The sequence below is a fragment of the Erythrolamprus reginae genome, chromosome 3, assembly GCF_031021105.1.
Source record: "Erythrolamprus reginae isolate rEryReg1 chromosome 3, rEryReg1.hap1, whole genome shotgun sequence".
Taxonomy (NCBI): domain Eukaryota; kingdom Metazoa; phylum Chordata; class Lepidosauria; order Squamata; family Dipsadidae; genus Erythrolamprus; species Erythrolamprus reginae.
The window spans coordinates 72,041,050-72,312,174 of NC_091952.1; the positions used below are offsets into that span (position 1 = coordinate 72,041,050).

Below are 271,125 nucleotides of genomic sequence, written 5' to 3' on the forward strand. Positions count from 1 at the left end.
CAGAAGGCGGTCCCAGAGATATTCTGGTCCACTGCCATGAAGGGCTTTTTAGGTCATAACCAACACTTTGAATTGTGACCGGAAACTGATTGGCAACCAATGCAGACTGCGGAGTGTTGGTGTGACATGGGCATATTTAGGGAATTCCCTAGACGTAATATTTATTTATTAGTTTATTATTAAACTTGGAAGGGACCCTGCAGGTCACCTAGTCCAACCCACTGCTGGTGCAGGAGACCCTACATCACACTAGTCCAATAACAGTCCAGTCTTTTCTTGAAAGTCTCTAGTGTTGGATCGTTCACCACTTCTGCAGGCAAGCCGTTAAACTGGTTAATCACTCTCAAAGTCAGAAAGTTCCTCCTTATTTCCAGGTTGAATCTCTCCTTGGACAGTTTCCAATCATTGCTCCTTGTCTGGCTCTCTGGCGCTTTGGAAAATAATGTGACCCCCTCCTCCCTGTAGCAGCCCCTCAAGTATTTGAAGACTGTTATCATGTTCCCCCCTGGACCTCCTCTTTGCTAGATTATCCATGCCCAGTTCCTGCAACCTTTCCTCATATATTTTAATTTCTAGGTTAGTTTCTAATATGATTGGCAGAGTTTCTCTCCCAGTATATATTAGAGTAATTAAAATATCTCATCACTTCAGCTTTGCTCTTCTTTGAAAGTTCTGCAGTTTGGTTTTGGAGAATTCCATCCATATTGTCTCTTGGGTTGAGACGACAGTGATAGGATCAACAACGTACCGTAATTGCTTTTATTTAGCCCTCCATTTATTTTAACTTAGATGGTCTTTGCACCAATGCTGTGTTTATTCAATTACGTGGGGTATTGGTGTAGCCATCTCTGGGGTTTTTCGCGGAAAGGTTCGAAACCCCTCGTCGCCACTGTTAAATCAGAGGCAAGAGGCCGAGATGAAAGTGACAACAGCTCTTTATTAAATCAGCAGGAGCATTCGAGAGTCCAGCTTGTAAGCTGGAAAAGAATTAGGGAGAGTTAAAGAAACCCCGGCTAAAACCCGCACTTATATACTTTGTTGCCAGTGCCGGGATTGGTGACATTGTTTCAAATCTTCGCGCTGAAGCTCCCGGTTGGTCATGCTTTGCAGGCTTCCTATTGGTCTGCCTGCGGGTTCCTATTGGCTGCGTCTGGTCCAATCGGGGATCTTCATTTTTTCTAACAGCATGCAAACATAACACTTTTCTAAGCAGAATGAGCATTTTCCACCCAACAATGAAACTATCCCTTATAAACTACTCTTTCTTTTGAACAAATGACTTCCTCCAACCAAGGATTGACCAAACACATTTTACCAGTCGTTGCGGTATGCAACCCATCTTGTGGCAGCAGTTCATCATCTTAGTACGTACTGTAAATTATGAACCCAGAAACCGAATCTCTTCCATCAATTTTATTTATGTAGTGAGTCATGTTATATTGCTGTTCCTCATTTCAACTGTCTTTCAGGCATGGGGAGGTTGGATGAAAAAGAGCCCAAATCCCAAGGTTTTGACAGCCTGTGATTTTCAAAATATGTAGTGAGACAGCTATAGCGGTTTCATATATCTCAGAGGGAATGGGTAATTGTCAGTGGACTTTGATAACTCTGGGCAGTTCTTCTGCCATGCCCTTGAGCTATGCTCGTGGCAGAACGTACAGTTCAGAAACAACTGAGTACAGTCAGTGTATGTTTAAGTCCTCATAGTAGTGAGTCATCTATTACTATGATTTTTCTTTTTGACTTCTCATAGAGCATAGATGGATTTTTTTCTGCCTATTAGGGCACCACTATTCTGTCTCCTGTTCTACAAAATCTCTGTATCTGAACACTCAGAAAATGTTTCATCTTAAAGGGCTTAACATTGTTTGAGTACTGCTAGCAGATAAATTTTTCTGGGGGTTGCTTCTGGCTATTATTATTAGTCATCCATTGGGTTTGCTTGCCTATCTGCCTTACAAAGGGTTGCTATAGAGCCCCCTTTCTTTGAGATAATAAATTCTCCTCCTCAACTAAAGTATGATTTTCCCTTTCTCCTCTTTTAGCTGCTTTGAACCTTCGGAATGGGTCTTGATATCCACAAAGCAAATTTCAATAGTTAGATCACACTGGCATACTTAGCAACTGCAATTGTAGTGAAATATATCTGAAAGCAGCAGGAAAGTGCCAGAAGTTAGCACCTATCCCTTCCTAGAGGAATAGAATATTTTGAAAAATATTACAAAGGGAGAATATTATATAGAATATCCATGGTTGAAAAAAGAAGAAATATGTTCTAAAGACAAAACAGCTTCCTGCAGCTCCAGGGGGATGAGATTAACCCTGCTCCTATGCTTGGGTCTATATGACCTGAAATGAAGTTTGAGACCCTGTAGATTATTTGTCATGCGGATCTGAAACTTGTGATTAATGGACTTTTCCTCATTTGAGGCGTTCTTACTATGAGTGTGGGGTTTTTTTCCGTTTTGTTTACTTTTTGCTACACACTGATTGTTTCATTTCGTTGCACCCAAAACAGTACAAGTGTATAGTATAGTGTTTCCCAACCAGAGTGCCACGAGACAGGGTCAGGTGTGCCGCGAAGAAGAAAGCTCAGCTTCTGGTCTCGCAACTTTTTGCTGAGGGCGCAAAGAGCAAAAAGTTGCGAGACCGGAAGCTGAGCTTCCTTCTTTGCGCCTTCCACCTTTTTCCAGCAGCTGCAGTACCCCACCCGGCTGGTCTGTATATATAAGGGGATGTTACTGTCTAAGAGTGTCATTTTGGTTGGTGGTGTGCCCCAGGATTTTGTAAATGTAAAAAATGTGCCGCGGCTCAAAAAAGGTTGAAAATCACTGGTATCGTAAATGCGAACACAACAGCAGGCCTAAGACCTTCACCCTGGATATAAAAGAAAAAAAGAATTGATCTAAGGTTTAAGAAAAAGAATGAATCAATGAAAACAGAATTGTAAAGTATTAAGCTAATTCATTTTGTGTTTTTTTATATCTGAAAGTGTCTCTGTATGTCTTGTTCTGTTTGTTCATTATTAAAATAAAAAATAAAATAAAATAAAGTATTAAAAAAAAAGACCTTCACCCTTAAGACGTGATTAGGTTTAGGAAATGGAAATGGTCGTGATTAGGTTTAGGAAAAGGAAATGGTCAGGAAATGGCGGCTCCCAGTGGCGAGGAGTCCTAGCAAGGCAGGGCATTCAGAGCTTCCCTGGATGAGCAGTCAGTGAGGGCAGGGTGGGTGTGGCTCTCTGTCCCCCCCGCCCCAGCCCCAGAAGAGCAGCAGCAGCAGCTGAAGGGAGAAAGGAAAGAGCTACTGGCTGGCTCAGGTGCACGGGGCAGCATTTGCTGGCTGGGCAACCAGTGGAGCTGCTCCAATGATGGGATCCTATGGGTACGGTCAGCAACGCAGTTCCAGTAGCAAAATTTGGAGCCCTATCCCAGAGCACCCAATTTGCACTGAAAGATGTTGAAACAAAATGCATAAGCCACGCCCACAGTGTGGTAGTAAAAATTTTGGTAGCCCATCATTGGGCTGCTCAGAAATGGTGGAGACGGTCACTGATGCAAGGCTGGTGGAGTGAGCAAAGAGGGGCGTCTTGGCCCCTATTTGATGGCGGCCCCAGGGTCATCTGTACAGGCAACCCCACCTCACTCCACCATCACCAGCTGCCCGTGACCACCTAGGGCTACGCAAGAAGCTGGTGTGGGCAGGGAGGGAGAGAAGTCCGACTTACTTTGTTCTGCTCCATTATGAAGCGACTACCAGGATCCCCTATCCATGTCTTTTGGCACATGTGCCTGTTGCTGGTCTTCGCACATGCCTAGGGCCAGAAACCAGACCAGCTGGCCAGTGCGCATGCGCACACTGGAAACAGGAAGATCATATTCCTGGAGTGTGCATGTGCAATGGGCACTGTTCTTCTGGTTTCTGGAGCGCCCGTGCACATGAAAACCAGCTGGCTAGCACACCGGAGCCGAGAAGCGGAAGGGGCGATGGCTCCACGTGATTGGAGAAATGGCTCTGAGTGCCACTTCTGGCATGCGTGCCCTAGGTTCGCCATCATTATTATTTATTATTATTATTATTATTTATTAGATTTGTATGCTGCTCCTCTCCGTAGACTCAGGGCATCTCACAACAGTGATAAAAACAATACATGGTAACAAATCTAATATTTAAAATCTAAAAATAACAATTTTACATTAAAAAGTCTAAAAAAACCCCAATATATAAAAACATACACACAATCATATCATACACAAAAATATAGGGCAGGGGGAGATGTCTCAGTTCCCCCATGCCTGACAGCAGAAGTGGGTTTTAAGGAGTTTACGAAAGGCAAGGAGGGTGGGGGCAATCCTAATCTCTGGGGGAGCTGGTTCCAGAGGGTCAGAGCCACCACAGAGAAGGCTCTTCCCCTGGGTCCCGCCAGCCGACATTGTTTAGTCGACGGGACCCGGAGAAGGCCAACTCGTTGGGACCTAACCGACCGCTGGGATTCGTGCGGCAGAAGGCGGTCTCGCAGATATCCTGGTCCAGTGCCAGGATTGTGACCGGAAACTGATCGGCAACCAATGCAGACTGCGGAGTGTTGGAGTAACATGGGCATACTTAGGGAAGCCCATGATTGCTCTTTCAGCTGCATTCATGACCAGGGCAGGGCCCAAGAGAGGGCATAAAACAAGGAACTCCCAGCATGTCTTTCTATGTTCTGAGAAGCTGGGAAGTTTTCACTCCAGTCTGACCAGGAACTCAGGCAGGTAAAATCTGATAGGCTCCTGAGTTAAAGGGCTCCCTATTTAAACCCCTGCCTAGCCTATAGCAGGACTTTGCTGATGTTTACTGAAGTCACTAAACCATCTCATGCCTCTTCAATAGAGGGACTTAACATCTGTCAACGAAGGTGGGATGCTGAAGGGAATTTTGAACAAAGGCAATCCAGCCCAGCTGGAAGGAAACAACGAACCGTGAGATGCCAAATTCAAAGGATGAACAAAGGAAATGAGTCATTATAAGGATATTCATTACAACAAAGGTATAGAATTATATAATGTTGCTAGATTCTGCGCAGCAGACCCTTAAAATTCATCAGAAGATGATCTGTGCCACAAATTAGACCTAAATGTACATTTATTTATTTATTTTATTTTATTTATTCTATTTTTATGCCGCCCTTCTCCTTAGACTCAGGGCGACTTACAACATGTTAGCAATAGCACTTTTTTTAACAGAGCTAGGCTATTGCCCCCACAATGCGGGTCCTCATTTTACCCACCTCGGAAGGATGGAAGGCTGAGTCAACCTTGAGCCGGTGATGAGATTTGAACCGCTGACCTTCAGATCTACAGTCAGCTTCAGTGGCCTGCAGTACAGCACTCTACCTGCTGCGCCACCCCGGCTCATGTAACTCATCATAGTAGAATACTTTGTAATTTGGAAGATATACTAACCTTTACGCTCCCCTGCATCCATCTAACGCTTCTACTTTCCTTTTAAATTCTTTTCAGACTCCTGTTTTTATATTTTGTTATAATATATATTTTAGCTTTTAAAATTTTATTTTAGATTCGGTTGTACCTTTTGTTTTTTTAATTGACTGTATCCCACCCTCCTTATGCTAATCCACGACCATAACAAAGATTTCATTAATTGTAGAAAAGGGCTGACATTTGATTTATTCCAGTAGCTACCCAAAATCTATTCTAGAACATTTAGGAATTCCCCAGTGTTATTGAGGAAATATGGAGAACTGTAATGGGAAATCAGTGAAAATATCTCCCTTCAAGAACACCCTATTCTGGGGTGTAAATCGTTCCTGAAAATGTAATTATTTCTTCTATTGATAAAGCAGTAAATCTGTATCCAGCCCACTGTTTCCAGATCAGTTGATAAATAGCTTGCTTTATTACTAGAAATGTTTGCACTTTGATATGGCCCAAGGGCTAATCAATAAAGACTCATGTCATGTACTAGAAATATGTGTATTATTATTCTGCCTAGGAGTGTAAAAGGTTGCCAGTAAGGCACAAAAAAGAGTAGCCTAACATAAAATAAAATAAAATAAAATATGTAATTCTTCCTCAAAATGGCAACTGTGAGACTTCAACTGTGTAAATAGACATTGTCGGATATAATTACACAGAATTAATGAAACATTCCCAAGTGGCTGTCAATATTAGAATTCAGGTATGTGTGAAATGCAATGCTCAGTCATGTTTTAAGTCTGGACTTAGTTTAATTAAATAGATCTTGCAAACACGCTGGAAGGAGAACAAAATATGCTTTTGACTTCGAAGGAGTCATTTATCATTTTTTTGAGCAATAGTACTCAGAACTCGATACGAAAATAAAACCTGCAACTAGGAAGCTAAAAATGCACAGTGAATTTCTAAAATAAATATATGTGTACATCTATTGTATTTTATTACTTTATTGTTTATGGACAGGAGTTTCAAAAGCAAATTCTGGAAAAAGTGTTAAAGAATGAAGACTGAAAACCATTTGGATCCCAGTCTGAGGGTAATAAGAAAAAAGTAAGATGGGTTGGCTGACAAAGGAGACAATAGATCCCTCTTCTTGCAATGATCATCACTGGTTAAGAATTCTAAAACTTTATGAGATATAGTAAAGTTAGAAATTTAAAAGAAAGTCAGGAAGAAAAAAAAGAGAAAACAAATAAATAATGGTTTAATTAATTAATTAATTAATTAATTAAAGTTTAATCCCCACCGGTTTCTCTCTCCACACAAATCAGAACAAATTCACATACTGTAGCTCTGATCTCAATCCAGCAAACTGAATAGACGTTATAGTGTATTATATAGTGTGGTATAGCTTCGTCAATTCTAATATTTTGTTCCAATTTATTAGATTTCAGGCCAGTAGTTGTTGCTTGCTTTGCCCTTACCTTATTTTCAGTCAGCCTTTGAGGAAAAAAATATTCACCCCAAAAGAGAAAGACAAGATGGAGTCCCCTCCTCTTATAAATAACCACCTAAGGAAAGAAACCCACCCTTCTGATTAGCTCCTTTGTGTTTTGTTTCCTTTCTTCCTCCACCTATTACCTGCATAGAGAGATCTGATTATTTTCCTTTAACTCTTTATCCTCTTGAAGTGGATTTTTGCATGTTCATTACAAGGCAGGACTATCTACGGTAAATGAAAAACAAGGTATTAATCTTTTTCGGTATTTGGTGTATTAGTTATCTGGAGAGCAACCAGTCTTTTCAGGTTGAGAGAAAAGATTTTTAGGAAGACTATAACCAATGTTTAGATGAATATTGCTGAAATACTGGTTTATACTCCTGTTATCCTCCATGTGCTGTGTTCAATTAAAAAAACAGGCTTTGATCAGAAGCTTTTTAGCTCTTTGGAGGGAGTATGTAAAGAGCCATCTGATGTACTGTAGTGGTTAAGGGACCAGGGTAGAAATAAGGAGTTCTAGTTCCAACTTAGGCACAAAGTCAGCTAGTGCTTAAGGGTAAGCTTTTGACATCTTTCTAAGAAAACTGCAAGAAGTTGCCAGGATTCAACATTGACCTGAAGGTTGGGAAAGAAGAGGCAAATACTGAAAATACTTTATTTTGTATAAGCCATACTGATTCTCCCAGCTTAGTCCTATCTTTATTATTTGGTATAAATTGTTTCCCTATTTGTATTTATATTATTTTACCTCATTTTCCCCTTCAAACACCTAATAGCTAACATTTGGTTGTAGAAAATTATAATAGCATCCAAAGCAAGACAATCACAAAAAGCTAGTAATAAAACTGCTCAAATCTCAAGGTTGACTCATCCTTCCATCCTTCCGAGGTGGGTAAAATGAGGACCCAGATTGTTCGGGGCAATATGCTGACTCTGTAAGCCACTTATATAAGTCTAAGTGCTATTGCTATAAACAGAACCCAGATTATTTCATTATTGTACGACATTATGCTTTGTGATGCCTTATAGCCTGTTAGTGCATTATAACAAACTGCAAAATGCCACTTTTGTCTGTTACAGTTGTTTACATTTTGCTTTTGAGTTTGCCACTTGTGTACTGAATATCTCAAGGGTATCTGGTGTCCAGTGCTTCAAATTAATTTGTCTCCCAGTGATTGCCTGGAGAAGTCCCTGCAGTTTTCTCTGCAGGATTGCAGAAATAGTTTTCCATTGCCCGCTTCCTAGGCTAGGGCAATGGACAGGTCCAAGGTGACCCAGTGCCTTCGAAACTACTGTGGGACTAGAGCTCAATCTCAGTTTCTAGTTCAGTGCCTTAGCTACTGCACTAAACTGACTACACACTCCAGGACTGAAAATAAATTCTGATCTTCCCAACTCAATCCCAATATGATTTTTATTGCATTAATCCCACAATAACCTTACAGAAGGTGACATGTCATGGGCTTTCCTAAATATGCTCATGTCATACCAACACTCCGCAGTCTGCATTGGTTGCTGATCAGTTTCCGGTCACAATTCAAAGTGTTGGTTATGACCTATAAAGCCCTTCATGGCACCGGACCAGAATATCTCCGGGACCGCCTTCTGCCGCATGAATCCCAGCGACCAGTTAGGTCCCACAGAGTTGGCCTTCTCCGGGTCCCGTCAACTAAACAATGTCGTTTGGCGGGACCCAGGGGAAGAGCCTTCTCTGTGGCGGCCCCGACCCTTTGGTACCAACTCCCCCCAGATATCAGAGTTGCCCCCACCCTCCTAGCCTTTCGTAAACTTCTTAAAACCCACCTCGGTCGTCAGGCATGGGGGAATTGACTTTTTCCCTCCCCCTAGGCTTATAAAATTAATGCATGGTACGCTAGTATGTATGATTGGTTTTAAATTGGGTTTTTTTTAAAATTAACTTAAATATTAGATTTGTTTTATATTGTATTGTTATTGCTGTGAGCCGCCCCGAGTCTGCGGAGAGGGGCGGCATACAAATCTGATTAATAAATAAATAAATAACCAGCCCAAGAGTTCCTAATTGAGGAGGCTCTCAAGCCTTTCAATCCCATCTACTGGTGAATGGATTATTATTATTATTATTATTTATTAGATTTGTATGCCGCCCCTCTCCGCAGACTGTACTACACCCCTACAAATCTAGGAAAATTTTGACAGAAGAAACAAGCAACATATTTTTGAAGGATTGTGGTGATACTATAACGGCCCTATAATTAACTACTATTGTGATAAGGAAGACATTTAAGTAAAGTTACTTTTGTTATGCGGAAACTGGCTGGACTATTTAAATGGAATTGAGATGTAAAGAACTACGATTATTGAGCAAACCTGGAACTGAACTTATTGTTTGTGGTCCTGACTAAAAGTGGACTTATTAAAGTAAGACAAGATGCCTTTTCAGGGAGAAATGAGTGAGATTTCAGTAGCAATGCCGTGGATGTTTCAAAACATTAGGGATACCATGACAAAGAACCAAACAGAGCTAAAAGGCTTAATCCAAGGCATGAGTGACAAAGTAGAAAATATGATACAACTGGCAATGAATGACGATCAAAAGTTCAGGAAAAAGAGGTGGCGGCGGAAAGAATGGAGGAAAAGATAGAACAGACAAATCACCAAATACAATAAGAGGATGAGAATTTTTTTTTGAGAGATATAAAAATGGAATCCGAATTGAATAATCTGGAAGATATTTTTGAAAGGGAGATAGGAGCATGAGTAGATACTCTGGAGATTTGGCAGCTTAGAAGGATAGGGATAGAAGAAATATTTAGATGGAATAATGAAGATACAGATGTTGACAGACACAAAAATCCAAAAAAGGAGAATGGTAGGAAAGCCAAAAAAAACCTGAATAAGAATTGAAATATTAAAATGGCCAATGGATGATGGATAGAATAAGAGCTATTTTTCCTTCTTTCTTTCTTTTAATATAATGATGGCCTGATTAAAAACTAGAAATAGATGTATATATAAGAATATACACCTTTATATAAAGGTCTATCTATTAACATATATATTTGTCTTAACATTAGGCTCTGATTAGAAGCCAGAATAGAGATAGAAAGAAGAATTAGGGGAAATATTAGTAGTTATAATTTCTATGTAAATTAAAAATAAGTAATAATTTTATGGAAAGATGAGAGGTTGAAAGATGATATTACTATGTATCTTCAAGAAGATAATTGACATTAGAATGGAACACTGAAATATTATGGCATCTACAAAGTTACCAAGTTTGCAAAACACGGATTTAAAACTGTAATCCAGAAGCCACGCCCTTCACGCCGATGTTACTGACTGCCTCGCTAAACTCGGGACCAGTTTGAAAAGAGCCCAATCCTCTCCGCCTGGAAGGAACCTAGAGCTAATCGATGCAAGCTGTCTGATCGGCGCGCGACCGGCCGTGCCTAGGTTCAGCTGAGGGGGCGGGGCAAAGGCCAGGACCCCTTTGCGCGGCAAATCCAACCAGGACGGGGAAGAGGAAAAAAAAGGAGCCGGCGCACTCGGGTAGCTATCTCGCTTCTCGAGCCCGGTTGCTGGGAGACTTTGCGGAATTGTCTTCGCGGTCTACCGTCCGACTCCTCTTTGTCCTCTTTGGCCGGAGCGCTGTAGCCAAATGCCGCGGTCAGACATCTCCACCTCTCCATTGTAAGCTTAAGGAGCTGTTGCCAGTAATTCCTACACTTTCTAGAACTATTCGGGAAAAAAGCTCCGTGATTCTTCTGAAGCGTTTCTCTCTGTTCCTGGGCGACGGTGGGCCGTTTCCCCGTCTCGCCTTTCCCTGCACGAATTGCCTTTCCGGCGATTCTAAATGCCGCCGGTGCAACGCGTCGTCTTTCCCTTCCCCTAAAAGCTCTGCGCAGATGGGACATAGCTCTGCAGGGAGAACATGGTAAGCGGGGCATCCCAGGGAAAGGAGCTCCTTTTAAAATTAATTAATTAATTAATTAATTTATACATACATACATACATACATACATACATACATACATACATACTTTTTAAATAGCAATAGCACTTAGACTTGTATACCGCTTCACAGTGCTTTACAAGCCCTCTCTAAGCGGTTTACAGAGTCAGCATATCACACACACACCCTCAACAATCTGGGTCATTGGAAGGATGGAAGGCTGAGTCAACCTTGAGCCTGGCGAGATTTGAACTGGTGAACTACAGTCAGCAGAAGCAGCTTGTAGTACTAACCGCTATGCCACCAAGGCTCAAGACTAAAGCCCTCCCGCTTCAGAATTTGTGACTTTGGGCAGTGTACAAAACAAACTAATGAACAATTACAATTCCCTGCCTGACTCCCTCCCAACACATGTAGGTTACATTACAGGTCCTCTTATCATCTACACCTGGTGCATAGAAGAAGAACCACAACTTTAGGGCTCTGTGGCAGAGTGCTGGCATCTGAACTGGAGGAGGAGTGTGCTCCAAAGGACAGCTGCAACTCCTGAGAAGGCATGCCTCCTTGGGTCTCATTAGGTGGCATTGTTTGAAAGATAAGCTGGTGCTTACTCACTCTGTGCCACCTCCTGGGTGGCAGAGGTGACTGGGAGAGATAGTCCCACAAGTAACCTGTTCCTCTGCCATGTAAGGCTTTGCCACAGGAGGTGGTGAGCTCGCCTTCACTTGGAGGTCTTCAAACAGAGACTGGACAGTCATCTTTCTGGGAAGGTTTGATGAATCCTGCATTGATGAGCAGGGGTGGCGCAGCAGGTAGAGTGCTGTACTGCAGGCCACTGAAGCTGACTTGCAGATCTGAAGGTCAGCGGTTCAAATCTCATCACCGGCTCAAGGTTGACTCAGCCTTCCATCCTTCCGAGGTGGGTAAAATGAGGAGCCAGATTGTGGGGGAAATACCTTGCTCTGTTAAAAAAAGTGCTATTGCTAACATGTTGTAAGCCGCCCTGAGTCTAAGAAGAAGGGCAGCATAAAAATTGAATAAATAAATAAATAAATAAATAAATTGAGCAGGGGGTTGGACCCGATGACCCTGGAGATCCCTTCCAACTCTATGATTCTATGTGATTAGCAGCACCTTTAATTGCATCCAGAAGCCTATACAGCTCACAAAACAGTTGTGATAGATGGGCATAGTGAGGTGTGCCCATAATAGCTATAGCATTTAGACTTATATACTGCTTTTACAGCCCTCTCTAAGCAGTTTACAATCTGGCTCCTCATTTTACCCACCTCAGAAGGATGGAAGGCTGAGTCAACCTTGAGCAGGTGGTGAGATTTGAACTGCTGACCTACAGCTGGCAGTTAGCTGAAGTAGCCTGCAGTGCTGCATTCTAACTACTGTGCCATCTCAGCTCTTTCAATAATTATTTGTTGTTGTGCTTTGTGTTTCTGGATAGTGTTCAAAGGCGATCCCATGTACAGTGCAGTGCAACAGTCTAACCAGAAGTGTCTAAGACCTAAGAGATTGTGAGCTAGGCTTCTAATTAGAAACATAGAAACAGAAGACTGACGACGGAAAAAGACCTCATGATCCATCTAGTCTGCCCTTATACTATTTCCTGTATTTTTATCTTAGGATGGATATACTGTATGTTTATCCCAGGCATGTTTAAATTCATTTACTGTGGATTTACCAACCACGTCTGCTGGAAGTTTGTTCCAAGGATCTACTACTCTTTCAGTAAAATAATATTTTCTCATGTTGCTTTTGATCTTTCCCCCAACTAACTTCAGATTGTGTCCCCTTGTTCTTGTGTTCACTTTCCTATTAAAAACACTTCCCCCCTGAACCTTATTTTACCCTTTGACATATTTAAATGTTTCGATCATGTCCCCCCTTTTCCTTCTGTCCTCCAGACTATACAGATTGAGTTCATTAAGTCTTTCCTGATACGTTTTATGGTTAAGACCTTCCACCATTCTTGTAGCCCGTCTTTGGACCCATTCAATTTTGTCAATATCTTTTTGTAGGTGAGGTCTCCAGAACTGAACAGAAAGAGATGCAATTACTGTAATGCACAATGCATAGAGGCCCTATAGGCCATGGCTGCCATCTGCTGCTCATAGTTAGACTGGTGTTATTAGATTATGATAAATGTGCTCTAATTCTGAGGTATAGCCCAACTATTTCATATATTCAAATGTTCTGAATAATAGTCAATGTATTCTACAGAATAAACAGGTTTAATTGTTTCTGATATAGAGGAGAAGTTTAGCTCCCAGTCAGCTGGCCAAGAGAAAACCTGGAGGTGATGGTTCTGGAGAGGATGAGGACTGGTATCCTGAAGCAGTAAGTATCCTTTCTTAATTAATTCATTTAAATGCTGTTTCTTTTCTTTCAATGTTCAAAGAGGCCAATGTGTAGTTTCCAGGGAGGGCAGTGACTAGATTTGACTCTTTAATCAGTTGTCTTATCCTTTCCTTTTATTGGACTCTCTAGATATTAATAGCCTTCCCTGTGAAATTAGATCTACTTTATGGATGATATATATGCTTTATATATTGCTAAAAAACCAAGAGTTCTCTTGTTCTCAAGCATTATGTTTCATTGCAGGCAGCCAAATCTTGATGCAATTTGTTTGATCTATTCCAGATTCCAAAGAGGCAGAAACGTAACACCAAAACTGATAGCCAGGAATGTTATTTATCTCCTTTCCGAAAACCTTTGACTCAGTTAACTAATCGAATTCATTGCCTTGATGGTAATAAACATGTAAGTGACATTTATGCTTTCTTAAGTTTTGGCACAATTCTTTTACTCTTATTGGATCATATCTTATTTATTTAATCATTCGTTCATTCATTCATTCATTCATTCATTCATTCATTCATTCATTCATTTAGATTTATATGCCGCCCAATCCCACAGGACTCAAGGCGGCTTACAACAATAAAATTATTGATGGCTAGTAAAAGAGAGACTGCATTGCAGGGTGAATTCACATATCTCTTGCATGATGTGAGATCCAAGTTGCTCTTTAATTTTGTACCTTAGAATATTTTACATGCTGTTCTGTTCGGGTCCTATGTGACCCGAAACCAAGTTTGAGTCCCCGGTAAAACATTTTCTCTGCATATCTGAAACTTGAAATTTCATGACTTTTCATCATTTCAGGGGTTCTCTCTATGAGAATTTTTTTTGGGGGGGTGGGGGGCTTAGTTTTTGCTGGGCAAAAAAACTTCCTAATGTTATGTTCGGGTCACATACGACCCGGACTGAAAACTCTTCATTTGAAGTGCATATGTTTGGTCAATTTGAAAACTTTTTTCACTTGGAAAGTAGTGTGAACATTTCTGCACACAATGATATGAAAATTGAAATGAAAAAAGTAATTCTTATTGGTTTATTTTGCTGATATAATGCACGCCCCCCCGTTTTTGTGATTTTTTTTTCAATTTATGGATAGTTTTGCTTGCAAAATCCATTCTATTTTACTAAAGTTGGTGTGGGATTGGTAGCTTGAACATTTCTGAATATAAGAAAAATATAAAGGAACTGAAAAAAATGATTCTTATTGGTTTTTTAACATCAGAAATAAGGCCTCCCCCCCCCCCTCGGCTGCTTGCAACCATTTTCACTTTTTATTTTTTTTATGCTCCAAATCTGAAATATTCTTTAAAATCTTAGGCATTCATTTACTCAATTTAACAATGCTGATCATCAAAAAATATTTTTGGGGTGGTGGCTAATTGTTTTCTGGGCAAAAAAAATTCATCACTTTGAGTCTGTTTCTGTTCGTATGTGACCAGACCAAAAATATTTTTTTTAGGTACTTGAATTTGATCTTTTTGAAAACTTTTTCAACTGGAAAACTAGTTTGAACATTTATGAACATAATGATATGAAAATTGAACTGGAAAAATTGAGACTTATATTTTTATTTTGATCAAAAAGCCCCTCCCCCCATCCTTTCTAAATTTCGTGTCAATTTCTATTTTTTAGGGCTACAAATCCCTAAGGAATTTTCCCCCAAAAGGTTTGATATACTAAATTGAACATTTCTGAATATAAGAAAAATATAAATGAACTGGAAAAAATGGTTCTTATTGGTTTATTTTTGCCACAAAAGGGCCACCCCCCCTCGGCCTTGCTGTGTGCCATTATTGTCACTTTTTATACATATTTGGCTAGAAATATTTGGAATATCCTTTTGAAACAATCCTGAACATAAGAAAAATAGAAATGAATTGAAAAAAATGATTCTTATTGGTTTATTTTTGAATATACTGTTAAACCATATTGTCTTGTACTCGAGTATAAGCCTACTCGAGTATAAGCCTATTTGAGTATAAGCATGGGGGCCCATTTATGTGCAAAATAAACCAATATGCATCAATTTTTCCAGTTCAATTTTCATATCATTATGTTCAGAAATGTTCAAGCTACAAATCCCACACCAACTTTAGTAAAATAGAATGTATTTTGCTAGCAAAACTATCCATAAAGTGAAGACTATTTCAAAAAAACAGGGGGGCATGCATTTCATCAACAAAATAAACCAATATGCATCAATTTTTCCAGTTCAATTTTCATATCATTATGTTCAGAAATGTTCAAGCTACCAATCCCACACCAACTTTAGTAAAATAGAATGGATTTTGCAAGCAAAACTATCCATAAATTGAAAAAAATTCACAAAAACGTGGGGGGGGGGCATGCAATATATCCGCAAAATAAACCAATAAGATTTACTTTTTTCATTTCAATTTTCATATCATTGTGTGCAGAAATGTTCAGACTACTTTCCAAGTGAAAAAAGTTTTCAAATTGACCAAACATAAGCACTTCAAATGAAGAGTTTTCGGTCCGGATCGTATGTGACCCGAACATAACATTACGAAGTTTTTTCGAACAGAACATGGGGGTTAATGAAAAAAGATTTGGACTTTTGAAATCATGGAATGAGACATAAATCACATGTAGCAGATCTGTTCAAACTTCACACTATAATTAATAACACATGTCTCTTCGATCTTAAATATATTTACCTCTACATAAATCTAGTGGTGTCAGTACTATGTTTTCTAAAATTACTTATTGATGAGCATAAGTGATATTTTAATACCGAGTCTTCGGAGATGGGCAGCATACAAATCTAATAAATTATTATTATTATTATTATTATTATTATTATTATTATTATTATTAATAATAACTATCACTTTAAATTCTAGGAAGCCTTTATCCGCAGCATTTTATCAAAACCTTTCAAGGTTCCTATTCCAAATTATACAGGTAATGTTTTTCTTTTGTTAAGCATCACATTTTACTTCTCTAATATCTTTTTAAAAAATTAACTCTGCAAAAATCACGGATGTGGTTTTTCACTTGAACTAGATTGTCATACTTCCCTGGGATCTGGGAAAATGGGATGGGCAAAGGATCTGGGAGGGAGCTCTTGGTTGCTGGGTGATGGCAGAAATGCCCCTGCTTTTATGAAAAATGGGCCATTTTTCATATATTTTTTCACAAAAATAGGATGGACAAAGGATCTAGGAAACCTGCAGAGAACTCCTGGGTGCAGGGGATGGCAAAAATGCCCCCATGTTTGTGAAAAATGGGCTGTTTTTTGCCCGTTTTTCACAAAATTGGGGGAATTCTGGCTTTCCCCCAGCACCCATGAGCTATGCAGGTTTCCCAGACCCTCTGTCCACCCCATTTCCCCAAAAAACGGGCCCAATTTTTGCAAAAATGAGACACAAGGGCAGGGCTTCAGGGCAGCAAAAATGGCTGTATTCGGTGTTTAAGATGCACCGACATTTCCACCTTCCTTTAGTAGGGAAAAAGGTGTGTCTTATACTCCAAAATATGTGGCGGCCCCGACCCTCTGGAACCAGCTCCCCCTGGAGATTAGAACTGCCCCCACCCTCCTTGCCTTTCATAAACTCCTTAAAACCCACCTCTGCCGTCAGGCATGGGGGAATTGAGACATCTCCCCCAGGCCTATACAGTTTATGCATGTGTGTATGTTTGCTTTTAATAAGGCGTTTTTAGTGATTTTTAAATTATTAGATTTGTTGTACATTGTTTCATTGTTGTTGTGAGCCGCGCTAAGTCTGCGGAGAGGGGCGGCATACAAATCTAATTAATAATAATAATAATAATAATAATAATAATAATAATAATAATAATAATAATATAAAACACATGCCAACCACATCCAATAAGTCCCCTCCCAGCCTAAGACCTGGAGAAACAATTGACTATTTTAGATATTCCAGAATACCATCAAGTTGGGAGCCATTTAGATTTCAGGGAGGACCTTGTTCTAGGAAGCAGGCATAATGGCATATTTCTCATGTAGAACTCAATTTCATTGAAAGTGAAGTCAACATATTGTTGTTGAAATCTTGAGTTTTGATTCTGTATATTGAAAATGAAATGGTTAGATTAACTGCTTTCTTTGAATGATCTTTAGGCCCCCTGGGATTGAGAGCATTGGGCCTCAAACGTGCAGGAGTGAGGCATGCTCTCCATGACCCTTTTGAAGAGGGGGCTCTGGTTCTGTATGAACCGCCACCTTTGAGTGCTCATGATCAACTGAAAGTAGACAAGTAAGTTTTCACGCTTAACTTATTCCGAAGATAATACTTTTCAGTCACTTCAAGTTGGTTTCCATTTAGGAATTCTTAAGATTTAAGAATTAAAAATTTAAGATTTAAATTTAAACCCTGAACTGATGTATAACATAAATATAAATAATCATGTATAGCATAAGTACTAGGCTTACTCATTCCTTGTAAGATGGAGTTGCACTGTTCAGTTCAGATCCAGTTCGGATTGGATTCATGACTCCTACTCAAAGAGCAGGTTGTGGACATGACTCGGAGAGCTTTTCTACAGCTTTGGTTTGTGCGTCAGCTATGACCCTTCCTGGATCTTGACTCTCTGCACTAAAGCCCTGGTCATCTGTTGTCTGGATTACTGCAATATGCTTTACATGGGGTTACACCTGAAATCCATTCAGAAGCTTCAGCTGGTTCAAAGTATAGCAACATAGAGCAGTCTTTGGGACTCCAAAGGAGTATCTGTTCTGTGAGTTGCACTGGCTACCAGTACAGTGGTACCTCTACCTACAAATGCCTCTACTTACAAACTTTTCTAGATAAGAACTGGGTGTTCAAGATATTTTTGCCTCTTCTCAAGAACAATTTTCCATGTACAATCCTGAGTCTTCGAAACTGTAACCGGAAAAGACAGGGAGAAGCCTCCATGGGGCCTCTCTAGGAATCGCCTGGGAGGAAACAGGGCCGGAAAAGGTGGGGAGAAGCTTCTGTGGGGCCTCTCTGGGAATCTCCTGGGAGAAAACAGGGCCGGAAAAGGCAGGGAGAAGCCTCCATGGGGCCTCTCTAGGAATCTCCTGGGAGGAAACAGGGCCGGAAAAGGTGGGGGAAAGCCTCTGTGGGGCCTCTCTGGGAATCTCCTGGGAGGAAACAAGGCCTCTACCCTCCCTGTGATTTCCCCAATCGCACAGATTATTTGCTTTTACATTGATTCCTATGGGAAAAATTGCTTCTTCTTACAAACTTTTCTATTTAGAAACCTGGTCATGGAACGAATTAAGTTCGTAAGTAGAGGTAGCACTGTATTCTTCCAGGTGCAGTTGAAGGTGTTGGTTATGACATTCATTCATTCATTCATTCATTCATTCATTCATTCATTCATTCATTCATTCATTCATTCGTTTGCTTGCCTGCCTGCCTGCCTGCCTGCCTGTCTATCGCATCTATCTATCTATCTATCTATCTATCTATCTATCTATCTATCTATCTATCTATCTATCTATCTATCTATCATCTATCTACCTACCTACCTACCTATCTATCATATTTCTATGCTACCCAACTCCCGAAGGACTCTGGGCAGCTTACAACAGGATATAAAATACATTTAAAAACATAATAAAAGATTAAGTTTAAACATCACTTACATACATACATATCATTCAAGGCCGGACCTCGTAAAATTGCAAGATCAAAGGCCACAAGCCTGCTAGAAAAGCAAGGTCTTCAATGCTTTCCGGAAGGTCAGTAGAGTGGGGGCAGTCCAGATCTCAGGGAGTAGTTGGTTCCAGAGATCCAGGGCAGCCACTGGGAAGGCCCTTCCCCGTGGGCCCGCCAGCCGACATTGTTTAGCTGACGGGACCTGGAGGAGATCAGCTCTGTGGGATCTTATCAGTCGCTGGGAACTATGAGGTAGAAGGTGGTCCCGGAGATAACCTGGCCCTGAGCCATGTAGAGTTTTAAAGGTAATAACCAACACCTTGAATTGAGTCCGTTAGGGACTCAATAGGAAGCCAGTGCAGCTTGTGGAGGATTGGTGTATTGTGAGTGTACCTAGGTGCACCCGCAACCACTGCAACCCAGAGGACTGACTTGGCCGGTTGGCTTGGGAACCCAAAGGAGCGGTATCAGTGGAGGTGACTACTAGATTTATAGCAAACTCCACCTCCCCTCCATCTTATTTTCTTATGGTTGTATAATTGTTTTCCTTTTCATCGTTTATTCTGTTGTTTTGTTACTTTATTATTGTCATGCTTACATTTTTCATTTCCCTGTTTTTATTTTTGTAAGCTGCTTAGAATAGCCCCATGGTGAGATATAACTGCCAAATAATGTTAACAGATAAACAAGACAAATTCAAGATTAGATGATGGATTTCAGAAAAGCATTAATATATGCTGGAAACCTGCAGATGAAATTGATCAAATACTTTGTTAGTAATCATTATTTACCAATTGTGAGGCCCCAGATGTTGGTTTTTTGATTTCTGAATTATGTGTATTCTGGTAATGAAATGGTATAAAACAGTTACTGGATAAATGCTAAGCTTCTTTTACGTTTTCTATTAGCTTTGAACTGGATTGCTCTCAGTGAATTTTGGAGAGCAGAATTAAACTGTGTTATATATTGGCAGCAGTCATCCCCTGAGGATTTTTCTCAGCATATCTCTTTTAAGGTTTATATTTTCTTAGATCTGTGTTCTTTTTGCTTCTTGAAGGGATAAAACGCCTGTTCATGTTGTGGTAGATCCTTGTCTTAGCCGTGTTTTACGACCTCATCAGAGAGAGGTGAGTACAGTGGGAAGTAACTATAGCAGTACGTACTATAATCAGCTGTTAAAGGCTCTGTAATTCCTGTAAAACCACAAAGCTGAGGAATACCAGGTCTCATGCTATATAAAGAAGTTCCAATTGCTCTGCTTGTCCTGGGGAAGCCCTTACTTTGAGAAGCATGACAATATCTATTTTAAAAAAACTTTCCATTTTTTACTTTAATTTTTTAAATTTAATTATGGTACAATGTATACTGATATATCAGTGATGGGGTACCTATAGCATGGGTGCTACAGGTGCCACATGGAGCCATATCTGCTGGCCATGTGAGCTGTTGCCTTAGCTCTGCTCCAGTGTGCATGTGTGTGCTGGCCATCTGATTTTTGGCTCACACAGACGCTCTGGTAGGGAGTTTTTGGCCTCCACAGGGCCTCTGGGGGGGATGGGAGAGGCCGTTTTTACCCTCTCCCGGCTTCAGGGAAGCCATTGGAGCCTGGGGAAGGTGAAACACAAGCCTACTGGGCCCACCAGAAGTTGGAAAACAGGCCATTTCTAGCCTACAGAAGGCCTCCAGGGGGCAGGGAAAGCTATTTTCGCCCTCCCCAGGTATTGAATTATGGGTGTGGGCACTCGCCCATGCGTGATAGTGCATTCACATGCTCTTTTCACACCCGAGGAAAAAAAGATTTGCCCTCACTAGGATATACAAATATAAATAGAGGCATATTTATTTCCTGATTTTAAGAAGTACATTAGCAGTACTCTGCTTAAATTATTATTTTATTTTTATTTTTTAAAAATATTTTTATTGTTTTTCTTTAAACAGACAAGACAGACATTTAACATTTAAAGGAGCTACCATTGCTCCGCTAGTCATAGAAGTCTAACTAATACAAAACAAAAAGTCTAACTATAATCAGATCAATACAGAAATACAATTTATAATATTCTGCATTCTTATTAAATTTACCTCTATATTTCCATTTTTATATTATAATTCATATAATTCAAGTCAGTTCTCATATCTATAAATTTTTTCAATTTATTTCCGTTTAAATAATCAAATGGAAACAGAATTTTATAAAATTTGGGACAAAGTGTACAAATGGTGGAATGTTAAAAAATAGTTTAAAAATATATTATTATTTTAATTTAACAACTATTACAAAAAAAATTAAAAATCATAAAATTGGGTACACTTAAAGATTGCCTTGGTTAGCAATGAAAGTTCCAGTCTCGAAAATGTGGTCGTAGGTTTAAGTCTTATTTGTACTTGTCTGCCTGGGCATGGCAGTTCTTCTGCAAAGCATTGCAAGACGAAGTATAGCTAGCAATTTTACTAAGATTGTTTTTCTTTAGTTTGCCATCTTGATTTATTTCTGCTTGAAATAAAGTAAAACAATTCAGTCATGTCCATAGATTATAGGCATAATAGGCCACTACACAGGTGCTGCTTCTTGAAAGTTTGAGGTTTTTTAAATACTGTAATTTGAATTCCACTAATGATGAACTCCTGGTTAACTCTGTGATTTCCACCGTCTGGAATTGTTCGTTGCTCCAATAAATGGTTAGATATTGGTCTCTACAATTCTGTTAGATAATTCGGTATAATTTTAAATATTCTATATATCTATTTAAATTGAACTCAAGCACTTTCCTACAGGGAGTGAAGTTCCTATGGGAATGTGTTACAAGCCGTCGGATCCCTGGAAGTCATGGCTGCATCATGGCAGATGAGATGGGTCTGGGAAAGACCTTGCAATGTATCACTTTGGTTTGGACCCTTTTGCGCCAAAGTCCGGACTGCAAGCCTGAAATCGACAAGGCCATCGTGGTTGCGCCTTCCAGCCTGGTGAAAAACTGGTACAACGAAGTGGGCAAATGGCTTGGAGGAAGAATCCAGCCACTGGCTATTGATGGAGGCTCTAAAGAGGACATAGATAATAAGCTAGGTATAAATGCTACTCAATATGCAGCTGTTGCGAAGCAAGGAGAATGCTTTAACTAAACTGCCAATGGGTTTTAGGCTAAACCATATAATGATGGGGATTTTTTTAGCAGGCTGTGCTGAGGCTGATTGCTGTGGTTAAATGGTCTAATTAGCAACTTTTGTAGTTATGAATTAGGAAAGAGCATAGACACTACACAAAAAGGATATTAGCTGGTGCACTCTTCAAATTGCTTAAAGAAATTCCCATTGAAATGAATGAGACTTATGTATGTTTATATTCATGGGATAATTCTGAGAATGGCAAAATCTGATTTTAAACCGAAGTATGAAGAGTCAGAGATATAATAGTACAGTTGTACCTCTTGATACGAGCTGCTCCACATGCGAGTATTCCAAGTTACGAGCCACGACGGGAGCTAAATTTCTGTTCGACACCCGAGCTCAAATTTGGGATACGAGCCGAGCTTCCACTAGGTGGCGCAAGAATCCTTGCTTCTGGTTATCTCGGCAGGGAAAAACAAAGGCTAAAGGCATTCCTTCGAGATACGAGTTGATCGACATACGAGCTCGGTTCTGGAACGAATTAAACTCGTATCTAGAGGTACTACTGTACGTGGTAAATTAAGGATAGGTTCATAGACCAGAGCTCTGTCCTGACTTAGCAATAAACTGTTAAGTTACTTTGAATAATTGAATGCTACACAGTATTTTTCAGATTCAAAGCAGTGCAGAAGTTGGGGAATATCAGAAAGCAGATTTATCGGAGAGCAGGGATGGAAAGTGTAAAAGCCTGTTACCTTTGGGGGCATAAATTACTTATTTTAAGAAATTCTAATGCTTGGATGCAAATTACTTTCAGTTACTTCCCTTTGCATTTATTAAATTATACCTGACTTTAAATACATTTTAAAATCTTCATTCCTTCGCCATTTTCATTTTTTCCCCTGATAGTTGGATTCGTGAACCAGCGAGGCCGTAGAATCCCATCTCCCATCCTGATAATTTCCTATGAAACCTTCCGTCTCCATGCAGAAGCTCTCAAGAAAGGGACTGTTGGGTTGGTCATTTGTGATGAGGTAATGAGTTCTTTGGAACAGTCATGTTTTTAAACATCAGCAGTGAAGGAATGGTATAGTAACTTGCAAGTTACTATAAGCCAGTGTTTCTCAATCATTTTCTGTCCTGTCTCCCTCTGGAAGAAGTAAACGTTTCAAACACACACACACACACACACACACGCTACCAACTCTATGCCGGGATCATTGTTTGCAATATTCAGCACGTTTTCACTGAAAAAACTCAAGTGGCTTATCAGCGTGATTGGAGTATAATGTGTTTAAGTGATGCCTTAATTTATTTGGCTTCATGCAGTCCGCTGCCAACATTTTTAGACACAGTAAACATACAGGTCTTTCTTCGTTTCCCACCGTAGTCACGGTGAAGCCAAGCTCTGCATACGCTTCACCATATTTCCTCATCTTAGCTTTCGGGAGATTTATGTTTGTCTCACCTCTGTCTTTCTCCTCCTTTCTTTTCATCCCTGTTAAATATTTTTCCATAGTGTCTCTTAAAGGTTGGTTATATGCACTTCATATTTTCTACTCTGTGCTGTGTGCTATTGTTCGTTGCAAAACCCCTTACACCCTGTGGTAAAAAAAACCCCAACCACATTCCCCGGGGTCATGCGCCCTCCTGGCATCGCCCCCACTATTTGAGAAACACTGCTATAAACACTTTTTCACCATCATCCCAGTTCTAAGGCATACTTCAATTTTTTTTCTGACAATTCAATTTTGTTAGCTATATGTTTACAACTGATAGAACCATGACAGTTTTGCCTCAATCTGTCATAGTCTTTCCCCTAACTAGCTGTTTCTTCATTGCTTGACTGCAATCACCATTCCTGAGACCATTTAAATATAGGAAGATAACATTTGTTTACTATTTCTTCTTGACTTATTTGCATTAGATTCACACTGCCTATTGGCATAGGTTTAGGATTTGTAAGCCGCCCTGAGTCCATTAGAGAAAGGTGGCCTAGAAATATATTTATATATATATATATAAATAATATACAGTGTTCCCTCAATTTTCGCGGATTCAAACTTCGTGAATAGCCTATACCACGGTTTTTCAAACAATATTAATTAAAAAAGACTTCTTGGGTTTTTTCCCCTATACAGTGATCCCCCGCTCGTTGCGAGGGTTCCGTTCCAGGACCCCCCGCAACGAGCGGGTTTTCGCGAAGTAGCGCTGCGGAAGTAAAAACACCATCTGCGCATGTGCAGATGGTGTTTTAAACTTCCGCAGCGCTAGCGAGGAGCCGAAGATTGGGGGGCGGCGCGGCTCTTTTAAAACATCGCTGCCGACATGGGGGGCTCGCTAGCACCCCCCCGAACCCCCAACCCAGGTTTGGGGGGGTGCTAGCAAGCCCCCCATGTCGGCGGCGATGTTTTAAAAGAGCCGCGCCGCCCCCAATCTTCGGCTCCTCAGCGGCGAACGAGCGAGCGAAGCCAAGCCGGCAGCAATGTCGCCGCCGCTGCAGCCAACGCGCGCTACGATCTTCCGGGCCAGCCAGGCTCAGTCACGGAAGGCAGCCGCTTGGCCCGGGATGCTGGGCCGAGAGGAGCCGGGCTTGATCCGCTGAGCCTGGCTGGCCCGGAAGATCGTAGCGCGCGTTGGCTGCAGCGGCGGCGACATTGCTGCCGGCTTGGCTTCGCTCGCTCGCCGCTGAGGAGCCGAAGATTGGGGGGCGGCGCGGCTCTTTTAAAACATCGCCGCCGACATGGGGGGCTCGCTAGCACCCCCCCGAACCCCCAACCCGGGTTTGGGGGGGTGCTAGCAAGCCCCCCATGTCGGCGGCGATGTTTTAAAAGAGCCGCGCCGCCCCCCAATCTTCGGCTCCTCAGCGGCGAGCGAAGCCAAGCCGGCAGCAATGTTGCCGCCGCTGCAGCCAACGCGCGCTACGATCTTCCGGGCCAGCCAGGCTCAGCGGATCAAGCCCGGCTCCTCTCGGCCCAGCATCCCGGGCCAAGCGGCTGCCTTCCGTGACTGAGCCTGGCTGGCCCGGAAGATTGTAGCGCGCGTTGGCTGCAGCGGCGGCGACATTGCTGCCGGCTTGGCTTCGCTCGCCGCTGCAGCCAACGCGCGCTACGATCTTCCGGGCCAGCCAGGCTCAGTCACGGAAGGCAGCTGCTTGGCCCGGGATGCTGGGCCGAAAGGAGCCGGGCTTGAAGATCGCAGCGCGCGTTGGCTGCGGTGGCGAGGGCTTGCGATGGAGGGTGGAGGAAGCGGCCATGGGAGGGCGAGCTGCCTCAGGGAGGAGGATCGGGCGGGACCAGGTGGGGGCTGGAATTTCTTCGCCAGGGCGAAGGGCGGGCGAGCGGCGAAGGGCGGGCGAGCGGGTGCTGGGGAGGGCTTCTCGCCCTCCCGCCAGCAAGAGGGGGAGCGAACGGCGTGGGCAGGCAAAGGGCGGGCGAGCGGCAGCGAGGAGTTTGCGTGGGCGGTGGGGAAACTCCTCGCTGATGCCAGCAAGAGGGGGAAGACCCAGGGAAGCCGCCCAGCAGCTGATCTCCCGGTTGCCATCTACGCATGCGTGCCCATAGAAAAAAAGGGCACGCATGCGTAGATGGTATTTTGACTTCCGGGTTGAAAAATCGCAAATTACCCTGTTCGCAATGGTCGGGGACGCAATAACCGGGGGATCACTGTACTACGGTTTTTCCCACCCAATGACATCATATGTCATCGCCAAACTAATAATTTTTGCAAATAAATAACAAAAAAAAATTGTTAATAAATAATTATGTTTATAAATATCAGGATCACTAAGTGTCTTATTCAATGGTGAGTACCAGTAATAATGGTGAGTAAATGGTTGTTAAGGGAATGGGAAATGGTAATTTAGGGGTTTAAAGTGTTAAAGGAAGGCTTGTGATACTGTCCATAGTCAAAAATGGTGTATTTACTTCCGCATCTCTACTTCACGGAAATTCAACTTTCGCGGGCGGTCTCGGAACGCATCCCCCGCGGAAATCGAGGGAACACTGTATATATATATATATAAATAAATAAATAAGAAAGATGCCATTGGGTTTTTTCTTACTTTTCCATATTTTCCATAACTTTCCTTAAGTCTTTCCCATTTCCAGCTGTCAGAGTAGTATCATTAGCACCTTTGAGATAGTTGGTGTTTCTTCCAGCACTTTTAATTCCAATTTCTGTTCCTACTGGTCAGCTATTTCTTAATTCTGTGTATAACTTAAATAATCAAGGTGACTAGTAGATTGGCAAGCTGTGGCAAATAGCTCCCAGATTGAGGTATAGGCAGCAAAAATATGAAACACAAAGGCAGAAAAAAGCTGTCACCCCCAAAATAATTTAATGATGTATTGTAGCCTTCTTCCCCTGCCCCCCTTCCCCCAGGGGTGGATACCACTTACCTTCGCCACCGGTTCACATTGCGATGTTTTGCATGCACGCACATGCTCCACTCGCGTGCGCATCCCTTCCTGCAATTCCACTTAACCCGGGGGCAGTCAGGAGGGCACTTTTTCAAACAGCGAAAGAGGAGACGCCATCCAAACAGGAAAAAATTCACCAGGAAAAAAAAAAAGATGGTGGCGCACACGGACCACCGAATCGGGTCCGTGACATCACCAGCGGGTGGAGGTCTAGCCCGAACCGGGAGGAACCATCACTTCCTCCCCTCCATGAGAAAATTACACAAAGAAATAGGTATTATGGATACAGGCACAATTTTGTATTCATAGGAGCTTGGATTTCTAAGCAAAATCCAAACCAATCATGAAAGCTTTAAAAAATAACTATCCCAATGGAAGACCTGATCTGATCATCCAAGCTTCCTTCAGTGTTTTGTCTCACTGTAATGTACCATTGGTACATTTTTCCATAGCTCTTCTCTCTTTTATAGGCTTTGTCTCCCCAAACATGGCCTTGTTCAATTCATATGTGCTTCTGCCCACTTTTCATTAGCAGGAGACAAAACAGTGGGCTCCGCGTGACCAGGTGAATACAATAGGCTTGGCTGGAACCTTTTTGTTACTGAAGAGAACAGAAAGAAATGACAGATCCAGGCAGGGGGCCCATTGGGTTGAGAATTAAATCCTGTTTGAAGAAAAGATCAATGCTGTTGGCAATACTATACTGTATTGGGTTCTTTCTTCTTTTCCTTCTAAAGTAGACTTCAGAACAAGATTTCCCAATTCCAGTCAAGGAAAAGTTAACTGTACAGTGTTCCCTCGATTTTTGCGGGTTCGAACTTTGCAGAAAGTCTATACCATGGTTTTTCAAAAATATTAATTAAAAAATACTTTGCGGGGTTTTTCCCTATACCATGGTTTTTCCCACCCGATGACGTCATATGTCATCGCCAAACTTTTGTCTGCCTTTAATAAATATTTTTTTTAATAAACTTTAATAACTAAACATGGTGAGTAATAATCTGAATGGTTGCTAGGGGAATGGAAAATTGCAATTTAGGGGTTTAAAGTGTTAAGGGAAGGCTTGTGATACTGTTCATAGCCAAAAATAGTGTATTTACTTCCGCATCTCTACTTCGCGGAAATTCAACTTTCGCGGGCGGTCTCGGAACGCATCTCCCGCAAAAAGCGAGGGAACACTGTATTGGGTTTTAAAAATGAAATGTGGCATGTAGTAATGATCACATTGCTGACTTTCTTCCTTGATTAAATATAGGATAAATCCAATTTTATAATTTTGGAAGGAACAAGATATGACTATTAAATATACTCAGGTCTAATGGACTTATTTAAACTAATGGTATCTGATTTAAATGGATGATTCTGTTGCTAAGGTGGATAGGATCAGTGAAAATCATTACTCCGTGGATTTGAACACGGGATCTTTTGCCTGCCAAGCATATCTATGTTTCACATGTTCACTGGAGATCAGAAGAAAGCAAGTGTGCATATGTTTTCTCATATGTATAACCTGAGCAAGAAGATTTAATGTATTTTAATATTGATGATAGAAGGGTATGTATCAGTACATTGAACTAGAAGCCTTTTTAGCATCTTTTAAATGAGAGATTTGGATAATTAACTCTAGCAGCAGATTAATCAATAACCAATAAATCTATTGAATATACCTTTTTAAAAATCATATATGTTATAAATGGTAATGTTTGTTGCCTTGAACTATGAGCATTTGTACCATCTAATATATTCCCTATTTTTTGCATCATTGAACTGAGATAATTTTCCTGAATTAACTGGCCTTTTAAAAAGACTTATTTTTTATTCTGTCCATGCATGATTTTTTTTTCCTCTCCAATATTTTTTTTCAGGGGCACCGGCTGAAAAATTCAGATAACCAAACATACCAGGCTCTCAACAGCTTGAATACGCCACGCCGGGTTCTCATCTCTGGCACTCCCATTCAAAATGATCTCCTTGAATATTTCAGTCTAGTACATTTTGTCAATTCAGGCATTCTAGGTAGGGACATCTTCATAAAACAGTTGTCTAAATTAAAGTTCCTAACTTGGCAAACCCAGTTTAAATTGAATAGTTTTGGCTAGCCACAGGGAAAGAATGATATATAGCAAACCTGTATATAAATTGGGGGTGGGAATGTATTTATATTGGTGTGAAGGACAGATAACTGAGAGCTTGGGAAAGTCTCATTCTTTGGGTCAAAGTTCCATTGCATCATATATTTTCTGTGTACAAGAAGAGGGAACAATTCTTCCCAGCCTTCTCTCACCCAGAGAAAGTCATTCACTGAGACATCATTTTCTGATTAGTCTTAAATGTAACACATTCTTTGTCTACGGAGAGGGGCGGCATACAAATCTAATAAATAATTATTGGCCTGCATTGGCTGCCGATCAATTTCCGGTCACAATTCAAAGTGTTGGTTATGACCTTTAAAGCCCTACATGGCATTGGACCAGAGTACCTCCGGAACCGCCTGCTACCGCACGAATCCCAGTGACCGATAAGGTTCCACAGAGTCGGCCTTCTCCAGGTCCCGTCGACTAAACAATGTTGGCTGGTGGGACCCAGGGGAAGAGCTTTCTCTGTGGCGGCCCCGACCCTCTAGAACCAGCTCCCCCTGGAGATTAGGATTGCCCCCACCCTCTTTGCCTTTCGTAAACTCCTTAAAACCCACCTCTGCCGTCAGGCATGGGGGAACTGAGCTATCTCCCCTTGCCTATGTAGTTTTATGTATGGTATGTTTGTGTGTATGCTTTTTAAATAATGATTTTAGATTTTTAATTTTAGATTTGTTATTGTATATTGTTTTATTGCTGCTGTGAGCCGCCCCAAGTCTGCGGAGAGGGGCGGCATACAAATCTAAATAATAATAATAATAATAATAATAATAATAATAATAATAATAATGGTTTGATGTCAGAAGCATTAGGTAATGAAAGTTCTATCAGCTCTTCTTTTCAACTGAAAAATCCTGGGTTTTAAAAAAGATTTTCATATAATTAAGAAAATGGGGACAGGGAGGGGATAAGGGTGTTTTTAGGACAACAGGTACTTAATTCCAAAATGTATCTGCTTTCGTACAGGGACAGCCCAGGAGTTTAAAAAGCACTTTGAAATCCCCATTTTAAAAGGCAGAGATGCAGATGCAAATGAGGCGGGAAGGCTGAAAGGAGAAGAGAGGCTGAAAGAGCTGATTAGTATTGTTAACAGGTGAAGTTGAGCACTCTTTTATCTCTATTTTCTTCTTTTTTCTCTTAAGTTCTTATCTTGATCCTGTACTAGAGGCTTGTTATCTTAGAATGTCTTTAGCTCATTCAACTATTTTCCTTAAATCATCATCATATAATTCAATGGTTCTCAACCTGGGGGTTGGGACCCCTTTGGTGGGGGGGCAAACGACCGTTTCACAGGGAAAAGACAAATTTCCCATGGTGTTAGGAATTAAATCTTTTATTCTGGCGCCTTGGAACATATTTTTTACAATTCGACCAATCAGACATTTACAGTGGGGGTGTCCCTCTGACCTTCCTGTCAATCAGCTTAAAGCTCTGTTGGGAGAATTGGCGCTAGACTTATGGTTGGGGGTTACCACAACATGAGGAACTGTATTAAGGGGTAGCGGCATTAGAAAGGTTGAGAGCCACTGTATATAATTTCTCTGCATGCTTCATCTCATCAGTGTACGAGTTTTGGGTTGCAAAAATACAGGCAACCAGTAGATAACAGCACAGGAATTTGAACTTTCGGTATCATTCTTCTTCCCATTTTTGCAAGTCAGAATTGATAGTCCTGATTTTTATTTCTGTAATCATATCGTGGCAGTACAGGTAATCCTTGATGTAGGACCACAATTGGGGCTGGAGTCTCATTCAAGCAAAACAGTCATTAACCAAGTTGTCCATGAAGCTACTTTGCTTGACAACCTTAGCCATAATCCCGGTACTACTGGTTGTAGCTATTAAGTAGACAAAGCAAAAGGGATGCCTGCTGGGAAGATTTCGGCCCCACACCACAGTCTGTCACTCTCAAATGTTCCTGCAGCTCATCAAAGAAATTGAAGTTTTCAATGAGAATATTTCATTCATTCAGATCTATGATGTGTTATTTGGGTGTTCCCTTTATTTTTTTTGAGCAGTGTATTTTGGCTATAAAAGCAGTTGAAATCTCAAAAAGATTTCAAGTCCATTCTTGCAGCTTGCCAAGGGGTTTACGTCTCTATGTATGGAGTGGAAACCTTTCTAGGGCTGATTCTTGGGTGCTAGGTAACATGTAAATGCAAACCAGTTGCTAACCACCCAAAATGCTGGGGACAGTACAATGTTTTAGAATGGCCAGCTGGGCTTTACAGGGTCTAAAGCACTCTTTCCCAGGCCACTATAACTTTGAATGGTTTTTACGCAACAGGTTGTAACTCGAGGAATACCTGTACTGCTTTTATTGTGTTGCCTTCCTTAATTTCCTTTTTGACTATTTGGTCAAATCAGCAAGAAAGTTGATTTGATGGCTGCTAGTTAGAAAGATTCGATCAAGAAAAGCATTTACTCTCCTGTGGAAATTCTATGCGTTTACCAGAAAAGGAATCCTGAAAATATTGCTAGGTATTCTGGATGAAGGTCTTCCTACTTACTAGCATTAGGAAGAAATATTGGTGAAATCTAGTCAGGAGATTAAGCATGGTGTTAATAATAATAAGCTTATCTTTGCCTTTCCTTTCTAGATGTCTGATAAGAAGAACTTCAGATATTCTCTCCAAATACCTGCAGTGAAAATTGAGCAGGTGGTGTGTTGCAGGTATAAAATTAAATGGCAAGGTGTATAATAAGGAACAAGTTTTGTGCTTAATGAAAAAAAAAGGGATTCATCGGTGCAGAGAGGCTTTTGAATTTAAGCTCAATGTATAGGCCAGTACAGTTATTAAAACTTGGTGGTTGGTATTATATGCTACATTTAATTCTACTTTGGCAAAACAGTCACGTTTGCTGTTGATAGGGTCTGGTTAATCTTTCAATAATTTCTACAGAATTAGCATAATTGAAGCTACCATGAATATTATTTTTAGAATTGTTATAATTGAAATCTAACGGTCATTTTTTTCTCATATGATCTGGGAAAAACTCTGCAAGAAAGTGGGGTGTAAGCCCCTGGTTCCCAGCATAGACCCCATGCCCACAGGGTGGCAATTTGATTTTTAATGGGGGCAATTGGAACCTTGTTTAAATCAAGCTAATGGCCTTTTTAGGCTTCCTCTGCATGTGAGGATAAATCAGCACCTAAAAAACAATAACTTATTGGACCCAAATCAGCATGGCTTTACTGAAGGCAAATCATGTCAGACTAATCTTATTGATTTCTTTGACTATGTCACAAAGGTGATATTGCCTACCTGGACTTCAGCAAAGCCTTTGATACGGTTCCACATAAAGAGCTGATAGATAAATTAGTGAAGATTGGACTTAATCCCCTGGATAGTTCAATGGATTTGCAGCTGGCTGAAGCGTAGACATCAAAGAGTTATTGTTAATGGCGAGTATTCTGAGCAGAGTCAGGTTACAAGCGGTGTGCCACAAGGGTCTGTTCTGGGTCCTATTCTTTTTAATATGTTTGTGAGTGACATAGGGGAAGGTTTGGTAGGGAAGGTTTGCCTATTTGCCGATGACTCTAAAGTGTGCAATAGGGTTGATATTCCTGGAGGCGTCTGTAATATGGTAAATGATTTAGCTTTACTAGATAAATGGTCAAAGCAATGGAAACTGCAGTTTAATGTTTCCAAATGTAAAATAATGCACTTGGGGAAAAGGACTCCTCAATCTGAGTATTGTATTGGCAGTTCTGTGTTAGCAAATACTTCAAAAGAAAAGGATTTAGGGGTAGTGATTTCTGACAGTCTCAAAATGGGTGAACAGTGCAGTCAGGCGGTAGGGAAAGCAAGTAGGATGCTTGGCTGCATAGCTAGAGGTATAACAAGCAGGAAGAGGAGATTATGATCCCGCTATATAGAATGCTGGTGAGACCACATTTGGAATACTGTGTTCAGTTCTGGAGACCTCACCTACAAAAAGATATTGACAAAATTGAACGGGTCCAAGGACGGGCTACAAGAATGGTGGAAGGCCTTAAGCATAAAATGTATCAGGAAAGACTTAATGAACTCAATCTGTATAGTCTGGAGGACAGAAGGAAAAGGGGGGGACATGATCGAAACATTTAAATATATTAAAGGGTTAAATAAGGTCCAGGAGGAAAGTGTTTTTAATAGGAAAGTATACACAAGAACAAGGGGACACAATCTGAAGTTAGTTGGGGGAAAGATCAAGAGCAACATGAGAAAATATTATTTTACTGAAAGAGTAGTAGATCCTTGGAACAAACTTCCAGCAGACCGTGGTAGATAAATCCACAGTAACTGAATTTAAACATGCCTGGGATAAACATATATCCATCCTAAGATAAAATACAGAAAATAGTATAAGGGCAGACTCGATGGGCCATGAGGTCTTTTTCTGCCGTCAGACTTCTATGTTTCTATGTGTTGTAGTTCACTTTTTGAATAGCTAGAATTATATGTCATGGGGGGAGGGGGGGAGGCATCATGATTTTAGAAATGCTTAGGTGGGGAAGGCAAAAAAAGGCTGGGAACCACTGGTGTAAGCAGTATGCCCTTTCCCAGTGATAAAGCAGTTAAACCAATTTAAAAGACTGTTCTACTTTAGACATGAATCATTCATCCCATATCCATTCTGCCTGCTTAGAGAAGATAATTAATATTCCTCTGGTTTTCAAAGCTATGGGCACTTTCCCCAAAATGATCAGCATTAAAGAATTAAAAACCACAAATCTTGCCTTTAATCCCTACATTTCTTCCCTGTCTGTTATTCTGCAGTGAATGAGTTGTGTAGGTTTGAACCATGTCTATCTGTGTTCCTCAATAGCAACCCCAGTTGTTGTGAACAATATTTCCATCCTACTGGCTATTGCCATGTGTACATGGACCAGTATTTACAATAACACAGAAATGCCTATGCACATATTATCATATGGAATCTGGCTTTAGGTGGGCAAGGTGCAAGCTATATACACGTGGTGGACAAACAAATGGAAACACTTGACTTTTTGGCATCATAATGTTTGAACATGTTCAAATCAATCAAACTTGACATATTTTAATGTTTTTTTAATTCTGTTATTTTATATGTTTTTTTTAAACTACCTTTTTTTAACAGAAATTTAAGGAAATTGGTTATAATCTTCTAGAAATGGCAGACCTCTCAGACCTTCAAATAGGCCAAATTGTTGGTGCTTGAATGGCAGGCGCTAGTGTAACAGAAAGTGCCCAAATGTTTGGCGTTTCAAGAGGTAATGTCTCAAAAGTAATGACTGCTTTGAAAGAGAAGGGAAAACGTCCGCAGCCAAACACAGGTCTGGTCGAAAGTCGAAGTTGTCGGAGAGAGACCGTCGGACTAAAGCGAATTGTTAGAGCGGATCGCAAGACCACAGTTCCTAAAATCACTGCAGAGCTCAATAGACTCGTACAGAACCCCAGTTTCCACAAAAACTGTTCAAAGGGAGCTTCACAAATCTGGGTTCCAAGGTGTTTCCATCTTTTTGTCCACCCCTGTAGATGCTTGGGGAGAAGCTGTTACAAAGGGCAAATGCAATAAGAGAAACACATTGTTTAATTGATGAGACTCAAAGTAAGCAAATACATTGGAGTGAACAGGATAACCAGCCTTTCAGGTAGCCTAGACCCTATGCTAGGGATAGCGAACCTCTTTTTGCTCAGGTGCCAAAAGGGTGTGTGCACGTGCAATAGTGTGTAAGTGCATGCCCACACCCATAATGCAATGCCTTCCCCCTAGCATGCAAGCACAACCACCACCACCAATGCTGCCACCACATACATGTGCACAGTAATTTTTTTGCCATCCCCAGGCTTCAGGAAAAAAATGTCCCCATGGGCCTACTGGAAGTTCATTTCAGAACTTCCGGTAGACCCATTAGGGTCCGTTTTTCGCCATCCACAGGCTCTGGAGCCTGGGGTGGGGTGAAGATGATCCTCCTCCGCCTGCTGGGAGGCCAAAAATCAGCTGGCCAGGGCAAGCATGTGCACTGGAGCTGACATAGAGCAATGCCACGTGTGCCCTCAGATATGGCTCTGTGTGCCACCTGTGGTTCGCCCTCATGGACCTATGCCATACAGGGCTTTATATGACAGTATACATACATGCAATGGGATGATCTTTCTGTTTAGAGATTTAGAATCCTCTACTTTTACTCATATGGTCATAAATGAGGACAGGGATGGTAACTATGAACAGTGAAACAAATGAGATATAGGTAGTCCCTTGACTTACGATGGGGATCTGTTCCCACGGCACGTTTGTAAGCCGAGTTTGGTGTAAATCGAAATATTCTGATTTACATGAGTATTCCGACTTATATGGCGGCGGCGGCGGCAGCTTCTTCAAGGAACCAGCAGCCGGTCTTTCTCAGCGCTGCGTTGCTGCAGCCTCTGAGGCTGCCCGCCACCGTCTCCGTTCGGGTGAGGGGATCTCCATGGTGGGTAGCCTTGGAGGCTACAGCAACGCAGCGCCAAGAAGGACCGGCTGTTGGTCCCTTGAAGCCACCGCCGCCTCCGTTCGGGCGCGACCAGGAAAGACGTCTTCGTGATGTCAAAGCTCCGCCCCATGGAATTCCCTATTGGGATTTCCCACCTACGTTTCAGCCTCCAGAATCGGCCGAAAAACGCCGCTGCCGATTGCAAAAACAGCGCTCCGCCAGGCGTCGTCACCCGACTGTAACCTTCTGAAACAGCCAGGCGCTTCTCGGCGGCCCTCCGGAACCCGAACTCGAACCTGAACTTTTGCCGAACTTCCGGGTTCGGTGTTCGGGGAGAACGCCGAGAAGCCCCCCGGCTGTTTCAGAAGGTGACAGGCGGGCGGCGGCGCTTCTCGGCGGCACCCCTGAACCCCGAAAAGTTCGGCAAAAGTTCGGGTTCGGGTTTGGGTTTGGGTTTGGGAGAACGCCGAGAAGCCCCCCGGCTGTTTTCAAAAGGTGACAGCCGGGCGGCGGTGCCCAGCGGAGCGCCATTTTGCGATCTGCGGGTGGGTTCGTAAGGCGAAAAAAGTTCGTAAGAAGAGGCAAAAAATTTCCGAACCCTGGGTGCGTATCTCGAAATGTTTGTATCACGAGGGGTTCGTATCACGAGGTACGACTGTACTAGCAAATATTTTTAGTATTTAAATTTGGATAGTAAAAAAAAAAGGTCTGATTGATTCAGAGCTGTATTAATCATGTACCATATTTGCCTTGAAACTAAATAATATTACATGACTTATCTTTAAAATGATCTAATATTTATTTTTCTCTTCTGCGTCAGGCCGACTGCCCTCCAGGCAGAGTTATACAAATACTTTTTGATGCAAGCCAAGCCTGCAGAAGATCTGAAAGAGGGGAAGATGAATGTTTCATCTCTCTCTTCAATCACATCTCTGAAGAAGCTTTGTAATCGTGAGTAATTCTGACAATCATGTCTATGTATATTTATGCAACCTCCTATTCCCATCTCAGGCCCATATTCCTGGAATATGATAAAATTAGCCACATGAAAACAATCTGTCCTTGAAGGCTTTGAATATTAATCTGAATAATTTGTACTTTGCATAGTGAGCAAGAAGGTAAAAATTAATTGTGTCTTGAGTGCTAAGGCACATTCCTTAGAGCAGTGACTATGCACACCAATTGTTCCAAACTATACTTTTTGTCCTTAAATTTCCAAGGACCGTAATTCTGGCCCTCTGATTTTGCTCTTATGTAAGTAATTTTAGGTACTTAAATTTCCATGCAAACAAATTATATTCTTGAAACCAATTTACTGGGTTCTTGATATTTTCTGAGGTGGTTTGTTTTCCTGCCGACCAACAAAAATCCCATCAAAACATCTCAAGCAAACGTAAACACCCGGTTACCAAAGAAGAAAAAAACCAAGACTCATCTACAACATACAGTGTGTGTGAACTGTAACAGCTACTATAGAATGTAGAATGTAACCATCATTGGAATAGAACAGCTGGGAGGGATCTTGGAAGACCTCGCTATCAGAAGACCTGATGGAAATCTTTTAATCTCTCAACAAGTAGACAAATTGAATCACAATTTCAACTGGGAAATTGTTAATGTTTTAGAGCAGTGTTTCCCAACCGTGGCAACTTGAAGATATTTGGACTTCAACTCCCAGAATTCCCCAGCTGGCTGGGGAATTCTGGGACTTGAAGTCCAGATATCTTCAAGTTGCCACGTTTGGGAAACACTGTTTTAGAGTACACCAAATCTAAACATTTATTTTATTTATTTATTTTTTAGATTTATATGCCGCCCCTCTCCGCATTTATGGAAGTTTGACATTGAGGCCAATCAAACAACAGTAGACACATAGAGATAAATATATATATATATATATATATGCTAACTTGTCCTACCAGGCTTGGTGGGAAGTTGGCTTCCCCACTTCAGTTCTAAGTTATATGTATTCTTTATTGTTGAGATATTCATGAACTGGGACAGCCATGTTAACAAGGTTAGCCAATGAATAGGCATAGCAACTGAGTAAGCCAATGAGAGCCAACCACTTCTGAGTCTGTGCAGAGCATCGAAACTGGAACTTAGGTATACGGCTGGGCATGTGACTATCCACTTTGCATTCTGTTCATTCTGCTCTCTTTCCTCTCTTTGCTTGTTTGCTGCTAAAATGAGACCATCTCCTCTTTGTGTTTACTTGAAGAAATAATCTGCTAGTGGTATTGTAAATTCATCTATGTTATTATGTTTATAAATAGTATATTTATAATCAATATAGAGGAGATGGATGGCATAAAAGCAAATACATAAACAAACAAATAAATTTATTGAATCCGGCTGAATCAGTCATCTGAATGTGCTTCTGGTTTTGATTTTTGCAACAAATTCTTAATATTTATTATTGAAATCTGTTTATCCTTGAAATAATTATTTTGGGTCCAAAATTAAACATATATAGAAGTAAATGAAAATGATGCTACTGGATTAAAAAATAGTTATAGTGAGGAGCGTGCTCCTCTGCAGCTCTAGTAACCTATATTCTAGATGCTATTTCATGGAGCCTAAATTTGTATTTTGAAATTAATCAGCCTTATGGATAATCCATGTTTGATGTCGTCATTACTTCAGCAGCCTTCATAAATTGCATAATCTGCTTGTGCGTTAAAAATCTGAGTCAAATATGCTGCTTCTTTTTTAAAATGAGGTCTGGATAGTTTAGAGTTACAGCAGAAATCAAAGCTTTAGAGGTCATTAGAGGAAGACTGTTATGGATTTACAACTGGTAATCCTTGCACTGTTAGCCAGTGTGGAATTGGCCACAGCACTGAATCCCAAAAATAAAAAATACTCAACTTCTCTTAAAGAGAGGCAAACCACTTTTGTACATTTTAAATTTAGTATTGTATGTTAACCTATTCATTGTGTCTTGTTACTCTGATGGTATCTGTTGAGAGAAGGAATAGCATCGCATGGAGGTCCCCAACTTTTTTTTTTAGGCTAACTTTAAAAACCTCATTAACCTCCATAAGTTTACAGAGAGGGGCGGCATACAAATCTAATAAATAAACAAACAAACAAACAAACAAATAAATTTATGGAGTGCTTGACAGCTGCCAATTCCATGCATTGACTCCTGAATTCTTCTGCAGATCCTGCCCTGATCTATGAAAAGTGTGTAGAAGAGGAAGAAGGGTTTGCTGGAGCTTTGCAGTTGTTCCCATCTGGCTACAGTGTTAAGTCTCTAGAACCTCAGCTCTCCGGTAAGTATTCACTGCAAGATCAATCTGTACTCTGTCTGCACAAGCAGGTGATTTCTCAGCCCTATGGAAAATACACATACAACTCATTTTGTTTCCTTCCAGGAAAGATGCTGGTTTTGGACTACATTCTGGCAGTTACTAGAAGCACTAGTGATGATAAAGTAGTGCTGGTGTCCAATTACACACAGACCCTTGACCTTTTTGAGAAACTCTGCAGAAGTAGGAGGTATAATGACTGAGGCTAATATATATATTGGGAGTGAAATGAGGGGGAGTTAAAAATTATCTTGGACAGAGAGGGGGGGAGGGAGGGGGGAGGGGGGGAAGGAGAGAGAGAGGAGAATCTTTTTCCTTGTTTGGGATAAAGCCATTTTTATTTCAGTAAGATATTTATATTAATTATTTTAATTAATTAATTATATCATCACATCCTGTTTTTGTATCAGGTATTTATATGTCCGTCTGGATGGTACAATGTCCATTAAAAAGAGAGCAAAGATAGTGGAGCGATTCAACAATCTTTCTGTAAGTGAAGCTTCTAATATCAGTTTCATGGAGATTTTTTTAGTACCAAACCCTGTCTTTATATAATGTCAGATTTAACTGAAAGTGATGTTCTTCAGTTTGACATAAGGATGTAGCTACAAAGCAGCAATATGTTAACAAGCTTTGTTTTAATGTGCTTTCCAAAAAGTCGGAACCACTATATAAAGAGTGTGCTTCAATTATTACAGTCCCAATTGCAGTACCAGAAATTCTGTTAAGGTTGGACTCTTTAAGAATCAGATGGCTTTGTTGCTATTGTAGTGGGATGGAGTCCTGCACTTGTTCTTGAATCAAAGTCTTGCTTGCTCATGTCTTGGTAATTTCATGCTTGGACCATTGCAGAGGTCCAAGCAATACTATTTTGTGATTTTTTGAGATTTGCTGTTCTACAGATAATTTATTTTAACGGTCACCTATGCTTGCTAACTTTTTTTTCTGGTTTCACAGAGTCCTGAATTCATTTTCATGCTGAGTAGCAAAGCTGGGGGATGCGGCTTAAATCTGATTGGAGCAAACAGGCTTGTGATGTTTGATCCTGATTGGAATCCAGCCAATGATGAGCAAGCTATGGCCCGAGTGTGGAGAGATGGACAAAAGAAAACGTGCTATATCTATCGATTACTTTCAGTAAGATTGATCTATGTAATTCACTGTTGACATTAGTATCTTGGAGCCTATGAAATGAAGCCTTGAGGTTCTTTCGCAGGGACGAAACAAGTTTATAGCAGGTGTCTTATTATTTATTTATTATTATTAAACAAATATCTATATTGCCCAACTCAGTGTAACATCTAAGTTGCGTTTGAGTTAGTTTCTTATGCTGTACCATGAACAGTCTATGGAAAGGGGCGGCATACAAATCTAATAAATAAATAAATAAACATCTCCAAAATAAGGTAACATAGGTGAATTATATGTATTCTTGAATCTTGCCAAATAGAACCTTTTACTTGTTTAGAGGGAAATTATTAGTGTTTCAGACTGGTAGCTTAAGAAAAGAGAGTGGAAAACATATCCTTGTTTATTAAAACATGACTTTTTCTAGGAGTCTGATCTTTCAAATGTTTTTATAAGGGATGCATCTTGTCTTTTACCAAGACAAGATCTAGCTAGTTATATTAGCCTTATCCAAATGCGGGTTGGGATTGCAAGTTTCAGAATTCTTTGCATGGGTACTCCAAACATGTAGGTTACAATATGTATCTAAAACAACACCATTTTGGCCTGACATAGTGCTAGCAGCCTACTTTTGGGTAACAAGCAGGATTTACTTAGAAGCTATTTTTTTCACATGCTAAAGATTTGATTTTTAGGGGGACAAAAGTAAGATTTTAAATAAAGTATTTGCAGAACATCCCATCTTTCATGAATTGACTAAAGGTTTTGCTGTATTTGTGTTTTGGGGAGGGAAAAAAAGAATTGCTAATGTCAACTTTGACTGATAGCTCTGCTGAAGCCAACTAGGTTGTTAAAATCATGTTAAGGAATGTGCAGTGATTTTAAGAGTCAAACAGGTCGCACAACAACTTTTCACCAGATATATTTTTATTTCTGTAGACAGGGACAATTGAAGAAAAAATCTTCCAGCGGCAGACACACAAGAAGGCACTTAGCAGCTGTGTAGTAGATGAAGAACAAGATGTGGAAAGGCACTTCTCTCTGGGGGAACTGAAAGAGCTATTCACACTCAACGAGACCACTACAAGCGATACTCATGACAAGTAAGTCTCAGAAAGGCTTAGGTACCGATAGCTAATTTGTATAGACAGAGATTAGGAGACATACGGTATTTTTGGAGTAAAAGACGCACCTTAATTTTTGGGGAAGAAAATGGGGAAAAAATCTGCCTACCAGGTATTCATCTGGCTAGCGTCCTTAGTCTGGTCAGCTTCAGCACATTATTTTATCCCCTGGTTAGGGCTTAAAAAAACCTTATTCGGAGCAATGAAAAAGCCTGCAAATTAGTAAGAGCCAGTAAGATCATTGGGGCTGGAAAAAAAAAGCTTTGAAAAAGCTACATTCAGAGTATATAAAACACACTCAAATTTTCATCCTCTTTTTTTGGGGGTGGGGTGGGGGTGGAGGTGCGTTTTATATTCCAAAAAATATGGTTGATGAAAATATTAGTACAGTATTGTTTAAAAACAAACAAACAAGACTAAGGTAAGCTGCATGCAGATGTCTGAATCTGAACATTAGTGATGGAGGGTTTTTTGACCAAGCAAATAATGCAATTAGCATGAATATATAATTCCACATTTGTAGAAACCTTTATTTGAATTTTTTTAATCTTACATTTTTAATGTACAGCTCAGATACAATAGGCCTGGGAACTTTTAAGCCTGCATGAAGGTGAGTTTGTTGGTTGGGACAATACTCGTGTATTAATCAACTGTACAAATTTAAAGGGTAGATAATTTTAATGTATTCCGAAACAGTATTTGATGGTCTGTTGTACATATTTTACATACATAATAAAGACTTCTAACTGGTCGATTTTCACTAATTGAGAACATTGGGTTTGTTGGTACCATAGATACATTTTTCCCATTGTTGGCTTTTAGAAGAGATGATTATTTTGCATTCACACCACTTGAAGTCATTGCTAGGAGAAGCCATTTAAATCAATTAATACTAATTTATATTGTTCCTAGCCTGGGAAATCTGCCAAACACCATGCCCTGTAGTTCAAATACAATAGCATGAAATCATAGCTTGTAATGCACTTTTTATTACAGGATCAAATGTCGTCGCTGTGTGAATGGCCATCAAGTCAGACCTCCTCCAGAGGGATCTGACTGCACTTCTGATGTATCTCAATGGCATCATTGTGCTGAAAAACGTAGCCTCAAGGACGCTGTCCTCAAGACTGCCTGGGATGCTGCAATCACTTTCACCTTCTATCATCAATCACATGAAGAACAACGAGGGATACCATAACCATAAGCTCTTTCTTAAAAAGATGATTTTTTTTTTGATACCTCTATATCAACAACATTAGGATTGGATGGTTTTTCTAGTCTCAACATGTAAATATTATAGACTATCCTCACAAATACTTTGCTAAAATAGTTGGTTACAAGCAACCATCATAAATACTCTTTTTCTGAAAAAGTATGTTTGAGCTTTTACTGTCAATCTGCTAAATGTGTACAGAATATTCTAGTAGCAGAGATACTAAAGTTGGAGTAATCTTTCACCTCTAGAATGTTTTGGCATCATGAAGTCTACGTAAGTCAGATGGACTATTTAACCCCAAACTGTTAACAAGTACCACTTTCAGAGAAAAAGCTCAAAGCAGAATCACTACCACATATTGTGATTCGTGACAACATTTTAAAAATATATTTGGTGGAGTGGCCTAATATTGCATCATCCAGTTTTAAACCTATTACAGGAACAATTTTTAGGTCAGGATCATATTCAGTTATAAAATCAAAAAATGTCATGTGTTTTTACAACAAATTAATAAGTAAAATAAAGGGAAATAATATTGTTCCAACAGTATATCTCAAGAAGCAATAAGTATTTCATATGTAAATATATATATGAGATGAAATTAACAAAATGATGTACATGTGTATATAAAATTGTTTTTGCTCTAATAGAGTATTTCTGGTAGACTAAGGTCGTTATTTTGCAACAATGGGAAAGCATTTGCTTTAACTATTTTCATATACTGAGAAAGATAAATGAGAAATCTTTGTATAAGACTACTGTGTTTTCCCAAAAATAAAACCCTGTCTATTTTTTTGAACCCTGAAATAAGCACTTGGCCTTATTGCCAAGCACTCAAAAGCTGTTTGGCCTTATTAGGGGATATCTTATTTTGGGGGAAACAGGGTGATGACCAAGAAAAGAATCCCAAAGGATTATATTTATGTTAAAACAGGCCCTCTGAATTACTGTGATTATATTGAAAAATTAAAAATCTTTATGAGCAGATGCTTGAAATGGTATATTCTAGGACATGACGGTTAAAAAACAATGGATATTCAGGTTGCTCAATTAATATGCAGTTAATTCAAATAATACGATTATCGCTGTAATTTTTTTTTATTTTAACAGTAAGGCCTGCATAAATAGCAAACATACTTCAGAATGAGAAGTATCATTTAAATTCTTGCTAAAATACAGAAGGTATCTGAAGAACAGAAACTTGTGTGTGATACATTTGGCAGAATAGTATAATCTGATCTAGATATTTTCATCTACAGACCACAAGATAGGTTTCAATTGTAAGCTAATATGTTTTCCATTACTAAATCCAGAGTCAACATAATTGCTTATTTTTTGCTCATAATTTATTGACTTTACAAAATTTATTTTGCAAATGAGACATTTCTGCTAACATTTACTATATCCTTCATGCTAAACAAAGAGATCAGAGAAATCTGAACACAAACAAAACAATACAGGAAGTCCTATTTAGAACTGGCCCTTACATATACCAATAAAGCCCCAATAAAAAAAATGTTAAGCAGATTTATTAGAAGACACTCTCCATTAAAGTGCTTCTTACATCACACTGATGTAATCAGCAAAAGCCTGTGATGAGTCCCATGCATCACTAACTACATTGCATATAGCTTTTAGTCTTGAAAGGGCTTCTTGAGCAGTGACAGCATCTTGGTCCAGCCAATTCTGATAGAGGCACAGCTTAGTAAGTTTGATACATTCTCTGTGTTCGGCTGTATAACCTTCCAGCTTTTTGGTAAATTCCAGAAGCCCATCAGGCTTAATACAGTTGGAGCTAGAATTTAAAATAAGCAACACAGTATTATTATATCTCACTGCACTTTATGACTTAGAACATGAAATGATCATAGTAGTTAGCGAGTTAACAGCTTTTTTTTTCTTAATAAAAATATGAATGATTATGGCGAACCTACCGGTATGTCATGTGTGTCACAGGTGGCATGCAGAGCCATAACTGCTGGCATGTGAGCTGTTGCCTTAGCTCAGCTCTAGCGCGCAGCTGATTTTCAGCTCACACAGAGGCTCTAGGAGAGCATTATTTTACCTCTAGAGGGCAAGGGGGGGGGGGCATTTCCTCCCTCCCTAGGCTCCAAGAAAGCCTTGAACCTGAAGAGGGCAAAAAACAGGCCTACTGGAAGTTATAAAATAGGCTATTTCTGGGCTCCAGGAGGGGCATTCTCGCCCTCCCCAGGCTCCAGGAAAGCCTCGAGCACAGGGAGGGTGAAAAACGGGCCTACCAGGCCCCCTGGAAGTCAGGAAATGAGCCATTTCCGGTCTCCAGAGGGACGGGGGAAGGCATTTTCGCGCTCCCCAGGCTCCAGGGAAGCCTCTGGAGGGCCCATCAGAAGTCTGAAAACGGGAGCAGGGGAGTGAGTGGGGGTAATGTTCACATACATGGGAGGCGGGGCAACACAGCATGGGAGGGTCATGTATGCATGTGCAGCGAGCGTGGTGCTTGGGGGCATTGGATTATGAGTGGGCACGCGCACGTGTGAAAGCATGCGCGCACATGCTTTCAACACCCGAAGAAAAACCGGTTCGCCCTCACCGATCTATAGTTCAAATCTAGAATTTGAATTTTTTTACATTAGCAGTATATGTTCATGACTCCCTGTAAAGGAATGATCTGTGCATATTATTAAAAAAATAATAATTTTGCTTAACATAAAATTCTAGGCTTATGACTCCAGAGGCATCCTGCCTAAGCTCGTTGCCTTGGCTTAGCCTTAGCAGCAGCAAGAGTCACCTGGGTGTCACTACAGTACAGACTGAGCAGGATTGACAAGAGTTCCTGCTCAGTCCACATAGTGATGATGCTAAGCAATCTTAAGCCAAGGCAGCATGATGGTGTCTCTTGCCTGGCAGTCCTTTCCCAGCATTGCAATTGGAGGTTTAGGAGCATTATTGCTCCTGAACTGCCTGCACATGAAGAACATCTCTGGTAAAGTGAAATTGGATGAGATGCAGCAAAAAATAATTCCCCAGTTATTTTGTGGGGAAGAGAGAGGCTCAGATGACATTACACTTTCGTCAGTTATTCTTCATGTGTGTAGTGTGTGAACTGTAACCTTCCTATTAAAGGATCCTTTATCAGACTATATACTGCTCAAAAAAATAAGGGGAACACTTAAATAACACAATATAACTCTAAGTAAATCAAACTTTTGTGAAATCAAATTGTCCACTTAGGAAGCAACACTGATTGACAATCAATTTCACATGTTGTCAGCACATTCAACTTTGTACAGAATGGTAGACCACCAACTGGGAGAGAAACAAGTCCTCATCAGTAATCCATTCTGGAAGATGAGCTGAATAGTAAAACTGATGGGTACCAAGAAAACCACCTGCCTTACCATGCCATCTACTATGTCAGCCGGAAAAATTAATCAAGAGGCAAGTAACAACAGCAAGTTCTTCCCTGCATATCAACTACTGGGAGAAAGACAAGCGCTGGGACAAAATTTCTGATTTACAGCAAGTTGAACACAGAATTCGACGTGTTCTGAAGCAGTTAAGTGCTGAGTATGACTGTAATGATCTCTACATATTGAAATTACAGTGATTTCTTCTTGCAGGCTGATGCTAGTTACTGAATGCAAAAAGTTATTGAAGTCACCAGCTATCAATGGAAAAATTGAATTCTCAGACTAATTTCATTGCTATCTTTTTTGACATAGGACTGCATTAGGTTACTTCTGTTTATATACATACCTTACATCCAGATGGCTGATAGAAGAGGATGAATCTCCAGCAAAAATGTCAGCCAGTGCAATCAATCTATGATTCCCTAATAATAGGGGAAAATGCAATTTAAAGCAAAGCACAAGGGGGAATGTGATCAAATAAAGTCTAAATATTAGGAATATGCCAAATGCCTTTTCATGGAGAAAAATTAACATTCAGACAAGTGTCTTCTGGGATGTTTCTAGTTTAGAATGTTCTCTGATGAAATATTTTGTATATTCCATACTACATAAACACAGATCCATTAATAAAGAATTAGTAAATATCCTCCAGTAGGGAAGACTATGAAAAGTGGTAGAAAAATGACTGCCTGGAAAGAATTCTCCATTTACTTTCCATTTACAGTGGAACCCCGACATACGAGCAGCTCTACTTACGAGCTACTCGAGATACGAGCTGGGAGAGTAGAGAAATTTTTGTTCGACTCACGAGCTTCCATTCGGGATACGAGCCGAGAAGAGCCGGCCTGGCTTGCTTTGCTTCCGAGCTGATGCAGAGCCGAATAAAGCGTCACGCCCCTCTGACGCTTTCGGCGGCTTCCGAAGCGATGCTGGGCTCTTTTGCCGCCAAAAGCGTCAGGGGGGCGTGACGCTTTATTTCTCCGAAGCAAAGCAAGCCAGGCCGGCTCTTCTCAGTACAATATCCAGCTCTTGGTGAGTCCTTGGCTTCTGCTGGGGGTGCAGAAGCGGGCGGGGGGGGGGGGGGGCGGCAAAAAAAAACGCCCGGACAAGCACTTGCTGCGAGGCGGGCGGGGGGGGGGCAAAAAAAACACCCGGACAAGCACTTGCTGCGAGAGGCGGGCGGGGGGGGGGGGGGCGGCAAAAAAAACGCCCGGACAAGCACTTGCTGCGAGGCGGGCGGGGGGGGGGGGGGGGAAAAAAACGCCCGGACAAGAACTTGCTGCGAGAGGCGGGCGGGGGGGGGGGGGCGGCAAAAAAACCGGGGCACTTTCGCTGCGAGTGGCGGGAAAAAATAAGCAAGAAAAAATAAGCGGCTTTTCCGCTGCCTCCTAAAGCGGGGAAGTTCGCCAGGAGGCAGCAGAAAAGCCGCGCGTGTCTTTTAAAACATCGGAGCCGGCATGGGGAGGCTCTCAATCAACCCCCGAGTCCGGGTTCGGGGCTCGGAGGCTGATTAAAAGCCTCCCCATGCCGGCTCCGATGTTTTAAAACACACGCGCGGCTTTTCCGCTGCCTCCTACAGCGGGGGCGTGTGTTTTAAAACATCGGAGCCGGCATGGGGAGGCTCTCAATCAACCCCCGAGTCCGGGTTCGGGGCTCGGAGGCTGATTAAAAGCCTCCCCGTGCCGGCTCTGATGTTTTAAAACACACGCGCGGCTTTTCCGCTGCCTCCTACAGCGGGGGCGTGTGTTTTAAAACATCGGAGCCGGCATGGGGAGGCTCTCAATCAACCCCCGAGTCCGGGTTTGGGGCTCGGAGGCTGATTAAAAGCCTCCCCGTGCCGGCTCTGATGTTTTAAAACACACGCGCGGCGTTTTCGCTGCCTCCTACAGCGGGGGCGTGTGTTTTAAAACATCGGAGCCGGCATGGGGAGGCTCTCAATCAACCCCCGAGTCCGGGTTCGGGGCTCGGAGGCTGATTAAAAGCCTCCCCGTGCCGGCTCCGATGTTTTAAAACACACGCGCGGCTTTTCCGCTGTCTCCTAAAGTGGGGAAGTTCGCCAGGAGGCAGCAGAAAAGCCGCGCGTGTCTTTTAAAACATCGGAGCCGGCATGGGGAGGCTCTCAATCAACCCCCGAGTCCGGGTTTGGGGCTCGGAGGCTGATTAAAAGCCTCCCCGTGCCGGCTCTGATGTTTTAAAACACACGCGCGGCTTTTCCGCTGCCTCCTAAAGCGGGGGCGTGTGTTTTAAAACATCAGAGCCGGCACGGGGAGGCTTTTAATCAGCCTCCGAGCCCCAAACCCGGACTCGGGGGTTGATTGAGAGCCTCCCCATGCCGGCTCCGATGTTTTAAAACACACGCCCCCGCTGTAGGAGGCAGCGGAAACGCCGCGCGTGTGTTTTAAAACATCGGAGCCGGCACGGGGAGGCTTTTAATCAGCCTCCGAGCCCCAAACCCGGACTCGGGGGTTGATTGAGAGCCTCCCCATGCCGGCTCCGATGTTTTAAAACACACGCCCCCGCTGTAGGAGGCAGCGGAAACGCCGCGCGTGTGTTTTAAAACATCAGAGCCGGCACGGGGAGGCTTTTAATCAGCCTCCGAGCCCCAAACCCGGACTCGGGGGTTGATTGAGAGCCTCCCCATGCCGGCTCCGATGTTTTAAAACACACGCCCCCGCTGTAGGAGGCAGCGGCAACGCCACGCGTGTGTTTTAAAACATCAGAGCCGGCACGGGGAGGCTTTTAATCAGCCTCCGAGCCCCAAACCCGGACTCGGGGGTTGATTGAGAGCCTCCCCATGCCGGCTCCAATGTTTTAAAACACACGCCCCCGCTGTAGGAGGCAGCGGAAACGCCGCGCGTGTGTTTTAAAACATCGGAGCCGGCACGGGGAGGCTTTTAATCAGCCTCCGAGCCCCAAACCCGGACTCGGGGGTTGATTGAGAGCCTCCCCATGCCGGCTCCGATGTTTTAAAACACACGCCCCCGCTGTAGGAGGCAGCGGAAACGCCGCGCGTGTGTTTTAAAACATCAGAGCCGGCACGGGGAGGCTTTTAATCAGCCTCCGAGCCCCAAACCCGGACTCGGGGGTTGATTGAGAGCCTCCCCATGCCGGCTCCGATGTTTTAAAACACACGCCCCCGCTGTAGGAGGCAGCGGAAACGCCGCGCGTGTGTTTTAAAACATCAGAGCCGGCACGGGGAGGCTTTTAATCAGCCTCCGAGCCCCAAACCCGGACTCGGGGGTTGATTGAGAGCCTCCCCATGCCGGCTCCGATGTTTTAAAACACACGCCCCCGCTGTAGGAGGCAGCGAAAACGCCGCGCGTGTGTTTTAAAACATCAGAGCCGGCACGGGGAGGCTTTTAATCAGCCTCCGAGCCCCAAACCCGGACTCGGGGGTTGATTGAGAGCCTCCCCATGCCGGCTCCGATGTTTTAAAACACACGCCCCCGCTGTAGGAGGCAGCGGAAACGCCGCGCGTGTGTTTTAAAACATCAGAGCCGGCACGGGGAGGCTTTTAATCAGCCTCCGAGCCCCGAACCCGGACTCGGGGGTTGATTGAGAGCCTCCCCATGCCGGCTCCGATGTTTTAAAACACACGCCCCCGCTGTAGGAGGCAGCGGAAACGCCGCGCGTGTGTTTTAAAACATCAGAGCCGGCACGGGGAGGCTTTTAATCAGCCTCCGAGCCCCAAACCCGGACTCGGGGGTTGATTGAGAGCCTCCCCATGCCGGCTCCGATGTTTTAAAACACACGCCCCCGCTGTAGGAGGCAGCGAAAACGCCGCGCGTGTGTTTTAAAACATCAGAGCCGGCACGGGGAGGCTTTTAATCAGCCTCCGAGCCCCAAACCCGGACTCGGGGGTTGATTGAGAGCCTCCCCATGCCGGCTCCGATGTTTTAAAACACACGCCCCCGCTGTAGGAGGCAGCGGAAACGCCGCGCGTGTGTTTTAAAACATCGGAGCCGGCACGGGGAGGCTTTTAATCAGCCTCCGAGCCCCAAACCCGGACTCGGGGGTTGATTGAGAGCCTCCCCATGCCGGCTCCGATGTTTTAAAACACACGCCCCCCGCTGTAGGAGGCAGCGGAAACGCCGCGCGTGTGTTTTAAAACATCAGAGCCGGCACGGGGAGGCTTTTAATCAGCCTCCGAGCCCCAAACCCGGACTCGGGGGTTGATTGAGAGCCTCCCCATGCCGGCTCCGATGTTTTAAAACACACGCCCCCGCTTTAGGAGGCAGCGGAAAAGCCGCGCGTGTGTTTTAAAACATCGGAGCCGGCACGGGGAGGCTTTTAATCAGCCTCCGAGCCCCGAACCCGGACTCGGGGGTTGATTGAGAGCCTCCCCATGCCGGCTCCGATGTTTTAAAACACACGCCCCCGCTGTAGGAGGCAGCGGAAAAGCCGCGCGTGTGTTTTAAAACATCGGAGCCGGCACGGGGAGGCTTTTAATCAGCCTCCGAGCCCCGAACCCGGACTCGGGGGTTGATTGAGAGCCTCCCCATGCCGGCTCCGATGTTTTAAAAGACACGCGCGGCTTTTCTGCTGCCTCCTGGCGAACTTCCCCGCTTCAGCCGACGTCTTTTCCCCTCAGCCCTCAGGCTTGCACGCATTAATCGCTTTTACATTGTTTCCTATGGGAAACAATGTTTCGACATACGAGCTGTTCGACGTGCGAGCCTCCTTCCGGAACCAATTAAACTCGTAAGTCGGGGTTCCACTGTATAAGGTTTTTCCCCTGAATTCAAAGGCAAAAGGTAAACTAATAAACATTTCCATTTAAAAAAAATCATTTTAAAAGAACCATAATAATTCACTGAACTTCTAGGGATCAATTGTCATTCACTATGCTATAGGAATTAAGTAGCTATCCCAATTGTACTGAAGAAAACAAATAGGCCCAATTTTATTTCCCACTATAATAGTAATCATGTGGCCATTCATTTAGTGTCAAACAGGAAGTTTATTTATAAATTGAATTTTGTTTTCCCCTAAGAGAAAAAGGAAATAAATGTCAAATGCTAATGTAAATTATATATGCTGATTTCAGCATGTGCCTAAATTGAAATAAAGTTGGTTTATTTACATGCGCATATGTGCATCCCTCTCTCAATTTAATTGTTCCCACTGTATTGTGAAATTAGCAATAAAATAAATAATATATGTTGGAATTTATGTACATTGAACCATTTAGCCAGGAGTAAATACAGAAATACAGAATAGGCTACACTTATCTATGGGAATTCCGAGTCATCCAGTTATCTACCTGGATGACTGAGAAGCTCCATAGACATTTCATTATGCAATTTGGGATGAACACTCTTCGAATGGTACAGGAGCATGAACGAATTTCCAGGGGGGGGGAAATGCAGACTACATGTGACCCCTAAGGGCACAGATAAACCTCCAAGTGGCTTCAGTGGCTCTCAGAGATAACTACAGATGACCAGATGATGACCAGATGACTGCTAATGACCAGATGATGACCAGATGACTGCAAGGAATATAAATCCTTCAGTCCTCCACCATTCATCATTCCTATCACCCATCTCCTCCCACTTACAACTGTAAATTGTTGCTAGTATCCTTACAATTTATATCAATGTTGATTGTTTCTTGATTGCCTATTTGAAACCTATGACAATCATTAAGTGTTGTACCTCACGATCCATGACAAATGTATATTTTCTTTTATGTACACTGAGGGCATATGCACCAATGACAAATTCCTTGTGTGCCCAATCACACTTGGCCAATAAAGAATTCTATTCTACTCTATTCTATTAATTCAGTCAGAACTGAAGAAGCTTCTTGGGAGGAAAAGCAACTCATCTTCTAGCAAAGCAAGAAAGGCCAGTTGTCTTTTAGATTAGATTCTTGAAAAGCCAAATAAGGAGACTGACTCATTAGCCGCCCTGAGTCTACGGAGAGGGGCAGCATACAAATCTAATAAAATAAGTAAGTAAGTAAGTAAGTAAGTAAGTAAGTAAGTAAGTAAGTAAGTAAGTAAGTAAGTAAGTAAGTAAGTAAATAATAAAATATACATACAATTATCACGAGGTTCTCATCTGAAGCACCACAGGCAGGAATTCCTTTGGTCAACAATCAAAACTAAATCTGAGCCAAGGGCAGCCAATTGCTACATTTCTCACTACATACCCAGCCTATTTCCAGGGAGCTTGAGGGTTGTTAATGATGAGTTCTTCTTCATGGCGGTAATCATTTCAGTCAGAAGCTCAGCTGTACAGTTTTCAAACAGTCGACAAAATGAAAAACTGATCTCTATGGGAAAACCGAAACCTGAAATTAACGTAGGTGCTATTTCCTCCTTTGATTCATTAGGTGAAGTCAGTCTAATGTACAATGAACAAAAGTTAGAAAGATGTATTACATAATGACCCAACAAAAACAACTTATAGACTTGTAACTTTGGTAGGCCAGTAGCATATGACACAAGGAAGCTGGGTTTGTCAGGAGGAACAAAGGAGCCTGGAAGGTGACTGTTTGACAAACAACCAATTTTTTCTTTCTTTCCATAAGGATGTCAACTGTGGTGAAGTAGCAGTTTCCATTCATGCAGATAGAGCAGAGGGAAGCAATAGTAGGCCTTCATTCATTCCTGCTCGTTTTTTATTCCACCCATAATACAGTAGTTGAGGGTATCTTTAAAAGGAACACATTCAGTACCTTAGCCAAATGTATGACTTTAGGCAACCCTAAATATTCAAAGAGGCATCTGGGCCCATTTCCCTCAGAAAAGAAAACACTGGGAACCACAAAACCTGGGTGGCTGTGGCCAACTCAACATCACTCACTTCCACCAGTCACATGATCCCCTAGCCACGCCTACCCAGCTGATGATTAGGGCAGAGAACCGATTGTTAAAAAACACCAGAAACCACAAAACCCTTTGACCTCTCTGCCCCCTCTCTCTCCCTCCCTCCCCCCCTCTCTCTGTATTTCTATATGACTCTCTCTCCCCCCACCCCTTGTCTCTGTATCTCTCTGTCTCTGCTCTGGCTGCTTCTCCATTCTCTGCCCCCATCTTTACCTTCTCAGGCCAGGCAAGGAGTAATCACCCACAGCAGAAGGCCCAAAGAGCTGCATGTGGCTCTGGAGCTCTAGGTTGCTGACACCTAACTTAGGCTATCCCATACATAATTGATAATGTATGGAGAGGGGTGGCATACAAATCTAATAAGTAAGTAAGTAAGTAAGTAAGTAAGTAAGTAAGTAAGTAAGTAAGTAAGTAAGTAAGTAAGTAAGTAAGTAAGTAAGTAAGTAAGTAAGTAAGTAAGTAAGTAAATCTCCAAAAACATCATTGTTTTTAAATGCATGTACTTGCAACAGCGGTTATACAATTAGAATAGGAAAAAATGTAATTATACCTTGAAGAGTTGGGCTTTGTAGAATAAGGAGGACTTCTTTTGAATGTTCAGAAAGGTTGACATCATGAAAACTTAATTTCTTCAGGTTTGGGTTATATTCTACCAAGATAAATAAGAACTTATGCCATGTCTTGAAATATTTCACTGATTAAAACTTTCCTCTTTGGTTAAATTTAATAAGCACATGGTTCCAATATCTTTTTGTAATATATTTTACAACTTAATTCTGGCCATGGTTTTTACTTTGCTAACAAATGCTTAAAATGTTAATATTCCTATTAAATGTGTACAGTACTGTTACTTTTCAGCTTACTGCAAGCAAATAATTTCTACCATACCTTTGAGGGCTTCCAGGAGCAGCCAAACCTCTTCAGGACAGGAAATTGCAACACTGTCTAGAGAAAGACTCTGGAGAGACCCTGAGGCTTTCAGTACAGGCACTAGGAGACTTGTTTGAAGAGGTTCTCTAGGAAATCGGATCTCAAGCTGCTCCAGGTAAGTATCTAGGTGGGAAAAGTCAATATAGTAAAAGAGAACTATTCACAGGCTGAAGCTGGCAAACATGTTCGGACCAAAATTACAAACTGAGATGAACCTAGTTTGCGATACTGGTTTGGAGTACTTCCTCAGTCTCTTATACTCAAATGGTGGTAGACTTTGTGAGAAACCCTCCCATTCTACCACCTCTTACAATACTAGACAATACAGTATGAACAGTAGAGACCTTCACATTTCTAGGTTCTACCATATTGATCTAAAATATTGACCTAACATTAAAAACATCAGAGAGGGTTCGCAACTTGGGTGTCCTCCTCGATCCACAGCTGACATTGGAACATCATCTTTCGGCTGTGGCGAGGAGGGCGTTTGCCCAGGTTCGCCTGGTGCAACAGTTGCGGCCCTATTTGGACAGGGAGTCATTGCTCACAGTCGCTCATGCCCTCATCATCTCGAGGTTCGATTACTGCAACACTCTCTACATGGGACTACCTTTGAAAAGTGTTCGGAAACTTCAGATCCATCGTGGGGTTTCCAAGATTCACCCACGTTTCTTCAACACTCCGTGGCTTGCATTGGCTGCCGATCAGTTTCCGGTCACAATTCAAACTGTTGGTCATGACCTTTAAAGCCCTACATGGCATTGGACCAGAGTACCTCCGGAACCGCCTGCTACCGCACAAATCCCAGCGACCGATAAGGTCCCACAGAGTTGGCCTTCTCTGGGTCCCGTCGACTAAACAATGTCGTTTGGCGGGCCCCAGGGGAAGAGCCTTCTCTGTGTCGGCCCCGGCCCTCTGGAACCAACTCCCCCCAGAGATTAGAATGGCCCCGCCCTTCCTGTCTTTCGTAAACTACTTAAGACTCACTTATACTGCCAGGCATGGGGGAGTTGAGACATTTTTGCCCCAGGCTATTTTTTATACTTTGTTTTATGTTTGGTATGAATGTTGCTGTTTGGTTTTTAAGTAATGATAGGGTTTTATATGTTTTTAATATTAGATTTGTTCCACTGTTATATTGTTTTTATTGCTGTTGTGAGCCGCCCCGAGTCTTCGGAGAGGGGCGGCATACAAATCTAATTAATAAAATAAATAAATAAATAAATAAATAAATAAATAAATAAATAAATAAAATCATCAAAAGAGCACAACAAAGAATGTTATTTCTGCGCCAACTCAGAAAGCTCAAACTGCCAAGGAGCTGCTGATTCAGTTCTACAGAGTAATTTCTGAGTCTGTCACCTGCACCTCTATAACTGTCTGGTTTGGTTCTGCAACCCAACAAGATAGATACAGACTTCAACAGATAATTAGAACTGCAGAAATAACAATTGCTACCAAACTGCCTTCCATTGAGGACCTGTATACTGCAGGAGTCAAAAAAGGGCTGTGAAAATATTTACAGACACCTCACATCATGGACATAAACTGTTTCAACTCCTACCATCAAAAGGATGCTATAGAGCACTATACACCACAATAATTAGACAGAAGAACATTTTCCCCGAATGCCATCACTCTGCTAAATAAATAATTCCCTCAATACTGTCAAACTATTTACAAAGTCTGCACTATCAGTACTATTAATCTTCCCATCACCCATCTCATCCCACTAATGACTGCATGACTGTAACTTTGTTGCTTGTATCCTTATGATTTATATTGACTGGTTCCTAATATGCTTATTTATACCTGAACTATCATTAAGTATTGTACTCTATGATTTTTGATGAACCTATCCTTTCTTTTATGTACACTAAAAGCATATGCACATTCACACTGTCTATTCACGCTTGGCCAATAAAATTCTATTCTATTCTATTCTATTCCATTCCATTCCATTAAGTGCCAATTCATAGCAAATCATAATTTAATTGATCAGGAAATCAGTTAAGGAATCTGAGTCAGAAAAGGAAGCAGTCATAGCAGCTCATTTCCAGTCTTACATTAAGCATGAAATATGTACCTGAACACTGTCAGGGGCAAGGGGAGGCTTATTCTAACTTTCCATATGCACTGAATTTATAAATATTTTTTCCTAAAATACAGTATCTATAACAAGAAGCCTCTGCATTTATTGAAAAATGAAAAACTTCAATTTCTCACCAGAATTAATAAAAACATTTTCTTACACAATAATCTTACTTGCCAAAATGAATTAAGTGGTTGCTAACTTATGATCAAATCATAGTTAATTTTTGTTTCATTTTGCAATTATTTCTAAACTTGGGGTAACCTTGGTGAATATACAACATACACATGCAGACATATACAAACAAGTATATTATTCAGTTTGAGACTGAATTCGAAATCTCCTGCACACAATCATATGCTGATGAGCTTTGGCTCCACCCATTTTATCAAGAAAAGACTTTTAGCAAGATGGCAAACCAGAAGCAAAGAATTCTTTGAAATATAGCAGCTAATAAATATGACTTAATTATTCTCACTTGAAAAACAAAACCTGCTGTAGATTAAGTGACGCTGAAGATCTATGTTGTACCTGGAATTTTTTTCACTAAGGATGATGAGCCCATGTCTTCTTCCAGTCTAGTCCATTCGGCTGCAGTTTTGAGATCAAAGCTAACCAGAAGGATCCGAAGCAATGGTACAGCACTCAAAAGAGAATGGACAAGATTCATACATGGGACATGAGCAAACATATCACTGATGCGTACCACACGGAGGCAGTAATCGTTGTGTTGCGAAAGAATTCGGAGCCCAGAGAGGATGCTGAAGATACCAGAGCCTAAGCCTGAAGCACAATTTTAAAAGGGAAAAAAAGAAGTTAAAAATATGCATGCATAGCAAAATTACTACTTGGTTTCAAATAAGAGTATAATATGTTTTAAACATTGGCAGAATAGGCTATCAAACTTGTTCTAGTCTTCCACACTATATTATCTTAAGAGCTCAGAAATAGAATTGGGTTTTTTTCCCCCAGTAACCAAATACAGTACTAGTTGCATTTATATACAGTATGTAACATGGCAGGTTTTGTCAATGAAAACAACATTACATACTCTTAAAATTTGTCAAATTTGCTTTAATTTCTCCAAGTCATTTTTTGGGTGGGTTTTTGTTTGTTTGTTTGTCTGTGAGTCAATTTTGAGTCCTTGTGGCTATTTGGATAAGACCCTGCAGTTTCTCGGCAACATTTTCAGAAATGGTTTGCCATTGCCTGCTTTTTAGCCCTAAGAGAATGATTAATCTAAGGTCACCAGCTGACTTTGTGCCTTAGATAGAACTAGAACTCCCAGTCTCCTGGTTTCTAGTTTGTTCCTTAACCACTACGCCAAACTGGGTTCCCAAGTCATAATACAGTACATGTGGCTTTTATGGTATTTCTATGAATCAAAAATTAATTCAGCTGGTATTTAGATATGGAATAAGACAAGGAGTCTTAGATAAAATATTCTAAAATGGTAGGAACACATGAGATTTGAAGTTTGCATGAAGATATTTTTGCTTATGCACAATAGGCATTTTAGGTTTTCTCTCAACATATAAGGCAATCTCTGAATCTGATAGAGTATTTGACGGCCTGAATTTGGGCTTTATTCTTTAAAGTTAACAAATATTTTTACTGTATGCAATCAGATCAAAATTGAATAGCCTGTCCAAATTACCTAACTGCTGCCTTTTTACCAGTTTAAGTCTCAAGTACAAATCGGTAACTTGAAAGACACCTATTGAAGCATTCTGTGCTAACAGAATATTGGTTGGTGGTAGTAGGATTCCAAATATCAGGACAGGATATACAGGTAGCTATCGACTTACAATTATTCGTTTAATGACTGTTTGAAGTCACAGTGGAATTGAAATAAGTGACCTGACTTTTTTTCATGCATATGACCATTGATCATCCCATGATCATGTGATCAAAATTCTGATGTTTGGCAAATGGTTCATATTTATGATAGCTGCAATGTCTCAGAGTCATGTGAGCATCTTTTGTGATCAGTTTCACTTAACAACCGAGTTATTAATTTAACAAATGCAGTGATTCACTTAACGGCTGGGGCAAGGTAGGTCATGAAATGGGGCAAAACTTAACTTAATAACTGTCTCGCTTAGCAATAGCAATTTTTGGATCAATTGTGGTCATATGTTGAGGATTACCCTTATCTTCACCAAAACTGTCATCCTCAGAGGTATCTAGTTTGCCGCTATGAAAAAAAACCCACTTAAGCTTAACACAAAAAGGCTAATTATTATTTAATAATGCATATATTAACTGCGGCTCGACTGGTTTTTGCTCAAAACTGGAAGAAAGAAAACATACCATCAAAGGATTTACTAATTAGGAAAGTATTGGAATGCGCAAAATGGAGTAAATTTACTTTAGAGTTACAGAATAAACAGGATAAAGAATACTATACTGTGTGGGGTAAATTCTATAATTGGATTGATGGGGAAAAAGGGAAATAGAATGACTGAAAATTTAAAGAAAAATGGAGAAACCGAAGATAGGGAAATGTAATTGTAAATATGTTTTTCACATTTGATGCTTTTGTTACACATTGCTTTTCTTTCTTTCTTTCTTTCTTTTTATTTATTTATTTATTGATTGATTGTTTTGATTTGATTTGTATGCCGCCCCTCTCTGCACTCGGGGCAGCTCACAGCATTGATAAACAATATACAATAACAAATCTAATATTGAAATCTAAAATAACAATTTACATTAAATACCATAAAACTACATAGGCAAGGGGAGATGTCTCAGTTCCCCCATGACTGATGGCAGAGGTAGGTTTTAAGAAGTTTACAAAAGGCAAGGAGGATGGGGGCAGTCCTAATTTCAGGGGGAAGCTGGTTCCAGAGGGTTGGGGCCGCCACAGAGAAGGCTCTTTCCCTGGGTCCCGCCAGCCGACATTGTTTAGTCGACGGGACCCGGAAAAGGCCAACTTTGTGGGACCTAACCAGCCGCTGGGATTCATGTGGCAGAAGGCGGTCTCGCAGATATTCTGGTCCAGTGCCATGAAGGGCTTTATAGGTCATAACCAACTTTGAATTGTGACCGGAAACTGATATGCAGACTGCAGTGTTGGTGTAACATGGGCATACCTAGGAAAGCCCATGATTGTTCTCGCAGCTGCATTCTGCATGATCTGAAGTTTTCGAACACTCTTCAAAGGTAGCCCCATGTAGAGTGTTACAGTAGTCGAGCCTCGAGGTGATGAGGGCATGAGTGACTCTGAGCAGTGACTCCCAGTCCAAGTAGGGCCGCAACTGGTGCACCAGGTGAACCTGGGCAAACGCCTCTCTCGCCACAGCTGAAAGATGTTTCTCTAATGTGAGCTGTGGATCGAGGAGGACACCTGAGTTGCGGACCCTCTCTGAGGGGGTCAATAATTTGTGTCCCCCCCCCGGGTAATGGACGGACAGATAGAATTGTCCTTGGGAAGCAAAACCCACAGCCACTCTGTCTTATCAGGGTTGAGTTTGAGTCTGTTTTTGTTGTTTTTGTTTTCAAAAAATTTAATAAAAATTATTTTTTTTAAAAAGAAATCTTTTGGTTTTCAATAGGAGTATTCCTATTTTCTCATGCAGCACTTCCTTTTCTAAAAACAAATGTTTTTCATAATATACAGTATTTGAATATTGCAAAACACCAGTAAAGAAGCTATGGCCATCCAGATGTCAAATATTAAAATTACATCTTTCTGACTGAACAGAATGGATAGCAACAGTCCGGTAATGAGTCCAAGGGGCTGCTGTTTATCCACTTCTGCATGTGAAGATTCTACACAAGGGATTAATATTTGCAGGCAAAGATTTGGCTTATCACTTACCATTCAAAGTAAGAATAAGTTTTTCTAAAGCTACCCAAGAGCTCAACAGATTACCAAGCATCTGGCATGTATTTTTGGTCAGCGGGACAGAGAATATTTCCAAGGTAGATACGCTTCGAAAATGGCTAATTGCCTTTATGGAAGTGAACCCCATAGTTCGAGTACCCCCTGAGGAAACTGTATCAGTCGGGCTGGAAGCCTCTGCTGGGAGGGAGGGTTCATTACCACAATGTTCTTCCTTGTCAACGTTCCTTATTTTGTGATAGAACGCCATCTCCTCCTCTTCCTTTGCAATTGTGAAGACGAAGTCATACAGGTCTTCCATCTCGCTGGTGATAGTACTAGTTTTTTGATGGATGCTGTGCTTCTTTGTTATTACAGCTTTGCGCCTTTTCGGAGATTTTCCCAAAGCAAGGTTGCCTTGAGATGGATTTGCTGGGGAAAAGCTAACAGATGCTACTTCAGCATTCAAATCTTTTGAGCCAGCATTGTGCGGCCTATGAGTTTTGTAGGAACTGTTACCCAACTGACAGTCTGGGGGTTCACTAAAGCTTTTATTGCTGGTTCTGAATAGCTCTCCAGCATCTTCAAAGCCCAAAGAAAACTCTTGAGGAACATTGGGCAAAGTTTTCATATTCTGCAGCTCATTATCGCTAAATTGGCCAGATGTTTCTGTAAGAAATAGTTGGTCTGAACCCAAAGGAGGCCGACATTCCCGATCCAGCTTTTGGTTCTGTAGAGTCAATTTCTGCCGACACAGAAGGCAAAATTCTGCATTCATTAATGTCCTACCAGGATTCCAAATCCCAGCACTCATTTTCAGAATGAGAGCTAGAAGTGCTGGGTCAGGATCAGGCCATGAGTACATAGATAGGTAGTTTACTGACCCATGATGTATTAGGCGATGAAGGAATAAACTCAACTGATGTCTAGTAGACAGATTGGAGGAAAGCAGGTGACGGAAGGTCAAAGTTCTAAGCGAGACAGCCAGGTTTTCAAGAACACACCGATTGTGTTCAGCCATCAGCTCTGAGATACCCTCAAGCATGTTGTAAATAGTAAGTTCAGATATGTGCCGTGACGTATACAGCAGGGGCAAAAAACAAGGATCGCTCAAGCGTTGATGCGATGACACATCCAAGATCCCACGCAGCACATTTGAGAAGAAAGTTTCAAGGAACTTCTTCCTCCAACACTTGATATTCTGCAATCATATGGAAATAAATGCAAGCTGATTATATCTAGGCATACTCTAGAAAAAGAACTTCAGACTTGACTCAGAAGTATAATTCTGAGTTCAAACCTTTAAATTTTCAAAACTGAAAATTTAAAAGGTTTACATAAATTGACTAAATCGGCAGCAGACCTTGTGCTCAGGTGTCCACTCCCATATTCTGATAAGCTGGCTAGTCAGGCTGGCTAGCCATCCTTTCAAAATGGCCTTGCAGGAAAGGCATGCCCAGAATTCCATGCTGATTTTATTGAATATTGTTCGGCTCATTTTTATTCTTTTAAAATTGATTTTAATAGCTGCAGATTAAGTTCTCAAGGGGCAGCTGGATGCATCTTCTTTTAAAAGAATAAAATAGAATTCTTTATTGGCCAAGTGTAATTGGACACACAAGGAATTTGTCTTTGGTGCATTATGCTCTCAAGTGTACATAAAAGAAAATATACGTTTTTCAAAAATCATGAGGTACAACACTTAATGATTGTCATAGGGGTCAAATCAGCAATCAGGAAACAACCAATATTAATAAATGTCAGATGTTCATAAAATCTTCTTTGGGGAGGGGAGGGGTGTTGTAACTGAATGATATCCCTTCAGAAAATACACTTTTTATTTAACTTGGTTCAGATTATTTTGCCTAGAAATCTGTTGTAACTATATAAAATGAACAAGAAAATTGGAATGGTTTTGGTTGGTTCGTTTTTCATAAGGCATTTGCAGGGCAGAGCAACTGCTTATAAGCCAAGTCACCTGACCTGCGACAGCCAATAGAAGAAAAGAAGGACAAACTGTCAGTTTGGGGTGGGAAGAATTTGGTGCTTTTTGTGAGGCAGTTGGCTGAGTCTTGAATAAGGATCAGGCAAGATTTAAATTTATAGTTATAATATTTGTATTCTCTTCTTTTTCTATTAGTTTATTTGCCTTTATATATGTACACACACAACATATACACACAAACACACACATGCACACATATATACACACAATTACACACACACATATTACACACACACAAGAAGTCCTCTTGACAACAGTTCCCTTAGTGACTGTTCGAAGTTTTTGAAAAAAATTGACTTCTGACCATTTTTCAGACTTATGACCACCGTAGATCCCCATGGTCATGTAAGCTTTTTCACCGAATGCAGCTCCAAATCTGATCAATCCAATGAAACACTGAACATGAGGCTACTACTCCCCCCTCCCATTTGAACAGCAGACAAAGAGATGAAAATAGGCACACACACAAATTTCCCCCCCCAAACATCTTATAGATCACACCAAACTTCATTGCTACAGAAACATGATTTCATAGCATGAAAACTTCCTAATGCTCTGAAAACAATAGACTTTAGAAAAGAGGAAAATATATATATTTTCTGCCATATAATTCAGAGCTTTGTTAGAAAAAGCTATTCACCCGTAAGATTTGCTGAGAAAACATTTCTCTCTGGGCAATAGTTTTTGTTTGTTTTCCCCTTCAGTATTTAGCCAGACCCAGGATGGGCCTTACATTTGCCCTTCAACCCTCTCCTGGAGAGTTGGTGTGGAAGAAAGAAATAGATTTATAGAAAAGAGGCAGCGGTAGCAAAGGGACCTAATTTTTCAGTTGTTGCTAGCCCATAGGCATGGGATACCTTAGAACTGAAGAAACCTCAGAGATGGGACTGGTTTGATCCCAGAAGTGCCTTTTCCCTAGCCTAGTACATACAACTTTAAAGACCTAACTTTAATGTTTGAGCCATATTAGTTAGGTTTGTTCTGCCCTGTTGTTTTGTGATTTTTGTTGTTAAATGGTAATGATTGTTTTTAATCTTTGTGCACCATTCAGAATTGCCTTTAGGAGATGGGTAGTCTTATACACTGCTCAAAAAATTAAAGGGGGCACTTAAAAAACAGAATATAACTGCAAGTAAATCAAACTTCTGTGAAATCAAACTGTCCACTTAGGAAGCAACACTGATTGACAAACAATTTCATGTTGTTGTTGTGCAAATGAAATATGCAGTGAGAATATTTCATTCATTCAGATCTAGGATGTGTTATTTGAATGTTGCCTTTATTTTTTTGAACAATATATTTTGTATAAATCACATGTGTCCAACTCACAGTGTCACTTGACATCAGGTGATATTTCACAACATTTATTCGCAGTGCTGGAGTGGCAATGGCCTATGCATGACACATCTGACCCGCAGGCCATCAGTTTGACACCCCTGGTATAAATGAATGAATGAATAAAGTAGACGTTGTATCATCATCCCTGGAGAACAATAGATGGGAGACCTTATAGCATGTCTGTCAAACTTGCAGTATCATGTTGCCATCACATGACATTTTGTGAGTTTTTTCCTTTGTGGAGCTGGGGTGGGCATGGCCTGTGCGTGACGCATCTGGCCCGCAGGCTGCCAGTTTGACACCCCTGCCTTACAGATTATATGTATGTAGGTATTAATAAATAACCAGAATTCATATGATGTCATTGCCCCAGGAAAACAATAACCAACTGAAGAAAATCCTGTGGAATGTTGGGGTCAGAGCAGTTAATTTGAAAACCAGACCCTATGTAAAAAGACTAGGTGGAAGGAAGTTTCTTTACTCATCTAAAGTCATCTTTAGACAGATGCAGAATTGGGAAGGCATCTATCATATTTGGGAATGTAGCTCAGAATATTTGACAGAGTCTACTAGGATGTGTAAGAAAAAAGTTGTTAAATCCAAATACGAATAGGATTGGAAAAGATGGGAGGAAAACCTGCTCCCAGATAGTATATACTCTTAGCTTAGATATTGATTTGGCTTGTTCCTTTTTTTGCCCCTAACTAGCATTAAAATTTCACATCCAAAAATATTTTATCTGTCACTGACATAATTGTTTACTTGTTTCAATTATGGTGATTATTTTACAACTAGCTCTTGGGTGTTGTTGTTTTTTTAATTATTTTTTCTTAGCTCCTGACTTTCAAAGATCAGTTTAATTCCACTGCAGAGTTTGTATCTTTGAGGAAGAAACTTGATTAATTTATATGCTGCTATCTGAGGTTTCGGAAGTGGATCTAAGGCTCTGGATGATAACAGCATATACAGTATATTTTTAGAGAATTTAAAAATGGCATTAGGTTAATTCTAATTTTTTTTAAAAACTGAGTTCATGACAGTTATGGGGAACCTTGAAACCTAAAGGTCAACAGTAAAAATGTTACTTCTGGAGATAGCCTGATTTCACCATAGAAACCTTGATGCAGTTATATTTGCATATTCTTTAGCATGAGAGTTTTGGTAACTTTGCCCTTCACTCAGCCTGTTTCCTGGTTATGTACCACATTTGATTGAATGCTTATTATTTTGCAATTGTAAAACAAAATACAGTAATACCTCATGATACGAACTTAATTGGTGCAAGGAGGAGGTTCGTAAGACGAAAGGTTCGTAAGACGAAACATTGTTTCCCATAGGAAACAATGTAAAGTCAATTAATCCGTGCAACCAAAAAACCCCCCGCAAAAAAACGGCTTTCGGCGACTGCTGGGAAGCCGCGCGGCTGTTTTAAAAGGTGACAGCCGGCCTGGGGGGCTTCCCAGCACCCCCCTGAACCCCGAACCCGGGTTCGGGGGGGTGCTGGCAAGCCCCCCAGGCCGGCTGCGACCTTTTAAAACACCCGCGCCGCTTCGCAGCTGTCTCCCGAAGCCGAACGCGGAACTTCGGCTTTAGCGTTCGGCTTCAGGAGACAGCTGCGAAGTGGCGCGGGTGTTTTAAAAGGTCGCAGCCGGCCTGGGGGGCTTCCCAGCAACCTCCCGAACCGAACCCGGGGTTCAGCAAAATTTTGCCTCTTCTTACGAACTTTGTTCGAGTTACGAACCGGCATTCGGGAGGCTTCTGGGAAGCCCCGCCGCCCGGCTGTTACCTTTTAAAACAGCCGCGCAGCTTCCCAGCAGTCTCCGAACGCCGGTTCGTAACTCGAAAAAAGTTCGTAAAAAGAGGCAAAATTTTTCTGAACCCCGGGTTCGTATCACGAGTTGTTCGTAAGACGAGGGGTTCGTATCTTGAGGTACCACTGTACTCATTTTTCTGCTATTGTCTTGTTAGTGGAACAGCCATTGAACAATAAACAAATATTTGGAAATTTCTATTTCTGTGACAATATACAGAAGAGTAGAAAAGCTCAGAAGGACTGAACTGAAAAACCAGCTATGGAAGATATCTGTTCAACAGGAAATATGAAGTTAACCGGGAAGGTAAGAGCATAATTCCATTTGCTATATCAATTTTGCAGTTTATATCTTTAACCTACCTCTAATCTAGAAGGTCTTGTTTTCATAATGTCAAACCATAGCTTGCACCATATTGGTTCAGTTGAGAGTCCTACAGAAATATATAGCATGTTTAATGTAACTATTAAGTTAATAACTGTCAGTTTTACAAAAACAATTGTGCAGCTATTGATAGTGTTTAGAAACAAAAGAAGATTACACATCTATATACTTATCTGAGAATAAACCCCATTATCTCAAAGGGTTTTAACGGACCAGACATGCATACAATTGTAATGAAACATTATTTATGCATGCACGCACACACACACACACACACAAATATCTTTTTAAAATTCATAGAGGTTAAAAATATCTATCTCAAAGCAGGAAATCACAAAAATGTGTTAAAATATTGCTTCAACATTTAAACTGTAAATTTCCATATATTGCTTATTTTATTATATTGTTTGATATTTAATGCTGTAGTATCATATGCTTCTCTAACTAGCTGCCATTCAGATATACTAACAGTTTAACAGAGTTGGAAGGGACTTGCAGATCATCTAGCCCAACCCCGTGCTCAAGCAGGAGACACTACATATGCCTCCACGTAGGATTAAACTCACAATCTACTGATTGTGAGACAAGAGTTCTACCTCTAGACCACAGCAGCACTGCATTGAACTCCTATTTTTATTATCCCACAGAAAAGCGTTAAGAAAAAGATAGGCAAACTGATGCCTTTCATATGTTTTAGCTTAATACAGTGATCCCTCGATTATCGCGGGGGTTACGTTCCAAGACCTCCCGCGATAATCGATTTTCCGCGGTATAGTGGTGCGGAAGTAAAAACACCATCTGCGCATGCGCACCCTTTTTTTCCATGGCCGCGCATGCGCAGATGGTGGAGCCGGGGAGCGACGAAAGTGCGGAAGCCGACAAAGATTGCTTCGAATGTCGGCTGCCCCCGCCCCCCCCAGCACCCGCCCGCCCGCCCGGCCGCTCGCTCGCCCGTTCACTCGCCCGGCCACCCGCCGTTCGCCCAGCCGCTTGAGAGCAAGAGAGGGAGAGATAGAGAAAGAGAGAGAAGGAAAGAAAGAGATGAGAGAGGGAGGAAGAGAGTGTGAGAGAGGAAGAAGCAAGAGAGAGAAAGAGAGAAAGAAAGATGAGAAAGGAAGGAAGAGAGTGAGAGAGAGGAAGAAAGAGAGAGAGAGAAGAGTGGAAGGAAGAGAGAGAGAAATGATAGAAAAAAGGGGAGAAAAAAAGAGAAATGAGAAAATGATTGAAGCAGAGAATGACAGGAAAGAAAGAGAAAGAGACAGAGAAGTGACTCTTGGTGATGACGTATGACGTCATCGGGTGGGAAAAACCGTGGTATAGCAAAAAAACCGTGGAGTATTTTTTAATTAATATTTTTTGAAAAACCGTGGTATAGCGTTTCGCGAAAATCGAGACCGCGAAAATCGAGGGATCACTGTAACTCACTTAAAGCAGCACTAGCTTAGAAATCATAAGGCTGAGAGTTCAAGCCCCGCTTTAGGCATAAAGCTGGCAGGCTTTCCCTAAGCCTGAAAAAGAAAGCAGCATCAAACAATTTCTGATAATCATGTCATGAAAACTGCATGAACTAGTTCAGGCTATCTCAGAAGTCAATCATATTTTGAAGGCATAGACACAGTCTAGCCAGAGATATTCAGAACTGAATTCTGAAATATCTACACATCAGTAGTGGATTCTAAAACCTGTTGCTACTTGTTTGCACTTGCGTGACACTTCTGCGCATGTGCAGGAGTGTCCCAGGCGGGTGGTTTGACTGTCCTGGGCAGGTGGCCAGACCCTCCTGGCACTGCCGCTACCGGTTCACAGAACCGGCTGAATTGAGAGCAACTCACTGCTGATATACATTCCAGATTCCTCATCCCCATAGAAAAGCCTAATATCCTCTGCATTGATTGGGGAAAGCAAGCTAGAACAGTTTCCAGCAATCATATCTAAATTGTAATAAAATATACAGTTTCCCCCAAAATAAGATATCCCCTGATAACAAGCCCAATTGGGCTTTTGAGTGCATGGCAATAAGACCAAATGCTTATTTCAGGGTTCGAAAAAATATAAGGCAGGATCTTATTTTCTGGGAAACACGGTATTTATAACATATGAAATGAGCTCAGAGTAAACACGTCAGGTAAATGTAAGACTTTAATGACTAGCCAATTGAGGCCTTGCAGCCAAATATTTGAATATGGTTCTGATTATACCGTAGGAAAGCAACTATTCATTATACCATTCTGATTCTTAAAGTGTGCTCTGGTGAAATGATTTTGTGTTCTGATGACATGATTTTGCACATACTGTAACTATATTTCCCAGGATGAACACTTATTAGCTACCATTTGGCCTTCCTTATTACTTTCCTCCCCATATGAAATCTTTGTGAACTGACCTTTTTTCACAGCAGTCTCTTCAATTCTTTCCAGATAATATATGTTCAGTAGAGGCAAGATACCCTGCAGTATAGGACCTGGAAGTTCTTTGGTAGGGAGAAACCAATATAAAAATGTATTTTAGTGACAAAGAAAGTAGTTTAAATGAATCAGTACAAGCATATTTAGATAATACTCATAGTCCAGGACTGAAACTCCAGAAAGCAGGTGCTCTGCTCCTACTCATTTACACATGCGCACGCACACACACATTCTGTAGACAACCACCAAACCATATTCAATTTAGACCAAACCATATTCAATTTAGAAAGTTTTCAGGACCTTTTTTTCTAGCATGTGAATGTAAATCTTAGAATATAATTATTATATTAGTAAATTTAAATTTTATCTTTACTTCTATTATTCTCTTTTACTCTGTATCATTTAGACAACAATATATTTCTTTTAAATAAGCCTCTAATTCAGTGGTTCTCAACCTGGGAGTCGGGACGCCTTTGGGGGGGTTGAACAACCGTTTTACAGGGGCCGTCTAAAGACCATGAAAAAAGACAAATTTCCCATGGTGTTAGGAACTAAAGCTTTTATACTGATGCCTTGGAACGTATTTTTACAATCTGACCAATCAGGTGTTTACAGCAGGGGTGTCCCTCTAACTTTCCTGCCAATCAGCTTACAGCTTAGTTGGGAGAATTGGCACTAGAGTTATGATTGGGGGGTCACCACAACATGAGGAAATGTATTAAGGGGTCGTGGCATTAGAAAGGTTGAGAACCACTGAGTTGTTTCCATTCTTTCTTATATTGTTTTAATAAGGAAAATGATTTAAGGGAAATATTTATCCAATGCATTTTGTCTCATGATGCTAGCAGCTCTGAATCTGAAAATATCTCACTATACTAGAACACTCCAGTCTAAATACGGCTTTAAGATTTCCGGTCTAACCAAATTCTGCCTAATTCAATGGGTATGGATTTCCACCCTATGGGACAATGTGCCAGTAATGACAACTGGCATTTATTTTGTCAGTGTATGCCTGCTAATTTACTCTGGAATCCTTTCCCATCAGGGTTTATTGCTTTATAGATACAGTACTATAGTTAAAGGACTGAAGACTTACAAAAATCTCTAAAGCATGAATTTCCTTTATACGTACTATATTTTGAAGGATTGCAGACTTATTAAAATCTCTAAAGCATGAATTTCTAGAGGATTTTCCTACTCGACTGTGGTTGTAGCATCTCTGTATATTGCCTATTATTGTGCATGCCGAAAGAACTGTTTAAGGGCATGTCAAAAGCACCTCAGCATCCTTAACCGATCCCCTTCAATTGGGCAAGTGATCTCTAGCAGGAGATCTGTTTGGCTGTGTGGTTCACACCGAGGAAAAAAATACAACTGAGCCCCTCCATCTTACCCCAAACTTCTTTTTCAACTCGTCCCATGATGGAGCTGACTACCGCCCCACTGAGCTCAAACAGGCGGAGGGGATTCTCCCTGCCGGCTTCTTCCCCGGATTTAATCTCCATATTCTTCGGGCGGCGGGTCTAACTGGGTTTAAAAAACACACCCAGAAACCAACCACCGTCCGAATGACGCCATCTTGGCAGGTCACTCATTGTTAGGCGGACGTGGTGATGCGGTCGTGCCTATTATAGGTCGAGCGCCCCCCCTGTGCCCTGTGGTAGAAAGTAGTACTGCCTCACCTGGCGACGGGAAGGCGATGGCCGGGAGAAAAAAAATGGGAGCCATTTTAAGAAGGTCGGCCGGCATGGGAAAACCTCCTAGCGGAAGGTGGGTGGAGAGAGGCGGGATTTCCGCTGACATGCGGATGACCCTCGCGCGTCCTTCTGCGGCAGCTTAAACCCGGGTTTGGAAGGGAGAATTTGCTGAAATGGGGAAGGAGGACGAAAAGGCAATTGAGGGTCGCCGCGACGACCCGGAGGTGAGCCGCGCTGCAAGGAGACGAGGGGAACGGGGTGATTCTCCCATCTTAAAAATTGCATGTTCTTTCGCTCTCCACAGCCCCCGCATTCTCCCCCACCCCAAGTTTTGGGCCTGCATCTGGGCTTTTCATGTCATCGGAAGGCCATTCGGTAGCTAATATTAGAGCCGTGTATCCATTTACCCGTGGGCGAGTTCGGACGTTAGTTTGTATGAAGACACTTGTACTATCTATAACAGGGGTCTTCAACCTTGGCAACTTTAAGAGTTATTGGACTTCAACTCCCAGAATCCCTCAGCCTTCAAAGCTGGCTGAGGGATTCTGGGAGTTGAAGTCCACAACTCTTAAAGTTGCCAAGCTTGGAGACCCTTGATCTATAATATAGCGAATCCCGCGGGAAAAGAATATTCACTGATCCATTTATATACTCTGTAACATCCTTTTTGTGAATTTGGAAAACTGACCCTGGTTAGCAACAGATTTTTTTTCTTATTGTCATCTGATTGCCTTTGCAGATCTGGAAGGCTGCAACTCCCATCACAATGCTTGCGTGTGGGTTGAAAAATAATCCTGGGGGGGGGGGGCGTGTGTCCTTATTATTTTTAAGGTGTACAATATTGATCATTGTATAAATTCTTTAAATAATACATCTGCATATCATTTGCATGTCTTTGGGGCTTCTGTTTTTGATTATAATATCTCTCTTTGGTTCTTTATTATCCATGAATTAAGTTTTTGTCAGTTTTAGAAATTTATTCTCTATTTCTCCTTTTGAAAATCTTACTTGTAAAAATGTGTTTGTTTTTTTTTAAAAAAAACTCATTAGGTATGACACTCTTTTATGATCATCCTTTTTGCAAAGAGTTCTAATGTTATTAATATTTATTTATAGTACACTGAAAGGTAATCTTCCATGGCTAGTATGGTAATCTTATTTATTCCAGTCCAAGACAAATCAGCTTAAATGTTTACTTATTTATTTTTTGGTTTAAATGGAAACATGTTTAAATGGAAACATGTGGATTTTTCAGTCCTGGGAACTGTCAGAAAGAATTATAAAACATTGGAAGGAAAGTTCCACAAGTTCTTTTTTTAGCAGTGAATGGTTGACATCTGTTTTTGTCATATATTTTTGATAAAAAAAAGTCTTGTCATCAATGCTGAAAGTTTTTGGAGTTGTATTTGTAATATAATTTCCAGGTCTTTTTTCCCATTTTCTTTTTAAAATTATTTTTGTATTTTTCCTTGTCTTTTATGTTATATACATTTCTGTGCTTTATGAATCTACAAGATAAAATAATAAACATTGAAATAATGCCATATAAAAGGGGCTACATTAAAAAAAAAGTACAAGTAATCCTCAGTTTATGAAGATTATGATTATGACCCCCAAATTTCCATTGTTAAGCACCACAGTTAGCTTACCCCATTTTATGACCTTTCATGCTACAGTTCTTAAATGAATAACTGCAGTTGTTAAGTTAGTAATATGATTAAATGAATCTGGCTTTCCCCGTTGAATTTGCTTATCAGAAGATTACAAAAGGTGATCATACAATCCTGGAACACTGTGTCTGAATTTTGAACATGACCATAGGAATTCTGCAATGATTGTTAAGTGGGGGAAATGATCATATGTCACTTTTCAATGCAGCTGTGTCTTTAAACAATAATTAAATAAATGGCTGTAAGTCAAGTAGTACCTGTAATTGAAATTGCTGTTCGATTTTTTTTGTAATTCAATTACTTCATATTATGTAGATAAGAGAATATTAATTAATCTATTACAATTCTTTTTTACCTGTTCAGGAGGAAGAGGAAGAGGAGGAGGAACTTGTGGTATGTAACTTTATGGATAATTGAGCAAGAGAAGTAATCCATAACATTTCAATCAACAATATTTTTAGAAGAATCTTGCTACTTAATGGTTTTCTGCCACAATGAAAATTTTAAAAATGGTATAAATATATATAATAATGGGAAGGATTATTTGGATTATTCAAAAATAGATTAAATCTCAACACATGAATTTTCTTGATCACAAGTGCCTAACAATTTGTGAAGGAAACAAACTGTTTCTATCTGATATACTTGTTTGCTCAATTGGATTTGTTCTATTAACTAAAATCAGTAATTCAGGAACAAAAAGATAATATGATAGAAATTGGGGAGATCAGTTCTGATACATTCCATGTCCATTTAGTGTTTATGTATTGAATGTCTTGATATTCCATCTTTGTACCTGATTTTTGTTTAATAAAATATTCTGAACTATTGTATTTTGAACATCCCCGCCTTGTTTTAATATGTGATTTCTTCTGAATGTTAGGATTCCTATAGTAAGAGCAAAGATGGACAAACTTAATAGACTTTGCTTGCAAGGCTTATAACCCTGGCTCAGTTAAACTGTTCTTCTTCTGTTTGAGAGGTAGCAGAACACCCACCAATACATATTTTGTTGTACCATATTACCTTTGTTCTGGTTTGTAGTTGAAGAGTAGTGTCCTTATTTCTTTTGCAGAAAAGTCAATCTTCAAGCCACTTCAACAATGCCATTACCAGGATATCCACCCACCTGTCACAACATAGCTGTAATTGCCAATATTTTTGACAGATGGCCAGTTCTGTGGGTTTAGCAATTCGCCAGAATTTATTTTATTTACCTTTCTTTCAGCCTGTGAGGGTTAGAACACGGGGCTGGGATAGCATATCCACCTGTGATACATAGAACAGAAGTGCACTAAATGTATAGTCAAAAGCAGCCCAAACAGAGCTGACAGAGTAGGGAGACTATATCATGAAACCGGCCTGCTCTGTTCTTCTTTACCATGGTCTCAGCTCAGAGACCAACAGATATACGGGAAGAACTTGTTTCAAAAGAGACACACTATTTATTTTGTCATGTTTATGTGGTGTGTATTGGAGATGGTGACCCTTGTATGCAATAAAATTTCATTTTAATGTATACCGATTAGTGTACATTCAAAGTGACAATAAAGTTATTCCAATTTCCCACTGCACCAGAATAGAATGGCCCTCAAGGACAGTGCCCACTAGGGATAGGACAGCACCAGCTAAAGTGCCCAATAAGTTTTAAGATGAATCTGCCTAGGACTCATCTCATAATTCCAACGTCAGTGATAAAACTGGATTATTAGTTGCTTAGGAAAGAAAGCATTACTTTAATGAAACTACTAAGGTTGACTTTAAACTGCTACCGTGTTTCCCCGATAGTAAGGCAGTGTCTTACTATCTTTTTACCCCCAAAAGCCCCACTGTGTCTTACTTTGGGGGTATGTCTTACATTGTCCCGGGCACCGGGGCCGGCTCATCTTCGGGCGCGGGGAGCTGCTGGAAAGGAGGCGGGCGAAGGAGGGCGCCTGACCGCGCCACTCACCTTTCCGCTCGCCTCGGAGCCGATCAGCCTCACTGGCCGCTTGCAGCTGAGCCTCGGCAGGGGAAGAGGCGGTGGCGCCGCGGCGAGCGAAGGCGAGGGGCGCGCAGGGAGCTGCCGGAAAGGAGGCTGGTGAAGGAGGGCGCAGCAATAGTATTTGTCTAGTTTTTTCCCCCTTTAATTCCTTTTATACTACCGTGTTTCCCCGAAAGTAAGACATATGTCTTACTTTCGGGGTATGGCTTATATAAGCCGACCCCCCTGAAACCCCCCATATGTCTTACAATCGGGGGGGGGGGTCTTACTATCGGGGAAACACCGTAGTATGGATCTCAGCAAGATACCACCAACATCTTAAGTAAAAGACAAAAAAGTAGTTGTGAAACATGGCTAGCTCTGATAGAGAAATTCTACTGTAAAAAAGAAAAAAAATCAAAATGTACTGGATGTTACAGTCTATGAGGAAGAATAATACTCCCTGGAATGGCTACAATTTATAATCTTTTAAGTTTCTTATGATTATCAACTGTCTGGATAACTAGACTTTTGTATGTCAGCTTTAAGAGTAAGTTTGATTCTCTCATTTGGCAGTGTCTTTGGTGGAGCATTAATTATGTATGTGATGCTTTTTGTTCCAGGATCCTTTAACACTTGTCAGGGAAGAGTGTGAAAAAATAGAACAATGTGCAAAAGCTCTGGAACGTTTAGATCAGTGTAATTCTCGCGTATACTCCAGAACTCAAACCCTGGAAGAGTGTACAGAAGAGCTCTTTGATTTTCTGGAAGCCAGAGACCATTGTGTAAGTTATTTTAGCATGACTTTTATGCAAGGTTGTGTAAAATAATAATTATGTGTATCAAATGAAATTATAATTCTCAAACTTTGTTGTCCCTTACATTGTTGCCCCTTACTTTAGAAGTTATGGATCAATAGCTTGTAAATAAAGTAAACTTCTGTAAGTAAACTGTAAGAATATATTGTGCAAGAAGTAGAACAAGATAGTTTTTGGTTATACAGTGGTCCCTCGATTTTCACGGGTTCGAACTTCGCGAAATGGCTATACCACTGTTTTTCAAAAATATTAATTAAAAAATACTTTGCTGTTTTTTTCCCTATACCATGGTTTTTCTTGCCCGGTGACGTCATACGTCATCGCCAAACTTTTGTCCGTCTTTAATAAATATTTTTTTTAATAAACTTTAATAAATAAACATGGTGAGTAATAATCTAAATGGTTGCTAAGGGAATGAGAAATTGCAGTTTAGGGGTTTAAAGTGTTACGGGAAGGCTTGTGATACTGTTCATAGTCAAAAATAGAGTATTTACTTCCGCATCTCTACTTCGCGGAAATTCGACTTTCGCGGGTGGTCTCGGAACGCATCCCCTGCGAAAATCGAGGGAACACTGTATTCTTGTTTTCATTTGTTAATTTCTTGATTTACAGGTTGCTCACAAACTCTTCTCCAAACTGAAATAAATGTTTAATTCAGTCATGTCAACTTCTTCATATCCAATGAAAACTTCACAGATGTGACCTGCGTCTGTGACAGATTGATCCCTTTTTTGGTTACTGCATCATAGTATTTCTGTATTCTGTGGATGATTTGCAGTGTTAACAGTTTCTGTACATTTCCACATTAAACATTTACTGTAAAAATAAAACAGTTGTGATAATTTCATGTCCTCCTTTAAAACACCACTCAGAAAAATTATGGCATATTCAGATTTTAAGTCACTAAGAATTTTAATTGCATATGTATGGAGATAGAGAGAGCTAGATAGATTTCCTGAGTTTTAAAGATTTTAAGACTCCAGAAAATCTAGAGAAAATAAGTGGAAACTGCTGCTAGAAAGGCAACTAACATGATAAGGTCAAGTTGCCTTAGAGCAGTCCTTCTCAAATAGTGGGGCGTGCCCCGTGGGGGGGACGCAGAGTGATGCCGTGTGTGTGTGTGCTTGTGACCCTGTTGTGGTTAGCTCTGGCCCAGCTCCTGCCCCAAGGACAGTGGATGTGGGGGAGACATCCACATGCTGCAGGCCTGTTTTGCCCCCCCCCCCAGGTGGAATCTGCTGATGAAGGCTCCTCTGACCAAGAAGACATGAGTGACAGGGAGGAGGAGAGTGGGGCAGAGAGCTCAGGAGATCAATTATCTAGCTCCTTGGATTCAGAACAAGAGTTAATGATACAGCCACGCATGCGGAGAGCGATGCATAGGCAACAACTGAGAGATTATTATAAAAGAAAATGAGGCCACCTGTAACCACCTGTTATCAAAGAAAATGAGGCCACCTGTGGTTGGGTGGGGCTGTGGTAATTAGTGAGGCTGCTATAAATAGCAGCCTGTGGGTTTGGCCATTGAGGATTATCTGATCATTGTGTTTCGTGACTGCTTTACTGACTTTGACCTTTTGTGTGCTGATTTTTCCCGCTTTGAAACTAAACCAGGGCAAAGTGTGTTTCACTTTGTGAAAGAAGGACTGAATTGCCTCATAGCTGCAAGCTAAGTATCACAGAACTGATAAGGGACTTGTACAAATTACCAGTTTGTTTGGAGACGAGTGCTCTTTGCTATACCAAAAGAGGGCTTGGTTTAAGTGAATTTTCATTATAAAGAACATTGTTTTGAATTTTCAAACGTGTGTGTCTGAAATTTGTACCTGTGAATTTTTGGGAGGATTCTACCAGAGAGCCCGACAGAAGAGGACCCCAGGAAATGTGTGGTCCCCCTTGATTGATTCCCTTGGTTGGGGAGTGTTTTCCTAGTTGCATGCTGCTCTGAGCCCGGAAGAAATGGCAGACGGGGCGGCTGCATGGGTTCTTGTTCTCAGTGGGCATCATGATAGCCATGAACTGCGTGGCGAACCTGCTGCTGGACAAGGTGGAGCATCCTCTGCAGCTGAGCGAAAGCTTTGAACGGCACTCTAAAGCCTCCTTCCACACCATTCGCTGTGAATGCCCGGCAGAGGTGGTACTTATGGGCCAAGCCGGCAACCTCAAAACATCGGCTTGATTAAGTTGGCCTGGCCCTGAGTCAAAAAAGGGCCCTAACCACGGTAGCTTATGCCTGCCTAACCAAAAACATGCTCCGCTGAATTCAGTGTGACTTACTCCCAGGTAAGTGGGTAGAGCAGCCTTTCTCAGCCAATAGTTTGCTTGCATCTTATAATAAGTAAAATAATAAACATGAACACTAAATTCCATTGGGCCCCAGATCCACAGAATTGGTGTGTGTGTGCAAAATGGGGGATGCAACAGAAAATAATTGAGAAGCATTGGCTTAGAGATGGAACACTTTTTGCAGTCATTTTGGTCCTTGAAAGTCTGTCCCAAACACTAAGAGGCAGGGAAGTATTTACTAAATAGAGCATCTTATTAGTAGCCGCAATTCCTATTACTGATGCTCATAAGGGGGGGGAGGGGGAGCATATTTATTTGACTTCTATGCTGCCCTCGAAGCGACTAAGGGCGGCATACAAAATTATAAATGCAGACAATATTTACATATTTATTTTTTTAAAGGGATTATTAATTTAAAAAACCCTAAACTCCCCCATATCCAGTCATTCCCATTCATCCAATTCAATTATTCACAACATCTGCCGGAGACTATCTCGTCTCTCAGGACCCCCATGCTGTCAAATAAGACAATATGCAACCTATACAGGTGGCTTCAAATGGGAAGAAATCCTAATAAGGGGGGGGGGAAATCTATATGCATGTTAAATCCTTGAGGTCACTTTCTATCTAGAGCCAAGGGGGTGTGTGTCAATTCCTCTTCAAAATTCAGAAGGGAGTGGGGGGGGGGGCGACCCAGCACATACAGGAAAATGATAAGTGGTGGTGGGAAATGTTTCCTGTTATTTGATTGATCTCTGCCATGTGCAGTATCACCTCCTTTCTCAATGTGCAGAATTTGCAAGAATTTGTAAAAAAAAAAGCCGTAAATGATCAAAAGTGGAGATGTTTAAAAGGGACGGAAAACGTGAAGATTGCCCCACTGAAATCAGTCTACGCTAATTTTCAGTTTAAATACAGATGATCTTAATGGTCAGCTTTCCATTTCTGCGTTGAAAACTTAATTTGCCCATTTAATAACTTCTAAATTGCTAAGAGCCTGACATTTGGAAAGGCTTCTGGAAAAGCGCGTTTTGTCTTTTGATTTCGCCGAGGAGTTCTAAAGCAGCCATTCGCCGACCCGAATCAAACGGAACGCCTCGCCCCAAACGAAGCTACGTGGGAAGCCGGTGTGTAATTTTCGGGCGTTCCCCACCGAGATTCTGCCAATAACAACAACACAAAAATCCACTCGACGCTTGTCATTCCAAACGTCAAGCTCCTCGGTTTCCGGTTATATTATTTCTACGGAACGATTTTGCGCGTCGACATCAGCCGGAGAGCTTAAAATGGCGTGGCTCTTGGAGGATTGGAGTTGTTCCTAGAGCGTCTTTCCGTCGGCGTCAGATGCTGTTGAGCATGGCGGTTGCACACCGGGCGAACGGGAGGCGGTTACTCCTGGAGTGTCTGCGGAAAGCCTCGCCTTCGTTTTTTGCCTTGGGACCCTGCCGGCATCGCCATTACAAGAAGAAATGGGTGCGTGATCAGGAGCGATAGCGGAGCGCCACCCACGCAAGCCAGCCCCTTTAGTTAGAGCTGCAGCCCTTCGTAACCCCACGGAACCATCTCGACCTGATTTCTCGTCCCTCCCCGTTCTTCTCTTAGACCCCCTTCCCTTCCTTCCTTCCTTCCTTCCTTCCTCCCTCCTTCTCTCTATTAGAATTAACCCTTTCCTGGTCGTATTAGAAAGCTTGGCCACTTTAAGATCTGTTTTCAATTCACAGCATACTCCTGCATGGCTAGCTAGGGAATGGTGGGAGTTGAAGTCCACACATCTTAAAAGTGGCCAACGTTGGTTGGATGGATGGATAAAAATAAATAACACTATGATATTGTCCATCGTGTTCTAAAAGGACCTTGACTTTTAATGGGTTGTGGACTGTATGTGATGGGTCCATAGGTAGCTGGTAAGGCCTATAGGGGCACGAAATGTTCTGCCACATGATGGGCAGACACGTGTGGGCCCCATTGTTGCAGCATTTGCAGCTCTGGCTTTGCAGAGTGCTCATTTTTGCTACGAATGTTACATACATACATATGTATGCACATATACATATACAGTATAACTATAATAGTTAGTTAGTTAGTTAGTTAGTTAGTTAGTTAGTTAGTTAGTTAGTAAGTAAGGCCACACTTGGAATACTACATGTATATATAAGTCATGTTTTTGCTGAATTTGAAAATTAAGGGATACTAGGATAGATGGACTTTGTTCTGGCCTCATCAGCTAGCCATACAATAGTTAGTTAGTTAGTTAGTAAGGCCACACTTGGAATACTACATTCAGTTTTGATCGCCATAATGTAAAAAGGATGTTGAGACTCTAGAAAGAGTGCAGAGAAGAGTAACGAAGATGATTAGGGGACTGGAGGCTAAAATATATGAAGTACAGTTGCAGAAACTGGGTATATCTAGGTTAATGAAAAGAAGGATGGGGGGACATGATAGCAATGTTCCAATACCTCAGAGGTTGCCACAAAGAAGAGGGAGTCAAACTATTCTCCAAAGCACCTAAGGGTAGAACAAGAAGCAATGGGTGGAAACTAATCAAGGAGAGAAGCAACTTAGAACTAAGGAGAAATTTCCTGACAGAACAATTAATCAGTGCAACAGCTTGCTTCCAGAAGTTGTGAATGCTCCAACACTAGAAGTTTTAAAGATGATGTTGGATAACCATTTGTCTGAAGTAGTGTAGGGTTTCCTGCCTAAGCAGGGGGTTGGACTAGAAGACTTCCAAGGTCCCTTCCAAGTCACACTATAGGCTAGGTTCAAGCTTTCCCTTTCTTAAGATACTGGAACTCCTGGTGATTTAAAGGAAAACACCTGCTTTTCCAAATGAAAGTGATGGTCTTTCATTGAAATTACAATAGGATGATTGAGTAATTTTGCATTGGATTAAGATACAATCATTATCCTGTCTAAATAAATGTACCTCCTGAAGCACAGGCCTATGCATGATTTTTTTTAAAGTCCCAGGGAATTATCTGGTTTATCAAGTGTTACAAAACTAGCCTATATCATTTTATTTAAATAGACTGAGATATGGTATTTTAAGCCAGGTTATAGTCTTTTACCACCCATCTAAATTTGGCTTCTTTTATTAAAGAATATTAATATTTTGGAGTAAGATATTTCCCCGTTTTGATTTAGATATGTGGAATGGAATGTAAAAGAATTTCAACAATTGTTGCAATGAAAGCATATTCATTTAACACACAGTTTAACTCAGCTGACTGAATTTGACTCTTGAATACAGATAGTTCTTGACTTACCAACTAGAATGCGCCCAAAATTTCTGTTGCTAAGTGAAACATTTGTTAAGTGAATTTTGCCCCATTTTATGACCTTTCTTGCCACAGTTGTTAAGTGAATCACTGTAGGTTATCATTTAGTAACCCAGTTGTTAAATGAATCTGGCTTCCGCATTGACGTTGCTTGTCAGAAGGTTGCAAAAGGTGGTCACATGATCCCAGGACACTGCAACCATCATAAATATGAGTCAAAAGCCTTTGAATTTGGATTATGTAACCATGTGGATGCTGCAGTGATCATAAGTGGGAAAAACGGTCATAAGTCACTTTTTTCAGTGCCATTGTAATTTCGAACAGTCACTAAACACACTGTATAGGCTTTTTTTGCTGAAGAAAACCTCTTCTAGAGGTTCATGCGTATAAGGAAGAAATGTGTGGAGTTAATAATCTGGCTTTTTCTTAGTTCAAATTAAGTAGAAAATAATGGTATGGGCTTAGCTTCATGATTACAGTTTTCATTCACGTTCATCAACCATGTTGAAATATTATGTCTATTGTATGCATGAGGGAGGACTCACTCAGTAGACAATCCCAGTTTGAAAATTCATTATCAGTGACAACTATAAAATGTTTCCATTGTTGTTGTTGTACAGGCAGCCACTGCTCCTCGGGCAACTAATACCAGAGTGGCTCTTCAGGTCTTTGACATGAATTATGGAGATCAGTTTGGCAGCCTCTGGCCCTCAATGCGCATCAGTCTCCTATCAAAGCAAAAATATGGAGCCCTAGTCAACAATTTTTCTGATGTAGAACAAGTCGTTCAGAGTCTGGAAGACCTGAGTGCAGTAGATTTCATCCAAGAATCTCGGAAAGTGATCAAGGAATTATCTTCTTCCATTGAAGAAGATGACAGTGTGCCACCTTCACTTTCCCAAATTCAGATAGAACTTTCAGAGACTCAAGTTCAGCATTTTCCTTCTATCAGTCCTAACATCAAATGTTACACATTCCCCAAAGGAGACATCAGTCGTTTTCGTCAAGCTAAGTATGATTTTTTTTTTAATTTTTAGAATGCTTATAAATTTTTCCTAAAATAGCCATTTTTTGTTCTTCCTAAACTTGCTGTTTTGCTTCAGAATTTTTTTAAATTTAATAAAATAAAGTGTTGATCTTTCAGAAGATAAAAGAGCATGTATTTGTGCCTGGCTACACCATCAAAAAATGCACCGTTATATATTATATATTTATTTTTAGCATGTATCCGTAGTGGGATTCAAATTTTTTTACTACTGGTTCTATGGGCTTGATGGGCGTGGCAGGGGATGGTTACTGCAAAATCCCCATTTCCTGCTAATCATCTGGGACTCGAGGCAGAGAATGGATGGGGGCGGGGCTAGTCAGAAGTGGCATTTTCTGGTTCTCCGAACTACTCAAAATGTCTGCTACTGGTTCTCCAAGACTGGTCAAAACCTGCTGAAACTCACCTCTGGAATGTATGTGTCATTTTCCAAAGTCTGATCAAGACAGTTGATAAAATGTTCAAAATGCAACACATTACTGTATACTTATAATCTATAAAATCAAAACTTCTGATAAGATAATCTTCCAAAGTATTATATTAGTAATAATTGAAATGCATATTCAAATGCACATTCAGTCTCTAAAACTAGGGCAAGACACCTTTGCTAAAATCATTTATTCTCTGCCCCAGCCAGTATAGACAGTAATCAGATATGATGCAAGCTGATGAATTAATATTTGGAGGGGCCTTGTTTTTGTATAAAATCAAGCAGAAAACGCTTAATTACAGAACACAAAAAGTTGACATAAAACTGTTTTCAAGATACAATTGCATATATACAGCATATAGCTTAGGTCTTAAAATATTGGGTTGCGTCTAAAAAGGTAAATTACTTTGAAACCTTGATATTCCGGTCCATTTATCTTAGCAACAGCAGCTCTCCAATGTATATCTGGGACTTTTGTAAATAAAACAGCACATACTTTACAAATACTTTCAGAAACAGTAACATGTCTAAACATAAATCAAGTCACAAGAAGAATATTCAACTATTTGGGGTTAGTGGGTATGCATTTGCAATAGTTACTGTATATTGACACCTAATATATTTCTTTGACTTGTAGACCAGACATTATAGGAATTCTTGGTTACTATCTCCTGGATGCTGCCTCAATTTTACCTGTTTTGGCTCTCAATGTAGAGCCTGGAAACATAGTCCTTGATCTTTGTGCAGCCCCAGGTGGGAAGACACTGGCACTTTTACAGACGGGGTATTGTAGTAAGTAACATGATTTACCGATCTTGCTTTTCCAAGTTTAGATATTTCATTTGTACTATAGATAGATGAGTTGATGAACTCTTCTGTTCTTTTGAAATTTCTAAGTAGAATAACTCCACACCTTTCAAATGTGGCAACTTTAAGATAATGTGGACTTCAGCTCCCAGAATTCCCCAACCAGGAAGGGTTATATTTTTTTGTGAAAATATACTTCTCATTCAGAATATAGAGTTGGGAATATGACACGTTCTGTGCATATTGATTGAAAAATGATAGCCTACCCTATAACAATACCCAAAATTGACTTTCACTTTTATATATGGAGTGCTACGGCCTTGGGTTGTTGGGTTTTTTTGCCATTTATACCTGTTGTCATTCCAGTGAAAGATTTTGGAGGAGAAGATATTCATATACTGTACCTTCTCTTTGGAGAAGGGCCACGTAGCTCAGGTGTAGAAAACATGTTTTGCATGTTTTCATTTCTACTACTTTCAGATACAGCTGGTAAGGAAAACTCCCTGCAAATACTTCTACCAGGCAGTGTAGAAAATATGTAATAGGTAAGTTGTTTTGTCTCAGTACAAAGTGTCTTTTTCTATACTGCAATTTTCCAAGACACAAGCAGTTGGAACACACATTTGAATAAAATAAAAACAATATCCCTTCCCCCTAGGCTTATAAAAATGTATGCATGGTATGTCTGTATGTATGATTGGTTTCTTAAATTGGGGTTTCTTTTTAAATTAACTTAAATATTAGATTTGTTTATATTGTTTTATTACTGTTGTTAGCCGCCCCGAGTCTACGGAGAGGGGCGGCATACAAATTAGATAGATAGATAGATAGATAGATAGATAGATAGATAGATAGATAGATAGATCTTAAAACAATAAAAATCAGACTTAAAAGACTAACCAACCCAACCATCATTTCCCCTGCTTGCTATGGCTTCTAGTCATGCAAAAATGCTCTTCTTTGTGGTACATTAATTGATTTATTTGTTTCTTGAAATATGTGTAGCAATCCATCTCACATAAGTAATTCTTGACTCATAGATTCATACAGCAGGAACAGCACTTAGACTTATATTCAGCTTTACAGTGCTTTATAGCCCTCTCTAAGCGGTTTTAGAGTCAGCATATTGGCCCCAGCAATCTGGGTCTTCATTTTACCCACCTCAGAAGGATGGAAGACTGAGTCAACTTTGATCCTGATGGGATTTGAACTGCCAAATTGCAGGCAGCTGTTAGTCAGCAGAAGTAACCTGCAGTACTGCATTCTAATCACTGTGCCACTGAAGCTCTTACAATGTACACTGTATCATGGCTACAGTCATCTTAAATCACAAATGGATAGCCTGATATGTGAACTTACTCAAGATCCAGAGGTAATCTAGACTCCATTAGGGCTTTTACATTTGCATTCTTGGCCAGAGGATGGCAATCTTATTTATTTATTTGATTGATTGATTGATTTGTATGCTGCCCATCTCCCTAGGGACTCTAGGTGGCTAACAACAAAAAATAAACATATCAATAGCATTAAAGCCTCTAAAAAACAATTTAAAAATAATTTAAATCCCAGTAAAAAAAAACCATACATGCCATTTATGGCCGGATCTCGATGGTACACCAATCAGATCAATACCTCAGGCCTGCCAGAAAAGCCAGGTCTTTACAACTTTCCGGAAGGCCAGTAGGGTGGGGGTAGTCCAGATATCATCTCAACCAAAAGGACATAAAGCTCAAATAGATTATTTTTTTATGAGGGTATCTGATGATGAGTTTTCACTTTCCTCCTATTACTGCATCCGAATATGTAACATTGGTTTGATAGGCAAGATAGCAAGGTACAGTAGAGTCTTGATTATCCAACATAAACGAGCGGGCTGATGATTGGATAGCTGAATAATAATAATAATAATAATAACAACAACAACAACAACAAAAAATGTATTGTCATTTTCAAAACAACGAATTGTCATTGGCAATGAAAGTTGTGTGACACCCAGAAACCAGTCCCACCATACATAAAATCAAAATAGGTAAATTTAAAAATAAAATAAAAAATAGAATAAAAAATATGTCCCACCCACTACAAATTCCCCACCTTGAACCACTCAACCATCTACATGACAAACCGAGTAATATTGTCCAACAGTTCACTGATGGTGACCCTTAGTTCGTTGTTAAGTGCGAGTATAGCTCTGGGATAAAAACTATTCAGGAAACGTGTGGTCCGAGTTCTAGTTGTTCTGTATCTTCTGCCAGAAGGCAACAGTTCAAAAAGATTGTAAGCAGGATGAGAAGAGTCTTTGAGAATGGTATGCACCTTCCTAGAACAGTGAGTTATGAAGATGTTGTCCAGGGCGGGTAGCTGGAGCCCAATAATGTTCTGGGCAGTTTTAATAATTCTCTGTAGAGCTTTTCTGTTCGCTACAGAGTTGCTCCCATACCAAGCTAGAATGCCGTATGTCAGGACACTCTCAATGGTGCTGCGATGTCGGATATTCCAGATTCTACTGTATGTGGCCTTGACCTGACTCAAATTCAAGGCAGAAGAAAAAGAAATAAAAAGAAATAGGCCCCGGCTCCTGCAAACTACTAAAAGCCAATGGGTATAAACTGGTGGAACAGTTTGCCACAAGAGGTGGTGAGCTCGCCTTCACTGGACGTCTTCAAACAGAGATTGGACAATCATCTTTCTGGGATGGTTTAGTGAATCCTCCATTGAGCAGGGGGTTGGACTCGATGACCCTGGAGGTTCCTTCCAACTCTATGATTCTATGATTCCGTCCGCCCCTCGCACGCTCTTTCCTTCCCTCCTCCGCTTGCCCAAGCCACTGCCAGCACGGACATTTCTTGCTGGTGGGGCCCTTGCTGCCCTCTGCTTTGCTCCTCCCAGCTCACCCGCCTGCTCAACCATCTGGGCATCGCAGCAACCTGCATCTCCCCTGGAAGATGAGATGAGATGAACACGTTTATTTTTTAATTTAATTTAATTTTATTTTATTTTTTTGATTTTTATGCTGCCCTTCTCCTTAGACTTAGGGCGGCTTACAACATGTTAGCAATAGCACATTTTAACAGAGCCAGCCTATTGCCCCCACAATCCGGGTCCTCATTTTACCCACCTCAGAAGGATGGAAGGCTGAGTCAACCTTGAGCCGGTGATGAGATTTGAACCGCTGACCTACAGATCTACCGTCAGCTTCAGTGGCCTGCAGTACAGCACTCTACCCCAGCTCCAAGCTTTCCTCTACTCTCTCCACCCGCCCCACTTTGTTCCCAAAGCTCCTCCTCTCTTTACAAGCTGGATTTTTTTTCCAGAAAGGGGGTCATATTTCAGCAAGCTTCCTGGTAAAGGGAGGGGAGGGAGGGGATTTTCTCCAAAGAGAAGAGAGCCGAGAAATTTGTTTGTTGATTTTTTTTTTAATGTCATGCCCCCACAAAGAAGGAAATAAAATTCTGGCCCATTTCTGATTAGCCGAAGAGGAAAATTGCCTTTCTTCCCTGTCGCGGCTGCTATGTTTGGGCACGTGTCTACCTGTGTGTGTGTGCAGAAATGCCTACAGCCACGCCCCCAAACAGCCACGACATTGGATGATCTGGAATGTCAGATAACCGAGACTACTGTATATACTGTCCACTCTCTCTCTCTCTATATATATATATACTTGTGAGTAAGGGAGAAAGGGTGAAAGAGAATGAACCATACCATGTTTTCCCGAAAATATGATCCTGCCTTATATTTTTTTGCACCCAGAAATAAGCACTTGGCCTTATTGGTATGCACTCAATAGCCCGATTGGGCTTATTATTAGGGGATGTCTTATTTTGGGGAGAAACAGGGTAGATATTTGAGAGAGATCAAACACATCAAATAGCAAGATAGCTTTCATTTCTATGTAAATGTATATCTGTTTTTGACAGTGAGATATAGTGTCCTTGACTTAAGCTTCTTTCTTCTTGAAATAGGTGATCTGACAGCCAATGATATTTCTATTTCTCGCACGGGCCGGCTACATAATGTCCTTCGCAGCTATCTTCCCAAAGAAATCCAAAATACAGTGCAGGTTACCTCGTTGGATGGAAGGAATTGGGGTCATACAGAAATGGGTACATATGATAAGGTAAGTATTATTCTAAACTCTATTGGAAATCGAAACACTTTTAATTTTTAATAAACCGGAATCTGGGATTCCATTTGCCGAATAGAATCATTTGGATTTTTTTTTTCCATTTAGATTCCCCCCCCCCCATTTCTTTCTAGCCCTTTCCCCTTTACTAGATAATAGAAACATAGAAGATTGATGGCAGAAAAAGACCTCATAGTCCATCTAGTCTGCCCTTATACTATTTCCTGTATTTTATCTTAGGATGGATATATGTTTATCCCAGGCATGTTTAAATTCAGTTACTGTGGATTTACCAACCACGTCTGCTGGAAGTTTGTTCCAAGCATCGACTACTCTTTCAGTAAAATAATACTTTCTCACATTGTTTCTGATCTTTCCCCCAACTAACCTCAGATTGTGCCCCCTTGTTCTTATGTTCATTTTCCTATTAAATCATCTCTAGAGTTCTCCCTGTAGCAGCAGTGCAGGGAGTTTATAACCAAGACTGATACAGCAGATTTTTGGAGTTTTTAATCTTAAAATTAACAATGTCCACTTAAGAATGCTGTAATAAAATCCTTGATAATCTACCCTTTATTATTTATACTCTGCAATCAGTACAGGAACCATAGTGGCCCAGTAGTTAAGAGTGCAATACTGCAGACTGCCGGTAGCCAGCGTTCCCCGTAAGCTGCATGCGTCCGCACGCCCATGCCCCAAAATACCCCCGGCGCACCCTTTTCCACGGGTGTGCGCTCCCCATCCCCTGCCAGCCCGTGGGGGGTGGGGGTGGGGAGGCGCCGGCAGTAGAAGAGAAGGGAGCCGCGGCCGCCTCTGCCTCCCCACAGTGCCTCCGGCCCCCTTGCGCCCCTGGCCTCTCGGCCCTGGCAACATTTACCTCCAGTCCTGACCAGGATTAGAAATCGGGACCGTGGGGACGAGTAGCAGCTTCAACTACTCTCCACGGCCACACAATGACAAGAGCGGGGACCTTTGTGGGTGTGGATGAGAGGCGGCCTGCTATTGGTTCATTGCAAGTGGTCGGGATGAATCCTAGAAGGTGATTGGTCAGTGAGCGTTCCCTGTGCCTCCACTTTTCCTGTCGCTGATAGCTGGAGGAAATGTGAGGGGAATGTTTATGTTTGGATGGAGGCGGCTGGCGGCGGGCCGGATAAATGGCCTCCATGGGCCATATCCGGCACACGGGCCATAGTTTGGGGACCCATGTTTAATTTCCCCACGGCACACCTGACTATGTCTCACGGCACACTAGTGTGCTGCGGCACACTGGTTGAAAAACACTGCCCTACAGGAAATAACATTGAGTTAGCTCAAGCAGTGCCCTGTCCAAATAGAACTTGCTTGCTTGGTTGGTTTTGTCATTTAAAACAGTGGTCCCCAACATTTCTGGCTCTGCGGAATGGTCTTGGCGGGAGGGAAGGGGTGGTTTCATGTGTGTGCGCCCACCTCCTGTGTGAATGAAACTTCACAAATTCACCCACTACTTGCATGGCTTGTCTCCAAGGGGCCTTGGACTGTGCCAGTCTATGAACCAAGAGATCCAAGTTTATAGTGGACTAGAAATATGAACATTGGTTTCCCAGTCTTGGTGTAGCACAGCAGCCATACTACCATAATGAGTTTTGAGCATTTGCTTACCTACATTGGATCTAAGAACAGTTATTGCTGAAAGTAGAATTGCATTAGAATATTCATGTCATACTTTCCCCAAAACAATAGAATAGAAACAGGAAAAAGAACAGGAACCAGAACCAGAACCGAACTGGATGGGACCTTGGGGGGGGGTCTTCTAGTTAAGCCCCCTGCTCAAGCAGGAGATCCTACCATTTCAGACAAATGATTTGTCTAGACTCTTCTTAAAAACATCCAGTGATGGAGCGCCTACGATTTCTGGAGAGAAGCTGTTCCACTGGTTAATTGTCCTCACTATTAGGAAGTTTCTCCTTAACTCCAGGTTGCTTCTCACTTTGATTAGTTTCCAACTTGACAACCTGTCTTTTATTCCAACTTCACAACCTGTCTTTTCAATTTCTAAAACAAAGGAAGCAAAACAACAAATTTCAACTTTTTATAGTGGTGGAAAAGCAGCTTCAAAATTTTGCTTGACTTTCCATTCTACATGGCAATAGAATTAAAACTTGTCTTTAATGTAAGTAGATTGTGAAAACATTTACCAGAAGGGAATATTTGTTTGGTTCCTTTTAGGTCCTTGTTGACGTGCCATGCACAAATGATCGAAAATCAGTCTTGGAAGAAGAAAACAATATGTTCACATATGCAAGAAAAGGGGAACGTCAGAGGTTGCCAATGCTCCAGCTGCAACTGCTCGTGTGAGGGATTAGTGTTGTCTACCAATGATTCAAGAAAAAAATGTTCTAGACAGCTCAAAAATGTTTTGTTCTTCTCTTGCCCTGGGCCGTGCAATTCCAAATATGGTGGAATCGGCCTTCTCCAGGTCCCATCTACTAGACAATGTCACCTGTCGGGGCCTAGGGGAATAGCCTTCTCTGTGGGGGGCCCAGCCTTCTGGAACCAGCTCCCCCCAGAGATTCATACTGCCCCCATCCTCCATGCCTTCCGCAAGAGCCTAAAGACCCATCTGTGCCAACAGGCCTGGGGCCATTAGACATTAGCCACCGGCCGATGAATGGAATGTATGTCTGACTGTCTGAAATGAGAGTGATTGATTTTTTTTATGTACACTGAGAGCATATGCACCAAAGATAAATTCCTTGTGTGTCCAATCACACTTGGCCAATAAAGAATTCTATTATATTAAGAATTTGGGGTTTTAGATTAGTTAGATTAATTTTAAACGTAGACTTAGTATGTTTTCTATTGTTCTTTTATATGTTGTAAGCTGCCCTGAGTCTTTGGAGAGGGGCGGCATAAAAGTCCAAATAATAAATAAATAAATAAATAAATAAATAAATAATGGCATATTAAGAAGGCAGAGAAAAGAGACTTGATTCCGTGTATATCTAGGCCCCAAAAGATAGCCTAGGGCAGTGATGGCGAACCTATTTTCCCTTAGGTGCCGAAAGAGCATGGGCGCATGCTATCACACATGCCCAAGTGCCCACACCCATAATTCAATGTCTGGGGAGGGTGAAAACAGCTTCCCCCGTTCCCTGGAGGCCCTCTGGAGGCCGGAAATGGTCTGTTTCCTAACTTCTGGTAGGCCAAGTAGGCTTGAGTTTTGACCTCCCCAGGTTCCAAAGGCTTCCCTGGAACCGAAGGAGGATAAAAGCACCCTCCCCCATCCCCCTGGAGGCTCTCTGGAAGCCAAAAATGCTTTCCCAGAGACTCTGTGTCAGCCAAAAATCAGCTGGCTTGCACACATATGCATGTTGGAGCTGAGCTTGGGCAACAGCTCATGTGATAGGAGATATGGCTCTGCGTCCCACCTGTGCCATAGGTTCGCCATCACTGGCCTAGGGTAAGGATTCCCTATGCATGCTTACACTTGCATATGGTGTATACTTCACTCTGTTGAATAAGTGGCTCAGTACAAGTTGAGAGGCATCTCCCACAATAATTTCTTTCCTGTTTTTTTCCAGAGCTGGAGTGCTTGCTGCTAAGCCAGGAGGAGAGGTGGTGTACTCCACATGCTCTCTGTCTGAGCTCCAAAATGAGTATGTGGTTGAGAGAGCTGTGGAGATACTAAATATCCAGTACAGCATCAATGTGAGAGTAGAAGACTTGAGCCATTTTCGGAGACTGTTCCAGAACACATTTTCATTCTATTCCAATTGTAGACTTGGAGAACTTGTCCTGCCTCACCTCACAGCTAATTTTGGACCCATGTATTTTTGCAAATTGCACAGAATGAATTAGATTGACGAAAGAACAATGTAAAAGGAAGAAAAGGATTTCTCGTGTATGTTTAAACATCTCTTCAAAAAATGCAATGGAATTTACAAAAAGCCAGAGAATTTTGTTTTACAGTTTACATGCCTGGGCCCTTTACATGTCATTCAATGCCTATACTTTGCAAGGAAATACTTCTCTTCATGGGCAGTCTTACCAGGTAGAAATTCCATTTACCTGCTACTAATAAGTTGCATTGACACACATTTAATTATGTAAATAACACTTGCATCACAGTGTTGGGTTATACTGTATATATTAGAGAATATCCAGCTGAACAGTATCCGGATGTATGAGGGCTTCAAGTTTCAGGAAATTTTCTACCATCGTATCCTGTCTTTGAATTTGGGAGCTGTGAACTCCAGTGTCTTTGGAGATTGCCAGGATGGGAATAGTTATAGTAGAGACATTTCTGCCATGTGTACCAGAATTATAGAATAACAAGGGACTTTGGAGGTCTTCTGGTCCAATCCTCTGCTTAAGCAGGAGACCCTATACCATTCCAAACAAATGATTGTCCAATCTCTTGTTAAAAGTTCTAGTGATAAAGTACCTACAACTTCTGGCGTTCCACTGATTGTTTTCACCGACAGGAAATTTCTTCTTAATTTTAGGTTGGATCTCTCTTTGATAAGCTTTCAGCTGTTAAAAGTCTATGGAGATGTTCAATCATCCAGGTCACGGTTGTCCCAAAGGTGCTTTTCAAGAGGCAGATGGATTTCCTTGTGGTTTTTTAAAAAAAAATTGAAAATGTTTTGCTTCTCATTCAAGAAGCTTCTTCATTTCCCGAATTGAACAGAACGGAATTGAACTCCAGAACCGAAGAAGCTTCTTGGAGAAGTGAAATGTTTCCAAAGGGGAAAAAGTACCCAATAAAGTCCAGTTGAGTTTTGAAAACCACAATTGGGACATTCATCTATTATTTCTTGTTTCAATTGGGACGTTCATCTATTATTTCTTGTCTTGTCTTGCCTCAGGTGCTTTAGAGCAGTGTTTCCCAACCTTGGCAACTTGAAGCTATCTGGACTTCAACTCCCAGAATTCCCCAGCCAGCATTTGCTGGCTGGGGAATTCTGGGAGTTGAACTCCAAATATCTTCAAGTTGCCAAGGTTGGGAAACACTGCTTTAGAGAATAGGTTGATCCCTTTTTTGGCAAAGCTTTTCGGCATTCAGTGCCGAAACCAGAGTGCATGCACATGGGGGAGCACCAGAAATCGGAAGAACAGCTCTACGGCGCGCAGATATGGGAGCTCTGGAAACTGGAAGAGCAGTTCCCCGGTATGAATGCATGTACCAGGAAGCTGAGTTTCCAGTTTCCGGTATGCACATTTGTGCTGGTCACCAGGTCTTCTGGTTTCTGGCGTGCATGTGCCTGCAAAGACCGGCTGATTGACACACCTGCATGCACCGGAAACCGGAAGCTCAGATTCCCAGCACACACACACTCACCAGGGAGCTGATATTTTATGGAAACTCATATTTTATGGAAAGTTTGCTGAAAAATCCTGGTTTAATGTGGAATCTAATACTTAAGGTTAACTTGGGATGTAGAGGCTTCTGAGTAAGAATATCTAGCATCACAGGTATTTTGTATATTCCAAGGAAATATAAAAAGCTTTATTTTGTTCTGGTTTATGTGTCATAAAGAGTGATTAAAGAAAAGCAATGGCTTAGCAAAATGCATAAATAAGATAACAATTAACTACCTATGATCATCACTGAGAAGCAGTACTGTTCAAGGTTTCAGATAATTTTTCTGACTGCACCTGGATACATTGAAGAATGAATATGAAATCTCTCTATCATTTAAAAACACATTTTGGTTAAAACATAGCCTCTGTTAAAGCCCTTTATTGTATTATTTTATATATGTTATCAAAATCAATCCCAACATCCCATTGGGTTCAAGAAAATCAACTGGTAAATAGGTATAAAGTAATGCCAGTTTAACCTATAGTGGGTGATGCTGATTTATTAAAGAATTTTGCTCCTTGGTGAATAAATCCTCATAAAGCTGCTTGAAGGTAGCCTGATCTCTTGCTAATTACTAGGGTTATTCAGGGCTTCTGATAAAAAAGTAAAAACATCCTACAGACCATGTGGGGGTCAGGCATTGGACTCATCTGCCATTTCCTAAATTTGGTTTTTAAAAATATATACCATATTTTTCGTACTATAAGATGCACTAAGATATTGAAGAGGTAAGTAAGAAAAAAAATTTTTTTTGTCTTTCCCAGCCCCCAGGAGCACTCTGCAGGCCTCCCAAACCCTCTGCGCCAGGGGTGGGTGACTGTCCGGATGCGGGACGGGATGCAGTGGGGTAGCGAAAATAGAACCCCACCCCAGAGCACCCAATTTGCACTGAAAGATGTTGAAACAAAATGCAGGGCGTCCTGCATAAGCCACTTCCAGTGTGGTAGTAAAATTTTTGGTAGCCCTTCACTGCTCTGCGCACCCTGTTTATGCGAAATACAAGCCAATTTTTCATAAAAATAGGACCTGGGGTGGGGTTTCAGGAAGCCAAAAAATGGCTGAATTCAGTGTATAAGACACACCAACATTTCCACCCTCTTAGGAGGGTGGGGGGAAAGTGTATCTTATACTCCAAAAAATACAGTATATATTGGGATTGCATGACAGCTGTGGAAGTTAGCCCCATAAGCCTGAGAATGCTGTGTTTGGCTTAAAGAGTAGAAGACTGGTGCTACATTTACATTCCTCATTGCTCCAAAATATACCTGCACTACCCTATTGTTTTTATATGTACTCTTTTCCAATTGCTTTCTTGTCTGTGTATTTGCTGGAACAAAGTCTTCACACACTAAAGTTTTTGGAACCCATTTACAAGTTGTGAAAAGCCAGTCCTTTTTTCTAAGGACCAATACAACTTTTATGAGTCTATCTACTCTATGCTATGCAGCTTTAATTGTATTTTTTTTTCAATATTTTTATTAATTTTCTTTAAAATAACATACAGACTTACAAACATTTAACATACATTGTAGGGATGTATCATCCCTGCTCTTCTCAAAAGTATAAATGCAAATACAGAAAAAGGAATACATGATTGAATATCTAATTCAATGCTACTAATACAAAAAATATCTAATAGAAAAAAAATTGATATCATGAAAAAATTTCTAACTAGTTTCAAGTCAAAAAATCTTTAAAAAGAAAAAAAAAGCAAATTTCTATTCTATGTATATAAACTAAATCTAATATAAGTCAATAAGAAAAATTTATCTAAAATATCTATAGTTATTATTACTCTTCTTTCTTTATTTTTTATTCTTATCTATCCATTCATAAACATTGTTCCATGTTTCATAAAATTTGGTTTCTTCCTGTTCATTCAAGCGTCTTGTCATCATGTCCATTTCCGCGCAGTCTAATATTTTTGCAATAACTCCCTCTTCTTTGGGGATATCTTCCCCTTTCCAGTTTTGCGCGTAGATAATCCTTGCCGCTGTGAAAATATGTATAATCAAATACAAAATTTCTTTTTTGTAATTTTGGTTAGTAATTCCTAGCAAACAAAACTCCGGGGTGAAATCTATTTTCTGCTTTGTAATCTCTTTTGTCATTTTCTCTATCATTTTCCAGTACATTTTAGCTTTATTACATGTCCACCATTGGTGGTAGTAGGATCCTATTTCTTTCTTACATTTCCAACATAGAGGTGATGTCTTTGGGAACATTTTTGCTATTCTACTTGGTGGGAGATGCCATCTATAAAACATTTTAATTTGGTTCTCTTTCAAAGAAACTGACTTTGTCATCTTCCAATTGCACATCCAAACTTTCTCCCATGTATCTAAATCAATTTCTTTACCTATGTTTCTACACCAGTGTATCATACTATCTTTTAATGTTAACTCAATATTCTTATGAGTAATCAAATATTTATATATTTTTCCAATTACCCTATTTTGATTTTTAGTAATTAAGTCGCTTAACAAATTTTTACTTTTATTGAATATGTAAAGTGTACTGTCTTTCTGATATCTTGATCTAATCTGTGCGTAGTGCCACCAATCAATTTGTATCCCTTCATCTTGTAATTTAATTCTAGATTTTAATTTCATTTGGTTATCTAACAAATCTTTGTATCTTATATTTCTTGTGTAGTTAATAGAATTTGGGTGTATTATTGCATCCAAGGGGGTAACCCAATCCGGGATTGTTAAAAAGTGGTTTTTCTTTATATCTTTCCAGACGTCAAATAAGTATTTTCTCAACGTATGTCTTTTAAAATAAGAATGATTTTTATCTTTATCATACCAAACAAATGCATGCCAGATCATGTCCTTCTAATTTTAATGTTCTCATGTCCTCTAAAGTTATCCAATTTTTAATCCATGTTAAAGCGGCTGCCTGATAATATAATTTCCAGTTTGGGAGGGCAAAACCCCCCCTCTCTTTTATATCTTCTAACATATTTATCTTAATTCTTGCCTTTTTCCCTTGCCATAAAATTTTTTTAACCACATTTGTTACATTTTTGAAAAAATTGGCCCCTGGATTAATTGGGATCACTTGAAATAAAAATAATACCTTAGGTAAGATATTCATCTTAATCATGGCAATTCTTCCCAGAAATGATATTTTTAAATTATTCCATATTTCTAAATCCTTTTTGATTTCATTAATTAATTTTATATAGTTATCATTTTTTAATGTTATTGTTTTAGCTGTTAGCCATATTCCCAAGTACTTTACTTTTTTAACTATTTGCATTCCAGTAATACATTCTAAATTACTTTCTTGTATTTTACTCATATTTTTAGTCATAATTTTTGTTTTATTTTTATTTATTTTCAAACCTGCTACCTTACCATATTGTTCTATTGTTTGGATTAATCTTGGTGCTGTAACTAACGGATCTTCCATTATAAAAGTCAAATCATCTGCGAAAGCCTGGACTTTATATGTCTCTTTTCTAACTTTTAAGTCCTTTATCTTTGAGTCTGCTCTTATTTTTATTAAGAGTGTTTCTAAAGTCATAATGAAAAGAAGAGGTGAGATAGGACATCCTTGCCGCACTCCTTTATTTATTTTAAACGCTTCTAGTTGCTCATTATTTAATATAATTTTTGTCGTTTGTTCTGAATAAATAGCGTCTATTAAATTGACAAATTTGGGGCCGAATCTCATTTTATTTAGTTGCATCTTTATAAATGTCCAATTCACGTTATCAAAAGCTTTTTGAGCGTCTAGAAACATTAGAGATAATGTTTTGTCTGAGTATTGCTCGTAGTACTCTAATACGTTAATAATTGTTCTAAGATTATTTTTGATTTGTCTACCTGGAAGGAAGCCATTTTGGTCTGAATGAATTTTGCTATTTATTACAGTTTTCAGCCTATCTGCGTATATTGCTATAAAAATTTTATAATCTACGTTCAATAAGGATATTGGTCTATAGTTTTTAATTTTTTCTTTTGCTGTATCTGGTTTATGAATTAAAGTTATCAAAGATTCCGACCATGATTTAGGAATTTTACCATCTACTCTACATTCATTAAAAATTTGCAACATATTATTTCTTAATACTTCATTTTCTATTTTATACCACTCTGCTGGAATAGCATCCGGCCCCGTGGCTTTATTATTTTTCTGCTTTTTAATAACTGTGAGGAGTTCTTCCATTGTTATTGGGCTCTCCATCTTTTCTTGTTGGTCTTCTGTTATTTGTGGTAGCTCTGCATTCTCTAGATATTTAAATACAACTTCATCTTCAATATTGTCATCTTTATACAATTCTTTAAAAAAATTCTGAACTATGTTTGCTTTTCCCTCTGGATCATGTTTTATTGTTCCATCTTTATCTTCTAACTGTCTAATTAATTTAGATTGTCTCTGTTTTCTCAATTTATATGCTAACCATCTACCTGGTTTATTAGCATGCTCAAAATATTGTTGCTTAGCTCTTTTTATTTTTTCCAATATCTGGTTTTGTTCTTGTAATCTAATTTTATGTTTAATTAAATTTATTTTTCCCCCCAAGTCTTTATTTTTCACATTTTGTTGTGATAAAAACTCTAATTGTTTTAGTTCATTTATTAATTGTTCATATTTTCTTTTTCTTTCTTTATTATATTTTGCGGTCTAGGATATTGTTAATCCTCTTATGTATGCTTTAGTCGCATCCCATAAGTTCTGTGGAGTGGTGTCTGTATTTTTATTGATTTCAAAAAATATTTTTAATTCCTTTTCAATCCATTCTTTATATTCTTTCTATTTCAAAATATTTCTATTCATTTGCCAATTATAATGCTTTTTAATATTTTTCATATAAACTATAACTGGATTGTGGTCTGCCCAAGTGTTAACATCTATTTCTACCTCTTGTATATACTCTGCTGTTGTTTTAGGAGCCCACACCATATCTATTCTAGTCCAAATTTTATGGGGGTTTGAGTAAAAAGTATATTGCCTTCTATGAGGATGTCTTTCCCTCCAAATATCATTCAATAGCAATTCTGCTTTCATTTTTTGAAAAGTGGAGGGCAATAAATTCTTTTTTTTCTTTTTACAACTTTTCTTCACCCCCGAATGGTCTAATTGTCTATTTGTTATAGCATTAAAATCTCCAATAATTAACATATTTTCCAAATTTAACTCTATAATTTTTTGATGTAATTTTTCGTAAAATGCAATTTGATCATCATTTGGGGCATATATAGAAACAATAACAAGAGGTTTGGGTTCAATGTCAACCTGGACAATCAAAATTCTACCTTCAGTGATAATACTGAATAATTGTTTGGAATTTATAGAGCTCTCAACATACATTGCCACTCCTCTTTTCCTTTGGTCTGCTAATGCAGCATACATATTTCCAATTTTATTATTTAACAATAAATTCCGATTGCTTTTTTTTATATGTACTTCTTGAAGTATCACAATTTGAGCTTTTTGGTTCTTAATTTTGGAAAACATTTGTTTTCTTTTCTTTGGTTCATTAAGTCCATTAACATTTACTGAAAAGATTTTTAGATCTCTCGATGTAGTCATTTGTTGTATTTCTTGGTTTCGCGTTGAGGTTGCTTTCTTCTGGTCCCTTGGTCCTGCTCCTCCGCTTGGGTGAATGCCCCCATGGCTTCAGCCTGCATTGCTTCCAGTTCTTTTGTTAACTGTTCCATTTCGCTTATTCCACTGTTTTCATAAAAATCTCTTGCTTGGTCTAAATTCTCCAACTTATATCTTGTTGATTTCCATGTCAATGATAGTCCTTGTGGAATAAGCCAGCGGAAAGTTATATTTTCTTTAATCAGAAGTTTGGTCAAGAAATGATAGTCTCTTCTAGTCTCTCGAACACGTCTCGGAATTTGTTTTAGTATTTTTATTTCTTTGCCTTGGTGTTGTAATTGGCCAGCTCTTGACCAATGCAATATGTCATCTCTCAAGCTTTTTCTTACAAATTTGATATGAATCTCTCGTGGAAGATTAAAACGGCATATGTAGCTGTTAGAAATTCTGAAGACTTCATCGATTTCTTTTTTTATGTCAAGTGGGTCCATCTGGAGGATTTTCCCAATAATGTCAGCCATAATGGCCTTTAAATCTTCATCTTTTTCTTCTATTACATTTTGAAATCGAAGTCCATATGACGCACGTTGCATTTCCAAATGTGTGATTGATTCATCATACCCTCTGTAACGTGAAGCAGCTTTGTCCTCTAAGTGATCAATTCTTTTCTCCACCTTTTCCGCCTTTTCTTCCACTGCCTTCATTCGTTCTTCATTGTCTTGCAAAGCTTGTTTAATCTCCTTCATCTGGTCTTTCATCTCACCAGTATCCACTTTCATTTCAGCCATCTCTGCTTTAATTTCATCTCTCTGTTGAGTCGCATCTCGTTGGGATTGTAACATAAAGTCATTTAATGTAGTTAATGTCTCTTGGATTGAAGCCAGGGAAGGCTGTTTCTCTCTGTCCTTTTCCTTGGTAAACATAGTTGCTGATAAGACCAGCTGTGCAGGGGATGGATGGGGTGAACTTTGCGGGGAAGAAACAACCGTTGTCTGCTTCTTGATTGTTTTAGTGTGGGTGGAAGTACTTGACATTTTCAAATTTAAATTTGATGTTATTTTATGTTGGCAGTATGTAGACAAATACTATAAATTCCAAACCCACAGTAACAGTTGTACTAAGTTAATAACAATAAGGATTCTAATTCAAATAAGAAACTAAATTTCTACAAATTCAAATACAATTAAAATTCAAAATATAAAATATAGCTAATTAATTTTCAACTTATTAATTCTTATTGCTCTAAAGCGAAAATTTATATCAAGAAGAGAGAAGAAAGAAAGAAAGAAAGAAAGGGAAAAAGAAAGGGAAAGGTTGGTTTAGCACAGCAGAAAAAATAAAAAAAGAAAGTCAGGAGAAAAAGAAGAAGAAAGAAAACAAAGAGAAAAGGAGGATATGAAGAAAGGGGCAATCAAAGCTACAAATTATTGTTCAATTAAGGAGGAACAGGAAACCAGAGACCAAAGAATTTAGCAATGCATAAACAAAACCAAGATTAATTAGAATGTACTGTAATGCAAAATTGAAATTCAAAAGTTAAAGTTATCAGAGGGAAAACGCAAAAAGGAAAAAACAATTATTAATATTCCAGTTATGATAGGATGATTTGATTGAAGGTCTAATTTGTTGTCAGAAACACCTTAATAGAGACTGCAAGGGTATTCCGTAATTTAAAGAAAAGTGTAGTTTTTTAGGAATTTATAAAGCTTTTTCCAAACAAATGCAATTTAATTTCACGAAGTTAAAATGAAGTCGGTCCGTCTCTCACAGCCCAGGAAAAATCTCTCCGCTGCAAATCCAACGAAACCGCTGTTAATCCAAAACCGCTATCAATCCAAACAAAATCCAAACAAAATCCAAACGAAATGCTCCAACGAAATAATCCAAATCAGATAGTCCAGATTTTGAGAATCTAAAGTATAGGAAAAAAGTTTTTTCTTTATATATATTTATTCAAGAGTTATAAATGGATAGTGAGCAGTCCGTGTCCTTCCGCTAGAAAAATCCCAGCCCGGACTTCATTTTGCAATGTTTAGTAACCAATTACTTCAAAAAGGGAAAAAGAGAAAAAATTTCCAACCAAATAATATCATTTTGTAAATAATAAATCCTTTAGTGTCTCATTTTTAAAATCCTCTGGATCCCCTTGTTTGCAGAAATTTTACAGTTCCAAACGAGTGAAAGTGTTAAGAATAAGTTCCGGCTGTTAAAATCGCGCCTGGATACAATGTTATTTCAACAACTTTCTCTTTCGCCTTCGTTTAAACTCTCAATTCTCCGTTTTCTTATATTTCAATCTTCTTACTTAACATGGAACATAGAAGTTTTTTTTACCTTAATTGTAGCTTCTTTTGAAGTATTCCCTTTTCAGCTAGAGTTATTTTATTTCTCTGCTTTTTACTTTTTGATGTTTCTTGCTTCCCGCTGGTTAGGTGGGATCGCAATGGCCGTGTCCTCTCGAAAGAGGACCGGTGCTCCCTGCACCAGAGCTGCAGGACGAACCCTCTGTCCCCGGAGCCTCGGCGATGGCTCCCCGGACAGAGGGGAATCCCCTTTTCTAGGATCGAGCCATCCGGACTCGATCCGATCGCATTGGAGCGACCTCTGGGAGGGTTGAAGGGGTCTCAAGGCAGAGCCCTGCCAAGAGACTCCGCTGCGGTCCTCAGCGAAACCGGAAGTCTCCCTGCAGCTTTAATTGTAAAGTGGAATACAGTACCAATGTACTTTCTGCCTAGCTCACTAGCCATATTAATCAATTTAGGCAACTGATAAGATCAGGGTACTTCAGAAACAATTTCTTCATAATTGAAGTGAAAGAACTTTGGAAATGCTTACTCTACCAATGTACTCTAGAGTTGGACCATTAAATTGGGGGCAAATTCCTATACTTATCAGATAACCCATAATACAGTTAAGATGCCATTAGATAAGAAGACTGTCTTATGACTGATTTTATTTTTTCAACCTCACAATTCAACACCAATAAGTATAGCATTTAAAAAAACATATAAGACCTGGAGATGTTATAAATGGAAATTCTGGAACTTTTATCTTTCTTTGCAGAATGTTCTAGTGTTCGAAGCAAGGACAAACACGTTAGGGAAGATATGACAACATCAGCATCTCTATCATAAATCTTCCCCTTCCAGTTAAATCCTCATGGACTTTCCTGTTGTTGGAGCTGGATTTGGTAATTAAGCTGTGTAGGAGGGAAGATGAAGCTTTCCTCCTACAATTTTTTTGGCTGCTCGAAAAAGTAGGTTCTTTATAAAAACTAGGGATTGGAATAATAGGATATTAGCAAATCCACAGTAACCGAATTTAAACATGCCTGGGATAAAAATATTCATCCTAAAATAAAATACAGGAAATAGTATAAAGGCAGACTAGATGGACCATAAGGTCTTTTTCTGCCGCCATTCTTCTGTTTCTATGAAGCAGCTGTGCAAATAGTGCTCCATTTACAACAGTTCATTTAGTGACCAAATTTACAAGAGCACAGGAAAAAGTGACGGTTTTCACAATTAACAACCATTGCAGCATCCCCCCTTGTCACAATTTGGATGGTTGGCAACTGACTCGTATTTTTGACAATTGCACTGTCCTGGGTGAGTCACGTGATTCCCTTTTGTGTCCTGACAAGCCAAGCCAAGGTTCATTTAACTGTGTTACAAATTTAACAATTTGCAGCGATTCGGGTGGGCATGAGAAAGGCCGTAAAATGAGGCAAAATTCGCTCAACTGACATCTCACTTGGGAACAGAAACGTTGGGTTCCGTTGTGGTCGTCCGCTGAGGCCTACCCGTTTTGCATAATCATGTTTTTCACCCTAAGAGCAGGCGTGACTAACATGCTAATTTCTGAGGGAAAAGGTATCGGGACAAAATGGGAAAAAATAAAATAAATTCCCGGAAGGCACGCCGCATTCGGATTGAATCCCCAAAGAACCCACTCCGGAGAAGCCTTTGGCATATTTGGCAGGGGGCGGGGCCCGAGGACTAAAGCACCTCGGTCGGCATCTTTTGCCCAGAGCGGAGTGGGAGGAGTCGGAGTACAAAAGGCCAAGGCGGTTCCACCGCCTGCCCCGCTCAGCCATGAAGATGAGCCCCGCTGCTCTGGTTTCCGCTTTCCTGGCTTGCTCGCTAGCGACCCTCCTGCTGCTGAAATGGCGGAAGAAGCGGAAGGTCCAGGACAAGATAGCGAAGGCGAGGAGCCGGCGGGAGGGCGCCTTCCAGCAGATGGAAAGAGCCACACAACGCTTTCAAGAGCAGGTCAGGGGAGAAGCCGTGTTCCTTCCTTCCTTCCTTCCTTCCTTCCTTCCTTCCTTCCTTCCTTCCTTCCTTCCTTCCTTCCTTCCTCCCTCCCTCCCTCCCTCCCTCCCTCCCTCCCTCCCTCCCTCCCTCCCTCCCTTCCTACCTACCTTTCCTTTCCACCTTCCTTCCATTCCTTCCTTCTTTCTCTTTCTTTCTTTCTTTCTTCCTCCCTCCCTCCTTTCTTTCTTTCTTTCTTTCTTTCTTTTCCTTCTTTTCCTTCCCTTCCCTTCCATTGTTTCCTTTCTCCCCTAACTCTGCCACTCTGAGGTCTGTACAATGAGCAGACTGTTCACAACCAGTAGGGAGGAGTAAGGAGGGGTTAAGAGCTTTGAAATGGGGATGGACTTTCTCGGAGAAATTTACCTTTCTTCTAAAGCTTGCAGTCTTTTCTGGAGGAATGCAGCTCCTTAGTTTCATTTTTTTCATTCCACACATAGATTTTTTTTTTTTGTTTTAAATGTGGAAATAGATTGTTATCCTGGTTGGTGCAACCCCTGCAGGCTTGCAATAGGTCAATGAAATTCGACCAAATCCAGATTTCTGCTTCTCACAGGAAGGTTTGGTGGGGCAAATAGATAGCTCCCAAACCGCTTGTGTCAGAAGTTTGTGTGTTACTCTTCCATACAGACTAGTTTAGTAAGACCTCTGGAGGGCAGCCAATAACTGAAAGAGAAATCAAGTACAGTATCTGGATTCTGGAGATTTAAAGCCTGCTCTCTTATGAATTCAGGTTGACTATTCTGAGTTGCTGGGGATCACTATATAAAAGGCAGATGTGGTGGAGAAGTTGGAAGGTTTTGATATACATCTGTTTGACAAGTATATTTTTATTTTTTTATTTTTTTTTTGTTCAATTTATATGAGCACCTAACTCAAACTGATCACTGGGTGGGCAGGTAACAAAATTAAAATAAATATACCAAAATCCTAAATAATGTATGTGCCTTTATCTAATAAAACAGTTCTATTTTGAAGTTTATCTAATTAGAATATTATTCACAGGATGCATAATTAGAAACTTGCCCATACTTGTGTATTTCATCATACAGTCAAGGATTTGTCTTGAGTAAAAGGTTATTTTCATTTTCATAATTGAAATGAAGAAATCTGAAAGCAGCCCTTACCAAGTGAGTTGTGTTAACCCATTCAACAATTGCATATTTATTTATTTAAACATTTATATAGTCATACATCTTCTAAAACAAACTCTGGGCAGCTCCCAATCAAAAGTTGAAAACACATGTTTTCTCTCCAGAAGTAATTACATTGAATTAAGTAAAATTTACTTCTAATGAATATATTAATCATACTTTTATGGCTGTCCAGCTCACAAAAAGCAAGTCTGGGGGAATGAGTAAATGAATAAAATAAATATAAAAGCTAATCATTATAAAAATATGAAAGTCATAGTAAACGCTATATAAAAACTATATAAAAACGTGAACTGTATATACTGCATGGAGAGAATAAAAAGATCAACCATAATGGAGCCATCAAAGAATGTCTCTGGTTCCTTGGGGTTCCCAGATCTTAGGTTAGGTTACCTTCACCCCTGTTTACAGCCCTCTCTAAGCGGTTTACAGAGTCAGCATATCGCCCCCAACAATCCGAGTCCTCATTTTACCCATTTCGGAAGGATGGAAGGCTGAGTCAACCTTGAGCCTGGTGAGATTTGAACTGGCGAACTACAGCCAGCAGTCAGCAGAAGCAACTTGCAGTACTGTGCTCTAACCACTGTGCTACCAAGGCTCATAACATTGCTTTTTGGCTTTTCACATTGGCTTCTCTGAGTAAGCCTCCCCCAAGCAAATCTGCAAATTTGCATTGTTTTAAATATTTATTTATTTATTTGATTGATTGATTGATTGATTGATTGATTGATTTTTATGCCGCCCTTCTCCTTAGACTCAGGGCGGCTCACAACATGTTAGCAATAGCACTTTTTAATAGAGCCAGCATATTGCCCCCACAGTCCGGGTCCTCATTTTACCCACCTCAGAAGGATGGAAGGCTGAGTCAACCTTGAGCCGGTGATGAGATTTGAACCACTGACCTAAAGATCTACAGTCAGCTGCAGTGGCCTTGCAGTACAGCACTCTACCTGCTGCGCCACCCCGGTTCTTCCTATGGATGAGAGCATCAATTATAGGATTGATTAGTTTATACTGGACTCGCCTTCAGCTATATTGCAAAATTTTAAATGTTTATAGGTAGATTATATATGTATCTAAAAGAAAGTATTTTGTTATATACATGGGGATTTTTTTTTCTCTTTCAGAACCCAAATCACCTACCAGAACCTATTTTATCATTGACTTTACATGAACTCTGTCAGAAACTTGGAGATGGCTCACTCACAGCTGAGAGTGTTTTCTACACCTATGTGGATAAGGTGAGGCATTCATTCCCTGAGCTCACAAAAAATGAGATATATGTGTAGAATAGGATTATTATGAGTCAAACTGAACTTTTCCTGAGGATACAAAAAAAATTTTTTTAACTAGATTTGAAAATTGTTTTATGAGTCTGCATTTTTCTTGTGGGTCACATATTTCCATGGCATCTTCTTTCCTGTTGCTGTTATAAGGGTCTCACTAGTGTTAGAAAATTTTATCTCTTTTGCATAGAAAACATTTTGTCAGTGTAGCAATAAACTTCACAAACAGATTCTACAGCTAATTATTCCGGAGGGGGAAAACACTCATTGAGTTCAGTGGTTAATGCTCCAAGGTAGTTGTATATAATAGTATGTTTCCCCAAAAAAGCCAACATCAGATAATCTTTTCAAGTCTTAAATCTATTAATCGAGAAATAATTTGAAAATAAATACACAGAAGTGAAAGAGACTGTGTTTCCCTGCTTTTTCTAGGCCTTGAAAGTGACTGCAGATGTCAACTGCATAGTCGATTACATAGCAGAGGAGGAATCCCAGCTTCTGTGTATGAACAAGGAAGAAAGAAAAGGCTTACTCTATGGAGTTCCCATCAGCATAAAGGATTCCATTAATTGCAAGGTATAGTTGGGGTGGACGTAGGGTGGGTATGCAGAGATTTTATGTGGCCAAACAGGTGGATGTACCACTTGTATTCCATTATATAATAAGGGGCATCTTGGCTTTGGATTTGAATTGCTTCTAGCAGGTGCTTATACGTCACAGGGGACAACCCCGGCGTGTCATGTTGCCATCATGTGATGTTTTTTCTCTTTGTGGAGCTGGGGTGGGCGTGGCCTGGGCATGAAGGATCCGGCAGTTTGACACCCCTAGTATACAGGTTAGTTAATATGAGATCATTTTTTCATCTGCCTATATCTCTTAGCTCAAGTCAGTTAATGTTGTGGATGTCAGCAAAATGTTCCTCAATAAAAGTTGTCAATTATACTGATTTCATACAAAAAAATTCAAAAATATTTAGAAAATTGGGCAAATTTATTTATTTATTTATTTATTGGATTTGTATGCGCCCCTCTCCATAGACTCGGGGCGGCTAACAACAATGATAAAAACAGCCTGTAGCAATCCAATAATAAAACAACTGAAAATCCTTATTATAAAACACACAAACATACCATGCATAACTCAAAAATTACATTTTTTTTAAAAAAATTGGGAGAATAGCCACTATAAAAATGAATGTATTGCAAAAAATTATTTATTTATTTCAAACTGCTCCAATAAAATTAGGGGGGAAATTTATACAGATTTAAGTAAAATAATTTTGAAATGTATTTGGAATGGGAAAACGGCTAGTATAAAAAGAAAACTGTTACAGGATAAAAGGAAAAAAAGTTTTGGACTATCAGACTTGGAATCAGGCAGTAGTGTGGTAAATAAAATAAATCAAAACAGGTATGGGTATTCGTATTTATGTATATAGACACATGAAAACAAGGTGATAGGTGGATATAGTTAGATGAAATGTTAGATATTAAGAAGAAATTATATGTAGGACTTAGGAAATAAACAAATAAATATGAGTTAAACAGAAATACAAAAATATAGTATGTATACCAATACAGTACTCTGTAAAATGAATATTTTATGGTATATGGTATATTATTTATTTATTTATTTTAATTATTTATTTATTTTTTATTTATTCGATTTTTATGCCGCCCTTCTCCTTAGACTCAGGGCGGCTTACAACATGTTAGCAATAGCACTTTTTTAACAGAGCTAGGCTATTGCCCCCACAATCCGGGTCCTCATTTTACCCACCTCGGAAGGATGGAAGGCTGAGTCAACCTTGAGCTGGTGATAAGATTAGTATCACTGACCTATAGATCTACAGTCAGTTTCAGTGGCCTGCAGTACAGCACTGTACCTGCTGCACCACCCCAGTTTATGATTTCTTGAAATGGGTGTAACCATATACGGCAATTTAAATCAGAAGCAGGGGTTTAAAAATCACAGTGTCTTGCATCATTATAACCTTGCTAAATCAAAACCAAACTGGATCAGTGTGATGTCTAAATTCAGTTATACTGTTAATTGATCTAATTTACTGTGGGCAGTTCTTATGCTGTTCAGGAATTCAGGGAAGAATTTATCCTTGGACCTTCTGTATATAATGTTCCACAGAGGAACTAATAAAGACATTACCAATTTGTTCTTGCTTTGTAACATCTTAAAAAGCACCATTGAACGATATCTGATGTTTCTACGAGGAACCCAAATTTCCTTCTCATCTTTATATCTTTTTCCTCATCACAGGGCCATGACACTACTTTAGGCTTTGTAAAGCGTCTCTTCCAGCCAGCGGCAGAAGATGCTGTTGTGGTGCAGGTGTTGAAACATCAAGGAGCAATTCCATTTGTAAAAACAAATGTTCCCCAATCTCTACTGAAGTAAATCATGTATTTATTTTTCTCATTGTCTATGTTTTGATTTTTATATCCTTTACTTAAGACTATTCATTCAGCTATCATTGTAACTTACAGTAGTACCTAAGGAAGGGATTTATGACCAAGTAAATCATTTGAGGTTACAGCTGTTGCAGTGCTCTTGTGATCAAAGTCCAGGTGTTTGGTAGCTCATCTGCATTTACAGTTGCAGAAGAGTTTTAACACTTTCCCACCTTCCCTGTCTCCCCCTCCCTTTTGGGCTCCTGACTCCCTAGCTGACCTTTGCCATCTTCTTCCTCCCCCTGCTGACCAGGTATGCTGCTTACATGCACTCCTGGGTTTGGTTTATGGTCACTCATTCGCACAAACCTGATCAGTAGCTGAACTCAAATCACGTTCACCTGAATATTGAAGCATAACAGGTTCTTCGGAATAGAATAGAATAGAATTTTTATTGGCCAAGTGTGATTGGACACACAAGGAATTTGTCTTGGTGCATATGCTCTCAGCGTACATAAAATACAATATACATTTGTCAAGAATCATGTGGTACAGACAGTTATAGAGGTGCAGATGACAGACTCAATGATTCCTCTGTAGAACTGTATCAGCAGCTCCTTGGGCAGTTTGAGCTTCCTGAGCTGGCGCAGAAAGAACGTTCTTTGTTGTGCTTTTTTGATGATGTTTTTGATGTTAGGTGACCATTTTAGGTCTTGAGATATGATAGAACCTAGAAATTTGAAGGTCTCTACTGTTGATACTGTGTTGTGTAGTATTGTGAGAGGTGGAAGGGTGGAAGGGTTTCTCTTAAAGTCTACCACCATTTCTACGGTTTTGAGTGTGTTCAGTTCTAGATTGTTCTGGTCACACCACAAGGATAGTTGTTCAACTTCCCATCTGTATGCGGATTCATCATTGTCTCGAATGAGTCCGAATACAGTGAGACCCAGTGAATTTAAATTAAGAATTTAACCTTTTTAGTACAACATATGTTTTCCCTTTCAGCTACATCTCAAGTAGGCTGCCAGGCACTAGCTGGAGGGATGGAAGCCACCAAATCTTGGATCCAAAGACAAAGAGTGGGTGGGCTTCAGAGCCCCTTTTGTCTCTAAATGTCCTTGCTTTGTTGATTCACAAAACTGGCAGCTACTTTTACCTTGTTGATTTACAAGTCTGGTATTTGTTGAGGGCACTTGGGGTGTGAGTGTAAAGAGGAGCATTTCCTGTGGTGAGGCCAAGGGTGGGCTGCTAAGGTGGAACGGTGACGTGTGCTCGCCACCGTGGCTCTGAGTGCTAGTGGAGTCCAGTGCAATTATGCTACTTCACCTATGCAGGTAGCAGAATCGCGCATGGAGACGCAGGTGCACCCGTGTTTTGGTGCAGTTTATTCCTTCCGTGTGCGGAATATTTGGAACTATTCCAAAGCCAATTGCTGACAGTGTTCTTTGTCTTTTCAGTTATGACTGCAGTAATCCGATCTTTGGGTCAACAGTGCATCCTTTGGATCCCACCAAAAGCCCTGGAGGATCGTCAGGAGGGGAAGGCGCTCTTATTAAAAATGGAGGGTCCATTCTGGGCATTGGCACAGATATAGCAGGCAGCATTCGTATTCCAAGTGCCTTTTGCGGAGTTTGTGGTTTAAAAACCACTGGCAACAGAATTAGGTTGTATACCGACTCTAATTTTTAAAATACCAAATTTAAAACATGTGGATTATTTCTTTTAGATTCTTGATGTATTATAACTTGATGTATTATATTGCTTCCTCGTCTACTGTAACTGTGTATCAGAGTTGCCAAGAAAGGCAGAACTAAAAATTAATTCAAATAGTGAAAATTAATCAGATAATTGACAAGGTAAAATCTTGTTTAATTGCTTGTTTAATTGTTGAATTGCTTTTTACATCTGTAATCTTACGTCCGCTTCGAGTGAATTTTGTTTAACATATGAAATGTCCTGTTCTCCCATGTCTCTGGAAGGAGAGTCCATCATGGGTTTAGCTCGAGTCTTATTGGTAGGGACTGAGTTATAAATTAATATAATTATCATATTAATTAGGTACCGCCCCCTTGCTGCCCCCGTACCTCAGTTTTAAAAAACTCAGTCAAGGAAGGGACTATGAGTTTTTTACTCCTGAGGGAGAGTAATTAATTTTATGGTTAATAAAGAGTATCAACTGTTAATTTCTGTATTAATGTTGTTGTTTTATCTTTCTACAGGTGACAGAAGGTTTGGGGTTCCTGCCCTCCGCGGGCAGCACCCCCCTCGGTCTCCTTATGGGGCCTCTTGTAGGTCCCTGTCCCCAGAGGTCAAACCTAGCCCTACACCTCGGGTGGGTGGGGGGGGTCCGCCCCCCCCCCCCCATTAACGAGGGCGGCAAGAAGTCAAATAACGTAAATATAAAATGAATAAAATGAACAGACCAAGCGAAAGCAGCACATTGGAGCGCCTGTCAGCTGATCCCCAGCGTGCTGGACACAGGCACCGAGACAAGCCGGGCTAAAGGCAGGCAGAGCGCAGCGGCGCCGCAGGAAGCGATTCCTTGCTGTCCCCAGCTTCCCGGCTAGATGGACGGCCAGAGAGCCGAGGGGAAAGTCGCGCCCGCCATTTTGGATGGCAAAAAAAGTGCGAAAAGCCGGCATTGCTACCGGCAAGCTTGGCGGCGAGCCAGGAGCAGTTTGGAGTCTGCCTAGTGACTCCTCTGATTGGCGGTGGGCAGGTCACGTGACGTGACGTCATAGCCCACATCGAGCAACCAAGCTGTGCTGCAGCCTACTGCTTTAATTGTGAGAGAGAGTTGCTTCGATTGTCATTCTGGTGCTGCTTGTATAAAAATAGACTGTGAGTACGCTGCCCCGTTATAATATTAAACAAGGATGGCTGATCAATCCAGCACTCGTGGGGAGGACCAGCCTCAATCCACTGCTGTGCCTGCAAAAAGCAAGGAAAAGGTGTCTGGCAAGGCCAAATCCAAGTCTTCCCAGTCCTCAGCTTCAATTAAGGAGGCTGAGAGAAAGATCAAGGCCTTAGAACAGAGGCTGGAGGCGGCCTTAGCTTCTCCTGCTTCAGGAATCCTGGCCATACCCCCATTCCAGCCTCTTCCCCCTTCAAGAACAGCATCCCCTGGATTGTCCTTGGGGGCCATGGGCACTGCAAGTGAAAGGGATTGGTCTCCTGACCGCCAGGCCTTACCAGGCCCTACTCCACCTTCATCTTTCGCTAGGCCAGATAGGCCTGCTTCAGCCAGCCATCATGCTTATGGGGTTTCTTCAGGAACACAGGCTTGTGCTCCAACAGCAACGTTTACACCAACAGCTGCAGGGCTTAGATCCCACACTGATGTCTGGCAGGCCTTCCCGCCATCCCTGCAGGACATGATTGCTAACGTTTATGCGCAGGGAATGGCGGTTGGGGCACAAAGTGTGACACCCCCATTGCCACAGTCATACCATCCCAGGGACCTTTGGTCAGCACCACCGCCCCCACCTGGGCTGGATTCACTGGCAGAAGACACTGGGCTGCTGGAGGAGGACAGTGAGCATGGGAACAATGAACTGTCTGATGATGAGTATGCCTTTCCAGAACAGCCCGCTCCCGCAGGGCTATTTAAGCCAACATTGTTTAGGCTACTCTTGCACAAGGTGAAACAAACCTTGGATGTGCCAGGTGCAGCAGCACCTCCGGATGCAGGTGATGGACTTAGAACTTCTGCTTCCCTGTGCAATAGTACCCCGTACCGATGCCGGCAGCCATTTCGATGGGACCCAGCTTCCGGAGTTACCCAGGCCTCCAGGCCTTATTCGCAGGGCCAATATGGTCAGTCCTATTCGTACCGCAACGATAGGACCTACTTCCAGGGCCGGGGCAGAGGATATCAATCGTCAAAACGGCCCTTTCGTGGTTCCAACCAGCGAGGTTTCCGTGGAGCCAAGTGACTCCACAGGGCAGGTCCCTTTGGGGGGAAAACTCCAAAGGTTTTGTACCGCCTGGACGGCCACAACCTCCGACGCTTGGATTTTGGACACAGTGACCCGAGGGCTCCGCCTCGAATTTTTATGTCTCCCACCTACCCAATTTGTGCCCTGTCCAGTGCCCGCCGATGCTGCCAGGCGGGCATTGCTGGAGCAGGAGATCGCACATCTCCTGGAGATCCACGCCATCGAGAAGGTGCCAACCCACATGGAGGGCATGGGGTTCTACTCCAGGGTCTTCATAGTGCCCAAGTCATCGGGAGGTTGCAGGCTAATTTTGAACCTGAAGCGCCTAAACAGGTACGTGCTATACCGCAGGTTCAAAATGGCCTCCCTTCGCACCATACTCGCGTCAATCAGAAACCGAGATCTCATGTCATCCATCAACCTGAAGGAGGCGTATTTGCATATCCCCATCCATCCGGGGCACCGGAGATACCTCCGGTTTTATGTCCAAGGGAAGCACTACCAGTACCGGGCAATGCCATTTGGCCTATCCTCCGCCCCGCGTACCTTCACGAAGTTACTGGACTCGCTGATCGCCTTCTTACAGTCCCGATCGATAAGAATAATCGCTTACTTGGACGATATCCTCTTACTGGCCAGGGATCTGGCGACTGCGCAACGAGACCTACGAGCCACGTTAGCACTGTTGCAGGAACATGGCTTTACAATAAACGAGGGAAAGAGTCACCTTTTCCCCACCTCCACTATTACTCATCTCGGCGCGGTGATAGACACCACCACCATGGAAGTCTACCTGTCATTGGAACGACGACGCAACATTCAGACCTTAGTCAACAAGTTGCAACACCACCGGATGGTGACGCTGGCCCTTTTATCCAAGGTGCTCGGGACACTAGTGTCATGCGTGGACATTGTTCCCTGGGCACGGTATCATTTTCGCACGCTGCAATGGACATTACTCCCATACCAGAAACGACGGGTCAGTCATACACACAGACTGGTCACGGTAGGAAGTCGCCTACGAGCCTCCTTGAAATGGTGGCAGTCCCGGGCAATACATCGAGGGTCTCCCTTTGGCCACTTACACCATGTCATTGTGACCACGGATGCAAGCCTCCTTGGTTGGGGGGCACATGTGGACCGTCATGTAACTCAGGGGTTGTGGCTTCCCCAGGACTTGACCCCAACGAATATCAACTTCCTGGAGCTGAAAGCGGTCCGTCTCGCCCTGCTAACCTTCACTCCGTTCCTTCAGGGAAATCATGTGCTGATTCGTACGGACAATGTCGCGACCAGGGCGCATCTCAACCACCAGGGGGGGACCAGATCGCTCAGACTGATGGAGGAAACTCAGCTCCTCTTCGACTGGGCAGAGGTCCACCTGGCATCTCTCCACGCGGAGCACATTGCGGGGGAAACCAATACTCAGGCGGATTGGCTAAGTCGGCAAACAGTGGACCCAGGGGAGTGGAGTCTCACCCTGCTGTTGTTCCAGCAGGTGACCAAAAGGTTTGGCAACCCGACGGTGGATCTGTTTGCGACTACGTACAATACTCAGCTTCCCCGCTTTTATTCCAGGTTCCCCACGCCGGGAGCCCAGGGGACCAATGCCTTGCACTCCCCGTGGCCCAAAGAACTGCTATACGCCTTCCCGCCAATACCACTCATCCCCAAAGTGATAGAGAAGATCATAGTGGAACAGGCGGAGATCATCTTGATGGCACCCCATTGGCCGCGGAGGGCTTGGTTCGCCGACCTAATGGGACTCTCAATTGTTCAACCCTGGCGGATTCCAGATGACCAAATCATCCTCACTCAGGGAGCAATCTTCCATCCGGAGCCACAGTGGTTCCATCTGACCGCTTGGCGCTTGAGGGGGACAGATTGAGAGCCTGGCATATTCCTGAGAATGTCATCGCTACGATCCAGTCGGCCAGGAGGCCTTCGACGACTAGGATTTACCAGGCCACTTGGACCGCATTCGACACCTTTTGTAGGGATAGACATCAGCGACCGCAAGATGCTAGTGTGGTAGTGGTGTTGGAATTCTTACAATCCGGACTAGAGAAAGGACTGGCTCCCAACACCTTGAAAAGGCAGGTGGCAGCTTTGGCAACGATTGTTCGACCTGAGAATGGTGGTTCGTTGGCTCACCATGCCTTGATCAGGGACTTTCTGAAAGGGGCTGCCAATAGGCATCCTCCACCAATACGACGTTTTCCTACTTGGGATCTTACCATAGTACTACAAGCGCTCACAGCGCCCCCATTCGAGCCGCTGAGGACGGTTTCTTTAAGGATGTTATCCCTTAAGACAGCGTTCTTGGTGGCCATTACATCGGCACGACGGGGTGTCGGAACTGTCTGCCTTGTCAGTAAGGCCGGACCTTTGTACGTTTCATCCTAATAAGGTTGTTCTCCGTTTGGACCCAACGTTCATACCAAAGGTCAACACCCATTTTCACCGGATACAGGAACTTGTCCTGCCAGATTTCTGCGTGCATGGGTCACATCCGCTGGAGCTTAAGTGGCATAAAATAGATGTGCGCAGAGCTGTGAAACTCTATATTAGGCGCACTGCCCCTTTCCGCAAGTCTGAGGCCCTGTTTGTCTCCTTTGGTCAACATCGATTGGGCCTCAGGGTGTCCTCGCAGACCATTAGCCAGTGGTTGAAGCTTTGTATCACAGAGGCGTACAAAGCAGATTCCCGGACGTTGCCTAGTGGAATCACGGCTCATTCGACTCGTAGTGCCGCTACTTCTGCGGCATGGGCCACTCAGGCATCGATAGAGGACATCTGTAGGGCGGCCACGTGGGCCTCTCCGACCACCTTTATACGGCATTATAAACTGGACACATTTGCTTCGGCTGAGGCGTCCTTTGGGAGGAGAGTTTTGCAGCAAGTGTGTGATCCTACTAGGACATGATTCAATGATATCCCTCCCTGGAACACTGGAACTTGGGTATATCCCATGATGGACTCTCCTTCCAGAGACATGGGAGAAGAACCGTTGTACTCACCTGAACGGTCTTCTCCAGGTCCTGGAAGGAGAGTCCATACCCCTCCCATTGAACCATGGTTATTGTGGCATTCAGTTACTGGTTGTTGTTGGTTGTTAAATAAATTTCTGTTATTACTTGAATTCGTTTTTTAAAACTGAGGTACAGGGGCAGCAAGGGGGCGGTACCTAATTAATATGATAATTATATTAATTTATAACTCAGTCCCTACCAATAAGACTCGAGCTAAACCCATGATGGACTCTCCTTCCAGGACCTGGAGAAGACCGTTCAGGTGAGTACAACGGTTCTTTTACACTGCTTTACCGTAATCAACATGTTGTGAACTTCCAATCTTTATTGGTTATGTTTTAATTAGTGGAGCAGTATATGCATCTGCTATTGCTATTGCTAGTGTAGTAAGTTTGGCTGGAAACTTGGCTATTTTTGTTCCTAACCCTGTTCAACTAGGTAAACCGGAAATGTTCTCAACATGTCATCTATGTTAAGTTCCCGTTTAGAATGTAAAGAAAGAGGAATTGATATTGAAAATTGGGAATTTTGACCGCTTTGCTAAAACTACTCTTTTGATGTCTCCATAGCAAAAGAGGAATTGTCCCCTGTGTCGCCGGTCAGAGAGGAGGTAAGATACTATTATTCGATTAGATAAATGGGAAGTTTACTTCAAGTGAATAAGTTATTCTTTGACATTCTTGTTCTCCCAAAAACAATTTCATCAGTTTACAAATCAAATTACAATAGAAAGCAAATTTGGAAAATGTTGGCAGCTGACAGCTTTTTTTAAAAAAAGTATGAACTCAGCGCAATGACTTAATGCCAGTAACAACCATGCACTTTTACATGAATATTTTATTGTCACTTTGTCTTTTAAAAGAAAAGACATATTCTTTTGAAATTAGCAATGGGGTATTGTAACAAGAACTTACCAGGAAATGGTTTGAGAATGTTGGTAGTTGTTTCCTAGTCTAGATATTTTATTTTATTTTATTTATTTATTTATTCATTCATTCATTCATTCATTTAATTGATTTATATGGCTCTGAGTGACTAACAAAGAGATTACAGGTAGTCCTTAACTTGTGATCATAATTGAAATCAACATTTTGGTCATAAGTCGTTCCAGTCACAAGTCAAGTCCATTACATGACAAGATCTGATTTTATAACATTCAATAAGTGTAGAATTCATAGACACAAAGACATGATTTATGGAGGAAAGCTTTGTCCAAGTTAGAAATTTATCTGAGATGAGCAGCCCCATGTTCAGAAGCTCTCTCTTTCTGGACTCTCTTGTTATTATTTATAACAAGTTTCTTGTGTATACATGTATAAAATATTTACTTTACTAATTTAGTTACAATGAATAAATGGTTAATATGTGACACATACTATACAGACAAATCCAGTCAAGGTATAATTGCTAACTCAACAGAGGAATGTCTATTTAACTGTTACCCTAGACCAGGGGTAGGCAAAGTTGTCTCTTCTATGACTTGTGGTCTTCAATTCCCAGAATTTCTGAGCCAATCATGCTAGCTCAGGAATTCTGGGAGTTGAAGTCCACATGTCATAGAAGAGCCAGCTTTGCCTACCCCTGCCCTAGACAAAAAGAAGAGTTTTAATTGCCTTCGGTAAACAGGAGCTGAGTAAATAGATATTTCCTTAAACTAATTAAACAAGTAGGTTGCCTAATCATATCAACCAGAGGGCGTTCCATATTCTTGGCAGACAACATTGATACTTAACCTACAAATAAGTACGTAAATCACTGTGGTTGTTGTGGCAGATTATTCACTTAACGATCGCAGTGATTTGCTTAACTGTAGCACAAAGGTCGCAAAATGGGGCAAAATTCAATTAACAACTGCCTTGCTTAGCAGTGGAAATTTTGTGCTCAATTGAGAACTACTTGTATCATCAGTGTGTTGATGACACTTAATTTCCTGCCAGTAGATGGCCTCATCCAGAAAGCTTCATAAAGTCAGGATCTGTGGCTCCCATACTGACAATGACAACTGGAATTGGATCTGAAGAAAGGAGGGGAACCACTGCAATGCTGGGTATCCTCCGCTCCCAGCCTCCAAAGTTGTTCTAAAAAGATACCATGATCAAAGGCCATTGGGAGAGCCAGTCTCTCAGTCTGCTCCAGAGATAATCTAAAACTGTGATCAATGACATCTTAGTATTACACATCTACAAATTTGAGACATATAACATTCAACACTCAGCAAATAAAATAGGTATAAAATAGGTCATAGAAATGTAACACATGTAAAACGTTTGTAGAATAAATAGGATTAAAACTGAGTGACTGAGTGACATTTGTCCAGTATCGGGCCGTGTCAACACTCAGAGTCCGTTTGGAGTGAGCGGCATATAAATACAATGAATGAATGAATGAATGAATGAATGAATGAATGAATGAATGAATGAATGAATGAATGCATAAATAAATAAATAAATAAATAAACAAATAAACAAACAAACAAACAAACAAACAAACAAACAAATAAATAAATAAATAAATTTGTTCTTGCCAGCCTGAGATCTTCCTTTATAACTGTTGAAGGACATTGAATGTACTGTAGCATATGAAAGATGGATTATTCTTCTGTAATGGTATGTAGAATTGACCTTGGAACACAGGAGAGCTGTATGCTAGGCAATGGTTTAATAAATAATTACAATCAACAGGGGAAGGTGGGGCCTTCCTAGTTTTCAGCGGAGTAGAAGTAAAAGAGGGAAGAGGTACTTTCAGACTTGTGGCCTTCTGTTGCTGTAATCTTACTATCCATGTTTCGTAGTTCTTGTCTGAACTGTCTGAAACTTGATTGAAAAGAGTACTGTTAAGCAGTGAAGGGCTCTCTGTTGCTGGTGCTCCCGGTGCCCTCCTGGTGACTGGCATGGGTGCGTCTGTCCAGCATGTGCATGCACAGCGATGTGAGATTTCAACTTCTGTGCATGCGCAGGAAGCGAAATATCATGCAAGGATGCTCGCTCATGCGAGACTTCACTTATTTTAGGCACCAAAAATTTCAGAGATTTCACCGATTTAGCTACCAAAAATTGGCAAAATTGGCGTGCACATCTCCACTTTTCTTATCGGGACGGCGTACCGGATCATCCATGCTGCAGCCCAATTCTATTGTTAAGCCCTTTTCATCCAAGGCTTTCTGGAACTGCAAACCAACCACCTTCTCAACAAAGTTCCCCCAAAAAAGAGAAGATTGAAAATAGAGAAGAGTAAACTAATGTGTTTTTATTTATAGCACTCTTTAACTTTTTTTAAAACCCCCACTGTATTGAAAAGTTGCTCTTCTTATTGTGTTATGAAGAGTTCAAATGTAGAAGAGAGGTCATTCATTCTGAAAAGTAGGGAATGAGTTGACTCTTGGGAAGTTAATCACTTTTTTAAAAAAAAATATTTTATTTACAAATATATAATAAATACATATAATTGCGATTGACAATGAAAACATTCCGAGTTACAGAAGATAATAATCATGTCTAAACAATATACTTGACAATATACCAAGGCAAATAAACAAAAAAGTCGATAAACATACAAACATACAAAAGAAATAAAAAAAGAAAGGGAAAGAGAAGAGTAAAAGGAAGAAAGAAGTAGGCGGGTGTACGTTAGATCTGTATTGAGATTATGAACTGGATCTATTTTCTGCAGCTCATTTCCTTATATCTAATATTTGTAATTATAGATAAATAAAAGAAAGTGTTGAATAAATCAAGATAAAGAGGTTTTAAGAAAGCCAGTCCAATTTTAGAGTACATATCAATGTCTCTTGCATCTATTGAGAAAGAAGGAAAGGTTTAATACCAGATTTGTGTCTGTTTGAATATATACAGTTCTTGTCATTTGTTAGGCAAGTTGTTCTTTTTTTTTCTAACCAACACTTTTTGATGAGTTTCTGTGGTTGAAACCTTCCTCTCAGAATTTCCCGAGTCCTAAAAAGCTGCTCTTAAATGCTTTCTGTTTACTTGTTTCTTGCTTCCAGTTTTTGTTGGCTTGGGACCAATGGCACGGGATGTTGACAGCCTTGCCCTTTGCCTGAAAGCTCTCTTGTGCAAGAAAATGTTCCATCTGGATTCCACGGTCCCACCTCTTCCTTTCAACGAGCAGGTAAGATCAGTGATCCTACTAACTATACAGAGAGCTTCAGATCAGAAGAAGAACAAATAATTTGAAGAAAGTGTGAGTGTTTTTGCCACAATCATGACCACTCCCGTAAAGATGCTGTGGCTTTGCTAAAGCTCCTGTTTTAATGCATCACCCCAGAAAAATAACACTAAAAATGATAAAGCAACATACAGATTTAAAACCAGAAATATTTTGTTGGGCATTTTACCGGATAAATATAACAAGGGGAATACATATTTGATTTTACATGTATTAACTCCAGCTAGAATTGTTAAGAATTCAAGCTCTCAATGTAAAAGTTAAAAGAAACAGTTTTTAATCAAAGGCAAACCCATAAAATGCACATTACCTTTCTGGTTCAACAGCAAAGGAACTATGCAAAGAAAAGGATTCCTTTCCTCACAATTAAAACATTAACAAGTGGGCACTTAATGCACGATCATGTGTGTGCAGTAAGAAAGAGAAGAGAGGGGGGGAAACAACAAAGTGAAGACAGCAAACTGAACTTAAATACAATAATCAAAGGTGATAGGAATTTAGCTAGAAAAGACAATGATTTAAACAGACAAAACATCTTTTCCCAAAGTCCAAACATACAGAGATGATTATTTCAACATATTTAAAGGACTACCTCATTTTGTCTCCCCTTTGAACCTGTGTTAGTGAGCTCAAGAAACTAATGTCCTGAGAAAACATGATTTGGTCCTGTGCCTTAGAACTATTGGCTAAGGCAGTGTTTCCCAACCTTGGCGAATGCTGGCTGGGGAATTCTGGGAGTTGAAGTCCAGATATCTTCAAGTGGCCAAGGTTGGGAAACACTGGGCTAAAGAACTTTATTGACTTACACACCCTTGGTTGCTATCCCCTGGAGCTAAACCAGCGGGCTGATACCAGCAGATTAAACAAAAAAAATCATCAGTGATTGAAATGAAAGTTTCTATAGCTAATCTAGTGCTGATTTATCCATCGTGGTGTCCTGCTTTTAAGGCATCTAATATGATTAATTATTTTGAAATGTTCCCTTGTTCTTCTGTTGCTCTAGGTTTATGCCAGCTCTGCTCCCCTTAGAATAGGATATCATGTCACTAATTCCTACAATATGTCAAGCCCTTCCATGGCACGGGCTGTGATGGAAACCAAGGAGCTTCTGGAAATAAATGGCCATGTGGTATGTATACTTATTAGGGGAGAGGGTGTCAGTTTCAGAAGGCAACACCAGTTAGTGTAAGAAATTTTTGTAGAGGGAGAAACTGTAGAGAAGGAGAGAGAAAAACGTCATCTATTACCTGGGCCTTCCCTCCCTCCCAATTAACTTCACCTGTTACCAATAAAGGTTAGGGTTAGGGTTCTTTCATGCCAAAAGCAATTTGGCTAATTTTGCTTTTGAATACAGTGATACCTTGTCTTACAAACTTAATTGGTTCTGGGACGAGGTTCTTAAGGTGAAAAGTTTGTAAGATGAAACAATGTTTCCCATAGGAATCAATGGAAAAACGATTAAAGTGTGCAAGCCCAAAATTCACCCCTTTTGCCAACCGAAGCGCCCGTTTTTGCACTGCTGGGATTCCCCTGAGGTTTCCCTCCATAGGAAACCCCACCTCTGGACTTCTGTGTTTTTGTGCGATGCTGCAGGGGAATCCCAGCAGCACAAAAACGGGTGCTTCGCTGACAACGGAAGTCCGGAGGCGGGGCATCCCAGCAGCGGCGGTGGGTTTGTAAGGTGAAAATAGTTTGTAAGAAGAGGCAAAAAAATCTTAAACCCTGGGTTTGTATCTCGAAAAGTTTGTATGACGAGGCGTTTGTAAGATGAGGTATCACTGTATTTAATTACTGTACTCTGGTTCACTTTGCCTTCATCTCTGTAATTTGCTTATTAGTTATTTGTTATGCTAGTTTTGGTGTCCACCATACAGAGTTTAAGGGATGCGGTGGCTCAGTGGCTAAGACGCTGAGTTTGTCGATCAGGTCAGCTGTTCAACTGTTCGAATCCCTAAGCGCCACGGAACGGAGTGAGCTCCCAATGCTTGTCCCAGCTTCTGCCAACCTAGCAGTTTGAAAGCATGTAAAAATGCAAGTAGAAAAATAAGGACCATCTTTGGTGGGAAGGTAACAGTGTTTCGTGTGCCTTCGGTTTTTAGTCATGCCGGTCACATGACCATGGAGATATTTTGGGGCAGTGCTGGCTCTTCAGCTTAGAAACAGAGATGGGAACCACCTTTAGAGCTGGAAACAACTAGCATGCGTGTGTAGGGGAACATTTACTTTTAGAGAGTTTTTAAAAATGAATTCGATTTTCTTAACACAGGAGAGTCTTTATATGTGGGATGGCCCTCACACTGTTTCCAAGTGGTAGTTAATTACACAGGACTGTCCATTTGTATTGACTTTTAATAGTTGTGTGAGCCTTTCCCCAAGTGTAAGATTGAATGACATGCAAATGAATGAAGTTTTATCATTTTGTGATAAATTTGTAATTAATTTAGAGCAACGATTTTGAACTTGGAAACTTCAAGAGGCACAGACTTCAATTCCCATTATTAGTATGCTTACACATCCTAAAATAGCCAAGTTTGATTTAGAGAAATTGTTTTTTCCCCCACAGTCGTGTTTCTGACTAGAGATATTTTCCCCATTTTTTTTTAGAAAAACACCTTTTTTTGTGAATGTTCTTTCATTTCTTTTTAGTTGGTCCCCTTTGAGCCAGATCACATGGCCTACCTTATGAGCCACATAGTTCCTGCTTCGCTTTTTGGTGATGGTGCTGCCACGTTACTGCAGTCTTTGTAAGTATTTCATTTTCTATAGTCTGAAATGCTGGTGAGACCACATTTGGAATACTGTGTTCAGTTCTGGAGACCTCACCTACAAAAAGATATTGACAAAATTGAACGGGTCCAAAGACGGGCTACAAGAATGGTGGAAGGTCTTAAGCATAAAACGTATCAGGAAAGACTTAATGAACTCAATCTGTATAGTCTGGAGGACAGAAGGAAAAGGGGGGACATGATCGAAACATTTAAATATATTAAAGGGTTAAATAAGGTCCAGGAAGGAAGTGTTTTTAATAGGAAAGTGAACACAAGAACAAGGGGACACAATCTGAAGTTATTTGGGGGAAAGATCAAAAGCAACATGAGAAAATATTATTTTACTGAAAGAGTAGTAGATCCTTGGAACAAACTTCCAGCAGACGTGGTAGATAAATCCACAGTAACTGAATTTAAACATGCCTGGGATAAACAAATATCCATCCTAAGATAAAATACAGAAAATAGTATAAGGGCAGACTAGATGGACCATGAGGTCTTTTTCTGCCGTCAGACTTCTATGTTTCTATGAAGTGTATATGTGGTGAAATAAGAGCAGTAGAAGGCTTATCTTGTAAATGTGATTCCCCCCACCTTCTTCTCTTCAGTTTCCAGTTATTTTTGTCAGGTGGAGAGACAGGGTTTTAATTTCTGTCATGCTGAAAGCTGCTAAGAATGAAACATTTGGGACTAGTGAACTTCCGCTGTTTGAATCTTTTTTCCCAATTGCTCCAAACAACGACATCCCTAACTCTGCTGGAAGCTTTATTGTTATTATAGATCTAAGATACTACAGGTAGTTTTCACTTAGTGACCAAAATTATAATTGGCAACTCCATCACTAAGCGCCACCACTACTAAATGGAAAAATCAGGTTACCATGATGAGCATATAATGTGTTTTCACATTTGTCCCACGACAATCATTGAGAGAGACATTGTGTATCTTCGACTTGCAATTATACTGCTGCTTTATCTATTCTGATTGTTGGAAGCCAGTTGTACAACAGTGAATGATGTTCACAAGACCGTATGTTTCCCTGCAATGATCTGCAAATAATGGTTGAAAAGTTATTCTTACCCTTCCCCAACTCTTGTAACTTCAAACAGTTGTTACACAAGGCAATTGGCAAACGATGGCTACCTGTATGCATGTGAAAGGCTATAAGCTATTAATAAAAGTGCTTCATTGAAAAGCCTTGAGGTAATGAGATACCTTCTATAAATCAGTAATTGGTTAAAAAAAAGTTTAGGATGAAGGTTAGAATAAATGGATAGCTTTTACAATGGAAAGAAGTAAGATTCTACCAATTGTGACCACATGACTGCAGAGTGATAGTGCAACATTTTATGATTGCTGGAAGAGCTTTATTTAGCCATAAAGCACCCTTTTCAAAACCATCTGTAATTCCAGACTATTGTTAAACAAACAGTTTTGACTCAAGGACTACCTATACATCTGATTTAGTAGGATTTTCCTCTTGGTTGTTACAGTTTAATCAGAATTGTTAATCAGAGCATGGAAAATAGACATTTCAGCCAGTAGTGATAGATGATGCCTGAAGTTGAAAGATAACTTCCATTTTGAAAATTATCTTAGCATTTAATTTATATGCTTGGATTGTCTGGGTTGCCTTTCAGTGAAGACGAACCTATAGATCCGAAACTAAGGATTAACATTCTGTTGTTCAAATTACCTTATTGGATGCGAAAAGTCCTATCCTGGATTATAAGACCAATAGTAAGTAGTATCTCCTACTACCTTTATCTACCTGGAGCAGAGTTTCCCAACTTATGTTCAGTTATCTGTGCCTGTGTTATTGGGGGGTTCTAATGTGACATTGCATTCTCGCACAAAATTCCTATAACTTCCATTCCCTCAAACATTTCATCCCTATTAGTAAGTAAGTTCACTATAGCGTGACTTGGTGGGTGTGGCTTGGTGGGGTCATGTGACTGACTGGGCGTGGCCAACCTAACATCACTCACTGCAAGGTGGGGTAGCATCACTTCACCAATCCATGTCCACAGAACCAACAAAAAAGTTTGATCAAGACTTCTACTCTTTCTCACCTCCTTCATGTTTGCTTTGGGTGTATGAGCATAAGAAGGAGGAGAAAAGCAACTAAGGTGCGGTGGCACAAAGAAGCTGAACTTTTTTCCCTTTCCGCTACATCGGAACTGTTCAGAAGACAGCTCTTGCAGCCACCTGTCCCTTTATGGCCCCCCCTACCCCTGCGTTGAAGTACCTTAAAGGCTGTTGTTTTCGACTGCCTTCTGAGCAGCTCCACTGTGACACGGTCCCTCCACCTGCTGTTGTTCTCCTGGCTGTGTCTGGCCCTGAGCTGCACCCTCAGGCAATGGTGTCTGTACAACCAGCGTGAACAGGGTGGCTGTCCCAGGACCATTGCCTCTGTCGCCGCCCTGTTCACACATCCCATTGCCTGCCAGTGCTTGGCTGGACCCGGCCAGGGGAATGGCAGCAGCAGGAGGGACCGCATCACAACGGAGCTCCTCAGAAGGCAGCCAAAAACGACTGCCAGCAGCTGGAGGCTTCTTTGCGTGAAAGGTGGTCGAGCCTCGCTGTGTCCTCCCAAGGTGCAAGGATAGATGAGGGAGGTGGCGGGTGAGCGAGCGGCAACTCCAGGGCAAGGCCAGAGCCAGGGAATCACGCATTCCCCAACCTGGCCAAGGCAGGCGGCAAGTGGGCAGCAGTTCCAGGGCAAGGCCGGAGCTGGGAAATCACACATTCCCTGGCCAAGGTGGGGGGCAGCTCTGGGGCCCTAGGGAATGGCATATCCTGGGCCCCGACTCAAGGTGAAGGATGAGCGGGCAGCATGTATTACCTATCTTTGCTGAGCTAAGTGGGTGAGGTGACTGGCGAGACAATTAGCTGGACCGCATGGGGAAGGGAACATGGGCGTGGGTGAGTGGGGTGAATGTTTGGAAGGGCAGGTGTGGGTGGGGCTAGCCAGGAGTGTTTTTTGCCAGTTCAGTGAACCGATTCAAATCGTCCCTACTGGTTCTCCCGAATCGGTTGAAATTCATCCTTGGATGTAAGGTATATCAGGCTGCACTAAACAACTGAGCTAACTTTGTCTTCAACCTTCCAAATGGGTTGGCACTATTGTTCTCCAGCCAGGAAAGGCTAAAGAAGTAGATTTGTGCTTCTTGGGCTAGTTGTGTTTCGTTCTAAGTTTTTGGTGAAGTATAATATTAAAGGGTCTTTACCAGTTATTTTCATATCAACGCCAAATAGGGCATTTTTCATTTATTTTTCCTTAGAATATTCGTCAGTCAAGAAGTATGGGCAATTTGCGAGAAAGGTAAATATCTTTGGTGGAAGATTAAGGCCTTAATCTCTTAATATTGCCTTTGTAGTAAGTGGATTGATTTTTTGCTTCCTGATTTTGTAGTTCCTGTTTGGATGGAATTAGTGATGAACTAGGCTTTTAACCAAGCAAAAATGATTCCATCTGAAATAAGATTTTCTTTTTCTTTTTCTAAAAGTTTATTTCTTTTTTAACACTCATCACATAAACATCAATATATATATAGTAAAAAAATTCAAACTTTACATACTTATACATTACAATCCAATAAACAATTAACTAATACCCTAATCTTGCACCTTTTATAATCTTGTTACCTATCTGTTTTCCCATAGTACTTTATGTCACTCCCCTCCCTCATTCTTTCCTCTACCACCTCTCTCTCTTTCCTCTACCACCTTTCCCCTTCTCTCCTTCCTTCTCTCCTTTTCCATTCTTTTAACCTCCTCCTCTTCTCCCATCTACACTCTGTCTTCTGCCCTCTTCTGTACTTCCTCTTCCTCCCTCTTATTCCTCCCCAGAATAAGTAAATTTGTAATCCATCTTGCAGTTAACAGACAGGTAGTTTGTCTCCCTAACATAACTTAATTAAGCTTATATTGTTTCCATATCTAAGTTTATATCCATATTATTTTTTTCTAGGTATATTCTTATTATTATCTTAATGCTGCCTCCTTAACTGCCTAATTTTGTCACCTGGGTCTGACACCTTTAAGTTTTTATTTTCTTCCATTTTAATCGGTGTTATTTATCTTCTATACATATTCATTTTCCACCCATTCATAAAATTTCCCCCAAATTTTATAATATTCAAATTTTATATTTTATTTATAATATAATATTTTATAATATTCACGGAAGTCCAGAGGTGGGGTTTTGAGGACTTCCGTGTTTTTGCGATACTGTGATTTCGCTGAGGCTCCCCTCGCTGGGAAACCCCATCTCCAGACTTCCGTTGCCAGCGAAGCGCCCGTTTTTGCGCTGCTGGGACTCCCCTGCAGCATCGCAAAAACACAGAAGTCCGGAGGGGGGGTTTCCCATGGAGGGAAGCCTTCGGCTGGCAACGGAAGTCCAGAGGCAGGGCTTCCCAGTGGTGGCGGCTTGAGTTTGTAAGGTGAAAATAGTTCGGAAGAAGAGACAAAAAAATCTTAAATCCTGAGTTCGTATCTCAAAAAGTTCATATGATGAGCGGTTCGTAAGATGAGGTATCACTGTATTCTAATGTATTCAAAATTGTTCTCATATTATCCTTAATCTGTCTTTTAGGTAAAAACCCATTTTGGTCTGAATGTATAAATTCTCTTAAACTGTTTTAAAGCCTATTCACCATTATTGAAGCAAAGATTTTATAATCACATTCAAAAGTGAGATCGGTCTATAGCTCAGTTTCTTCTTTCGGCACTGAAGTTGTGAATGCCTCCGACCATGAATCTGGTATCTTGGCTTTTATTAAAAGTTCATTATAAAGTTCCAACATTAAAATTCCCAATGTTTCTTCTGATGTCTTATATATTTCTGCAGGTAAACCATCTGGTCCTGGTGCTCTACCATTTTTCTGTCTTTCTTTTTTTTTAAAAAAAAAATATTTTTTTTATTATTTTTCATTAGACATACAAAGACAGACAACATTAACATTCAATTGGCTCTGTTAATTCCATCATTGTTATGTTCTTATCTAACAAGTTCTTATCTAACAACTTTTCTGAAATTTTAGGTAGTTCCATTTTCTCCAGGTATTGTTTTATGTCCTTTTTCATTATTTTTTCTTGCTTATATAAATTTTCCTATTATGTCCACACTATGTTTTTTTCTCCTCATTTTGATATTGTAAATTCCCTTCAACATCTTCCAATTATTTAATCAATTTTCCCACTTTCTTCCTCATTTTTTAGGCTAACCATCTCCTTGGTTCATTTTCATGTTCAAACAAATTCTGTTTAGTCATTTGTATTTTTCTAGCCAACTCTTCATTTTCCATCATGTTCATCTTGTGTTTCTTCTGCTCCATCATATTTTTAATCTTTTTATTCTGGGTATTTTTCTGAAGTTCTTTTTCTAATTTCTTATATTCTTCTTCTATTTTTTTTCTTGGTTTTCTTTCTCTGTTTGTTTTATTCACATATGTCATAACCAGTCCTGTAATATCTCACTCCATACAATTGGAGTGAAATATCACTCTTTTTTTTTCCTTTAAAGAAAAGTCACCCCCCCCCCCCCCATAAATTGCTGAAATTCTTTTAATGTCCAACTAGGTTTTTTCTTTTGTCTTTTCCAAGTGGTTGTAATCGGGTTGTAATCTGCCTACATACCTATTTGAATATTTATATTTTGTATATTTGCTAGTAAATCTATTGACATCCTCAACATATCTATTCTTGACCAGGACATATGTCTGGAGGAATAAAATCTATATTGCTTCTTTGTTGGAAACATTCCCCTCCAAGCATCAAAATATTTAATTAATCTACCATAGTAAAAAAAAGGATTTTGGTAGTATTTTTCTTAATTTTTTATTCTTTTTTTGTAATCTTAGAGTCAAATTCCACCTCTACAATAGCATTAAAAGTCTCGCATCATACAAATATTTTCATATTTAATTATTTTAGCATATAATTTAGAATAAAACTTATCTTGACATTCATTTGGTGCATAAATTGCCACTAATAGTATTTTTTTGGTCATTTTTGTTATTTTGGCGCCTGGAGGCTGTGAGGGTCTGGATAGATATTTTCTTTCTACTGATGCTTTTTACAAATATTTCTTGATCTCCATATTAATGATCTCAGCAAGCGTTGGTTTATTTTGCCGAAGTTAATGTGATAACTTTACTGCCCTTAATATACAAAATGTTTATCTTGTCTTATGCCCAATTAGACTTTCAATTCCATTCTGCCCAAAGGAATTAAGCCAGCGTAGCTGTATAGCACCAGATTGGGGAAAACTCTTACGGGTCATGAATATAGACAGTCAATTCCATGCATCTGCAGTTCATATGTTTTCTTTGACCTTTTAGGTCTGTACAAGAACTCTGGAAATGTCACTCGGAAATTGAGGTAAATTTTATTTTGGACTCTTTCCAAACTGCATAAAAATCTTGTACGTGTAAATATTTTTGAGGCATTGGAAAATATAGCATGGTCTTTTATAGCTTCAGACCACAGATTTAGACCATTTTTTAAAAACTACTGCATAATAGCAAAACGCAGTAAGTCTTGAGATCATTCTTCTATAGTCTAATGCCTCCCAATAATCCAATATATTTGGAAGATGCCAAATCAGTAAAAGATGTCTTTGTTACAAATGCTGTCTTTGTGGATATTTCAAGATGAAGAACAGTGCTTACATTTCCTATGTGGGAAACTATTCTGTCCTTTAAATCAGTGTTTCCCAACCTTGGCCACTTGAAGGTATTTGGACTTCAACTCCCAGAATTCCCCAGCCAGCGAATGCCTTGCAGATACCTTCAAGTGGCCAAGGTTGGGAAACACTGCTTTAAATAATTGTTTTAAGTTTAATATCATATTGGTCCTTGTACTTACAGCTATTTGTGCTCGTCTACAAAGGTTTGTGGTGTCTGCAGAATATTTTTGCAGGGGAAGAGCAGAAGATGAAATATAAGATGAGATTGTAACTTGTTTATTTCTCATGTCCTGCTTGCAGTTACACAAACTTGTCTATTTTTCTTGTACTTATGCTATTGTTCAATGAAATTTTCTGTGATAGAAATACAGATAGTCCTCACTTTACTACTGGGACCAGAAACTCTATCATTAAGTGGCATAGTTGTTAAGCCAAACATCACATAGCTGTGTTGGACTTATATCATCCCCATTATGGTCATTAAATGAATCACCACACACAGAAAACAGACGTCACATGACTGTGAATTGTGAATGCCCAACACTGAAAGTTTTTAAAAAGATATTGGGAAAATATTTGTCTGAAGTGATGTAGGGTTTCCTACCTAACAGGGGAATCCCAGCAACCAGTTAGGTCCCACAGAGTTGGCCTTCTCCGGGTCCCGTCAACTAAACAATGTCGTTTGGCGGGACCCAGGGGAAGAGCCTTCTCTGTGGCGGCCCCGACCCTTTGGAACCAACTCCCCCCAGATATCAGAGTTGTCTCCACCCTCCTTGCCTTTCGTAAGCTCCTTAAAACCCACCTCTGTTTTCAGTCATGGGGGAATTGAGACTTTCCCTCCCCCTAGGCTTATAAAATTTATGCATGGTATGTTAGTATGTATGGTTGGTTTTTAAATTGGGGTTTTAAATTAACTTAAACTTAAATATTAGCTTTGTTTACATTGTATTATTATTGCTGTGAGCCGCCCCGAGTCTGCAGAGAGGGGCGGCATACAAACCTGATTAATAATTAGATAGATAGATAGATAGATAGATAGATAGATAGATAGATAGATAGATAGATAGATAGATAGATAGATAGATAGATAGACTAGAATACCTCCAGGATCCCTTACAACTCTGTTATTCTGAGTCTGAGTCTTTTACTATGGGAATGGGGAGAAAAAGACCAGAGTGTTGACTCTGGGTATTTTTAGAAGGGCAGCTTGGGATGAGGTAGAATTTTTGCTTCTAAAATCCTCAATTAAGAGTTCAAATCTAAGGATTACGTTTTAAAACAATGTGATTCAAGAGTGAAAGAAGAAAAATACATTTAAGCTTAATTCCCAGTGGACTCGATTCATATTGTTCATTCATAAAATAGTTGCTCAAGGAATAGCAACTCAGGATCCCACCTTTGCTGTGCTATTCTTGCCCCTACCATATACTCTCTGTACTTTTTGGATGCCAGGTTTATAAACTGGAAAAAAAAGGTAGCCCTGATATGTAAATTGATCTGTTATCACTAGGAATATTGCAGAGAATTCACTGAAAAATGGAAAAGACTGGAACTGGATGTGCTGCTTTGTCCTGCTATAGGTCCTGCTTTTAAGAGTGGGTTTGCTGGAAAACTACCAGGTAATTTTTTAAAAAAACTTGTAAAACAATGTTTTAAAAAGTATGTTCGTATTCTTTGCAACACTTTGAACCAAACACAACTTTACTATGGCTGTACTGTTCCTAGGAAAACGGGTGGCTGCTTTAAAGAGCTTGCACTTTTGAATCTGAAGCACTGCACAATACTATAATATACTCCTGTTATGGATCTTGCCACATTGCATGCCTAGTTCCATCCTGGCTTACAAGCAAGAGAATTCACATTGGCATGTTTCATGTTGTTGTTAAAGCTCATTCAAACTATCTCATTAATTATCTCATTAAACATTTATAAGAGGCAAATATATAGCTGCTTTTTAAAATGTCTGTCTAGTTCTCTGTACACTTGGACAAAAACCTTCATCTGTGGATGACCAAGTCATTCCAAATGGAATCATACTGTTTGATCTTGCTTTTCCATTAGTTAAGAGCCAATTCAAAAGCCTTTATAAACTAGTACAGTGGTACCTTGACTTTTGCAGGGATACGTTCCAAGACCACCCACGAAAGTCAAATTTCCGCGAAGTAGAGACGCTCCCTTCCTTCCTTCCTTCCTCTTCCTCCCTCCTCCATTCCTGGTTTTACTTATCCCCAGAACCCGCTGGGGCAACGGAGCAGCAAGTGGGGGGCTTTGCTGCACTCGCTGCCAGCATCTCCCAGGGCAGCGGCAGAAGTACCGGTGCTCAGGGTCAGGGCAGGGGAAGGGGAAGCTCAAGGCAAGAGGGATCCAGACCAGGACTCGAAGCTGGGATTCCAGGCCGGTTAGCTGGGAGGTTGGACGCTACCACTAAGGGAGGTGGCTTAGGCGGGTGGGGGAAGAAGAGGCGGCAGCGGGCAGCAGTAAGTGACGGCGGCGGAAAAACTATTTATTTATTTATTTAATTGGATTTGTATGCTGCCCCTCTCTGAGGACTTGGGGCAGCTCACAGCAAGTAGATAAACAGAACAATAATATGAATCCAATTAATAATACATTAAAACAACCATTAAATTCAATTAAAAGAAAACCTATCAAACCAATCATTCAACAATCATACTGAGAACTAGTTAAAAAGAGGCTTCAAGTGGAGCGTACCAATGCTCCGAGAATTAAAGGGGAGGGATTGGGAGGCTGGGGTGGAAGTGGAGCTTTTATTTAAAGAAGCCGGACGACTGGGGGGAGAGGAGGAGAGTTAAAACGCACAGTACTGTACATCGGGCGGCTGTGGGAAAACCCGTGGTGTCCAAAAAAATTGCGGAGTATTTTTCACATTAATATTTTTTGAAAACGCATGGCATACCTTTCTGCGAAAGTCAAGGGACCACTGTACACATTTATTCTTTTGAGAATACGTGACTACAATTTTTGTGACAGTGCAGACAATATTTCTAAAATTCTTCGTAAATAGACTGCAGACTGTGGGAATCTAATTTAACAATAGTCTGTAAACTGGTCTGATGATCATCGGCATCCATATAGTCTCCAGAATAAAACTATTTTGAGTGTCTTTTTAAAGAGGGGAAAGTTAAAGACAAGACATGAAACCCCTTGTGTCTGTTTTTAGTTGCTGAGATCGGCTTCAGTTTTTCCAGATAATTTTCTCAGATATAGATTGGGGAGGAGATATGTATGATTAGAATTATGTACCCTATTTTTCGAAGTATAGAAACGTAGAAGACTGACGGCAGAAAAAGACCTCATGATCCATCTAGTCTGCCCTTATACTATTTTCTGTATTTTATCTTAGGATGGATATATGTTTATCCCAGGCATGTTTAAATTCAGTTACTGTGGATTTACCAACCACATCTGCTGGAAATTTGTTCCAAGGATCTACTACTCTTTCAGTAAAATAATATTTTCTCATGTTGCTTTTGATCTTTCCCCCAACTAACTTCAGATTGTGTATAAGATGCACCTTAGGTTTTGGGGAGGAAAATGGTGTGGGGGTGGGGATCTGCCTACCAGGTTTTCATTTGACTAGCGTCCTAAGTCTGATCAGCTTCAGCACATTATTTTATCCCCTGGTTAGGACTTTAAAAAAGAACTTATTCAGAGAGAGTAATAATGAAAGAGCCTGCAAGCTGGTAAGAGCTGGGAAGATCATTAGCATTTTGTTAGAGCTGGAAAGAAACTTATTCAGAGCCAGTAGTGCAATGAAAAAAGCCTGCAAAGATTTAGGGCTCTCTTTGGAGAGAGTAACAGTGAAAAAACCTGCAAGGTAAGAGCTGGGAAGATTGTTAACACATAAAGGCTGAAAAATAAACTTCAAAAAAAGCTACATTCAAAGTTGCACCCAAATTTTCAGCCTCTTTTAAGTGTGCGTCTTATACTCCGAAAAATACGGTAGTACAGTCTTCCTTGTGCTGTTAATCACTGCAAGTTGCTCAAGAGAGCTGAGTAACCATTTAATTTCCTTTCTGTTTTCTTGTCTGTTCAGAGGCCATTGCTAACACCATATTATATAACTACTTGGACTGTCCTGCTGGAATAGTACCAGTTACAACAGTGACAAAGGAGGATGAAGAGGAGCTAAAAAATTTCAAAGGACACTACAATGATTTTGGGGACAAACTCTTTGCAAAGGTACTTGGAATTGCTTCATGATAATGCCCAACAGTATTTACAGGATCCTTGAGATCCGACCACAGTGGAGCCTGTCCATTACGGTCACGTGTCGTGATGGCCATGAAGCAAGGTGGCCTCATTTAACCCCACAAACCTTGATCTCCCTGATACAGCTGTTAAACAGAAAACGGCAAGTTATTAAGTGGAGCACAGGGTGCTTTAGATATATTGAAGAGCCTTAGAGAAGCTAAAGAATTTCAAAGGACACTACAGTGATTTGGGGGACCCTGCCCTGGCCTTCTCCAACCCTGAGACACCACCTTTGTGTGACCACAAAGGAATTGTGGGCATGTTGAAAATAGCAATTCCTTCTGAAGGGCAGCCTGTCATCTTTCCCCAGTGTGAGGCTCAGAGATCTTTGAAAGGTAAGGGTGTGATGGATGACAGGTGTCTGGACAGTAGTCCAAGGCCGGCAGGGTCCCAGTAGAACTGAATGGGGGAGGGAGGGGAAGAGAGTGTTCTGTCCTAGCTAAGAACATAGCAAAACACACAGTTTGTTCGAACTTATCTTTTAATCAATAAACAAGTACTAATAACTGTCTTAGTAGAGGTCACACACGCACACACACAAACTACGGAGAAGGGTGGCATACAAATCTAATTAATAATAATAATAATAATAATAATAATAAACTTAAAGGCAGTATTATCAGCTGCATGGGCCGCCTGCGGGCCACAATACAGAGAAACGGGCAGAGGTGGGCTGTTAAGGTGGAATGATGACGAGTTCTCGCCTCTGTGGCTTTTTAGTGCTAGCGGAGTCCAGCGCAATTATGCTACTGCACCTGTGCAAGTAGCAAAATTGTGTGCAGAGACACGGTTTTTTCACAGGTGAGCTCGTGTTTCGGCATGCGCGGAAGCAAAAAAACTGCACCGAAACATGGGTGCACCCACATCTTAATGCATGATTTTGCTACTTGCACAGGTGCAGTAGCATAATTGCGTTGGACTCCGCTAGCACTCAGATCCACAGAGGCGAGCACATGTCACCGTTCCACCTTAGCAGCCCACCTCTGGAGACGGGGGAGAGAGAGAGAGACGGGGGGAGGGGAGTGTTGTAGTGTCCTTTCTGTCAGTTGTAAGGCTAAGGAATTTGTATTTGTATTTATTAGATTTGTATGCCCCCCCCTCTCCGAAGACTCGGGGCGGCTAACAACAATATAAAAAGACAATGTAAACAAATATAATATTAAAAACAATCTAAAAAAAACCAATTTAAAGAACCACTCATACATACAAGCATACCATGTATAAATTCTATAAGGGGAATTTCAATTCCCCCATGCCTGACGACAGAGGTGGGTTTTAAGGAGCTTGCGAAAGGCAAGGAGGGTGGGGGCAACTCTGATATCTGGGGGGAGCTGGTTCCAGAGGGTCGGGGCCGCCCCAGAGAAGGCTCTTCTCCTGGGTCCCGCCAAATCCCGAATGTCGGGATACTGCAGCAGCTGTAAGTCGTAAAGGAGGTTATAAGGAGCTTTCAGGAGGCATGTTGTAACTTCAGTGGTCACTCTTATCTCAAGGACTATCTGTATTTGTCACTTGCTGTAAAAAGATGCTTTCTTTATTATGTCCTTGTAGGCAGTGAAAGAGTGTGTGGGGCTCCCTGTGGCTGTCCAGTGTGTGGCTTTGCCCTGGCAAGAAGAACTCTGTCTCCGGTTCATGAAAGAAGTGGAGAAGCTAACCAGAGAAAAATCAAGGAAACAATGATAGGCTATCACAGGAAGCAGAATGGAATTCTTTCATAGGAACCACGGACCCTGGGGACTGATTTAGTTTATACAATTTAGGGAGGTCACTATGGATGAATTTGTTGAGAAAAATGTAAGGGGAGCAATAATTATAGGGTTGAGCGGCACACCTCTAATTGCTTACCATTAAAATATTCAGTGTCCCAATAGATACTAAAAATTACCAGGTCTAAAATAATGAAATTGAAAATTTTAACATGGTTTTGGAATCAGAGGGTCTGGGGATGGAGCAGATAGGAATTTCTCCCCCCTGGTAATTATGTACATGAATGAACAGAAAAGTCAAACATCTGATTGTGTACTTGGACATGATAGTATTCCAATGCAATGTATTAATAAAAATTAAATTTCCCTAATCTTCCCTGGGCAGAGGTGAAAGTATGTTTGTCAGTTATTCAGCAACTTAGCAATATATTAAATGTTCAAGTAGTTTCAAGTGGTTTTAAGTTTGAAAATGAGTAACTCTTGGCATTGATTAAGACAGGATGAAGTCCACACATTCTTTTTCCAGGACCAGTTTTTTAGATTTCTAAATTCAGTTAAATGTATTTGCTTTGTTTGCTGCTAATACAACATTATTTTTTGGAATTACAACTTTTTGTGAAACAATGACATGTTTTTTGTTGAAATATCTGTGATTTATCCCTTTATTTTTGCATAGCTTTAATTCTCTCGATCCTCTATTTAGGAAATGTCCAGTGTTTATACAACAATGTTTCCTCCCAGTTTTACATCTCTGCAGCAAGCCCTTCATCTCTTCTTCAGCTTTATTTTATTTATGTATTATTTATTTATTTATTTATTTATTTATTTATTTATTTATTTATTTATTTTGACCAATACACAATGAGGGTTTTAGTGGGTATGTATCTATATACACATAGTAAAATACATGACGAAGGTTATAGAGGAGATACTCATAGTAAAATATATCTAAGAAATAATAGAAAAGAAGATATAATAATAGAACATATCAATGAAAGAATAGAAGAAGAGATAAAAGAATAGAAGAATGGTATATGAGATATAGGAGAGCAATAGGACAGGGGACGGAAGGCACTCTAGTGCACTTGTACTCGCTTCTATCTGACATTTTTCTGCATAATTTTCAGTTTTCCTTCATTCAACTTATTGAAGGCCTATAAAAACATTTTGCAATGAGAAGAAATAATCCCTATTTATTAGATTATATAGCCTTTCTTTTTCTTCAAACACAAAACAAAACAATATGTGGTATGTTTTGGCATATAAGACACACCTTTTTCCCTCCTAAAAGAGGGTGAAAACTTGGGTGTGTTTTTTACACTGAATATAGCTCCGTCCGGGCACTCCCACATTTTAACTTCTGCCTCCCAACAATTTGCCTCCTTGTAGCAAACAGCACAGAGCCTAATTAGCACAAGCAACTGATTATTCGGCTCCAACCATCAGCTGATTCAGGCTGCAGGCAAGAGACCAGTGATGGTGAATCTATGTCACACCTGCTACAAGTGGCATGCAGAGCCATATTGCTGGGCATGCAAGCTCACCATCACTGCAATAGGCTATGGCACTCTGAAACTATTAGCTGCTTGTGCTAAAACTGAAAGTGAAACTACAACTGCAAAGAGGCAAATTGCTGGGAGGTAGCGGCAGAGGCAGATTTTTATTTTCTTATGTTAATCAAGCTATGCTGAAACTGGCTGTTTGTTGTTTGCTGCAAGTCAATAACCATAAATGCCTATAGAAGGTTCAAATTATTAGACTTATTTTTAAAGTTCTAGACAACTTAACAAAATGAAGCTTTTGAAGAGGCCCAGTGCTATTGTATCTTTTAAATAGTAGAGAATAACTACTGTATATTCTCATTCTCAGGAGAAGGGAGGCATAGAAATCAAATACATACATACATACATGCATACATACATACATCCAGAAAGACACATCAATTTTAACAGCATCTGTACAAGTATAGTTTCAAATGTAACAGTCTCCTGTTGTAGAATTACGACCAGGCAGCCGAGTTAGACCCTAACTTAGTCATATTTCAAGTAGATCTATTTAAGTAATTGGGAGGAGTTAGTGTAACTACATTTAAGAAAACTTTCTGGCATTCATATACTGCCATAATGTACATTTCTCCAATTCTTTGCTATTTCTATGGGTCAGGCACACATGCACAGAAATACACAGCAAACATCTACCCATCTATCCATCTATCTATCCATCCCTACTCCTTTTCTTCTTGGCAACTTTTTGGAAATACGAGCTGACTGAAACATGAGTGCGACCCGTGGCAGAGGCTTCCCTTCAGGTGACCTCTTCCCCCTCTCCTGACCCCCTGGCCAGCTGTGGTGGGGCCAGGAGGGTGTGCATCAATGGGGAGATCCTCAAGCGAATAGTCAGCCACCCCCTGTGTGCTCGCCACTTCAGGCTCAGAGCTGTAAGCTGTGTCCTGTTGCTAAGGGCTAGTGGGGCAGGGTCACTGCATCATAATAGGCTCCAGGCAGTGAAGGGCTGCCAAAATTTTTACTATCCCTCCGCCCCCCTTGTCCAGGCAGCAGCCCACTACTGGCTCCAGAAGGAGGAGGGGACTCCATCTCCCCCATTGTGAAGCATGCGGAAGTTCACTGTGCTGCACAAGGCACTGTGAGAGTGCATCATGGTCTGCCCAATGCCTCATATCAGAATTAGGGAGAAAGCGAGAGATACACAGACACACACACAGATACACAGAGAGGGAAGGAGAGACACAGAGAGAGAGAGAGAGATACAGAAAAGGGAAGATAGGGAGAGAGAGAAAGAGATACAGAGAGAGGGAAGGAGACACACACACACACACACAGAGATACAGAAAGGGGAAGATAGGGAGCGAGGGAGAAAGATACAGAGAGAGGGAAGGAGACACACAGAGAGGGAGAGATACAGAAAAGGGAAGATAGGGAGAGAGGGAGAAAGAGATACAGAAAGGGGAAGATAGGGAGAGAGGGAGAAAGATACAGAGAGAGGGAAGGAGACACAGAGAGAGAGATACAGAAAAGGGAAGATAGGGAGAGAGGGAGAAAGAGATACAGAAAGGGGAAGATAGGGAGAGGGAGAAAGAGAGATACAGAGAGGGACATATGGAGAGAGGGGGGAAGAGAAAGAGGGAGAGATATCAAAAGGGTTTTGTGACTCCTGGTGTTTTTTAACAACTGGTTCTCTGCCCTAATGTCTGGACTGGCTGGGGGGGGATATGACTGGGTTGGCCATACCCACCCAGGTTTTGTGACTCCCAGTGTTTTCTATGGGAAATGGGTCCAAAGAACTCTGAGTGTTTAAGGTTGCAGATCCCTGGATAGGGTCTCCTGCCTGAGCAGGGGGTTAGATTATAAAACCTCCAAAGTCCATTCCAACTCTATTATTCTCTTGTTCAGTTATAAACCAATTATAAAAAAGCACTATATAGTTAGCAACTTAGCACCTAAGTAGAAGAACTAGACATGGCATGTAAAGATTTGATACAGTCCTTTGAAGCAAACTGGTTAAGGCAGAAGCTCCTGAGGTTTTATTTATTTGTTTGTTTGTTTGTTTGTTTGTTTGTTTGTTTGTTTGTTCGTTCGTTCGTTCATTCATTCATTCATTTATTTATTTATTTATTGGATTTGTATGCCGCCCCTCTCCGAAGACTCGGGGCGGCTAACAGCAATAATAAGACAGCATATAATAATAATCCAATACTAAAAACAACCCATTATAATAAAAACCAAACAGACATACAGACATACCATGCATAAAATTGTAACGGCCTAGGGGGAAAGAGTATCTCAGTTCCCCCATGCCTGGCGGCAGAGGTGGGTTTTAAGTAGCTTACGAAAGGCAAGGAGGGTGGGGGCAATTCTAATCTCTGGGGGGAGTTGGTTCCAGAGGGCTGGGGCCGCCACAGAGAAGGCTCTTCCCCTGGGTCCCGCCAAGCGGCATTGTTTAGTTATTACCTTAGTGCTGAAATATAGACTTGAATGGAGAAGAAGGGCAAACTAGTGATCAATCTAAACAATTCTAAGTGGATTTTTGAACTGGTGTTCTATTTGGCATCACCCTCTGAAATTATTTTTGAGGCTCAAAATAACTTCTTAGCAACCTGCATTTACATTTGCTTGTGTTGCCCTTGACAATCTGTGTCAAGGGCAACAGAACTATTATCACCTTGAATCATTGCCCACTGAGGGTATAGCCAACCAATACAGAAATATGCAGGAGAATTTTGTAGGATGTTTTTGATACCTAAAATCTAAAGTTGAAATGGCAATCGTTACCAAATATAAAGCGATAATACTGAACTGAAAAAGAAGTAAGCTCAAACAAATCTGGATGACATATTCACATAGCACATCAGAGAAGATTAGTTTGCAATTGCGAGGGTGCAAAGTGTAAGAATTCACTCACTTTGGCACAGGCTACTGCTGTCAGAAGTTATTCACAATGTGAACAACTGTTAGGAATCTCATGTTAAGCTTTTAAGCAATGACAAAATGGAAAGGCGATTAATGATGCAATACTCCTGCCCTAAACATTGTTAAAATCACAAAAGAGAATTCTGCCTAGCCCATATAGAATTTAAAATATACATACTGTTGCTATATATATGAACACAATTTCTGATACAGACTTATAGTTCTCAGTTTATGCTCATTCATTTAATCATTTAAAATTATGATGGGAGTGATAAAGGTGGTTTACAAATAGTCTTGCACCTACAAACAGTCTTGCACCTACATTCCCAAAGTCAAGTGATCAAAATTCAAGGGCTTTGAAATCAGTATGTATTTACAATGGTTGCAGTGTCCCAGGGTCACCTAATCACCATTTGTGACCACCTCAGGGGGTTTCTGACAAGCAAACCTGATAAGGAAAGCCATATTTGCTTAACAATCACATGGTTTGTTTAATGACCATGGCAAAATGTGGGAGTATTTCCACATAAGTAATTCACTTATGAATTACATCTTTTAGCAACATAAGTTCCAGTCTCAACTGGTTGTAAGTCAAGGACTATTTGTATAAGGATTCTTATTTCTTATATGAACATTAAAATCCTACCTTTTTAGGTGATTTTATGCTAGTCCTTGATTGTAATAAAGCTTTGATTTGGTTTGTGAATGGTGATTTGGCATTCTGCATTGATAAGCTGCAAATAATATCTATTGGATAACTTTTTTGGATAGAGTTTATAAAAGAATCTTGCTAAAGCTTTGAAGAATCTTATGAGAAAGAACAATGAAGAATTTTTAAAAAAATCAAATTCTATGGCATTTGGTTTGTTTTAAATTTAAGACTGCTAGAAGTAAAAGGAAGGGGTATAAAGTTGGTTTATTTGATCAAGGTTAAAACAAGATGTGCTGTTATTTTTGGACAACCTTAATGGACTTTCTGCTGACATTAGGACTGAAAAAATGAAGTTTTGTAGATTTGTTTGTAGATAAGGGATTGAGTATAGGATGTTGAGATCATTGGTTGTAAACTAAGAGCGGATCAAAAGTTACAAAAATTATTTATATTTGTGATGAAGATTGAAAGTCATCTCTTTACTTATTTTCTCACTTTTTCTTTTCTAATTTTTGTTTTTTCTTCCCTTTTGCTCTTTCCATCCTTCTGTTCTTTCTTCCTTTTAGTTTGTATCAGATTTTACTATTGTAATTAAAATCCTCCATTAAGAGAGTGTGTGTGAGAGAGAGAAAGAGAGAGAGAGAAAGAGAGAGGGGGGGGAGGAGGAGGGAGGGAGAGACCAAATATAATCTCAGTAGAGTTGCATCATAAAAATAAATGAAATTAATAAAAACCATTTTGAATTAAAGGGCATGAAAACAGCTCCAGGGGTCTCATTGAAGTCTTGACAGCAGTGATTAAAATCTAAACTTTAATTACTGTAGTCCCAAACCCATATAATGTGGTGACTAAAAGATAATAAAGAAAAGGCTGAATTGGCTATTTCTCCATATAGCTATACCCCCGTTCATGAAACAAGTGTATGAGTATATAACAACAACCTCTTTGATTAGTCTTGGCTTGATTTCTGACTGTCTATTTTATACGAACCTTTGAAATGCTAAGGCACTACCAGTCTTTGGGCTTTCCAGTAAAGGCAGAGCAACATTTTCATTTTGCTGTTATCAACCACCGATCTCAGCATAATCCAAGTAACTGATTACCTTAGCTCACAACTCCCAGGACAGAAATGGAAGAGTGGATTCACATTGCATGAATGTGCCACACATACATACAGATCATAACTACATGAACTGCAGCTGCTGCTAAATTTTCTACTAAAATAGGAAAACAGACTTTTGCTATAGCTGCCAAGTTTGGGAGCCCAATAGGCTGTTCTGAAGATATCGGTTTATAAGCCTTAATTAAGATTTAGCTAACCCTTTAGATAAATCATCCTTTAAATACACGGTGGGAGGAGTCCAAGGTACAACTATGAGGTATCCAGTAACTTGAGATAGTTAAATAGCCAATGCTTTAACAATGCAACCTCTTCCCGGTGTCAACGAGACCCTACTCAGAAAGTCACAAAGAAAGATTTACCACGATGCAGGAGAAGCTACGAGACATTCTGTTCAAAGATGGAATCAACCCACCTATTGCACTTGCTGTTGCCTGCGGCTCAGTCACAGTGGTTGTGTTATGGAAATGGGTGATACGTAGAGAGATTCAGAGAAAAATGAACGAAGCCCGACAATGTCGAAATGACAGACTGGAACAAATGGAAAAAATGGCTTGGAAGCTTAAACAGAAGGTGGGTTTTTCTTGGGGAGGGAAGAGTGGTGTTTCTGTGTTATGGAGGGCTCTTCTCAATGTAAACTTTGCTGCTTTTATAAAGACCTTTGAATTGTTCCCAAGTCTGAATGATGGAACTTAGGTCACCTTTGCTAATTTTCTTAAATTTTGCATTGTCATACTTTCTGCACTTTTATGGGAAGTGAGAATTAATGAAACCTTATATACAGCTTATTTTTTTAAAAAAAATCTATCCACTATTTTCTCTATGGCCAAACCTTGATGTACAAATAAACAATGTCGTTTTGTGGGGCCCAGGGGAAGACCCTTCTCTGTGGCGGCCCCGGCCCTCTGAAACCAGCTCCCCCCAGAGATCAGAATTGCTCCCACCCTCCTCACCTTTCGTAAGCTCCTTAAAACCCACCTCTGTCATCAGGCGTGGGGGAATTGAGATATACCTTCCCTCTAAGCCTATACAATTTATGCATGGTATGTTTGTGTGTATGTTTGGTTTTTAATAAGGGTTTTTAGTAATTTAAATATTAGATTCATTATATGCTGTTTTTATTATTGTTATTATTATTATGTTTTATTATTACAGTGATCCCTCAATTTTCGCGATCTCAATCTTCGCGAAACGCTATATCGCGATTTTTCAAAAAATAATAAATTAAAAATACGTCCGTGGTTCTCTCTCTCTCTTTCCTTCTCTCTCCCCCCCTCCACTTGCCCACGAGAAGACAAAAAGCAACCTCTGCCGGGCAGCTCCCCTTGTGCCCTCGCTTTGTGCCTGCCTCTTGTCCCTCTCTTTTGGGGATTTTTTTTTCTTTTCTTTTTTCGCCTTTGGTCTCCCATTACTGTAAACCTGCCGCTTGGCCGCCGCCGAGGAGAAGCAGAGGGGGTGGCTGAGGCGGCGGAGGCGTAACGGCGGCGGCGGCAGGCGAGCTTGGAGCCTTGCTTCAAGGGGGTCAGACGCAGCCTTGGCGAGCCGAAGGTTTCCGCGGCTCTGACACAGAGCAGGAAGGGCTGGTGGGGGCGGCGAATCCACCTCCCCAGCCACCGGCTCCACCATCTGCGCATGCGCGGCCATGGGAAAAAAGGGCGCGCATGCGCAGATGGTGTTTCCACTATATCGCGAAAAATCAATTATCGCGAGAGGTCTTGGAACGTAACCCTCACGATAATCGAGAGATCACTGTATTTATTAGATTTGTATGCCACTCCTCTCCGTAGACTCGGGGCGGCTAACAGCAACAATAAAATAATGTACAACAACCTGTATTTAACTAGGACTGTTCTTGACTAAGATATTTGCCAAAGTAAATAATATTTTATATACTTAATGTATCTGGTTTGTCTGATTGAACCATTACTCATATCCCTGGGCTATCAGCTGAATATCTGCTAGAACAGCATATTTCCTTTGCACATGTGCATCCTTGATAACTCAGGGGTCACTCTGCACACTCCTTAATACAGGGTGCTACCTACCTTAAGCTCCTAGAAGAAAGATTGAATATGATCTAAGAAACAATGCAATAGTTTCTAAGAAGCTAGTCAATGTCTTCTGGGCTTGATTCATTTTACTCATTGGTGAGCTCAAAATAAGTTGTCTCTCAACCAAGGTTTCATATTTATATCTAGATTCTTAAAAAGGAGTAACAATCCCTATATTACTCCGGTCAAGGACTTCAGATGAGCCAAGATAAAGAAGTTATTGTGTTTGCTGTTTGCTGGATTATACAAACAGCTTGTAGTAAAAACACGTGAATATCATTGTAGCACCTAAAGCCAACGCTTTAATGGGCATACCTCATGATAAGCAACAATGTGATGCAAAGCACAGATTACATTTCCTTGGAGTTTGAAACCCAAATCCAAAAATCAGAGTATCTAAAACTAGTCAAAATAGCTCAAATTTTAAAACTACACTCATTGAAACTTGGTAATGCAACTCAGATCCAGGGAAAAGTGGAGGTTAAGGCTGAAAAGTAGATTAAGGAATGACATTTTCAACTGTTATCCCAATTCTCTTCTGAACAGTATTCAATTGTATTGTATATAATCTCTAGGTTCTAATTCTCTTCTTTGTGATTGTGTTCCTGATTTGTCAAGAAGAACCACAGCAGCATATCTTTTGTCCTGACTTGTGACATAAATTTAGGGCTATTTCCCTGCTTTTCTTTTATGACACTGCTGTTTCTACTTGCAGAATCCTGGAATCCAATCTGAATCTATCCTTTCTCTGACACTAACAGAACTGGCAGAAAAACTCAGGGATGAAAAACTTTCTCCAGAGAGTGCCCTATATACTTATATTACAAAGGTAAGTGCAACAGGGGCTATAGGAATATCTTCAGGCTTACAGGTACAGTGATACCTCGTCTTACAAACTTAACTGGTTCCGGGATGAGGTTTGTAAGGTGAAAGGTTTGTAAGATGAAACAATGTTTCCCATAGGAATCAATGGAAAAAAGAATAATGCATGCAAGCCCAAAACTCACCCCTTTTGTCAGCTGAAGCGCCGGTTTTTGCGCTGCTGGGATTTCCCTGAGGCTCCCCTCCATGGGAAACCCCACCTCTGGACTTCCATGTTTTTGTGATGCTGCAGGGGAATCCCAGCAGCGCAAAAACAGGTGCTTCACTGGCAATGGAATTCCGGAGGTGGGGTTTCCCAGTGAGGGGAGCCTCAGCGAAATTGCAGCATCGCAAAAACATGGAAGTCCTCGAAATCCCACCTCCGGACTTTCGTGTTTTTGTGATGCTGCAATTTCGCTGAGGCTCCCCTCGCTGGGAAACCCCACGTCCGGACTTCCGTGATTCTTGGTGATTCTTGGCCTGGACTCAAGTTCCTCTTATCTAATCATTATCTTTGTAGAGGCTCTTCTTCCTCTCTTTCAAGGCCATTCCCCAGTCAATTTTTAACTAAATTGAGATGTTACAGTAGAATCTTGCTACATGTAACGTTCTTTTTTCTTCTGCATCAAGTTTCCAGCACTGCACATGCATCACCATCTTGGTTTTGGCTTTCTAAAATGTTTATTTTGGATTTTTCGGCACTGCGCATGTACACGCATGTAAAATAGAATACCCTACGAGACTAGACTTTCAATCCTGGGCCTAGAAAGTTTAGAACTAAGACACCTTAAACAAGATCTAAGTATTGCCCACAAGATCATATGCTGCAACGTCCTGCCTGTCGGCGACTACTTCAGCTTCAACCACAACAGCACAAGAGCACACAACAGATTTAAACTTAATATTAACCGCTCCAAACTTGACTGTAAAAAATATGACTTCAGTAACCGAGTTGTCGAAGCGTGGAACTCATTACCGGACTCCATAGTGTCATCCCCAAACCCCCAACACTTTACCCTTAGATTAACTACGGTTGACCTATCCAGATTCCTAAGAGGTCAGTAAGGAGCGAGTACAAGTGCACTAGAGTGCCTTCCATCCCCTGTCCTATTGCTCTCCTATATCTCCTATACCTTTCTTCTATTCCTATATCTCTTCTTCTATTCTTTCATTGATATGTTCTATTACTATACCTTCTTTTCTATTATTCCTTAGATATATTTTACTATGAGTATCTCCTCTATAACCTTCATCATGTATTTTACTATGTGTATATAGATATATACCCACTAAAACCCGCATTGTGTATGGACAAAATAAATAAATAAATAAATAAATAAATAAATACATACATACATACATACATACATACATACATACATACATACATACATACATAAATAAAACACATGCACGCCCACGTACCCATGTGGCATAGGAGAAAACAAACCGGCAGTGAGATAAGTTAAAACCCACCCTTGGTGTTTCCTCCCTCCTATAAACACACAAACACATCCCTCTGCTCTCTGGATTAACACATGGATTTCCCTGAATACAAAATTTAACTCCAGCTTACTTTGGTTAATTTAATAAATCACGCTTCCCTCTTTGGACCAGGCTCTTGAAGTAAACCAGGAAGTGAACTGTGTAACAGATTTTCTTCATGGATGTGAGGAACAGCTCCAGGACCTGAAGAAGCCAAAAGAGAAAGGTTTGCTGTATGGAATTCCTGTCAGCATTAAGGAACACATCGGATACAAGGTGCATCAGCCTTTATCTTTCAAAATACTCGCTACTGAAAAAGTGTCAGAAGTTTTAAGAAGGGGAAGTTGCTTAAAGTATTTTTGCATCTTTAGCTAAAATACAGGGCATTCTAGTTTCCAGTTGCTATGGAGGTTAAAGAAATGTTGAAGGCTGAGATTGGGTTTCCTGTTTCATTTCCATGCAACTATTCCAAGACAGAAGCTATGTTATTCTTTTCCAAGAAAACAACAAAACGCTTTGTGGAACTTTAAAAACAAACACATTATGGTAAAAGCTTTAAATGACGACAAAAGCTTTAATATCAATTAAATGTAGTGAAATTTATTTCCATTGCATTACATTTATTTCCATTGCAGATAAGAATGAAGCCTCACACACTTAATGTTTGATTGCCCGTGGCAGGGCAGAGACATTAGTTTTGTAGGATTTAAATTCCATAATTCTTCCACCCTTCCTACCTCACCAGCCTGAACTCTAACACAAAGAGGGGGCACTGGATGTGTGTTCTAATAACAATTAACATGCTGTTTGTGCTCTTATGTATATATGGGTTACTTACTTCTTAAAATATCCATACACTCATATACAGTGTTCCCTCGATTTTCGCGGGGGATGCGTTCCAAGACCGCCCGCAAAAGTCGAATTTCCGCGAAGTAGAGATGCGGAAGTAAATACACCATTTTTGGCTATGGACAGTATTACAAGCTTTCCCTTAACACTTTAAACCCCTAAATTATCATTTCCCATTCCCTTAACAACCATTTAGTCACCATTATTACTGGTACTCACCACTGAATAAGACACTTAGTGATCCTGTTATTTATAAACATAATTATTTATTAACAATAATTGTTATTTTTTTGTTATTTATTTGGAAAAATTATTAGTTTGGCAATGACGTATGACATCATTGGGCGGGAAAAACCGTGGTATAGAAAAAAACCCTGCGAAGTATTTTTTAATTAATATTTTTTGAAAACCCGTGGTATAGGCTATTCGCGAAGTTCGAACCCGCGAAAATCGAGGGAACACTGTATATATATATATATATATATATATATATATATATATATATATATATATATATATATATATCTCAACATATGTATGTAAGCAAGGAATAGCAGCTGGTTATGAATCTCGACAGCTGGGTTCTGATAGGCATACAGGTTCTAAAGCACAGTAGCTATTTTTATGATAAATGTATGAGTAATGACAAGTCATTTGTCATTTCATAAAAGCATAGCTCTCTTCAAAGCATAGCATAGCACTCTGCATACAGTCGAGATGTCATACGGTATTGGAATCTAATTATTAGATGAAAACGGACACCTTAGTAAAGTTTCAAGTTTCAAGTTTCAAATTTTATTGGATTTATATGCCGCCCCTCTCCGAAAACTCGGAGCGGCTAACAACAATCCTGAACAATATACAATAAAATCCAATACTAAAAGCAAATTAAAACCCCTTAATATATAAAAACCAAACATACATACAAACATACCATGTATACAGTTGTAACGGCCTAGGGGGAGAAAAAAGTCTTAATTCCCCCATGCCTGGCAGCAGAGGTGGGTTTTAAGTAGCTTACGAAAGGCAAGGAGGGTGGGGGCAATTCTAATCTCTGGGGGGAGTTGGTTCCAGAGGGCCGGGGCCGCCACAGAGAAGGCTCTTCTCCTGGGTCCCGCCAAGTGGCATTGTTTAGTTGACGGGACCCGGAGAAGACCCACTCTGTGGGACCTAACTGGCCGCTGGGATTCGTGTGGCAGAAGGCGGTCCCTGAGGTAATCTGGTCCGGTGCCATGAAGGGCTTTAGAAGAGAACTCTCCATATATGGTGCTTTTGTATAGTTCTTTCTCTTCACTTAACTCTTTTTACATTAGAAGTAAATATCTCCTTATGGTTTTGAGGGTATTTGATCAATAAAGCCTGTTCCTGGACAAGCCCTTATAACTTGAAGTGCTGTATAATGTATCAGTACATTTGTTATATATAAAATACACATAATCTAACATAATATTATATCAAACAAGTTGTGTTTTTTCTTCCAAAGGGACACATCTCTACCTGTGGCTTGGTGCAATATATTGACAAAGTAGAGGCTGATGACAGCGTAATAGTAAAGGTTTTGAAGAAACAAGGAGCAATTCCATTTGTGAAAACTAATATTCCTCAGAGCATGATAAAGTATTTTTTCCTCTTATTTTAGAAATGTCTTGATTGATAATAACCTGGGAATCTGGGGGGGGGGGCGCTAATGGAAGAAAGACTAAGAAAGCATGGAAAAAATCTTTGGCAGAAAGTTTAAAACAAATAAGAAAAATATTTATTACTGCACCAGAAATAAGGAGGCTGCAAGTTAGCAATGTTATATTGTGGGGCTATTATTTTCAGGTAACATTTAAAATGACGGGCCCCTACCTGACTTACCGCATGAAATTTTGTTATCTCAATATTCTGTCACCTTAATTTCAGCATGGATCAGGCCAGGATATTTTCTTCAATGTCTAAAGTAATTTACCACAGTCAAAAGTATTAAGTATCAGGGACAATGTGGCATAGTTACTATTATTATTATTATTATTATTATTATTATTATTATTATTATTATTATTATTATTTATTAGATTTGTATTTGTATAGGTTGTCTTTGTTATGCCATTCTTGAAAAAGCCTCTGGAGCACTTGAATGCCCATGACTACAGAAATTGTTGAGCTTTGCTATTTCCTCCATTTCCTCCATTTTCACCAAAAGAGTTGGGATTGTTTGCTATTCTATATTAGCTTTCTCCTCCACAACTGGGATTGTAATTCCATAATCCCCAGTCACTGTTTTCTCTGAGAATTCTGAATGGCAAACATGACTCCAAACTTTGTGTCATCTTTTAGCATCTGTCCTCACTCAGGGCTTTTGCAGTGCTAATGTACAAGCTATTATTTTAAGTTTAAGTTTAAATTTTATTAAATTTATAGGCCACCCAACTCACGATGAACTCAGGGTGGCATACAACAATAAAAACAATATACAGTCATTAAAATCCCAATAAAACGGGGTTCAATGGCCCCAGGCATGCTGGCAAAGCCAAGTTTTTAAGGTTTTCCAGAGGGCCAGGAGGGTGGGAATGGTGCGGCTCTCCAGGGATAGTTGATTCCAGAGTGAAGGGGCCACCACAGAGAAGGCCCTCCCCCGTGGCCCCGCCAGTCGCCACTGTTTGGCTGACAGGATCCAGAAAAGGCCAACTCTGTGAATTCTAATCAGCCTCTGGGGAAGTGTTTTATTAGTTATTACATATTTTTCCCCTCACCCACCAACCTCTCTTTCTTTGGCCCAATGCTGATATAAAAAAATTAATTGCCAATCTACTTTGTTTTGGTCAGCTATGATTGCAGCAACTTGATCTTTGGTCAAACAAAAAACCCTTTGAATCACAAGAAAAGTCCCGGTGGGTCTTCCGGAGGAGAAGGGGCACTGATTGCAGGAGGTGGATCCCTCTTGGGCTTTGGGACAGATGTTGCTGGAAGCATTCGCCTGCCTTCCAGCTTCTGTGGGCTTTGTGGACTCAAACCAACAGGCTCTCGGTTAAGGTGGGTTCTACATTCTTCTTTGGTCTGATAAACATCCCAATGTCTGAATGCCAATATTCTTAGGAAAGGTTTCATTTCTGCAGAAATGAAAATATGCATTCACAAATTGCTTTTTAGCACTTGCACTCACAAATTGCCTGTTTGTTTATAAATATTCTGATGAATATTTAGTTGGGGGGTGACTTTATTATAATTCTCATCATGAACACATTTGTCATTTTTAGATTATTTTAGCTTTAATTGTTATCTGAAGTCCGTCTCCTTTCTTGAGACTTTTTTTGAGTGCATGAGTAGATTTTTTCAGTGTTGATAGCAAGGACCTTATTGTTTTGTCTTGTTTATATATTTTCTAGCACTCTGGGCCTTGCGAGTCCAGTGGCAGGCATGAAGTCAGGTGAGTAACAAGGGTGGATTCTGTTTCTGTTTTGGTGCTGTTAAATCAGCCTTGGCTCTTATCAATTGCCTTGACAAGTCCATGCAGTTTTCTTGTCCTTATGTTCAGAATTTGCTTGCCTTCTTCTGAGAGAACAAATACCCCAAAGTCATTCAACTGATGTCTGTATCTAAGGCAGCATCTGAACTTTACTGTTTCTAGCCTGATGCCTTTAACCCTCCAACAATTTGTTTTTAAGTAATAAGTAGCTGTCCAAAAATTGTTTAAATATGTATACATGACCTTTCTACTTCAAAAATATACCAAGATGGTGAATAATAATAATTAATAATAATAATTTATTAGATTTGTATGCTGTCCCTCTCCGAAGACTCAGGGCGGCTCACAACAATAGTAAAAAAACAATGTTACAGCGAAACAAATCTAATATTAAAAAAGAAGCATCTAAAACCCTTTCATATTTAAAACCAAACAACACATACATACCAAACATAAAATATAAAAAGCCTGGGGGAAGGTGTCTCAACTCCCCCATGCCTGGCAATATAGGTGGGTCTTGAGTAGTTTACGAATGACAAGGAAGGTGGGGGCAGTTCTAATCTCTGGGGGGAGTTGATTCCAGAGGGCCGGGGCCACCACAAAGAAGGCTCTTCCCCTTAGTCGACGGGACCCGGAGAAGGCCAACTCTGTGGGACCTTATCGGTTGCTGGGATTCGTAGGATTCTTACAAAATGTTGTAATATGACATTTATAAACTACGTGTTACGTGAGCAAAATATTAATTAAATAATTAATTGAAGTAAATCAATTAAATTAATAAATTACTTAATTCAAAGTCATGTAAAAGATTTAAGTTTTCAAAGACCTTTCAAAAGCCTTATTGAAGTTATATCCATCCTAAGATAAAATACAGAAAATAGTATAAGGGCAGACTAGATGGACCATGAGGTCTTTTTCTGCCGTCAGACTTCTATGTTTCTATGTTTCTATGTTTCTTAGTTAATCTGCCATGTCTATAAAGTAAGCAAACAGTACTGACTAAATTGTTGGACAAATTTATTGGGGAAACAGATGAGCCTACAAATAACCTTTTCCTAAGCTTTTCAGACATCACTGGTCAAAATCAACACTCTGAATTGTTTATTTATTTAGTATTTATTTATTAATTGGATTTATATGCCCGATTTGTTTCATGCAGTGAGATTTCATTGGAGATTCTGTTTCCTTTATAGTGATAGCAACAATTGGCCCAATGGCAAGAGATGTAGATAGTCTGGCTCTGTGCATGAAAGCTCTCTTATGTGATGAGTTATTCCACCTGGATACTTCAGTACCACCCTTGCCATTCAGAGAAGAGGTAATATAAATGTGAAAATAAAATGAATGAATGAGGGCAACAATAACAACAACAAAACAAACACCAGAAAGATTGAAGAAGTATGGATAAAGCCATTTCAGCCAATCATAAATGATATCCCCTTTTTGCAAATAATTTCCATTAAGAGGATGTATGTCATGGCCTCAGAGCCAGGTTCTGTCAGTCCTGCACTCACCAGAGTAGGTGAGTAAGCAGCAAGATGTAGACTCTAGTCACTAGACCCCAGCCTCTACCCAGTAAATGTATTGAATGTGACAGTATGGATGTGATTGTTCATGTCTAAATAACTAGTTGTAAGATAATTTTTAAAGTAATTATTCTATTAATTGGCTTAGAAATGTTTTATATTGTATCTTTTTGTTTGTTGTGAGCTGCCCCAAGTCCACGGAGAGGGGCGACATATAAGTGCAATTGTTTGTTTGTTTGTTTGTTTATTTATTTGTTTATTTATTTGTTTATTTATTTGTTTGTTTGTTTATTCATTCATTCATTCATTCATTCATTCATTCATTCATTCATTCATTCATTTGTATGCCGCCCCTCTCCGTAGACTTAAAAATGTAAAGTAAGTGTAGTAAAAGAATTCTTAAATAAAGATAAATGTCTATGGAGATTCTCGGTCATCCAGGACATGGTTCTTTCTAAAGTACTTTTTCAAGAGGCAACTGGACTTTCTGGTTTTTCTTTGAAGATATTTCACTTCTCATCCAAGAATATTTAGCCACGTCAAGCCTAGGGATGGTGAAATTTGATTATTTATTTCAAATCTTTTTCTTTGCTCCTTCTCTCCAGATTTACACCAGTTCAAATCTCCTTCGGATTGGATACTACACAGATGATGGATACTTTCAGCCCTCACCAAGCATGAAAAGGGCAGTTCAAGAAACAAAAAATCTTCTTCAGGCTGCTGGACACAAAGTACATGAATTTATTAATATTTTTTTCACTTGTGTTCTACTTTAAAACATTTCTGACATTTGTGCCACGTGTCTACCTCAGAAAAACATTGTGACCCACATTATTCACAATTTTCTATAAAATGGGAAGCCCGAACACCTGTGCTCCCAGTACATTGCTTTAGAACATTTATTTATTTATTTATTTATTTATTTATTCATTCATTCATTCATTCATTCATTCATTCATTCATTCATTCATTCATTCATTCAACCAACTTCTATGCTACCTAGTCCTGAAGGACTCAGGGCGGCTTACAACAGCAGTAAAAATATAAGAATAAATACAAAACAGTAAAAGAAGTTGAATAGTTGCCTGAGATTAAAACATAACAAACTAAAAAAACCATAAAAAGTTATTATAAAAAAAGAAAAACACACTCATATACATACACACCATGCTTACAGTTGGCCATCAAGCTGTAAATTTATGGTTCCCAGGTCTGCCGGCAAAGCCAGGTCTTCGTAGTTTTGCGAAAGGCCAGCAGGGTGGGAGCAGTATGGATATCAGGGGGAAGTTGGTTCCATAGTACATATATATGCTTAAAACAGACCACTGAAATCAATAACCTTAATTTAATTGGATTTAATTGTCATGTTGATATCAGTGGATCTATTCAGTCTGATAATATCTTTACCTTACCTGGCTATGCATTGTTGCAAGTCTACAAAAATATAAACTACAGAAGATTTATTAGTACGTATATATATATATTTCATGTTTGTGTGCTCTATTAGTAGTGCACAAAGTTTTTAAGAAATGCCATTAAATCACCCTTAAGCATGGTAATATAGTGTACATAGTATCTGCACAGTATCTGCACATCCACCAGAAAAATTAATATGTTATCATGTGTGTTAAGGCATAAATCTACAGTTCTGCCACATTGTACATATTAGGGTCTTAATCAGGTGGGGATTGCGGCTCCTGCCACTCCTGGTGTATGGCGTGCACAGCTTCAAGTGTCTGGTGTGCGTACGCACATTTCCCAGTGAGATTTTTCTTCCTCCATGCGCAGGAAGAAAAAACTTGCAAGGGGGCGAGCATACGTGCAAGATTTTGTCAATTTTTTTTACTTCCATGCATGCGCGGCAGCAAAAAATTACCAAGATCTGACATATGTGTGTGTCCCTGTTGTGGTTGGCTTCAGGCCAGCTCCTGTGGCTGGGGATTTTGATGAAGAGCTGTGAGAGTCATCTGTTTACAAAAGACCAGTCTGGCTGTGGCACGAGGCAGATACATCAGACAGCGAACCAGAGTCAGAGGCAGGGGAAGACAGGGAGCAGGAAGAGACAGCAGAGGCAGACAGGGGAGTGGTTTCAGCCAGCCCTCCAGCCAGAGGTTCCTCGGAATCAGAAGGGGAAGACGTCATGAGTAACCCTATTCTGAATCCTCGGGTGAGGAGAATATTGGGAAGGCAGGAGCAGCTGCGCAAGCATAGAAACAAATGATAGAAAACAGCTGTTATGATTGATGCTGCTGAAACCCTGATAAAAAAGGAAGGGGCGGAGTGCATTGTGTGGGTGATTATCATTTGCGTTTTGAAGAGAGAAACATTGTTGCAGCGTGGTTTCGTTTTGGTTTGGATTTCTCTAAACTGTCTGACACTCAAGCAGAAAATGCTGTGCGGACTTGAGTGTGTAAATTCAGCATTGCTCTGGCACAAGCCTGAAGGTGTCGTGTGGAATTTGAGTGAGTAACTCTGACCTTCTGGACTCATAAATTAGCGTTGGTCTTGCATTCAAGGAGGCGTTCGGCCATCTGTATATAAAAGAGATCTCTTTTGTTTTACTGCTCCCCTGTTGTGTGTTTGATTTATTACCTTGCTTTTGGGTGGCTAGAAGCCAGGAAGAATCGTCCCCTAGCAAGATTTTGATTCCTGCACATGTACAGAAGGAAAATCATGCTGGGACATGTGCGCACGCATGTCAGACACCCAAAGCTGCACACACAACTCCCATTTTACTACCAGTGCATAGTGTACCGGCTAGGAACCTGATACTGGTCTTAATGAATACGCACAGCTTCCCACATAGAAACTTGTTGCGGCCCTAATATAAACCAAATTGGAAGTTTGTTTTATATGGTGAACAACAATGCACATCACTGGGATTGTTTGTTTTATATGGTGAACAACAATGCACATCACTGGGATTGTTGATTTGATAAAAGTACTAATTCTTACTTCGTACTTTATTAATTTCTTGTCTTCAATATTTTTTACTTCCAAATATATATTTAAATCTTGGATATGTGCTAAGTCAGCATAACATGGCACCGGACCAGATTATCTCCGGGACCGCCTTCTGCCACACGAATCCCAGCGACCAGTTAGGTCCCACAGAGTTGGCCTTCTCTGGGTCCCGTCGACTAAACAATGTTGTTTGGTGGGACCCAGGGGAAGAGCCTTCTCTGTGGCGGCCCCGGCCCTCTGGAACCAACTCCCCCCAGAGATTAGAATTGCCCCCACCCTCCTCGCCTTTCGTAAGCTCCTTAAAACTCACCTCTGCCATCAGGCATGGGGGAACTGAGATATTCTTTCCCCCTAGGCCTCTACAATTTATGCATGGTATGTTTGTATGTATGTTTGGTTTTATAAATAAGGGTTTTTTAGTTGTTTTAGTATTGGATTGTTACATGCTGTTTTTATCACTGTTGGTAGCCGCCCCGAGTCCACGGAGAGGGGCAGCATACAAATCCAATAAATAAATAAATAAACATGAATAGGCCCACAGCTATTTAGTCAACTATGACTAAAAAGTCATATTGACTAGCAAACCATAGTTCACAATCAGTCTGGAAGGCTAACGGATGGTCACTACGCTACACTACACATTGTAATGCAGGCAAGTTTAATAAGGAGAAAACATATAAATGATCTGCTTCTGTTTATCAAATCTGTTTATCAACTCTTCATAAAGAAGGATTCATTTTTAGGTGGTTCGGTTCAACTTCTGCAGGATAGTTACATTATCTGTATATGGGACTCATCATTCTGTCTGCTGTAAAACAACTAACCAACAATTATAATTGATCTTTTTTATGCAGCTGGTCCCCTTTGTCCCTCCTCGACTTAACTATGTAGTGGACGAGCTTTTCACTAGAGGCATCTTTTCTGATGGTGCTGCAAATTTACTGGCTAAATTGTAAGTGTGTATCTTGGAATATGAGCATGCCTTGAACTCTGACTAGTCTGGGCACTTCTATGCTAAAACAATGTAAAATTCAATGTCATAGGGAATGCTAGGTTTTTTTTTTTAAAGAATCCTTAGTCTGAATGTGGAAAAATAATCTCCCTGAAAAGTAATTGTTTAATAACATGTCATGTTTTTCTGAAATGAACATATCTAATTGAAAGTGTATTTAATATATTTTTAATCTGCCTCAACCTTACAAAACGTTCCAGAATTACAAAAATTGTGCTTCAAAAGATGTAACATATGAAGTAAAAACTTTTAACATCTTATAGTTTCTTAATCATATATTAAATCAGTGTTTCCCAACCTTATCAACTTTAAGATAGATGGACTTCATATCGCAGAATTTCCCAGACAGCATGCTGGCCCAGGAATTCTAAGAGTTGAAGTTCACAAACCGGAAACTGGGCTTATTATCAGGGGATGGCTTATTTTGGGTGGAGCAGGATACCATCTAAGTAATATTGGTTATTAGAGAGCGCTTCTGTATATTATGAAAAAGGACTTGGTTGCCTTTTCTTTTCATCTCCCAGCAAAGGGGACATTGTTGACCCAGGTTTGAAATCTCAAATTAACTGCTACAGTATTCCCATTGTACTGAAAAGGATTTTGGCACTCATTTTAAAACCAGTGGTGAGTATTTTGTTTACTTCTTACCCCGTGATGACAAAAAGGTGAAACATGCTTAGCTTAACTTGTTAAGTGAGAGCATATGCACCAAGATAAATTCCTTGTGTGTCCAATCACACTTGGCCAATAAAAATTCTATTCTATTCTATTCTATTCTATTTACTGATGTGCAAGTGTATCCAATTGCGTCAGATGCGGAATAAACACTCGGACACCATAGCTGGGTAATAAAGGTCACTTTATTGCATATATTATCAAAGACCTGTAGAGGTCGCTAAGCAGGGCAAAATTCCTAGCATCAACATACTTGGGCAACTATGGGTGTAGCTCCTTGCCTGGGCAGTGCGAGGCTGTCTTAGCCTTTGTTCTGCCCCCAGCCACGCCCTTTGGCATGTGGGAGGGCTCATGTCCCTTGCCCCGTAACCAGAACGGGAGTAACGGCACCCCTCCTTCCAACACCCTGGCCGGGTCGGCGCTTGAGTTTCTGGAGAGGGGCAGCCCATCATCTTCAAAAAGATGCCCAAGAGGAGAACACGCAGTTGCTACTGATAGCCATTTCGGCCCCTTTCTGCCTCCCCAGTGACCAAAGGGAAAGAAGCCAATTGAATTGTTGTCTTGACTATTTACAAGTGGTACATCCCCTAAGCAAATCCCTTCCCTGTCATCCAGTGTGGAGTGGGAGGAAAAAACAGCTTCGACATAAGTGTGCCGCTGCTGCAAAAAATTCCTACTCGACCCCCTTTTGGGCGACTCATCAATCACCTTGGATTGAGAGGAGGGTGGGCGGGTGTACTTCTTTATGGGGCAGCGAAGCAAAAAGGAAGATGTGGGTGGCATACTGGCCCTTAAATAGGGCTCCTGCAGAAACGCAGGGGCCGATGGGTGATCTCGTGCAGCAGATCCAACTGCCCCCACCCTAAAGCTGCAATGTTGGGTGCCATGTTCATCTGGCCCCGACACAAATGCTGGCCCACCGCTGAGAGTGGACAGCCTTTCAAATGCATTAATCCAGGTCATAGGGTCTATGTTGCGCTAGCTAATTTCATTCATCCTTAAGGAATAACTTGCATGATTATATTCAATAAAAATAAGTAAACTTGTGTTTCACCCCTAGTATCCCCGGATTGCCAGAGATCTCAATGCATTGTGTGGAGTTGGGTAAGGAATAAGAACTTAACATTATTTTCAGCATCTAGTACAGACAATGTCATTCTCTGCCCTGGTGTCTTCCAGATCTATTGGGCTACAAATGAATTCCAAATAAATAAAAATAAGAATTATATGGAGTAAGGAAGATGACTTTGACAGAGATATGCAGGCTTCATTGCCAGGATAAAGCATTTTTAAAGTCCATAATGTCCACATAAAGTTTTGAAGTAGCTCAAATAGCTCTCTAATTCACTGAACTTTAAGGAAGAGGAAGAAATTTAGCAAAATCAGGCAGGTGTCTGTGTGACCCACTTTTGAACCTTATCTGGATGTTCTGGCCTTAAAAATGCTTCATCCCTATTGCCTTGGTATGCATATCTTCAATAATACCACCTTATTTAGTTACTTTCTGTAGAATGGCCCCTTTGTTTCTATGTATTTCTAGACATTATGCTAACTTTATTTCAACACATATGGCAGCATCAGATTGAGCAAATTTGATCTAGACTATATCATCACCATCTTGAAGCAGAAATGCAGGAGATTAATCTCATGATCCCAAGTGCTCCTCCAGTCACACTTTAATATGCTGTTTTTAAATAAAAAGAATCAATAAACCACGGCTTGACTTCAAGGCAGCAATATCAAGCACCATGAATTAGGCATATTTATGCTGTGAAAATAAGAGACTTTTCAGAATGCATAGGATCATATCTCAGGCTCTTAGGGAAACCTGAAAATGATATTAGTGCTCCGAAAAGGTTGTAGCATTTATTTAACCATACATTCTGAAGCACCTCTTCTGAATTACTGTGGAAGCACTCATAGTTTGACTTCTGATACTTTCCTTTCTTTTAAAACCAGGTCAAATTTCAATACAAGAAGTTTAATAGTTGAGTACATTTACATGACATAAGTAGTTAACCGCGGTGGAACCATGCATTAGCATAACTAGAAAGGACAGCTGGAAATCTGGATAATTGTTAACTATCTGTTAATTTTACAGTACAAACAATAAGCCTTGTTATACTTTTAGATTTTGCAATACTGTTTAAGCTTTATATAATTTGGCCAAACTATAAAAGTAAGCAAAAGGATTGTGGCATTGGTAGTGTCAGTGATTTGGATTATCCAAAGATGATCTCAATTCACCAAAATGTCCCTAAATATATAGCTAGATTGCAGTTGAATACAGAATTACCATTTAATTAGCCCATAAATTTCCTGTCATGCAGATATGTTTTAATTGTTTTAACTGGGACTCTTCACGGAAATCAATTATTTCAATGTTTGTAGGTCAGCCAAAAACCTTTGGAAGCAACATGCAGCAGTGGCGGTGAGTTTGAGATTTTGGTATTGTGCCCGTAAGCATAGTTCCCTCTAAGCTGAGCAGTGAGCAATCGCTCACTTAAAAATCATCATCAACTCAGAGTTTTCCAAACCTGCCCAGAAGCCGAGAGGGAAAGAGTGAGAGGGAAGGAGAGAGAGAGAGGAAGAGAGGAAGAGAGAGAAACAGATAGAAAAAAGAGAGGAAGGAAAAGAGAAAGAAAAAGAATGGGAGTAAGGAAGAGAGAAAGAAAATCAAAATCTAGTTTGAAACTAGCTCAACTATTTAAGTGGCATTTTGATATTGATAGAGTTGCCCTATTATGAGCTCACTGTTATAGACACACAGTACAGGATTTTATTTTGAAATTCTCTGAGGCAAAACATGGTGGGTTTTTTATTTGTTTGTTTATTTATTTATTTATTTGTTTATTTATTATTTCTGTGCCGCCCAGTCCCGAAGGGACTGCCGCTCAGACACTATACTTTTCCGCCCACCCCCCCAAAAAATTAGAGGGAACATTGCCCGTAAGCCATAATACCTAGGCTATCATCTAGAGTTCTAGTCAGTGATCACTAGTAATGTTAGAAGTATTTTCTAGTATTAATGCTAGAAGTATTTTCTCAGCACTAAAGTGGGTATTATGTAGGCATAATATGCCGAGCAGATCTAAACGTCTCACAGTATGGTAGCTTTTGTAAATGTAAACTGAAATGAATTACCTGAATAAATAACTCCAATATTTATTTATTTATTTATTTATTTATTTATTTATTTATTTATTTATTTATTTATTTATTTATTTATTTATTTATTTATTTATTTATTTATTTATCTATTTTATAACGCCACCCATCGATCCAATAAAACTGGGTGATGAAATATACAATGTGAAACCTTAGCAATAAAGCAACAACAAGAAACCCAGTTTAAGCCCTCCTCATTAAAACTACAAAACATTTGTGAGATACATACATCCCAAGGTTCTCAAAAAAATAGCCAGGCCCCAATGCATGGGGGAATTAATAGACTTGGGGGGAAGCATTATTACTGCTCCCATATTAATAAAGATTCTAGCAAGTGGGTTCTGTTTAAAGAAAGCTTGCAGGATACAATCCGGGTTGGTCATAGTGACAAGAGGTTTAGTCTTCTGAGCTTTTGGACTTGTGCCGGAACCCATCCTCTGCGAATTTCTATGTAATAGCTTTGGGCTATTGTGCTTTGGACCAAGGGTCTCCAACCTTAGCAACTTTAAGATTTGTGGACTTCAACTTCCAGGGTTCCTCAGCCAGCAAAGCAAAGCAAAACTGGCTAAGGAACTCTGGGAATTGAAGTCCAAGGTTGGAGGCCCCTGCTTTGGGATATTGTACTAGAGAGAAGTTCCCTGACGATGGGCTCCAGATTGCATCCTGCAGCATATATATTTACTTTAATTCATGAAAGAAAACTTGCTTCAGAATTGTCCACTACATAGGCAATTAAAGGGAGTTTGGGGGAAATTGAATTTGCTTAGTCCATCTTGCCAAAATGTCCTCTACAGGCTTACCGTGAAGAATTCATTGCTGAGTGGAGGAAATTGAAATTGGATGTCATCCTCTGTCCAGTCCTAGGACCAGCTTTTAATGAAGGCTATCCTGGAAAATTGTTTGGTATACAGTAATATCCATTTACTTTTCTGGGATTTTATTTATGGTTTCAGAAAACAACACTAAGAAGCTTGCCTCTTACATCTTAAAAAAGTTATTTGCCAATGTCCAGAAAAATATTTAGTCATTAATTTTGAACAAATTAATCTTTAGAAATATTTTAGGTTGCTAAGTACTTTGTATTGCTTTCTAAGTTACACTTATATACACTGCTCAAAAAAATAAAGGGAACACTTACACAACACAATATAACTCCAAGTAAATCAAATTTCTGTGAAATCAAACTGTCTACTTAGGAAGCAACACTGACTCTCAATCAATTTCACATGCTGTTGTGCACATTCAACTTTGTATAGAACAAAGTATTCAATGAGAATATTTCATTCATTCAGATCTAGGAAGTGTTATTTGAGTGCTCCCTTTATTTTTTTGAGCAGTATATTTTAAACATTAAAATTGAAATATCAAAAAAATTCACCGGACAATTAAAAAATAACTTTGATTTAAATTTTTCTTCTCAGCATTGGGAATCATATAACAAGTCTTGCTTTAATCTTCTCCCAAAAGACAGCTGACTTAAAATGTAGTTACTCCAATGTGGACTAGTCTGGCTGGAGGGAAAAATATCTCGTTTTCAAATGGAGAAAAAACAAGTCCAGATTAAAGCCTAGCAAATACCTGCTTCAGTTTCAATGACTGGGGAATAGGAATGTTCAAGGGGACCCCACAAAGTCTAGTCCATGGTCATGGGAATCTTTCCTGGATTATCTGCAGAACTTTGATAGATTAACTTTTGTTCTGTTCTTTATAGCTGCTACTTCATATACCAATTTATACAATGTCCTGAACTTCCCTGCTGGGGTTGTGCCAGTCACTAATGTCACCCAGGCTGATGAAGAGGAGCTGAAACAATACAAAGGTCATTATGCTGACCCCTGGGATAAACGGCTGAAAGAGGTCTGTATGGTAGCGGAAAGAAACAAGCTGTCTTTGTGAAAGTTCACCATGTAGTTGCCTCTTCCTGTTCTGACTGTCTTTCTATCTTTAGGCGGTCACAGATGCTGTGGGTCTCCCTGTAGCTGTCCAGTGTGTGGCTTTGGCTTGGCAGGAGGAGCTGTGTCTTCGGTTCATGAAAGAAGTAGAGACCCTCACCTGCCAGAACAGACTGAAAGCATAATCTGTTGCCTCAAGATCAGATTAGATAGCATCATCCAGAAAAATGGGAAATAAGAAACAATTAAACATGGCACAATCAGAACCAGAACATGTTATAAATTCTTTGTAAAGTATGGTAAAGTATACCTTATTTTAGCACATGGCAGAAATTGGTTGGCCTTAGACTTTGAAACTAAGTGGAGCAAAGCCTGGTAAATATTTGGATGAGACATTATAAGTGAACTATTTTCTTATTATAAAACTTATCAGGAAAGACTTAATGAACTCATTCTGTATAGTCTGCAGGACAGAAGGGAGAGGGGGGACATGATCAAAACACTTAAATATGTTAAAGGGTTAAATAAGGTCCAGGAGGGAAGTGTTTTTAATAGGAAAGTGAACACAAGAACAAGGGGACACAATCTGAGGTTAGTTGTGGGGAAGATCAGAAGCAACGTGAGAAAATATAAAATACAGAAAATAGTATAAGGGCAGACTAGATGGACCACGAGGTCTTTTTCTGCCGTCAATCTTCTGTGTTTCTATCTTTATGGCAGAGGGCAATGACAAACGATTTCCATAATATTGCAAAAAAAATTACATGTATGAATTCACAAAATGGCCAGAAACTGAGCTCGACTTTATTATTATTTTAAATATAACTCATCTGAATAATTCAAAAGGCACATTTATCAAAGGAAGCCTATTTATCAGTAGGGCTTAGTTCTCCCAAGCAGCAAGCTAGATGGCAAGTCTGTATCAAAATAATACTATTTTGAATAACAGTTTGGGTGCCCATTAATTTGGCTTTTGAAACTACCAGGAAAAAAAACCCTTTCATATTGAGGAAAGGCTACACTACAATTTTACTGTCTTCGACCAAGATTCTATGCACAGAGATTTTTTTTTTGATAGGGAGAAGTATTGATACACAAGCACCCTCATCTTTAGTTTGAGATTGTGGATCAAAATACACACGTTCTCTTTATAGTACACTATATGTGAAAACAGGTGAAGAGCTACCAAAATTTTTACTACCACATTGTGGGTGTGGCTTATGCATTTTCTTTCAACATATTTCAGTGCAAATAGGGTACTCTGGGGTGGAGCTCCATTTTTGCTACCCACTGCACCATCCTTCCCTCCCTTGCCGGTCCGGGCAGTAGTCCACCTCTGGTGAAAACTGAATAAAAAATGTCACGGATAACATTGGCTGACTTTGATAAGACATTGGCAAATTAAAATTGGCAAAAGAATACTCTGGTTTAAGCAAATGTAGACAATTCATAGACCGTGTCAAGGCTTCAACTAATGAACCCTACCAAATCAAAACACTGAGGCTTAGCTCTTTCTCAAAGATCTTCTTTAATGAGTATAATCATATACTCGAAATCTTTCCCATGGTTTCAGTATAATTAAAATAGGAAATAACCCAATCACCAATTGTCACAGGTCACATTGGCCAATTGACAGGCTCTTCAGGCACTCCTTCACCAACCTTATCTGTTGGCTGGTAGAGACGACCTTGGTTCTCATGACAAAACTCTTTGCTTTGTCTAGTAATGCATTCCAACCTCCTTTCTACTCTGTGTGGTAACTGAGGAACAGAAAGATGTCTGTGGCCGGATTCAGTTTGAAGTTGACAGACTGTTTGCAGCCCTCACATCCTGTGATTGCCTAGTTGAAGTTCTCCAGCAAAAGGGACAGATGTCAGTGAAATGATTTGAGCCTGTTTTTCACAGTGGTGATTGTTTTAAGAGAGAAATGGTAATCATTTTCCTAAGAGACCTCATTCTCCTATTCCTACCTTCCCCCTCAAAAGAAAAAAAAGAGGGGAAAGCACTACTTCTTCTCTGGTAATTGGTGTGAATATTTCTTCAGAAGGATGGTAAGTTAAAGGCAAGTTAAGTATCCCTATCTAATTCCTAATGTAATGATGCCAGCCCTGATTTTAGGGATGGAGAAGTTGCTCCTTCAGGGCTCTTTAGCAGTATTTTATTTATTTATTTATTTATTTATTTATTTATTTATTTATTTATTTATTTATTCATTCATTCATTCATTCATTCATTCATTCATTTGATTTGTATGCCGCCCCTCTCCGAAGACTCGGGGCGGCTCACAACAGTAATAAAAACAATACAGCACTGGAACAAATCTAATATTAAAAAACATATAAAACCCTATCATTATTTAAAAAAACCAAACAGCACATTCATACCAAACATAAAACAAAGTATTAAAAAAAAAGCCTGGGGGAAAGGTGTCTCAACTCTCCCATGCCTGGCAGTATAAGTGAGTCTTGAGTAGTTTACAAAAGACAGGGAGGGTGGGGGCAGTTCTAATCTCTGGGGGGAGTTGGTTCCAGAGGGCCGGGGCCGCCACAGAGAAGGCTCTTCCCCTGGGGCCCGCCAAATGATATTGTTTAGTCGACGGGACCCGGACTCTGTGGGACCTTATCGGTCGCTGGGATTCGTGCGGTAGCAGGCGGTTTCGGAGGTACTCTGCTCCAATGCCATATAGGGCTTTAAAGGTCATGACCAACACTTTGAATTGTGACCGGAAACTGATCAGCAGCCAATGCAAGCCACGGAGTGTTTAAGAAATGTGGGCAAATCTTGGAAGCCCCACGATGGCTCTCGCGGCTGCGTTCTGCACGATCTGAAGTTTCCAAACACTTTTCAAAGGTAGCCCCATGTAGACAGCGTTGCAGTAATCGAACCTCAAGGTGATGAGGGCATGAGCGACTGTGAGCAATGACTCCCTGTCCAAATAGGGCCGCAACTGGTGCACCAGGCGAACCTGGGCAAATGCCCTCCTTGCCACAGCTGAAAGATGATGTTCCAATCAATGGTCTGGCTGCATTTACTCTTTTTCCGTTACGTTTATTTATTTTATTTATTTGTTTGTTTGTCAAACATGTACAAAAGATAGCAGGCATAGGTATAAACATAAACATAAACATAAGCAAAGTAAGTAGAGATAAATGAGGACAATAGGACAGTAAGACAAGGACGGTAGGCACAATGGTGCACTTATTACACACCCCTTACAGTCTCTTAGGAATGGGGTGAAGTCAACTGTAGACAGACTAAGGATAAAGTTTTGAGGGTCTGGGGAAGAAACCATTCCAGGCATTGATCATTCTGTTGCTGAAATCGTATTTTAATAGCAATAATTTAATAGCAATAGCATTTAGATGTATATACTTTACGGCATTCTCTGGGTGGTTTACAATATCAGCATTATTTGCATATTACTGCCAACAATCTGGATCCTCATTTTACCAACTTCAAAAGGATGGAAAACAACCTTGAGCCGTCTTAGGATCAAACTCTAAGCTATGGGCTATGTGCAACTCTTCCCTTCAAGTAATGCAGTTCAGGTCCCAGGAGGGGCACTCTTCACAAATAATGTAAAAAGGTTTACAGCATGGAGTCCTTCCACATAAGTAAAAATGCTTTTATGTAAGATATCTAACATGATATCTATATTATTATTTTTTATTATTATAATCATTATGATGATAATATAATTTTATTTTCTATTATTTCTATTATTTTAATTATATAATAATAATAATAATAATAATAATAATAATAATAATAATAATTTTATTAGCATAAAATTTTGTGTGAAAAATCGCACCAATGTGCCTATGGTCCCTGTCCTAGTCCCCTTTTATTTGTATCCATTTCATGTATTAATAACTGTTTATACCCACATATATCTGTTATCTAATACATCTTGACAAAGTAAATAAAATAAAATATGCAAGTTAGAACTCTTCAGATGGTAGGTTCCACCTCATGTGGAGACATGAATTTGAAAGCTCCCCACTAAATACAATTATGTTGTATCTCAGGAGAACTGACTGTTCACTGTAATTATCTGAATTTCTGAGGGGTCAACTGCTCATTTTTATGTCAAATTTTATATACCAGATACAATATACCAACTGAATAAGCCTGATATGATCGTGTAAAGTTTTATAATTATGTGGTCCTTCCAGAAAGTTCTGAAGAAGAAAAATGTCTCTCTGTCTCTGTAGAAAAAATAGTACTACTGTAAGCACACAAGGCTTTTTAATGATTAATCAAGTTTGGAATGGATTAATCAGTCACTTTGTATATTTTTCAAAAATATATGACCTCTCCTTACTTCTAAGGAATGTTTTAAATTTTAAATCGCTGGAACACAATGTAGTCTAATGAAGAGAAGACGTAGGGATGACATGATAGCAATATTTCAATATTTAAGGGGCTGTTACAGAGAAGAGAGGAACAACCGATTCTCCAAAGCACAAGGGAGGGCAGGACAAGAAGTAATGAATGGAATGGAATAAACAAAAGGCATCACAGGTTTGCAAGAGGCATATTTAACTCTTCAAGACAATTGGAGGATTTTATTTAACATTCTGAAAATTCTGCTTTTTCATCATATTTTTATAGGGTTTGCTGGTGGGTGAGATTCTATACATATGCTCATTTGTTTAAAAAGAGTCACAGTGTATTTTCAAAATTCCCAAGACATGGGTGGTCAAGGAAAGAGTTTTAGTTAAGTTGCAACCTGCAGTGTCCCTCAACCCTGCCAAAATTGAGATGAATTAAATTTCACTTGAGATCAGAGAATAAGTAAAATGCACTATGGAATTTAATTAATGGAGAGAGAAGAATTTAGGAGTGGGAGCAACAAGAGCAGGAAGATGGAAAATAACTTATGAAACGTAACCTCAGTTCTAGGGTGGGGAAAGGAATGTAGGCAACTGGTAGTATTTTTCCTCACTGGAAGATTAATGAATCCACAACACAAAATATGGTTGCCAAGGAATACAGCAGCAGTTTCAACCTTTATTTATCCATGCCAAATTTCTTAAATGGATCCTATTGTTTATTATTTAAATGGATTCTATTGGGCCGTGCATAAGCGCATTATTGTGCCTACCATCCCTGTCCTTCTGTCCTATTATCCTTTTTATCAGCTCTTTATACTTCTTTATGTTAATATAAGCTTATATAGTTTTATGTATGGTATGCTTGTGTTGCATGGTTTTTAAATGTTGGGTTTTTAATGTGTTTTCTTTTAAACATTAGACATTGTTTTATTATTGTTGTGAGCCGCCCCGACTCTGCGGAGAGGTGCGGCATACAAATCTAATAAATTATTATTATTATTATTATTATTATTATTATTATTATTATTAATACAAACTATAATTCTATACTTCGGAATCTTCAAAGAAGTGTGGCATAAAAATCTAATAAATAATAATAGTTCTGACGGTGTGTTTCAACTGCCTGTAATTACAGGGTAATTAGTCCAGGAAGACACACACCACCCAATAAAAGGAAAGGTTTTATAAACAAAAGGTTTTATAAACAGAAAAACAGAAACAGCTCCCTTTTTAAATGTCAAAGGGATTTTCTGGTACACACAAGGCACAGGTTAAATGCAATCCAATTGCTCACCCAATAATTGGGAAATTGAGTCCAATTCTAAAGTCCAGAGAGTCCACACACAATCTTGAACAGCACAAAAATCATGATCTTGATGAAACAATGAATCAGATAAACTGCCACAAGGCTAAACCAGGACACTGTTCTTTTTATCTGTAGCACTAATTACATCAGCCCCACCGAACCACAGGTGGCCTCATTTTCTCTTGTAATAATCCTCCAGTTGTTGTCTCCTATGCATCACTCTACACATGTGTGGATGTGTCATTAATTCTTGTTCAGAATCCAAGGATGATACAGATGATTGATCTCCTCCTGGGTTGTCTGCCAAACTCCCCTCTTCCCTGTCACTCATGCTTCCTTGATTAGAGGAAGCTTCGTCGGCAGATTCCATCGGGAGCAAAACAGGCCTGCGGCATGTGTATGTTTCCCCCACATCCACCTGCACATTCCTTGGGGCAGGAGCTGGGCCAGAGCTAACCACAACAATAGTAATAGTAATAGTAATAGTAATAGTAGTAATAATAATAATAATAATAATAATAATAATAATATACTTGAATGGCAAATATAAATGAATAAATAAATAATAAATTTCTGATATCAGAAATACTGAATATTTCTCCAGCCTTCATCTTCTGTTGTGGGGGAAAAAACCACTTTAAAATTGAGATTTTTCAAAGGTGCGATTAGAAGAAAAAAAATGCATGAGGCAGGTTTTTGAATACTGAAAAGTATGGGACAAATTTGATCTTCAGTTTACTTGCGAGCAAATGCTACAAAAGCAGAGCCACAGGAAACAATGAGCCTTCTTATAGAGCAGTGATGGCTAATCTTTTCAGTGCTGAGTGTTGAAAGTGCACATGCACCCCTAATGCAATGTGAGACCCCACCCCTACATGCCCCATCTCACGCATGTGATCCTGCCTCTGCACGTACGTGAGGGCGTGCATCCTACCTTCCGTACATGTGTTGCCGAGACCTAAAAAACACCTGGCTGGTGGGTGCACACACGAATGTGCAACAGAGCTGAACTGGGGCAACTGCTCATGTGCCCATAGAGAGGACTCCGCATGCCACTTGTGGCACAAGTTGTCATCACAGTTATATGCTTCCCCCCCCCCTGTTCCTGGGAAAATCATGTGGACAGGGAATCACTGCTCACGGTCACTCATGCCCTCATCACCTCGAGGTTTGACTACTGTAATGCTCTCTTCATGGGGCTACCTTTGAAAAGTGTTTGGAAACTTCAGATCGTGCAGAATGCGGCTGCGAGAGCAATCATGGGCCTTCCCAGATATGCCCATGTCTCATCAACACTCCACGGCCTGCAGTGGCTGTCGATCAGTTTATGGTCACAATTCAAAGTGTTGGTTATGACCTATAAAGCCCTACATGGCATCGGACCAGAATACCTTCGGGACCGCCTTCTGCGGCACGAATCCCAGCGACCAATCAGGTCCCACAGAGTTGGCCTTCTCCGGGTCCCGTCGACAAAACAATGTCATCTTGTGGGCCCCAGGAGAAGAGCATTCTCTGTGGCTGCCCCGGCCCTCTGGAATCAACTCCCCCCGGAGATCAGGACTGCCCCACCCTCCCTGCCTTTCGCAAATTACTGAAAACCCACCTATGCCGCCAGGCTTGGGGGACATAACTGACCCTTAGATGTTTCATTTTATGTATGGTTTAATTGGATGATATGACTGTTTATAATGGGTTTTTATAATTGTTTTTAATATTAGATTTGTGCTTTCTATTTTGTTGTGAGCTGCTCCGAGTCTTCAGAGAGGGGCGGCATTCAAGTTTAAATAATAATAATAATAATAATAATAATAATAATCATCATCATCATCATCATAATCATCATCATCATAAATCCATAACAAACAGCAAAAATAAGTAAGTCAGCAGTGGGTTCTGAATTAGTTTGCTAGTATTTTGCCAGACGTTTGTATGCACAACGCATCCCGAGCATGTGGATAGAGCCTGTTGCTGCTACCGGTTTTAAGAGCAACCCACTTGCTGAAGTAAATGTCAGTGTCAACTCTTTGGAATCACATAGAATATATTTTCTACATAATGACTCGTGTTTTACCTGGCCTTTTAGGTCTTCCAATAGGGCACCCATTTTCTAAAACCACACGGAGGTTGGCATCTTTTTGTCTTTAAATGTACATGGTACAGAATTAGTATTTTAAAAAATAGCAAATACTTCTTAGGCATTTTCATTTACTTTTGCATTCATTTGCCAACCATTAAAAACTAACAAATGTCTACTCAGAGAAAAATTACTTAAATCTTTATACAAATCCTTCCATATATTTTTTTAAAGATTTGTTTTGTGTCATTACTTCACTATCTTTTTCATCATATCCTTGCTAGCATTTATAGGAGGGAAAAACAGGAATATTCATTGGTCAGTAAAAATGTAGCCTGTTAAACTGGTTTGACTTGAGCAAAGCTGGCTCGGTAAGCAAGAATTTTGTTCTGGTTTACTTAATAGGTTGTAATCTGGCAAGCGAGTTATAGGATTTTCTTTTTTTTGTTAATGCAACTAACTACTTAAACACATGTGCAGCCTTGCACAGCTTTGGGGGCAAAATCCAGTTTAAAAAAATCCACATCCAGTATACAGAACTGTTCCCAGTATTAAAGATCTGTGCCCCAAAGTAAATCTAAACTATGGCTCTCTTGTTGAAAAAAAGTGATGTACATTTGATGCATTATTGCTGAAATTTCATGAGACTGCGCATTTGCTGTAATGTGAGGCATGCAGGACAGATTTAAAAAGTCATGTTTTTTGCTCCTGAGAATGTCCTATGCATGACACACATACAAAAGAAGTGGGGCTTTGATGACATGGATGTGATTGCCACATTGAAGGATTTTTTAAATGCTCTCCCTTATGCACACTTTTGCCGTAATGGTCTCAAAGTACACACACAGTGCAACAAACAGAAAGATAAAACACACACTGTGCAACAAACAGAAAGATAAAACTACAGTATCTTTCTTCAGATTCAGTTCTTTCTCCTCAGAAATAAACACATTTGGATCTTAATTCCAGCTTTCTCAGCCACATCACTTGTCTTCTTCATTTGCCTTTCTTTAAAAACAAAACAAAAAAGCTAAGCTAGTATGAAACTGGTGGTACAATCCTTCATATGCCTACTCGGATGTCCCACTAACTTTAATTGGAATTATTTCTAGCACATAGTAATGCTTATCTTTTTTTAAAAGAACGGCATTGCAATCTGATATATGGAGAAGGTCTAAGAAACCTAAGAAGGGTTGAGATTGAAAAGAAATGCATGATTCCTTTTGTGAATGATAGAATAAGTGGTGGGTGAAATCATCAAACGAAGCTGGAAACATGACAATTGGTGATTGGAATGACGGGTGGTGAAAATAAAATATAAAGTGGATTTGCATGAAGTGGATTGAGATTAACCACAACAAATACACTGGCTATGTCCAAGTTCTTGCAGAGGCAAGTTAAATGCCCAGAAAGGCTAACTGAGCCTTTGCAACAAAGCAAGGACTAAAAAAATATTCTAGTTGCCCGATCCTCCTGAGGATTACATAGATGTTCACTCTGTCTGTCTGTCTGTCTGTCTGTCTGTCTGTCTGTCTGTCTGTCTGTCTCTGTCTCTGTCTCTGTCTCTGTCTGTCTCTATCTATCTATCTATCTATCTATCTATCTATCTATCTATCTATCTATCTATCTATCTATCTATCTATCTATCTATCTGCGTGTATCCCTCAAACAGCCAATATGACATTGTCGTTTTTTAGATTCTTTTTATACATTCAGACTTGAAATATTGGTATGCTATCCCTTAGACCAAGTGATGGTGAACCTATGGCACCTGAACCATTGTCCTAGCTCAGCTCCAACATGCATGTGGAGGGCAATGTGCATTCTGAGTGGGCATTTTTGGCTTCCAGAGAGCCTCCAGGGGGATGGGGAGGGCGTGTTTACCCTCCCTCAGCTCCAGGGGAGCCTTTGGAGCCCGAGAAAGGCAAAACACGAGCCTACTGGGTCCACCAGAAGTTGGGAAACAGGCCGTTTCTGGCCTCCAGAGGGCCTCCGGGTAATGGGGGAAGCTGTTTTTGCCCTCCCCAGGCATTGAATTATAGGTGTGGGCACTCGCACATGTGCACACTCATGCTCTTTCGGCACACAAGGAAAAAAAGGTTCGCCATCACTTCCTTAGACGATAAGAGTGTGTAAGCAGTGAAATAGTTATTATAGATTTGAGCACAGAGAAGCAAGTCTGTTAATCAGAAATAATATCACAGTTGCATCTTAGAAATAAAAGAGGCCTAAAGTTTATGGTAGTGTTTTTATTTTATTGTTGTGTCTGCTACATAGGTCTTTCCTTTGTCACCAGCAATATGTAGTCTTTAAAAACATATCTAGACAGATCACAAAGGAAAACAAAATTTCATAGCATCTGGGTGGGATTTTTTTTCTTTCTTTCTATTTTCTATGGATGGATGGATGTAACATTTGGTGGAATATAGAATGGAACAGGTGGATCATCTTATATTGCTAAAGTGACAGGTTGTACAGTACATTGGAATGTTGTGATGGCTAAGTCAACAATAGTCACTTGAAAGATTCTTCTACAGGGATACTTTTCTGGAAGTTCTTCATTCCTTATTAGACAGGCTTCTGATCTGTCAGTTGCTTGGACTTGACAGCATCTGGGTGGGCTTAAGAATCGCCACCCACTTCCTTCTCCTGTCTTTCCCATTAGCTCCAGGGAACACAGTCTTAGCAGCTTTTTTCGGATTCTTAGCAGCTTTTTCGGATTCTGAAAGGTGAACCATGGCTCTCGAGAAAATTAAGGAGCTTTTTCCAGAGACTGAAGTGGACAGGCGCCTTGTCTCAGGCTTGCTTTGTGGCTCAGCTGCTGCCATTCTGATGTGCAAATGGATGAACCACATACGGGTGCAGAAGAAACTTGATGAATTCAAGACCAAGAGAGAACGTGGGTTTCAGCGAATGGAGAAGGCAGCAAAGCAGTTTAAACAGCAGGTACTATAGCTTTTGATTTAAAAAATAATAATCAGATGTCCTTCTTTTTCCTAATTTCAGAAAACTACTAACACAGATTTACATGTAAAACATATTTTGCTGACTCATGATCCCTGCATTATGGCTTCTGCTTTGCTTAAGCAAATACGAACGTGCATTTTATACCATACAGTGGTGATATGATAACTTGCTTGCCCAGATCTATTTCATACTTAAAGTAGTTATTTTCATTTTTGAAAGTAACGGTTTGCTGCAGATTTTGTACAGGGCTACATTTATTTTCCATATTTTTTGGCTAAGGTTCCTATTGCTTTGGGTTTCCTATTTAACATTAGGAGGTTCTTAATGTTCACGCATACCTTCTGTCATGCAGGAGGCGGGAGAAGGCATAGGATTTCTTTTGCCTTCTCTTCTGGCATCCAAGCTGCCTTCTTAACGCAGCTGTCTCTGCCCACTTTTTTTTAGCAGGATGGTAACAAATCATCCACCATGAAACCAGTGGATATTGAGCTTAACATTTATCTAGTGACTGTTGACACATGTCAGGATTATGCTGAGGTCAGTATGTCTAGGTACAAAGAGCAAACCTCTTGTCTTTCTTCTTGCACAAAAGTGTGCGTGAGAGAGAGTGGGGGAGGGGAGGGAGGGAGAGTGTAGCATCCTGAGTTGGGACTATCAATGTTCTTTGTGCAGCCTTCACTCTACAATAGAATAGAATTCTTTATTGGCCAAGTGTGATTGGACACAAGGAATTGGTCTTTGGTGCATATGCTCTCAGTGTGCATAAAAAGACAAGAAATGTTCGTCAAATGCAATTTATTTATTTATTTATTTATTTTGTCCAATACACAATAATACACAATGAAGGTTATGGAGGATATATAGGATTAGAATGTATCAAAGAGAGTATAGAAGAGAAATATAGGAGTAAAATATGACTAGAGAGAATAGCAGAAAGTATAAGAGATAAAAGAGATATAATTGATAGCAGAAAGTATAAGAGATAAAAGAGATATAATTGATAGATGATGGATAATATAATTGATAGATGATGGATAGAACAGATAAACGAGAAGATATATGAGATATAGGAGAGACTATAGGACAGGGGACAGTAGGCACTCTGGTGCACTTATGTACACCCCTTATGTACCTCTTATGTATCTCTTAGGAACCTGGTGAGGTCAACCGTGGATAGTCTAAGGGTAAAGTGTTGGGGGGTTAGGGGATGATACTACGGAGTCCGGTAGTGAGTTCCACACTTCGACAACTCGATTGCTAAAGTCATATTTTTTACAGTCAAGTTTGGCGCGATTAATATTAAGCTTGAATCTGCTGTGTGCTCTTGTGTTGTTGCGGTTGAAGATGAAGTAATCATTAACAGGCACGACATTGCAGCATATAATCTTGTGGGCAATACTTAGATCGTGTTTGAGGCATCGTAGTTCCAAGGTTTCAAGATCCAGGATTGTAAGTCTTGATTCGTAGGGTATTCTGTTTCATGTGGAGGAGTTAAGGGCTCTTCTGGTGAAGTATTTTTGGACATTTTCAATGGTGTTAATGTCTGAGATGCGGTATGGGTTCCAATATAGAACTCCAGAAGAACTATCCCTGGTTTGGCAAGAATTTTTGCTCCCTTTGTTTTTTCGGTATTAACAGGAATTTTATACTGTCGGTTGTTGGAGAGCTGGTTGTGAAGGGAGCATGAGTCTCTGCCCACCTGCTCAGACCCTGCCATTAAGGTTCTTTTACCCTCTGTGCATATGCAAAGTGTTCTGTGCAAGCACAGAGAATAAAAGAACCCAAATGGTGGCATCTGGGCAGGTGGGCAGAGCCTCACATTCCTTTTACAACCATTTTATTTTATTTTATTTTATTTTATTTTATTTTATTTTATTTTATTTTATTTTATTTTATTTTATTTTATTTTATTTTATTTTATTTTATTTTATTTTATTTTATTATTTTATTTTATTTTATTTTATTTTATTTTATTTTATTTTATTTTATTTTATTTTATTTTATTTTATTTTATTTTATTTTATTTTATTTTATTTTATTTTATTTTATTTTATTTTATTTTATTTTATTTTATTTTATTTTATTATTTTATTTTATTTTATTTTATTTTATTTTATTTTATTTTTATTTTTATTTTTTATTTTTTATTTATTTTTTTTATTTTTTATTTTTTTATTTATTTTTTTATTTACTTACTTACTTACTTACTTACTTACTTACTTACTTACTTACTTACTTACTTACTTACTTACTTACTTACTTACTTACTTACTTACTTATTTATTTAGTCCAATGCACAATGAGAGTTTTAGTGGGTATATATACATATATACACATAGTAAAATACATGATGAAGGTTATAGAGGAGATACTCATAGTAAAATATATTTAAGAAATAATAGAAAAGAAGATATAGTAATAGAACATATCAATGAAAGAATAGAAGAAGAGATATAGGAATAGAAGAAAGGTATAGGAGATATAGGAGAGCAATAGGACAGGGGACAGAAGGCACTCTAGTGCACTTATACTCACCCCTTACTGACCTCTTAGGAATCTGGATAGGTCAACCATAAATAATCTAAGGGTAAAGTGTTGGGGGTTTGGGGATGACACTATGGAGTCTGGAATGAGTTCCACGCTTCAACAACTCGGTTACTGAAGTCATATTTTTTACAGTAAAGTTTGGAGCGGTTAATATTAAGTTTAAATCTGTTGCGTGCTCTTGTGTTGTTGTGGTTGAAGCTGAAGTTGAACCTTCTCCCCGACGACTGACAGGCATGAGTTAACCAGGAGCATTTCACCCCTGGATAAAAGTACTGTCAGTGTTGTACATGTGGTCATAATATAAAAGAAATGGTTGAGTAGGGCAGCCATACACAGCACGAGAATTGAAAACGGCAAACTGATTGGGGCTGTCTTTTAAAATGACAGGGAAGAGCAATGGCATGAAATATATAAATACATTTCCCAACCTACCTTCCCTTGACCTCATTTTTTTGGCAGGAGAGGTAAAGTGCTGAAATCAGATATCTAGTGGAGGCAAAACTGGATCTTTGCCTTGCTGTGTCAAGATGAATAATTAGTTCTGAAACAAAGCTGTTTAAAAACTCCTCTTTATGACAGTGTGCGTACGTAATTCATTGATGTATTGAAATACGATGTTAACCGAAGACAGCTAGGTTGGTGTAGTGGCATTAGGCTAGAAACCATGAGTTTTACTCCCACCTTAGGCACAAAGCCAGCTGGATGACCTTGGCCTGCCCCTTTCTCTCAGAGAAGCAGGCCCTGGCACACCACTTCTGCAAAACTATGCTAATAACAACCCGAAGTTTGGTGAAAAACTAATACACTGGAATATCAAAACAAAGATTTTTATCTTCCCCTTACCCACCATTAAGGATCTACCGGTACTTTAAAAAAAATAAGTTAAATGCACTAGATCAAATAGTTATTTGTTTCTGTGTTGGCGACATCATTTATATAGAAGTTGAACAATAAGGGGGCAAGAATATAGCTCCTTTTGACTCCTCTGAAGAGAAGGATGGTTATTTTAAATCACCGTCACAATAGCCTCTATCTGTTTTGAGGTAATAGAGTTATGAACCAAAGAAGATGTGGATCAATGGATGTTGTAGGTGATTTCCTCCATAGTCTCTCATGAAGAATTGAATTTAAAGCTATTCTTAACTAAATAGAAGCAACATAAAGTGTTCCCTTGGTAGGACTAAAGGGTTTTTTCAGCTAAATGGTACAAATTTACACATTAATCCATGGTAGAGTATCTTAATCTTTAATCTATTTGTTTGAAGCTACATTTTTAATTTTAAGCTGCTCAATGTTGCTGTAGTTAGTCTCAAAATACTGTATATTGACTGATTAAACAAACAATTGAAAAAGTGCTTCTTCAACTCTCTACTATTAAGGACCACAAAATAAACATTTAGGAAATATGGGAACCATCCTATTAAACATTCTCCTCCTACATTTTTATTTTTAAGAGGGTGAGAGTTCACATTCTTTAGCAAATAAGCTAATCATTATTGTTGCAATTGTATGTGCCTTCCCATTTCCTCCATTTTAAAAGAATTTTAAAATACATTTTGTAGGAAAAATTAAAATTATTTACTGCTTCCATTTATATTATACCCCTTGCCCGAATAACAACTGCTGACTCTTGTGCATTTTGTAAATTTTAGCATTTACTTTGCTACTTTCATGCTTCAAACAAGCCAGTTTGCAACCACTGAACTATTTTTGCAGACCAGTTAACTAGAAGTGCAACCAGAAGATTGAACAGCTCTGGCCAGTTGATGGCAGTGATTGTGGGGAATGGAGAGATTATGGCTAGGGAAGATGGGTGATAGGCCAGCTGGTGAACCTCCATGCATCAATAATAATCTACAGAGTGTAGTTTAAAAATCACTGATCTAACACAGTGTTTTTCAACCAGTGTGCCACGGCACAGTACTGTGCCGCGAGACATGGTCAGGTGTGCCGCGAAGCTCAGCAAGAGAGAGAAAGAGAGAGAGAGAAAGAAAGAGAGAGAGAGAGAAAGAAAGAGAAAGAAAGCAAGAGAGAGAGAGAAAGAAAGAGAAAGAAAGAAAGCAAGAGAGAGAGAGAAAGAGAGGCAGGAAAGGAGGGAGATAGAAAGAGAGCATAAAAGAGAGGAAGGAAGGAAGAGAGAAAGAGGGATGGAGAGAGAGGAAGGAAGGAAGAGAGAGAAAGAGGGAGAAAAATAGAGCGGAAGGGAGGAAGAGAGAGAGAGAGAATTTTTTTTGTCCAAACCTTTTTTAGCCCCCCCACTCCCCCCCCACTCAAGGTGCCCCATTATTTTGTATATGTAAAAAATGTGCCGCAGCTCAAAAAAGGTTGAAAATCACTGATCTAACATATATCCATTTTTCAATGGTATGTCAGTAGTATGTTTGTTCCTTGCTGCAGAACCCAGGAATAAAGACTGCTCCAATCCTATCTCTTTCTCTTGTGGAACTAACTGCAAAGTTAAAAGATGGTTCCTTATCTCCAGAAAGTGTTCTGTACACCTATATGGAAAAGGTAAGTTTGACTTTGAATGTTAAATTCCAATATAGATATGCATTGTTTATGCAGAACCTGCTTTCCTATCTTGCAAACATCAAAATCTTTTCGATAATACAAATCATTGACATCTCACACCATAAATACGGTTACTGATTTAGGCATAAATTAAAAAATAAAAATCCCTTCTATCTCTACCTTTCTCTGATACTGTAATCTGAACTAGTGGATGAGAATAGAATGGAATGGAATTCTTTATTGGCCGAGTGTGATTGGACACACAAGGAATTTGTCTTTGGTGCTTATGCTCTCAATTATATAGCTAGAAGCAATCAATCTAAAGATCTGATTGCTGTAATGGTGCTTTAAGCCATAAATGATGGATAGAAGATTATCTCTTCTTTTGTTTCACTAGGAGAAAGTGAGAAGTTTAACCAAGCCAAGTCTTTTGGTCAATCTATGCTGAGAGTTAATCTGCATAAGAAACAGAAGGGTCACTTTGCCCTTGGCAAAAAACCACATTTCATTTATTTATTTATTTATTTATTTATTTTGTCCACTACAAATTGAAAGTTAAAGAGAATAAAAATATGTAGTAGTAAATATCAGGGAACTGATAGAAGAAAAGATATGAGAATAGAATATGTCGATGAAGAGTAGAGGAAAAGATATATGAATTGGAGAAAAGATATATAAAATATAGGAGAGACAATTGGACAGGGGACGGAAGGCACACTAGTGCGCTTATGCACGCCCCTTACTGACCTCTAAGGAACCTGGAGAGGTCAATTGTGGATAGTCTAAGGGGAAAATGTTGGGGGCTGACACCATGGAGTCCGGTAATGAGTTCCATGCTTCGACAACTCAATTGCTAAAGTCATATTTTTTACAGTCAAGTTTGGAGCGGTTGATATTAAGTTTGAACCTGTTGCGTGATCTTGTGTTATTGCATCATCAGTTCCTCAAGAAAACTGTAGAGGAACAGGAAGCTTGGTGCTCTTGGCTTTTACAAGCCTCTGCCTGACCCTGTTCATATTTAGTAAAGCCTTCTTAACACCAGACTTTCCATGGAAGCAGAATCCTCAAAAGCATTAGGACCCTGAAACTGAAGCAGTCAAGAGAACATGGATACTGTGATACTCAATGTAGCATAGCGTAGCGTAGAATAGAATAGAATAGAATTCTTTATTGGCCAACTGTGATTGGACACAAGGAATTTGTATTGGGTGCATATGCTCTCAATGTACATAAAAGAAAAGATACATTTGTCAAGAATCATGAGGTACAACACTTAATGATTGTCATAGGGTACAAATAAATACGGGCATTAGCATATTTATTTATTTATTTTTTCCAATACACAATAATCCACAATGAAGGTAATAGAGGACACCTTCGAGGAAATAGAATTAGAGAAAGAAAAGAAGAGAAAGTATAGGATAAAATAATCAATGAGAGAATAGCAGAAAGATATAGGGATAGAAGAGAAGATATATGGGATATAGGAGAGACAATAGCTTACAATTCTAAATTAATTTCCACAATATTTTTACATGCATTTTGTTTGTCCAAACTCATACGCAGATATTGTAAATGAAGCTCAGCCCAGTTCAGTTTCAAATCGCTTCCCACTTGTGCAACCTACACCCAATTGAACAAATTCCATTCAGCAATTCAAGAGTTAAGAGGAACTTTCATTCTTTTCTTAGCCCCCTGAATCTAGGGCTTTGGGCCTTTGATTTATGCGAACCATGGAGTTATTTTCAGCTGTGGAAGATTTATTACAACTCCCAGCAGCTAAGTTACAAGGGAATTCCATTTTTGGAACAGTGACTTTAAGACTTCTAGAGAGATGATCACGGATTGAAGGAATGCAGTTGTCTGCTTGGCAGGTGCACCAAAAAGACACTTGAATGTATTAGGTGCTGATAATTTATTTATCGTATTTATATCACCTAGTGTACCGATTATTCTGGACAGTGCACTAAGACATTATAAACATAGGATATAAAATGATACAGCTTTGATTTTTTAAAAAATATATATAAAAAGTTGAGATAAAAACAGAAGACAAAAAAATCCCTTATTTAACTTGCATGCCTAGTACCAAAGAACAGCCAAGGGAAAAAAACCCAGCACATTTTCCATAGAATTCCCTTACTGAACAACTAAAATGTTCACAATGGTTCTTGGATTACTTCCTTCTTCTGCTTTTCTTATTTTTGCACCAAGGCTTTAGCAGTAACCCGGGAGATCAACTGTGTGACAGACTTCCTCCCAGAGTGTGAAGAGCAGCTCCGAGAAATTAAAAAGAGAGAGAAAGGGTTACTCTACGGGGTCCCCGTCAGCATCAAGGAAAACGTTGCTTGCAAGGTACTTTTAGAAATTATTCACCAACAATTGGGTAGGTCAGGGCAATGCTTCAGGAGGTTAAATTCTATGCCTTTGTTTTGCCCCAGCTACAGACCAGAGAAAACATTAGCACAAATTCAGTTTGTCCAAACCAGTAGTGGGTTCCTACCAGAATGTTAAACAACACTGCACTGGTAGCAAAAGTTGAGCTGCATGCGCAGCTTCAGGTCTCTAATATGCGCATCGCAGCATGTTTTTACTTCTGCGCATGCACAGAAAGCAAAATCTCAGGAGGGGACACATGTGCACATGAGATTTCACCAATTTTTTTGCTTTTGCGCATGTGTAGAAGCAAAAACATCACTGGAATCTCGTGCGTGCGCATGTCCCCCCATGAAAGTTTGCTTCCTGTGCATGTACAGAGGCAAAAACATGCTGGGACATGTGCACATGTCAGAGACCCGGTAGTGGCGGTAAGTGCAATCCGCCCCTGGTTCAAACCTACATTTAATTGATTAACCTCTTCTAATAAACTGGCTTAGTAAGGTTCACATACAAATAAATCTTAAATCAGTGTTTTCTTGAAAAAAAAACCCAGCTGTTAATTAGACGGCATTAACAGCTGGCATAGGTCCATCAAGTCAGAAAGCAGAGATGAGTAATTAGTCCTGGATATCGTTTACGGAAGTTGGCAAGATGTCTGGAATCGGTCCACAAATCGGAAGCCAAAGCAGATAAGCCGAGCAGAGGTTTTCCCAAACAAGAGGCACACAATCAATGTACTATCAAATGAGTTGTTTCCTGTAGAGTTTTTTCTGTCTTCCTCATTTCTTAAGTAGGTTTGGGGAGTGGCCAATTAGCTCCAAGCCTACTCCCGAGGAGACCTCCTCCTGAGTAGCCATTCCTGCCTTTTGGCAGCTCTGCGTGCTTGTGCATTAAGAAGAGGTTCCTCCAGAGGGCCGGGGCTGCCACAGAGAAGGCTCTTCCCCTGGGTCCCGCCAAGCGACATTGTTTAGTTGACAGGACCCGGAGAAGACCCACTCTGTGGGACCTAATCGGTCGCTGGGATTTGTGCAGCAGAAGGCGGTCCCTGAGATAATCTGGTCCGGTGCCATGAAGGGCTTTATAGATCATAACCAACACTTTGAATTGTGACCGGAAACTGATCGGCAACCAATGCAGACTGTGGAGTATTGGTGTAACATGGGCATATTTGGGAAAGCCCATGATTGCTCTCGCAGCTGCATTCTGCACGACCTGAAGTATCATAGAAATGTGGCAGGGAATGGGGAAAAAAACAGTTATTAGGACATGTTCGTGCTGTGCTTAGAAGCACAGTAAGTAAAGAAGAATTCAAGAGCTACCGGTACTCTGTCTAGGGTCTAAAGTCCAGAAGATAGCTAGATCACACCAAGAACGAACATAAAATTCTAATTTACTATTTCCCCTGAGAGGATCATCCAACCCATATATGGTAGACTTTTATCAAATTGAGATTTGATAGCATTTCTTATTGATTTGGAATATGCTATTCTTCACATTTTCTTGCTCTGCTTTTTCACTCTAAACCTCATCATTTGCTTTATTTCTCTTCTTTAAAGGGATACCCCAATTCACTTGGTTTGGTGAAATTTCTGGACTCTCCTGAGCACGAGGACTCTGTAATAGTCAAAGTTCTTAAGAAACAAGGGGCAATTCCATTTGTAAAGACCAATACATCACAAGCCATATTAAAGTAAGCATTTCCTCAATTTTAGGGGAGGAGTAGCTCTTAAAGACAAGAACTGACTCTAATCTCTATTCTGTTAAAATAGGCTCATCATTTGGTGGTTCTTCTATCTCTTTAATAATATCCTATAATCAAAATTTAAAAGTAGCTTTTTCTGAACAGAATAATTTTTTTTGCTAGGGAAAAAACCCTACTGAATTCCATTCAGTATCCTTTAAAATGTTTTTGTCTTCCTAAAGAAGGAGAAACTATGTTTTATGGTAATTCATTTGTCTCTAATTTAGTGCCCTTCATCATGTATTAAATAGCAGCTCTGACAAATGTTACATGAAAGTGCAGGAAGAGGAGGCTGTCTTTCATGAGTGATATGACAGAAAAACCAGTGACCCAAAACCCTGTATAGATTAGATTGCTTCTTGAAATTAGCATCTATAGCAGTGATGGCAAACCTTTTTTTTCTTGGGTACCGAAAGAGCATGGGTGTGTGCTATCATGCATGTGCGAGTGCCCACACCCATAATTCAATGACTGGGTAAGGCGAAAACAGCTTCCCCCACCCCCTGGAGATCGGAAATGGCCTGTTTCTCAACTTCTAGTGGGCCCAATAGGCTCGGGTTTCACCCTCCTCAGGCTCCAAAGGCTTACCTGGAGCCGGGGGAAGGTTAAAACACCCTACCCTATTCCCCCGGAGGCTCTCTGGAAGCCAAAAATGCCTTCCCAGAGCCTCTGTGTGAGCCAAAAATCAGCTGGCCGGCAGACACATACATGTTGGAGCTGAGCTAAGGCAACTGCTTGTGTGCCAGCAGATATGGCTCCATGTGCCTCCATGTGCCATAGGTTTGCCATCACTGACCTACAGCATCTTGACCAGTGGTTCCCAATATGGGGCCTATGCCCCACAGGGGGGCAATTTAATTTTTAATGGGGGCAATGGGAACCTTGTTTAAACCAAGTTAATGGCCTTTTAGGCTTGCTCCACATGAGTAGGAGTTACTTTTTGAATAATAAGAATTATATGTGACCGGGGGGCGGGGGGGGGGATGTCAGGATTTTAGAGATGCTTAGGTGGGGCATGGCCAAAAAAAAAAAAAAAGGTTGGGAACCACTGGTCTGGACTGTAGCCCAATCTGTATGGCTGTTTTCCACTATAGTGGCAAACATTTTTTTAATGAAATTGTTCACTTAATTATCAGAAAGCCCTGGGTTTCACTCCAGACATGTATGGCTGAGCTGTTAGAAAAGCTTTCCCCAATTTGTTGTTGAGTATGATATTTATTTATTTAGTATGATGTTGAGTATGAGATTTATGCATTTAAAACAAAAGCCTGATTCCTGGGCCCTTTATAAAAGCTAGAACAAGGGAAGCAAAGAACTAAGAGAAATGCATTAGAAATCATGTCAGACAAAACCAAACCATACAGATGTTTAGTTTCATTCTAAAGGCCTAGTAAAGTGATTATGTCTTCAGTGCCTGAGAGGGAGCCACATGGATTTCTCCACCCTAAGCAAAACCCATCAGAAAACCAAATCATTGACAAAATATATATATGTGTAGAGATGGATGAAATTACAAATTCAATTAAGGGAAATAAAATCAAAGAATCAAAACGATCATGGTATAAATGGTATGAATGGATTCAAAAGAAAAACTAAAAATATTACAATACAAAGTAACAGCATATATAGAAAAAAATAGCAAATACCTTATGAATGTCAATAGAAACGAAGAGCAAACATTTTCCCTCTTTCCTTTTTATTTTAAAGATGTATTATACCAATGATATATATACAGTGTTCCCTCAATTTTCGCGGGGATGCATTCCGAGACCGCCCGCGAAAGTCGAATTTCCGCGAAGTAGAGATGCGGAAGTAAATACACTATTTTTGGCTATGAACAGTATCACAAGCCTTCCCTTAACACTTTAAATCCCTAAATTACAATTTCCTATTCCCTTAGCAACCATTTAGATTATTATTCACCATGTTTATTTATTAAAGTTTATTTAAAAAAATATTTATTAAAGGCAGATGAAAGTTTGGCGATGCTGTATAACGTCATTGGGCGAGAAAAACCGTGGTATAGGGAAAAAAACAGCAAAGTATTTTTTAATTAATATTTTTGAAAAACCGTGGTATAGCTGTTTCGCGAAGTTCGAACCCGCGAAAATCGAGGGACCACTGTAATTGAATGTATACTATTAAATAAATGATATAAAGAAATGGAAGATATATACAAAAGGTAATAGAGATGGAATAAGATCTGTAAAACTTAAACAAAACGTGAGAAATATTTTTGAAAACAATAAAGAAGAAGAAAAAAAAAACCCTTTTCCTTCTGCCTGCCTTCAATTTGCTCATGGGTCCTTTCCCCTCCTATGCAGCATTGACTGTGGCAATGCAGTCTTTGGACAAACCTTGAACCCTTTCAACCACAAGAAAAGTTCTGGAGGCTCCAGTGGAGGGGAAGCAGCTCTTATTGGAGGGGGAGGATCCACGCTAGGCATTGGGACAGACGTGGCTGCAAGTATTCGGGTGCCATGTGGCTTTTGTGGGATCTGTGGGTTCAAACCAACCGGCTATAGGGTGAGGTAAGTTTTATTTTTGTTTATTGGATTTTTATATTTCTACATGGAGATATGTCAATTTTCTGGAGATTTGAAAAAAGACGTGGGGTGGTGGTTAGGTCAGGATTGGGAAGAATATACAGTGGTACCTCTACTTACAAACTTAATTCATTCCGTGACCCGGTTCTTAAGTAGAAAAGTTTGTAAGACGAAGCAATTTTTCCCATAGGAATCAATGTAAAAGCAAATAATGCGTGTAATTGGGGAAATCACAGGGAGGATGGAGGCCCTGTTCCTCCCAGGAGATTCCTAGAGAGGCCCCATGGAGGTTTCTCCCCACCTTTTCCGGCTCTGTTTCCTCCCAGGAGATTCCTACAGAGGGACCACGGAGGCTTCTCCCTGCCTTTTTTGGCCCTGTTTCCTCCCAGGAGATTCCTAGAGAGGCCCTATAGAGGCTTCTCTCTGCCTTTTCCGGTTACAGTGTCAGAGGCTCGGGTTTGTAAGTGGAAAATGGTTCTTGAGAAGAGGCAAAAAAATCTTGAACACCTGGTTCTTATCTAGAAAAGTTCATAGGTAGAGGCATTGTTAGATAGAGGTACCACTGTAATTGTAATTGTATCCCACTCCTGGATTAAAAGAAAAAGGACTGTCCTCTGATAATATTACAAGTAGAGAAGGTCTAAAGTCCATTTTCTCTTAAAGCTCAAATCTGTTTGGGTAGTGCTATTAGTTCTAGTCCAAATTCCTAAGAAGGAAAGTCAAGTATGTTCAAGCAGCATAATTAAACAATCAAGGTGTGGTTTAGTAAATATATATACCAGATAGTGTACTCTGGGATAGCTTTACTTGGCCAAGGTACAATTGTTATTGTTATTGTCATTGTTATTGTTATTGTGTTATTGTGTTATTGTATTATTATTATTATTATTATTATTATTATTATTATTATTATTATTATTATTATTATTTCACCCCTCTCCAAGGACTCAGGGTGGCTACAATGTTGAGGGATGAAGGATGCCTATGATTTTATTACTTTTTTAAGGGGAAAGAATAATCTTGAAAATATTCTCAGTGTCTTTCCAATAGTTGCAGGTATTATTAGTATCATTTAACAATACCGCCTGCATTTCATGACAGGTCTCTTTTCCATTAGGCTTTGCCTGTTGTTAATTTGCTTTTCTCATTTGCTGTTGTGCAGTGTCAAAGGTGTTACCACTCCTGTACCTGGAATGAACTCAGGTGAGCAATTCTATATTTGGTAAAGTATTTGTTATTCAGCTCATGGAGAAAAAGCCAAACTTCTTGATGAAAATGTACAGTTCTCAAAAAAATTAAAATGGAACACTCAAAGAACACATTCTAGATCTGAATGAATGAAATATTCTCATTGAATTCTTTGTTCTGTACAAAGCTGAATGTGCTGACCTCATGTGAAATCGATTGTCAATCAGTGTTGCGTCCTAAGTGGACAGTTTGATTTCACAGAAGTTTGATTTACTTGGAGTCATATTGTGTTGTTTAAGTGTTCCCTTTATGTTTTGAGCAGTATATGTAGGTTTGCTAATCAATCTACCATCCAAAATTGCACTCAAGCTTTCTCCTTCCCTCTCTTCAAAAATCTTTCATATCCTTTCCTGAAGACCCTAGTTATTAAAATTTTATTGGCCACTTTTAATTTGTTTCATGGTAAACAAATATAAAGGATTTAGTAGGAGGAAAAAGGGAGATATCAGATGATTTTATTGTATCATAAATTAATCCTCATCCAGTGGCCTTTGGGCTGTCTGGGACAACTACCCCATCACTGCTCAGTCACATTGCAATGTCTTTTTGGATTGGTTTGTTTCCCTATTGATTTGGTGATTTATTTATTGTTGTACAATAAGACCTCAGGTTCATTTACATTTATAGTTATAATTCAGAAGGATGTAGAAATTCACAATTTTAAAGTGTAGTTGGATGGGATGATGACGCAAGAAAACTAAAGGGGTAAAAATCGTAAAAATCGTCCCTCGCATCCTGGATGTAAATTGTTTCAACTCCTACCCTCAAAACAAGGCTATAGAGCACTGCACACCAGAACAATTAGACACAAGAACGCCATCACTCTGTTAAACAAATAATTCCCTCAACACTGTCAAACTATTCACTACGTCTGCACTATTATTAATTTCTCATCGTTCCCACCACCCTTCTCTTCCCACTAATAACTGTAACTTTGTGGCTTGTATCCTTACAATTTCTATTGACTGGTTCCTAATATGATTTGATTGCTTATTTGTACCCGGATTATTATTAAGTGTTGTACCTTATGCTGCAGCGGAGGCCCTTGACCGAATTGCGCCGCTGCGACCTCTCCGCGGCACTAGACCCCGTAGAGCTCCATGGTTCAACAAGGAGCTCCGGGAGTTGAAACGCCAGAAGAGACGTCTAGAGAAGCGATGGAGAAAGAGTAAGTCCGAATCCGACCGAACACTTGTAAGAGCTCATATTAAGACTTACAAAGTGGTGCTCAAGGCAGCAAGATGCACGTATCATGCCTCCTTGATTGCATCAGCAGAATCCCGCCCGGCCGCTCTGTTTAGGGTGACCTGCTCCCTTCTTAATCAGGGGGGAGTTGGGGAGCCCTTACAGAGCAGTGCTGAGGACTTTAACACATTTTTTGCTGATAAAATCGCTCGGATCCGAGCTGACCTTGACTCCAATTGTAAAACAGAGTCGACTGACAACGAGTCAGTCGAGGTGATTGGGGCTAAACGTCTTTGTCCATCTGTCTGGGAGGAGTTTGACTTGGTGACACCTGATGAAGTGGACAAGGACATTGGAGCTGTGAGCTCCGCCACCTGTTTACTGGATCCGTGTCCCTCTTGGTTGGTTTCGGCCAGTCGAGAGGTGACACAGAGCTGGGCCCAGGAGATTGTCAACGCCTCCTTGGGGAGGGGGTCCTTTCCGGCCCTTTAAAAGGAGGCACTTGTGTGCCCCCTCCTCAAGAAGCCTTCCCTGGACCCAGCCGTGCTTAATAACTACCGTCCAGTCTCCAACCTTCCCTTTATGGGGAAGGTTGTCAAGAAGGTGGTGGTGCTCCAACTCCAGCGGTCCTTGGAAGAAGCCGATTATCTAGGTCCTCAGCAGTCTGGATTCAGGCCTGGCTACAGCACGGAAACTGCTTTGGTCGCGTTGATGGATGATCTCTGGCGGGCCCGGGACAGGGGCTTGTCCTCTGTCCTGGTGCTTCTTGACCTCTCAGCGGCTTTTGATACCATCGACCATGGTATCCTTCTGCACCGGCTGGAGGGGTTGGGAGTGAGAGGCACTGTCCTTCAGTGGTTCTCCTCCTACCTCTCCGGTCGGTCACAGTCGGTGTTAGTGGGGGGTCAGAGGTCGACCTCTAGGTTTCTCCCTTGTGGGGTGCCTCAGGGGTCGGTCCTCTCCCCCCTGCTATTTAACATCTACATGAAACCGCTGGGTGAGATCATCCAAGGGCATGGGGTGAGGTATCATCAATATGCCGATGATACTCAGCTATACATCTCCACCCAATGTCCAGTCAGCGAAGCAGTGGAAGTGATGTGCCGGTGCCTGGAGGCTGTTGGGGCCTGGATGGGTGTCAACAAACTCAAACTCAACCCAGACAAGACGGAGTGGCTGTGGGTCTTGCCTCCCAAGCACAATTTCATCTGTCCGTCCATCACCCTGGGGGGAGAATCATTGACCCCCTCAGAGAGGGTTCGCAACTTGGGCGTCCTCCTCGATCCACAGCTCACATTAGAGAAACATCTTTCAGCTGTGGCGAGGGGGGCGTTTGCCCAGGTTCGCTTGGTGCATCAGTTGCGGCCCTATCTGGACCGGGAGTCACTGCTCATAATCATTCATGCCCTCATCACCTTGAGGCTCGACTACTGTAACGCTCTCTACATGGGGCTACCTTTGAAAAGTGTTCGGAAACTTCAGATCGTGCAGAATGCAGCTGCGAGAGCAATCATGGGCTTCCCTAAATATGCCCATGTCACACCAACACTCCGCAGTCTGCATTGGTTGCCGATCAGTTTCCGGTCACAATTCAAAGTGTTGGTTATGACCTATAAAGCCCTTCATGGCACCGGACCAGATTATCTCAGGGACCGCCTTCTGCCGCATGAATCCCAGCAGCCAGTTAGGTCCCACAGAGTGGGTCTTCTCCAGGTCCCGTCAAATAAACAATGCCGCTTGGCGGGACCCAGGAGAAGAGCCTTCTCTGTGGCGGCCCCTGCCCTCTGGAACCAACTCCCCCCAGAGATTAGAATTGCCCTCACCCTCCTTGCTTTCGTAAGCTACTTAAAACCCACCTCTGCCGCCAGGCATGGGGGAATTAAGACTTTTTTCTCCCCCTAGGCCGTTACAACTGTATACATGGTATGTCTGTATGTATGTTTGTTTTTTTATATATTAAGGGGCTTTAATTTGCTTTTAGTATTGGATTTTATTGTATATTTTCATGATTGTTGTTAGCCGCCCCGAGTTTTCAGAGAGGGGCGGCATATAAATCCAATAAAACTTGAAACTTGAAACTTATGATTCTTGATGAACTTATATTTTCTTTTATGTACACTAAGAGCATATGCACCAAGATAAATACCTTGTGTATTCAATCGCACTTGGCAAATAAAGAATTCTATTCTATTCTATTCTATTCTACTCTATTCTACTCTATTCTATTCTCCATGGGGCCTCTCTAGGAATCTCCTGGGAGGAAACAGTGCTGGAAAAGGCGGGGAGAAGCCTCCGTGGGGCCTCTCTAGGAATCTCCTGGAAGGAAACAGGGCCAGAAAAGCAGGGAGAAGCCTCCATGGGGCCTTTCTAGGAATCTCCTGGGAGGAAACAGAGCCTCCACCCTCCCTGTGGTTTCCCCAATCGCACACATTATTTGCTTTTACATTGATTCCTATGGGAAAAATTGCTTCTTCTTACAAACTTTTCTACTTAAGAACCTGGTCACGGAACGAATTAAGTTCGTAAGTAGAGGTATCACTGTATATATTTCTGTTCTGTTCTATTCTATTCTATTCTAATTCTATTCTATTCTATATAAATCAAGCTAGTTGAATAAACTGTTGTATACGTTCAAAATTATCTAATTATTAGAAAGCCAATTCCCAGGGAACCTATTTGGTTTACTTTTCTCCATGTTCTATCTTTCTTTAACAAGACCAGAGATATTTCTCTCTTTGTTCCAGTCATCTCTGTGACAGGACCAATGGCAAAAGATGTGGACAGCCTGGTTTTGTGCATGAAAGCCCTACTGTGTGAGGAGATGTTTTCTCTGGATCCAGCTGTGCCCCCACTTCCCTTTAACGACAAGGTAATCAAATGGGATATAGGGATGAGTCAGGCTGTATGTGTTTGAGCGGTGATGATGATCTGACTATAGTTCTTAATAGGTTTTGGACAGAATTGTTCAAGGATCTCCAGTCCCAAATTTAACTGCATAGGCCAGTGATGGCGAACCTTTTTTTTTTGCTTGAGTTGCAAAAGGGCGCACTTGTGCGATAGTGATTGCACACTTGGCCACACCCATAATGCAATAACCTCCACCCAGGGCCGCTGATAGACGGGTATTACTGGGACTGCTGTCCCGGGCCCGGGCAAATTGGAAAATTGGGGGGCCCCGGGCCCCGCAGCCCCCGTTCCCCCCCGCTTGCCAGCTCTCGCTTTGGTATTTCTCCGGCGGAAGCAAGGCGGTTGAGTTGCTCCGAGGTTCCACTTCCAAGCAACCGTTTGCCGCCCCCCCGCAAGCCCCCTGCCCGAAGCTGCAAGCGCGAGATCCTGGGGCGAGGGGGAGGCGGCAGTCCTGCACACACACCGCGGCTGCCTAATTCAGTCCCGGATTCGTTTCACCCACCGCCCCCCCCCGCCCGGCTCTCCACTCCAGCAAACGTGGCGGGCGCTCCCGGGTGGCGCACTCGGCGGATCCAGCTGCGCGGGACGGAGCGGGCTCGGGGCGCAGGTAGGGCGCGGGTGACAGGCGGCAGCGGGGAGGGGGGGCAGCCAGGGTCCGGGTCGCGCCCTCCGCTCTCCCGGCGCTGCTGTGCCTGGAAGGGAGGAGCGGGGAGCCCTGAGGAGGGGGAGGAGAGGAAGGGGGGCAGTGCAGGGGGGCTCCGGTGGCACGAAGGAGCCGCTCGATGGGGGAGGGCCGGACGGGGGAGGCCGGAAAACTGGGGGCTTCCCGGCAGCGCTCCCCCGCGGGTTAGGGGGTGGTGCCTGAATCCCCTGGCAGGCGGAGGAAGAAGTCGGCCGGCCGGCAGGCTCGGACGCCCTTTGGGAACTCTCTCGGGCGCTCGATGGCGCTGAGCGGAACGAGGAGCACGTAGCTGGGGGTGGGTGGGCAGGGGGCAGGCATTCTCACAGCGGGGGCCGCCGGCCGGCGAAGGCGATTTTGAATGCCGGGTGTGCGGGCTGACGCGCGCTCTCTCCATCTCCCTGCCAGCCCGAACATTCAAAGTAAGAGCGAAGGTTTTTCACTTTCGCCAGCCTCCGGAGAACGAGAGAGAGTGAGAGTGACGACAGAACAAGATAGAGAGAAAGTGAGAGAGAGAGAGAGAAATAGGGGAAGAGAAAGAGATAGCAAGAGAAATAGAACGAGAGAGAGAGAGTGTGAGAGAGAAAGCAAGAGAGAGAGAAAGAAAACAAGACAGGGAAAGTGAGAAAAAGAGAGAGAGAAAGAGGGGGAGAGAAAGAGAGAGAAAGAAAACAGAGAGATGAGAGAGGAAGGAAGAGTGAGAGAGAGGAAGAAAGCAAGATAGATAGAGAGAGAAAGTAAGAGATGAGAGAGGAAGGAAGAGAGTGAGAGAGAGGAAGAAAGCAAGATAGAGAAAGAGAGAGAGAGAAGGAAAGAAAGAAAAAAGAGATGAGAGAGGAAGGAAGAGAGTGAGAGAAAGAGAAAGAAAGAAAGAGAGAGAAAGAGAAAGAAAGAAAGAGATGAGAGAGGAAGGAAGAGAGTGAGAGAAAGAGAAAGAAAGCAAGAGAGAAAGAGAAAGAAAGAAAGAGATGAGAGAGGAAGGAAGAGAGTGAGAGAAAGAGAAAGAAAGCAAGAGAGAGAAAGAGAAAGAAAGAAAGAGATGAGAGAGGGAGGAAGAGAGTGAAAGAGAGGAAGAAAGAGAGAGAGAGAAGAGTGGAAGGAAGAGAGAGAGAAATGATAGAAAAAAGGGGAGAAAAAAAGAGAAATGAGAAAATGATTGAGGCAGAGAATGACAGAAAAGAGAGAGAAACAGAGAGAGAAGTGATTCTTGATTTAAAGCATGTGGTAAAAGCACTTAAATAATAACAGAGAAAAAAACCCAGCCCTCACCTGTTTTTATTAATAGTTTTGCTGGTTGTTTTAGTTTTAATAGTAATGGATTTTGATTTTTTTTAATTATTATTGACAAAATTGAATGGGTCCAAAGACGGGCTACAAGAATGGTGGAAGGTCTTAAGCATAAAACGTATCAGGAAAGACTTCATGAACTCAATCTGTATAGTCTGGAGGACAGAAGGAAAAGGGGGGACATGATCGAAAAATTTAAATATGTTAAAGGGTTAAATAAGGTCCAGGAGGGAAGTGTTTTTAATAGGAAAGTGAACACAAGAACAAGGGGACACAATCTGAAGTTAGTTGGGGGAAAGATCAAAAGCAACCTGGGAAAACATTATTTCACTGAAAGAGTAGTAGATCCTTGGAACAAACTTCCAGCAGACGTGGTTGGTAAATCCACAGTAACTGAATTTAAACATGCCTGGGATAAACATATATCCATCCTAAGATAAAATACAGGAAATAGTATAAGGGCAGACTAGATGGACCATGAGGTCTTTTTCTGCCATCAGTCTTCTATGTTTCTATTAATTTCTTTTAATAAAAAAGAAGGTATTATTTATTTATTTATTTATTTGTTTGTTTATTTGTTTGTTTGTTTGTTTGTTTGTTTATTTATTTATTTATTTCTATGCCGCCCAGTCCCAAGTTTTTCCTTATTTCCAGATTGCATTTCTTCTTGGTGAGGTCCCGCCCATTGCTTCTTGTACTACCTTCAGGTGGCATGGAGAATAAATAGATGCCATCTGCTCTGTGGCAGCCCTTTAAGGATTGGGAAACTACTATTATATTCCCCCTCAGTTTTCTATTTATTGAGCTAAACATACTCATTCTCTTAGCCCTTGGTCATAGGATTTAGCCTCTAGGCCAGGGGTGTCAAACTCAATTTCATTGAGGGCAACATCAGGGCTGTGTTTGACCTCAGAGGGCCGGGGGAGGGCTTGCCTAGGGTGTGTGGCCATGGTGGCATGGCACGGGATTTGGGGGGCAGTAGTTTTAAAATGGCTGGGTGGGCCCCGGACACTTAGGCTGTATGGGGCCCCAAAATTCCTGATGGCAGCCCTGCCTCCACCTAAAGTATGCACACTGTTGTGGTTAGCTCTGGCCCAGCTCCTGCCCCAGGGACTGTGGATGTGGGGGAGACATCCACATGCTGCAGGCCTGTTTTTCTCCCGGTGGAATCTGCTGATGAAGGCTCCTCTGACCAAGAAGACATGAGTGACAGGGAGGAGGAGAGTGTGGCAGACAGCTCAGAAGGAGATTGATTATCTAGCTCCTCCTTGGATTCGGAACAAGAGTTAATGATACAGCCACGCATGCGGAGAGCGATGCATAGGCAACAACAACTTAGAGATTATTATCAAAGAAAATGAGGCCACCTGTGGTTGGGTGGGGCTGTGGTAATTAGTGAGGCTGCTATAAATAGCAGCCTGTGGGTTTGGCCATTGTGGAGGATTATCTGATCATTGTGTTTCGTGCCTGCCTTGCTGACTTTGACCTTTGTGTACTGATTTTTCCCTGCTTTGAAACTAAACCAGAGCAAAGTGTGTTTCACTTTGTGAAAGAAGAAGGATTGTGAATTGCCTCACAGCTGCAAGCTACGTATCACAGAACTGATAAGGGACTTGTACAAATTACCAGTTTGTTTGGAGACGAGTGCTCTTTGCTATACAAAAAGAGTGCTTCGTTTATTTGCATTTTCAGTATAAAGAACATTGTTTTGAATTTTCAAATTGTGTGTGTCTGAAATTGTATTTGTGCATTTTCGGGAGGATTCTACCAGAGAGCTCGACAGAACACACACATAGCCCTCACAGGCCTCCGGACTTCTGAGAGTCCATTTTTTTGCCCTCCCCAGGCTTCAGGAAAGCCTCCAGATTCTGTGGATGGTGAAAAATGGGCCCAACAACACTTTTCACCATCCACAGGCTCTGGAGGCTTTCCTGAAACCTGGGGAGGAGAAAAACACATACACCCCACCCTCCAGAAGGTCTAAAATCAGCTCACCGGCACACCATTGTAATCCAGGGACTACCTATAAAGTCTGATTGGCACTTTTTGAATGCTTGTTAAATGTTAGGCAGGGTCCTTATATACCCGGATTTGAAACGGTATTAAAAAACATGTCTAGCTCTCTTCTTGACTAAAGGAAGATTTGTGTCTTTTCAGATTTACTCGAATACCTGCCCCCTTAGGATTGGATTCTACGATGGAGATGGTTATTTCCAGCCCTCTCCCAGCATGAGACGAGCTGTTCAGGAAACCAAAAAACTGCTACAGGAGGCAGGGCATACCGTAAGTTTTACATTAGGATTAAATATCTTTGGGTGGAGATAGTGGCAGCTATAGAGTGTTCCCTCTAATTTTTTGGGGGGGTGGGCGGAAAAGTATAGGGTCTGAGCGGCAGTCCCTTTGGGACTGGGCGGCACAGAAATAATAAATAAATAAATAATAAATAATAAATAAATAAATAAATAAATAAATAAATAAATAAATAAATAAATAAATAAATAAATAAATAAATAAATAAATAAAACAAACAAACAAACAAACAAAAACCCCACCCTGTTTTGCCTCAGAGAATTTCAAAATAAAATACTGTACTGTTTGTCTATAACAGTGAGCTCATAATAGGGCAACTCTATCAATATCAAAATGCCACTTAAATAGTTGAGCTAGTTTCAAACTAGATTTTGATTTTCTTTCTCTCTTCCTTACTCCCATTCTTTTTCTTTCTCTTTTCCTTCCTCTCTTTTTTCTATCTGTTTCTCTCTCTTCCTCTCTTCCTCTCTCTCTCCTTCCCTCTCACTCTTTCCCTCTCGGCTTCTGGGCAGGTTTGGAAAACTCTGAGTTGATGATGAATTTAAGTGAGCGATTGCTCACTGCTCAGCTTAGAGGGAACTATGGCTATAGCCTTTGTCAGAGTTGCATTCCGAAGCTGTCCACCCAGATTCAGACATAATACAGCGGTACCTCTACTTAAGAACTTAATTTGTTCCGTGACCACACTCTTAAGTAGAAACGTTCTTAAGTAGAAACAATTTTTCCCATAGGAATCAGTGTAAAAGCAAATAATGTGTGCAAACCCATTAGGAAAGGAATAAAAGCTTGGAATTTGGGTGGGAGGAGGAAGAAGAGGAGGAGAATCACTGCTGAGGTGAGCGCCCCCTTTTGCCTTTCCGCACCTAGGCACTCCGGGAGGCAACCTTGCGCGGGCTGTATGGGAGGCAGCACGAGGGAGTGCCAGAAAAAGGAAAACACTCCGTTCGCTCTGGGCTGCCAAAGCCTCCTTAAGCACCACTGAAAGGCTCCTCTAGCAGCCCAGAAAAGCCCAAGATGACTGGGATTAAAGGGGGAATGGCAGGAAACTGGCAGGGCCTTCGTGCTGCTGTCAAATTTCCTGCAAAATTTTTCCAGGCTTCGGTTCTTAAGTAGAAAATGGTTCTTAAGCAGAGGCAAAAAAAAATCTTGAGCACCCGGTTCTCATCTAGAAAAGTTCTTAAGTAGAGGCATTTTTAAGTAGAGGTACCACTGTATTAGCAACTGGAGATATTTCAGAATGAAGACAATACTGCAGGAATTCTTGAGAAGACTTTTACTTCTTCTTCATAGCAAAAAACTGTAATCTCTATATTGTATTTACATAACACCAACACTATCTTACTAGACGACACACCCCTAACCACAATCATAGACCAACCACCGACTAACTAACCAATCAACCAACCATAAACTATCCAATCAGGTTGTACACATTTTGCTGATCCACCATGACTCAGCATTCCTTTTAATTTACACTGATTACATTCTACTCCATTGTAACTGTAATATTACCTCAGGTACTAATCCTGACAGCCCTGGCGTTTGAATAGCACGCTGCAAGTGGAATCCTAAAAGCAACTAATGTAAGGCAATTCTCTCACTTGTCTGGGTTATCATTTGTGTTTAGATTCATTTAGAAGCAAACTTGACTAGTACGATGGTTTCTACATCAACCATTTTCCTCTTGAGTCATATTGAAAATTACATATTGCCACCTTTTGGAGGCTCACTATATTTGGGCTGCAAAAGTCCAAATGACTATTAAATGTCAGTGGAGAGAAAGAGAATTCTTGCTCTGTTTTTACTTAATCATCCACATTTTTGCAGATCAATCTGGTACTTTTAGGATGGCATCCTTAGGCTGTGCATCTGTATGTAATTGGCTTCATTCATTCTATGGTTGAACATGTGGCCTCCAGCAGATTTGGGAGAAGAAGTCATTGCAAGCCATCAACAGATTCATGTTTGCTCAACTTTTAAAAGCAGAGTAACTCTTTGCATACATTTATTGTGTACCATTCAATATGGATTTTATTTTTCTTTCCTCTCTCAGCTGATACCATTTACTCCACCACGCATTGATTTTTTGGTGGATGAACTCTTTACCAAAGGCCTCTATGCTGATGGAAGTTCCACGCTATTGGAAAAATTGTGAGTGATTAAATGCTAAAATTTCATAGAAAAAGTCAGTTTACTTTTTTTTATTATTGTTTCCGTTCTATAAATCAAATATTATATACTGTACATTTAAAAATCTTTCCAGCAAGGAATAGGCAAAATAAAGCTTAGGATTTTCAATACCAATGGTATTTGATAAGCTGATTGCTGGAAAGAAAGTGCTTGAAACTTTTGTTTCTCCCCTTTTCCTATTTGGAATTTCATAGAATAATGTGACAGATGGAAGCAAAGGTTATTCAACACAACGTCTATGATACTAGGATTTTATCTACCTGGGAGAGGAGCATGGTAGATCTCATGGTTAGGATGCTGGGTTTGAGGTTAGCAAGCCCATTTTTGAAACCCAAGAACTGCCCTGGAGCGGGATCTCATCCATCACTCTAGCTCTTGACAGGCACACGAAAGAGCCCCCAACTGAGCATCCCCTGGTTAATGGTGATGTCACCAGCTAAACAGTGGTGGGTTCCTCCAGATTTGGACCAGTTTGACCCACTGAAGACGTCACAATGACATCACAGAACCAGTTCGGTCGGTGCTGGTCCATGGGTGCCACCATCTTTTATTATATTTTATTGGATTATTTATTTATTTATTCTTCTGAGCATGTGCAGAAGCCAAGTTGCTGGTACTGTGCATGTGGTCGCCATCTTGTTTTCATTCATTCATTCATTCATTCCATTCATTCATTCATTCATTCATTCATTCCATTCATCCATTCATCCATTCATTCATTCATTCATTTACGCTTTTGGGGAAATTTCTTTCTTTTCAGGAGGGAAGTGTTTTTAATAGGAAAGTGAACACAAGAACAAGGGGACACAATCTGAAGTTAGTTGGGGGGAAGATCAAAAGCAACGTGAGGAAATATTATTTCACTGAAAGAGTAGTAGATCCTTGGAACAAACTTCCAGCAGACGTGGTTGTTAAATCCACAGTAACTAAATTTAAACATGCCTGGGATAAACATATATCCATCCTAAGATAAAATACAGGAAATAGTATAAGGGCAGACTAGGTGGACCGTGAGGTCTTTTTCTGCCGTCAGTCTTCTATGTTTCTATGTTTTCATCTGAGCATGTGCAGAAGCTGAGTTTCTGGCACCTGCCATCTTCTTCTCAGTTTTTTTCCCCCGCCTGGATTTTTCAGCACTGCGCATGTGCAAAGCGTGCTCACAAAGCATGTGCGTGCCCATGAGGCATGGCCACATGGCGCAGGAGGAAGCGAACCAGCAGGGAGGTAAGTTAGAACCCACCCCTGCAACTAAACCTTTCATCATGGAAGCATCTTGGTGCTTCTGACATGTTCTAATATAACAATCTACCTGCGAGTGAATGAATAGTTCTTCTCCTCCCAACTTCCCACCTTTCAACTTGTGTCCTTGTACAAGAAGAAAGGTTTGCTATCTCCTTATACTCTCTATAATAATCTGCTTTCCTTCTCTTTGTACTATTTCAGTGATGGTGAATTTGTGGATTCCACTTGGAAAAACCAGATTCGTTGTTACAGAATGCCAGACCTGCTGAAGAGATTCTTGGCTCTCCTTTTAATGCCTGTGGTGAGTTTCCAGGGTTGATTTTCTTCTGTCTTCACAAATGCACAATACAGTGATACCTTGTCTTACAAACCTAATTGGTTCCAGGACGAGATTCTTAAGGTGGAAAGTTTGTAAGGTGAAACAATGTTTCCCATAGGAATCAATGGAAAAGCGATTAATGCGTGCAAGCCCAAAATTCACCCCTTTTGCCAGCCAAAGCGCCCATTTTTGCACTGCTGGGATTCCCCTGAGGCTCCCCTCCATGGGAAACCCCACCTCCAGACTTCTGTGTTTTTGCGATGCTGCAGGGGAATCCCAGCAGGGGAATCCCAGCATCGCAAAAATGAGCACTTTGCTGGCAACGGAAGTCCGGAGGTGGGGTTTCCCAGTGAAGGGAGCATCAGTGAAATCGCAGTATCGCAAAAACACCGAACTTCTCGAAACCCCACCTCCGGACCTCTGTGTTTTTGCGATGCTGTGATTTCACTGAGGCTCCCCTCGCTGGGAAACCCCACCTCTGGACTTCCATTGCCAGCGAAGCACCTGTTTTTGTGCTACTGGGATTCCCCTGCTGGGATTCCCCTGCAGCATCACAAAAGCACTGAAATCTGGAGGTGGGGTTTCCCAGCAGTGCAAAAATGGGCGCTTCGCTGGCAACGGAAGTCCGGAGGCGGGGCATCCCAGTGGTGGTGGTGGGTTTGTAAGGTGAAAATAGTTTGTAAGAAGAGGCAAAAAAATCTTAAACCCCAGGTTTGTATCTCGAAAAGTTTGTATGACAAGGCGTTTGTAAGATGAGGTATCACTGTACTAATTTTCAGAATGAGTCTCATTTTATCTCTAAGCAAAAACGATGGAGGTGGAATGTGCAATAGTCTAGTAAGAATTTGTAGGATTCTTTCTGGTCCTTCCATATGAGTGGCAAACTAACTTGTCACTGATTTTTAGGTACTGTGTCTAAAAACTCCTGAGTGACATTTCAGAGGTTCCCCCCCCCCCCACATAACTTTGGATCACCGTCATTCTACTTAGATTAAAAGTAAACATTATAGCTTTGCCAGCCAGGTTCTACTGAAGTAGATAGGTAAAAAACGCATTCCACTCCTCATTTCTCAAGTTTGTAAGCCTAAATCCCTCAAAATTTCCTGGTGCTGTTGTTGATAGATCAATTGCTCTGGTGTTTAGCCTGTAAGATCAAGGGAAATGTCAAAGGCTATCAGATAGATGTGGACAGGAAATAATAGCCTAAAGTGAATGTAAACACTGAAATAGCTTTTTCCAAATTGATGCCCTTCATATACATTTGAACTCCATTCCCAGAGGCGTCTAGCAAGACTGAGGAAAGTAAAGCTTAGGTATTTTTGACTAGGCTAAAAGTGATTCCTAAACTTCAGTAAAAAATTAAATAAATTGATAAATGCAGAAGGAGTAAAGTATCTGACAAGCCAAAGGACTAGAAGTGAAACTTACTATATATACACCAGCCTTTCTCATCTTCCTTTTGAGTTGGGATTAGACTTCAAGTTGACTGGGAATTCTGGAAATTGTAGTACCAATACAGCTGGAAGAATCATCCTCTGAAGACTGGTTCTAATTTGAGGGTTACTGTATTTTTTGAAGTATAAGACGCACTTTTCCCCTTCCCTAAAAGAGGGTGGAAATGTTGCATCTTATACACCAAATATAGCCATTTTGGCCTCCCAAAGCACCACCCCCTCATCCAATTTTTGTGAAAAATGGGCCCATTGTTTTGGAAAAAAAACGGGCTGCACAGTGTTTGGGAGGCCTGTGGAGTGTTTTTTTTTTAAAGGGCCCTTTTTTTTGCAAAAATGGGGAGATTTTTGCCTTCCCCTAGCACCCAGAAGCATTCTGCAGGCCTCCAAAGCCCTCTGTGCACTCATTTATCATCCATTTTTGTGAAAAACAGGATGCACAGAAAGTTTGGGAGACCTGCAGAATGCTCTTGGGGGCCAGGGAGGACAAAAACTTTTTTCTATTACTTACCTTTTCGAAATTATGGTGCATCTTATACACGGGTGCATCTTATAGTTGGAATAATATGGGAGTTCTTTTGAGCATCATGATGTTTATTCATGAGTAAAATAAATTGACTGTCCCATAGGAAAGTCTGTACGATGAAAGTGTTAAATGAGATTCTTTATGATCTGATACTGAAAGAAAGAAAGAAAGGAAGGAAGGAAGGAAGGAAGAAAGGAAGGAAGGAAGGAAGGAACTGTTTCTGTTCAGTGCTTCAAAACTACTTAAGGTTTAGATGTTTTTCATTGCCAAAAATAATTCTGCAAGTCTGCTCAAGTCCTTGGAAACAGAGCCCTTGATATGCAACTGAAAATATGATTCCTTCTTTTGCTTGTAATGCTTTTACGAGCATTTTTCTCCTCATTTCAATTGATTTGCTATTGTCGAATTTAAATCAGGGAAATGATGCTGGATCTTTAGAGAAAATCATGTTCCTTTTCTTTTTGAAGTCAAAGCTGAATTGCAATAGAAGCAGGTGTATTGGATTGTCTCTTTCACAGACTACGGTAGCTCAAAATGACTCCCATTTTGAGCTCGGTTGCCTCAGTCAATCTTGTTAACAGAAATCAAGCTCTAGCTCTTTTCTTTATGAAGTGGAATAACGCAGGTGAAAATCGTAATCTAAGAATAATGATCCTGATACAGCAACGCTCAGGTTTTCACATGTTGCTTTTTGATGATTCAATTCCCTATGAAATGATGGGGTCAGAGTGGAGTTCAGAGAAAATAGGATGCCTACACATTTTAATAGTTTTCTGCAAAAAAATAAGTATGCGGTTCTAACTCATCTTGAATTTACCCTTCTCTTTTCATTAATAGAACATATTAGTTCCAGCCTGACACCCCAGTATGAGAAAAAAAATCCAACTAACAGTGAAAAATGACACCTGTCACCTATAAGTAATGCTTTTTAAAATCCCACTGATTTTACTGGGGGAATGAACAGGCATTTCTCAACTTAGAACCATTCATTTAGTGACCATTCCAAGTTACAACAGGTATGAAAAAAGTAACTTTTTACTGGCCCTCGCACTTATGACTGTTGCAGCATCCCTACTGTCACCTTATTATAATCCAGTGGTTTGGCAACTGGCATGTATTTTACAACAGTTGCAGCACCCCAGAGTCATGTGATCACTATTTGCAACATTCCCAGATAGCTTTCGACGAAGTCAATGGGGACAGCGAGATTCACTTAATGATTGCAATGGTTCCTTTAATTGCTTAACAACTATGGCAAAAAAAGGACATAAAATCAACCATAAATTCTGGTTCCTAATCATGGCCATAGGTCAGGGGTGGGTTCCACTTACCTTCACCACTAATTCGCATTGCAATGCTTCATGCACATGTGCTCGCTCCACTAGCACGCACGCATGTCCCCTCATACAATTTCACTTCCGTGCATACTCAGAAGCTGGATTCAGCCCAAAACACAGCTGAGGAGCTGATCAGCTATTCTTCAGATGAAGAAATAAAGGTCAGTTTTAACCCGGGGGCATACGGAAGGGCTTTTTTCAAAGCAGAGAATGAGGAGAAGCCATCCAAACACAGGAAAATTCAGAAAAAAATCAGGAAAAAAAAGATGGCAGCATGCACAAACCAGCACCAACCGATCTGGGTCCGTGATGCCAAGATTACATCAGCAGCGAGTCACTAACGGTTTGGGCAATCTGGTCCAAATTGGAAGGAACCCACCCCTGTCATAGATTAAGGACTATCTATATAGTCCTTAATCGAAACATTTAAATATGTTAAAGGGTTAAATAAGGTTCGAGAGGGAAGTGTTTTTAATAGGAAAGTGAACATAAGAACAAGGGAACACAATCTGAGGTTAGTTGGGGGAAAGATCAGAAGCAACGTGAGAAAATATTATTTTACTGAAAGAGTAGTAGATGCTTGGAACAAACTTCCAGCAGACATGGTTGGTAAATCCACAGTAACTGAATTTAAACATGTCTGGGATAAACATATATCCATCCTAAGAGAAAATTCAAGAAATAATATAAGGGCAGACTAGATGGATCATGAGGTCTTTTTCTGCCGTCAGTCTTCTATGTTTCTATGTTTCTATGTATCTCTTCTTCCTGAAAGGATATATCACTTTTTGTACACCTGTTTCAAGTGACTGCCTAATGTCATGAGATATAGCAAATCAGATGAAAGTGATAAGTAATTTGTACAGTAGGGTGGAATATTTTACCAACCAATGGCAGCATTTCCACCAGAGCTAAGAAACAGATGGCTACCCATACTACTGGCAGAAACTTCTCTCTTATATTGCATTCTAATTTCCTGGGATGTTTCCCTAGTTCCTCCTCTGGTCTAAGTGATGCGGTGTCTTGCCAATTTCTCTCCATCATCATTAGCTGGTCAAAAACTCCCCCTCCTTTTTTTTTTCATCACATGAAATATGAGCACAGCAGTGAATCAGAGCAGGAGCAGACAGTCTACTTGTAACCTTAGTTTGTCTTCATCTTCTAGACACATAGGAATGCTAACTGGTTCCATGGAAGATTAGAACACGGTTATGAATGGAAGATTTAAAGCAGTGTTTCTCAACCTTGGCAACTTGTAGATGGGTAGACTTCAACTCCCAGAATTTTCCAGCCAGCTTGTTGGCTAGAGAATTCTCAGAGTTGAAGCCCACCCATCTTCAAATTGCTAAGACTGAGAAACACTGATCTAAGATCAATGGCTTCTGGCCTTTTGGGAAAAGATGACTGGCTAAGATAGATTGGAATCCTTACTCTAAGACAGCAGCCAAAGAATAGCTCATAAAGATACAGAATAAGGAGAAAGAGCCATAGAACTCTTTGAAGTTAGCAAACTTCAAAGGCCAGTGGGTTTGTTTAATCCTATATATAACAATGATGGCAAACCATTTTCCCCTCAGATGCTGAAACTATGCATGTGACATAATTCAATGCCCATCCCCACACCCTGCACATGCATGGGGAAGCCCCCCCATGCTTCCCCATGCATATGCATGCAACCCTTCACTCCCATGCATGCATGGATGAGCCCCCTGTGCCTTGTTTTGGGCCTAGCATGCCTCCCTGAAGCCTCCAGAGGTTGGAAACGGAGCATTTCCGGACTTCTGGTGAGGGTCTGGAGGGTCTTTCACCCTCCTCAGGCTCCAGAGGCTTTCTTGGAGCCTAGGGAGGGTGAAAATGGCCTCCCCCAGCCCCCTCTGGAGACCCCCCCTCTGGAGACCCTCCAGAGAACAAAAATGCCCTCCCAAAGCCTCCATGTGAGCCCTGTACCTACCTGGCATACAAAACGGGTCACATGGAGACTCCTGGGAGGGGAGAGATGGCTGGGTGGGCCAGCTAAAAATCTGCTGTCCAGCATGCTGGAGCTGAGCTAGGGAAACGGCTCGTGTACCCTCAGATATGGCTCCGCATGCCATCTGTGGCCCATGTGCCATAGGTTTGCCATCACAGGTATACAACCTCTTGCCATATGTGGTTTTCTAATCCACTGTTTTTTTTATTTTAGTTCCCACGAGTCTCCCGACATCTGCATGCCCTCCTTGGAGTAGGGTAAGATAATTTTATGGTATTTTCTTTCTTTCTTTCTTTTTTTAGTTTAACTTTTTTATTGGTTTATAAAATAGAATAAGATACAAAGTATGAAAGTAAATAGAAAACCAGTGGGGAGGAAGAGGGGGAAGAGAAGGACAAGAGAAAAAGAAAAAAAACACCCATTGACTTCCAACTCTCTCTGTTGCAGTAAAATAAGGCATTAACATCAAATCACAACTTTTTGTTTTTTCAAAATAATATGAACAAGACATTTGTACAAAGATCTATCAATCTAATTGGTAAAACCCAAGAACAAAGTTTCATTATTTTCCACTTCAAGCACAAAGTTGAGAAGCGGGTCAATAAATGTACAGTGATACCTTGTCTTACGAACTTAATTGGTTCCAGGAGGAGGTTCGTAAGGTGAAAAGTTCGTAAGATGAAACAATGTTTCCCATAGGAAACAATGGAAAACCCATTAATGCATGCAAGCCCCCCCCAAAATTGCAAAAACAGCACTCCGCTGGGTGCCGCCACATGACTGTCACCTTCTGAAACAGTCGGGCGCTTCTCGGCGTTCTCCTGAACGCTGAACCCGAAAAGTTCAGCAAAAGTTCAGGTTCAGGTTTGAGAGAACGCCGAGAAGCACCACCGCCTGTCTGTCACCTTCCAAAAAAGCCAGGGGGCTTCGAAAATTCGGCAAAAGTTCGGGTTCAGTGTTCGGGTTTGGGAGAATGGCGAGAAGAACCGGCGCTCATCTGTCACCTTCCCAGAAGAGCCGTGAAGCTGTCGGCCGGTCGGGAGGCTTAAACGGAGGTGGGAAGTCCCAATAGGGAATTCCAGGGGTGGAGCTTTGACATCACGGAGACATCCTTCTGGAGTCCATGTTTCAGCCGGCCAGGAAGGACGTCTCTGTGACGTCAAAGCTCCGCCCCTGGAATTCCCTATTGGGATTCCCCACCTCTGTTTCAGCCTCCTGATCGGCCGACAGCTCCATGGCTCTTCTGCGAAGGTGACAGCTGGGTGGTGGCGCTTCTCGGCGTTCTCCTGAACCTGAATGCCGAACCCGAACTTTTGCCGAACTTCCAGGTTCGGCGTTCATGAGAACGCCGAGAAGCCCCCCCGGCTGTTTTGGAAGGTGACAGACGGCCGCCGCCGCTTCTCGGCGTTCTCCTGAACCCGAACCCGAACTTTTGCCGAACTTTTGGGGTTTGGTGTTCGTGGCAGAGGGTTTGTAAGGTGAAAAAAATTTGTAAGAAGAGGAAAAAAAATTCCGAATCCCGGGTTCGTATCTCAAAAAGTTCATATGACGAGGGCTTCGTATCACAAGGTACTACTGTACTTGTATTCTTTTCTTTAATCAAAATAGTCAATTTCGCCATTTCAGCCAACTCCATCAACTTCTTATGGTGTTTTCTTCCTCGAATGGGTGTTTTTCTCACAAAATGAGCCTTTAGATTTACTCTGTGTCATCAACCAGTCTCACCTCTTAACAGCCATACAATTAGGGTTCTCCAGAATGCAATACCAATCTGTGCTGTAGTGTATTGTTATGCTAGTAGTAAAAAAACCTGTATAACAGTATTTGTAGTATATTTTATACCTTTTCATTTTGCTATACTATATTTCTTATACAGTGGTACCTCTACCTAAGAATGCCTCTACTTACGAGCTTTTCTAAATAAGAACCGTGTGTTCGAGAAGAACCACTTTCCACTTACAAACCCGAGCTTCTCAAACTGTAACCAGAAAAGGCAGGGAGAAGCCTCCGTGGAGTCTCTCTAGGAATCTCCTGGGACAAAACATGGTTGGAAAAGGCGGGGAGAAGCCTCCATGGGGCCTCTCTAGGAATCTCCTGGGAGGAAACAGGGCCTCCACCCTCCCTGTGGTTTCCCCAATCTCACGCATCATTTGCTTTTACATTGACTCCTATGGGAAAAATTGCTTCTTCTTACAAACTTTTCTACTTAAGAACCTGGTCATGGAATGAATTAAATTTGTAAGTAGAGGTACCACTATATGTACCTTTACATATATGGGTGTGAATATGTATGTTCACTAAGACCCTCCCAGAGAAAGGAAAATAATGCCTTCCTGAAATAAAAACTTGAGAAAGAATAGCAGTGAGAGAATTGCCCAATAGTCACAAAGGGTAACTTTAGATCTAGACTCAATTTTTTCTAAACTTGCTGTCAAAGCATCAATTTAGTTGAGATTTGCTTAAACTCCCTGTTTACATCAGGGACATGCATAGGGAAGGAACAGCATAACAAATCTGGGGCAGGGTACTTTTACTCCAAAACAGAGGTGTCAAACTCAAGGACCTGAGACTGGATCCAGTCCGCAAGTGCTTAGATCTGACCTGTGGAACCATCCTGGAAACAGCAAAGGACCAGCCTGCAGTGCCTCTACCAAAGAAAATGGACATTATGAGGGCCGTGGGTGGCCCCCATGAACTCCGTTTTTGCTGACAGAGTTGCAGTAGGCCATCACAGCTAGAAATGGAGCTTGGGAGCCCATTTTCATTGACAGAGTACTCGGACCCCCAAGGGCATCCCTGACTCGAGTGATGTCAAAATGGCCACACCCACTCATGCCCACCCCAGAGTTGGGTTCCAACTTACCTCACTGTTGGTTCGCTCCTTCCCACACTGGGTGGGCACCTCTTAGGAGTGTATGCGCAGTAACAAAACATTTTTTAAAATAAAGCAGAAAAAAGAGGGTGACCACATGCACAGAGCCGGCACTTGGCTTCTGCGCATGACCAGAAGGCAAAGAACTTGAAAAAATGTTAAAAAAAAGATGGCAGCGCCCATGGACCGGCACCGACCAATCCGGTTTGGTGACATCATTGTGACATCACCAGAAGATCACTACCGGTTTGGGCAAATCAGGAGGTACCCACCCCTGACCTAACCCATCCCTCCAAATTCAAACATGATATAGCTCTCAATGAAATCAAGTTTGACACCCCTGCTCTATGAAGCTATCTTTGGGTTGTTGATATAAACATTTAAACCTTGAAAAGTAGTCATGCTACATTCTCTCCAGCAGAGGACACCATTGCATTGGCTACTGTACTGCATTTAACAGAAGTTGGACATAGAAAAAAATAGTAATTTGAATGATTTGAGATGATCAAGATCTTTGGATTTACAGATGATAATAACTGAGATGCTGTGGAAAGAGAGACATTCCAGGGTTGCTATAGACTGGGTTCAAGTACTTGTTTCAGTGGTCTGGAGGAGTTTCAATGTCATTTGTATATTGGTTGTACAGTAGCAAACAAGGATTTGAAATGCAGTTAAATCCTGACTGCATCATGAGTGTCTCTCATTCATGTCCCAACCAACTGGGTTGGGACAGCAACATTCAAACAATCTTTCCTATTAATTCCAAAATCAATTAAAATGGTCTTGTGCTGTCCTGATTTTCTTCAGACTTCAAACATTGTAGAATAGAATAGAATTATTTATTGTTCAAGTGTGATTAGATACACAAGGGATTTGTCTTTGGTGCATATGCTCTCAGTGTACATAAAAAGAAAAGTTACATTTGTCAGGAATCATGAGGTACAACACAATGATTGTCATAGAGTACAAATCAGCAATCAGGAAACAATCAATATTAATATAAATCATAAGGATACAAGAAACAAGTTACAGTCATACAGTCATAAGTGGGAGGAGATGGATGATAGGAATGATAAGGCTAATAATATTAGTAATGCAGCCTTAGTGAATAGTTTGACAGTGGTGAGGGAATTATTTGTTTAGCGGAGTGATGGCATTTTGGGGAAAAAACTGTTCTTGTGTCTAATTGTCTTGGTGTGCAGTGTCTATAGCCTCATTTTGAGGGCAGGAGTTGGAACAGATTGTGTCCACGATGCGAGGGGTCAGTAAATATTTTCATGGGTCTTTTTTTGACTCGTGCAATATACAGGTCCTCAATGGACAGCAGGTTGGCAGTAATGGAGTAATTGTCTCCAGGTCCCGTCAACTAAACAATGTCGCTTGGCGGGACCCAGGGGAAGAGCCTTCTCTGTGGCAGCCCGGGCCCTCTGGAACCAACTCCCCCCAGAGATTAGAATTGCCCCCACCCTCCTTGCTTTCGTAAGCTGCTTAAAACCCACCTCTGCCGCCAGGCATGGGGAAATTGAGATACTCTTTCCCCCTAGGCCTTTACAATTTTATGCATGGTATGTCTGTATGTATGCTTGGTTTTATAATAAGGGTTTTTAACTGTTTTAGTATTGGATTATTATTATATGCTGTTTTATTGCTGTTGTTAGCCGCCCTGAGTCTGCAGAGAGGGGCGGCCTACAAATCCAATAAATAAATAAATTGAGATTACATTCTGTGCACCACAGAGAAGTGAAATGATAGGTATAAGTTGCAGCTATTTAGAGTTCATTTCAATAAAAGGAAAGAATTCCTAAATAGAAAACATAGAAGAAGAATAGCAGTCTGAGTAGACTGGACAGGACAATCTAGGTTTCCCCCCATCCCTATTACATAGAGTTGAATGAGATTGTCTTTATGGTCCCTTCCAACTATATAATATGATTTTATGGCATTGCTATTTTGTTGATCTTTTAAAAAAAATATGGTGATGTTGATTTTCTTGATTTCTGCAAATTCTAGGTCAGTTAAAAGTCTCTGGAAGAACAATGTGGATCGGATGGTGAGTCACCTTGTTTATGCCACAGGCGAGCGACTGGCGACAAGTGGGTGGATATTTTAGAGCAATGATGGCAAACCTTTTCCCCCTCCGGTGCTGAAATAGCGTGCCAGTGCTGTACTGCACATGCATGAGTGCCCACACCTATAATTCTATTTATTTATTTATTTATTTATTTATTTATTTATTTATTTATTTATTTGTTTGTTTGTTTGTTTGTTTGTTTGTTTGTTTGTTTGTTTGTTTGTTTGTTTGTTTGTTTGTTTGTTTGTTTGTTTGTTTGTTTGTTTGTTTACTTATTTATTTATTTATATATTTATATATTTACTTACTTACTTACTTACTTACTTACTTACTTACTTACTTACTTACTTACTTACTTATTAGATTTGTATGCCGCCCCTCTCCATAGACTCGGGGCGGCTCACAAGAATAATAAAAGAATGTAAGACAAATCTAATATTTAAGTAACTAAAAAACCCTTATTAAAAAAGCAAAACATACACACAAACATACCATGCATAAATTGTAAAGGCCTGGGGGAAGGGGGATATCTCAATTCCCCCATGCCTGATGACAGAGGTGGGTTTTAAGGAGCTTACGAAAGCCAAGGAGGGTGGGGCAACTCTGATCTCTGAGGGAAGCTGGTTTCAGAGGGTCGGGGCTGCCACAGAGAAGGCTCTTCCCCTGGGTCCCACCGAATGACATTGTTTTGTCGACAGGACCCGGAGAAGGCCAACTCTGTGGGACCTCACTGGTCGCTGGGATTCGTGCGGCAGAAGGTGGTCCCGGAGATATTCAATGCCTGGGGGAGCAAAAACAGCTTTCCCCACCCTCCGGAGGCCAGAAACGGCCTGTTTCCCAACTTCTGGTGGGCCCAGTAGGCTCATGTTTCACCCTTCCCAGTCTCCAAAGACTTCCCTGGAGCCGTGGGAGGGTAAAAACACCCTCCTTCACACCCTGGAGCTAAAAACACCCTCCCAGAGCCTCTGTGCAAGCCAAAAATCAGCTGGCTTGCACACACATGCACATTGGAGCTGAGCCAGGGCAACAGCTCATGTGCCAGCAGATATGTCTCCACGTGCCCCCTGTGGAACTCCTGCCATAGGTTCGCCATCACTGTTTCAGGGCATGCATTCACACCGGCCAGGTAGTCTTCCAGTTACTGGCACGCATGCATGCACAAAGATCAGCTGGTCGACTGATCTTCTGGTTTCTGGCACTGCCACATGTGTGAAGGCCAGTTGATCATTGCAAGCATATGCACACCAGTAACCAGAAGACTAGCTGATGGGTGCGCGTACGTGCACTGGAAACCCGGAAGAGGGATGGGTGAGACTGTGTGTGCCAGGCAACATGGCTCCACCTGCCATTTTGGGCACGCGTGCCATAGGTTCACCACCACAGGTTTAGAAGCTATAGGGGCTAGATGGGATAAAGGAGGGAGAAATTGAACCCATTGATCAATTTGTGTTGCTACTAGCATTAGGCTCTTATACGCCCTCCACTGCATTTTCTTTCTTCCCAGGCCTACCGTGACGAATTCATTGCAGAATGGAGAAAGTTGAAGCTGGATGTCGTACTTTGTCCTGCTTTGGGACCAGCCTTTAATCTAGGATATGCTGGCAAACTCTTTGGTATCAAATCAAACTTCCATTATAACCTTCTCTATATACCCGGTTCTTTTGCCTATTCTAAGAAGGGTTAGATTCAGGGGTGGGCTGCTGCCCGGACAGGGGGTAACGCAGTGGGGAAGCCAAAATGGAACCCCACCCCAGAACACCCAATTTGCACTGAAAGATGTTGAAAGAAAACGCAGGGCGTCCTGCATAAGCCATGCCCACAGTGTGGTAGTAGAAATTTTGGTAGCCCTTCACTGGTTAGATTCCAGGGATGTGGAAAAAAACAGCCCTGCAAGATGGATTGTGTGCACTGCTCCTTCTTTTTGAAGCTATGACATCATTATTTTGATCACTCCAGCTCCAGAATTGATTGGGAGGAGGGCAGTGTCAGACGAGGCCCGAGATGCCAGTAAACTGAATTTTAGTCAAATTAAATTTTTATTATGGTCATATACAAACATTAGGAGAGTTGAGTACAGTCAATTAAAAAGCCTAGACCAGTGTTTCCCAACCTTGGCAACTTGAAGATATTTGGACTTCAACTCCCAGAATTCCCCAGCTGGCTGGGGAATTCTGGGAATTGAAGTCCAGATATCTTCAAGTTGCCAAGGTTGGGAAACACTGGCCTAGACGATACATCACAGATTCATTTTTTTTAAAAGCTAGAGGATATTAAAACAATGTGTTTGTGTATTCTCTCTACCTCTCTCTTTCTCTCTCTCTCTCTGTCTCTCTCTCTGTCTCTCTGTCTCTCTCCATGTAAGAGAGAAGATTAAAGCTATCAAATTATAGAGCACTCAGTGATCTATAACTAGATGATCATTAAGCCCAGTTTCATTCTATGCCCTCAAATTTCCTTTGCAGGAAAGCACATCGCATGAATTAAGTAACTTTTCACAGAGCAGGATTTTGGCTGGGTGAGCAAAAGATATAATTAAAATGTAGCTTCATATCAGAGTAAAATAAAAGGGAGGAAGGAAGCAGACTCTAGCATAGTGTTGACAAACCTATGGCATGCATGCCACAGGTGGCAAGCTTAGCCATATCGGAGGGCATGTGAGGCATTGCCCTATGTCAGCTCCAGTGCTCATGCGCTCACTGATATTCAGCCTCGAAGTTTCAACTGAGTGGGAAACACAGATTCACGTTAATTGTCAAGGTTCCAGGTGACATCCAGATTAAATCAGAGTCAAAGTCAAAGTATTCCTCAAAGTTCCAATTTATTTCCTTAGCCATCCCGGCTACTATGCTGGGAAACCTGAATCTGAGCTTCCCACTCAGTTTACATCCCTTGTCCCCCACTTAGAAACTTGTCACTTTAGAAACATAGAAGACTGACGGCAGACAAAGACCTCATGGTCCATCTAGTCTGCCCTTATACTATTTCCTGTATTTTATCTTACAGTGGATATATGTTTATCCCAGGCATGTTTAAATTCAGTTACTGTGGATTTACCAACCACGTCTGCTGGAAGTTTGTTCCAAGGATCTACTACTCTTTCAGTGAAATAATATTTTCTCACGTTGCTTCTGATCTTTCCTCCAACTAACCTCAGATTGTGTCCCCTTGTTCTTGTGTTCACTTTCCTATTAAAAACACTTCCCTCCTGAACTTTATTTAACCCTTTAACATATTTAAATGTTTCAATCATGTTCCCCCTTTTTCTTCTGTCCTCCAGACTATACAGATTGAGTTCATTAAGTCTTTCCTGATACTTTGCCCTCTTAGATTGCGCAAGCGTGGCAAGTCCTTCCTCCGCTTCCACCCACTTGAACCACTTGAAAGAAAGCTTTGTGGCTGCATCTGTTCCCTCATGAAATCACCCCTCCCAAGTTCCCATAAATATCACGCCTTCTATAGATAGTGTGGCAAGCCGTTCATCACCAACTTCTGCACCGGCTTGACGGCCTGTTCGTGAAAGCCCTTTCCACATAATTCCCAAAGTGTGCTAAAATCTACAAGGCACATCCCAGGTCTTGCATTATCTTCCTATAAAAACAGCAATGATTTTGGAAACAGGTTCAGCATCTATATGTGGGGACCTGATACTCCACAACAGAATAACTCCAGCGGTGTGGATTATACCTTTTAGAGTTCTGTTTACTAGTGAACTGCGAGGCCTTTCCTTTTGAAACTGGGTTCACGAGTGCATCAATTAAATGCTAGACGAATGAACAAAAAATATCAAACATTGGATGTACAGTGGTACCTCTACCTAAGAATGCCTCTACTTACGAACTTTTCTAGGTAAGAACTGGGTGTTCAAGATTTTTTTTTGCCTCTTCTCAAGAACCATTTTCAAACCCGAGCCTCCGGAACTGTAACCAGAAAAGGCAGGGAGAAGCCTCTGTGGGGCCTCTCTAGGAATCTCCTGGGAGAAAACAGGGCCGGAAAAGGTGGGGAGAAGCCTCTGTGGATCCTCTAGGAATCTCCTGGGAGGAAACAGGGCAGAAAAAGGCAGGGAGAAGCCTCTGTGGGGCCTATCTAGGAATCTCCTGGGAAGAAACAGGGCCGGAAAAAGCAGGGAGAAGCCTCCGTGGAGCCTCTCTAGGAATCTCCTGGGAGGAAACAAGGCCTCTACCCTCCCTGTGGTTTCCCCAATCACACACATTATTTGCTTTTACATTGATTCCTATGTGAAAAATTGCTTCTTCTTACAAACGTTTCTACTTAAGAACCTGATCATGGAATGAATTAAGTTAGTAAGTAGAGGTACCACTGGACAGAACCAAGAAAAGATCTTAACTAGAATGTGCCACAGAGACCTACCCTTAGAAAAGAAAGCATTTTGTGTCCTGGCATAGATGGAGAACCCATCAGTCAGATAATATGGCCGCTGTAGTCCAAACAGATCATTGTCAAGGTGAAGGGATGGACTATGCTTCAGTGAGGAGGCTAAGCTAGATTTTTCAATGGACTTACCTTGAGGCCCAAGCAGCTTATGGCTGCTAAGTGGCACAACCCTAAGTATCCATCTTGAATAATTTTGAAACTGCCCTTACAGTCACTTCAGATGATTTATCAAATGATAAAATAATGCAACACAAGCATCTGGCAGCCCTGACATTTCAGGCTCATTTCCTTATTCCTCAATTTTATTTTTTCTTTAAAGTCCCTGAAGAGACGATGCCATTTCTCCACAAGCACTAGATTTTTTCCTGCACTTGTGAATTGCTCCAATTTCCTCACCAGAAAGCTATTACCCTGAAGCATAGCTCTCTTGTTACTGTATTTGTGTAGTTATATAGCAGTTGTGAACCCCAACTCTAATAAGAAGGGAAATGGTTCTGAAAACATTATGTTTCCATCCTCCCTCGTTCAGGACAAGGTATAAATGATGCTGGCAACTCTTAAATGCATATTCAACATATTTTATTTGCTGGTTTTCTCTTAAAAGCCACAGCCTCCCAACCCTCAAGCAACTGCATCACTGCCAGAATATTGTGATGGTGCTGGTGGCATCCACCTCATTCCTGGAATTGGGTAGCATTTGTGGACTGCAGAATGCAGTGTACTATTATGCGCTAATCTGATACAGTCACAACACAATGGCTTGATAGAAACATGGAAACACAGAAGATTGACGGCAGAAACAGACTTCATGGTCCATCTAGTCTTTATACTATTTCCTGTATTTTATCTTAGGATGGATATATGTTTATCCCAGGCATGTTTAAATTCAGTTACTGTGGATTTACCAATCACGTTTGCTGGAAGTTTGTTCCAAGCATCTACTACTCTTTCAGTAAAATAATATTTCCTCACATTGCTTCTGATCTTTCCCCCAATTAACCTCATATAGTGCCCTCTTGTTCACTTGCCTCCTGAACTTTATTTAACCCTTTAACATATTTAAATGTTTCGATCATGTCCCCCCTTTCCCTTCTTTCCTCCAGACTATACAGATTGAGTTCATTAAGTCTTTCCTGATAAGTTTTATGCTTAAGACCTTCCATCATTTTTGTAGCCTGTCTTTGGACCTGTTCAATTTTATCAATTTTGTAGATGGTCTCCAGAACTGAATACAGTATTCCAAATGTGGTCTCACAATCTCCCTCTTCCTGCTTGTTATATCTCTAGCTATGCAGCCAAGCATTCTACTTGCTTTCCCTACCGCCTGACTGCACTGTTCACCCATTTTGAGACTGTCAGAAATCATTACCCCTAAATAGCCTGATCCTGTTGAGAAATAAATAACTTGTATATGGTATCTTTTCCAGTGGCTACTACTTATACCCATCTATATAATGTCTTGAATTTTCCTGCTGGAGTTGTACCAGTCACAACAGTTACACAAACAGATGAAGAGGAGCTGAAGCATTACAAAGGGCACTATGGAGACCTCTGGGATACGAGAATGAAGGAGGTTAGTTAACAGCAAGAAATGCAATTGCCATACGTAGATATATTTATTTATCAAGATATTGCCAAAATCTTCCCTTTGCAATACAAAATGTTAGTAGAATGGATACTTCCTGGCTGCTTCTCTGAAACAAGGGAAATTTGGTGACTGGTTTCCTTTGGAGAAATTTGAGAACAGTATCTTGACAAAAATTTCCAGAATGGGCCAATTTACCTGCAGCCATTTCCCTGTAGCATATTCACTGTGGCCAACTTGCTGTGGGACAACTCAACTTGGCCAATTTGCCATGGGACAATTTTAACAATTCAATTTAATTATTTCACATAAATATTTTCTTTATCATGCTTTTCATTCTCTACCTCCTTTTCCACCCTTTCTTTAATGGTTCTATTGCATCTTTTCTTTGGTATGAGTGTTAATTCTTCTCCTGCAGTGAGTTGTCCACAGAAAGTTGGCGAGGGGAAGTTGTCTGTGGCGAGTTGGTCATGTTGTGTCGGCTGTGGTGAATTGTCATGGACCCATTTTGCTCATGGGCTGCGTTGAGGTTGAGCTGAATGCCTGTTATTACTAAAGAAAACTGTATTTTAAGAAAAAAAAATTCTGATTTGAGCATGAGCCCATTTAATTGAAATAGGTCCTACTAAGTTATAAAGGACTTTTATCTCCTTTAAGGGAATTTTAGCTTTAGCTTGGCATGATCCTTTAAGATGTGAATCTGCCCAAAATATAGCTTTGAATAGGCTGGGAATTCTGGTGACTTCATTGACATGACAATATTGTTGGCATTTGCATTTGAGCCTTTTTTGCTATGGAAAATGCTCATTGAAGAAGCTATGCCTTTATGGCATACCTCTAGCTCAGGCCTGTACAGATTCTAATGATTGTAAAAGTTGCTAAACTTTATTCAAAGGGATAATTGTTTCTCTTTTCACATTTTCTTCTTCTATTTTTCTGATTGATGATTGGCATCAATCCATTCATTCATTCTTGGCAGCAATAATCAGTCAGCCACTTCTTTTACCTAATTTGTTGTTGCTTTTGTTGTTACCTTCTAAGATTTTCTGGTGGTAAATACTGTATAAATACTAATTCTGCTTTTTTTAATGGTCAGCCAAGAGTGACTAGAAGCTGCTACCTCGATGGCTATATAGTCTTGATCTTGCTGCAGTATCTAGGTTAAGGAATTCTTTTAGCATTGGGATCCATATTTTTTGGGCAGCCCTATGTTGTACACTTCAAAATCTCTAATTGTTTAGTCCTTGTAAGCATGCATTCACATGACAATGTTTATGGATAAGTGCTGGATCAGTGACTCCCATTAGACAAAAGAAGACTGATAAATACATTGAGTAATGTCTTACTATTTGTGTTTCTCCTGTAGGCAGTGGAAGATTCTGTGGGGCTCCCTGTAGCAGTCCAATGTGTGGCCTTGCCATGGCAAGAAGAATTGTGTCTTCGGTTCATGAAAGAAGTGGAGAGAGTTTCCCATGAGAGATTGGGAAAGAGAAAAATATGACTGTCATAAAGAAGGCTTGCAAGGAACATTGACCTTTTTAAATAAACTTTCTATTGATTTAGGCGGTTTATTGCTGGATTAGCTCAGTTATATTTTCACCAGTATTCAGCAAGATAAGATATAGAGAGATTAGAAGATACGGTTTAGAAAGTAGAGAATTTTTGGTAATGTTTTGTAATTAGGGCTAAGTAAATCATATGGACAACAGGATCTTTCAGACAGACCCCTTTGAATCACGCTACCACTTCGAAGGTATGATACAATCATTCTGTCATTCCTTCATCAACTATTAGGACTTGTGAGAAAGCTATCAATGGGAAATGCTGGTGTCGGCAAATTCTGTACTGTAAAATTCTGTGAGTGAGATCAGTTGTTTGTACAATAAAAACCTTTTCTGTAAAACCTGAACAGATGAATCCGGAACAATTTAAAATCAGTCCAGTGATCTAGCAGGTCATTGTGGCAACTGATACTACCCAGTTTCTTTGAATCCGAAAATTTATTTGCAAAACTGAAATAAACGTGTTAGTTCTATATGAAAAAAATTGCAAAATAGATTAATCTTCCAAAAGAATGAATGGAAAGTACACAGAAGGAAATATTGATTCATTGATTCATTGATTCATTGATTCACTCACTCACTCACTCACTCACTCACTCACTCACTCACTCACTCACTCACTTAACTGGAAGGATGGAATAATGAATATAATGGTATTAAAATGAATATATAAGATAGATTCATGTGCATATAGACATATACAGTTCCAAAGAATATAGGTCCATGATGGCAAACCTATGTCATACGTGCAGGAGTGGGCTACCTTTCCCGGCCCTATCGGAACAGGCCGGAAACATGTGCAGAAACAAAAAAAAACGGAAATGGGCAAACAAGTAAGTGCCTGCTCGCTGCTGCCTGCCGCCATTTGTTCCCCCTCTGCCTGCTTGCTGCCATTTGCCTCGCTCGCCTCTTGCTCTTGGGGTGAACGGCAGCAGCTCAGGCATTGGGGAGAGCTGGCGCGAAAGGCGAACGGTGGGAGAAGGCACGCTCACGGCAGGGCAGGGCAGTCATAGGTCCAGGCAAGTGCTGGTGGTGCGTGCACGCCCAGTATTGCCACCGGAGCTAGGCTACATGCTAAATGGGCGTCAACGGAACCATAAGAACATAAGAACATAAGAAGAGCCATGCTGAATCAGGCCAAAGCCTATCGAGTCCAGCATTCTGTGTCACACAGTGGCCCACCAATTGTCCATGGGGATCTTGAGTAGAAAGATAAGGCAAAACCCTCCCTTTCTCTTGACCCCCAATAAATGGTACTCAAGGGAATCCTGCCTGCCTCAACCAACATAGAGGCAGCACATGGACATCCGTTTCAATAACCACCGATACACTTGACATCCATGAATCTGTCTAATCCTGCCTTGAAGCTATCAAGGCTGACAGCTGTCACAGCCTCTTCTGGAAGTGAATTCCATAAACCAATGACCCTCTGAGTGAAGAAATATTTCCCTTGATTTGTCCTCACTTTCTTACTTATGAGCTTTAGGGTGTGCCCCCTTGTCCTAGTATTGTGTGATAGAGAAAATATTTTTTTCTATCCACCTTTTCTATCCCATGCATGATTTTATACACTTCGATCAAGTCACCCCTTAAACACCGTCTTTCAAGGCTGACGAGACCAAGGCATTGTAAACCTGGTATCATAAGGGAGGTGTTCCATTTCCTTTATCATTCCTGTTGCCCTTTTTTGCACCTTTTCCAGTTCCATTATATCCTTCTTGAGGTGCGGTGACCAGAACTGTACACAGTACTCCAAGTGTGGTCTCAACCATGTCCCCAACCATTTAGGCTGGGGCCCACCACTGCATACGTGCCACAGGTGGCATGCATAGCCATATCAAAGGGCATGCCAGGTGTTGCCCTATGTCAGCTCTAGCACGCATTCACATGCTAGCCAGCTTATTTTCGGCCTTGGGAAAGGCCGTTTCTCCCTCCAGACTCAGAGTGCAAAAAATCACCCAACGGGCATACCGGATGTTCAGAAAAATGGACTTCTGTTTTCCCTGTTGTGTTATTTTTTGCACTCTAAAAGATTCAGGGAAGCTTTCTGAAGCCCTGCAGTGTGAAAAACAGCCCAACGGACAAACTGAAAGTTCGGAAAAATGAACTTCCGGTTTGCCCATTGTACTGGTGTTTTTGCACTCTGGGGCTTCAGGAAGCTTCCCTGAAGGCTCCAGAGTGCAAAAAACAGCATAACGGGCAAACTGAAAGTCTGTTTTTCTGAACATCCGGTTTGCCCATTTGGCTATTTTTTTCACCATCCCAGGCTTCAGTGAGGCCTGTGTGCATGCTTGGGGATGGGGGGGGGGGTTATTGTGTGCATGGGCAGGAGCAGTGGGGGATGCACATGCATGGGGGAGGGAATGGGTGTGGGCACATGTGCTTGTGTTATAACATGCATACATACCCTTTTGGTATGTGAACTGAGGGTGCATCCTCCACGGCTTGAGGGTGGCGGCTGGCTCGGGTGTGGTTAGTGGTGTGACAACCTGTTGCGGGGGCCCCTTCAACTTGACCCCACTCTCTGCTGCCTCTGTTGGCCTAGGCTCCATGTGGCCCCATCTGCAGGCACTCCGAGTCTTCGGAGAGGGGTGGCATACAAATCTAATAAATAAAAAAGGGACCCTGCTGCTTACGGAGGGGCTGACATCACAGGGGTTAGCGGGGACAGCCCCATCCATGGTGCAATGTTGGTCTGCAGGGGGCATCCTGAGATCCACTGGCTCTGCGCCCATCCTACTCCAGGAAAGAAAGCCCATCCTGGTGCGGCTTGCCATGATGGTGTTGTTCCCAGGCCTGGTGTGTGTGTGTTTGTGTGCTGTTGGAGATACCCCCATCCCAACTGTCAATGCTGGGGTCTCCCTAGGTCAGGCTCATGAACTGGCTTTGGAGTAGGGTTTTAACTCTGTGCCCATCCCACTCCAGGGAAGAAAGCCCATCCTGGTAGAACTTGCAGCGGTGACGTTGCTCCCAAGCCCGAGGGGTGTGTGGGCTGCTGCTGGGGCTTCTCTCCCATCCCAGCTGCCCTTGTTGGGGTTGCCCTAGGCTGGGCTGATAATTCAATTCAATTCAATTTATTAGATTTGTATGCCCTCCCTCTCCGAAGATTTGGGGCAGCTCGCAAAGCTGGCTTTGGAGGAGGATATTGGGTTGTCCAATAGGCTTTACCACAGTGGAGAGGCTAAGCAGGATTCCACTTGCTGCTGTGTGGAAAGAACAGGTGTTTCCTCGTGATTTGGCCGGGCCAAATTCCATTTAGCAGGCTCGGGCTGTGACTCGGGACTTGTCCAACTCATGTTTAAGCTTTCAAACTGGTTAGGAAGATCCATCAATGAATGACTGCATGACTGGAATATTTCGCTTTCAGAGCAACTTGGAGGCATAATTTTCTACCGTCTCCATTCTTGAGCTGAGAGAAGTTCAGTGCCCAAAGGGCCTCCCTCCTGCAGGGGGGGGAGGACTAACACCTCCTCCTGCACCTTGGGAGGTCTGCTCTAGCCGCGAGGCGGGGGGGGGGTTTAGGAGCTGGCTCCTTGGGCTGAGCTCCCATCTGAAACTCACCCTGTTTGGCTTCTCTGGCAACTGCAAATTCCTGGGGTGGATCGTAGAGGGTCTGGAATCCCACAGCTAAGACACCCTCTGCTGGCTCTCCAGCAGCTTGCCCCTTCTCTTCCATAATTTTTTTACCTTCTTTTCCCTGAGTCTTCACACCGACTGGTGCCAGGTTGGAGATTGGAGCTCAGGACTCCGACCAGCTCCCAGCGTAGCTGGAGGAGATTTTTTTCTTTGGTATTTGGGTTAATTGTCAGGGTTCCAGGTAACATCCAAACTTAAATCAAAGTCCAAGTCAAGGCATTGGTTAAAATTCCAATTTAATTCCAGATACTTCCTGGCACCTCCACAGGGGAACCCGAATCTAAGCTTCCCACCCAGTTGAGAATAGAATAGAATAGAATTCTTTATTAGCCAAGTGTGATTGGACACACAAGGAATTTGTCTTGGTGCATATGCTCTGAGTGTAGACAAAAGAAAAAGATACATTTGTCAAGAATCATGAGATACAACACTTAATGATTGTCATAGGGGTCAAATAAGCAATGAAAAAACAATATTAATAAAAATCTTAGGATACAGGCAAATACAAATACAACTTCACAAATACAAGTTCACATGCCTTGCCCCCCACCCACAAACTTGTCACATTGCCCATTCAAGTTGTGCCAGCATGGTAGCATGGCAGTGTGCCAACTCCTCCTTCCACTTCCACCCAGGTGGGTGGGCCTAAGATGTCCTTGAACCACTTGAAAGAAAGCCTTGTGGCTGCATCTGCTCTTTCATGAATTCCCCCCTCCCAAGTTCCCATAAATATAACGCCTTCTATAGATAATGTGGCACGCCATTGATTTATCCCCAATTTCTGCACCCGCTTGACACTGACAGTGTGAGAACCTGTAAATCTTCTGACATTTCTAGCCTCCAAACCTCTGACATTGTGAAATAATGCCATTTCCCAACTAGATAGCAGTCATTAAGGATCGTGGTTGATTTCTTAATGCTCACATGGTCTGGACATGCTAAAGGGAAACGGAGAAAAGGAGCATAAAAAAGGTAAGTGCGTGATTATTCTTCCTTACTTTGTACAATCAAAGGGGGACAGAGGACAATAAAAGAACTACCTGATGTTTGTCCTTAATGGATTTTTGGTACAAACAAATGGGTTTGGCCTCTGTAGCTACATCTCATCATAAGTGCTCAAACCAGGCATCTATAAAAGACTGACCCATAAATTAGCCTTAGCTAACTTTAGCCTTAGCACAGGCTCATTATTATTATTATTATTATTATTATTATTATTATTATTATTATTATTATTAATTAGATTTGTATGCCGCCCCTCTCCGTAGACTCGGGGCGGCTCACAACACAATAAAAACAGTTCCTGACAAATCTAATAATTTACAATTTAAAATTTAAAACAGTTAAAAAATCCCATTTTTAAGCAGACATACTTACAAACATACCATACATAAATTATATAGGCCTGGGGGAGATATCTCAGTTCCCCCATGCCTGACGACAAAGGTGGGTTTTAAGGAGTTTGCGACAGGCAAGGAGGGTGGGGGCAGTTCTAATCTCTGGGGGGAGCTGGTTCCAGAGAGTCGGGGCCGCCACAGAGAAGGCTCTTCCCTTGGGGCCCGCCAACCGACATTGTTTAGTTGATGGGACCCGGAGAAGGCCTAATCGGTCGCTGGGACTCATACATTCTACTTGGCTTATTGCCAGGGGTGGGCTGCTGCCCAGACCGGAGGGGGGGGGGAGAATGCAGTGGGGGTAGCAAAAATGGAGCTCCACCCCAGAGCACCCAATTTGCACAGAAAGATGTTGAAAGAAAATGCAGGGCATCCTGCATAAGCCACGCCCACCGTGTGGTAGTAAAACTTTTGGTAGCCCTTCACTGCCTATTGCCAATATAGGCAACTCCCTCTTTCTGTCCAGAGCAGATGGCCCTGTCTTCCTCTCATTTCCAGCCCACTGCAAATGTAGGTACCCCGACATTTATTCATTTTAAGGCAACTTGCCTTGCCTTAAGCTCTTTAGGGTTCTGTAGACGAGTGTTTCCCAACCTTGGCAACTTGAAGATATCTGGACTTCAACTCCCAGAATTTCCCAGCCAGCATTTTCTGGCTGGGGAATTCTGGGAGTTGAAGTCCAAATATCTTCAAGTTGCCAAGGTTGGGAAACACTGCTGTAGACAGAGTCCAGCATTTCACGTCCTTCTAGTAGAAGCCCCATCTCTGATGGGCTACCACAGTATTTCTCAACCTCAGCAGGTTCCTGCTAAGCTTGCTGGCTGCAATATTCTGGGAGTCAAAGTCCACACATTTTAAAGTTGCCAAGGTTGAGAAACACTAGGATATCATGTCTGGCTTGATAAGACTATCAGATTTTCCTAGCTTCCAGGCGACTATGTTTTCTGCTGGCTAACAGTTAAAATTATAACTTGCAGCTGCTAGTCTGCGAAATCAATGACCTATCTTCAACCCTAAAGCTCATGTTCCAGTTAAGCCTTAGATATGCTGCAACGTTCTACCTGTCAATGACTACTTCAGCTTCAATCGCAACAACACAAGAGCACGCAACAGATTCAAACTTAATATTAACCGCTCCAAACTTGACTGTAAAAAATATGACTTCAGCAACCGAGTTGTCGAAGCATGGAACTCATTACCTGACTCAGTAGTGTCAACCCCTAACCCCCAACATTTTCCCCTTAGACTATCCATGATTGACCTCTTCAGGTTCCTTAGAGGTCAGTTAGGGGCGTGCATAAGTGCACCAGTGTGCCTTCCGTCCCCTGTCCAATTGTCTCTCCTTATCTCATTCATCTTTTCTTCCTTTCAAATTTGTTCACCTATACTTTTATATCTTTTCTTCTATTTGTTTCTTTAGTTATATTACTGCATATCTATTCTCTTCAATGTGTATTGTGTATTGGACTAAATAAACAAACAAGCAAGCAAGCAAGCAAGCAAGCAAACAAACAAACAAACAAATAAATAAAAAATATATCACTGAGTATGCTTTTGATCTTTGAACAAAGCATGGTCCCCTTGCTTTCCTACTATCCATTCACAGTATTACAAAGATTACCCCTCCCGCATGCACCCACCGGTGTTGTTATATATAGCAAGTTACTGATTACACAATAACTAGTAGCTATGATCTCACCAAGCTTGTTTCCGTAGGCTCCTTTAAGAGAACTGGGTGTGGAATGCTTAAATTTGATTGGCTCCAGCCAACAGTTATGTTAGCCAGGAAATGTAATGCATTCTGTCTTCTAAGCTGAATTCTTCTACTGAAAGGTAACCTCAAAAAAGAAAGATGTATTTAAGAATCTTGCTAGTGTTTAGGTTTTATAAAAGATAACTGAAATGTGTGGTTTTTGTCCTTCTCTGTGTTATATGTGTGTGGGGGGAATGCTTTTATCATGTGAGCTTCTACCTTCTACATATTTAAAGTTGGGGTAGCATTTAGAAGATTTGAGAAGACAAGAGTTCATAAGATATGGAATGTGGGTGGCTTTTTCTTGACTTTAGAAGAGAATTTGGTTATTTCTTTTAGGTTGGTCTAAACAGCTGCTAAACCTTGTCACATTTATCTAGGCTTTGAAACTAAGTAGAGTTGTCAGTGTTCGGAAACTTCAGATCGTGCAGAATACGGCCGCGAGAGCCATCGTGGGGCTTCCTAGATTCACCCACGTTTCTGCAACACTCCATGGCCTGCATTGGCTGCCGATCAGTTTCTGGTCACAATTCAAAGTGTTGGTTATGACCTTTAAAGCCCTACATGGCACTGGACCAGAGTACCTCCGGAACCGCTGCTACCGCACGAATCCCAGCGACCGATAAGGTCCCACAGAGTTGGCCGTCTCCGGGTCCCATCGACTAAACAATGTCATTTGGCGGGCCCCAGGTGAAGAGCCTTCTCTGTGGTGGCCCCGGCCCTCTGGAACCAATTCCCCCCGGAGATTAGAACTGCCCCCACCCTCCTTGTCTTTTGTAAGCTACTCAAGACCCACCTATATCCCCAGGCATGGGGGAACTGAGACTCCCCTAGGCTTTTATACTTTATGTTTGGTATGTATGTGTTGTTTGGTTTTAAATGATAGGGTTTTATGTCTTTTTCTCTTTTAATATTAGATTTGTTCCACTGTAATATTGTTTTTATTATTGTTGTGAGCCGTCCCAAGTCTTCGGAGAGGGGCGGCATACAAATCTAATAAATAAATAAATAAATAAATAAATAAATAAATAAATAAATAAATAAATAAATAAATAAATAAATAAATAAATAAATAAATAAATAAATAAATAAATAAAAATTATTATTATTATTATTATTATTATTATTTTATAATGCTGAGTATTCTGAGCAGAGACAGGTTACAAGCGGTGTGCCACAAGGGTCTGTTTTGGGTCCTATTCTTTTTAATATGTTTGTGACTGACATAGGGGAAGGTTTGGTAGGGAAGGTTTGCCTATTTGCCGATGACTCTAAAGTGTGCAATAGGGTTGATATTCCTGGAAGCGTCTGTAATATGGTAAATGGTTTAGCTTTACTAGATAAATGGTCAAAGCAATGGAAACTGCAGTTTAATGTTTCCAAATGTAAAATAATGCACTTGGGGAAAAGGAATCCTCAATCTGAGTATTGTATTGGCAGTTCTGTGTTAACAAAAACTTCAGAAGAGAAGGATTTAGGGGTAGTGATTTCTGACAGTCTCAAAATGGGTGAACAGTGCAATCAGGCGGTAGGGAAAGCAAGTAGGATGCTTGGCTGCATAGCTAGAGGTATAACAAGCAGGAAGAGGGAGATTATGATCCTGCTATATAGAGTGCTGGTGAGACCACATTTGGAATACTGTGTTCAGTTCTGGAGACCTCACCTACAAAAAGATACAGTGGAACCCCGACATAAGAGCTGCTCTACTTAAGAGCAACTCGAGATAAGAGCTGGGAGGGGAGAGATATTTTTGTTCTACTTACAAGCCCAAATTCGAGATACAAGCGCCAAGGAGCTGTCTCCTGAAGCCAAACGCTAACTTCCGCGTTCGGCTTCAGGAGACAGCTGCGAAGCGGCGCGCGTGTTTTAAAAGGTTGCAGCCGGCCTGGGGGGCTCGGGGGGGGTGCTTGCAGCTTTCTTTCTTGCTCTTTTTCTTTCTCTCTTTTACCTTCCCTTCCTCTATTTCTTCTTTTCTTTCTCCTTCCCACCTTCTTCCCTCCCTCCTTCCCTTCACTCATTCTTCTCTTACTCTCCCCTTTCATAAGTTTCCTTGCTTCCTTCCTCTGTTCCTGTCCCTTCCCTCTTTCCTTCCTTCCTTCCCACCCTCCATCCATTCATTCACCCATTCCTCTCTTGATCGCTTAAAGCCGGTCCCTGGTGCAAAAAGGGTTGGGGACCTCTGTCCTACAGGATTGGGTGCCAGAGAAGTTGAACATATGTAAATTTAAAAGTTTAAGAAAGTTTACAAGTTAAGTGAAAGAAACTTCATTATTCATTTATATGTACATGTACATTTCTTCATTAAAAACATGTCTTTCTGCATAATTTAGACTAACTTTGTGAGTTTTTTGAGGGCTGGAACCAATTAAAATTATTTACATTAATTCCTATGGGGAAAAGTCGTTCGAGATAAGAGCTGCTCGACTTAAGAGCCCAGGTCCGGAACGAATTAAACTCGTATCTCGAGGTACCACTGTATTGACAAAATTGAATGGGTCCAAAGACGGGCTACAAGAATGGTGGAAGGTCTTAAGCATAAAACGTATCAGGAAAGACTTTATGAACTCAATCTGTATAGTCTGGAGGACAGAAGGAAAAGGGGGGACATGATCGAAACATTTAAATATGTCAAAGTGTTAAATAAGGTCCAGGAGGGAAGTGTTTTTTATAGGAAAGTGAACACAAGAACAAGGGGACACAATCTGAAGTTAGTTGGGGGAAAGATCAAAAGCAACATGGGAAAATATTATTTTACTGAAAGAGTAGTAGATCCTTGGAACAAACTTCCAGCAGACGTGGTTGGTAAATCTACAGTAACTGAATTTAAACATGCCTGGGATAAACATATATCCATTGTAAGATAAAACACAGGAAATAGTATAAGGGCAGACTAGATGGACCATGAGGTCTTTTTCTGCCGTCAGTCTTTTATGTTTCTAATGCAGGTTCTGCAGCAGCATTAATGTATTTTCTGCCTGCTTCTTGCAGTTGAGAGACTAGTCCTGTGCTGTAGGATGAGTGAATGACCAAACATTAAAGGGGTAAAAAGTTATGCTTTCTGTTCTGCCAGCGTGTGCCAACCGTCCTTAATTACAGGGTAACACTTACTGGAAAAGAAATCTGAAATGTTTGAATAATTATTGTGCAAACCCAAGTACAGTAAAATATTAATTTAAATGAAAAAACAAGATTTTTACTATTTGTTGTTTTAATAGTTATATGTCTATATTAATTGTATAATGATACTGTTTTACTGTAAGCCATCCAGAGTTTGGTGTAAGGTGGGCGGCTGTTTTAAACAAGCATTAGACATTCATAAGACATGACACAAAATGTCAAAGAACTTTACGTACGCTATGCTTGTATTCCCTACTATCATTCCCTAAAATCATGACAAAGAACATCTTAAAGACCAGATTACTAGTTGAATGACCACTAAAAATAGATGAATTATACTAAAGAAACAAAAAAGTAGAAGTAATCCATATAAAAGAGAATTGGAGAGAAGAAAAATCAAATGTTCATATCCTTTTCTCCCTTGGCATAATATGAGAAGATTTCATTGTTGTTATTGTTGTTGTTGTTGTTGTTGTTGTTGTTGTTTTTAACAAATGATTTGAATGATTGAGATGCTTATTATTGAGTTAGGTAAAGATTTTAAAACCTATCAGCAGCCACCAACTATTGTTAGGTGCTGTTCACTGACTTTGCTCCTGGTTTTGCATAAAAAAAAAGCTTCCAAATTCCAAATTCTACAATGGGTAAAAAATGGTGAGCCCATCCTGTGCAACAAAACAGAGCTAGGTGATCCCCGTTTTGAACAGGGAATAAGTACATCTGGAAGCAAATATTTTTGGAAAAGATACAAAAAGTGCCCTAAAGAGCAAGCATGTCTTTTCCAGCCCCCCCAAAATGTAATCTCGACAACTTTAGCACAGGGAAATGGCATTATTTCACAATATCATAAAAATTCGCAAACTACTGAAAACCCAACTATGCCGCCAGGCTTGGGGGACATAACTGACCCTTAGCTGTTTCATTTTATGTATGGTTTAATTGGATGGTATGACTATTTTATAATGGGTTTTTATAATTGTTTTTAATATTAGATTTGTGGTTTGTATTTTGTTGTGAGCCGCTCTGAGTCTTCGGAGAGGGACAGCATACAAGTCTAATAAATTATTATTATTATTATTATTATTATTATTATTATTATTATTAGTAGTAGTAGTAGTATCGCTATCGCTATCGCTATCGCTATCGCTATCGCTATCGCTATCGCTATCGCTATCGCTATCGCTATCGCTATCGCTATCATTATCATTATCATTATCATTATCATTATCATTATCATTATCATTATCATTATCATTATCATTATCATTATCATTATCATTATCATTATCATTATCATTATCATTATTATAATTCCAGAAGTTGAGAAAAATATTTCTAGGCATTTGCTTCCCAATGTTAAGGCAGTGCTGGTGAAGGAATTCTGAAATGAAAATGAAATGGTTATACTGGAAGACTGTGTTAATATGGGTATATTTACACAGACTGTGTAAACATATTGATTGATTGATTGATTGATTGCATTTATATGCTGCTCACGCCAAACAGACTCTGAACGGCTAACAACAGGTATAAATACAATATAAGTAAAAAGCCAATAAAAAACATCACTGAAATCACACGTATCATAAAACCATACTTGCCACAATACAAAGAGAGAATAAACATATTTACACAAAATGTGTAAACATACCAAGAGAGGTTGCAGGAAATGGGTGTGGCTAGACTAGCAAGGGGAAGGACCAGGGGAGACATGATAGCAGTGTTCCAATACTTGAGGGGCTGCCACTGAGAGGAGGGGATCAGGCTGTTTTCCAAAACACCAGAGGGCCAGATGAGGAATAAAGGATGGAATTTGACCAAGGGGAGATTCAACCTGGAAATAAGGAGAAAGTTTCTGCCGGTGAAAGGAACAGTTTGCCTGCAGAGGTTGTGAGCGCTCCAACACTTGGGACTTTCAAGGGGAGATTGGACTGCCATTTGTTCAAAGTGGTGTAGGGTCTCCTGCTTGGGCAGGGGTTTGGGCTGCCTGACCTACAAGGTCTCTTCCAATTCTAATATTACCAGGACTGCCTTCTGCCGCAGGAGTCCCAATGACCGGTAATTTCCCACACAGTCGGCCTTCTCCAAGTCTCGTCAACTAGACAATGTCATTTGGTGGGACCTAGGGGAATAGCCTTCTCTGTGGGGGCCCCAGTCCTCTGGAATCAGTTCCCCTCAGAGATTCGTACTGGCCCCACCCTCCTCGCCTTCTGTAAAAGTTTAAAGACCTATTTATGCCACCAGACTTGGGGCCATTAGACCCTAGCCCCCTGGACGACGAGTGTAGTATGTTTTGCTGTGTGAATAGAAATGAATGATTTTAAATCTTATTAGAGTTTTAAAAAGTTTTTTAGTATATTAATTGGATTTTTAGATTTGTATATGGCATGTTGTTTTTGACATATTATGAGCTGCCCTGAGTCCTCAGAGAGGGGCGGCATACAAATCCAATAAATAAATAAATAAATAAATAAATAAATAAATAAATAAATAAATAAATAAATAAATAAATAAATAAATAAATAAATAAATAAATAAATAAATAAATAAATAAATAAATAAATAAATAAATAAATAAATAAATAAATAAATAAATAAATAAATAAATAAATAAATAAATAAACAAACAAACAAACAAACAAAAACAAAAACAAAAACAAAAACAAAAACAAAAACAAAAACAAAAACAAAAACAAAAACAAAAACAAACAAACAAACAAACAAACAAACAAACAAACAAACATTATTTATGTGGAAACTATTTTTGACAAAATGGTGGAACTAGTTTAATGAAAAGGACCAGGGGAGACATGATAGCAGTGTTCCAAGATCTGAGGAGTTGCCACAAAGAAGAGGGAGTCAGGCTATTCTCCAAAGCATCTGAGGGTAGGACAAGAAGCAATGGGTGGAAACTAATCAAGGAGAGAAGCAACTTAGAACTAAGGAGAAATTTCCTGACGGAACAGTTAATCAGTGGAGCAGCTTGCCTCCAGAAGTTGTGAATGCTCCAACACTGGAAGTTTTTAAGAAGATATTGAATAACTATTTGTCAGAAGGATTACAGAATGAAGGGTTGAGCAAAAATAAAACATTAGAAGGTGAAATCATCTTGAAACCTTCTGGAATCTGTTGGAATCCATTAGAAAGCTCCTAATGGCATTGAGCGCATAGCCAAGTGCTACATACGCTTCATCATATTTCCTCATCTTAGCTTTTGGGAGACTTACATTTGTCTCATTATCTCCGTCTCTCTCCTCCTTTCTTTTCATCCCTGTTAAATATTTTCCAATGGTGTCACTTAAGAGTTTGTTATCTACACTTCATATCTCCTGCTCTGTTCTCTGTGCTATTGTTCAGTGCAACACCCCCCCCCTACTTCCTGCAGCAAAAAATAAAGCACATTCCTGGGATCATACACCTCCCCTGACATTGCTCTGTGCCCCCCCCCCCCACTGAGGGGTTTGCCCCACTATTTGAGAAGCACTGTACTAAGACTATATTTCTCAATCTAGAGTTGAAATCAAACATTTTAAAGCTGCCAAGGTTGGGAATGTCTTTGGTGATTTTTATTTTTAGATAAGCTGCATATCCTTACATTTGAGGATTCTTAATAAGAGTTTTCAGTAATAAGGGAGCAATCTCCCTCCTGTATTCTCAAGCTAAGATAGTAATATTTGTTTCAGTCTTTGAAAAAAAATTATTGCTATAAATTTTCAAGTATTTGTCATAACGTTTTCTCCCTTGGCATAAACAAATTGTCAAAATAGGGAGTGCCATATCCAATCCTGTTCCAGTTAAGACTGGCATACCCCAAGGCAGCGTACTTGGACCAACACTCTTCATACTATATATAAATGACCTTTGTGATCACATTACCAACAACTGTGTTCTCTTCACCGACGATGCAAATTTTTCAACACCACCAATAACACAGCTACTCTCCAGAAGGACCTTGACCTCTCCCGATTCCTAAGAGGTCAGTAAGGGGTGCACATAGCTGTAAGTGCAACCAGCGTGCCTTCTGTCCCCTGTCCTAATGTTTCTCTTTTACTAGTATCATGTATATAAATACTGTATTATTATATCTTTGTATACCACTAATATGTACTTGACAAAACAAACAAATAAAAATAAATAAATAATGATGGGAAGATTTCGTTTTTGTTTTTTTAATAAATGATCTGAATGATTGAGATGCTTATTTATTTATTTATTTACTTATTTATTTACTTATTTATTTATTGGATTTGTATGACGCCCCTCTCCGCAGACTTATTATTGTTATTGTTATTGTTATTGTTATTGTTGTTGTTGTTGTTGTTGTTATTATTATTATTATTATTATTATTATTATTATTATTATTATTATTATTATTATTATTATTATTGAGTTAGGTAAAGATTTTAAAATCTATCAGCAGCCACCAGCTATTGTTAGATGCTATTTACTGACTTTGCTCCTGGTTTTGCATAAAAATAGATTCCAAATTCCAAATTCTACAATGCGTATAAATGGTGAGAACATCATGTGCAACAAAACAGAGCTAGGTGATCACCGCTTTGAACAGGGAATAAGTACACCTGGAAGGAAACATTTTTAGAAAAGATACAAAAAGTGCTCTAAAGAACAAACATGTCTTTTCCAGCCTGAAAAAAAATTGTAATCTCGACAACTGGTTCTTTAGCACAGGGAAATTGCATTATTTCACAATGTCAGAAAAATATTGGAGGTTGAGAAAAATATTTCTAGGTGTTAGCTTTCCAATGTTAAGGCAGCGCTAGTGAAGGAATTCTGAAATCAAAATGAACTGGTTGAACTGGAAGACTGTCAATATTCTCTTAGGTGGAAACTATTTTTGATTTAAAAAATCAGATATCAGGTAGAACTAGTTTAATGAAAAGGACCCATCCTTGATGTACAGGAGTACTGTTCTTCAAATATGTAGCAAAGGTCACAATTCTTTTGACTTGTTTGATTGCTAGTTTCACACTCTTCACAGCATCTTGTAACTCAACTCATTCCATGAGGTTATTCTGCGGGAAACTAGGCAACTATGTTGTCTTGAGTAGAACAAAAAAACCCTGACATAGTAAATAGATGTACGTAAAGGCTATCAGAAAGCCTAAAATAGAAGCTTGAATTAGACCAGTTGTAGCCAAATATAGGAATATAAACAGACCCAGTTCAGGTCAGTTAGGATTAGGGCTGATATTTGTTGGGTATTTTGATTATTATTAATATTATTTGTATTAGCAGGGTTCAGCTGGCTTAATTTGCAGCGGAGTTAGCATGGCAAGAAATTACACGTGGTTCAGAATCCCATTTGTTAGCAATGAATGACCACTCCTTCATAAAGATGAAAAATACAATCTTTACTTACAATTATGTTGATTCATGCAATTGATAGATTGCAGGCAGATAAGTTTATATTCCAGTCCATATTAATAACTTCTGGATGGTCCCATGTGTGAGGATGGCTTTGGATTTCATCTTACACATGTGTCCTCAGCCAAGGACAATGGATCACACAGGAGTTCAGAAGAAGAAGGTAGAAGAGGTAGAAGAGAAGGGGGGAGCATCTACTCTGCAGAGGTTTATATAGCCTGCAGGGTATCTGCCCCTTTTGGTCATCAAAAGGTGACACACTAGTCAGTTAATTGCGACCTGACCATAGAGATGTGTTTACAAGACAGTGCAAGCATGTAGTAGAGTAGTTAAACCCAACAATATTAAATCAGTTAAAGACCACAAATAGTGCCTGCATATTGACTACTTGTTCAAACTTTGTTCAAAGTTACGATGGCATTTAAAAAAAAGATTTATGATCAAAGCAGTAGCCATTGCAGTGTTTTCACACACAGTGACAGCAATTTGGGTGCTTTGTAACTGGCAAAAATGTACAATTGTTGCAGCATCCCATAGTCATGTGATCACCATTTGCAACATTCATTGATAATTTCTCCCCAAAAAGGTCAATGGAAATCCAGCAGGAAATTGCTAATCATGTTCAGGTTATCTTGTGCTTAATGAGCATGGGTCATTTGCTTAATGACTACAACCAGAACAGATGTCATAAATAGTCAATCAAGTGAGTTTTCAGTTTATAGCCATATTGTTTAATGAACTAAAAGCAATTGTGATTGTAATACAGTAAGGATGCAGATGCATCAACAACAGGTTGGCTAATTTAAATTCTCCCTTGGTTTCTTTCTTATAATAACAGTCATGAAGGATTTGTGTTTTCTTGCTGCAGTCAGGCTTGTAGAGATGGATCTCTGTAACAATTATTGGGAAGGTAAATCAGCTTACAAGTTTTCTCTCTCTTCTCAAAATTAAGTCTATTTTGCCTTTGCAAGCAAGACGCAAGAATAATTTAGTCTCCAAACATTTTACTATGGGTTTGCATAGCCAGGTTAAGCACACATGGACATGTTTAGTCAAATCCCGTGGGCAAGGCCCTGATACAAAGAAAATAGGCTGTATTTATAATTGAACAATAGAAAAGAAAATACATATCAGTAATTGGCTGATTACAGAGAAAAACCGAAAGACAAATATAAGGGAGTCTGCTTTGCACTATGGAATTACAAAACGTTCCCTGTGGTTGAGGCAACTTCCTCTTGCATATGCATAAAAGAAAAGATACATTTGTCAAGAATCATGAGGTACAACACTTGGGTTCAAATAACCAATCAGGAAACAACAACAACAACAACAACAATGGGAGGAGGAGGAAGAAGTACAATCAGACTTGCAATATTCTTTTACTATAGCCAGACTATGGAGATTTTCAGTCATCCAGGTCATGGTTGTCCCAAAGGTGCTTTTTCAAGAGGCAACTGGACTTTCTGACTTTTTTTAAAAGACATTTCACTTTTCATCTGTTGTGATTCAGCCTGAGGCTGCTCAGGGACCAGCTGTGTCTCTGCTGGCTCCATGCCCGGAGGAGGATGACAGCGCAGAGGAAGGGGCTGAACAGTCAGACGGGGGAGAGGAGAGTCAGGAATGGGATGAAGGAGAACAGCATAAGAGCCCCGGGGGGGGCCCCTCTCCCCAGCCAGTAGCTTGGAGTCATTAGGTGATGACGCACAAGCTGTCATTGACATGAGACAGAGACGTTCAGAGCAACGAAAGGAGCAGTTAAAGAAATATTTTCACCATTGAATTAGAAACAGCTGGGTTTGGGTGTGGTCCTCATCAGCAGGGTTTAAAAGGCAGGCAAGGCCTTGAAGCCATGTGGAGTGTTATCAATTGGAGTTGCGGTGACCTGTTTTGATTCTCAGCGTCTCTGATCTTGGCTTGTGGCCTCGCAGTCTGGAAGACTCGTGGGAGGCGTCTGTTTGCTATCTACAGCTTCGTCTTGGCAGCAAGAATCTGGTATTGCTTCATGGACTGTTCCCTTCATGTATATATTTGAAGTTCCAGCATTTTTCCTGTTTGTAAGGACATTTTCTGTTACCTGTGTTTTCCTTGAATTATATAAACTGCCTTTGCCTTTTACCAGTGTGTCTGGATTCTCTTTTTGGGTTGGTATTGGCTTTTGGAGTGACGCAGAGAGAACATCATCCAAGAAGCTTCTTCAGCTCTGAAAGCTGCAGCTGCAGCTGGAGAGGCTAAAGGAACTTCTTAGATGTGAAGCGAAACATCTTTTATTATTTATTTATTTATTTGTCAAACAATTATAGGGTGATAATTTGTACATATAAAACATTAGCTAAGTCATGATAAAAAGTAGACAATAGGACAGGGACGGTAGGCACAATGGTGCGCTTATGCACGCCCCTTACAAGAATAACCAGATAGTCCAGTTGCCTCTTGAAAAGGCACCTTTGGGACTTAGTAAAAGCAATTTTAGCATTCCTGTAGATTTCCTGGCCTGGTCTATCTAGTGGGACTGACACTGCAGCACTTGGAATAATACTATGTTCTCAATATTTGCAAGGACAAAGGTTAACGGGAGCATGAAGTGTGATATATTTGGATCATATTGACAAACATCTGAAGATATCAATTATTTTTGGGTATAGTCAATGGATTTTCTGGTTTGATGAATGCATCACCCAAATGATATTTTATTGGCAACCTTCAGTCTTGAAAGACTATGGAATTGTGCTCTGGAAAGAGTCCCTAGAACAGCATCCAGTGTGGGCTGAAAAGGCCAATCCAAGAGTGGCAATCCCTTCCACACTGAGGGCAGATCCATTCTGTCCCCTGCCTGGCCCATGGATTTTGCTGGTTCTGCGACTGCCTCTTTGCCTCGGCCTGCTGAACAAGTGTCTCCTCGAAATGGAGAAGGCCATGCTGCGTCTTTAGCCTCCAAGCTGAACGATCAGAGGTCAAGGTTTCCCAGCTGTTAATGTCCATTCCCAAAGCCTTTAAATACTTACAGATATCCTTATATCACAGCTGTGGTCTTCCTCTGGGGCGATTTCCCTGCACTAATTTTCCATAGAGGAGATCTTTCCGAATCCGCCCATCATCCATTCTTACAACATGCCCAAGCCAGCGAAGACATTGCTGTTTCAATAGTGTATATATGCTAGAAATTCGCGCACCTTTCAAAACTGTGCTATTTGGAACTTTGTCATGCCAGGTGATGCCAAGGATATTTCAGAAACAGCATGTGGAAGGTATTCAACTTTCTTTCTTGCTGTGTGTAAAGACTCACTGCAATACAAGAGTGTGCTAAGGACACAGATTCTATAAACCTGGATCTTTGTATGTTCTGACAGCTCTCTTTTTGAGTCTAGAGCAGTGTTTGCCAACCTTGGCAACTTGAAGATATTTGGACTTCAACTCCCAGAATTCCCCAGCCAGCGAACGCTGGCTGGGGAATTCTGGGAGTTGAAGTCCAAATATCTTCAAGTTGCCAAGGTTGGCAAACACTGGTCTAGAGAATGTGGTGGCCGCTTTACCAATACCTTTATTCAGCTCAGTATCAAGAGAGAGAGTGTCAGCGATGCTTGAGCCAAGATTCACAACGTCACGGCGACCTCCAATTCTTGTGTCAAGATTGTAATATGGGGAGGTGAATCCACATCCTGACCCACGACTTGCATTTTTTTCAGGCTGCTTGTTAATCCAAAATCTTGGCAGGCCTTGCTAAAGCAGTTTTATTTGGCAGCATTATGAGCGAAGAGGAAATCCCGTAAGCATTTCAGCTGGACTTTTGACTTTGCTCTCAATCTAGAGAGGCTAAGGAGTTTTCCATCTGATCTGGTCCGGAGAGCGATGCCCACTGTTACAGTTCCAAAAGCAGGCTTCACCATGACAGCAAAAGAGATCCCAAATAGGGTTGGCGCAAGGGTGCACCCCTGTTTCACTCTACTTTGAATGTCAAAGAGCCTGATGATAAGCCATCAAAAATTACCATGCCCTTCATTTCCTCATGAAAGGACATGATGATGTTGAGGAGCTGGGGTGGACAGCCAATCCTGGGAAGGACTTTATAAAGGCCGTCCCTACTAACCAGATCAAAAGATTTTGTAAGATCTGTTAAAAGTTGTAGATTGCTGGATCGCAGTAATGGAGGAATATAGTTCATTTTCTGTTCTCCGACGCGTCATCTAGGTTGCTCGCTTGGAGGAAGATGCGAAATTTGGACATGTATGCTGTCCACGTGTCCTCGTCGGGGTTGAAGAAGGGCAATGCGTGCGGCATTGCTGAAGCCATCTCTGGAATGCGAAGGCTCGAACCCCTCGTCGCCACTGTTAAATCAGAGGCTAGAGGCCGATGAAGAGGATAACAGCTCTTTATTTAATAAGCAGGAGCATCTAAAGTGACCAGCTCGCAGGCAGGTAGTGACTTAAAAAACAAGCGGCCAAAACCGCACCTTATATACATTGTTACTAGCGCAGGGATTGGTGACAATGTTTCAAGACTTCGCGCTGGAGCTTCCTATTGGTTGAGCCCGGAGGCTCCTTATTGGTCGCGCCCAGGGTTCCCATTGGTTGCGCTAGCAGGCTTCTTATTGGTCGCCCTGCTCCAATCAGCGATCACCTTTATTCTAGCAACTTGCAAACATAACAAGATCTATAAACGCTACAAAAATGGCTGGTTTTGTTCCTTGCATTTCTCCTGTATCTGTCTAAGAAAAAATACCATATCGGTAGAGGACCTGTTGGCTCAGAATCCACACTGTGATTCTGGATAGACTAACTATGCAAGCAGTTTCCCTACCACACTAAAAAGAGAAATGCCCTGATAGTTGTAACAGTCACCTTTGTTCTTATATAGTGTGATGATATTTGCATCCTTCATGTCCTGCGGTACTCCACCTTTCCTCCAAAAGAGACAGAAGATTGCATGAAGTTCTGTGGGGATGATCTCTTTGCAGCACTTCAAAACTTTGGCAGAGATATTATCTTTCCTGGGTGCCTTGCCTGAGGCGAGGGAGTCCAGAGCTGTGTTTAGTTAAGGTTGGCTAACTGTCAAGCTCCTCTAAGACAGGCAGACACTCAATGTCATTCAAAGCCTCATCAATTATCAACCAAATGATATATTGCTGCACAAAATACAGTGGTACCTCTACCTACAAACGCCTCCACTTACAAACTTTTCTAGATAAGAATCGGGTGTTTAAGATTTTTTTTGCCTCTTCTCAAGAACCATTTTCCACTTACAAACTCCAGCCTCTGAAACTGTAACCGGAAAAGGCAGAGAGAAGCCTCCATGGGGCCTCTCTAGGAATCTCCTGGGAGGAAACAGGGCTGGAAAGGTGGGGAGAAGCCTCTGTGGGGCCTCTCTAGGAATCTCCTGGAAGGAAACAGGGCCAGAAAAAGTGGGGAGAAGCCTCCATGGGGCCTCTCTAGGAATCTCCTGAGAGGAAACAGGGCCTCTACCCTCCCTGTGGTTTCCCCAATCACACACATTATTTGCTTTTACATTGATTTCTATGGGAAAAATTGCTTCTTCTTACAAACTTTTCTACTTAAGAACCTGGCCATGGGACGAATTAAGTTCATAAGTAGAGGTATCACTGTACATAGGAAATCTTTTCTAGATTTAGGGTATTCTATGCATTGTCCAGGAATAAAGGCCTTTGCTTTAAATGTTATGGCTCAATTTGTGATTCATAACAAAATCATAGACAACTATATATTTCATATTATCTACTGAATTGATTTCTGAATTGAACCCAGGATTTCTGAATTGAACCCAGGAACGCAACACTGAAGAAAATTTAAAAATTATGCTATACTTCTCTATTACATGGTCACTTTCCTGTACTTACTATTTTGACTGCTATTCAGGTTTTCCCCAGTGGAAGAATGTAGAACATCTCTTATGAAATATTATTTAGGCATCAAACAGCATTAGGATATAAGTTCACCTATACTTTTACAGTTATTCCATATTATGGAAATCACTGATTTGGAAAAACAATGCTTTTGATATTGAACGAAAAGCAAGAAGTAAACAGTTGGCATGGGGATGAAGATAATAATAATAATAATAATAATAATAATAATAATAATAATAATAATAATAATTTATTAGATTTGTATGCCCATAACTTCAATATAATTAAGCCTAAATGTGTATGAACCCACTTTCCCCAGCATTAGGAATGCTGTTTTTTTTCACACACATGAATGTGCTAGAAATAAGCAGGCAAAAGCCTTCAGCATGTAATTTATTGACTTTTCTAAAATAATAGTAATCCAAACCCCTATTGACCAACTGCTATATTTTTTTAATATCATGAATTTATGGAAACTGAAAGAGCAAAAAACATTACAGAGATATCCCCCTAAAAATAAATCTTTAGATATGTAGTAAAACAAAACAAAAAAACCCCATGCTTGTTTATCTAATTTAATTATTCAAATTTTTGAAAAAGTTAAATCCCACACTAGTTACTATTTAACAAAAATGAGGCCTGTGTTTGTAATTTTATGTATAATTCCGATCAATACTGTAAAAGGATAAATTGTGGAATTAGAAACTCAACATGATGACCTGCATAGGGGGGTGGGGGTGGGGTCCTCTCAGTGATATGTCTTATTCAGAAATTCAAATCTGAATTTTTGGAATTCAGATTTTAGTTGAATTCATCTTACGATTTTTATACATACTGTGACAAAACTCTTGACCTAATTAAGACTCCTGTGCATGTTTATCCCTAACTATTCCCTAACTGTACAATCTATTCTGATCTTTTAAGGTGATCACTGCAAAAGAATTGGTGAACTGACAAACTCAGTGAAAACAGGGGGCAGAAAGCAGTGACTGATAACATCCAGGTAAGCAACTTCCTTAGTATGAAAACATCTGACAATATTTTGTTGTCTTTGAAGAGATGATACCACCAGCCAAACATGGTCGGCTGGCTGGTCAAAGAACGCTATCTCAGAAATCGGACACTCTCCATAAACATTGTTTAACAAAAAGCTGTAACCAGGGGTGGGTTTCAAAAATTTCAGCAAGGGGTTCTCTGCCCACTTGTTGATGGGCATGGCCATGGTGGGCATGGCTGAGTCATCCTACTGCACCATAGCAGCCTGGTCCCAGGCTTCAGAGGTTTTGTTCGAGCCTCCGGGAGGGCAAAAATAGCCTCCCCATGCTCCAGAGGCCCTCTGTAGGCCAGAAACAGGGCTGTTTCCAGCCTCCCTGACCTTCTGGTATGCTTATTTTTCACCCTTTTTGAGCTTCTACATACCCTGCACTTACCTGCATCCAAATGGGCTGTGTGGAGACTCCTGGAAGGGGAGGGGTGGGTTGAAAGGGGCCAGACAAGAGGGGGATTTGTGGGTTCTCCAAACTGCACAGAATCTTAGCTAGAGGTTCTCCCGGATCTCTGCGAATCCTCAGGAGCCACCCCTGGCTGTAACTGTCTTTTAATTTCAGGGTTAGGTGAGGTTATCTTTGGAGTCTTTCTTTTGACTCCTCCACCCAAATAAGCAGTTGGTTGATATATTTCAGTTTTAGATTAAATTTCTGGTCTTTCCCCTTCAGCTATTAGCATTTCCCTGTCCTAATAAAGTTTGAAGCTCTTTTGTCTACATTTGTCCACACTGATACTACTTATCCTATCTGAAGACGATTATATACTTTGTGGCTGCTTTTGAACATCTATGCTTTCCTGACCAAAATTCACCCAATTGTTCTTGGTATTCTTATTAAAGATTGTTATTCACATAGCCCCAGGTTAAGCACAAAATTACACGTATGCATTTCCTCAACAAAGTGGAGAGATGTTTTGCATTCTCCTGAAATATACTTTAGCATGTTGCAAGGATGGGGCTATGGTAATCAAACATGAACAAAACATTTCCTATAACATATTAGGACTTGAAGAAACCAGTGCTGTATATCTTGTTATAATGGACTCAGACAGACTTTGTATGAGCTTTCCTCCGCATTTCAGAGTCTCCAAAAATTGTCCATAGATTTGGTTCCAGAATGATGGAAGAAGCTTCCACTACACTCCAAGAATGGTTGGAGCAACCCTGGCCTCAGCATAGCACCTGTCTCCATACCGCTGTGGTTCTGGCCTGTGGTTCAACTGCAGCTTATTTGGTACTGAAATGGTTAGGCCAGAAAAGGATTAAAAAACAAATAGAAGAAACAAGAAGGCAAAGGGATCATGGCTTGATCGAAATGGAAAAATCAGTGCAGACATTTAAAAGCCAGGTACATGTTTCCTAATTATTTCTTAAATGGTATAGGTACTTGTATAAGTACTTATTATTTGTATTAATTGTACTTGTATAAGTACTTATTATTTGTATTAATTGTACTTGTACTGTATAAGTATTTATTATTTGTATTAATTGTACTTGTATAAGTACTTACTATAGTTACTTATTATATATTAGGTTTATGTAGTGTGTATTTAAATGTATTTAGATATTATATTTTTTCTGCAGATTTCAGTTTACAGGAGTTGGAATAATAGGCTAATGGATAGGATAAGAATTTTAGTAAATAATTACAGACGCTTATTTACTACATCCAAATTCCAATTTCTACTATTTCCCTGTTTGGCTCTTGTTGGATTTGGTCATCATCTCTCTTTTAAGTAAAGGATATTTCATGACTATATAAGGGTGAGAAGGACATCTGAAAATTTTCATGGAATGAACTTTACTTTTTAAATACAACTTTAACCAAAAGGATTGCTACTGAATTAAGTGGCAGCTTTGCTGACCACATTAAGGATGAGATCCATCTGTGGTTTTCTACTATCACAACTTACCCTTTATCATTTTGGGTGACGTAGAACAGAAAAATGTGTCAAATGATTTGCAGCACCTGGATTCTATAGCAGAGGTGCAGAACCTGGACCCAAGAAAAACTTGGAACAAGACCCGTTCCAAAAATGGCATGCAATGGTAACTGTAAAGGGATAAAAGTGGAAAATAAACAAATGCATATCTATAAAATGAGCATCTACCTTGTATAATTTTAATGCGATGCCAATGAAATTAGGCAATTAGTCCTGATGTCTATGGAGATTCTCAATCATCCAGGTCATGGTTGTCCGTAAGGTGCTTTTCCAAAAGCCAAAGTTGGTGTTTTTTTTTTTGAAAAAGTTTTGCTTCTCAGTTTTTCAGTATCCTAATCTGCCCCATAATTAATCCCTCTGCCCTTTCTCAAATTTGCTCTATCAAATCTATAGGAAGTGTTGTACTATGCCCTTTCATTACAGAACCCTGGTTTACCAAGTGAGGACATCCTTTCTCTACCTCTGGCTGAACTGGTTAAGAAGCTGAAAGAAGACACTTTGTCTCCAGATGTTGTCCTCTACACTTACATGGAAAAGGTGAACATAGCTGGAAACACAGAACATAGAAACAGAAATAAATATTGTTTACATACATTGGTATGCCCGTCTCGTATATGCTAATATACAAATTGTTTCAACTCCTACCCTAGAACATCGCTACAGAGCACTGTACACCAAGACAACTAGACACAAGAAAAGTTTTTCCCCAAGCGCCATCACTCTACTAAACAAATAATTCCCTCAACACTGTCAAACCTTTTACTAAGTCTGCACTTCTATTTCTACTAGTTTTTTCTCATCATTCCTATCATCCTTTTCCTCCAATTTAGGACTGTATGACAGAACTTGTTGTTTGTATCCTAAGATTTTTATTAATATTGATTGTTTCTTCATTGCTTATTTGACCTCTATGACAATCATTAAGTGTTGTACCCAGCGGTGGGCTATGAGGCTCATAAATTCATGTGGGACCAGCGGAATTTTGCTGGTTCACCTGTGGAGGTAGCACAATCGAGCACGAAGCCACAGGCAAAACCTCGCCAAACCAGGGTGCAATTCTGCTAGCTCCACAGTTGCAGCAGCAAAATCGTGCTGGCCCACAAGAATTTATGAGCCGCGGCAGCAAGCACAATTTAGCTTTCCGGCTCATAGCCCGCTGCTGGTTGTACTTGACAAATGTATCTTTTTCTATTATGTACACTGAGAGCATATGCACCAAGACAAATTCCTTGTGTGTCCAATCACACTTGGCCAATAAAGAATTCTATTCTATTCTATTCTATTCTATTCTATTCTACAGTGCATAAAACGTCAATTCAACATGACAGAGGAAGACCAAACGCTGGCGAGAGAAAACACTGTCTATGTTGCCCAATACTGTTGAATATCATTTAGTTTTAATTCTATTTATTTGATATACTTTTTATGTGGGCTATTCCTTTCTGGCCTATTTTATATATCACTTTTTATAACACTTGCTCAGTGTTACCTGCTCAGTGTTGAGCATGGTATGTCTACAACTTGAAGACATTCTTGAGATAAATAAAGAAAAAAAGGCATGCCCAGGAACATAGGGCTACCCTTCAGTCTTCCTATCCTGCCTTCACTTTTTTAAAAAAAAAAATCAAAATAATTTGAAATAATGAAAACGAAGAAAAAGTTGAAAGTTGATAATAGAAGGTCAATGTTCCCTATTCATTTGTAGTTTACTATCAATTCAATTTATAAAATTTCCTAATTGCAAATGACTCAAAGTGGCATACAATTGAGATTTAAAATACATAATAAAAAATAGGAATCTGCCATCAATCTTCTACGTTTCTATGTTTCTATGTTGTTTCTATGTTTCTATGTTGTTTCTATGTTGTTTCTATGTTGTTTCTATGTTTCTATGTTTCTATGTTTCTATGTTTCTATGTTTCTATGTTTCTATGTTTCTATGTTTCTATGTTTCTATGTTTCTATGTTTCTATGTTTCTATGTTTCTATGTTTCTATGTTTCTATGTTTCTATGTTTCTATGTTTCTATGTTTCTATGTTTCTATGTTTCTATGTTTCTATGTTTCTATGTTTCTATGTTTCTATGTTTCTATGTTTCTATGTTTCTATGTATGAAAATAATCAAGTTTAAATACAAAACGGCTTTGAATACTGTAACAATTATAGAAAAAATGATGTTTTCTTACATGTCACAAAAGGCTATAGCTATCTTTTGGTAAAAGGGCCCACAAATTCCAAATATGCCCATTAGTCTGCAAAATTTGCCAGACCCTTACTTAATTTATTCCCTACCAAAAATGCATGGTGTGTGTGTGTGTATGTGTATGTATGTATGTATATATGTGCAGACACATGTATGCATGTTGTACTAGAATTAGCTAAATAATGCTCCACTTTATTTTATTTTATTTTAATTTATTTATTCAATTTGACCTCTATGCCACCCAATCCCGAAGATCTCATAATTTCCATAATTACATATTGCATATGAATATGCAGGTGAATATATGTGTATAATTATAGATTTATTTATTTTTGAGAGCGGGCATCAGAATTTTTGCATTTATGCCAGTGTGTTCATAGAAAAAAGTGACAATAAAAATTACCTTAGATTTATATCTCAAAGTATAGCCTCTTTAATCTCTTGAGAATCTACAACATTGTCGTAATAAAGCATACTCTTGCCAGAATATTAAATCCTGCTGTTAAAAAATGAATGTACCTGTATGTACGGTATGTATATATGCATGCATGTGTGTATGTATGTATATGTTTATGTCATGGCAGAAATATTTTTTTAAATTATTTTTTGACATTTTCCCCTACAGAATAAAAAAAACCATTTTTTATTTAAAAAAGCAAACAAACAATAAAATGATAATTTTTCTAAAATGTTTTTGGAGGTCAGTCTGCTCCCCCTAGTGAGATAATGTTGCCATGGCATTTTGCCTTTGTTTCTTCTCTATCTTCCTGTGAGAGTTCTTTGGGGAGAAAATACTTGCATCATTTTTTTAATAAACACTACAATAATGTTGATTGGAATGCGTGGTTTGTCTTTTACTGCAAGAATAGAGACTCTAGAGAGGGTGCAGAAAAGAGCAACTAAAATGATAAAGGGACTAGAGACCAGGTCATACGAGGAAAGGTTGCTGGAACTGGGCATGGATAGTCTAGTAAAAAGAAGGGCTAGGGGGGGACATGATAGCTGTATACAGGTACTTGAGGGGTTGCCACAGAGAGGAGGGGGACACACTGTTTTCCAGGGCACCAAAGGGCCGGACGAGGAACAACGGTTGGAAACTGACCAAGGAAAGATTCGACCTGGAGATAAGAAAGAATTTCCTGACAGTGAGAGCGATCAACCAGTGGAATGGCCTGCCAGCGGAGGTTGTGGACTCCCCAACTTTGGACACTTTCAAGAGGAGATTGGACTGCCATTTGGCTGGGTTGATGTAGGATTTCCTGCTCAGGCAGGGGGTTGAACTTGATGACCTGTAAGGTCCCTTTCAACTTTAATAATAAATAAAATAAATAAATAAATAAATAAATAAAATAGATTGGGGACAAGACTGACCTTAGTAAAGCCATAGAAGATACTGAAAGTGAAACTGCAGACTCGGTAGTTTTTTTCTTCTTCTTCTGAGAATCGTGGATCAGGAATAGGGAGTAATTAATAGAGACAAGCAAATTGTTCCACATGTAATTATTTTCCCTGACTTTTCTGTCTACTCTTTTCCTAAAAGGCTTTAACGGTCACCAAGGAAGTGAACTGTGTGCGCCATTTTATTCCAGAATGCGTGCCATTTCTTCAGCAACTGAAAAAACAGAAAGGAAAAGGCTTATTGTATGGGGTACCTGTCAGCATCAAGGACCACATTGCATACAAGGTGATTCCATTGCTGTGATACATCGGTTTTCTAGAAATGGTGGACAAGAAGCAGCTGCTAAAAGAAGACCACTTTCTAGGATATAGAACAGAACAGAACAGAATAGGAGAGTTGGAAGGGACCTTGGAGGTCTTTTAGTCCAACTCCCAAATATGTATTTGCTTATGGTACAGATGATGGAGAACTGTGGCTTGTAGGAAAAGCAAGCCCAATACAGTGATACCTTGTCTTACAAACGCCTCATTATACAAACTTTTTGAGATACAAACCCGGGTTTTAAGATTTTTTTGTCTCTTGTTAAAAACTATTTTCACCTTACAAACCCACCTCCGCCGCTGGGATGCCCCGCCTCCGGACTTCCATTGCCAGCAAAGCACCCGTTTAAATGGGCACTTTGCTGGCAATAGAAGTATGGAGGTGGGGTTTCCCAGCGAGGGGAGCCTCAGTGAAATCGCAGCATCGCAAAAACACAGAGGTCCAGGGGTGGGGTTTCAAGGACTTCAGTGTTTTTGCGATGCTGCGATTTCACTGATGCTCAGTTCGCTGGGAAACCCCACCTCCGGACTTCCGTTGCCAGTGAAGCGTTCATTTTTGTGATGCTGGGATTCCCCTGCAGCATCGCAAAAACACAGAAGTCTGGAGGTGGGGTTTCCTATAGAGGGGAACCTCAGGGGAATCCCAGCAGTGCAAAAACGGGTGCTTTGGCTGGCAAAAGGGGTGAATTTTGGGCTTGCACGCATTAATCGCTTTTCCATTCATTCCTATGGGAAACATTGTTTCGTCTTACAAACTTTTCACCTTAAGAACCTCGTCCCGGAACCAATTAAGTTTGTAAGATGAGGTATCACTGTAGTTCTATTTTTGCAGCCTTCATCCAGAGCTTCTAACTTGTATTGGCACATCGGGTTGCTGACTTTTTTGTGGTACAGTTTTTGCACTGTTTGTGATATACTGCTCCAAAAAATAAATAAAGGGAACACTCAAATAACACATCCTAGATCTGAATGAATGAAATACTCTCATTGAATACTTTGTTCTGTACAAAGTTGAATGTGCACAACAGCATGTAGAATTGATTGTCAATCAGTATTGCTTCCTAAGTGGACACTTTGATTTCACAGAAGTTTGATTTAGTTGGAGTTATATTGTGCTGTTTAAGTGTTCCCTTTATTTTTTTTAGCAGTGTGGTGAAAGCCAAATCCTTCAACTTTAATTAGTTGAAAGCCTAAACTACCTTGACTATTTTATTTATACTGTATACTGAAACAAAAAGCTCAAGTTTTTTTAAAAAGCGGAAATTTAAAAAAATACTACAAGAAGAGAAAAAGGAGGAGAAAAAAAGGAAAGACAGTAGAGGCTATTATTAGGTGTTAAGACAAATAGCTGATCTACATCTGTTTCCTTAATATTTCATTCACCTTTAGGGACATTTGACAACATGTGGCTTTTCTCATTTTCTTGATGTGGCAGAAGACGACAGTGTTTTGGTCAAAGTATTAAAGAAACAGGGAGCAAATCCATTCGTATTCACCAATGTGCCACAGTCTTTAATGAGGTAAGTTTTCATGCCTGTAGTTTTTAGAGCTAGTAATCACTGCTGTGTATTGATAAACTTTATCTCATTATGCAGTTGTAAAAACATACCCCTGTTTGTTATTAGTTCACAATTTTTCTTGCCTTGTATTAGTCACGGCTTGCTATATTTGAATAATCAGTAATTGTAGTAATGGATGATGTCTCGGTTCCTTGCCTAGATCTAAATCTTAACTGAAAAGGGTCCATATAATCATGTGTTGATGGTAACTTTGTCATTTTGGAGCCATAGCAAGAAATATGCTGTAGGAACAGGTGTTTCTCAAGGAAGTGTGTTCTCCTGTCATCTTGAATACAGGAGAAAAACACTCCACTGGAGAAGTGGAGAAAATCCTTAAAGGAACTCTCAAGTACCAAATATCTATGGCCAGTTGTCATATGTGCTATATTCTTTTTCTTCACTTTTTTTCTTGATGAAGAAATATTTCCCAGGTTGAAAATAATAATAATAATAATAATAATAATAATAATAATAATAATAATAACGATAACGATAACGATAACGACAACAACAAAACAACAAAACAACAAAACAACAAAACAACAAAACAACAAAACAACAAAACAACAAAACAACAAAACAACAAAACAACAAAACAACAAAACAACAAAACAACAAAACAACAAAACAACAAAACAACAAAACAACAAAACAACAAAACAACAAAACAACAAAACAACAAAATAACAAAACAACAAAACAACAAAACAACAAAACAATAACAACAACAATAATAACAATAACAATAATAACAATAACAACAACAACAACTATTATTATTATTTTTAAATATTTTATTTTTAAATGCACAATACAAAAACTAAAATCAAAAACAGATATAAACACATTCAAAGAAAGAGAAAAAAAGAAAAGAAAATATATAACAGAAGAAAAACAAAAATAATTTTAGAATTACAAAAATAAAATAAAATAATAAATATCATCATCATCATAATCATCATCATAATTATTATTATCATTATTATTATTATTGTTGTTGTTGTTGTTTACACTTATAGGTCGCCCAACTCCTTCCGGAATCTGGATGGTGTACAAGATATAAAAACAGTATAAAATAATCTAAAACCCATTAAGAAATAATTCATATCCTTAGTGGCTGGATCAAGATGGTATCAAAATGGTCCCAGGCCTGTCAGTAAAGCCAGGCCTTTAAGGCCTTCTAGCCAGTAAGGTGGGGGCAGCAGGGACTTCAATGGCCAGCTGTTCCAGAGAGCAGAAGCCACCACAGAGAAGGCCCTTCCCCGTGGCCCCACCAACCTACATTGTCTGGCCATTGGGACACAGAAAAGGCCAACCCTGTGGGCCCTTATCAGTCACTGCGAGTTGTGTGGCAGGAGGAAGTTCCACAGATAGTCTGGGCCTAAGCCATGTAGGGTGATAACCAACATTGTTATATAGGTGATAGGTGATATAGGTGATAACTAACACCTTGAATTGTAGCCAGAGACCAATTGGGAGCCAGTGCAGCTCACAGAGTGTTGATGTGATGTGGATGTACCTTGGTGCACCCACAACAGCTTGCACAGCTTGCATTGTGGATCAATTGTTGTTGTATTTTGTTTTTGTTGTATTCCTACCTTTTACTTTGTATATCAAGAAAATCCCCAGAATCACAGTGTTCCTAAGAGATGTACCCATCATTACATGTTGAAGGAATGCTCTGTATTTTAAGAGCTGTCTTTTGGTACAAATGTGTGTGTGTGTGGCTTTTCTCTCTCCTTAGTTACTCAGATATGCCTAGGGTTCTTGCTTTCTGCTTCAAATATATAAATATACTGCTAAAAATAAATAAAGGGAACACTCAAATAACACACCCCAGATCTGAATGAATGAAATATTCTGATTGAATACTTTGTTCTGTACAAAGTTGAATGTGCACAACAGCAGGTGAAATTGATTGTCAATCAGTGTTGCTTCCTAAATGGACAGTTTGATTTCACAGAAATTTGAATTTTGAGTTATATTGTGTTGTTTAAGTGTTCCCTTTACTTTTTTTGATAAGTTATTATTTTGATGTTAGTTGCAAAGTCATGTCTGACCCATGGTGACCTAATAGACAACGTTCCCCCAGGCCTTCCTGTCCTCTATCACCCCCTGGTATCTACTTAAATTCACCCTGACTGTTTCAGTGACTCCATCCAGCCACCTCATTCTCTGTCGTCCCCTTCTTCCTTTGCCCTCAGTCTTTCTCAGCATTAGGCTCTTCTCCAATGAGTCTTTCCTTAGATGGCCAAAGTATTTGAGTTTCATCTTCAGGATCTGGCCTTCTAAAGAGCAGTCAAGGTTGATCTCCTCTAGGTTTGACTGGTTTGAATGCCTTGCAACCCAAGGGACTCACAGGAGTCCTTTCCAGCACCATAGTTCAAAGGTCTCAATTCTTTGGTGCTTTCTTATGGTCCAACTATCACAACCATATATTGCAACTGTAAAAATCATAGCGTTCACTATATTCATTTTTTTGTTGACAGGGTGATGTCTCTGCTTTTTAGTACATTGGTTAAATTTGCCATAGCGTTCCTTGCCAGGAGCAAGTGTCGCAAGCATCTTTTAATTTCTTGGCTGCAGTCTCCCTCGGCGGTAATCTTGGAGCTCCATTTCTTCCCCATCTATTTGCCAAGAATTAAGAGGGCAAGATTTATTTTTATTTTATTTATTTATTTTGTCCAATACACAATGAGGGGTTTAGTGGGTATATATCTATATACACATAGTAAAATACATGATAAAGGTTATAGAGGAGATACTCATAGTAAAATATATCTAAGAAATAATAGAAAAGAAGATATAGTAATAGAACATATCAATGAAAGAATAGAAGAAGAGATATAGGAATAGAAGAAAGGTATAGGAGATATAGGAGAGCAATAGGACAGGGGACAGAAGGCACTCTAGTGCACTTGTACTCGCCCCTTACTGACCTCTTAGGAATCTGGATAGGTCAACCGTGGATAATCTAAGGGTAAAGTGTTGGGGGTTTGGGGATGACACTATGGAGTCCGGTAATGAGTTCCACGCTTCGACAACTCGGTTACTGAAGTCATATTTTTTACAGTCAAGTTTGGAGCGGTTAATATTAAGTTTAATCTGTTGTGTGCTCTTGTGTTGTTGTGGTTGAAGCTGAAGTAGTCACCGACAAGCAGGACGTTGCAGCATATGATCTTGTGGGCAATACTTAGATCTTGTTTAAGGCGTCTTAGTTCTAAACTTTCTAGGCCCAGGATTGAAAGTCTAGTCTCATAGGGTATTCTATTTCGAGTGGAGGAATGAAGGGCTCTTCTGGTGAAATATCTTTGGGCATTTTCAAGGGTGTTAATGTCTGAAATGCGATTTGGATTCCAAACAGATGAGCTGTATTTGAGGATGGGTCTGGCAAAAGTTTTGTAAGCTCTGGTAAGTAGTGTGAGATTGCCAGAGCAGAAGCTACGGAGGATTAGGTTTACAACTCTTGAAGCCTTCTTGGCTATATTGTTGCAGTGGGCTTTGGCACTTAAATCTTTTGTTATTAGTATACCAAGGTCTTTAACCGAGTGGGGATTATCTGTGATAATTTGATTATTCAGTTCGTATTTGGAGTTCAGATTCTTCTTCCCAATGTGTAGGACAGAGCATTTGCTAGTTGAGATTTGGAGTTGCCATGTGTTAGACCACTCAGAAACAGCGTCAAGGTCTTTTTGGAGAGTAGTTGTGTTATCGGTGGTGTTGAAGAGTTTTACATTGTCGGCGAAGAGGACACATTTGCTTGTGATGTAATCGTAAAGGTCATTGATGTAGAGAATGAAGAGCGTTGATCCCAGTACACTACCTTGGGGAACACCACTTTTAACTGGGACAGGGGTGGATATGGTGCTTCCTATTTTGACCATATTCTTAGTTTTCTTAATGTTGAGTTTCAAACCAATTTTTGCATTCTCTTTCAAATATATTATAATTTGGTTAATCTGAAAAATCAGCTAAATCTTTTTGATATATGACTCCTTTAGAGTAAACCATTATTTAAAATATCGGAATTAGACTCCCAATGCAGTAAGAGAAGTTTAACTCTGAGATGGATACTTTTTAATACTTTTTTGTAGAATGAGTTAACTCTGTCTTCAGAAGAAACAAGATTATAGATTTCCTATGTATCTAAAACATTGTGTTCCCACAATCTGATGTATTCCTATCACCTTTCAGCTATGACTGCAGCAATGTAGTTTTTGGGCAGACTGTGAACCCTTTGGATCATGAGAGAACTCCTGGGGGCTCATCTGGAGGAGAAGGGGCTCTAATTGCTGGAGGAGGTTCCATTTTGGGAATTGGAACAGATTTGGGGGGAAGTATCCGTCTACCCTCCAGCTTCTGTGGTCTTTGTGGGCTGAAGCCAACTGCAGGGAGATTGAGGTAAGTACTAAAGCTATCATAAGCCATGCAACGGATTATCACACTTTGATAAGACGTAGAATTGTAGAGTTGGAAAAGACCTCATAAATCATCTAACTGAACAATCTGCTGGTGTTGGAGGGCTGTGTTCAAAATCTCTAAAAATCACCTGCCATTTAATTTCTGTTGAAAAACCTATTGGAGATATTGGTGATCTTGGAAAAATTACGAAGTAGGTTAATCAATGTTCACAGATTTTAGTAATGATATCGTGTACTCTGATTCAGACCTTCCCCTAGGAAAGGAACATCCCTTAGGTAGGGTGCTAGGAACATCCAGTGTAAATGTGAGATAACATTCCTCTAGCAAATGCTTTCATTCTAAGGCAGTGATGGCAAACATATGGAGGCACATTGGAGAGCATGCGATGCATTGCCCTATGTCAATTCCAGTGCGCATGTGTATGTTAGCCAGCTGATTTTTGGACTTGGGGAAGGCCATTTTGCCCTTCGGAGGCTTTAGGGCAGTGTTTCCCAACCTTGGCAACTTGAAGATATTTGGACTTCAACTCCCAGAATTCCCCAGCCAGCGTTTGCTGGCTGGGGAATTCTGGGAGTTGGAGTCCAAATATCTTCAAGTTGCCAAGGTTGGGAAACACTGCTTTAGGGAATAGGAGTGCAAAAAACAGCCCAGCAGGCAAACTGGAAGTTTGGAAAAATGGACTTCCGGTTTGCCCATTATGCTGTTTTTCCCATTCTAAGGCTTCAGGAGTGCGATAAACAGCACAATGGGCAAACTGGAAGTCCAGTTTTCAAACTTCTGGTTTGCCCATTTGCCCATTTTTTCACTGTCCCAGGCTTCAATGAGGCCTCCACATGGACAGGGGGGATTGTGCACATGGACAGGTGGAAGCGCAGGGGAGTGTGCATGCATGGGGAGTGGGAATGGGTGTGGGCAAATGTGCATATGCTAGCACACACACAGACACCCTTTTGGCACTTGAATCAAAAAAGGTTCGCCATCACTGTTCTAAGGAAACCAAATGCTAAACTTACAGGGTGCGTTCCAAAAGTAATGCAATTTTTTTTTTAAAAAAAGTAATTTATTGATCAGATTTGCACAAACGTTTAAAACTGTTTAAAGTACTGTCCTTGGGCCTCTACACATTTTTTCCAGAGACTCTGCCATGACCGGTACGCGCCCTGGAAGGCGTCTTCGGGGACCTCTCGCAAGGTCTTTGTCACGGTTGATTGGATCTTTTCTATGGATGAAAAATGGGTTCCTTTCAGGGCTGGGAACAAAAAGAAGTCTGCTGGGGTGACATCAGGACTGTTGTGGGGGAGGAGCAGCGTTGGCACCTGGGGTTTGGCCATGAACTCGTGGACTCGTAGCGTGTTGTGGCAAGGAGCGTTTTCATCCATAGAAGAGATCCAATCAGCAGTGACAAAGACCTTGCAAGAGGTCCTTGAAGGCACTTTCAAGGGCGCGTACCAGTCATGGCAGAGTCACTGGAAAAAAATGTGTAGAGGCCCAAGGACAGTACTTTGAAGAATTTTAAGTGTGCAAATCTGTTCAATAAATTACTTTTAAAAAAATAATTGCATTACTTTTGGAACACACCCTGTAGTTGCAGAAAAATAGTGTTTTTGCTCTAGAATGATATATAAACGTTGTAACATGTCATCTAAGTATATAATGAGTCCTTCCTTCCTTTCTCTTTGGAGAGGGACGACATACAAATCTAATAAATTATTATTATTATTATTATTATTATTATTATTATCATCCTTCCATTTATATTTCTATAAATGGTGTTTGTTAAACTTGGCAACTTCAAGAGGTGTGGATATTAACAGAATGGCTGCAAATTCTGAGAGTTAAAATCCACAGATCTTAAATTTGCCAGATCTGACAAGTATTGCTCTAAACAAAGGTCATACACGGATATAAGCCTGTCTTAAGCAAATATATCTTGACCAAGGACATCCATTGACATTTGTCACTGCGTGTTGATTCAGTTGATAATGTCCTCCAAAAAGCTATTTGTGAATGTATGTTATACATGTATATTTTCTGCATTTTATATTTCTCTTTTTTACAGTAATTCTGGACTAAAGGAAGCTTTTCATCTTATGTTAAGTAAATATCATCTTTGGAAAGTGGGAAAGGGGTGAGAGGTCAATTTTGAATGAATGTAAAATGTGACTGCCTGAGCTGAAGAACAATGGATATTGGGTAGCTAGTAATTGAAATATAAATATTAACAAGAACTGTGGATATATAACATGATTTTTCAGAAAGAATGAATGCAGAGCAATTTAAACAAAGCCGTCAGGATCATCAAAGTGATCTTAATTTGACACATATTTTTCTTTTAATCAATAAATCAAAAACTAGATTAGCAAACTCTTATTTGATATACATATTCAAGTTTCAGGAACAACGGGGCCAATGGCAAAGGACGTGGATAGTCTTGCTCTATGCATGAGGGCTCTCTTATGTGATTACATGTTCCAGCTGGATCCTATTGTGCCACCTATGCCATTTAATGAAGAGGTAAATTTTAAAAAATGATATATATAGGACCTCTGCTGAACCCATAGTTGATGATTTATACACACACATTTGTTTGTTTGTTTGTTTGTTTGTTTGCTTGCTTGCTTGCTTACTTACTTACTTACTTACTTACTTACTTACTTACTTACTTACTTACTTACTTATTTATTTATTTAATTTCTAGGCCATGCTTCTTTGCCTTACAAGGCAAAGGCCCTGGGTTCAAATCCCAGTAAAAAGGGCGTGGCTATCTGATGAAGGCAAATAAGCTTGAAATAGATCTATTTTCATTATCAGCAAAAATATGTTACACACGCACATACACACACACAAAACACAGATGAAAGGATGAGATCCTGTTTCCTAGAGGTTAAGGCAGAAGCTGCAGGTTCAAATCTCAGTGAGGGTATGGCTAGCTAATGAGAGGAAACAACCTCGAAATAGATCTATACTAGTCTCCCCTCATTTTCAATTCAGCAAAAATATGTTACATGCACTCTCTCTCTCTCTCTCTCTCACACACACACACACAAAAGGACCCTATCCACACTAAAAATTAACCTCCCCAAAATAAAAAGAAAAAAGGAAAATAAAAGGAGAATAAAAAAGAACAATTTAGGGGTTATATGTCTACACACATGCATGTGAGTGAAGGACGAATCTATTTAATTTTTTAGTTTTTCCTGCGAAAAGCATTATTAATAAAGCTAATGAATAATCACCAGATTGAGAAAATATATCCTCCTTGGTCATGCTTTTCAAAGCTGCTTCAACCAGAGCCATTTCTTCCATTAGGAATGTCACTAATTTGGTCAAAGAGGTGCTTGATTTTTAAACATTTCACAGTAACAAAGCTGGCAAACTAATAAAATATATTAACTCAATTTCTTAATACTGCATCTACTTACGTACCTTACAAAAAAGTTAACTCACAGCAGGATTTGTTGTAAAGATTGTGAGATTTCTTCAAATTTCTTCAGAAAGTTTCAATGAAAAGTACAGCTAATTGAGCACTGTCATCAAAGTTAGTAATATGCGCCAACTTGCTTAACCTTGTTAACACCTTCCAGAAAAATCACATATTAAAATTACATTAAAATTACATTATATTTAATTAGATTAAAATTACTTTCCGTAAATTTCCTAATTTAAGAAGAATGTAGTGCCACTTGAGAATTATCGTCATGGTCAATTCCTGTTAATTTGCTGGAACATATTTATTAAGCCTTGTCCACCCCACCACCCAAACCAGAACTTATGCAACTCTGTGAGCTTGTGTATGCCAGGTTACACAAATAGATGTGATATAAATTTACATCTTTGATGGCCAATTGTATGTATGGTGTGCATGTATATGAGTGTGATTGCTATGTTCTATAATCACTTTTATGGGGTTTTAGTTTGTTATGTTTTAACCTTAGATAATGTTTGACTTCTTTTACTGTTTTGTATCTATTTACATTGTACTCATACTATTGTTGTAAGCTGCCCTGAGTCCTTTGGGATTGGGCAGCATAGAAGTCAAACAAACAAACAAACAAACAAACAAACAAACAAGCAAGCAAGCAAAGTGATAATCACAACAATATGATTAGTGAAAGTGCCACCATAGAGTTCATGCTACAGCTCTTAATCCATTAATGTTAGTAACCAAGCAGTTGCCGTCCCTGCCTCTAGATATATTCAAGCTCGACACCTCTACGGATTGGGTATTATGACTCAGATGGCTATTTCTTGCTCCCACCGTGCATGAGAAGGGCTGTGGATAAAACCAGGAAGCTTCTTGAGGAGGCTGGCCATACAGTATGTATCTTTGCTACTATTGTTTGCTGTACAACTTATTTGCATGTAAAATAGTTTGATACAGAATAGGTTTCTGTATCAGCGGTGGGTTGCTCCCAGCCTGGTTTTGCAAACCAGTAGCAGCGGCAGCAGGAGGCTCCACCAGAGATGGCTTCAGACTGGTTCTGACTGGTTCGCTCAAACCGGTAACAACCCACTGCTGACATCACAATGACATCATCTGATTGTGCCAGACTGTGGACACTGCCATCTTTTTTTAAAAAAAATTTTTTTGTGGGGGAAAAAAACTTGGGGATTTCCCCCCCAGGTTTTTTTCCTTCTGCGCATGTGCAGGAACTGGGTTTCTGGCACTGAGCATGCATCACCATCTTGTTTTTGGTGTTTTTTGGGGGGGATTCTTTTTTATTTTTTAGCATTGTGCATGCACACCCACACACCATGAAACATGACCACATGGTGCAGATAGAAGTGAGCCAGCAGCGAGATAATTTAGAACCTATCCCTGGGCTCGTCTCACCCACTCAGGACACTTCTGCACATATGCAGAAGCGTCGCAGGAGTGCGAGCACTCATGCACTCACAAGCAAACTGGTAGCGACGGGGGTTTAGAACCCACCACTGTTCTATATGGAGGGATGGCTTTTGGCATGGCTAAGTGAAAGACATATGTCTTTTGCTCCTTAGTGATGTTTGATAAATAAAGGAAAAAAGAAAATATTGAAGGGGAACAAAAGGGAAAGCAATGTGGCTTGGAATATTACATCCTCCTAGCTACAGCATAAACATGATCCACTGACCCCCTTTTTTTGCAGTCTCCTGGTGATGCTGTCTTCATTTTATTACCTGAATTACAGCAATGTCATATTCACCCTAAATTGGCCCCTTAAGCAGCCCTCGAAGTGTATAAAATCATGCATGGGATAGAAAAGGTGGATAGAGAAAAATTCTTTTCTCTATCACACAATACTAGGATGAGGGGAACACTCCCTAAAGCTCATAGGTAAGAAAGTGAGGACAAATCAAGGGAAATATTTCTTCACCCAGAGGGTCATTGGTTTATGGAATTCACATCCAGAAGCGGTCATGACAGCTGTCAGCTTGGATAGCTTCAAAGCAGGACTAGACAGATTCATGGATGCCAAGTGCATCAATGGTTATTGAAATGGATGTCCAAGTGCCGCCTCTATGTTGGTTGAGGCAGGCAGGATTCCCTTGTGTACCATTTGTTGGGGGGTCAAGGGAACGGGAGGGTCTTGCCTTCTCTTTCTGCTCAAGATCCCCATGGACAATTGGTGGGCCGCTGTGTGACACAGAATGCTGGACTCGATGGACTTTGGCCTGATTCAGCATGGCTCTTCTTATGTTCTTATGTAAGAAACAACACATTTTAGTTGTGGTGCAGAATGGTGAGCTTTCCTGACCATTCATTTGCTTGAGCCAAAATTGGCCTCTTACTAATTAACTTATGAATACCAACTGAACATTCATAGCAACTGGGGCTGGTAGGCTTTCATGGGTGCAGTTGTGCAGGCTAATGTGGACCAGGGATCTATTGCTGTTTCATAAGAGCACTCACTAAATCCTTGTTTTAGGAAAGCTTGATGTTCATGTGGGAAAGGAGTAGTTACGAAGTGACTGAGGATGGAACTTTCCCATGGGAGCAAGCAAATCCACACCTGTCAGCTTTTAATGGGCTGCTTTCAAAAATAGGCTCCATGCTCTTCTGAATTAGCAACCCTCTTCAAAAACAGCTTAGATGCTCAAAAGCCCTTTTAAAAAAAGAAGCTGCTAATGGAACCATGTATTAAAGTGGGATATCCTGGGTGTCATTGTTTAATCTTCCCTCTATAGCCATTCAGGGGAAGAGCCTTCTCTGTGGCGGCCCCGGCCCTTTGGAACCAACTCCCCCCAGAGATTAGAATTGCCCCCACCCTCCTTGCCTTTCGTAAGCTTCTTAAAACCCGCCTCTGCCATCAGGCATGGGGAAACTGAGATATTATTTCCCCCTAGGCCTTACAATTTACGCATGGCATGTTTGTATGTATGTTTGGTTTTATAATAAGGGTTTTTTTAGTTGTGTAGTATTGGATTGTTACATGCTGTTTTTTATCACTCTTGTTAGCCGCCCGAGTCTACGGAGAGGGGCGGCATACAAATCCAATCAATCAATCAATCAACCAACCAATCAATCAATCAATCAATCAATCAATCAATTCAGCTGATTTTTCAGACAGGTGCTGGTGGTGTGTATATATATATATATATAATATATATTTAAATATATATATATATTTAAAAGATGAAAACAAGATGGCAGTGCATGGGCAGTGCCAGGCACTTGGCTTCTGTACATGCGCAGAAAAAATTCAGCAATTTTTTTTTTTTTAAAAAAAGATGGCGGCACCCACGGACCAGCACTGACCGACCCATTTCATTGAAGCCATTGTGACATCACCAGCAGGTTGCTACCGGTTAGGGCGAACTGGTCCAAACCAGGAGGAACCCACTCCCTGGTTTAGGTGTCCTATATCTCCTGCCCTTCCCTTCAAGCACTGGAGACCTGTAGAATCAATTCTCAGGTTTGGATATTCAGGGGCTAAGAAACCTGGGGGGTAAACCACCATCTCTTCTCATCCCAACTGAATGGGATGGGAAAAAAAGAAAGATACGATTTTTCCAGGCTGATTATAAGCCTCAGTTTCCCCTCTTCCTCTTGACACTTCTCACAGCCTTTGCAATCAGTTGCCAGAAGTTTGGGCAAATCCTGGAGCAACTTCTAACATCCTCCAGTCTATTTTTCAAAAAATATTTTGCTTTTCTCTGGTCCAAATCCAAGTCAGTTACAAAGAGTAACTGGTAGATGTTTTCTCGCCAGCTGTTGACTTGTTGAAGAGGGAAACCACCAATGGCTTTCCTTAATTTGCTCTTAATTGGACATCAGCATTTGGTGACATCCTTCCAATGGCAGGCTAGGAAGACAGATCAGCCCGCTGGCACTTTCTGGTCAGCTGAAGATCTGGTGAATAACTCCAATAACCACAGGGAGGAGCCCTTTGCATGTGTATGCCTGTATAGAGAAACCCATGTTGAGTGGATAAATAGCATGCAGGAAACTAGTTAATCTAAATTTGTATTTACTTGGCACCTTCGAGGTTTAACTGAAAACCCTCTTTGCTATTTTCAGCTAGTTCCCTTCAACCCACCTTCTGTGGATTATCTTATGGATGAAATTTTTCTGAAAGGTATCTTTGCAGATGGAGGCTCAAGCCTTTTGGCCTTGTTGTAAGTAGTTTGTTGAGAATTCTAAAGAACATTTAAAGAGCAAATAGCAAATAAGGACACTGTTAAATATAACTATGTTCTCATTCAAACACATAAAGTAAGGTCATTGTTTTCCAGAAGATGATGGTAGTATCATCATTATTACCATTTGCTTTTATTATATCAATGAATTAAGATTGTCTTATTTCTTATTCTTCCCTGATTGCTTATTTGTACCCTGTGACAATCATTAAGTGTTATAACTCATGATTCTTGACAAATGTATCTTTTTCTTTTATGTACACTGAAAGCATATGCATCAAAGACAAATTCCTTGTGTGTCCAATCACACTTGGCCAATAAAAAATTCTATTTTATTCTATTATTAAGGGGAAAGTATATTGCTACTTGCATGACTATACAATTTTCACATAGTGTGCCAACTCCTTATGTTATAAGCAAATGTCGGGGAGAAGGACAAAAATTGCTCATCTGCATGTCCATTCTAGAACAGCCCTTGATAACGTTAGTGTCTAATTTTCTCTATAACATCATTTCTAGCTACAGTAAATGATTGTTGTAAATGCATTTATATACAAAGAGAGACTTTCCAATCTTGTTTTCCTTCCCTATTGCCTGTCAGTCAAAAAGATATGGTGGATCCAGCTTTGAAAGACATGTTGAAAGTTTTTAAAATTCCAAAGTTGGTGAAGAAAGTTTTGGCAAAGTTCGTCAAGATCTGGGTGAGTCTTAGATATATGAGATAGGTGTGTATGGGGTCAAATTTGTAATAGAATTATTGTATTTTGAATAAAACTGTCTTTAAACATATTTGCATTGTGAACAGCAGCATTGAATGGGGGTGGGGATGAGACTCGTGGAATTGAGAAATTATAGTGGAAACCCCAACTTTATTTACTTACTTACTTACTTACTTACTTACTTACTTACTTACTTACTTACTTACTTACTTACTTTGTCCAGTACTCTATGATGGTTTTAGTGGGTATATTTATTTATTTATTTATTCAATTTTTATGCCGCCCTTCTCCTTAGACTCAGGGCGGCTTACAACATGTTAGCAATAGCACTTTTTAACAGAGCCGGCATATTGCACCCACAATCCGGGTCCTCATTTTACCCACCTCGGAAGGATGGAAGGCTGAGTCAACCTTAGTAAAATATAGTAAAATACATGATGAAGGTTATAGAGGAGATACTCATAGTAAAATATATCTAAGAAATAATAGAAAAGAAGATATAGTAATAGAACATATCAATGAAAGAATAGAAGAAGAGATATAGGAATAGAAGAAAGGTATAGGAGATATAGGAGAGCAATGGGACAGGGGACGGAAGGCACTCTAGTGCACTTGTACTCGCCCCTTACTGATCTCTTAGGAATCTGGATAGGTCAACCATAGATAATCTAATGGTAAAGTGTTGGGGGTTTGGGGATGACACTATGGAGTCTGGTAATGAGTTCCACGCTTCGACAACTCGGTTACTGAAGTCATATTTTCTACAGTCAAGTTTGGAGCAGTTAATATTAAGTTTAAATCTGTTGTGTGCTCTTGTGTTGTTGTGGTTGAAGCCGAAGTAGTCGCCGACAGGCAGGACATTGCAGCATATGATCTTGTGAGCAATACTTAGATCTTGTTTTTGTGTTTATTGTGACAACACATGCCCCAAAGAGGTATGAAGCAATGCCCCAGTACTCCAGTGAACTCCATTAACCATGGGAAACATACATTTTAAATTAAATTTATTCTGAAAAAAATGTTCAACAGACCATTTCCCTAAGGCATTCATGAAATTCCTTTCGGTAATTAAAATTATTTGAATTGATTGCCTATAGATGAATGGCAGGTCTGCCAATTTTTATCATCCTAAGTCAGAGAAAGGAAAAATCAAGATCTTTGTACTTTGTTTTGTCTGGTTTTTTTCTCATGGTAGGGTTTTTATCCTTTGGTAATGATTTTTTTAAAAAAATATTATTTTAACATGTTATTAACTGCCCAAAACCAAGTTTGTGAGTTGGGCAGTTATAAAAATGAATTTAATTGATAAATAAATAAAAGAGCAGGTGCAAAGTAGATAGCATGAGGATAGCTAGTAGATCTTTGGAAGGAAGATCCTGAGATTTCCCAAGCAATTAAGGTGGAGTATAGTTTGCATAGTCAAACTGCAATTTTGGAATAGAGTAGGACAGGGTTGTCAAACTCATGGGCCAGATGTGTCATGTGCTGGTCATGACCATGCATGGTTTAGCAAAGGAGAAAAAAGAGTCCTGATAGGTCACATGATGCCACCATGAGGACGCAAGTTTGACATCCCTAGAGTAGGAATTAGGTGTAGCTAATTGAAGAGTTCTGGCAAAAGACCTGTATACTTCAGGACATGCAGTTTTAGTCTTTACTTTAGGCATTTCCCTATAGACCAAACTCATCACATTGCCTTCTCATGATGTTTCACAATGTTTTCCCCATTTGCGGAGCTGGAGTGGGCATGGCCTATGTGGGATGCATCTGGACCATGGGCCACCAGTTTAATACCCCTGATATAGACTTTCCATTCCACTTTATCTCGAAACATTTTGAAGCTGCTTATGATTGTCTATTCCACCTCAAGCCTCAAAATGATGAGAGCAGGCAGAGAACCCATTCATCTGACAAAGAATATCAGGCAAGCAGTATCCTGTTCCAGAATGATGAAAATCTCCACTCCGTACAGAATAACAGCACTGGAAGGACCTTGAAGGTCTCCTAGTCTTACCCAGTGCTCAAGCAGGAAACCCTTACCAGTGTGGGATTCAAATAATTTAACAACCGGTTTCTCACCCTAATGATTGGCTGGGTGGCTGTAGCCCTGGTGGGCGTGGCCAGGGGTATGACAGGTAGCACTTCACCTGCACCCCCTTGGAGCAAAAACAGGCCACGGGGCAAGTGCGCTGCTCCCCGCACTGCATTTTGGGCCTAGTAGGCCTTCCTGCAGCCTCCTAGGAGCAAAAATGGGCCATGCGGGTTCACTTCTCCCCATATGCCTCATTTTGGGCCTAGGAGGCCTCCTTGCAGCCTCCTGGGAGCAAAAATGGGCCATAGGGGTGCACTTCCCCCCCATGCCCCATTTTGGGTCTAGTAGGCCTTGTTGCAGCCTCCTGGGAGTGAAAATGGGTGGCATAGGGACTCCTGGAAGAGGTGGGAAGGGGAGGGGCCAGCCAGCCAACCATTTAACTGCTGGTTCGCCCAACCAGGCCCAAACTGGCTGAATCCCACCATTGCTTATACCACTTCAGACAAATCATTGTCCAGTGTCTTCTTGAAAACCTCCAGAGTTGGAGCACCCACAACTTCTAGAGGCAAGTCATTCCACTGATTAATTGTTCAAGAAAAAGAAAGCATGTTTTTATTGTGGGTAGGTGAATGGGAGATGGTTGGGCTGGGATAGAAAGATGATGGAAATGTATGTGGGGAGCTAAAGCTTGACAAAGAAGTAAGACACCAGAAGGGAGAAAAATGCTCACTGATGGGAAATGGCCTATACTTACTCCCTGCAGAACTGCAGTTTTGGGCAGGGGTGTGTGTTGTGTTCGTTTAAATAATTGAAGAAATTCACTGATTGGTCAAGACGCGGCTAAATGTAAGTTGCCGCCAAAGTTAAACGGTTGTCAGTTAGAAAGCCCATGTTAACTAAAAGGTATAAATAGGGCAACGGGTTATCTGTTGCCCTTGTTGGGAGTTGCCCTTCAGGAGAACGCTTGCTCGTTGTGTTTTATTGAATAAATGTGTTATGGATTAACAGAAGTCTCTGGTGCAGTGATTTAACAGGGGGGGATTCCATTACCAACTTATCTGCCCAAATGAAGAAATGGTGTGGCTGCAGAGGTTTTGGACTGTTTCTGAATTGTTGCAAAAACTCTACAGTTATATGGTCTCTTGTTTTCCCATATCACTTGTTTGATCAGTGCTCTGATAGCCAGCAGGTCTGTCTGATTAGAATACCTGCTTTCAGGACTTGTACATAATGGCATAACACTCAGTAGTGGGTTGCTACTAGTACAGGCCACACCAGAGCTCCAATAGTGAAAATGGTGTGCGCAGCTCTGTGTCTCCGGCATGTGTCCGAGTGAGATTTTCCTTCTGCGCATGCAGAGGAAGCAAAATCTCACAAGGGGATATGCACCCGAGAGAGATTTCAGTGATTTTTTGCTTCCGCGCATGCGCAGAAGCAAAAAAAAAAATCACCAAAATCTCATGCATGCTCACGTCCCCTTGCAAGATTTTGCTTCCTCCGCATGCGCATAAGGAACCTCTTGTTTGGACGCATGCGCATGAGAGCTGTGCGCAGATCGCACCGGTAGCAGCAGTAAGTAGGAACCCCCGCCTGATAATGTTATGTATCTTCACCAGCCTTTATCGAACAGAGATTCAGGTATAATTTTTGAACCAAATGTAATTTATACTAATGAATCTGTGATTTTCACCCAGTGCTTTTTTTCTTTCAAGTTTCCCCGAATGGCTGGGCATCTGAAGGCATTGTGTGGAATGAGGTAATGGCAAAGTTGTATTCCTACAAATGTGCCGAAATGAGACTTTTAGCTGAATACACTATAAAAATTTTATATTTGACCCCTTCAATTTCTTCCTGAAATTGATCTTCAGGCAAAAACAACAACAGTTCAGCAGTTTTTAGGATTAATATGATTAAGTTCATTACTTACTTATTCACGGTGTCCAAGTATTACTTAAAAAAAAAAAATCAGGTACTTTTTGCATTGTGATGTGCCATTTGATAATAGCAACTTAGCCATTTTATTAGATAAGATTCTGATCGCTTCTCAGCCTTTTGGCTAAAATCAAGTGTGAAGATTTTGATGTTCCACCAACTATGACATAATTGATAAAATATGTGATTATCTCATTGGTTGTGTGCCATCAAGTCATTTCATAAACTGCCCTGAGTGTGCGAGGAGAAGGGAGGCATATAAATTTAACAAACAAACAAACAAACAAACAAACAAACAAACAAACAAACAAACAAACAAACAATAAATAAATAAATAAATAAATAAATAAATAAATAAATAAATAAATAAATAAATAAATAAATAAATAAAGACTTTCTCCATAATAATCTATCCCTAACTTGGTCCAACGTTGCACCCATTGCCATCTGGTCATCCTTGTCTGTTTTTCCTTTCACTTTCCCCAGCATTATAGCCTTTTCCCGGTTTTTCATAACATGTCCAAAATAGAATCATTTGAGCCTGGTTATTTGTACTTCTAATTAGAACTTTGGATTGATTAGTTTGAAGATCCATTGGTTTGCTTTTTGGGCTGTGCACAGTATCATCAAGAGTTTTCTCCAACATCAGAACTCAAAAGCATCTTCTTCAAAATGATGTTCTATACGGCCCCAGACTTGTTTCAGGCGCACACATGATCATCTTGATTATTCAGCATAATTGCAATCTGTTACAATTTAAGACGGTTTGGTTTACATGTTATATATTCTGTCTTTCAGGAATGTGACTGATCTATTGGAGACCCATAAGAAATTGATGGTAAAAGCGTTTGTTGTACTAATCAAATTTAAAAATCAAATTTTATTCTGTTCTTCCAATAAGATAAATCATGTTGATTGTATTTTTCTTATCTGGCAAGAACCTTTGCTAGCTTTCAACACATTTTTAACTACTCAGCTACACTTGAACAAGCTTAGATTTGTCAGGGTTTTAACAACTCTTGCTCTTTGGGCTCAGGTCTATCAGAAAAACTTTATTGAGAACTGGAAAAAAAACAAGCTTGATGTTGTCCTTTGCCCAGTTCTGGGTCCTGCCTTCTATCTTGGATATCCTTCAAAAGTATTGGGTAAGCCTTACTTGGGTGGCATAATGTATATCTTTTCATTACATTAAAAAAGTATCAAGTTTCAGGAGCATCCACCAACAATGAATCTTGCACAGGTAGATGGACCAGGGTTGCTTCCAAAGAGAGTGGTTTTGCCATACTCTTAGCAGAGTATTATATTAATGATCAGAATGATTTAGAAATTTTAATAATTCTTATATGGAAATATATCTTACGTGTAATTCTCACGGAGAGATTGAAAAACTGGTTTCAGGAGAACTGTACGGTCCATGAGATGACTAGTATAGCTGACCACAGCACCATTGCCCACTCTACACTTACAAAACCAGGAAAAAAATGGAACAGACCAATTTTAGAAAGTTGATCAATTCTACCTTACATAACTGAATTATGCCAATAGAAGGGCTTGGGAAGGGGTCTCCAAGGAGCGGGAAGAAGGTGTCTAATTTCCCCTTTTATTCTGTCTGTTCACCTTCCTAGCTGCTGTCTCTAGTACCATGCTGTACAATGCTTTGAACTTCCCTGCTGGAGTTGTACCAGTCACCACAGTTACAGAAGCAGATGAAGAAGAGATGGTGCAACACCAAGGAATCTATGGTGATCCCTGGGATAGGACCCTGAAAAAGGTTTGTATGAAATCGGGAGAGGCATTAAAGAAATGTTTGTGGATCAGTAATATTTGAAATCATGAAGACATTTGATTTCACAAAAGAATTAATATTGGTGTTTAAAAATTACGTGCTATCATTGGATAAATAAATAAGGTTAACTAAACTTTCCTAAATCCTGATGAATTAATCCAAAACTACCCAAAATTGCTAACAATAGAGTTTAAATTAAGGTTATGCATGATCTAATATCTTCTTATTTAGCACTTTTTTTAATAAGTAATCTTCCCAAAAAGGAATGAATTAATTTAAGGCCAGGATTAAATCTTGGCAAAAAATTATTTAAATCCATTTTAGATAAATCCAATGAATTTGAGGTGCAGCAAATATTTGGTTAACAGTTTACCTATCCAAGTCATCAGAGTAAAGATGGTTGCTTAAGATTAATTTATTTATTTATTTATTTATTTATTATTTGGATTTGTATGCCGCCCCTCTCCGAAGACTCGGGGCGCCTCACAACAAGTGAAAAGACAATCCAATACAATCCAATTAATTAAAATATTATGAGTTTAAGAAAATCCCCTATACTAACATACACACATACAGGCATACCATATATAACTTCAACGTGCCCAGGGGAGATGTTTAGTTTCCCCATGCCTGACGGCAAAGGTGGGTTTTGAGGAGTTTACGGAAGGCAGGAAGAGTAGGGGCAGTTCTGATCTCCGGGGGGAGTTGGTTCCAGAGGGCCGGTGCCGCCACAGAGAAGGCTCTCCCCCTGGGGCCCGCCAACCGGCATTGTTTAGTTGACGGGACCCGGAGGAGGCCCACTCTGTGGGACCGAATCGGTCGCTGGGATTCGTGCGGCAGAAGGCGGTCTCGGAGATATTCTGGTCCAGTGCCATGAAGGGCTTTAAAGGTCATAACCAACACTTTGAATTGTGACCGGAAACTGATCGGCAGCCAATGCAGACTGCGGAGTGATGGTGAAACATGGGCATACCTGGGTAAGCCCATGACTGCTCTCGCAGCTGCATTCTGCACGATCTGAAGTTTCCGAACACTTTTCAAAGGTAGCCCCATGTAGAGAGCATTACAGTAGTCGAACCTCGAGGTGATGAGGGCATGAGTGACTGTGAGTAATGAGTCCCGGTCCAGATAGGGCCACAACTGGTGCACCAGGCGAACCTGGGCAAACGCCCCCCTCGCCACAGCTGAAAGGTGGTTCTCTAATGTGAGCTGTGGATCGAGGAGGACGCCCAAGTTACGGACCCTCTCTGAGGGGGTCAATGATTCCCCCCCCAGGGTAATGGACGGACAGATGGGATTGTCCTTGGGAGGCAAAACCCACAGCCACTCCGTCTTATCCGGGTTGAGCTTGAGTCTGTTGACACCCATCCAGGCCCCAACAGCCTCCAGGCACCGGCACATCACTTCCACCGCTTCGTTGACTGGGCATGGGGTGGAGATGTAAAGCTGGGTATCACAATTTAGTGTGAGTTTTCACTTTTCTTTATAGGCACTTAAATACTACAAGTATATCCTCTATAACCTTCACTGTTTATTAGACAAAATAAATAAATAAAATAAAATAAATAAAAATAACTGCTGCCTTAGAAACCAATATAAGAGATAATTATATTGGTTTCCAAGGCAGCAGTTGTATTTATTTATTTTATTTTATTTATTTATTTTGTCCAATAAACAATGAAGGTTATAGAGGATATACTTGTAGTAAAATATATCAGATAAAGAATAGAAGAGAAGATATAGGAATAAAATATATCAATGAAAGAATAGAGAAGGGATATAGGGATAGAAGAAAAATATAGGAGATATAGGAAAAGACAATAGGACAGAGGATAGAAGGCTCACTAATGCGCTTATGTACACCCCTTACTGACCTCTTAGGAATCTGGAGAGGTCAACCGTGGATAGTCTAAGGGTAAAATGTTGGGGGTTAGGGGATGACACTATGGAGTCCAGTAATGAGTTCCACGCTTCGACAACTCGATTACTAAAGTCGTATTTTTTACAGTCAAGTTTGGAGCGGTTAATATTAAGTTTGAATCTGTTGCGTGCTCTTGTGCTGTTGTGGTTGAAGCTGAAGTAGTCGTTGACAGGCAGGACATTGCAGCATATGATCTTGTGGGCAATACTTTGATCATGTTTAAGGCGTCTTAGTTCTAAGCTTTCTAGGCCCAGGATTGAAAGTCTAGTCTCGTAGGGTATTCTGTTTCGAGTGGAGGAGTGAAGGGCTCCTCTGGAGAAGTATCCTTGGACATTTCCGAGGGTGTTAATGTCCGAGATGCGGTATGAAGGCATACAAGAGAAAAATCACATGTTTATTTATTTATTTATTTGTCAGAACATATACAAGATACCAGGTATTGGTATAGACATAAACAAAAGTAAAGTAGGTACAGGTAAATTTGGACAATAGGACAATAAGACAGGGATGGTAGGCACAATGGTGCGCTTATGCACCCTCCTTTACAGACCTCTTAGGAATGACAGTAGACAATCTAAGGTTAAAGTTTTGGGGGTTTGGGGAAGAAACCATAGTCAGGTAGTACAATCCAGGTATTGATCACTCTGTTCTTGAAGTTGTATTTTCTGCAGTCGAGTTTCAAGCAGTTTACATTGAATTTGAATCTCTTGTGTGCTTGTGTATTGTTGCGGTTGAAGCTGAAACTTAAAACCTTAAAACTTGTTGCAAGCAAGTTTTATGTCCAACTAGGGCTCTGAGAAGTAAAGGTTGCAGCAGTCCTTTGAAAACTTACCTGAGACAAGAAACGTATTTCAAAGATACTTGCTCAAGACCCACTTTGCAACATTAAAAAATGCTTGGACCTTTGGACCTGATTTATCTGAATGCTTTTGCTATTTCCCTCTCTCTTTCAGGCAGTAGAAGGTGCTGTTGGGCTTCCTGTGGCAGTTCAGTGTGTAGCTTTACCTTGGCAGGAGGAATTATGCCTTCGGTTCATGAAAGAAGTGGAGATGCTGACCAACAAAGAGCAACATAAGAAAGTCATCTGAACCTGATAGGCAATTTGCAGATCAAAGATGCATCTGGAATTATAAAAATGATAGAATATCAAGGAATCTCTGACACAAGTTTGATCCCAGAATATTCATTGTTCTGCCAAAGGGGTCACCTTTTGTACGAGCTAACCACCTCTGCAAATTGCTATGAAATTCAAAGACTTTCCTTGCAATATAAAGTATATACTGTACTAAGATCAAATTGTACATTGGTTAGAAGTTTTCACTTGATTTGTGTAGACTTCTTAAATAATCGAGAAACTCAATTTCCTTCTGTACCCAATAAAATTCTGACTCAATATACTGATTTGTGTGAATTTCACTGAGAAAAATTTGAACAGATAAACTTCCTCCTAGAAACTGATAGCAAATAAGTTCAATCCTGAGGTTATTCTGACTGTTTACAGCAATGCACCAGCCCTAGAGAGCCCTACCATTAATATGCTAAAATATTAAAAATTACATGTAGTTATAAGAAACTGATAGCCTTTGAAGAAGCTTATTTTATTGGCAAAATATGGCCCGATTTGGAATTTTCAGCAAAAGAGACAAATTTCAGTTTCCTTCTGGAATATTTCATCAGGTTTATTGAAGTAACAAATTCTAATTTGATATTCCCATCCCAGTTTCAGTTTGGGAGGATTTTTATGCACTGCTACCCTGTTTCCCCAAAATAAGACATTCTCTGATAATAAGCCCAATCAGGCTTTTGAGTGCATGGCAATAAGGCCAAATGCTTATTTCAGGGTTCAAAAAAAAATAAGGCAGGGTGTTATTTTCAGGGAAACATGGTAGCGTTGCCAGGGTATTTATATTTATTTATACACACAGAGAGAGTGGGGTGTGTGTTAGGGGTGTCTTATCCCCACAGTATTTGTTTCCAGAGAGTAAGTCATCTGTGTACCAAGTCTGCTTGAAATTGTGTGAGGCATTCCAGAGTTATACTGGAACACACACACACACTAGGGGTGCTAGGATATCTTACCCTATTTTGGAGCCTTCCAAACTCCAGGATGCAAGTTTCTTCCACTAATTGTTTTAACAGGAAAAAATGTTCTTAGTTCTAAGTTGTTTCTCTTCCTGATTAATTTCCACCCATTGCTTCTTGCCCTGCCCTCAGGTCCTTTGGAGAAAAGGTTGACTCCCTCTTCTTTCTGGCAACCCTTGAGATATTGGAACATTGTTATCAGGTCTCCCCTTGTCCTTCTTTCATTAAACTAGACATGGTCTCCGGTGTTAGTTTCAGAAATCAAATTCATTATTCATTATCTGAAATCTAGTGTGGCTCCAGGAAAAGATTTTCTACCCCTAGAACTTTTTAAGACACATATTGATTTGTGGCTCTATTGTTAACAAGGCTGTTTTCCCCTATAAATAATTTGGGTTGAATATCATGAAGGACTTGCCCGATCTAGATCTTTCCTGGGGCAAAGACACTTTCTTTACGCACATTATTATAGTAATCTTACTGCAGCAAAGCCCATTATCTTTGAATCACAATGCAGATTTGGCCAAGTGCAAGAGGCGTTGTCATGTCATATTGATCTAAGCTGCTGAAATACTGTAGCTGAAAAGCTTTGATAGCAGTGCTGACTTGCCTTTTGCTCTATTTTGAGATTAGTACCAGGTATCTGTTCATCTACAGTTTAGAAGTTGGTGAAAGTGATACGAGTCGTTTATATTGATTGGCATGGTGAGAATTGAAATCCACCATTAGATGACACCTAATTGGAGAAAGCTGAACAATATAGCTTGTTAATCTCAAAGAATTCCTTTTTAGGAGAAAGCAAGGGGCAACAGTTCAAAAATATACAAGCGTTGCTATTTTGCACCAAAGTGGTTTGAACTGTGGCTTGTTACACTACCCAATGTTTGAAGGCCAGACATTAACCCATGGGATTAGGCTTTGATGCAGCTTTGCATTTAATGTGAGTCGGGGGGGAATTTATTTCCTTTTGCTGCCTTTTAAAGGCTAAAAACTCATATTCTGGCTGTTGTTTTACACAGCTGAATGCCAATAATTCTATTGGCAATTGTGAGTGATTACTGCATTATCTGTACTCAGAAAAACATTGTTTTGGATGCTAAAAGAATTAATGATACATAAAACTATGTTATTATTGGCTGCATTCATCAGGAGGAATGTGTTGCGCAGCATCACTGCACTGTGTTTACCCCAATCTCTCCCTTCTAAAGAATACAAGAGACGGGTGGAGACAGTTTATTGTAGAACATTTACATACATGTAATTTACTTTCAGAAAAGCTTATTGATCCTGAAGTTGATTATCCCGCAAACCCAAGGGAGGCTGGTTCATCCCTTGCCTTAAAACCTGAGCAAATAGACCTATTCTCTTTGGGGCTGAACAAAGTATGTTTTGTATATACTAATAAAGCACAAGTGAAAAGGAGAACCTCCTTGCCTTCCCGAAAGAGCTTAAAAATTCATCTTTGCCGCCAGGATTGGGACTCTTAGATCTTCCCCTGACCACTGAATGCCTTAAGTATGATTGCTGAATGTTTGGTTAATAAGTTAATTTTTTAGGTTAATCTTCTCTTTCTAATTGTTTTTAATATTGTAGTACTAGTTGGATTATATTACTGTTCTTTTTTTATATATGCTGTGAGCCGCCCCGAGTCCTCGGAGAGGGGCGGCATACAAATCCAAGTAAGTAAGTAAGTAAGTAAGTAAGTAAGTAAGTAAGTAAGTAAGTAAGTAAGTAAGTAAGTAAGTAAGTCAGTCAGTCAGTCAGTCAGTCAGTCAGTCAGTCAGTACGTACGTAAGTAAGTAAGTAAGTAAACAAACAAACAAACAAACAAACAAACAAACAAATAAATTTAGTATTTTAAAATGGAAGGCTGATTGGATTGAGAAGAAGGAGAAGGAGGAGGAGGAGGAAGACGAGAAAGGAAGGAGGATTCTCCAAGCTAAAGGTGAGGGTGAAGATTGGATTTCAAATGCTTTTCATGTATACCCAAACACTACAAAATATTTCAATAGCATAGCACTATTCATTTCTTACCCTAGTTCAAGACCAGTGAAGGTCAGCAGCGTAAGAAAAATCAACATATCAGCATCCTACATATTTATCTTTTCCTCTTTCTGACACCTCACAAATAATTCAATGACAACTTCTGAAAGAGCTCTGAGAACCCTGTGCAGCTTCGAGAACTGACCTAAGGACAGGACTAAAAAAAAAATATTACCAAGTTCCAGCAAGACATTTATTGAGGCATTCTGTACTGCAGTAAAGAAGATAAACACATTGAATTCCATAGGTTAGTGTTTCTCAACCATCCAGAAGATATGTGGACTTCAACTTCCAGAATTCCCTTGCCAGTGAATGGGTAGGGTATCCTGGAAATACTAGCTGAGGAATTTTTATTTTATTTTATTTCTTTATTTATTTTGTCCAAAACACAATGAGGTTACAGGAGATATACACATAGTACATCAATCAGTGGAAGAATAGAGGAGAAGATGTAGGAATAATATAAAACATAGGAAGAGTAGTAGAAGAAGAGATATAGTGACAGTGATAGAAGAAAAGATAGAGTTATAGAAGAGACAATAGGACAGGGGACGGGAGGCATGCTTGTGCACTTATACTGACCTCTTAGGAATCTGGAGAGGTCAACTGTAAGGGTAAAATGTTGGGGGTTAGGGGATGACACTACGGAGACCGGTAATGAGTTCCACTAGGGGATGAAACGGTATCTTTTGTATGACTTCGGTGAAAGCTTGGTCATTCCAGCAATTTGGAAGAACGATGCTCTCTACTTTCTTTGAACACATCAGTGAGCCCAGAGGGTGGAGGTATAGCTTTGACATCGATAGATAGTAATAGCCAATGGTAGCTTTTTTTTTTTTTTAAAAAAAATGATGTTCTTTCAGTAGTTGATGAGGATGAAAACCTGAGTAGATGCCTTCCTCCTGTAACTTTATTTGGATTTGTTGGAAGAGGTACAGAGGGATCCACTTCATACTTTCTATACTTCATATCTGGAAAAAGTGGCTATTATGCTATCTGACCAAGATAAGATGGCCAGTTAGGTATCTCTAGAAAGAGGGCATTACCAAAAGAAGAGAATACCTATACAAATTTAGATAAAAGGTTTATATGTTAATAAACAAAGAGAAAAAATAGAAGCTTGAAAGCATCTTACAGGTAGTCCTTAGCTTATTTTGGAGACCAAAGTGAGACATTTGTTAAGTGAGTTTTGTCCCATTTTATGACCTTTCTTGACAAGGTTGTTAAGTGAATTTATTTATTTATTTATTTATTTGTTTCTTTATTTATTTGGATTTATATGATGCCCCTCTCCAAGGACTCGGGGCAGCTTACAACATATAAAAACAACAGAATACAATAGTCAAATCCAATTGATTAAAACTAAACAAACAATCTAAAATCCCCAGTTATGCTAAAAAATCAGCCATACACATTCAAACAACAATTATATAAACATTTGTTGGCCAGGGCGCTGAGATCTAATCATCCTAAGCCTAGCAGCATAAATGAGTCTGAAGACTCTTGCAAAAGGAAAGTAGGATGGGGGCAGTGTGAATCTCCGGGTGATTCCAGAGGGGCCCCCACAGAGAAGGCTCTTCCCCTAGGTTCCGCCAAACGACATTGTCTATTTGACAGGACCTGGAGAAGGCCGACTCTGTGGGACCTAACCAGTCACTGGAACTCATATGGCAGAAGGCAATCCCAGAAGTAATCTGGCCTGGTGCCATGTAGGGCTTTATAGGTCATTACCAACACTTTGAATTTTGTCGGAAACCAATTGGCAACAACATTGAATTGTTGCAATTGATATGTTAATAACCCATTTGTTATGGGATTCTGGTTTCCCTGTTGACTTGCTTGTCAGGAGGTCATAAGAAGTGAACACATGACCTTGGGTCACAGCAATGGACATCAGTATGAACCAGTTGTCCTGTATCTGAATTTTGATCACATGATTCTGGGGATGCTGCAAAGGTCATGATTGTGAAAACAGTCCTAAGGCACATTTTTCAGTACTGCTGTTAACTTTGAATGGTCACTAAATGAAGTCAAGGACTTTCTGTATTTTTTCTCTATTTCTACATTAGCATATTGTTGTGACTGGACGGAAATACCATACAGTTAATTACAGAGGAGTGGCAGGGTTGGATAGACCTTAGGACAGTGTTTCTCAACCTTGGCAACTTGAAGATATCTGGACTTCAACTCCCAGAATTCCCCAGCCAGCATTCGCTGGCTGGGGAATTCTGGGAGTTGAAGTCCAAATATCCTCAAGTTGACAAGGTTGGGAAACACTGCCTTAGGATAAAGGACTGATTTACCTGTTCTAGACTCTGCATTGAGTTTTGCATCCCAGAAGCGTACTCTATTAAAGATACGAAGAATGGCTGTTTTGTGTGTGGTGTTGTTTCAAATTCACTTTCTGAGTTGTTAAAAACTCAATCTCAGAAAACAATCTGATTTTTTTTAAAAAAAAAATGCAACTGTTTTGTTCCAAATAAAAATGGACAAACCCCAGGAGCTTCCTCAGCGACAAAAATAAGCACTCCTTTTCTGCAGCCAAATGGTGTGATTAGACTGGGAATTGTCAATATCCGGTGGTAAAAATGCTGATGTGTCGGAGACAATCAGCTTTGCGCGACCTTGTAATATCTCATTTTATCCACGCCATGCTTTATTAAATTCTCATAAACCTGTCAATGGGAACAGGCATCATTTCATTCTACCCCATTAGTTCAATGCGGCGGCAACAGGGGGGGGGGATAAAATAAAAAGTAAAAATGGAGAATGAGTTGGGGGGGAGAGAGAAAGAGAGAGAGAGAGGGAGGGAAGGAAGGAGGGAGGGAAGGAGAGAGGGAGAGAGAGAGAGATAGGGATAGAAGGAGGGAGGGAAGGAGAGAGAGAGAGAGAGAGAGAGGGAAGGAGGGAGGGAGGGAAGGAGGGAGAGAGAGAGATAGGGAGGGAAGGAGGAAGGGAAAGAAAGAGAGAGGGAGGGAAGGAGGGAAGGAAGGAGGGAGAGAGAGAGGGAGGGAAAGAGGGAGAGAGGGAGAGGAAGGGAAGGAGGAAAAGAGAGAGGGAGGGGAGAGGGAGAGAGAGAGAGAGAGAGAGAGAATCCTACCCACTTTCATCCCCCCTTAAACACACAATATGTAACCCAGGATTGCTCCGATAATGTTATAATGATGGTGCTCTGAGAAAGTAATTGAATTAAAGTGGCTTTTGTTAATGGTTTTAAGATCTGAAAGTGTAAATAACAGTTAGGGCTCTTTAATGGACTCTTTTTTTCCCCCAGTTTAGGTAGCCAAGGCCCAGCACATTAGAAATGCTTTTGCTGTCAATATTATAGCAGATTCTTTTGTTACTGCTCCAGCTTCATGCCTGCAAAGCATATTTTGCCATTTTTAAAGCTGAGGGTGTTTATCATCCATCCTTTCTCACTTCAGACGGAGCTTAATTCGGGAAGCATTTGCATGAGCTGCTATCACTTATTCTCACCACTGGGAATAAAGTCTTATTCCTGCTGTAGCTGCTTTGGAGAACTTCCTGATTTAGGGGTCATGCCACTCAAAAGCCCCACGTCCTATTTACATGTTCATTATTCAGCGGGATGCAGAACCGGTGTCCTCATTTCCCAAGATGGGAGGGAGGCGTAGGTTGCCAGGAGGAGTAAAGCTAGAGCTCCTAAAAAGGGACCCCATAGGGGAAAAGACGTGTGGGGTTTCATGCCCCCTCCTCAATCTTTCTCCCTTCCTTGACAGGTGTGATGAGCCAAGAGATTTAAAATGTCTTTCAGGGGGACTCTTTCTGCTTAACATATTATTGGATTTCCATTTAAGAGCCTATCAAAATAGAGACTAAAGACGGTGGCAAAGCTGGCTAAGCCACACAGGCAAGCATCTTACCTTTGCCTGCAAGATACAGCTTTCTGAAACTCTCTGCAAGCAGCAAAATGCTTAGCAAGCATTGATTGATGAAAATAGTGTTCTTCCGAAAGAAGAGAAGCCTACTTTAGCCCTCTGGAACCGATCCTGGATTTCAGAGAAGAACTGGAATCTGGAAGAGTTGAGCTGTAGCCTGATTGGAGCCCTTATTTCAATTGCCTTCAAAGTTGATCAGTTACAGTATCTGTACTTTGCTGTCAAAAGCAAACAGGGCTATTAGGAACTGTTGCATCATTTCATCAAATTGTTTTGTCCTAGCTTCATTAGCAGTGATAATTAGCAAACTATTTATAATTTCAACAGAGGATATATTTTTGGGTTTCTTATAAAAAATCAATGACTTCAAGTGTCAGGCTAGATACACAAAAAATACCCTTCTCCTTCTTCTTCTTTTTCTTCTTCTTTGAAAGAAGAAAGAAAGAAAGAAAGAGAGGGGGGAAGGAGGGGAAGGAGGGGAGGGAGAGAGGGAGGAAAAAAGAAAGAGAGAGAGAGAGAAAGAAGGAAGGAAGGAAGGAAGGAAAGAGAAAGAAAGAGGGAATGAGAGAATGAGAAAGAAAAAAGAGAGAAAAAAAGGAAGGAGGGAAAAAGAGAGAAAGAAGGAGAAAGAGGGGGAAGGAGGGGAGGGAGAGAGGGAGGAAAAAAGAAAGAGAGAAAGAGAAAGAGAAAGGAAGGAAGGAAGGAAGGAAAGAGAAAGAAAGAGAGAATGAGAAAGAAAAAAGAGAGAAAAGAAGGAAGGAAGGAAGGAAAAAAGAGAGAAAGAAGGAGAAAGGGAAGGAAAGAAAGAAGAAAGAAAGCAAGAAAGAAAGCAAGAAAGAAAGCTTGGATAAATCTAGCAGAAAAGCGAGAGAAACTTCAAGCAGCTTCTTAGACAGGTATAGCAAATGATGCTAGAATGATAACATAGAAAGAAATTATTTGTGCCTACTTTTGCATTTCAAAGTATCTTGCTCCCAAAGGTGCTTTTTTTCAAAAGGCAACTGGACTTTCTTTGTTTTTGCTGGAAGACATTTTGTTTTTTCAATTCAAACTGAAGAAACTTTTCGGATGAGAAGCAAAGTGTATTCAAGCAAAAACAAAGAAAGTCCAGTTGCTTTTTGAAAAAAGTATCTTTGAGACCACCAAGCCCTGGATGACTGAGAATCTCCATAGACATCTTGCTTCAATATAAAGGTTATTATTGATATATCTTGAGACACTAACCTGTTTTTTAGACTTGAAACTCAGATTATTCTCTCATAGTGAATGAGGTTTGGGATTTCCCAGAAAGATGAATGAAGATATAATCATAAAAATGAACAGACAATTGCTGCATCTGTTATTATTTTAATGGAATGTTATCTTCTGCTATTTTTAGCTGGCTGTTTTACTTGCTTTCTCCAAACAATTAAGAACCATCCTGCCTTCCTGCTCTTTGGGAAATAAACATTTTCACCCCACAAATGGGTGGGAGGAGAAAGTTACATGAGCAGGCCCATTGGTGTCAGACTTCTTGTGGCATGAAAAGGGTTAAAGAGCTAATCTTCAGGCTCTCCAGCTCAAGGGAAAGTGAGCTTTCTGATCCATAAAGGATCAGACTGCAGGGAACCCCATCAGATTCCTCAGCATGAAATTACACCACAGTGGGAGGCTTTATTCCTTCCAGTCTACACCATTAAAAAGATGAATTAGAACCTGACAGTTATAGCTTTAATAGGGCCACTTGCAGCCTTAGAAAACATGGGCCAATAAGAAGCAAGGACTTTTGCAACCTGGCTTCAAACGGTTATCTAAGGCAGAGATCTCCAACTTTGGCAACTTTAAGATACGTGGACTTCAACGGCCAGCTTTGCTGGCTAAGCAAC

General features: G+C 40.4%; 8 protein-coding genes across 10 annotated transcripts; 7 read left to right on the forward strand and 1 right to left on the reverse strand.

The window, feature by feature from the left end:
* Window positions 1–10,744: 10,744 nt before the first annotated feature.
* On the forward strand, window positions 10,745–42,544 carry RAD54L (RAD54 like). Its single transcript, XM_070745811.1, is given in 19 exon segments — window positions 10,745–10,834; window positions 13,115–13,201; window positions 13,505–13,624; window positions 16,087–16,147; window positions 17,331–17,466; window positions 19,913–19,982; window positions 21,631–21,919; window positions 22,870–22,994; window positions 28,247–28,397; window positions 29,483–29,609; window positions 31,117–31,157; window positions 31,160–31,190; window positions 35,776–35,906; window positions 38,123–38,233; window positions 38,336–38,459; window positions 38,680–38,758; window positions 39,227–39,406; window positions 40,337–40,500; window positions 41,518–42,544. Coding segments are annotated over 19 exon segments (2,232 nt in total). The 5' UTR covers window positions 10,745–10,831; the 3' UTR covers window positions 41,720–42,544.
* Window positions 41,177–68,460, reverse strand: LRRC41 (leucine rich repeat containing 41). 2 transcript variants are annotated; one of them, XM_070745809.1, is made up of 10 exons: window positions 68,149–68,460; window positions 66,734–66,820; window positions 64,329–64,399; window positions 58,810–60,013; window positions 55,515–55,766; window positions 52,850–53,014; window positions 52,512–52,610; window positions 51,283–51,405; window positions 45,473–45,548; window positions 41,177–43,532 (listed from the first exon to the last, which is right to left on the reverse strand). In XM_070745809.1, the coding sequence occupies exons 1-10, from the start codon at window positions 68,258–68,260 to the stop codon at window positions 43,298–43,300; spliced, it is 2,424 nt and encodes an 807-aa protein (XP_070601910.1). In that variant the 5' UTR covers window positions 68,261–68,460; the 3' UTR covers window positions 41,177–43,297. The 2 variants fall into 2 exon arrangements, with proteins under 2 accessions (XP_070601910.1, XP_070601909.1); XM_070745808.1 differs by having other exon boundaries at window positions 51,283–51,423; window positions 68,149–68,404.
* An 83-nt stretch (window positions 68,461–68,543) lies between these two features.
* UQCRH (ubiquinol-cytochrome c reductase hinge protein) lies at window positions 68,544–73,733 on the forward strand. The gene is made up of 4 exons (XM_070745812.1): window positions 68,544–68,676; window positions 70,486–70,515; window positions 72,709–72,870; window positions 73,516–73,733. The coding sequence occupies exons 1-4, from the start codon at window positions 68,626–68,628 to the stop codon at window positions 73,546–73,548; spliced, it is 276 nt and encodes a 91-aa protein (XP_070601913.1). The 5' UTR covers window positions 68,544–68,625; the 3' UTR covers window positions 73,549–73,733.
* Window positions 73,734–76,229: 2,496 nt separating this feature from the next.
* Window positions 76,230–89,308, forward strand: NSUN4 (NOP2/Sun RNA methyltransferase 4). The gene is made up of 6 exons (XM_070745813.1): window positions 76,230–76,662; window positions 79,091–79,482; window positions 80,583–80,737; window positions 84,715–84,869; window positions 87,081–87,205; window positions 88,436–89,308. The coding sequence occupies exons 1-6, from the start codon at window positions 76,534–76,536 to the stop codon at window positions 88,710–88,712; spliced, it is 1,233 nt and encodes a 410-aa protein (XP_070601914.1). The 5' UTR covers window positions 76,230–76,533; the 3' UTR covers window positions 88,713–89,308.
* A 10,498-nt stretch (window positions 89,309–99,806) lies between these two features.
* Window positions 99,807–132,166, forward strand: LOC139164125 (fatty-acid amide hydrolase 1-like). Its single transcript, XM_070745818.1, has 15 exons — window positions 99,807–100,049; window positions 102,370–102,483; window positions 102,961–103,104; window positions 104,803–104,936; window positions 106,391–106,597; window positions 112,473–112,513; window positions 115,904–116,028; window positions 117,089–117,214; window positions 118,732–118,829; window positions 120,494–120,593; window positions 122,138–122,178; window positions 125,198–125,237; window positions 127,055–127,163; window positions 129,602–129,747; window positions 131,368–132,166. The coding sequence occupies exons 1-15, from the start codon at window positions 99,873–99,875 to the stop codon at window positions 131,494–131,496; spliced, it is 1,731 nt and encodes a 576-aa protein (XP_070601919.1). The 5' UTR covers window positions 99,807–99,872; the 3' UTR covers window positions 131,497–132,166.
* A 5,856-nt stretch (window positions 132,167–138,022) lies between these two features.
* LOC139164124 (vitamin D3 hydroxylase-associated protein-like) lies at window positions 138,023–157,924 on the forward strand. The gene is made up of 15 exons (XM_070745817.1): window positions 138,023–138,294; window positions 140,488–140,601; window positions 142,251–142,394; window positions 144,451–144,584; window positions 145,776–145,982; window positions 146,336–146,376; window positions 147,609–147,733; window positions 148,547–148,672; window positions 151,760–151,857; window positions 152,442–152,541; window positions 153,653–153,696; window positions 154,984–155,023; window positions 156,555–156,663; window positions 157,472–157,617; window positions 157,709–157,924. The coding sequence occupies exons 1-15, from the start codon at window positions 138,088–138,090 to the stop codon at window positions 157,835–157,837; spliced, it is 1,764 nt and encodes a 587-aa protein (XP_070601918.1). The 5' UTR covers window positions 138,023–138,087; the 3' UTR covers window positions 157,838–157,924.
* A 4,196-nt stretch (window positions 157,925–162,120) lies between these two features.
* On the forward strand, window positions 162,121–211,533 carry LOC139164123 (vitamin D3 hydroxylase-associated protein-like). Its single transcript, XM_070745816.1, has 16 exons — window positions 162,121–162,176; window positions 168,035–168,315; window positions 173,281–173,394; window positions 175,609–175,749; window positions 177,330–177,463; window positions 179,839–180,045; window positions 181,223–181,263; window positions 185,238–185,362; window positions 189,524–189,649; window positions 191,730–191,827; window positions 193,310–193,409; window positions 198,924–198,967; window positions 203,593–203,632; window positions 205,158–205,266; window positions 209,473–209,618; window positions 210,997–211,533. Exons 2-16 carry the CDS (start codon window positions 168,106–168,108, stop codon window positions 211,129–211,131), a joined length of 1,770 nt encoding a protein of 589 aa, XP_070601917.1. The 5' UTR covers window positions 162,121–162,176; window positions 168,035–168,105; the 3' UTR covers window positions 211,132–211,533.
* Window positions 211,534–217,976: 6,443 nt separating this feature from the next.
* LOC139164122 (vitamin D3 hydroxylase-associated protein-like) lies at window positions 217,977–262,629 on the forward strand. Of its 2 annotated transcripts, none has more exons than XM_070745814.1 (17): window positions 217,977–218,055; window positions 233,260–233,338; window positions 234,485–234,728; window positions 235,747–235,860; window positions 239,067–239,210; window positions 240,635–240,765; window positions 244,999–245,205; window positions 247,286–247,323; window positions 247,616–247,740; window positions 249,418–249,543; window positions 252,728–252,825; window positions 253,448–253,547; window positions 257,310–257,353; window positions 258,328–258,367; window positions 258,566–258,674; window positions 259,155–259,300; window positions 262,190–262,629. In XM_070745814.1, the coding sequence occupies exons 3-17, from the start codon at window positions 234,498–234,500 to the stop codon at window positions 262,322–262,324; spliced, it is 1,788 nt and encodes a 595-aa protein (XP_070601915.1). In that variant the 5' UTR covers window positions 217,977–218,055; window positions 233,260–233,338; window positions 234,485–234,497; the 3' UTR covers window positions 262,325–262,629. The 2 variants fall into 2 exon arrangements, with proteins under 2 accessions (XP_070601915.1, XP_070601916.1); XM_070745815.1 differs by having other exon boundaries at window positions 217,983–218,055; window positions 234,463–234,728.
* The last annotated feature ends 8,496 nt before the right edge of the window (window positions 262,630–271,125 follow it).

Bases quoted from the DNA above. Each gene is read 5' to 3' on its own strand.
- LOC139164124 (XM_070745817.1), top strand. From the start codon at position 138,088: ATGCAGGAGAAGCTACGAGACATTCTGTTCAAAGATGGAATCAACCCA. The intron at 142,395-144,450 runs GTGCATCAGCCT...TTTCTTCCAAAG, and splicing joins AGGAACACATCGGATACAAG to GGACACATCTCTACCTGTGG. The intron at 145,983-146,335 runs GTGGGTTCTACA...TATATTTTCTAG, and splicing joins CCAACAGGCTCTCGGTTAAG to CACTCTGGGCCTTGCGAGTC.
- LOC139164125 (XM_070745818.1), top strand. From the start codon at position 99,873: ATGAAGATGAGCCCCGCTGCTCTGGTTTCCGCTTTCCTGGCTTGCTCG. The intron at 116,029-117,088 runs GTAAGATCAGTG...CTGTTGCTCTAG, and splicing joins CTCTTCCTTTCAACGAGCAG to GTTTATGCCAGCTCTGCTCC. The intron at 122,179-125,197 runs GTAAATATCTTT...TTGACCTTTTAG, and splicing joins ATGGGCAATTTGCGAGAAAG to GTCTGTACAAGAACTCTGGA.
- LOC139164122 (XM_070745814.1), top strand. From the start codon at position 234,498: ATGATGGAAGAAGCTTCCACTACACTCCAAGAATGGTTGGAGCAACCC. The intron at 235,861-239,066 runs GTGAACATAGCT...TTTTCCTAAAAG, and splicing joins TCTACACTTACATGGAAAAG to GCTTTAACGGTCACCAAGGA. The intron at 258,368-258,565 runs GTAAAAGCGTTT...CTTTGGGCTCAG, and splicing joins AGACCCATAAGAAATTGATG to GTCTATCAGAAAAACTTTAT.
- UQCRH (XM_070745812.1), top strand. From the start codon at position 68,626: ATGGGGAAGGAGGACGAAAAGGCAATTGAGGGTCGCCGCGACGACCCG. The intron at 68,677-70,485 runs GTGAGCCGCGCT...TTACCTGTTCAG, and splicing joins GTCGCCGCGACGACCCGGAG to GAGGAAGAGGAAGAGGAGGA. The intron at 70,516-72,708 runs GTATGTAACTTT...TTTTTGTTCCAG, and splicing joins AAGAGGAGGAGGAACTTGTG to GATCCTTTAACACTTGTCAG.
- NSUN4 (XM_070745813.1), top strand. From the start codon at position 76,534: ATGCTGTTGAGCATGGCGGTTGCACACCGGGCGAACGGGAGGCGGTTA. The intron at 76,663-79,090 runs GTGCGTGATCAG...GTTGTTGTACAG, and splicing joins GCCATTACAAGAAGAAATGG to GCAGCCACTGCTCCTCGGGC. The intron at 84,870-87,080 runs GTAAGTATTATT...GGTTCCTTTTAG, and splicing joins AAATGGGTACATATGATAAG to GTCCTTGTTGACGTGCCATG.
- LRRC41 (XM_070745808.1), bottom strand. From the start codon at position 68,260: ATGGAGATTAAATCCGGGGAAGAAGCCGGCAGGGAGAATCCCCTCCGC. The intron at 53,015-55,514 runs GTACAACATAGA...TTTCCCACCTAG, and splicing joins CTTAGTGAAAAAAATTCCAG to ATACTTACCTGGAGCAGCTT. The intron at 43,533-45,472 runs GTATGTATATAA...TTTAAATTCTAG, and splicing joins ATCAGCCATCTGGATGTAAG to CTCCAACTGTATTAAGCCTG.
- LOC139164123 (XM_070745816.1), top strand. From the start codon at position 168,106: ATGGCTCTCGAGAAAATTAAGGAGCTTTTTCCAGAGACTGAAGTGGAC. The intron at 175,750-177,329 runs GTACTTTTAGAA...TCTTCTTTAAAG, and splicing joins AGGAAAACGTTGCTTGCAAG to GGATACCCCAATTCACTTGG. The intron at 185,363-189,523 runs GTAATCAAATGG...GTGTCTTTTCAG, and splicing joins CACTTCCCTTTAACGACAAG to ATTTACTCGAATACCTGCCC.